The sequence below is a fragment of the Argopecten irradians genome, chromosome 10 (assembly GCF_041381155.1).
Source record: "Argopecten irradians isolate NY chromosome 10, Ai_NY, whole genome shotgun sequence".
Classification (NCBI taxonomy): Eukaryota; Metazoa; Mollusca; class Bivalvia; order Pectinida; family Pectinidae; genus Argopecten; species Argopecten irradians.
Window position 1 is genome coordinate 7,764,401 of NC_091143.1, and position 284,375 is coordinate 8,048,775.

General features: G+C 34.9%; 7 protein-coding genes across 7 annotated transcripts; 3 read left to right on the forward strand and 4 right to left on the reverse strand.

Moving 5' to 3' along the window:
* Positions 1–13,067: 13,067 nt before the first annotated feature.
* Positions 13,068–20,855, reverse strand: LOC138333018 (protein toll-like). Its single transcript, XM_069281116.1, has 2 exons — positions 19,534–20,855; positions 13,068–19,014 (listed from the first exon to the last, which is right to left on the reverse strand). The coding sequence occupies exon 2, from the start codon at positions 18,994–18,996 to the stop codon at positions 16,930–16,932; it is 2,067 nt and encodes a 688-aa protein (XP_069137217.1). The 5' UTR covers positions 18,997–19,014; positions 19,534–20,855; the 3' UTR covers positions 13,068–16,929.
* An 829-nt stretch (positions 20,856–21,684) lies between these two features.
* On the reverse strand, positions 21,685–89,430 carry LOC138333020 (tRNA modification GTPase GTPBP3, mitochondrial-like). The gene is made up of 8 exons (XM_069281118.1): positions 88,858–89,430; positions 88,397–88,532; positions 87,859–88,012; positions 87,076–87,148; positions 83,649–83,792; positions 26,347–26,512; positions 25,491–25,835; positions 21,685–22,542 (listed from the first exon to the last, which is right to left on the reverse strand). The coding sequence occupies exons 1-8, from the start codon at positions 89,171–89,173 to the stop codon at positions 22,314–22,316; spliced, it is 1,563 nt and encodes a 520-aa protein (XP_069137219.1). The 5' UTR covers positions 89,174–89,430; the 3' UTR covers positions 21,685–22,313.
* Positions 89,431–89,601: 171 nt separating this feature from the next.
* On the forward strand, positions 89,602–105,676 carry LOC138333021 (stress-induced-phosphoprotein 1-like). Its single transcript, XM_069281119.1, has 8 exons — positions 89,602–89,677; positions 91,956–92,165; positions 92,759–92,827; positions 93,376–93,460; positions 93,929–94,029; positions 96,716–96,786; positions 99,149–99,207; positions 103,562–105,676. The coding sequence occupies exons 1-8, from the start codon at positions 89,663–89,665 to the stop codon at positions 103,699–103,701; spliced, it is 750 nt and encodes a 249-aa protein (XP_069137220.1). The 5' UTR covers positions 89,602–89,662; the 3' UTR covers positions 103,702–105,676.
* LOC138333019 (Golgi membrane protein 1-like) lies at positions 105,133–127,948 on the reverse strand. The gene is made up of 9 exons (XM_069281117.1): positions 127,504–127,948; positions 124,958–125,012; positions 121,453–121,516; positions 120,934–121,053; positions 118,981–119,459; positions 115,123–115,700; positions 111,039–111,086; positions 109,820–109,911; positions 105,133–108,808 (listed from the first exon to the last, which is right to left on the reverse strand). Exons 1-8 carry the CDS (start codon positions 127,855–127,857, stop codon positions 109,822–109,824), a joined length of 1,788 nt encoding a protein of 595 aa, XP_069137218.1. The 5' UTR covers positions 127,858–127,948; the 3' UTR covers positions 105,133–108,808; positions 109,820–109,821.
* Positions 127,949–140,666: 12,718 nt separating this feature from the next.
* LOC138333022 (myotubularin-related protein 10-like) lies at positions 140,667–163,116 on the forward strand. The gene is made up of 15 exons (XM_069281120.1): positions 140,667–140,804; positions 143,540–143,605; positions 146,793–146,856; positions 148,258–148,397; positions 148,957–149,035; positions 149,452–149,531; positions 149,751–149,807; positions 150,319–150,406; positions 151,233–151,353; positions 155,585–155,672; positions 156,896–156,981; positions 157,548–157,678; positions 158,128–158,277; positions 159,496–159,671; positions 159,953–163,116. Exons 1-15 carry the CDS (start codon positions 140,751–140,753, stop codon positions 160,775–160,777), a joined length of 2,205 nt encoding a protein of 734 aa, XP_069137221.1. The 5' UTR covers positions 140,667–140,750; the 3' UTR covers positions 160,778–163,116.
* A 53,439-nt stretch (positions 163,117–216,555) lies between these two features.
* Positions 216,556–224,303, forward strand: LOC138334067 (chromobox protein homolog 1-like; the record flags this gene model as incomplete). The annotated part of the gene is made up of 4 exons (XM_069282782.1): positions 216,556–216,719; positions 221,070–221,241; positions 222,377–222,477; positions 223,108–224,303. Coding segments are annotated over 4 exons (573 nt in total), but the record flags the coding sequence as incomplete, so codon positions are not given.
* Positions 224,304–269,385: 45,082 nt separating this feature from the next.
* LOC138332524 (uncharacterized) lies at positions 269,386–271,127 on the reverse strand. Its single transcript, XM_069280526.1, has one exon. It carries the CDS (start codon positions 271,065–271,067, stop codon positions 269,679–269,681), a length of 1,389 nt encoding a protein of 462 aa, XP_069136627.1. The 5' UTR covers positions 271,068–271,127; the 3' UTR covers positions 269,386–269,678.
* Between the last annotated feature and the right edge of the window lie 13,248 nt (positions 271,128–284,375).

The following is a 284,375-nucleotide window of genomic DNA, read 5'->3' on the forward strand; positions in this document are numbered from 1 at the left end:
AAAATATAGATAGATATGGAATCTAGTACAGACTGTACCAACGTGCTCCTTTTGTAAAGATATAATATCCACCTATATCCATATGGTATAGATGTGTAGATATATTTAAGACAATCTAATTGTTTTTTCGCCGTATCGTGATTGAGGACGACGTTTTAAAATGTTCCTTTCAACATGTCTTACCTCATCTCCGGCCGGGAGGACTGACGTAATTTCTAGTGATCCCTAGAATTACAGTATGATGGACGTTAATGGACTCTCTCCCCCACTCTGTGTCATTTGTCAGTATTCACATTGAGTAATTCGGTTAGGTGTACCCCTGGTCTGGTGCCAGGCAATCCCACGTGTTATATATTGATAATATACTTACACATTGATAAATTATCGTTATAACCCCTCATCAATCACAGCCAATCAACAACAACATCAATACCTCTCTGTTCTGATTGGAACAGTTCCTGGCAGGTTTCCGCCTCTGACGACTATTGTTGAACGTTAGGAGATGTTAATGTTTAAATGCTTTTACTTGTAGTCATTCAAGATGTGTGACTTTTTTAATTATAAAACATGTTTCAGCTATTTCGAAATCTTGAAATTCGTTTAGGTTATCTCGCGGGAAATGATGTAAGATTCTAATTGCTGGTCCGTGCATATGGTACTTAAGTTAAATCTGGAAAACAATAGAAATTGTTATTACATGCAATCCATATAACACAAACGCCGTTATTTGGAACATTTCAACCCCATTTATGTATCCATGAGTGTTTCCATTTAATGCTGAGGTCGTTCTGCATCTGGAATAAGTGAAAGAGGTTGAAGGAATGACTAAAATGTTACTGTATTGATCGTTACTTCTGCAGAAAATTCCATAGTCATAATGAGCCTATGTAAACAAACGTAAATAAGGCAGTAAATCAAAGAATATGCAAATTAAAACGACAAATAAAAATAAAATAATGTTTAAAATGGTTATAGTTCAAGATTATATTTCAACTTTTTCCTCTCACGACCATTTGTATACTAGAAGTTTAACTATACGAAATCATGTTTTCTGGCATGTCGTTTAATTAAAACATGTTCCTATCAACTCAATAGCAATACATTGATATCTGATTTATAACTGACTATCAATGTGAGAATATCAACTTCACAGAATTATAATTTCTTTCTGTCCTGACATTTCATTTCATCATGTTTAGAGTGAGATGATGATGGAGCCCTGATGTATAGTCATGGAAACGCCAGCCTTTCAGCACGATGTTTTTAGTATTTTGTTAAGTATCGATTACGTTTATTTTCGTAAATGATAATTTAGCAATTGAAGTTTCCCGAGTTCATGAGAAAACCCGCACTGATGCTTATTTACTTTTGGATGCATTACCTTTGATATCACGAATAATTCATGGATAATATGATTGTTTCCGTTACGGAATGTGGTAAAATATCTATGTTAATAAAAAACGTGTATAGCACGTTCTTTTAAACGTGGCAGTCTGTAGTTAAGGATTTATTCTTCTGAGGTTTCAGTCCCGCTGAAGTCTCGTTTCGACAAAGATCAAAGAAGTTATGAGATTTTCAAATACAATTTATCAATATATGTAGCAAGTTGCCAGTTGCAAATTTTGTCAAAAAATTCTAGTTCAAACTTCAGCAGATTTTTGTTGTACGGGGATTTTGAGAAATGGCCCATTCGGCGGCCATTTTGAAATTGTGTCTTTTTCGCTTTGAGTAGAGCAAAAGTTTTACCATTTTTTTGCTGAAATTGTTTTTACTTAAATCATCACTGCACCAGCATTTTTAGCTGTATCGAGCTAATTTTTGCTGTAAATCTTACTTGGTTCGTGATAATTAACATATTGAGCATTAATGTGAAATGATTCACTTTTTTTGACTTTATTTTTACATTTAATGTTAATTTGAGCACTTTTATTTTTTACTCTAAAATAACTGAAAAATAACAAATATTCAAGTTGGGCAAAAAAGTAAGCACACACCCCCCCCATTTTTCTGCCTAATTTAGAAAGAACAACCCTTTCCCTATTGATATGCAAAATATTAACAAAAGTTTAACACCAGAACTTTTTCTATAAAGGGTTAGATTTGGCAAAAATGGCTAAAAATGGTGCATTTTGTAGCTCAAAATTAAGTGGTAGGAGTAGCATATGTTGTTATTCTGAGAAAAAATATTAGTCTTTTTGATCAAAACTGGTATATTTTAAAAGAAGACCACTGGAAAATAAATTCTACAAACATAAATACATATCAAACACCTCATTAGGAAATTATGGCTTTAATATCTTGTGTATATGGTCAAAACGGCAAAATTCTCATAAAATCCAATATTTTGTCAACTAGGTATCTTTGAGTGACAGTAGCTCAAAAACGAGCATTCGGGGTATCTTTGAGTGACGGTAGCTCAAAAACGAGCATTCGGACATATGTTTTTTCTTTCATTTTCTTTCATGGTATGAACTCCTCTTTCCAAAAATCTATATGAGAAGAAAAGTTCAATACATAGAAAATTTTGACTTCTCAGAGGAGTACATCCTTAAGCCGTCTGGATTTTACTCAAGACAATGAAGGTTTTTGGTTTGTGATACGCCGACGATTATGTGTGAGTAATATTTGAAAGTATCATGATGCCCAGTGATTTTTTCGAAACTCATTTCCTGTTCAGAATACTGGAGAGAATGTTCTCGTGCTCCACTGACCATACCTTGAGCACACTGTTATCATATTTCACGTATTGGTTAAGTATAGCGCCAAGTTTTTCCAAAGGTGTTGAGGAATTCGTACAATTTTTGGATGAAGTGTATTGGCACCGTATGGTTACAGTTTTAATACAATATGAAAATCAAAAATCCTTGGCCTAACTTACAGATAAATTTGTAGTATTTTACAGCTCATTCTAGTTATTTTGTAGTATTGAACGTTCTCGAACAGTGTTATTCCAAGTGATATGAGTGGTTGCCTTTTCTTCGTCAACAACATTTGTGTAGGTAAACCACATACGATAAAGTAGCCATTTTGTTCCTTTGGCATTTCTACAGTATCGAAAGCTGTAAGACACACAACTATTAGTGTACATACTTAATGCTATACAGATACGGCCCGGTGTCCTTCATTGTGTTAATCTACTGTAGATAGACCTGTAATTGTCTTATGGGGGAAATCCCTTCCTGCGATTGATGCATCACAGTGCTCTAAAATATAATTACACACATCGGTATAGTTGTAACAGTTATATTCGGTAATAAAAGAGCATTACTGTTGAGTCTCTGCGCAATAGCATTACCACCATGGCGAGTTTTAATGCTTTATGAAATTGGTGTTATGTAACCCACGCGTCTATGTGAATTACGTTGATTGGTGTATTAAATTCCTTATTCCAGGCCTTTATGAGCCAATTATATCACCATATGGATAATTTGAAATTGTCTGGAAATAACGACGATAGTTCGGCCTTATCAGGAATGTAATTATTACACCAGCAAGATGATTGTGAATTACACTTTGTTTTCAAGGCCATCAGACCCAAAAGCTATTTTTACTTCACAAGGAACTAGAAATTAAACAGAGCAATGTCTATGTAATAGTGTTATAAAATAATTGTTCCTCTAATTTACAGACTTGCCTCTCATCATTAATGGTAAGTAGGCAGTCAAAAACTTGGAGATCAATTGTAATCCGTTAACATTATTAGCTATATAACTTGTAATAGACGTTTTTAAGTCAAGCCATTGGTGCCTTAATAAAAATTAAATAATGTCTGTCTTCCACCAATCCTCTATCAAATGTTCGACATAATGACATTTTCTTGATATTTTAATCACATGAATAGTGAAATTAAATAATGTCTGTCTTCCACCAATCCTCTATCAAATGTTCGACATAATGACATTTTCTTGATATTTTAATCACATGAATAGTGAAATTAAATAATGTCTGTCTTCCACCAATCCTCTATCAAATGTTCTCCGACATGAATGGACATTTTCTTGATATGTTTTAATGCACATGAATAGTGAATTGTTTGGTTCATTTCTCTCATTAAGCTCAAAATTTGTGTGAAGTTTCACATAGTACTTTTCTATGAAATGAACAGAGAAAGTTAGAAAATGGAAACATACGTTCCTGCGATTGTATTCGATAAGACTTTATAGCAACAAATTATCTAACTATAAAAAATATTTTTTATAAACCGATTTCAAAATTTGTCGGTGAATGTTTGCTGATTTCTGAATCAACTGGGACCCCTATTTTTAAATGTAATGATCTTGTAGTAGCAATCATTTGCGGGTTCTGTTGATGTCATACAGTAGTATGTTTTCAAGAGTGATATGGCGAGCTTACAAAGGTATGTCTCAAAAGTATTCATTTATTATATGATATGATGTCAAAATTACAGCTTTTGAAAAAATTATAAAAATTAAATTTTAGGATTCTTTCATATTATCTTTACGCATGTTTAATTCATCTTGTTTTTTCCCCACAAAATGTGTTAATCATGTAGCTAATTAATAACTGCGCAGTCTAAATTCCTTTGATTCATGCTTGAGATCTCATTTATCTTAGTAATTTAATTGCATTAATTTAAATGTAAATGTATTACGGTACCAGGAAAAAACTAATCACCAATTTGATGATAAATAAATGTGATTTATTTCAATTTTGTTAAATTTATTTATAATCAAAGGTTTTTTTTGTTGGGGCAATTCATGTTTTGCGCTTCAAAATCAATTTTAAGTTATCGTCATTAAAATGAGTTGATACGTGGGATTGAAGATAAAACCGCTGTTTTATGTGGAAATATTATCGATTGATTTTTGCAACATTAAATATAATGAAGAGTCGTAGACAAAGTAAAAATGACCACTCATTTCGAGACGTGGAGTGTTAGCCAGTCCAGTATCAAAACGCAGTTAAGAGATGATATCATATGTTCAATTGTTTCAATCACAAATTCAAATTTTATTTCATATTTATACCCCCTCTCAGATTTTGAGCTAATGCATGCAATATTAGGAGGTCCCTTGGGATATAAATTTGAAAGGTATGATATGGAACAATTCAGATTGATATCTGTGTATACTTTTAAATAGATGTTCAATTTGTATATTAGCTGATTAACAATTACTGCCAAACTTAATCGCATATTTCTTTATATATAACATTGAAATGATTTTGATATAGAAATGTCAGAGAGAATTGTGTCCTCTTCTCTCTTTCTCTGATTTATAATAATTATGTTGTGTATTTTTTTCCATTCTCTCCCTCTCCCTAATTTTGTACATACTATTTCATGTTGTTACCATATGTATTATTATTTAAATATGTACTCTTCATTTTGGAGGAAAATAAAGAAAATATTATAGTGTTATCCAACTAAAACAATTATCGACGATTAAGGTAAAACTTCCATCCCTTTAGGTTATATTATAACCGCATCGGGAGGAACATAAATATTTGTAATTCACTAACATACAATATCGAAACTTAAAGTTTTATTTCTTGTAATTTGCACCATCACAAACTCTCATAAAACATACAAAGTGTTATGGTCGTTGAATATATGATGGTTCAGATCCATGAAAGCACCAATAATACTATTTTATCATAGCGGTAAATGTCGCACGAAATATAACACGTTTTTAAAAAGAACCGCCAATATCAACGCCATGTTTCAAACTTTAGGGTAATATCGGAAAACTAAGTTGCATCACTTGACCGACATCGGCGATATCCGTATGAATCGGAACCTCCCGAGCCGTATCACGTGATCAATATCGGCAATACTCGTACAGATAGGAACAGATCAGAACAGTTCGTATACTTCCGAGCTATTTTAAACGTGCACACGTTAAAAATCAATATTTTAATATAATTGTTAATAACATTTGCGAATACGAAATTTTCCAAAGTCGGTAAATATCGAAAGTTCAAAACTTAGAGAGCCGGAGACTCTGGGGGTTGACTGGTCCGCACAAACCTTACCGAATGCCAAATATTTCACTCGGGTTTAAAAATTTATCACCCAAGCAGAAAAGGCTGAATCTTTAGCAGATGTTTATGCCAAATCCATCTTTGATGTCGGTCTGTGATATAGCTTTGGAACAATGTCCTAAACTATGCTTTTCTCATTACCATTGCAATTGTTGTATAGCCATCAAATTTTTATAAGTATTGTTCTAAAATGTATATAATTTATGTGCATGAAATTCCCAATTATGCTCCATACGGTTATTTTCTAATATGATCGTAACTACTACCTAGCATTGATAACATTACACAAGTTTTTATCTTTCCCTTGTGCTTTAATCAACAACTAGCGAATTTAACAGCTAGTTTAATCAACTAGCGAATTTAACAGCTAGTTTTAATAGCGAATTTAACAGCTAGTTTAATCAACTAGCGAATTTTCAACATGCTACCATGCAAACTATTATACACCACAACTAAGTTATCATAAAGCTTATATAATAACAAAAGACAACAACATATTTCAACGTACAATACTTCCCCTTGAACAGCATTGTATTATTATTGTGATAAATTGCTATTACTTTAGACAATGCTATTACCTTTGGTATTGTCAATCACGCAGATTGCATTAAAAATAACTGATAAATCATACATACAAAACAGATATATACGAATGTAATAATGCTAAATTTATTTCCAGTGCCAATGCAATGTCGATATTACATTGAAGGATCGATTTCACAGTAATGGAATCTTTTATTTGTCGAGATCTGTTTTAAATTTGTTGCAATATTGAATTTGACCAATTTACGTTTTATGGATTTTGTGTTATATGAGGAGTGCGTGGTCCAGTAGTGTCGTTATATTGACGAAATTGTCAATGATTGTGTCTGTAAGCATGATATACAGGCGGAAAGTAGCTGACTAATAGCATCACAATGGTTTAAACCTTTTTAAATGTACTTTACACACAAAAGTAAATGAAATCGACAGACTAAAAGAGGATTGTGTGCGGGCTGCTGGCGTTGGCGGTGTAGGTTGATGTGGAAGTGACTCGAGGCTGGCGAGCCATTGGGACGACTGCCATTCATCAAATATAGTATTTTTCGAAAAAAAAAATGCCACTATAAATGAAACAAGACAATAAGAATACTTTTATAAAAATGCAAAATTTCTTGGTAAATCCTTTCATATAACAGTATTTTAAAATTAAAGGCTAGTGTTTTGGTCATTTTTGATAACAGTTGACTCGTACGAATTATTATAAAGAACTGGTTGAAGGAAGACAACTCGTATGTGATTAAAGGAACCGTTGTCTGTATCGGATACAATACGCTTAAATAAAACAGTTAATAGTTAAGACAACTAATGAATTTGTTTTAAAATAACATGGTCGTTTCAAATGGGTAATATTCACCGTAAAAATCCGAGTCGTGAAGATACAGGCCTATTACTAGTTTAATGAGGTCGATGTTAGATGTCGACAACTGAAGGATAAAGGCAATGTGATGGAGTTAGAACAATGCAAGTGATCGAATGAAGGACGAGGAAAGTAGAAGGTGGGCATCATTGTGTCATCATAGTGCTATCTCACTGAAACATAAATATGTACGGCGTATGACATGGATGAAACATAACTGAAAACATCCTCCAGAATACCTGGGTTTACAGGGGCGTAGGAAGCGGGGGCAGGGGGGGCAACTGCCCCCCCCCCCCCCCCCCGTTCCCCAGGACGGGGGGGCAAACATGTCTTTTTGCCCCCCCCCCCCATTTTCGCCGACTGAAATTTTCTAAAAATGCTTATTTGAAAGAAAAAAGGGTCCTTCTACACATTTTTCGTACTTCATTCTAGAAAATTTTCCGCTGCGCGGCGCATTTCCTAAAACGTTCAAGCACATAATGTCAAACCTTAAATAGTGAAAATTCAATACACACAAACTAGACTAAAAATGTCCATCAAGGGATTCTATGTGCTATTTAAAAAATGTCTCTTAAAAGATCAATTTGTTTATATGTCTTAGCGAGACAATTAATTCATTTTTTTTTATGTTACACAACAATGTGCCGATGGTGTGAAGCCGGTATATTCAGATCGAGTAGGGTTGCATAATGTTATGACGACACAATTATCATTTCTAAATGCAGGTAGCTTTAAATCGAAAAATTACCATGTTAAGAACGCTTTATAATCATTAAACTTTATCGTAAAACTCATCTCAGCCATTCTAAATCGTATTTTTTTCCCGGTGGAGACCCCCGGACCCCCCTAACACCAAATTCTCACGCCTTTGGGTGCTCGCAAATTCATCAAAATGCATCGTAAAACTCATCTAAGCCATTCTAAATCGTAATTTTTTTTCCGGGGGAGACCCCCGGACCCCCCTAACACCAAATTCTCACGCCTTTGGGCGCTCGCAAATTCATCAAAATGCATCGTAAAACTCATCTAAGCCATTCTAAATCGTAATTTTTTCCCGGGGGAGACCCCCGGACCCCCCAAACACCAAAATCTCGCGCTGTCGGGCGATAGCAAAATCATCAAAATACATAAAACTCATCCCGAGGGTCACCCTCAGACCCTTAATAAAACACCAAAATCTCGCGCCTTCGACGCTCACACGCTAATTCGGCCAATTTGCGTATTCGTTAATTTCCTTTTAGCGACCCCACTGTCTATAAATGTGTACAAGGATTAAATTTAGTGATATATAAAAAATGTACATAAAGCATATATTATATGGTTGGGAGTTGAAGTAATCTCCTCCTGTAGGTGTGGCGGGGGGGGGGGGGGTTTACAAAATATTGAGGACCTTTGCCCCCCCATGACGTTTCATCTTCCTACGCCACTGGTTTATTATCATTTTATACTTGTGTGCCATAATCTGAGATGAGGAACTACCACTAGGAAACCCGACATCAAATGCACCTGACTAGTCTAATAGAACAGAGGCAGCATTAAAATCTGCACTAAAATAAAATCACATTTATATGTAGTGGAACTTGAACGTAACGGTAGAGATGATGTCACAAATTTTTGAAATCGTGCCTCTTCCTATAAACTTCAATTCCTCCCAGAGTTCATTGCGGTCTCCACATTCATTAAAAGTGAGGACCGCAATGCACCAGGCTGGGAGAGATTGAACAAAGTTGTGCATAATAAATGATAATACACAAGCGCCTGGGTAATTAATCCGTTTCTTGCAATAAGACTTCATTAACAAGAGGCCCAGAGGGCCTGTATCGCTCACCTGGTTTGTAATGCATAGTAATGTTCTGAATACAGGTTCATTGTTTCTTTTCTGAAGGAATTTGAATATTAACCACTAATTCCCCTATTGGGCCCCACTCTTTCTGCTCCAGGGGGTCAGAGCCAAAATTTATACAAACTATATTCCCCTTCCCCAAGGATGTTTGTGGCAAAATTTGGTTTCAATCAATGCAGAACTCTAGGACAAGTAGCGATTAATAGGATTTACCTCTATTTCCCCTATTGGGCCCCGCCCCTCCTGCCCCGGGGGATCAGAGCCAAAATTTATACAAGTTCTGTTCCCCTTTACCCAAGAATGTTTGTGGCCAAATTTGGTTACAATCTATGCAGAATTCCAGGACAAGTAGCAATTCATAGCTTTATTTTCCCTATTGGGCCCTACCCCTCCCCCCGCGGGGGTCATAGCCAAAATTTATAAAAGTTCTATTCCACTTCCCCCTAGGATGATTGTGGCTAAATTTGGTTACAATCCATGCAGAACTCTAGGACAAGTAGCGATTTATAGGATTTACCTCTATTTCCCATATTGGGCCCCGCCCCTTCTGCCCCTTGGGGGTCAGAGCCAAAATTTATACAAGTTCTGTTCCCCTTCCCCCAAGGGTTATTCTGGCCAAATTTGGTTACAATCCATGAAGAACTCTAGGACAAGTAGCGATTTATAGGATTTACCTCTATTTCCCCTATTCGGCCCCGCCCGTCCTGCCCTCAGGGGGTCAGATCCAAAATTTAGACAAGTTCTGTTCCCCTTCCATCAAGGGTGTTTCTGGCCAAATTTGGTTACAATCCATGCAGAACTCTATGACAAGTAGCGATTTATAGGATTTACCTCTATTTCCCCCATTGAGCCCCGCCCCTCCTGCCCCCGGGGGGTTCACAGCCAAAATTTATACAAGTTCTGTTCCCCTTCAACCAAGGATGTTTGTGGCCAAATTTGGTTACAATCCATGCTGATCTCTAGGACAAGTAGCGATTTATAGGATTTACCTCTATTTCCCATATTGGGCTCCGTCCCTTCTGCCCCTGGGGGGTCAGAGCCAAAATTTATACAAGTTCTGTTCCCCTTCCCCCAAGGATGTTTGTGGCCAAATTTGGTTACAATCTATGCAGAACTCTATGACTAGTGGCGATTTAAAGGAAATGTTGACGGGACGGACGGACGGACGGACGACGGACGCCGCGCATGACATAAGCTCACCGGCCCTCCGGGCCAAGTGAGCTAAAAATGACGGACTCAAAACCGAACAGAAAAAGCAATATTTCCAGTAAATAAATAATCATAAAAATATCTTTTCCTATTTATAAGCTGGGTATGACGCATAGGTATATTGCACCCTCAGTCACTAAATTAGATAAAAAAAAACTCAGCAAAGCCTCAGGTTTTACCCAATTTAGTGATAACTCTGGTGGACATTCTCTACCCCAAAAAGCCTCGTATGCAAGAGTATTTTATTGACCCTGGTGGATTCAGGTGTATTTTTTTTCTTCATGATAGTTTGGTATAAGGGCTTTTACAATTACATAATAATTATTGCCGCCATATATCATAGTTCTATTATCTAAATTAGGATAAAGACCCATCTAAATGTTAAAATGTTAAACGCCCTGGCCTAGTATGCATGCATTAGTCTACCGATATCATTATTTACACACTCTCAGACAAGAGAAGTATACAACCTAAGTCACTTCCTGGTACACACGAGTGTAATACAACCCAAGACCAATGATTTGATCGCTGATAACAGTATGATGACATTTGGTTTACATGTCCATGTGTATATCATAGATGATTTGTCAGCGAAAGTAACAAAACAAACGGTACAAACGGTGTTTATCGATATGAGAGGGGTGGGAGCACAGCGCCCCTCAAGAAAAACGTGCGGTACAGCTTGCTCGAAAAAATATACACGTTTATTTTTTTAAGTAGCAATACTGCCAATAGTTTATTTTTTAGAGACTTGCACAACTCCCGAGATAAAACATTTGCCCAAATAGGTGGCTTACCACACTACAGTTCGGTCGGTAGAGCCACAGTTTGACAGTTATACGGGAAAACATTCCACACTAGCATTTCTGCTAGTTAGTTTACCTACTTGTAACCGTGATAACCTAAAGTGATACACCTTAAATATCGTCATACGTTAAGTCTTACCAAACACAAAACTGTAAATGTATGAAGACGCATCATGCTTTTATATCAGCCTAATGTGGATGTTTGAAAATGTTACAAGGTATCGAAATATACAAAATTAATGTATACATCTGACCTTTGAGCTAGTTTCGGTTATGTAATGTAAGTCATAAGATGTGGGACTGGAACACAAGTTTAGATTTTCTTTCAAATGTCTCCAAGATAAACCAAAGTGAAACGTTCTCCGACAATGGCAATTGAAACACAATGGTTCACTAGAAATGGACCCAATGATACCATGGACATTTAGGCTTATATGTAACAATACATGGTTCCTATGTCGATCTCTTGTTAATAAATCCATTGAAGACCTATGGGGAATTTAATTGATTAACAGAAGATTACAACCATTCCAATAATTTGATTGAGCTCTAACATGTTGCCCTAATTGCAATTGATATACCGTTTCACAGTGATGTTGTCATACATACTTGCACTTCACTTCCTTACAGTTCTTAACAGTATACATAGTATTGTTTTAATATAGAAATATTACTTTAACAAATTTATTGCGCCATCAAAAGTTCTGAACGTTCAACTTACGGCTTGGACTAAATCTCAAAATATACTAATTACAAAAATGTCTTCCTCCAAAATTTCATTTTATAATGATTTAATGCAAACTTTATTTTATTCATTCATTATAAGTCATACAACACAAAAACAATCAAATAGATATAACATGAAATGGATTCAGAAACAAGTGTTAACACTTATGTTAATCCGTCTCCATTTTAGACTCATCAGTTCTGCAGATAATTAATTGAGAGAATGAATATGAAATATCTACAATGATTTATTAGAGGTAGCATAGTAAAAGTAGAACCTCAGTCAGTTAAATAATCTATTCTCGTAAGATTTGTACCAGGAAGTCTTCCGTTTCTCCTATATATAGGCACGTATATTTCAATCAGCTTATAGATAAAACCACGATCGATACGAACGAAAAAATGTATTTGTATTCGATTTCGAAATCTTCAAGCAGGGTTAAGATTTTAACATCCAATCTGACAGCACATCAATGGTTACAATATATCAACCAGCAACTCGGTTTGAGTATAATATACTGTAGTGGATGTGTGTGGACAGGCATGGATTTACACACTTGACATATATATTTGCTTCTCTGTTAAGGATGGAAGGGTGAATGTACTGCGACACGTCGTAAATAACAGAACAAACACGTGTGAGTGATAAAAACTAAGCATTGAGTGTATGTCCTTTACCCATACAAGTTTATCAATTAAAATCCGCCTTCGAAGAGGTTGATATATAGGGATTGGATTTCGTTTTTATGTTAACCATGCTTGTATGGAGCAATTCCTCTAAGAATATATTCTATGGGCGCGTTATATATTCTTAGAGGAATTGCTCCATACAAGCATGGTTAACATAAAAACGAAATCCAATCCCTATATTTACACTCACACGACTTTTTATTTATATTTTATGCAATAAAATCGTCATTTGAAAGTGTCGTTATTATTCAATAAAAGTCGGTCAAAAGTGGGAGGAGCTTACTCAATTGAACAGCGAATGATGACTCTTCACGTAAGATAGAATTATTCATCCGCGACGACAAAAAAGTTCAATATTTTAGTGTAAAATAAACATGACAAACAAAGTAAATTTCAGAGATAATTTTATTCAATCAGATCAGAACTTTAAAGAGGTATTCAATTTTGCTAAAAGTTAATATTTAGCGTAATAACATAAAGTATTTGTACTCGGCCACATGTGTGAACTCGGTGACCGTTATTGTGCAGCGAGGCGAAGCTCACGCACGCTTACACACTGGAGTTTTCCGAAGTTGTCAAAACACCGATGTTCAAGTAGCTGAATTTGTTTGAGATTGTCGTCTGACTTGACGGTATTACATCCTTCGGAGCCACGTGATATATAATCTACGCTTAGATCCATCGCCATCTATAGATGGAACAACTTTTCTTGTGTTCGATGGATCCTATAATGTATTTGTGGTGACGCGTAACTGTCAACGCGTGGATTACTAGCGGTGCATGTTTTATAATACACATGATTAAATTCTCAAAGAACAAAGACAAGAGAACATGTTTATAACTGACCTTGCTCTGTCAGAGGGTCTCACGCCCGTCAACCCCAAAGACTCGATCGTAGGACACAGACACAGAGGTAATGTTTACATTTGACATCCATCATTTTTAACAAAAATGAAAGCGCTGCACGTCGCCCCGGTCGGGATAATTTCCCCCGTTTCTTTATACAATTGTTAATTTTAAAAATGTTTGTATCATTTATAGATATAAAACATATATGTATTGCTTACATTTCCCCCAAATTCTATGAAAAACAGCAATATACACGTAAGGTTGCGTCAAAATGTAAACAAACCCATGTGTTTCTTTTTTTAAAAAGTAGCCCCTTTACGTTGCATAGAACATTTTCATACGTTCAAAGTTCAATGTTACCATGCACTTATGGTAAACAAAATCGGCTAGTACTTGCGTATAGTGATCAAGCCTAGCAAGTATAAATATAGTGTTATGATACGTGTACAATTAATTGAATAATATCTAATGCCAAATTAACCGCCAGGGTCCTGTAAGAATGCAACTTCGTTAGCCAAAAGGGTGTTCAGTACAATAACTCTCCGTACTGAATACTCTTGGTTAGAAAAGTTGGTAAGGACGTGCCATGTTTTTAGTGAAGGAAAGCCGGAGTAATCGGAGAAAAACCACCGGCCAGCGGTCATTATCGGGCAACTGCCCCACATGGGATTAAAACTTGCGACCCAGTGGTGAAGTGCTTTTGGTAATATGTCGAGAAATGTCTTTACCACTTGGCCATGGCGGCCACTACACCTTTTAGGACAGTTAACTATGTACTTACATCATAGCAACATCATTAATCTTATAGAAAATCTGAACTGATTACCCTTGATCAAGTTGATGGCTCAAACACAAAAACTATTACTATAAAAATTGCCCCTTACAAGTATCACTTGCATTATAGTCTATCTTTTACGAGTCTATCCAACATCCAATATCTAACGTCGACTGGTATTCAAAATTTTGTATTTTGGTTTTTGTTCATAGATCTTATTTGATCCTTGCGTTAATGTGCTAATCAAAAGTTTACCAAACTTCACAATTAGCAGATTTGTCACATCTGTTTTGTGACAAAGCTTATTACTTCACCTATTCGACATGACAAACTGTGTAACTTATAATTGCTTATTAATAATTGGAGGTGAAATGAATACATCTGACATAATGTAACATTCCATGGCCCAGATTTATTAACATCCCATAACTGAAAGGATTTCCTTAAAGATTCTACATCGCTGACGAATGGTATTTTTTCTCCATCAAAAACAGGAGCAGGCGAATAGGTAATTGTTTTCACTTACAAATATTAATAACAGTACACCATTACCACTTTTCAAAAGGTTGAGCTTCTGATTTTACTTCAAGATAAACGTATTGAAAATATCGAATTGCGTCCAGAAAGAAGTCCATGGCACTATGCTCTATGTGGAACGAGGTACTGATTGCTTATCCATCAAAAGCAAAACAAGTTATTTTTAAATATGTTTGTGTTAATTATACATATATTTACATAGTAAACACCAACTACAGTTCACATGATGAGTAATGTTGATGTTCTGTCGGTGGTGGATCATATTTACAACTTCAATTCTCCATAGAAAAGCATTGCAGAAGAGAAAATCCTTATTGGGCATTCCTTTACCTCGACAATGATTTTCTATGGAGAATTTAAAGTTAGGGAAAACTTGCAAGTTCAGGAGTATTGATGAAACTTGGTCCATGTCAGATGGTTATACATTTTTTTTATTCTAAATAATACTGACAATGAACGAATTCCGTTGGGTTTTTATATGTACGATTTTCCATATTTTTCCTATAGTATATATATATAAATATATCAATATGCAATTTTATTTTTAATTTCTACATATTGCAAAGTATTATGTTTAATCTTAAATCCTAATTATGTGAAGCAGGTTTTTTTAGTTTTTAGGTCATCTGACCCGAAGGGTCAGGATGACCTATAGTCATCATGTTTCGTCCGTCGTCGTGCGCCGTCCGCCGTGCGCCGTCCGCCGTCCGCCGTGCGCCGTCCGCCGTGCGTTAACTTTTCACATTTTGAACTTCTTCTCAAGTTTGACCAGTGGGATTGAGCTGAAACTTACCTGAAATGATCCTGAGATGGTCCCGACAAAGTGTTGTTATTTTTCGGGTCGATCCGAAATCCAAGATGGCCGCCACAGCCGCCATCTTGAAAACACATTTTAAACTTCTTCTCAAGTTCTACCGGTGCGATTTGGCTGAAACTTGCATGAAATGATCCTGACATGGTCCCGACAAAGTGTTGTTATTTTTCGGGTCGATCCGAAATCCAAGATGGCCGCCACAGGCGCCATCTTGAAAACACATTTTGAACTTCTTCTCAAGTTCTACCGGTGCGATTTGGCTGAAACTTGCATGAAATGATCCTGACATGGTCCCGACAAAGTGTTGTTATTTTTCGGGTCGATCCGAAATCCAAGATGGCCGCCACAGGCGCCATCTTGAAAACACATTTTGAACTTCTCAAGTTCTACCAGTGCGATTTGGCTGAAACTTGCATGAAATGATCCTGACATGGTCCCGACAAAGTGTTGTTATTTTTCGGGTCGATCTGAAATCCAAGATGGCAGCCACAGGCGCCATCTTGAAAACACATTTTGAACTTCTTCTCAAGTTATACCGGTGCAATTTCGCTGAAACTTGCATGAAATGATCCTGACATGGTCCAGACAAAGTGTTGTTATTTTTCGGGTCGATCCGAAATCCAAGATGGCCGTCACAGCCGCCATCTTGAAAACACTTTTTGAACTTATTCTCAAGTTCCGAAGGGATTTGGCTGAAACTTGCATGAAATGATCCTGACATGGTCCAGACAAAGTATTGTTACATCTCTGGTTGATCCCAAATCGAAGATGACTACCATGACACTATGTCTAATTAATTTCCTATATTTAAAGGCCCTTGGGCCTCTTGTTTGAAATAAAATTTGTTGAAAGAAATTGAAAATGATCCTGACATGATCCTGACAAAGTGACACCATATATAATTAATTTTACTATTGTCAAGGTAGTCAGGTGACCGTTAAGGCCCTTTGGGCCTCTTGTTTTTTAACATAATGATGGTTTTGAAAACCATGTACAATATGTAATTGAATGAAAAAACGGGACTTAAGTTAACACTATGAACTAAACAATAAAAACATAACATTAATACATTTCTTACAAATAACAATCTTTATGAATTCAAACTAATACTAACAACAACAAACACAACTGAATAAAACATTATAAGAAATAACTTTACACATAGGATTTAGAATCAGAACTACGTTATGAGTGTAAATATGTATTTACTGTATTTCAAAATCGTTACAAATCTTAGACTAATATCATAGCAACTAAGTATACTACTAGTATTATAAGCTACGCTGCAAAGCAATAGCCCCTGTGTTTTCGTGACACGACTGGTAGTTCATATTTTAGTTTATCCCAGAACCAGCGTCGTTCTGCTTTAGTTCCTCCAGGTGAAAACATTTTTCTATTGTCTAATCTTGTTTTCCACGATTCGTCTTGCAGAGTATCCATGACACTCTCGTGATATTTTATAAAAATTATTCTACCTTCATTTAATTCTAATATTTCAGATCTCTGACACTCAAATTTGGACCATTCATTTTTGTCGTAATCGTCCGATAGTACAATTAATACTCTTTTACTTTGCTGTAAGGCTGCCATGGTTGCCTCACTTCTGTCGTCCCCCAGAGGAAGATCCCGTAAAGGGATAAACATTTTGTACGTAGGTTCAAGCTTGGCAGCCAGTTTGTGTAACACCCACTGTCTAATATGGATGTCATCGTCATCAAAGGAGACATAAACATCATATTGTGTACCAGAATCTTCGTCCACTATATACCTATCGCGAGGATGAAAACCACTGAACCGAAACAGCAATACTTTCGTTTCGTACGGACAACGCTTCGCCCAAATCACTAGAATGAGAACAACTACGAAAAGAACACCAAACCCGATTGCCATTCCTATAAGTAAATCGTAGGAACAATTCAGAAGAGACCTTGTCAGGTCTCTGATTATGAATTCGTCTGTATCCTGGAATGTACATTTCATGTTCCTTCCATAGGTTATACCTGGTGACCTTTTGACCCATTCGGCCATCCATGTCATGTCACAGTCACACACTAACTGGTTATGAGTAAGGTTAGTATTCTCAAACACCAGTTTTTGAATTGCACTCGGTATCGATTTCAGTTTATTGTTGTTTAAATCTATAAAGTTTAAATGCTGGGTCTCACTTATTGCTGTGATTTCGATTTCTTCTAATCCATTACCTTCCATGTTAAGCGTCTCAATACCGTTTGTATAGTTTCTTTTTGTTAAACGTTTGATGCTGTTGAAGCTAAAATCCAGAACATATGTATAGTTTCGTGGCAAGGTGGGTAATATTTGGGGCATAGACGTTAGTCCCCTCCCACTGCAGTTCACGGTCACGATCTGATTCTCGGGCTGCTTTTGACAAAGACAATTTAAAGGACAGTCCTTTTTTATATCACATACTAGATCCGTAAGTCTTCGAACAAAAAGCATACCTTCGTTATGAAGATCACGTGGTGCTTGGCACTTAACGTCCGTCAGTTCGTTCGTCACATGCAGGAAAAAAGAATTTTGAAATTTGCTAACGATATTGTGCACGTGACAGTCACAGTTCCACGGGTTGTCCCGAAGGTCCATATTGTATGTCAGCAAGTCAACGCTAGGATCACCCCCGCGGTGGAATTGGAGCAAATATTCATCTCTGTATTCCGACAAATTGTTGTACCTTAGGTCAACCTCAGTAAAGTAGCGATCCTCCAAGTCGTATTCCCATCCGATAGTGTTACTGAAGCTAGAAATACTGTTGTTCCGAAGGTCGAACAGTAGGATCTGGTTTAATACGTAAGCCCATGGCTCCATTACTACTAAGTCATTATTTTGTAAGTAGACATGAGTCAAGTAATTAAATTTTCCTTTTCCAAACACTCCATTATGTATGCTTTTAATCGAGTTGTAGGAAAGGTCCAAAATTGTGAGATAATCCAATCCGTGAAACATGCCGTCCTGGAGAGTTGTCAAACCGTTGTAACTCATATTTAGTGTCATCAACATGTTGAAACAAGAGAATGTCCCTTTTTCAATGCTGACAATGCCGTTAACTGTCAGATGCATATGTCGGAGCCTGTACATCCAACAGCTGGAGGAATCAGAAGTGAGAAAGGACTGTGCTGAAAGTGATCCAATGCTGTTTTCACTAACAGTCATGTCATATCCGCCTCGTGGACAGACATCAAACGACGTCTGGTTGAGAAACGTAAACGTATTGTTATCAGTGTGGAGTTTCTCTTGATTATAACTCGTACAAGTTATCCACGAGTAAATCGGTTGTATGAGGAGCAAGAGCATGCACATCCAGTAGATCGTCATCTTTGAGATCTCCATGAACGGTATACAATGTATCTGAAGGATAAAGTACCAAAATCAATGTAAGGAAGTATGTCTTCGTATCGGTTTTTTTACTATATGTGACACAAGTTGTCACGACTTATCAATGTTTTAAAGTACGGTGTAGATATCCAGGGAGGAAATATATAAGAAAGATTGAAATCTGAACATTACAGCAAAATATAATCCCAATACTCGTATTTTATTTGCTTTTGCTAATGTTGTACTGATAAAATGATAATCTGCTATGATGATTTAACAAGATGGGAGTTTTACATTGAGTTGTCATTAGTCCTGTTTAGAAGCCAAAGGATGGTATCATTTAGTCACTTTGTATGGTGAAGAAGTAGCACTTGAAACTAAACAAGGCAGGGGACATTTGACCAAAAGAATGAGAATATGCCCGCCTTAAAACGCCTGCTAACAACCTACTGCATGAAAAATATTGTTAATTCTATCGCTATGTTTATGCAATTTAGTGATTAGAATGTACTATGACTTATCATGTTTGCATTACCATCTAAAAACACTTACCGTTCAGATTACATACAGCCACTCAAGTTAACAATCAGAACCAGGACAGCATAATGCAAACGCACAAGTTCTAATCACGGATGTTCACAACAGCGCTACAGTGCAGATATAAAATACTGAACTTGGATCGATCAACTCGATAAGGTGGGATTTACTGGTATTCCCCGAATAACGTGGAGTGTTGGGGAATACCCGAGTCCTATTTATGTACGCCAATCGCGATATGTTTATACATTTGTACTTTATGTTAAACAGGTATACTATCTATTGGATCAATGACGGCCAATGAAAGGGTAAGTTGGCAGTGGATTCTATATCATTAGGGATTCAAATGACGAATCCGCAATCAGCCGATTGGAGGTTCAAATAACGAATAATAAATTCCCTGCCAGCAGCCGATTAGAAATTCGAATAACGAATCCTTTACTCACAACATATTGCAAATTTAGTGTTTGTTTTATGTGATGTGTTGAAAGATTTTAATTTGTTTTGTGATAGCATTTTCGTCATATCTATAAAAGAATAAATTATATTCACCCAGGCAAGTCTCTCTACAGCTCATCTTCATTCCGGACCTGTGATCCGTGGCAAGCATACTCTCATTTCCTTGCCTACACCATTCTTTCCTAGTCACTGTCAGCTCTACTAGCATCAACTGGTGTGGGAAAATGATATGTCGTCCAGATCAACTTCAAAGGTTCAGTTATTTGCAATACGGGTGTATTTCTTTTTATTTTAGGTGCTAGTCCCTATCTGTAGAGGTTGACTGGTGAGGATTAAACGTCATAAACTGGCAGTAACAGTCTATTATTTCAGTTGATGTGTTTGGATAGCGCCAGATATCATTCTGGGTTAAATGTTGTTCTTCTGTATAGTATCTTGTTCGTGCGCCCTGGTATGTTATCTTCACCACTTCCTTTCCTCCTCATCCTGATTTCTCGGATCACTGTTCACTAGACATCTTCTCTCACTGATTTCAGCTATCTTCCAATATTCTCTGGTTGTGGTAACAAAACCCCGCATATTCTGACAAAGTGTTCCTTCTATGTTCTTATGCCTGCATGCCTGGGTTCTCCACAATCCTGGTTGTCGACCAACTCCTCTTCCCTGTCCTAAACTGAACGCCTGATTGGCTGCATCCTTCACAGCCCTTGTTTTCGACCACTTCTTCCTTCGATAATAAAGTTTATCTTTACCATTTTTATCATAGTTGGAAGGCTATCTAAAGGGTTTAATCCACTAAACATAGTGTCAACAATATTTCCACAAATGTTCCTCTATGATAACCAATACCACTACATTATCTTATTCATTCAGAACTTCTCGTTGTGATGGCTTGATTTAATGCGAATGACTTGAGACTCAATGGTCATTCGAGGTCTGCATCTGGTTTTTTTAATAAGTCCATATCCAGGCTATTACTTCTGAACAATTACTCAGCTGCGGCATCATGTGTCTCCTGTTTAACAGATATTTCTATACTTTGTCCTCCCCAATTCAGTCACATGAAAAATGGATGTTTTCTGCAATTTTCTCTTCTTTCTTCCTTTTGAAAACGTAGGATATCATGACAAAATGTGAACAATGTGATAAAGTATTATGTTATGGGAAATCAACTTTTTAAAGTTAAGATACGTTTTGTACACCATTTTGCAAGAAATTTGACAGTGATCCATTTGATACTTTCAAGAAAATAGTACAAAGCAAAATCTGAAATGCGTGTATATCTAGTCATTTTCTCGTCTTTTCAGAATGACACAAGTTCAACCATGGACCAAGAGGAGCCAACAAATTAAATTAGAGAAACATATTTCTAAATCATGTAAAATAATGCAGTGGTGGCCACAAGTCGATCATGGTGTTTATTAAATTTTTCTGGATCAGTAAGCAACAGAAGGAACTTTTATATCAAGTTAGGGACTCCAGGGAGTCAATGAAAAAAAGAACTATGTATGGTTTGTGCGCTTTGTGCAACATAAATGTTTCAAAATTGCAAAGTTATTTAATAATTGAATGGTTGAATTTCAAATATCAACTACATCCCTGATACAAATGGATAGTTGTTTATCGATATAGCTGTAATTGCTTTGGTAAGTTTGAACTTACCATAGCAACAACAGCTGTATTGAACTTACTATAGCAATAACAGCTATATCGATAAATAACTCTCTATTTGTATCGGGGATGTAGTTGAAACATCCTAATCATGCAGATGTAAAAGTTTGTCAAATGTTCCCATGTTGTTTTATTTAGTTTAACATCTAAACAAGCTTTGGGCGCATTTTTAAACAAACTTTACATTTCTATTAATTAAGATGTATTTATAAGTACCTATATATTCCTAATAAAACAGTGTTTTTTTCAATATTGTGCTGTATTGTTTCCTAAGTCAAAAGATAAAAACTATCAAAAATTTCGCCAACAATGACCAAATTTTTTATTGGTTTAAATTCTGCATATTTTGGATATTCACAATGGAAACTTAAGCTGCCAAATTATAAGAATACCAAATAACTGAATCAGCGATATACCCGCTACAAAATATTTCAAATACAATAACTTACCGATTTCTTAACTCCTAGTTAAAGAATTGATAGATTGATTAGGGTGCTCCAATCATACATAGTCCTTTGAAAAGATTCCTTCTGTATACTGCTTGTAAAATCATATTTTGTATGGATTGACAGATCATTTTGATTTGAATAGCTCATCAACTGATGGGAGTGGAGTAATAACGTAACAAGCCGTTCATAGATATTAAATCAGAGTCTTTTACTACATCATTTCCCTATGCAGAAGTCTCTAAATATCACATCTAATATCTCTTCAGATGTTATTTTGCCTGTTATCTTGCCGATTTCTCTTGCAGCGTTTTGTAGACTAAAAGCAGCTATGACAACGTTCTCCGAGTGAAGTTGGAACTGCCTCAGGTGGCCCACACAGGCTTGAATGTGCTGTCTGTGGCGAGTCTGGGTCAAACTAGGAGAGCCAGCAAGTGGATTACCACATCTGATGTAGTAAAGTAAAATTCAATTTAGTTGTTATACAAGAGGCCCATGGGCCTTACCGGTCATCTGACTATAGGTACAATACAACATAGTCGTTTAAAGATTTTAGTCATTTTGATCCTGAATGAAGATCAAGGTCATTTTTTTAAACAAAAATGATAGCCCTTCATCCCAGCATGTCACAACACCAATATCAGGTCTCAAGGCCTTTTAGTTATTCACAAACATTTAATTCAAAATTTTAGGCTATTTTACCCCTGTGACCTTGGATGAAGGTCAAGGTCATGATCATTCAATTGAACAAACTTGGTAGCTCTTCATCCCAGCATGTCACATGCCCAATATCAGGTATCTTGGCCTCCTAGTTATTCTCAAGAAATCGTTAAAAGATGTTAACCTATTTGACCCCTGTGACCTTGAAGACAGCCAAGGTCATAATTTTGAACAAACTTGTTAGCCCTTCATCAAAGCATGCTGCAGGCCCAATATGAGTATCCTGGGCCTTTCGGTTCTTAAGAAGATGTTGTTTTAAGATTTTAGCCTATTTGGCCCCTGTGACCTTGAATGAAGATCAAGGTCATTCATTTGAAGAAACTTGGTAGCCCTTCGTCCCAGCATGTTGCAGGCCCAATATGAGAACCCTGACGCTTTTGGTTCTTGAGAATTAGTCATTTGAAGATTTTAGCCTATTTGACCCCTGTTACCTTAGATGAAGATCAAGGTCATTCATTTAAACAAACTTCGTAGCCCTTCATTCCAGTATGCTGCAAGCCCCGTATGAATATCCTAGGCCTTTTGGTTCTCGCAAAGAAGTCATTTGAACATTTAGTCTATTTGACTCGTAGCCCTTCATCCCAGCATGTTACGGGCCCAGTATCAGGTCTCGAGGTCTCTTAGTTATTTACAAGAAGTTGTTTAAAGAATTGTAGCCTAATTGACCCCTGTGACCTTACATGAAGGTCAAGGTCATTCATTTGAACAAACTTGGTGGCCCTTTATCCCAGCATGCTATAGGCCCAATATCAGTACCCTAGCCCAAATGGTTCTTGAGAAGATGTCGTTTAAAGATTTTAGCCTTTTTGACCCCGTGCGACCTTGAATGAAGATCAAGTTTATTCATTTGAACAAACTTGACAGCCCTTCATCCAAGCATGTTACAGGCATAATATCAGGTCTCTAGGCCTCTTAGTTGTTCACAAGAAGTTGTTTAAAGGAATATAGCCTATTTGACCCCTGTGAACTTGAATGAAGGTCAAAGTTAAGGTCATTAATATGAACAAACTTGGTAGTCCTTCATCCCAGCATGTTTCAGGCACAATATGGGTATCCTGGGCCTTTTAGTTCTTGAGAAGAAGTCGTTTAAAGATTTTGGCGTATTTGATCACTATGACCTTGAATGAAGGTCAATGTCACTTATTGGAACAAACTTGGTATTTATTTCATCCCAGAATGTTGCAAGCCAAATATGGGTATCCTAGGCCTTTCGGTTCTTAAGAAGATGTTGTTTTAAGATTTTAGCCTATTTGGCCCCTGTGACCTTGAATGAAGATCAAGGTCATTCATTTAAACAAACTTGGTAGCCCTTCATACCAGCATGCTACAGGCCAAATATCTGGAGTAAATCTTTTCTTTGTGTCTTGTGTGTCCTCTTTAAAGCTGGTGTGGTGTGTTGTTGTTGTTAAGTTGAGTATAAGTCAAATGCTGAGTTGTGGTTTCAGTGCTTTATTCCGCATGGTAAAGTATGGCCCAGTACTCATGATCGAATACTGGGGAAAGTTGACACTCTATGCATGGTTTGCTTGCCTTTAAATAGCCCTACATGTTTGTGTTGAGTAATATCTATAAATCAATGTTAATCACAGAGTCATTCTAAGTTACATCATTAGCAGACATGATAAATCATAGTCATGTGTAACTGTTTGGTTAAATAGCTTTCATCAATGTCTCGACAACATGTTACGCGACACGACGACAGGTCCCTAAGGCTAGGCCACATTTACAGACATGGACCGTGACTACATACATGTACTGTTAAAACATATATGTATTTCAATGGTACAACTAATATATTTAAATTTAACTTTTCCATTATTATATTACATTCGTCATATTGTTATCAATTAGATCAAATTAGCAATAATTTGATATAATAGATCATTACATTTCTAAAAATTTAACTTTTCCTTTTGGTTCTTGAGAAGAAGTCATTTGAAGATTTTAGCCTTTTTGACCTCTGTGACCTGGAATGAAGGTCAAGGTCATTCATTTGAACAAACTTGGCAGTCCTTTATCCCAGCATCCTACAGGCCTAATATCAGTACCCTGCGCCTTCTGGTTCTTGAGAAGTCGTTTAAAGATTTTAGCCTTTTTGACCCCTGTGACCTTGAATGCAGGTCAAGGTCATTCATTTGAAAAAACCTAGTAGCCCTCTATCCCAGCAACCTACAGGCCAAATATGAGTACCCTGGGCCTTCCAGTTATTGAGAAAAATCGTTTGAATGAAAAGTTTACGGACGGCGGACGGCGCACTGCGCACGGCGCTCGAGGACGGACGGTGCATGATGACAATAGGTCATCCTGACCCTTCGGGTCAGATGACCTTATAATAGATATATATATATATGATAGAACAAATTACATGGGTGTAAGAAACAAACCAATAGTACTTAATGCATGCTCTCCTTTAGCACCAAATCTAATCAAAGTGTAAAGACACACAACAACCTGTTAGTAATTTTTCGTATTTACTTTCTTTTTGTTTTTAATCTAAGATTGAATGAAGTTGGTGTCAAACATCGTGAAACTGCTTATTAAACCTTACACAAATAAAAATTTCAAAACTTTCAGAAAATTCTAGACATTTAGCAGTTACCTATTCAACACGTTTATATAAATGAGTATAAAGAAGTGATACAGATTGATGAAAACATGACACTAAACAATACTTACATCTGTGCTACCTTGGTCTTAAGTAGAGTAACAAATTTATCCACTCCATATCCACTCACACAGGAAACCATACAGGTTGTAAGATCACAATGTTCTGTGATGGCTTTCAGTCTAACAAAATCGTCTTTTGGAAGCTGATCTATTTTGTTAAATACCAAAATGTAGTTTTCAAATAGATGTTCTTTGTTGGTAATAGAACAGGTTTCAGTCTGAGATTCGTCTTCAGAATTTAGTAGGATACCAAGATCACTGATGTGTTGATGAACAAAAGATGACAAATCCTTTTCAGGTTGCTGCTCCAAATGGCAATCCATCATTAGAACCTTTATATCGGCTTGCTGAGCCCTAAGTATTGGGGAAAAAATAAACAATTATCATGATCATAATAATTTATAACCATCATGTCCAAGTCACTGTAAAAGCACAAACGCTGATTTGTACAAAGAAGCACAATGCTGAATTCACTAATTTGTAATAATGGCTATATCTATGACTAATAAAGATATACCATTATCAGAGCAATCACTTCTCATCAGAACATTTCTGAAAGTAAATTGTAAGATAATCGTTGAAATAGATACTGACATAATTATGTCAAATTAAATTAACATTAAGGACCTTTGTTGATGACATACGGATCTATTTGGGGCCTTTTTATGACACACTGACTAGTTTGGGGCCTTTTTGATGACATACTGACCTATTTGTTTGTGTCATTTTATGACAAACTGACTAGTTTGGGGCCTTTTTGAGAACATTTTAACCTTTTTAGGGGTTTTTGTTATGACATACTGACGTATTTAACGTCTCTGTATGACACATTGACACATTTAAAGTCTTTTAATGACACACTGACCTGTTTAGTGCCCTTCTGACCCCTTCCTTTTCCACTATATCCTGTGTCTCCCTCAGACCCGCCGTATCACTGAGAAGGACAGGGTAACCGCCAATATTTACTCCTGTCTCCACTACGTCTCTCGTAGTACCGGCTAGTGGCGATACAATGGCTGCAGGTCTCTGGCCTGGTATAGAGCAAAGAGATAATGGGTATATAATCATATTTAATATCACAACATAATAGTAAGTGTCACAGAAGTAATATTAACAGGGTTTTCTTGATAACATGGGATCCTATCAAACATAAGTCTGTAGGATACGAAATACTTAAAATGGTAAATATGGGACAAAGAAGTACCTCCAACCGTGTGGACATTCTAAATTCTAAAATCAACAATTGACGAAAAAAGGAAGTAACAAAATTCTATCAGCACAACCATACCTTATCTATGGAAATTCAGTTATCATGGTAACTGGAACAGAAGAGGTATTCTTCTGACATCACTGAATATAGACCGTATGGTCAGCAAATCGCTCGTAAAGTTATATATATTTATAAATATTATCAAGTTATATTGCATAAAATCATGACAAGACCTCCAATCATCACAATGTTCACATGTAGCCATAATTCCTGACCAGGAGGTGTAAGTAACACAAATACCATCATTAACGGTAAATAGGGTTAGCTCATTTAACTCTTTCCATGCAAACAAATTGAAACTTAAAAGTTCACAACCATAACATAATGCCTTAGATACCAAACATATGATTAGGTTTATATCCTCATGGGGCTTACCTCGCTCCTTTATTAAATATGATTGTCCTCATCTAGTGATGTTTCATGACAAATATGGTTGTAATCCACTCAAGGTTTAACGAGGATTAGGATTTTAAACAAATTTTCATCGAAGTTTTCGCTTTTGAGCCCCGTCCCTTTATCCCTAAAAGTAAAATCTGGCTTATTTATGTAAAATATTATTGTCTTCCCCCATTGATGTTTCACACCAATTATGATTGTTATTCACTTAAGGTTAAGGTGAAGTATGTTTTTAAAGCCAAATGTTTGAGAAGAAGTCGATTTTATGAGAATAGCCAAATTGACACTTTTGGCCCACCCCCTCAGGCTCCCCGGGTGTCAGCCCAACACTTTTTTAAATCCCCGCCCCATAGGGATGTTAACAATGTAAAACGAGTGCTATCTAATGCTTAGTTTCAGTGCAGATGTCGTTTATTATCATATAGAAATAACCAAATTGACACTTTCGCCCCCCCCCCCTTTCAGGGGGTCAGCCTCATCATTTGTATCATTTTGAATTCCTATCTAATTAGGATGCTACCATTTCAATATGAGTGTTATCCAATGCTTAGATTCAGAGAAGAAGTCGTTTATATGGAACAAGAGATCCCAGAGGGATCTTGGCGCCCACCAAAGAAAGATCTATGTCTGACAATGGAAAGAGGGATCTTTTCCCTGCTTTTCAAACTTTTTCAAACACATGACATATAAAATTTGAGACAGATCGCTATAGTACTTTCTAAGAAATAGTGGTAACAAACTTCAACAATGAAATCTAAGATGGCGGCCGGTTGGCCATCTTGTTTACCGATCAGTCCCGAAAGGCATTATGCATCAGTCCTAAAAGGTACTATGCACAACTAGGGTACAAGGGGAACCTACACATAAAATTTGAGAAAGATCCCTTCAGTACTTTCTGAGAAATAGTGGTAACAAACTTTAACAATCAAAATCCAATATGGCCGTCGGTCGGCCATCTTGTTTACCGATCGGTCCCAATTAACAATATGCACAACTAGGGTCCTTGGGGAACCTTCATATGAAATTTGTAAACGATACCTTCAGTACTTTTTGAGAAATAGCGGTAACAAACTTTAACTATCAAAATCCAAGCCATCTTGTTGACCGATCGGTTCCAAAATGCAATATGCACAACTAGGGCCCTAGGGAAACCTATATATGAAATTTGAGAAAGATCCCTTCAGTACTTTTTGAGTAATAGCGGTAACAAACTTTAACTGTCAAAATCCAAGATGGCCACCTGTCGGCCATCTTGTTCACCGATCGGTCCCAAAATGTAATATGCACAACTAGGGTCCTAGGGGAACCTGTATATGAAATTTGAGAAAGATCCCTTCAGTACTTTCTGAGAAATAGCGGTAACAAACTTTAACTATCAAAATCCAAGATGGCTGCCTGTCGGCCATCTTGTTGACCGATCAGTCCCAAAATGCAATATGTATAACTAGAGTCCTAGGGAAACCTGTACATAAAATTTGAGAAAGATCCCTTCAGCACTTTTTGAGAAATAGCGGTAACAAACTTTAACTATCAAAATCCAAGATGGCCGCCTGTCGGCCATCTTGTTGACCGATCGGTCCCAAAATGCAATATGCACAACTAGAGTCCTAGGGGAACCTACATATGAAATTTGAGAAAGATCCCTTCAGCACTTTCTGAGAATTAGCGGTAACAAGAATTGTTAACGGACGGACGGACGGACGGACGGACGACGGACCACGGACGAAAGGCGATTTGAATAGCCTACCATCTGATGATGGTGGGCTAAAAAGCCAAATTGACTCTTTTGGCCCGCCCATCAGCCCCATAGTCCAGGTGCCAAATGGTGATTTTCCACCCAACCTAAAAAAATAGTTCGCATAAAATGTTTTTGCACAGAAATGTTCTTTAACATGTCCTCCATCAGAAACTGGATGATGCCACCGTGGCATCATTTGGGAAATTGAAATATTCAAGATGGCGGACAAGATGGTTGACAAACTGCAACATTGATATATTTTCATCCTAATTTGATATTCATGCTATAAAATCCTCAATTCTTTATGCACTTCGATAAAATTTTGTGTACATATTTGTCATACCGTCATTGAACAGAATTCTTAATATAATTAAGTTACCTCTTGTAATTAATGTTTAATTAATAAGTTAATTAACATAATTTTCAAACCGGTTATTGTATGATAAAATTGCTTTGTTTTTATTAGTAATTATATGTAGATTGGTATTTTGTGTGGTTTTCATTAAGACAATATTTTACATTTCGCTGGTTTCGGTGTCTGTTGCGTTTTAATTCTACCTTTGTGCCCATTGCATGATCATAAAAGGCGACCTTTTAGGCTTTATATATTCTTTTCTTCCTAACGTCTTCCTTGACACCACCTCCCTTTTGGCCGCCTTGAGTTGACCGTTTAGAAAGGCTCTGGGAACTGTTACTTACCTGAGACACGACTTTTTAGTCTTTACTGTAAACGTACTTATTGTAGCGGTATTGAACCATTGAACTGCGCTATTTTATATCCACGCCGATAAATAATAATTTACAGATATTCGCCTTGCGCTACAATAAGTATTGTTTACAGAATATACATGTACATTGTTTCTGCTCTTGCTTAGCATTCAACAGAAAGAGAGTGAGACGACTACTATACATGTAGCCGATGTCAGATTATATGACCGACTGGGATGTTCTCCCAGTGTATTAGGCAACATGTTTCAGTGAGAATGCATTAAAATGTTTCCACCATTAAAAAAGACATTCTTGATCATATCACAGCCACCAAAGAAGGCATCCCACAAAGCAGCACATGTAGGGTAGACCGTTCTTAAAATGACATTTTCTGTAAAATGGGCATGATACGTAACCAACCAACACTTTTAATATTTACAGATTTTCTTCTACCCAAAATGGAATTACCCATTCAGCAGTCATTTTGAAAGATATAGTAATAATCTTCATGTGATTTTATTTACATAGCAATATAACTAATCTTATTATAATTATTGGTAAGATGACATGTTCAGTCGTACCTTGTTAATTTTTACTGCAAGTAGGGTTTTAGTATTGTACCTGCTGCACCTATTTCATGATCGTAATAGGCGACTAAATGTATGATCGTATCTTTTATCTGCTTCCTAACTGACGTCTGACTCCTAACGTCTCCCTTGACAACGCCTCACTTTGGGCTTTCGGTTGAGCATTCGTCCCTATGAAAAAGGTTCTGGGTTTGGTCCCTTGGTTGAGAAGCACCAAAGTCTATAAAAGTCGTAGTTTCTGCTCCTGCTTAGTGTTCAGCACACCGGGAGTGGGACGACTGGTTCGTCCGTTGTCAGTATAATTGACTGGGAGGGTTGTATTGCATGTCTTGGTGGCATGCTTCAGTGATATAACTAAGGGCAAGAGTTCCAAAAGTTCCACTATACAAGAAGACACAAAACAAATATACCAGTCTCGCAAAACACACCCGCCCTTCATAACGCAACACAGCGCATACATGAGAGGCCGTCTCAACTTTACCCTGCCTGTTAACAGGACGTTAGTTTAATAATAATAAAAAAACACGACAAACAAACTAGTTTATTATGCAATACATCCTTATCATAAAATGAAAATACACACTTCTTGAAATTGAATTTATTTATAAAAAACAAGAATAACTTTTTATTTAAATATAAACATAGTGTATTGCCTAAATATTTGAAGGTAAAACATGTAATAACGATGTTTTTTATGATTCAATATGTAAGAAACAGATCAGAATCAAGCAAAAAGTCTACCAAGATATACCATATTGATAGAGAAATTAAGCTGAATCGTTTACTGGACAAACTTGATTAGAAAATTGAAAACTTCCTATTAACAGCTAAAGTCATTTGAGGACGGCTTCTACTATACGATGTGTTGTTTGTGCTCCGAATGCCTTGGGAGGCTGCGGTATATAATTGGTGTTGTGTCTCCTTATATATGTATTAGTGAGGCAAGCCTCGGTCCCTTTGTGCTGACCAGAGACTGCGACATTTAAGAGTAATGTGAGGCTCGGCCAGGGGATGTATTCCCCAAATGGGCGAGAGTTCAACTCTAACAAAAGTAAGGCAGCGATGTTGGGAAGAAAAAGAAAAGATACCAAAATTTAGTCGCCTTTTACGATAATGAAGAGACAGCAGGTGCAATTATTATGCCCTACACATAGAGCAACTGGGCAAACTTTCAAGACAGATATTCAATAATTATTTAATATAGAATGGATACCTTTGTTTCGAAACCAGTTTGAATATAACTGAGATGCACAAATATGTTATGGGACAATAAAACATTGAAGCATCAAAATGTCATTAAAACATATGATTCAGTACTTCGACGAAACCGTTTCTTTACCCATTTTAATGTACAATATATTTGACAACGATATCAGTAGAAAGATATAGCAACTGTAAAGGGGAATGATACATTAATTTCCAAAATAGTTACCAGATAAAAATGTTATACTTATCATATGTTAATTTTGATATTTTTCGAAGGCCAAATTGAACTTGTTGTTCTTGATGGTTTATGATATTTATATTTTAAACCTGTTTTTGTGTAATTTATTGGTTATACATGTATTAGAAAACAAGTTTTAGTTAATTTAATATTGGAGTCCAAAATGACAACATTCCAATATTATAATGAACATGAAAAATCTTTCTGTGGGATGTTTGATTGCATTACTCAAAAATCTTCTCTTTTTTTTTAACTTTTAAAAAAATGTTTGCTTTAATAAATGGAGTTGAACATCTTTTTAATAAAGGGAGTGGAAGGACTGGTTTGCCCGTTGTTAGTATAATGTGCCAGGGTGGGGGCTTTTTGGAATCCCATGCAAACCTCAACATTTACCATATTCAGGTTGGGGTTTTAGTTTAACGTCCTATTAACAGCCAGGATCATGAAGATAGGAAACATATCTTTATCTAGGTCAATACATTATACACACAAGTCTTCATATTATTGTATGTAAATGGATGTGGTATCAATTTATTCTTAAATAATTCAATTCAATTTTGCTTGTTACGAGCATTTTCATTGGCTTACAATTTACTTTATCAGCCCATAAATAAAAACAATGGCGTCGCCGTTTGTAACGTTGATTCTGATTGGCGGAGATGACGGAGTAATGATTTCATAGCCAAAAGAGTCCCAAAATGAATTTTGAATATAGAAGAGATTATCTTTAGTAAATTGAATTATTAGGATTAATTTGAATAGAGTTGTTATATTATGGAGATATAACACAAAAATCTTAGTGTACTGTCATCGTAAACAGCTTCGCAGTTTTTTAAAGTACACTAAGATTTTTGTGTTATATCTTCATAACATCTTTTCAAGTTAATCCTTAATTAACATTAATCTAAATAAGTGTTTAGGGTTGGGCTATAAGACAAGATAGTTGTCCTTATTTCTGTTATTCGTGATTATTAAAACGTTTTGTCACTACCAAAACAGTATAAACTAGTGTTTAAAACAAAGGGCTTGGTTTTATAAAATCTTATAAAATGATCATATCAGGGGTTTTTTCTGGAAGTATAGTAAATTCGTAAATGCATTATCAACGACTTCTCTTGGCCTTTAAATCATATTACAACAAGTTGCAGTGACTTAATCACTTGACATTTTTTTTTTCAAATAAAAAAACCCAATCTAATAGGCAACTTGTAAGACTAATAAAGTCTATTGTATGAAAGCAAAGTATTTGATATTGTATAAACATAAACATGTGTCAAATTGCAATAGATGTAATCCCTTTAGCATTTAAATTGGTATTAATTGTATGTCTAGCTGTTTGAGAAAGAAGTACTTAACTAATTTATTTCAAAGAATATTGATAAGATGCTTGTATGCTTCCTATATGCTAAAATTAGTTTATATTGTTCGTAAATCTTGGTTGTTGTAATCCCGGCCGCCGCACTGTTGTTTTTTGACCTATAGTTAGGGCATTATAACTGTACCGTCTGCTTCTATTGCATATCTTAAAATGCCACAAAATTTAGGATATTTTCTTTCACATCTTCCTAACTGCTTTTCTTCTTCTTTACGTCTCTCTTGACATCACCTCACTTTGCGCGGTTGAGCGCTCGCCCTTGTGGGGAAGCTCTGGCTACTATTCCTTAACCCAGGATAAAAAGAAAAGATATCCTAAATTTAGTCGCCTTTTACGATCATGCACAGGTACACTTCTGATGTTCTACCTGCAGGACATTCGTAAACAGTTTGTGTGATGTAGTAAATATTTTCCCCGGAATTATCCTTAAATATGATATTTTGTTTAACGTTACGCAATACAATTAATATTGTTCATTTTTCGACAAAATAATGACGTAAAATAACTGATTCTGAAAAATAGTTTTTATCGGATTTTATTTTCTATCAAAGACCATGTAACAACACTTTGTCGGAACCATGTCAGGATCATTTCATGCAAGTTTCAGCCAAATCGCACCGGTAGAACTTGAGAAGAAGTTCAAAATGTGTTTTCAAGATGGCGGCTGTGGCGGCCATCTTGGATTTCGGATCGACCCGAAAAATAACAACACTTTGTCGGGACTATGTCAGGATCATTTCATGCAAGTTTCAGCCAAATCGCACCGGTGGAACTTGAGAAGAAGTTCAAAATGTGTTTTCAAGATGGCGGCTGTGGCGGCCATCTTGGATTTCGGATTGACCCGAAAAATAACAACACTTTGTCGGGACCATGTCAGGATCATTTTTATGCAAGTTTCAGCCAAATCGCACTGGTAGAACTTGAGAAGAAGTTCAAAATGTGTTTTCAAGATGGCGGCTGTGGCTACTATTCCTTAACCCAGGATAAAAAGAAAAGATATCCTAAATTTAGTCGCCTTTTACGATCATGCACAGGTACACTTCTGATGTTCTACCTGCAGGACATTCGTAAACAGTTTGTGTGATGTAGTAAATATTTTTCCCGGAATTATCGTCCTTAAATATGATATTTTGTTTAACGTTACGCAATACAATTAATATTGTTCATTTTTCGACAAAATAATGACGTAAAATAACTGATTCTGAAAATTAGTTTTTATCGGATTTTATTTTCTATCGAAGACCATGTATCTGTCTTGCAAAATTAAGAAAGAAAACTTATCTTTTGCAATTACGTTACAGTTAAACTCTAATTTATTTTATCAATACCGTTTTTGAGAGCATTCATGGCGGCCATCTTGAATATTTTCAATTCCCTAAAGATGCCGAGGTGGCATCATTCCGATTATGATTAAGCACATCCTACTGCAACATAATCAGCAAAAACATTTTATGCGAACTATATTTTTGGGTTTTCTGGTTGGCACGTGGACTACTACCATTTGTAAAATTTTAAATCCCCGACCAATAAGGATGTTTTCAATGCAATACGAGTGCTATCCAATGCCTAGTTTCATAGAAGTCGTTTATATGATAACAGCCAAATTGGCCCATTTTGGCCCCGCCCCTCAGGCCCTCGTGGGGGTCAGTCAAATAATTTGTACAGTTTTTCAGCTAGTGCGCCATAAGGATGCTACCAGTCAAATTTCGTTAAATACCGACCAGCGGTTACGAAGAAGAAGTCAATTGTTGACGGACGGACGGACGCCGCGGTATCGCATAGGCTAATAAAACCAAAATTTACTGGGTATTTTTTATATAATTTGGAGGTATTTTCCACATAAAGAATCAGCATATGCCATATAGAGTATATCAAGCTGTTTTAGAGAACTTATTATTTGCTATATTTCTCAAAACACTGACATGGTCATAAGAATTGATTCCTGAAAAGATCAGAAATGAGGTAATTATGCTAAATATATTGTTTTCTCTCTCATTTTTAATGTCATGGTTAAACAAGAGGCCCATGGGCCTTAACGGTCATCTGAGTACCTTGGCAATAATCATATAGGAAATTAATTAGATATAGTGTCATGGTTGCCATCTTCGATTGGGGATCAACCAGAGATGTAACACTTTGTTGGGACCATGTCAGGCTCCTTTCATGCAAGTTTCAGCCAAATCGAACCGGTAGAACTTGAGAAGAAGATCATAATGTGTTTTCAAGATGGCAGCTGTGACGGCCATCTTGGATTTCGGATCAACCCGAAAAATAAGAACACTTTGTCGGGACCATGTCAGGATCATTTCATGCAAGTTTCAGCCAAATCGCACTGGTAGCACTTGAGAAGTTCAAAATGTGTTTTCAAAATGGCGGCTGTGGCAGCCATCTTGGATTTTGGATCGACCCGAAAAATAACAACACTTTGTCAGGACCATGTCAGGATCATTTCATGCAAGTTTCAGCTAAATCGCACCGGTAGAACTTGAGAAGAAGTTCAAAATGTGTTTTCAAAATGACGGCTGTGGCGGCCATCTTGGATTTCGGATCGACCCGAAAAATAACAACACTTTGTCGGGACCATGTCAGGATCATTTCATGCAAGTTTCAGCCAAATCGCACCGGTAGAACTTGAGAAGAAGTTCAAAATGTGTTTTTTTTTTTTTTTTTTTTTTTCTTTTTTTTCCATTTCATCAAATTTTATTGACATATTGGTGTTGTATTGTCAATAGGATTGAACAACAGGCTTAGCCTATACACATTCTCTCCTAAATGTGTTTTCAAGATGGCGGCTGTGGCGGCCATCTTGGATTTCGGATCGACCCGAAAAATAACAACACTTTGTCGGGACTATGTCAGGATCATTTCATGCAAGTTTCAGCCAAATCGCACCGGTGGAACTTGAGAAGAAGTTCAAAATGTGTTTTCAAGATGGCGGCTGTGGCGGCCATCTTGGATTTCGGATCGACCCGAAAAATAACAACACTTTGTCGGGACCATGTCAGGTACATTTCATGTAAGTTTCAGCTCAATCCCACTGGTCAAACTTGAGAAGAAGATTGAAATGTGAAAAGTTTACGGACGGCGCACGGCGGACGGCGGACGGCGCAAGACGACGGACGAAGCATGATGACTATAGGTCATCCTGACCCTTCGGGTCAGATGACCTAAAAATAAAAAAAAAACACTTGGATGTAAGGATCATTCCATGTAAGTTTCAGTCAAACTGCACGGGCAGAAATTTAGAAAAAGTTCAAAATGTGTTTTCAAGATGGCGGCTTTGGTGGGCATCTTGGTTTTCGGGTCAGCCCGACAAATAACAACACTTTGTTGGGACAATGTCAGTATCCTTAAAATTATTCTGACAAGATACAGCAAAATCGCACAGGTAGACCTTGAGAATAAGTTCAAATTATATGTTCAAGATGGCGGGAGTGGTGGCCATATTGGATTTCGGATCGACCCGAAAAATAACAACACTTTGTCGGAACCATGTCAGGATCATTTCATGCAAGTTTCAGCCAAATCGCACTCGTAGAACTTGAGAAGAAGTTCAAAATGTGTTTTCAAAATGACGGCTGTGGCGGCCATCTTGGATTTCGGATCGACCCGAAAAATAACAACACTTTGTCGGGACCATGTCAGGATCATTTTTATGCAAGTTTCAGCCAAATCGCACTGGTAGAACTTGAGAAGAAGTTCAAAATGTGTTTTCAAGATGGCGGCTGTGGCGGCCATCTTGGATTTCGGATCGACCCGAAAAATAACAACACTTTGTCGGGACCATGTCAGGTACATTTCATGTAAGTTTCAGCTAAATCCCACTGGTCAAACTTGAGAAGAAGATTGAAATGTGAAAAGTTTACGGACGGCGGACGGCGGCACGGCGGACGGCGGACGGCGCACGACGACGGACGAAGCATGATGACTATAGGTCATCCTGACCCTTCGGGTCAGATGACCTAAAAATAAAAAAAAACCACTTGGATGTAAGGATCATTCCATGTAAGTTTCAGTCAAACTGCACGGGCAGAAATTTGGAAAAAGTTCAAAATGTGTTTTCAAGATGGCGGCTTTGGTGGGCATCTTGGTTTTCGGGTCAGCCCGACAAATAACAACACTTTGTTGGGACAATGTCAGTATCCTTAAAATTATTCTGACAAGATACAGCAAAATCGCACAGGTAGACCTTGAGAATAAGTTCAAATTATATTTTCAAGATGGCGGGAGTGGTGGCCATCTTGGATTTCACATCAACATAAAATAGACCTTGGTAGCCCTTCATCCCATCATGCAACAGGCCAAATATGAGTACTCTGGACCTTATAGTTATTGAGGAGAAGTTGTTCAAAGATTTCAGCCTTTTTGACCCCTGTGACCTTGAAAGTAGGCCAAGGTCATTCATTTTAACAAATTTGGTAACCCTTAATTTCAGCATGCTACAGCTTAAATATGAGTACTCTGGGTGTTATGGTTATTGAGAAGAAGTCGTTCCAAGATGTTAGCTTTTTTGACCCATGTGACCTTGAAAGTTGGTCAAGGTCATTAATTTTCACAACTTTGGTATCTCGTCATCCCAGCATACTACAGGCCAAATATGAGTACTTCAGGCCTTACAGTTATTGAGAAGAAGTCGTTTGAATGAAAAGTTTACGCACGGCGGATGGCGACGCCGGACGGCGGACGCCGACGGACGGTGCATGATGACTATAGGTCATCCCTTCGGTTTAGATGACCTAAAAATTTATAACTATTAAGTAGTTTTAGTGATCCGAAGGTTTTATCTATTTTTACTTTTTTATGCATATATAATTTTATATTGAAAAGAGCCTTGAAGACTCTACCATTATCAACATCATGGATATAAAGCATACATTTTTAAAGTCAAAATTGCCATGCTATCATAAGAAATCCTGGACATGAGAATAGGTTTACTGACTGCCTATATAGATAAACACACCTTCCCCATACACCACACTCCCCATTGTTCTCCCACTAGCTATTGTGTATGTGAGTACTTTTCAGTACCTGGGTTCTAGGCTTACCTGTAGCTCTACACTTGTGAGTTCTCTTTGCGTTAGTCTGCCATTACCCATCGTAAGAAGTACAAGGATTTTGTTATGGGAAAAGATAATATGACTGTATGACCCAATTGTTTCATTATGAAGCTCTGTTCAACGATTGGAAGTGTAAAAGGAGTTGGGGGTAAGTAAATATGCAAGGAAATTGTCTGAAAATTAATAACCACTACCCCCACCTCATTGTCTTCATCCTGACCCCTGCCCCACCACTTCTGGCATACCCATTTGCCCCATCCTCCTTCCTCTGCATCAACATCCCCCATATTCATTCTATAGCTATGAGTATTATACTCCATACACTTTCCTGACCGTAATGGGGTAGGGTAGAGGCGGTGGCGTGGAGTTTTGTTTCACTTAATGTTGACAGTCTACAAAACTTCATTAATTTTCAACTGTCATTTGTTGATATATTCCTAAAGAATTAAAACTTTTCCTAACAATATTTTTAAGTTCCTCTTCACCTATCATATGATAATTTAACCAAATTAAGATTAATTAATTAAGCTTATGATGTTCATTTATACATGTGCATTTTTTTCTATTCCATTGCCTTTTCTAAACAAGAGGTCCATAGGGCCTTAACGATAACCACTTATCGTATCGTGGGACAAGTATCGATCGGTACTGAATCGTGGGAAGCGTATTGTTGGAGCACTAATGAATATACCAATAAGCAATAAAATGAAACACAAGAACCCTTATGCAAAGTTACGGACAAACTATTTCCATATTCAATCTCATCCAAAATTTCATAGATAGGCAGCAAACAGTTCTAACTAGAACTGGGACTACGAAGGAGTTGGGAGGTGGGGAGGATATAATAATTTTCGACCGATTGAGTTAATAGGCAAATTTAGCTATTGCAATACTATTACTATTCTAATTGGTTATGCAATCGTGTTTGGTCATCAAAGGGGAATTAAACCTTTGATTGAATAACATAGAGAAAAAGTGATTTTGATAACGACTGTTATCGTATTAAACTTATCTATATAATTTAGTCTATGAATTGGACGTCACGTCGTATATTAGGTGCAGTGTCCGTTAAGAGTTACTTCCCTTTGCTAGTGTCAGTGACAATGGGACTAATTCACGTACCAAGTGATACCCGATGATGGCGTTCAAATGACGTTATCACATGATATCATCTTTTGATGTCATTTCATCACACAAAAAAATAGTCCCGCACATATCTTGTCTGGTATCACATGGTACATGAATTTAAAAATCTCATTCATGATCAAACGCACTGACATTGAGAACAAGGTCGATGTTTGTTTTTGATTGAATAGCATGGGAGAAAAGTGACTTTTGATAACGACTGTTAGTCTGTCATCGTATTAAACCTCTGCTAGTACATGTACTTCATTTTAGTCGGTTCAGTCCGTTTCAGGTAATTATTACTGGTGTTCAATGGTAGAAGGATTATCCGCTATAATTTTAACTATTGCAATTCTATTGTGTAGCAGAGTGCAGGATTGATAATAAATTCAAGCACTGCCTCTGCCAGGGATCGAACACGGGTCCTCTGGATTACTAGTCTGACGTTTTTTTTCCAAAAAAATAATTTTATTCAATAATCAATTTATACATAAGAATATGTAACATACATTTAAACATTCAAAACAAAATACACACGTATTGCATGTAAATTCTTTGTAAGTATATTCACATGCACACACTTTCACTCCATTGAAATTGAAACAATGTAATCATTACAGAAGCAAAGATTAGTCAGAATATAGCTGGAGAGAAATATATATAAGTAATATGATAAGTTGAATAGAAACAAATGAATATACAATCTCCCCTCTCTTACATAAAAATGAAACTTGGACTAATTACGCAAATAAAAACAAAAGTTATCACAGAATTACATTTAGTTCAGACCCCACTACACTCACAAAAGGATTAAGATTTTCAAAATATTTTGTAAATAATTGAGCGTTCAGATTTGACAGATAATAAGAAAAACTGTATTTTGTATAGCTCTTAATTGTAGATTTAAAGAAAGACTTAATATCTACGAAACCTTCACCACACATACTTAAATGACGTCGCTTAAAGATACAGAACCTAGCGACAGCTAACATAAAGTTGACAAAATAAAAATTAACAAACTTTGGTTTTTCAATAAGTCCAAAAATAATTAAAGTTTCGTATTTTATGGAATTGAGGATTATAACGTCTGCCTTCGCAAAAAGATCTTCTATGAGAGTAACAAGATAATCATGGAACTTTTTTAATTTAGAACATTGGACAAAAAGGTGAAGACTATCCTCAGATCGTTCTTAACAAACAGGACACAGGTCAGTAGTACACATATTATAACGAAAAAGTTTATCTCCAGTGAAAATGACATTGTGAGAAACTTTGAAATGTACTTCGACACAATTACTTGGGTAATAGGTTGCGTGTATAATTTGAAAAGCGCGCTTTAAATCAAAAGTAGGAAACACACCGGACCAGTACCCGATTGACACGGGCTCAGTGAAAGCACGCCGCACGAGTGCCTTGTAGATTTCACGTGTAGACGACGGAACAAACCGCGTGCCAGTGTCATTTATCATGAGAGAAAGGGTTGTATACCGTTATTCGAAATTGGATTACATTGATTCTCAACAGTTTTAATCCATGATTGTGGCAAACTTTCTTTTATGGACGAATATGTGGCCAGAATTTCCTCTCTCTCTCTCTCAATATTTGGATTTAAATCATGAATTATTTCAGTGATGGCTGATTTGGACAGGAATCCCGGAACACAGTCGTAAGTGAAATTTTTTAACTGTATTAATCCTGCTTTATGAAGATTTTGTTATATAATTGTTTATTATTTTCCGTAACCAAGGGATTGCAAAACACGGGCTGACAATAAGTTTGACGAACATTAAAATCAAAGTCTAAAAAATCACGGCACTCTGACCAGGCAGACAGCATTTCTTGATAAAATATGGGAATGGTTGCTAATTGCCTGCTATTATAATTACAGTACAGGCCTAACATACCAAGTTTCATGCCATCTATATTGGATATGAAATATTTACATGTATCAATCCAGAGTGTATGCACATTTTCATTATAATACAATAGTCTGAAAACAAATTTTATTCTAAAGGCTTTTTGCTTTAAATCTATATCAGGGACCTGCAAACCACCCATTCGTTTATCGTCAAGTAGTGTTTTATATGACACGAGATGTGATTTATATCTCCACAAAAAATCAATACACATATTCTTTAGTTTAGTTTTGATAACATCCGGTATACTCGTTACTGCAAGCGTATACCAACATTTAGATAACATTACGACGATATAACTGTCGCCCTACCATGAATCGTCAAATTTCGTTGTGACCATAACTGTAAAAGCTTCCTAATGGAATCAATCTTTTGTTTCCAATTTAGTTCATTACACAATAACTTATTAGGACCCAAATGTACACCAAGAATTACTATTACATCTTTTAACAATTTAAACTGAAACACCTTAGATTCATTTTCCGATATTTCAGCATTACCAATACATAATAATTCAGTCTTTAATTTGTTAACTCTTGCACCAGAAGATCGACTATAGGTATCTAAAACTTTGAAAACTTCCGGTATCGATTTCTTATCAGAAAGCGTCAACGTGGTATCATCCGCGTGTTGAAAAAATTTCGAAACCATGTTCGACATAGGGATAGGTATACCACAAATATCATAATTTTTAATAATTGTTTGCCCAAGAGGCTCAGCAACCAGGACATAGAGTAAGGCAGAAATCGGACAACCTTGCCTTACTGAATTTTTGATTGAAAAAAATTTGGTTAAAAACCCGTTGCATTTTCTCACCAAATCCAAATTTTTTCAAGTACCTTAAACAGATATTTATGGTCAACTCTATCAAAAGCCTTTTCTTGATCAATTTTTAAAATATATCTACTTAAGTTATCCCTTTCAACCAGGTCTATGACATCTCTGACATTCGATAGATTATCAGCAATGTCCCTACCCAATACACAACAACTCTGATAAGGGGAGACAATCGAAGGTAAAACTCGTTTTAATCTATTGGACATAACACTAGCAAGAATTTTATAATCAACATTCAGGAGACTAATAGACTAGTCTGACGCTCAACCGATCGAGCTAAACAGAAGTTATATCTAACAGATCGGTATATTGTTGCTAGTAGTGACCAGGGTAAACTGCTTTTGCGAGGGGAAATAATTATTGGGATACAGTTTTTGTAGTTGTACTAATGCAGAGTACAAATACAATAGCATTGAAATAGTATTGCATTTTGAATTCTATTTTATTCAGTCTATGAATTGGACGTCATGTCGTATATCTGGTGCAGTGTCCGTTAAGAGTTACTTCCCTTTGCTAGTGTCAGTGACAATGGGACTAATTCACGTACCAAGTGATACCCGATGATGGCGTTGAAATGATGTTAGCACAGGATATCATCTTTTGATGTCATTCCATCACAAAAAAGTCCCAAACACATCTTGTCTGGTATCACATGGTACATGAATTTAAAAATCTCATTCATGATCAAACACACTGACATTTAGAACAATGTCGATGTTTGTTTTTGATTGAATAGCATGGGAGAAAAGTGACTTTTGATAACGACTGTTAGTCTGTTATCGTATTAAACCTCTGCTAGTACATGTACTTCATTTTAGTCGGTTCAGTCAGTTTCAGGTAATTCTAACTTGGTGTTCAATGGTAGGAGGACTATCCCCTACAATTTTAACTATTGCAATACTATTGTGTAGCAGGGTGCAGGATTGATAATAAATTCAAGCACTGCCTCTGCAATGGATCGAACACAGGAGCTCTGGATTACTAGTTTGACTTTCAACCGATCGCGCTAGTGGGATGTCATATTTTGACGTCATCCATCACAAACGTTAACAGGTATCACGTGGTATGTGAATTAGTCTCATTCATGATCAAACACAATGACATTGAAAACAATGTCAATGTTGGTTTTTGATTGAATAGCATGGGGGAAAAGTGACTTTTTAATTGATAGTCTGTTATCGTATCAAACCTCTGCTAGTACTACATTAAGTCCAGTTCAGTCAGTTTTTGGTAATCCTGACTGGCGTTCAATGGTAGGATCACTGTTGCAATACTATTTATACTGGGGGAACCACTATTGGGACGGTGGTTTAACTAATGCATACTACTATTGCAATAGTATTGCATTCTGAATTATATTAAATTCAATCTATGAATTGGACTCCATGTCGTACATCTGGAGCAGTTTCTGGTTTAGAGTCATTTCCCCTTGCTAGTGTCAGTGACAATGGAACTAATTCATGCACCATGTGATACCCGTTAACATGTATCTCTATAGTGGTAATTGAAGGTAACTCTTTGTAATCTTCCCGCTAAAATAACGTTAGTGTGGGATATCATTTTCTGACGTCATTCCAACACCAATAGAAACATAAGTCCCCGACAAACGTAATCGGGTATTATGTGGTATATGAATTAGTCTCATTCATGATCAAACACACTGACATTGAGAACAATGTCAGTGTTTGTTTTTGAATGAATAGCATGCACAAAAAGTGACTTTTAATCGATAGTCTGTTATCTTATCAAACCTCTGCGAGTACTACATTTAAGTCCAGTTCAGTCAGTTTTTGGTAATCCTGACTGGTGTTCAATGGTAGGATTACTATTGCTATACTATTTCTATTGGGGGAAACACTAATAGGATAAGTTTAACTCATGCAGAACATCTAATGCAATTGTATACGCATATCTGAAATCTATGTAAATTCAGTCGAATGAATTTGGGACGTCATGTCGTACCATATGGAGCAGTTTTAGTTGTTCAAGTTACATACACTAGCTATGCATGTCATTGAGAAGGGAACTAATTTCACCAACCATGATTCAGACCCGTTAAACATTTGTGCGGGACCTTAAACTCTATAGAGGTTAATCTTCCCGCAAAGATATCGTTAGTGTGGTGATATCATAATGAAGCCGTCGTCCATCACTAACGTATAAACAGGTTTCACGTGGATATTTGAGATTTATCCTCATCAGTGATCAAACACACTGACAATGGAAGAACAAAGACAGTGATATTGTTATTGAATTGAATAGCAAGTGGAAAAAGTGCATTTTGAGTACCGACATATTAGTACTGAGAAATCGTATTAAACCTTTATGCTGAGGTACTTCGTATATTAATTCCCAGTCTAGTCCGCTAAACCTGCCTATATTATTAGGCTTTTTAATTTTTTTTTTGCCGAATGTATATTAGACAAAAACAAAACAAATTAAAAAAGCCTAATAATATATAAGCAGGTTTAGCGGACTAAATCCACTCCAATCCGTTTCAGGTAATTCTAACTGGTGTTCAATGGTAGGAGGACAATCCCCTACAATTTAAACCATTGTAATACTATTGTGTAACAGGGTGCAGGATTTATAATAAATTCAGTCACTGCATCTGCCAGGGATCGACCACGGGACCTCTAAATTACAAGTCTGACGCTCAACAGATCGAGCTAAAGAGAAGTTTTCTCTAGCGGAGTGGTATATTGTTCCTAGTATTGGCCAGGGTTGCAACTGCTATTGCGAGGGTAAAAGAACACTATTGGGATAGTTAACAAATCAGACTACACTTGCAATAGTTTTGCAATAGAATTGCATTCTTAATTCTATTTAATTCAGTCAATGATTTGGACGTCATGTCGTACATCCGGTGCAGTGTCCGTTTAGAGTGTACTTCCCTTTGTTTGTGTCAGTGACAATGAGAGTAATTCACGTACCATGTCATATCAGATAATGGCGTTGAAATGACGTTAGCACAGGATATCATCTTTTGACGTCATTCCATCACCGATAGAAATAATAGTCCCGCACACATCATGTCAGTATCACATGGTAAGTGAATTTAAAAGTCCCATTCCTGATCAAACACAATGACATTGAAAACAATGTCAATGTTGGTTTTTGATTGAATAGCATGGGGGAAAAGTGACTTTTAATTGATAGTCTGTTATCGTATCAAACCTCTGCTAGTACTACATTAAGTCCAGTTCAGTCAGTTTTTGGTAATCCTGACTGGCGTTCAATGGTAGGATCACTGTTGCAATACTATTTATACTGGGGAACCACTATTGGGACGGTGGTTTAACTAATGCATACCACTATTGCAATAGTATTGCATTCTGAATTATATTAAATTCAATCTATGAATTGGACTCCATGTCGTACATCTGGAGCAGTTTTGGTTTCAAGTTACTTCCCTTTGCTAGTGTCAGTGACAATGGAACTAATTCACCTACCATATGATACCCGTTAACATTTGGGCGGGATCTGTATCTCTATAGTGGTAATTGAACGTAACTTTTTGTAATCTTCCCGCTAAAATAACGTTGGTGTGGGATGTCATATTTTGACGTCATCCATCACAAACGTTAACAGGTATCACGTGGTATGTGAATTAGTCTCATTCATGATCAAACACAATGACATTGAAAACAATGTCAATGTTGGTTTTTGATTGAATAGCATGGGGGAAAAGTGACTTTTAATTGATAGTCTGTTATCGTATCAAACCTCTGCTAGTACTACATTAAGTCCAGTTCAGTCAGTTTTTGGTAATCCTGACTGGCGTTCAATGGTAGGATCACTGTTGCAATACTATTTATACTGGGGAACCACTATTGGGACGGTGGTTTAACTAATGCATACTACTATTGCAATAGTATTGCATTCTGAATTATATTAAATTCAATCTATGAATTGGACTCCATGTCGTACATCTGGAGCAGTTTTGGTTTAGAGTCATTTCCCCTTGCTAGTGTCAGTGACAATGGAACTAATTCATGCACCATGTGATACCCGTTAACATGTATCTCTATAGTGGTAATTGAAGGTAACTCTTTGTAATCTTCCCGCTAAAATAACGTTAGTGTGGGATATCATTTTCTGACGTCATTCCAACACCAATAGAAACATAAGTCCCCGACAAACGTAATCGGGTATTATGTGGTATATGAATTAGTCTCATTCATGATCAAACACACTGACATTGAGAACAATGTCAGTGTTTGTTTTTGAATGAATAGCATGCACAAAAAGTGACTTTTAATCGATAGTCTGTTATCTTATCAAACCTCTGCGAGTACTACATTTAAGTCCAGTTCAGTCAGTTTTTGGTAATCCTGACTGGTGTTCAATGGTAGGATTACTATTGCTATACTATTTCTATTGGGGGAAACACTATTAGGATAGTTTAACTAATGCAGACAACTATTGCAATTGTATTGCATTCTGAATTCTATTAAATTCAGTGTATGAATTGGACGTCATGTCGTACATATGGAGCAGTTTTGGTTTCAAGTTACTTACCTTTGCTAGTGTCAGTGACAAGGGAACTAATTCACCTACCATATGATACCCGTTAACATTTGTGCGGGACCTGTATCTCTATAGTGGTAATCTTCCCGCTAAGATAACGTTAGTGTGGGATATCATATTATGACGTCGTCCATCACAAACGTTAACAGGTATCACGTGGTATGTGAATTAGTCTCATTCATGATCAAACACACTGACATTGAGAACAATGTCAGTGTTTGTTTTTGATTGAATAGCATGTGGAAAAAGTGCATTTTGATAACGACTTTTAGTCTGGTATCGTATTAAACCTTTGCGAGTACTTCGTTTTAATCCAGTCTAGTCCGCTAAACCTGCCTATATTATTAGGCTTTTTAATTATTTTTTTTTGCCGAATGTATATTAGACAAAAACAAAACAAATTAAAAAAGCCTAATAATATAAGCAGGTTTAGCGGACTAAATCCACTCCAATCCGTTTCAGGTAATTCTAACTGGTGTTCAATGGTAGGAGGACAATCCCCTACAATTTAAACCATTGTAATACTATTGTGTAACAGGGTGCAGGATTTATAATAAATTCAGTCACTGCATCTGCCAGGGATCGACCACGGGACCTCTAAATTACAAGTCTGACGCTCAACAGATCGAGCTAAAGAGAAGTTTTCTCTAGCGGAGTGGTATATTGTTCCTAGTATTGGCCAGGGTTGCAACTGCTATTGCGAGGGTAAAAGAACACTATTGGGATAGTTAACAAATCAGACTACACTTGCAATAGTTTTGCAATAGAATTGCATTCTTAATTCTATTTAATTCAGTCAATGATTTGGACGTCATGTCGTACATCCGGTGCAGTGTCCGTTTAGAGTGTACTTCCCTTTGTTTGTGTCAGTGACAATGAGAGTAATTCACGTACCATGTCATATCAGATAATGGCGTTGAAATGACGTTAGCACAGGATATCATCTTTTGACGTCATTCCATCACCGATAGAAATAATAGTCCCGCACACATCATGTCAGTATCACATGGTAAGTGAATTTAAAAGTCCCATTCATGATCAAACACAATGACATTGAAAACAATGTCAATGTTGGTTTTTGATTGAATAGCATGGGGGAAAAGTGACTTTTAATTGATAGTCTGTTATCGTATCAAACCTCTGCTAGTACTACATTAAGTCCAGTTCAGTCAGTTTTTGGTAATCCTGACTGGCGTTCAATGGTAGGATCACTGTTGCAATACTATTTATACTGGGGAACCACTATTGGGACGGTGGTTTAACTAATGCATACCACTATTGCAATAGTATTGCATTCTGAATTATATTAAATTCAATCTATGAATTGGACTCCATGTCGTACATCTGGAGCAGTTTTGGTTTCAAGTTACTTCCCTTTGCTAGTGTCAGTGACAATGGAACTAATTCACCTACCATATGATACCCGTTAACATTTGTGCGGGATCTGTATCTCTATAGTGGTAATTGAACGTAACTTTTTGTAATCTTCCCGCTAAAATAACGTTAGTGTGGGATGTCATATTTTGACGTCATCCATCACAAACGTTAACAGGTATCACGTGGTATGTGAATTAGTCTCATTCATGATCAAACACAATGACATTGAAAACAATGTCAATGTTGGTTTTTGATTGAATAGCATGGGGGAAAAGTGACTTTTAATTGATAGTCTGTTATCGTATCAAACCTCTGCTAGTACTACATTAAGTCCAGTTCAGTCAGTTTTTGGTAATCCTGACTGGCGTTCAATGGTAGGATCACTGTTGCAATACTATTTATACTGGGGAACCACTATTGGGACGGTGGTTTAACTAATGCATACTACTATTGCAATAGTATTGCATTCTGAATTATATTAAATTCAATCTATGAATTGGACTCCATGTCGTACATCTGGAGCAGTTTTGGTTTAGAGTCATTTCCCCTTGCTAGTGTCAGTGACAATGGAACTAATTCATGCACCATGTGATACCCGTTAACATGTATCTCTATAGTGGTAATTGAAGGTAACTCTTTGTAATCTTCCCGCTAAAATAACGTTAGTGTGGGATATCATTTTCTGACGTCATTCCAACACCAATAGAAACATAAGTCCCCGACAAACGTAATCGGGTATTATGTGGTATATGAATTAGTCTCATTCATGATCAAACACACTGACATTGAGAACAATGTCAGTGTTTGTTTTTGAATGAATAGCATGCACAAAAAGTGACTTTTAATCGATAGTCTGTTATCTTATCAAACCTCTGCGAGTACTACATTTAAGTCCAGTTCAGTCAGTATTTTTTGGTAATCCTGACTGGTGTTCAATGGTAGGATTACTATTGCTATACTATTTCTATTGGGGGAAACACTATTAGGATAGTTTAACTAATGCAGACAACTATTGCAATTGTATTGCATTCTGAATTCTATTAAATTCAGTGTATGAATTGGACGTCATGTCGTACATATGGAGCAGTTTTGGTTTCAAGTTACTTCCCTTTGCTAGTGTCAGTGAGAAGGGAACTAATTCACCTACCATATGATACCCGTTAACATTTGTGCGGGACCTGTATCTCTATAGTGGTAATCTTCCCGCTAAGATAACGTTAGTGTGGGATATCATATTATGACGTCGTCCATCACAAACGTTAACAGGTATCACGTGGTATGTGAATTAGTCTCATTCATGATCAAACACACTGACATTGAGAACAATGTCAGTGTTTGTTTTTGATTGAATAGCATGTGGAAAAAGTGCATTTTGATAACGACTTTTAGTCTGGTATCGTATTAAACCTTTGCGAGTACTTCGTTTTAATCCAGTCTAGTCCGCTAAACCTGCCTATATTATTAGGCTTTTTAATTTTTTTTTTGCCGAATGTATATTAGACAAAAACAAAACAAATTAAAAAAGCCTAATAATATAAGCAGGTTTAGCGGACTAAATCCACTCCAATCCGTTTCAGGTAATTCTAACTGGTGTTCAATGGTAGGAGGACAATCCCCTACAATTTAAACCATTGTAATACTATTGTGTAACAGGGTGCAGGATTTATAATAAATTCAGTCACTGCATCTGCCAGGGATCGACCACGGGACCTCTAAATTACAAGTCTGACGCTCAACAGATCGAGCTAAAGAGAAGTTTTCTCTAGCGGAGTGGTATATTGTTCCTAGTATTGGCCAGGGTTGCAACTGCTATTGCGAGGGTAAAAGAACACTATTGGGATAGTTAACAAATCAGACTACACTTGCAATAGTTTTGCAATAGAATTGCATTCTTAATTCTATTTAATTCAGTCAATGATTTGGACGTCATGTCGTACATCCGGTGCAGTGTCCGTTTAGAGTGTACTTCCCTTTGTTTGTGCCAGTGACAATGAGAGTAATTCACATACCATGTCATATCAGATAATGGCGTGTTGAAATGACGTTAGCACAGGATATCATCTTTTGACGTCATTCCATCACCGATAGAAATAATAGTCCCGCACACATCATGTCAGTATCACATGGTAAGTGAATTTAAAAGTCCCATTCATGATCAAACACAATGACATTGAAAACAATGTCAATGTTGGTTTTTGATTGAATAGCATGGGGGAAAAGTGACTTTTAATTGATAGTCTGTTATCGTATCAAACCTCTGCTAGTACTACATTAAGTCCAGTTCAGTCAGTTTTTGGTAATCCTGACTGGCGTCCAATGGTAGGATCACTGTTGCAATACTATTTATACTGGGGAACCACTATTGGGACGGTGGTTTAACTAATGCATACTACTATTGCAATAGTATTGCATTCTGAATTATATTAAATTCAATCTATGAATTGGACTCCATGTCGTACATCTGGAGCAGTTTTGGTTTAGAGTCATTTCCCCTTGCTAGTGTCAGTGACAATGGAACTAATTCATGCACCATGTGATACCCGTTAACATGTATCTCTATAGTGGTAATTGAAGGTAACTCTTTGTAATCTTCCCGCTAAAATAACGTTAGTGTGGGATATCATTTTCTGACGTCATTCCAACACCAATAGAAACATAAGTCCCCGACAAACGTAATCAGGTATTATGTGGTATATGAATTAGTCTCATTCATGATCAAACCCACTGACATTGAGAACAATGTCAGTGTTTGTTTTTGAATGAATAGCATGCACAAAAAGTGACTTTTAATCGATAGTCTGTTATCTTATCAAACCTCTGCGAGTACTACATTTAAGTCCAGTTCAGTCAGTTTTTGGTAATCCTGACTGGTGTTCAATGGTAGGATTACTATTGCTATACTATTTCTATTGGGGGAAACACTATTAGGATAGTTTAACTAATGCAGACAACTATTGCAATTGTATTGCATTCTGAATTCTATTAAATTCAGTGTATGAATTGGACGTCATGTCGTACATATGGAGCAGTTTTGGTTTCAAGTTACTTCCCTTTGCTAGTGTCAGTGACAAGGGAACTAATTCACCTACCATATGATACCCGTTAACATTTGTGCGGGACCTGTATCTCTATAGTGGTAATCTTCCCGCTAAGATAACGTTAGTGTGGGATATCATATTATGACGTCGTCCATCACAAACGTTAACAGGTATCACGTGGTATGTGAATTAGTCTCATTCATGATCAAACACACTGACATTGAGAACAATGTCAGTGTTTGTTTTTGATTGAATAGCATGTGGAAAAAGTGCATTTTGATAACGACTTTTAGTCTGGTATCGTATTAAACCTTTGCGAGTACTTCGTTTTAATCCAGTCTAGTCCGCTAAACCTGCCTATATTATTAGGCTTTTTAATTATTTTTTTGCCTAATGTATAAAAGACAAAAACAAAACAAATTAAAAAAGCATAATGATATAGGCAGGTTTAGCGGACTAAATCCAGTCCAATCCGTTTCAGGTAATTCTAACTGGTGTTCAATGGTAGGAGGACTATCCCCTACAATTTTAACCATTGTAATACTATTGTGTAACAGGGTGCAGGATTTATAATAAATTCAATCACTGCATCTGCCAGGGATCGACCACGGGACCTCTAAATTACAAGTCTGACGCTCAACAGATCGAGCTAAAGAGAAGTTTTCTCTAGCGGAGTGGTATATTGTTCCTAGTATTGGCCAGGGTTGCAACTGCTATTGCGAGGGTAAAAGAACACTATTGGGATAGTTAACAAATCAGACTACACTTGCAATAGTTTTGCAATAGAATTGCATTCTTAATTCTATTTAATTCAGTCAATGATTTGGACGTCATGTCGTACATCCGGTGCAGTGTCCGATTAGAGTGTACTTCCCTTTGTTTGTGTCAGTGACAATGAGAGTAATTCACGTATCATGTCATATCAGATAATGGCGTTAAAATGACGTTAGCACAGGATATCATCTTTTGACGTCATTCCATCACCGAAAGAAATAATAGTCCCGCACACATCATGTCAGTATCACATGGTAAGTGAATTTAAAAGTCCCATTCATGATCAAACACAATGACATTGAAAACAATGTCAATGTTGGTTTTTGATTGAATAGCATGGGGGAAAAGTGACTTTTAATTGATAGTCTGTTATCGTATCAAACCTCTGCTAGTACTACATTAAGTCCAGTTCAGTCAGTTTTTGGTAATCCTGACTGGCGTTCAATGGTAGGATTACTATTGCTATACTATTTCTATTGGGGGAAACACTATTAGGATAGTTTAACTAATGCAGACAACTATTGCAATTGTATTGCATTCTGAATTATATTAAATTCAATCTATGAATTGGACTCCATGTCGTACATCTGGAGCAGTTTTGGTTTAGAGTCATTTCCCCTTGCTAGTGTCAGTGACAATGGAACTAATTCATGCACCATGTGATACCCGTTAACATGTATCTCTATAGTGGTAATTGAAGGTAACTCTTTGTAATCTTCCCGCTAAAATAACGTTAGTGTGGGATATCATTTTCTGACGTCATTCCAACACCAATAGAAACATAAGTCCCCGACAAACGTAATCAGGTATTATGTGGTATATGAATTAGTCTCATTCATGATCAAACACACTGACATTGAGAACAAAGTCAGTGTTTGTTTTTGAATGAATAGCATGCACAAAAAGTGACTTTTAATCGATAGTCTGTTATCGTATCAAACCTCTGGGAGTTCTACATTTAAGTCCAGTTCAGTCAGTTTTTGGTAATCCTGACTGGTGTTCAATGGTAGGATTACTATTGCTATACTATTTCTATTGGGGGAAACACTATTAGGATAGTTTAACTAATGCAGACAACTATTGCAATTGTATTGCATTCTGAATTCTATTAAATTCAGTGTATGAATTGGACGTCATGTCGTACATATGGAGCAGTTTTGGTTTCAAGTTACTTCCCTTTGCTAGTGTCAGTGACAAGGGAACTAATTCACCTACCATATGATACCCGTTAACATTTGTGCGGGACCTGTATCTCTATAGTGGTAATCTTCCCGCTAAGATAACGTTAGTGTGGGATATCATATTATGACGTCGTCCATCACAAACGTTAACAGGTATCACGTGGTATGTGAATTAGTCTCATTCATGATCAAACACACTGACATTAAGAACAATGTCAGTGTTTGTTTTTGATTGAATAGCATGCGAAAAAAGTGACTTTTGATAACGACTTTTAGTCTGGTATCGTATTAAACCTTTGCGAGTACTTCGTTTTAATCCAGTCTAGTCCGCTAAACCTGCCTATATTATTAGGCTTTTTAATTATTTTTTTGCCTAATGTATATTAGACAAAAACAAAACAAATTAAAAAAGCCTAATAATATAAGCAGGTTTAGCGGACTAAATCCAGTCCAATCCGTTTCAGGTAATTCTAACTGGTGTTCAATGGTAGGAGGACAATCCCCTACAATTTTAACCATTGTAATACTATTGTGTAACAGGGTGCAGGATTTATAATAAATTCAGTCACTGCATCTGCCAGGCATCGACCACGGGACCTCTAAATTACAAGTCTGACGCTCAACAGATCGAGCTAAAGAGAAGTTTTCTCTAGCGGAGTGGTATATTGTTCCTAGTATTGGCCAGGGTTGCAACTGCTATTGCGAGGGTAAAAGAACACTATTGGGATAGTTAACAAATCAGACTACACTTGCAATAGTTTTGCAATAGAATTGCATTCTTAATTCTATTTAATTAGTCAATGAATTGGACGTGATGTCGTACATCCGGTGCAGTGTCCGATTAGAGTGTACTTCCCTTTGCTTGTGTCAGTGACAATGAGAGTAATTCACGTATCATGTCATATCAGATAATGGCGTTAAAATGACGTTAGCACAGGATATCATCTTTTGACGTCATTCCATCACCGATAGAAATAATAGTCCCGCACACATCATGTCAGTATCACATGGTAAGTGAATTTAAAAGTCCCATTCATGATCAAACACAATGACATTGAAAAACAATGTCATGTTGGTTTTTGATTGAATAGCATGGGGGAAAAGTGACTTTTAATTGATAGTCTGTTATCGTATCAAACCTCTGCTAGTACTACATTAAGTCCAGTTCAGTCAGTTTTTGGTAATCCTGACTGGCGTTCAATGGTAGGATCACTGTTGCAATACTATTTATACTGGGGAACCACTATTGGGACGGTGGTTTAACTAATGCATACTACTATTGCAATAGTATTGCATTCTGAATTATATTAAATTCAATCTATGAATTGGACTCCATGTCGTACATCTGGAGCAGTTTTGGTTTAGAGTCATTTCCCCTTGCTAGTGTCAGTGACAATGGAACTAATTCATGCACCATGTGATACCCGTTAACATGTATCTCTATAGTGGTAATTGAAGGTAACTCTTTGTAATCTTCCCGCTAAAATAACGTTAGTGTGGGATATCATTTTCTGACGTCATTCCAACACCAATAGAAACATAAGTCCCCGACAAACGTAATCAGGTATTATGTGGTATATGAATTAGTCTCATTCATGATCAAACACACTGACATTGAGAACAATGTCAGTGTTTGTTTTTGAATGAATAGCATGCACAAAAAGTGACTTTTAATCGATAGTCTGTTATCTTATCAAACCTCTGGGAGTACTACATTTAAGTCCAGTTCAGTCAGTTTTTGGTAATCCTGACTGGTGTTCAATGGTAGGATTACTATTGCTATACTATTTCTATTGGGGGAAACACTATTAGGATAGTTTAACTAATGCAGACAACTATTGCAATTGTATTGCATTCTGAATTCTATTAAATTCAGTGTATGAATTGGACGTCATGTCGTACATATGGAGCAGTTTTGGTTTCAAGTTACTTCCCTTTGCTAGTGTCAGTGACAAGGGAACTAATTCACCTACCATATGATACCCGTTAACATTTGTGCGGGACCTGTATCTCTATAGTGGTAATCTTCCCGCTAAGATAACGTTAGTGTGGGATATCATATTATGACGTCGTCCATCACAAACGTTAACAGGTATCACGTGGTATGTGAATTAGTCTCATTCATGATCAAACACACTGACATTGAGAACAATGTCAGTGTTTGTTTTTGATTGAATAGCATGTGGAAAAAGTGCATTTTGATAACGACTTTTAGTCTGGTATCGTATTAAACCTTTGCGAGTACTTCGTTTTAATCCAGTCTAGTCCGCTAAACCTGCCTATATTATTAGGCTTTTTAATTATTTTTTTTTGCCTAATGTATATTAGACAAAAACAAAACAAATTAAAAGAGCCTAATAATATAAGCAGGTTTAGCGGACTAAATCCAGTCCAATCCGTTTCAGGTAATTCTAACTGGTGTTCAATGGTAGGAGGACAATCCCCTACAATTTTAACCATTGTAATACTATTGTGTAACAGGGTGCAGGATTTATAATAAATTCAGTCACTGCATCTGCCAGGGATCGACCACGGGACCTCTAAATTACAAGTCTGACGCTCAACAGATCGAGCTAAAGAGAAGTTTTCTCTAGCGGAGTGGTATATTGTTCCTAGTATTGGCCAGGGTTGCAACTGCTATTGCGAGGGTAAAAGAACACTATTGGGATAGTTAACAAATCAGACTACACTTGCAATAGTTTTGCAATAGAATTGCATTCTTAATTCTATTTAATTCAGTCAATGATTTGGACGTCATGTCGTACATCCGGTGCAGTGTCCGTTTAGAGTGTACTTCCCTTTGTTTGTGCCAGTGACAATGAGAGTAATTCACATACCATGTCATATCAGATAATGGCGTTGAAATGACGTTAGCACAGGATATCATCTTTTGACGTCATTCCATCACCGATAGAAATAATAGTCCCGCACACATCATGTCAGTATCACATGGTAAGTGAATTTAAAAGTCCCATTCATGATCAAACACAATGACATTGAAAACAATGTCATTGTTGGTTTTTGATTGAATAGCATGGGGGAAAAGTGACTTTTAATTGATAGTCTGTTATCGTATCAAACCTCTGCTAGTACTACATTAAGTCCAGTTCAGTCAGTTTTTGGTAATCCTGACTGGCGTCCAATGGTAGGATCACTGTTGCAATACTATTTATACTGGGGAACCACTATTGGGACGGTGGTTTAACTAATGCATACTACTATTGCAATAGTATTGCATTCTGAATTATATTAAATTCAATCTATGAATTGGACTCCATGTCGTACATCTGGAGCAGTTTTGGTTTAGAGTCATTTCCCCTTGCTAGTGTCAGTGACAATGGAACTAATTCATGCACCATGTGATACCCGTTAACATGTATCTCTATAGTGGTAATTGAAGGTAACTCTTTGTAATCTTCCCGCTAAAATAACGTTAGTGTGGGATATCATTTTCTGACGTCATTCCAACACCAATAGAAACATAAGTCCCCGACAAACGTAATCAGGTATTATGTGGTATATGAATTAGTTTCATTCATGATCAAACCCACTGACATTGAGAACAATGTCAGTGTTTGTTTTTGAATGAATAGCATGCACAAAAAGTGACTTTTAATCGATAGTCTGTTATCTTATCAAACCTCTGCGAGTACTACATTTAAGTCCAGTTCAGTCAGTTTTTGGTAATCCTGACTGGTGTTCAATGGTAGGATTACTATTGCTATACTATTTCTATTGGGGGAAACACTATTAGGATAGTTTAACTAATGCAGACAACTATTGCAATTGTATTGCATTCTGAATTCTATTAAATTCAGTGTATGAATTGGACGTCATGTCGTACATATGGAGCAGTTTTGGTTTCAAGTTACTTCCCTTTGCTAGTGTCAGTGACAAGGGAACTAATTCACCTACCATATGATACCCGTTAACATTTGTGCGGGACCTGTATCTCTATAGTGGTAATCTTCCCGCTAAGATAACGTTAGTGTGGGATATCATATTATGACGTCGTCCATCACAAACGTTAACAGGTATCACGTGGTATGTGAATTAGTCTCATTCATGATCAAACACACTGACATTGAGAACAATGTCAGTGTTTGTTTTTGATTGAATAGCATGTGGAAAAAGTGCATTTTGATAACGACTTTTAGTCTGGTATCGTATTAAACCTTTGCGAGTACTTCGTTTTAATCCAGTCTAGTCCGCTAAACCTGCCTATATTATTAGGCTTTTTAATTATTTTTTGCCTAATGTATATTAGACAAAAACAAAACAAATTAAAAGAGCCTAATAATATAAGCAGGTTTAGCGGACTAAATCCAGTCCAATCCGTTTCAGGTAATTCTAACTGGTGTTCAATGGTAGGAGGACAATCCCCTACAATTTTAACCATTGTAATACTATTGTGTAACAGGGTGCAGGATTTATAATAAATTCAGTCACTGCATCTGCCAGGGATCGACCACGGGACCTCTAAATTACAAGTCTGACGCTCAACAGATCGAGCTAAAGAGAAGTTTTCTCTAGCGGAGTGGTATATTGTTCCTAGTATTGGCCAGGGTTGCAACTGCTATTGCGAGGGTAAAAGAACACTATTGGGATAGTTAACAAATCAGACTACACTTGCAATAGTTTTGCAATAGAATTGCATTCTTAATTCTATTTAATTCAGTCAATGATTTGGACGTCATGTCGTACATCCGGTGCAGTGTCCGTTTAGAGTGTACTTCCCTTTGTTTGTGCCAGTGACAATGAGAGTAATTCACATACCATGTCATATCAGATAATGGCGTTGAAATGACGTTAGCACAGGATATCATCTTTTGACGTCATTCCATCACCGATAGAAATAATAGTCCCGCACACATCATGTCAGTATCACATGGTAAGTGAATTTAAAAGTCCCATTCATGATCAAACACAATGACATTGAAAACAATGTCATTGTTGGTTTTTGATTGAATAGCATGGGGGAAAAGTGACTTTTAATTGATAGTCTGTTATCGTATCAAACCTCTGCTAGTACTACATTAAGTCCAGTTCAGTCAGTTTTTGGTAATCCTGACTGGCGTCCAATGGTAGGATCACTGTTGCAATACTATTTATACTGGGGAACCACTATTGGGACGGTGGTTTAACTAATGCATACTACTATTGCAATAGTATTGCATTCTGAATTATATTAAATTCAATCTATGAATTGGACTCCATGTCGTACATCTGGAGCAGTTTTGGTTTAGAGTCATTTCCCCTTGCTAGTGTCAGTGACAATGGAACTAATTCATGCACCATGTGATACCCGTTAACATGTATCTCTATAGTGGTAATTGAAGGTAACTCTTTGTAATCTTCCCGCTAAAATAACGTTAGTGTGGGATATCATTTTCTGACGTCATTCCAACACCAATAGAAACATAAGTCCCCGACAAACGTAATCAGGTATTATGTGGTATATGAATTAGTCTCATTCATGATCAAACACACTGGCATTGAGAACAATGTCAGTGTTTGTTTTTGAATGAATAGCATGCACAAAAAGTGACTTTTAATCGATAGTCTGTTATCTTATCAAACCTCTGGGAGTACTACATTTAAGTCCAGTTCAGTCAGTTTTTGGTAATCCTGACTGGTGTTCAATGGTAGGATTACTATTGCTATACTATTTCTATTGGGGGAAACACTATTAGGATAGTTTAACTAATGCAGACAACTATTGCAATTGTATTGCATTCTGAATTCTATTAAATTCAGTGTATGAATTGGACGTCATGTCGTACATATGGAGCAGTTTTGGTTTCAAGTTACTTCCCTTTGCTAGTGTCAGTGACAAGGGAACTAATTCACCTACCATATGATACCCGTTAACATTTGTGCGGGACCTGTATCTCTATAGTGGTAATCTTCCCGCTAAGATAACGTTAGTGTGGGATATCATATTATGACGTCGTCCATCACAAACGTTAACAGGTATCACGTGGTATGTGAATTAGTCTCATTCATGATCAAACACACTGACATTGAGAACAATGTCAGTGTTTGTTTTTGATTGAATAGCATGTGGAAAAAGTGCATTTTGATAACGACTTTTAGTCTGGTATCGTATTAAACCTTTGCGAGTACTTCGTTTTAATCCAGTCTAGTCCGCTAAACCTGCCTATATTATTAGGCTTTTTAATTATTTTTTTGCCTAATGTATATTAGACAAAAACAAAACAAATTAAAAAAGCCTAATAATATAAGCAGGTTTAGCGGACTAAATCCAGTCCAATCCGTTTCAGGTAATTCTAACTGGTGTTCAATGGTAGGAGGACAATCCCCTACAATTTTAACCATTGTAATACTATTGTGTAACAGGGTGCAGGATTTATAATAAATTCAGTCACTGCATCTGCCAGGGATCGACCACGGGACCTCTAAATTACAAGTCTGACGCTCAACAGATCGAGCTAAAGAGAAGTTTTCTCTAGCGGAGTGGTATATTGTTCCTAGTATTGGCCAGGGTTGCAACTGCTATTGCGAGGGTAAAAGAACACTATTGGGATAGTTAACAAATCAGACTACACTTGCAATAGTTTTGCAATAGAATTGCATTCTTAATTCTATTTAATTCAGTCAATGATTTGGACGTCATGTCGTACATCCGGTGCAGTGTCCGTTTAGAGTGTACTTCCCTTTGTTTGTGTCAGTGACAATGAGAGTAATTCACGTACCATGTCATATCAGATAATGGCGTTGAAATGACGTTAGCACAGGATATCATCTTTTGACGTCATTCCATCACCGATAGAAATAATAGTCCCGCACACATCATGTCAGTATCACATGGTAAGTGAATTTAAAAGTCCCATTCATGATCAAACACAATGACATTGAAAACAATGTCAATGTTGGTTTTTGATTGAATAGCATGGGGGAAAAGTGACTTTTAATTGATAGTCTGTTATCGTATCAAACCTCTGCTAGTACTACATTAAGTCCAGTTCAGTCAGTTTTTGGTAATCCTGACTGGCGTCCAATGGTAGGATCACTGTTGCAATACTATTTATACTGGGGAACCACTATTGGGACGGTGGTTTAACTAATGCATACTACTATTGCAATAGTATTGCATTCTGAATTATATTAAATTCAATCTATGAATTGGACTCCATGTCGTACATCTGGAGCAGTTTTGGTTTAGAGTCATTTCCCCTTGCTAGTGTCAGTGACAATGGAACTAATTCATGCACCATGTGATACCCGTTAACATGTATCTCTATAGTGGTAATTGAAGGTAACTCTTTGTAATCTTCCCGCTAAAATAACGTTAGTGTGGGATATCTTTTTTCTGACGTCATTCCAACACCAATAGAAACATAAGTCCCCGACAAACGTAATCAGGTATTATGTGGTATATGAATTAGTCTCATTCATGATCAAACCCACTGACATTGAGAACAATGTCAGTGTTTGTTTTTTTGAATGAATAGCATGCACAAAAAGTGACTTTTAATCGATAGTCTGTTATCGTATCAAACCTCTGCGAGTACTACATTTAAGTCCAGTTCAGTCAGTTTTTGGTAATCCTGACTGGTGTTCAATGGTAGGATTACTATTGCTATACTATTTCTATTGGGGGAAACACTATTAGGATAGTTTAACTAATGCAGACAACTATTGCAATTGTATTGCATTCTGAATTCTATTAAATTCAGTGTATGAATTGGACGTCATGTCGTACATATGGAGCAGTTTTGGTTTCAAGTTACTTCCCTTTGCTAGTGTCAGTGACAATGGAACTAATTCACCTACCATATGATACCCGTTAACATTTGTGCGGGACCTGTATCTCTATAGTGGTAATCTTCCCGCTAAGATAACGTTAGTGTGGGATATCATATTATGACGTCGTCCATCACAAACGTTAACAGGTATCACGTGGTATGTGAATTAGTCTCATTCATGATCAAACACACTGACATTGAGAACAATGTCAGTGTTTGTTTTTGATTGAATAGCATGTGGAAAAAGTGCATTTTGATAACGACTTTTAGTCTGGTATCGTATTAAACCTTTGCGAGTACTTCGTTTTAATCCAGTCTAGTCCGCTAAACCTGCCTATATTATTAGGCTTTTTAAATTTTTTTTTGCCGAATGTATATTAGACAAAAACAAAACAAATTAAAAAAGCCTAATAATATAAGCAGGTTTAGCGGACTAAATCCAGTCCAATCCGTTTCAGGTAATTCTAACTGGTGTTCAATGGTAGGAGGACAATCCCCTACAATTTTAACCATTGTAATACTATTGTGTAACAGGGTGCAGGATTTATAATAAATTCAGTCACTGCATCTGCCAGGGATCGACCACGGGACCTCTAAATTACAAGTCTGACGCTCAACAGATCGAGCTAAAGAGAAGTTTTCTCTAGCGGAGTGGTATATTGTTCCTAGTATTGGCCAGGGTTGCAACTGCTATTGCGAGGGGAAAAGAACACTATTGGGATAGTTAACAAATCAGACTACACTTGCAATAGTTTTGCAATAGAATTGCATTCTTAATTCTATTTAATTCAGTCAATGAATTGGACGTCATGTCGTACATCCGGTGCAGTGTCCGTTTAGAGTGTACTTCCCTTTGTTTGTGTCAGTGACAATGAGAGTAATTCACGTACCATGTCATATCAGATAATGGCGTTGAAATGACGTTAGCACAGGATATCATCTTTTGACGTCATTCCATCACCGATAGAAATAATAGTCCCGCACACATCATGTCAGTATCACATGGTAAGTGAATTTAAAAGTCCCATTCATGATCAAACACAATGACATTGAAAACAATGTCAATGTTGGTTTTTGATTGAATAGCATGGGGGAAAAGTGACTTTTAATTGATAGTCTGTTATCGTATCAAACCTCTGCTAGTACTACATTAAGTCCAGTTCAGTCAGTTTTTGGTAATCCTGACTGGCGTCCAATGGTAGGATCACTGTTGCAATACTATTTATACTGGGGAACCACTATTGGGACGGTGGTTTAACTAATGCATACTACTATTGCAATAGTATTGCATTCTGAATTATATTAAATTCAATCTATGAATTGGACTCCATGTCGTACATCTGGAGCAGTTTTGGTTTAGAGTCATTTCCCCTTGCTAGTGTCAGTGACAATGGAACTAATTCATGCACCATGTGATACCCGTTAACATGTATCTCTATAGTGGTAATTGAAGGTAACTCTTTGTAATCTTCCCGCTAAAATAACGTTAGTGTGGGATATCATTTTCTGACGTCATTCCAACACCAATAGAAACATACGTCCCCGACAAACGTAATCAGGTATTATGTGGTATATGAATTAGTCTCATTCATGATCAAACACACTGGCATTGAGAACAATGTCAGTGTTTGTTTTTGATTGAATAGCATGCGGAAAAAGTGACTTTTAATCGATAGTCTGTTATCGTATCAAACCTCTGCGAGTACTACATTAAGTCCAGTTCAGTCAGTTTTTGGTAATCCTGACTGGTGTTCAATGGTAGGATTACTATTGCTATACTATTTCTATTGGGGGAAACACTATTAGGATAGTTTAACTAATGCAGACAACTATTGCAATTGTATTGCATTCTGAATTCTATTAAATTCAGTGTATGAATTGGACGTCATGTCGTACATATGGAGCAGTTTTGGTTTCAAGTTACTTCCCTTTGCTAGTGTCAGTGACAATGGAACTAATTCACCTACCATATGATACCCGTTAACATTTGTGCAGGACCTGTATCTCTATAGTGGTAATTAAACGTAACTTTTTGGTAATCTTCCCGCTAAAATAACGTTAGTGTGGGATATCATATTATGACGTCGTCCATCACAAACGTTAACAGGTATCACGTGGTATGTGAATTAGTCTCATTCATGATCAAACACACTGACATTGAGAACAATGTCAGTGTTTGTTTTTGATTGAATAGCATGTGGAAAAAGTGACTTTTGATAACGACTTTTAGTCTATTATTGTATAAAACCTTTGCGAGTTGCGAGTTAATCCAGTCTAGTCCGTAAATTCAGTTTAATTAATTCTAACTGGTGTTCAATGGTAGGAGGACTATCCCCTACAATTTTAATCATTGCAATACTATTGTGTAACAGGGTGCAGGATTTATAATAAATTTAATCACTCCCTCTGCCAGGCATCGAACATTGGACCTCTAAATTACTAGTCTGACGCTCAACCGATCCAGCTAAAGAGAAGTTTTCTCTAGCGGAGTGGTATATTGTTCCTAGTATTGACCAGGGTTGCAACTGCTATTGCGAGAGGAAAAGAACACTATTGGGATAGTTAACAAATCAGACTACAGTTGCAAAAGTTTTGCGATAGTATTGCATTCTTAATTCTATTTAATTCAGTCAATGAACTGGGCGTCATGTCGTACATCCGGTTGCAGTTCTGTTTAGAGTTACTTCCCTTTGCTTGTGTCAATGACAATAGGAATAATTCACGTACCACGTTATATCAGATGATGGCGTTGAAATGACGTTAGCACAGGATATCATCTGTTGACGTCATTCCATCACCAAGAGAAATAATAGCTCCGCATAAACCTTGTCAGGTATCACATGGTACGTGTATTTAAAAGTTTCATTCATGATCAAACACACTGACATTGAAAACAATGTCGGTGTTTGTTTTTGATTGAATAGCATGGGGGACTTCTAATTGATAGTCTGTTATCGTATCAAACCTCTGCTAGTACTAGATATAAGTCCAGTTCAGTCAGTTTTGGTAATCCTGACTGGCGTTCAATGGTTGGATTACTATTGCAATACAATTTGTACTAGGGAACCACTATTGGGACTGTTTAACTAATGCAGACTACTATTGCAATAGTATTGCATTCTGAATTCTATTAAATTCAATCTATGAATTGGACTCCATGTCGTACATCTGGAGCAGTTTTGGTTTGGAGTCATTTCCCCTTGCTAGTGTCAGTGACAATGGAACTAATTCATTCAAAGTCACTTTTTTTCCGCATGCTATTCAATCAAAAACAAACACTGACATTGTTCTCAATGTCAGTGTGTTTGATCATGATTGAGACTAATTCACATACCACGTGATACCTGTTAACGTTTGTGGGGGACTTCTGTTTCTATTGGTGATTGTATGGCGTCAAAATATGACATCCCACACTAACGTTATTTTAGCGGGAAGATTCCAAAGAGTTACCTTCAATTACCACTATAGAGATACATGTTAACGGTTATCACATGGTGCGTGAATTAGCTCCATTGTCACTGACACTAGCAAGAGTGAAAATCGATCTCTAAACCAAAAGATGCTCTCAGGATGGACGACATGACGTCTTTATTCTTAGATTGTATTTAATAGAATTCCGGATAGGGCAATAACCATAAGCAATAGTTAGTCTGCAATAGTTTTTAATACGTCCCATTAGTGGTTCACCTCACATACTATAAATAGTTTTGCTACTAGTAATTGTCCTTCACATTTGACGCCCTAGTTCTAGGGTTACCAAAAACGGTGGATGAACTGATCTTTAATGTAAGTTCTCGCAGAAACGTATTACATGTATTACCGTGGTATATTGTAATTAAGGTCCCATTCATGAATATTTACACACTGACTTTGAGTTACCAAGTCTGTGTGTGTTTTTTGATTGAATAGCATGACTTGAAAAAGTGACTTATACTTTTGATTGGATATTCTTTGTTTTCGATCATATCACAAACATACTGCGTAGATATCCTCTTTTTTGTCCGGTTCATGTCAGTACTCCATACGGATACTACCAGTCAAATGGTGATGAAGTCAATTGTTGACGGACGGAAAGGGACGACGGACGCCACGGTATCGCATGAGGTTCAGACCTGGTGAGCTAATAAAACATGAGTTTCGAAGCGTTTGTATTTTTTTATAAATATTTTGAGTTTAAAAAAATCTAAATAACCATAGTATTACAAACCTAATGAGCACAACCAAGGCATTCGTTTGATAGATCATTTATTCAAAAATAGCATTTTTTTTCTTAGGCTAGGGCTTGTACGATGTTTTCACCTATGGTCCAGCTATTCATTCTGGAGTCCAAGCATTGGTCTTAAATCGATTTAAATATGATTGTCTTATTTATGTACTCTCGTTATTACTTATCTGACCTTTTAAAATTAAGGTTCAAAATGTAAATTTCGTGGATTTTATAACGATTCGCACATTCACAAGCATGTGACCTATTACGGATTATAAATGGACCGAAAGTCACAAAACATCCATTCCAGCCCAAATAAAAAAAATATCACAGTCGAAGTCGATATACGTATACACATTTACAAACTAGTTTTAGAGAATATGTAATACATAAAAAACAAACAGAACAGATATTACTACAAAGAACACAATAAGAAATATGGATTCCTAATTCATTAACAGCTGCCAATATACAGGATATCACTCCTGCATAATTTTCACTTTAATCACGATTTGCACGAGAGGCATTTTTGTTAAATGCAATGGATAATTATCTGGATTTTAGTGCAACGTTGGAATTGGACAAAAATAGTAATCAATTTGAAAATATAACTTAATGCCAGTACCAGTTGTATCCATTTCTAGATGACTAAACCTTTATACACAAAATGACATTATGTAATAGTAAAGTAAATGATCTCAAGATGTCTTCTCTAGATACTTCTATCAAATAACTCATGTTGATTGTATGTAAATGACAACATTTTCTTCAACAAGAGGCCCAAGAGGCATTGACGGTAACCTGAATGCTGCTACAGAAAGAGCATTGCAACGTTGGTTCAAATCTGTAAAAAAGTATTTACGAATTAGAATAAACTTTAAAGTTGAACCTTCGTATTAGAATTTTTATTTTTTGTTTTTCATTTTGATAATTAGTGTATTATGTTACAAACCTTATGCTTAAAATTTCAATTTGCTTTGCCAACGTTAAACAACAAAACCAAACTGGAAGTCAATCAGTTTCAGTGATGTTATAAATTTCACTTTTTAATCCATGAAGATTATTTGGTTCTCATCAAACCTGTGAATTTAGAAGAAGATTTTTGAAATATTAGCCATTCTGACCCATTTCGGGCCCGCGCCCCTCTGGTCCCTGGGGGTCAGCCAGGACATGGTGTTAACATGCTATTTCAGGCTAATAATTCTCTAACCCAGTTAGACTCATTTCCTATTAAAAATAAGCAAATAATGTTCATAAACGCGTTTTCCTATATAAACTAATAGTAAATTTTGACTCCCTCTCCAGTGGAAAGACTTGATAGAAGACAACAGACAGGAAGAAATGGATGTGAGAAATGGACTTGACACGATTGTTGATCCACCACTTACACCACCACTTACACAACTGTAATCTGTAATTATCACACAGGCTCGGCTACTATTGATCAGTGTGATGAGTATACAAGGTCATCAACACAGAGAGGTCACTACAATTAAACCCTTAGTCAGTCAGTCACAGATGTATCCCTCTAATACAAGGTCATCAACACAGACAGGTCACTACAATTAAACCCTTAGTCAGTCAGTCACAGATGTATCCCTCTAATACAAGGTCATCAACACAGAGAGGTCACTACAATTAAACCCTTAGTCAGTCAGTCACAGATGTATCCCTCTAATACAAGGTCATCAACACAGAGAGGTCACTACAATTAAACCCTTAGTCAGTCAGTCACAGATGTATCCCTCTAATACAAGGTCATCAACAGAGAGAGGTCACTACAATTAAACCCTTAGTCAGTCAGTCGCAGATGTATCCCTCTAATACAAGGTCATCAACACAGAGAGGTCACTACAATTAAACTCTTAGTCAGTCAGTCACAGATGTATCCCTCTAATACAAGGTCATCAACACAGAGAGGTCACTACAATTAAACCCTTAGTCAGTCAGTCACAGATGTATCCCTCTAATACAAGGTCATCAACACAGAGAGGTCACTACAATTAAACTCTTAGTCAGTCAGTCGCAGATGTATCCCTCTAATACAAGGTCATCAACACAGAGAGGTCACTACAATTAAACCCTTAGTCAGTCAGTCACAGATGTATCCCTCTAATACAAGGTCATCAACACAGAGAGGTCAAACTCTAAATAACAATTCTAGTTTTTTTTAAATCAGAATCCACTTAGAAGTCATCCAAACTAGGTTTCAGCTGCATGTGTTTCCTTCTCATAAAGAAGTATTCTTTATCTTTTTGTTTTCAGACGTCCGTAGCCATTTATTGAGCTGAAGTGAAGCTGTGTTCTCCAAAAGGATAAGACTCCTCTGAAATGACCGTCTACCATTGTAAGCTGACAATAAGACTAAATATATCTATACTTACCACGCCATCAATATCCAGGACGGAGGTGTGGAGGTCAAGGTCACAACCTGCAACGAAACAAATACTCCATTTAAACACATGCTACCAAAATGTTTTAATTGATCATGTCCTATAGGAAACCATTATATCCACCTCTTACCAATTAATATCCACCTCTCAATAATCTATATCCATCCCTTATAACCAGTGAGACTCATTCATGTACCACGTGATACCTAATGTTACGTTTGTGCGGGATGTTTGTTTCTATTGGTGATGGAATGACATCAAATGATGTTATCGTGGGATCACGTCATTTCAGCGGGAAGATTACACAGAGTTAAGTTCTATCACCACTGGAGATACTAGTCCTCCACAAATATTATCGGGTATCACGTTCATATTCATCTCTCAATATGTTATATCCATCCCTTACCAATTCATTTCCACCTCTCAATACCAATTCATATCTACCTCTCAATAAGTTATATCCATCCCTCATCAATTCATATCCATCTCTCAATAAGTTATATCTATCCCTTATCAATTCATATCCACCTCTCAATAAGTTATATCCATCCCTTACCAATTCATATCCACATCTCAATAAGTTATATCCATCCCTCATCAATTCATATCCATCTCTCAATAAGTTATATCTATCCCTTATCAATTCATATCCACATCTCAATAAGTTATATCCATCCCTCATCAATTCATATCCACATCTCAATAAGTTATATCCATCCCTCGTCAATTCATATCCATCTCTCAATAAGTTATATCCATCCCTTACCAATTCATATCCACATCTCAATAATTTATATCCATCCCTTATCAATTCATATCCACATCTCAATAAGTTATATCCATCCCTCATCAATTCATATCCACATCTCAATAAGTTATATCCATCCCTTACCAATTCATATCCACATCTCAATAAGTTATATCCATCCCTCATCAATTCATATCCACATCTCAATAAGTTATATCCATTCCTCATCAATTCATATCCATCTCTCAATAAGTTATATCTATCCCTTATCAATTCATATCCACATCTCAATAAGTTATATCCATCCCTCATCAATTCATATCCACATCTCAATAAGTTATATCCATCCCTCATCAATTCATATCCATCTCTCAATAAGTTATATCCATCCCTTACCAATTCATATCCACATCTCAATAAGTTTATATCCACCCCTAAACAAATTCATATCTATATCCTCCTCTCAAGAAGTTATATATCCATCCTTATATCAATTCATATTCACCTCTCAATAAGTTATATCCATCCATCATCAATTCATATCCATACCTCAATAAGTTATATCCATCCCTTATCAATTCATATCCACATCTCAATAAGTTATATCCATCCCTCATCAATTCATATCCCCATCTCAATAAGTTATATCCATCCCTCATCAATTCATATCCACATCTCAATAAATTATATCCATCCCTCATCAATTCATATCCACATCTCAATAAATTATATCCATCCCTTATCAATTCATATCCATCTCTCAATAAGTTATATCTTTCCCTTATCAATTCATATCTACCTCTCAATAAGTTATATCCATCTCTTACTAATTCATATCCACCTCCTTTTATCTGAGAATAACCTCATTTATGGAACTCTGGATTACTCACTGAATATGTGTTTAACTATCTTAGATGTTAAGGTACATGTATAAATTATTGTGAGTCATTTTGATTGAAGAAATGTCATCTCTTTCGTCTTCTTATATGCTGGTGAAATTTAGAAGAATGTAATCATCATTGAACTCCGCTGAATTGTTCTGTTGTTTGATTTGACAATTCAAAGCCAACAAACCTAATTGTCAATAAGCGACCATTCTGTCTCAACACATTGTTTAAATTTGAAATTCTAACTGTTTGGTAATTGAACAGTGTTCAAATTAATTTTCTGATGAGTAGGCATAACCCAAACCATAATTGAATTGGAAGAAGTCAGCCATGTAAATTCTGGAGGAGAGCTATTTCTACACCATCTTCTTTGTTTCTCCTCCCAAATTTTGTACACCTAATGAAATCTTCACATCTGTCAACATAACCACAGGCCGGGAGCATCATCTGAGGATCGTGTCACTCAGAGCTACTAACATCATTAAATTGATACTGTTACTAGCAGTAAATGGAACAATTACGGACTAGATAACATTGTCGTTTAATCTGGTTAATCAAACACGATGTACTACTAGTGATTTATCAACCACACATCAGTTTGTTTCTATCTTATGTAAGAATTTAATCCTATACTTTAATAAAGAATCTGTATTTTTTCTCTTGGCAAAGACAATAAATATTTCATGTCAACATTTCAATGGTTGATTATGTAAACTTAAATTGAATTTTTATAACTCCACTGTCCAACTACAATTGCTTTCTTCAAAATGTTGGTAACCAAACGGTAAAACCATCTAAAATTTAGTTTCCGTTGGTTTCCATGGCAGCCTAACTTCCATCATTTTTTTTTATTGCAATATTGAAAATTTTCTCGATATGTTTTAAATTCTGCAGGATTAGCAGTAGTGGTACTAAGGTTACTACTGTACAGAGAACAAAAGTCACTAGGTTGGGAGTTGTGTAACATAAGCCGTCCATATTTAGACTGTTAATGAAACACCTTCTATCATAGATATGACACCATCGTTCATGTTTCCAATTAAACTAACATATAGATACATGTTTGTACATCAAACATTTACTTGGCTGATGACGTATCTCACTTGGTTGTACTTTCATAACCAAATGAGTTGTGATGTACTCTTTTGGTACATGTAAGACAGTTTGAAAGACTTACACAACCTGAAAAGTTTTCTGAAAATGCAACACAGACCTAAAACTGAACATGCATCTGAGAACTTTGCCCACGGTCCTGACATAATGACTGAGGATGGACAAAGATAGCCCGCTCTTATTTAAAAGCTCTACAAAACAACACTTGTGAATGTCAATTTATTCAGAAAACTTGAGATACATGGAAGGGATTTTTACCCACCGTGCTTCTTTGCATTTTGACCTTTATCGATGTGACAGCAGTTTTAAAATGGGAATTAAGGCACAACTAGAGCACTAGGAAAAAGCGGTTTAGGAGTTATAGCCCGGAAACGCTACACGAACGGACGGACGCACGGACGCACGGATGCACGGACGCACGGACAGAGCCCAAATCAATATCCCCCGCAAACGCTTAGAACAATGTCGATGTTTGTTTTTGATTGAATAGCATGGGAGAAAAGTGACTTTTGATAACGACTGTTAGTCTTTTATCGTATTAAACCTCTGCTAGTACATGTACTTCATTTTAGTCGGTTCAGTCAGTTTCAGGTAATTCTAACTGGTGTTCAATGGTAGGAGGACTATCCCCTACAATTTTAACTATTGCAATACTATTGTGTAGCAGGGTGCAGGATTGATAATAAATTCAAGCACTGCCTCTGCAATGGATCGAACACAGGAGCTCTGGATTACTAGTTTGACTTTCAACCGATCGCGCTAAGAGAAGTTATTTCTAGCGGATCGGTATATTGTTGCTAGTAGTGACCAGGGTTACAACTGCTTTTGCAAGGGGAAAACATTAATGGGATACAGGTTTTGCAGTTTTACGAATGCAGACAACAATTGCAATGGTATTGCAATAGTATTGCATTTTGAATTATATTTTATTCAGTCTATGAATTGGACGTCATGTCGTATATCTGGTGCAGTGTCCGTCTAGAGTTACTTCCCTTTGCTAGTGTCAGTGACAATGGGACTAATTCACGTACCAAGTGATACCCGATGATGGCGCTGAAATGACATTATCACAGGATATCATCATTTGATGTCATTCCATCACAAAAACAAAATAGTTTCGAACACATCTTGTCAGGTATCACATGGTACATGAATTTAAAAATCTCATTCATGATCAAACGCACTGACATTGAGAACAATGTCGATGTTTGTTTTTGATTGAATAGCATGGGAGAAAAGTGACTTTTGATAACGACTGTTAGTCTTTTATCGTATTAAACCTCTGCTAGTACATGTACTTCATTTTAGTCGGTTCAGTCAGTTTCAGGTAATTCTAACTGGTGTTCAATGGTAGGAGGACTATCCCCTACAATTTTAACTATTGCAATACTATTGTGTAGCAGGGTGCAGGATTGATAATAAATTCAAGCACTGCCTCTGCAATGGATCGAACACAGGAGCTCTGGATTACTAGTTTGACTTTCAACCGATCGCGCTAAGAGAAGTTATTTCTAGCGGATCGGTATATTGTTGCTAGTAGTGACCAGGGTTACAACTGCTTTTGCAAGGGGAAAACATTAATGGGATACAGGTTTTGCAGTTTTACGAATGCAGACAACAATTGCAATGGTATTGCAATAGTATTGCATTTTGAATTATATTTTATTCAGTCTATGAATTGGACGTCATGTCGTATATCTGGTGCAGTGTCCGTTAAGAGTTACTTCCCTTTGCTAGTGTCAGTGACAATGGGACTAATTCACGTACCAAGTGATACCCGATGATGGCGCTGAAATTACATTATCACAGGATATCATCATTTGATGTCATTCCATCACAAAAACAAAATAGTTTCGAACACATCTTGTCAGGTATCACATGGTACATGAATTTAAAAATCTCATTCATGATCAAACGCACTGACATTGAGAACAATGTCGATGTTTGTTTTTGATTGAATAGCATGGGAGAAAAGTGACTTTTGATAACGACTGTTAGTCTTTTATCGTATTAAACCTCTGCTAGTACTTCATTTAAATCGATTCAGTCCGTTTCAGGTAATTCTAACTGGTGTTCAATGGTAGGAGGACTATCCCCTACAATTTTAACTATTGCAATACTATTGTGTAGCAGGGTGCAGGATTGATAATAAATTCAAGCACTGCCTCTGCAATGGATCGAACACAGGAGCTCTGGATTACTAGTTTGACTTTCAACCGATCGCGCTAAGAGAAGTTATTTCTAGCGGATCGGTATATTGTTGCTAGTAGTGACCAGGGTTACAACTGCTTTTGCAAGGGGAAAACATTAATGGGATACAGGTTTTGCAGTTTTACGAATGCAGACAACAATTGCAATGGTATTGCAACAGTATCGCATTTTGAATTATATCTTATTCAGTCTATGAATTGGACGTTATCTCGTATATTTGGTGCAGTGTCCGTTCAGAGTTACTTCCCTTTGCTAGTGTCAGTGACAATGGGCCTAATTCACGTACCAAGTGATACCCGATGATGGCGCTGAAATGACGTTATCACAGGAAATCATCTTTTTATTTCATTCCATCACAAAAACAAAATAGTTTCGAACACATCTTGTCAGGTATCACATGGTACATGAATTTAAAAATCTCATTCATGATCAAACACACTGACATTTGGAACAATGTCGATGTTTGTTTTTGATTGAATAGCATGGGAGAAAAGTGACTTTTGATAACGACTGTTAGTCTTTTATCGTATTAAACCTCTGCTAGTACATGTACTTCATTTTAGTCGGTTCAGTCCGTTTCAGGTAATTCTAACTGGTGTTCAATGGTAGGAGGACTATCCCCTACAATTTTAACTATTGCAATACTATTGTGTAGCAGGGTGCAGGATTGATAATAAATTCAAGCACTGCCTCTGCAATGGATCGAACACAGGAGCTCTGGATTACTAGTTTGACTTTCAACCGATCGCGCTAAGAGAAGTTATTTCTAGCGGATCGGTATATTGTTGCTAGTAGTGACCAGGGTTACAACTGCTTTTGCAAGGGGAAAACATTAATGGGATACAGGTTTTGCAGTTTTACGAATGCAGACAACAATTGCAATGGTATTGCAATAGTATTGCATTTTGAATTATATTTTATTCAGTCTATGAATTGGACGTCATGTCGTATATCTGGTGCAGTGTCCGTCTAGAGTTACTTCCCTTTGCTAGTGTCAGTGACAATGGGACTAATTCACGTACCAAGTGATACCCGATGATGGCGCTGAAATTACATTATCACAGGATATCATCATTTGATGTCATTCCATCACAAAAACAAAATAGTTTCGAACACATCTTGTCAGGTATCACATGGTACATGAATTTAAAAATCTCATTCATGATCAAACGCACTGACATTGAGAACAATGTCGATGTTTGTTTTTGATTGAATAGCATGGGAGAAAAGTGACTTTTGATAACGACTGTTAGTCTTTTATCGTATTAAACCTCTGCTAGTACTTCATTTAAATCGATTCAGTCCGTTTCAGGTAATTCTAACTGGTGTTCAATGGTAGGAGGACTATCCCCTACAATTTTAACTATTGCAATACTATTGTGTAGCAGGGTGCAGGATTGATAATAAATTCAAGCATTGCCTCTGCCAGGGATCGAACACGGGACCTCTTGATTACTAGTCTGACGGTCAACCGATCGCGCTAAGAGAAGTTATTTCTAGCGGATCGGTATATTATTGCTAGAAGTGACCAGGGTTACAACTGCTTTTGCGAGGGGAAAACATTATTGGGATACAGTTTTTGCAGTTTTACGAATGCAGACAACAATTGCAATGGTATTGCAATAGTATTGCATTTTGAATTATATTTTATTCAGTCTATGAATTGGACGTCATGTCGTATATCTGGTGCAGTGTCCGTTAAGAGTTACTTCCCTTTGCTAGTGTCAGTGACAATGGGACTAATTCACGTACCAAGTGATACCCGATGATGGCATTGAAATGACGTTATCACCGGACATCATCTTTTGATGTCATTCCATCACACACAAAAATAGTCTCGAACACATCTTGTCTGGTATCACATGGTACATGAATTTAAAAATCTCATTCATGATCAAACGCACTGACATTGAGAACAATGTCGATGTTTGTTTTTGATTGAATAGCATGGGAGAAAAGTGACTTTTGATAACGACTGTTAGTCTTTTATCGTATTAAACCTCTGCTAGTACTTCATTTAAATCGATTCAGTCCGTTTCAGGTAATTCTAACTGGTGTTCAATGGTAGGAGGACTATCCCCTACAATTTTAACTATTGCAATACTATTGTGTAGCAGGGTGCAGGATTGATAATAAATTCAAGCACTGCCTCTGCAATGGATCGAACACAGGAGCTCTGGATTACTAGTTTGACTTTCAACCGATCGCGCTAAGAGAAGTTATTTCTAGCGGATCGGTATATTGTTGCTAGTAGTGACCAGGGTTACAACTGCTTTTGCGAGGGGAAAACATTATTGGGATACAGTTTTTGCAGTTTTACGAATGCAGACAACAATTGCAATGGTATTGCAATAGTATTGCATTTTGAATTATATTTTATTCAGTCTATGAATTGGACGTCATGTCGTATATCTGGTGCAGTGTCCGTTAAGAGTTACTTCCCTTTGCTAGTGTCAGTGACAATGGGACTAATTCACGTACCAAGTGATACCCGATGATGGCGCTGAAATTACATTATCACAGGATATCATCATTTGATGTCATTCCATCACAAAAACAAAATAGTTTCGAACACATCTTGTCTGGTATCACATGGTACATGAATTTAAAAATCTCATTCATGATCAAACGCACTGACATTGAGAACAATGTCGATGTTTGTTTTTGATTGAATAGCATGGGAGAAAAGTGACTTTTGATAACGACTGTTAGTCTGTTATCGTATTAAACCTCTGCTAGTACATGTACTTCATTTTAGTCGGTTCAGTCAGTTTCAGGTAATTCTAACTGGTGTTCAATGGTAGGAGGACTATCCCCTACAATTTTAACTATTGCAATACTATTGTGTAGCAGGTTGCAGGATTGATAATAAATTCAAGCACTGCCTCTGCAATGGATCGAACACAGGAGCTCTGGATTACTAGTTTGACTTTCAACCGATCGCGCTAAGATAAGTTATTTCTAGCGGATCGGTATATTATTGCTAGAAGTGACCAGGGTTACAACTGCTTTTGCGAGGGGAAAACATTATTGGGATACAGTTTTTGCAGTTTTACGAATGCAGACAACAATTGCAATGGTATTGCAATAGTATTGCATTTTGAATTATATTTTATTCAGTCTATGAATTGGACGTCATGTCGTATATCTGGTGCAGTGTCCGTTAAGAGTTACTTCCCTTTGCTAGTGTCAGTGACAATGGGACTAATTCACGTACCAAGTGATACCCGATGATGGCATTGAAATGACGTTATCACAGGATATCATCTTTTGATGTCATTCCATCACAAAAAAGTCCCAAATCACATTCGAACCCATCTTGTCAGGTATCACATGGTACATGAATTTAAAAATCTCATTCATGATCAAACGCACTGACATTGAGAACAATGTCGATGTTTGTTTTTGATTGAATAGCATGGGAGAAAAGTGACTTTTGATAACGACTGTTAGTTGGTTATCGTATTAAACCTCTGCTAGTACATGTACTTCATTTTAGTCGGTTCAGTCAGTTTCAGGTAATTCTAACTGGTGTTCAATGGTAGGAGGACTATCCCCTACAATTTTAACTATTGCAATACTATTGTGTAGCAGGGTGCAGGATTGATAATAAATTCAAGCACTGCCTCTGCAATGGATCGAACACAGGAGCTCTGGATTACTAGTTTGACTTTCAACCGATCGCGCTAAGAGAAGTTATTTCTAGCGGATCGGTATATTGTTGCTAGTAGTGACCAGGGTTACAACTGCTTTTGCAAGGGGAAAACATTAATGGGATACAGGTTTTGCAGTTTTGCGAATGCAGACAACAATTGCAATGGTATTGCAATAGTATTGCATTTTGAATTATATTTTATTCAGTCTATGAATTGGACGTCATGTCGTATATCTGGTGCAGTGTCCGTCTAGAGTTACTTCCCTTTGCTAGTGTCAGTGACAATGGGACTAATTCACGTACCAAGTGATACCCGATGATGGCGCTGAAATTACATTATCACAGGATATCATCATTTGATGTCATTCCATCACAAAAACAAAATAGTTTCGAACACATCTTGTCAGGTATCACATGGTACATGAATTTAAAAATCTCATTCATGATCAAACCACTGACATTGAGAACAATGTCGATGTTTGTTTTTGATTGAATAGCATGGGAGAAAAGTGACTTTTGATAACGACTGTTAGTCTTTTATCGTATTAAACCTCTGCTAGTACATGTACTTCATTTTAGTCGGTTCAGTCCGTTTCAGGTAATTCTAACTGGGTTCAATGGTAGGAGGACTATCCCCTACAATTTTAACTATTGCAATACTATTGTGTAGCAGGGTGCAGGATTGATAATAAATTCAAGCACTGCCTCTGCCATGGATCGAACACGGGACCTCTTGATTACTAGTCTGACGGTCAACCGATCGCGCTAAGAGAAGTTATTTCTAGCGGATCGGTATATTATTGCTAGAAGTGACCAGGGTTACAACTGCTTTTGCAAGGGGAAAACATTAATGGGATACAGGTTTTGCAGTTTTACGAATGCAGACAACAATTGCAATGGTATTGCAATAGTATTGCATTTTGAATTATATTTTATTCAGTCTATGAATTGGACGTCATGTCGTATATCTGGTGCAGTGTCCGTCTAGAGTTACTTCCCTTTGCTAGTGTCAGTGACAATGGGACTAATTCACGTACCAAGTGATACCCGATGATGGCGCTGAAATGACATTATCACAGGATATCATCATTTGATGTCATTCCATCACAAAAACAAAATAGTTTCGAACACATCTTGTCAGGTATCACATGGTACATGAATTTAAAAATCTCATTCATGATCAAACGCACTGACATTGAGAACAATGTCGATGTTTGTTTTTGATTTAATAGCATGGGAGAAAAGTGACTTTTGATAACGACTGTTAGTCTGCCATCGTATTAAACCTCTGCTAGTACGTGTACTTCATTTAGTCGGTTCAGTCCGTTTCAGGTAATTCTAACTGGTGTTCAATGGTAGGAGGACTATCCCCTACAATTTTAACTATTGCAATACTATTGTGTAGCAGGGTGCAGGATTGATAATAAATTCAAGCACTGCCTCTGCCATGGATCGAACACAGGACCTCTGGATTACCAGTTTGACGCTCAACCAATCGCGCTAAACAGGAGTTATATCTAGCGGATCGGTATATTGTTGCTAGTATTGACCAGGGTTATAACTGCTTTTGCGAGGGAAAAAACATTATTGGGATAGTGTTTTTGTAGTTTTACTAATGCAGACTACAGTTGCCTACAACTGCAATGGTATTGCAATAGTATTGCATTTTGAGTTATATTTTGTTCAGTCTGTGAATTGGACGTCATGTCGTATATCTGGTGAAGTATCCGTTAAGAGTTACTTCCCTTTGCTAGTGTCAGTGACAATGGGACTAATTCACGTACCAAGTGATACCCGATGATGGCGTTGAAATGACGTTATCACAGGATATCATCTTTTGATGTCATTCCATCACAAAAACAAAATAGTTTCGAACACATCTTGTCAGGTATCACATGGTTCATGAATTTAAAAATCTCATTCATGATTAAACACACTGACATTTAGAACAATGTCGATGTTTGTTTTTGATTGAATAGCATGGGAGAAAAGTGACTTTTGATAACAACTGTTAGTTGGTCATCGTATTAAACCTCTGCTAGTACATGTACTTCATTTTAGTCGGTTCAGTCTGTTTCAGGTAATTCTAACTGGTGTTCAGTGGTAGGAGGACTATCCCCTATATATTGCTACAATGTTAACTATTGCAATACTATTGTGTAACAGGGTGCAGGATTTATAATAATTTTAAATTCAGTCACTGCCTCTGCCAGGGATCTGGATTACTAGCCTGGCGCTCAACCGATCGAGCTATATAAAGAGAAGTTCTCTCTAGCGGATCGGTATATTGTTGCTAGTATTGACCAAGGCTACAACTCCTTTTGCGAGGGGAAAACATTATTCTACCAACATACCTTTTTTTCCCTTTTTCTTTCAGTTATTTTTGTTGCACTGAAACCTCCAATGTTTCCTGTTATGTCCAACTCTTTTTAAACCAAACAGTTTGTGAGTCGTGCATTTACATGTTGGACAAGTAGCTGAAGTTGGCAATGATTGTAAGTCTTGGCAAAATTTAACTTTTTTTCTTTGGTATCAAAAATCTGTCCCAAACCAAACAAATTCACTGTTTTCAGTTTTCCGGCATGTTTTGTTCTTTCAATACGAGATTCTGGTTGGTCATCAGCATTAATACCCATTTGTGACACATGAACCTTGCCAATGTCCTCCTGGGAATCGTCACTACTGAATAAACTCCTAACTAACTAACTGAATAACACGCTGACCACTTTGTAATGGTGACGAATCGAATCACTAATAAATATATCCACCCCATTGTCCCTCCTGTTATTATCAGAATCCCTTAATGTCGGTGACATTCATTTTAAATTTGGGGGTAAATCACCATCACTGTTGGAATCGGACATATTACAATAAACTCACAATAGGTGACAACGATATATAATCTCCTACGCGTTTCTTTTGAGGTTGATTCTGATATTTATTACAAACGTTTATGTGAAAATGATTAATAAGTCATATAAGTAATTATTAATACATGAAAAAGATATGCTCTGTCATCAAGCACTCTGTGGAGCACTGCATAGAGCAACGGACCAGAAAGCAAGGTAAGGTAAGTCGAAAGATGGTGGATCAAATCCCACTAGAGGCATTTGAGTAAAATTGAAATCTTAATATATGTTATCATTCCATTGTGTTGCTATTTGAAATATGGTGTTGAATGAAGATAAGTGTGTTGTAGGGAACAGAGAAGAGAAATGATATTTAAAATATTTTTATTTATATATTTTTTTGTAAATTCAATTTTTACCCACCCCCAACAAGAGGCCTTAACGGTCATCTGATTACTGGCACAATACAACATAGTCATTTAAAGAATTTAGTCAGTTTGACCCTGTGACCTTGGATGAAGATCAAGATCATCTTTTTTAAACAAATATGGTAGCCCTTCATCTTAGCATGTCACAGGCCCAATATCAGGTCTCTAGGCCTCTTAGTTATTCACAAAAAGTTATTTTAAGATTTTAGCCTATATGACCCGTATGACCTTGGCTGAAGGTCAATGTCATTCATTTGAACAAACGTGGTAGCTCTTCATCCAAGCATGTCACAGGCCCAATATCAGGTCTCTAGGCCTCCTAGTATTCTCAAGAAGTCGTTTAAGGATTTTAACCTATTTGACCCCTGCGACCTTGAATGACAGTCCAGGTCTCTAGGCCTCTTAGTTATTCACAAAATGTTATTTTAAGATTTTAGCCTATATGACCCGTATGACCTTGGCTGAAGATCAAGGTCATTAATTTGAACAAACTTGGTAGCACTTCACCAAAGCATGCTGCAGGCCCAATATGAGCATCCTAGACCTTTCAGTTCTTGAGAAGAAGTTGTTTAAAGATTTAAGCCTATTTGACCCCTGTGACCTTGATTGAAAGTCAAGGTCATTCATTTGAACAAACTTGTTAGCCCTTCATCCCAGCATGTGGAAGGCATAATATGAGAACCCTGAGCCTTTCGGTTCTTGAAAAGAAGTCATTTCAAGATTTTAGCCTATTTGACCCCTGTATTCTTGAATGAAGGTCAAGGTCATTTATTTGAACAAACTTGGTAGCCCTTCATCCCAGCATGCTACATGCCTAATATCAGTACCCTGGGCCTGCTGGTTCTTGAGATGAAGTCGTTTGAAGATTTTAGCCTTTTTGACCCCTGTGACCTTCAATGAAGGTCAAGGTTATTCATTTGAAGAAACTTGGTAGCCCTTCATCCTAGCATGCTACAGGCCAAATATCAGTACCCTGGACCTTTTGGTTATTGAGAAGAAGTTGTTTGAATGGAAAGTTTACGCACAGAGCATGGTGGATCGGCGCACTTCGGGTCAGATGACTTAAAAAGCCAAGCCCCATTTTTTTCTTATTGACCCCTAAAAATAAATCCTTTTAGACACTGTTAGTTGGGGGTACCAACGCCAAGTAAATTCGAGTGGGAGTGCAAAAGTAAGTCTTTCCAAACATAAGTCCCTCACAAATGTTATCAGGTACAAAGTGGTTTGTGAATTAGTCCCATTCATGTTCAAACACAATGACAATGAGAACACTGTAAGTGTTTGTTTTTGATTGAATAGCATGGGGGAAACGTGACTTTTGATAACAACTGTTAGTCTGTAATCGTATCCAACCTCTGCCAGTATTTCATTTCAGTTCAGTTCCTACCAAGTTATTTATTTCAATACTATTTCTATTGGGGGGCACTATTGGGATAGTTTTAATAAGCAGCTTGCAATTGCAATAATAATTGTTATTAGAACTTGTGGACTAAAAAATACAAGAGTATATTTTAAAAATTGCGGCTGTGGCAGCCTTTTTTAATTTTTTGAATTTTGGATCAACTTGCAAAATATCAACATTTAGTCAGGTTCATGTCAGGATCATTTCATGCAAGTTTCAGCCAAATCGTACTGGTAGAACTTGAGAAAAAGCTCAAATTGTCAAAAGTTTACGCACGGCAGACAGCAGATGGTGCAGGGCGCATGGTGCACGGTGCATGACGACGGACGAAACATGATGACTATAAGTCATCCTGACCCTGACCTATCATTTGTACAATTTTGAAACCCCTCATAAGCATCGTTGCTACCATTGCATGACGAGTGCTATCCCATGCTTAGTGTCAGAGAAAACAGCGTTTACATGGAAATAGCCAAATTCACCACTTCTGACCCCGCCCCTCAGACTCCCGGGGTTCAGCTCCATCATTTGTACAATTTTGAATCCCCACCCTAAGCTGCCATTGCATTAGAGTGCTATCCCATGCTTAGTTGCAAAGAAGATGTCGTTTTTATGGAAATAGCCAAATTGACCCCTTTTGGCCCCGCCCCTCAGGCCCCAGGGAGGAGGGTTATCCCGTACTTAGTTTCAGAGAAGAAGTTGTTTATATGGCAATATTTACATTTTGCTACTGCAACTCCCATTACTCTAATGATAATCTTGATATGCATTATGAGCCAATAAATGCAATCTAGACTTGGTGTAGTAATATTTACATAAATGAATGTGAATCTTGATTACCGACACCACGTTAGTCCGCGCTATGCTATTTATCTGCCACCCAGATTGCATTTATATCTCTAATAAATGCAATCTAACAATCCTTTAATTGTTAAATAGCTAAATTGACCATTTTTGATCCAGCCCCTCAGGCCCCCGTGGGGGCAGCCCCATCATTTGTACATTTTGTACCATTTGTCCCCCCCCCCCCCCTCCTCTCAGGCCCCCGATAATTTGTACAATTTTGAATCCCCGCCTCATAAGGATACTGCCATTGCATTAGAGTTCTTCCCATGCTAAGTTGCAGAGAAGATGTCGTTTATATGGTAATATCCTCATTGACCCCTTTTGCTCCCCCCCCCGCCCCTCAAACCCCAGGGGAGAGGGGCTGCCCCATTATTTATACAAATTTGAATCCCAACCCAATAAGGATACTATCATTGCATAGAAGACTTCCTTTATATGGAAATAGCCAATTTGACCCCTTTTGACCCCACCCCTAAGACCCCGGGGGGTTCAGCCTCATTATTTGTGCAATTTTGAATCCACTCCCTCTAAGGATGCTGTCATTGCATTAGAGTACTTTCCCATGCTTTGTTGCAGAGAAGACGTTGTTTACATGGAAATATCCTCACTAAACGACCATATATGGAATTTAACTTATTCATAAAAAACCCTTTTAGAATTGATCCTGAAAAACTGGTAAGCAGAAATCAACTACTTGAACAAAATACTTCAATCAGGATATTTGGTGTGATGAATATACTGGCAAATAAACTACAAATATTAGAATTATATATTACAGACATCACTAAGTTTTGTTTCAGGCCAATCAAGAATTTGCAACATAAAATATCAGCTTAAGGGTTTCAATACGTACAAATATAACCATATGCTGTTTTCTAATGTTGTATAATCGTATTAAACAATACAAAAGTCATGATATCAAATAATCAAGGATGAATAAAAACTAAATTGCAAATAAATAATAACTTACCTAACAAAAATATGATGATTATTTTTGGACTTAGTTAAACCCTAACTCTAACATTAAGTTGCATTTTAACAACTCTGTATAAGTACAAATATAGGGATACAGGATATACATGATATTTAAAAATTAAATCATAATGCTATAAAAATTGAGAAAAAAAACATAGCTGACAAAAAAATTTAAGTTTGCTTTATTTACGACAGGTCATTTAGCAACTTACCCTAACCCTAACTAGTAAAATTATAGTGTTAGGGATCGATTACGTACAAAAATACCAATGTGGTTTTTTAGGTACAACCATATCATTTGCTGCATATTTAAAAAAATGTTTCTGATGTTGTTTTCAAATTAAAGAATTTTTCTTAGCATTAAAAACTTTAATTTTGGTTTTAATTGTCAAACTTCTAGCACAACTTTCAATTTTCAATTTATTCATTTGTCAACAAAATAGATTGAAATCGGTAACTAACACTTCTAATTATCACAGCAAACAGAAAAAAAAACCCAAAATGTGCATTTCTATTCAAAGAATATCTTTAAGATCTTAAAAAGGATACTGCCCAGGAATTCAAAACACCCAATGAGTTCATTTTAATGCCATAAATTATCAACACTACATATTCATTGACGATTTCAACTATTTAAAGCAAAAAAAAGCTTTGGGTTTTCTTCCATTTTTTCTTTTTTTCTGAAATAACCACAGACAGATTTTTCAATGCTCTAACCCTCAGCACTTAACAAATGATCTATATGCCAATTTTTCTCGTCATATATAACTATATGATACAGGTACATGTACCACTCATATGATCATATAATAGCACAAGTAATATACAGTATAACCCCTCCAACTCAAACCTGCATTCCTTGAATACCCCCATTTGTTAAACTGATCGCATCCCTATATATTGCTTGTAACAAAACCCCAGCTTCCTCAAACAGCTATTCGTCAAAAACTCCTTAAATTTTCCTCGAACAGAAATATATCCCTGTTTCATATAATACATACTATTAAAAACCATGGATTCATCGAAAAGGTGTTCGTTCCTTGAAAACTTTTCACATATTTATTTTCATTTATTTAATAAATTTTCTTTTCAATTGGATATTGCTATCAAAAACTACTTTTGTAAATATTCAAAATGCGGAAAATCAGGTGATTAAAATTAGATTAAATAATACGTTGTTCGTCATAGTTTGAGAACAGACATTTTGACTGTTGATAATCAATCATGGCCATACTCGGATGAGTCCTGTATTCCTCGAACTATTGATCTGGTCCCCTGTTTTTCGAGTTATAATGGTTTTACTGTATAGAAGTAAATCAGGTAATACTTACAAACAGAGTTGAGAAGACTACTCTTCCCTACATTCGGTTCACCAATGATGGTCACTTGTACCCCAGAACGTAAAATCTCGCCCTGACGCTTATCCTTAAGGTGATGGTCTAATTCACTCAGAAGTTGCTCTATACCAATATTTACTGAAAAATAAAAACTAATGATTCAGAAGTAAATATCTCTAGGTAAATATTCCCAAATGAATACCTTTAACTTATAATTACGGTACAGCAATATAATATGCATTACAAGAACTAATGCTCTGTGCATCTATGAGATCATTGAAAATAATGCAACACAAAACAAAATTCAACAAGGAGCTACAAAGCGTGGCATTTATCCCCCGCGCCCCGCAGTTGGTATAAAAACCCAAATACATCAGGGTCAAAGTAACAATTATTACACTTAAACTGAAACTGCTTGGAACAGTTTGGAGTTATACATATGCATGAAGCCTGGAAACAAAAAGAAACAGTAATTTTGTATTTTTGATTTAGTTTCCATGGTAATTACAGATAAAAACCCTACATGGAATAGCAAAAGGCACAACAACTAGGGAACAGGAAATATTATTATTACAATAATATGATAATAATAATAATTGTCTTTATTTAAAGTTGGTAACACTTTGAGTCAGAGACTCGTCTCCCAAGTGGTCGCTATAAAAATATATAATATTTACAACATGGCACATATCACAAACAATACAGCATAGTTTTATTATAATGAATATCACAGTCAGCTTATCACAGAACTAGAAATATATCTGTTAGACATTAAGTGCTCGCTAAATACTTCCTAACCTTAATTGCCGCTATAAAATCATCCTCTACAACAGTTGTTCGTAGCACTTTCGCTCGTTATCCTTGGGATTATTGCAAGAAAATGGTTTATGTACTTTATGCACTTGACACGATAAACTTGTTTCGTTGTTCAAAATAGTCGTCCGCTATAACACCGTCCAGTCTCTGTGCATGTGCACAAGGCGACTTACCTGTGTCATGCTTGAACGCCTTTCTGGGGTATGTTAGATCTAGAGCCCAAACACTCAGACTGATATTTTATAATGTTGGTTTTTTTTTATTCTGTTTCTCTCACGCAAAGCTGTGTAATTTTATAAATATTAAGTAGAACTTCAGCAAATGCGGTCTATGGTCACAGGGTTTAGTAAGCGATAGTGCAACGTACACCTAGGACCTAGGATGATGTGAAATAAATTAAATATGTGGCCGGTACTAAAAGTAATCCATTTCGTTACTTTCTTTTATTGACTATATAAACCTGAATTGCACTGTATTGCTCCAGAAATTTCCAAAGTTGATCAGATGCTTAGAAAATTGTGACCGATGCAAGAGTTTGTATGATACGCCACTTGAAGTTTACACAAAACAGATGCGTTTAGCAGTGTGAAATGTCACTGTTGTTAATATAAAGTAGACTATCGCTGACAAGTATATCTTAATATATGTTTTTGAAAATTTGGATTTCATTAAATCATGGCGAAATCTTTTAAACACTATAAGACACTGACTTCCGGTATCGCTTGCGCAGTTGGAATCTGCGCATAGCGGATGTACACAGACTCTACACCCGACAAGGAAAATAATGGAGCTGCATTGAATGGTTTTGGAGTTACAGCCCGGAAACAAAAAGAAACAGTAATTTGGTATTTTTGATTAAGTTTCCATGTTAATGTAAAAAAAATCTATAAATGGAAGGTCCGCAATAGCAAAAGGCACAACTAGGGCACTTGTCTGATGTATACTGAAAGTCTCAAGGAGCTGCATTGAACGGTCTTTGAGTAAAAGTCCGGAAAAGAATCTCAGACGAATGGACACACGAAGCCCAATGTAATATCCCCTTCAAACGCATCGTATAAGAATACAAAAATACAAGAGGCCCATGGGCCTTAACAGTCACCTGAGTTCGTTTAGAATGAAATAAAGACATATATAAACACTAATATACTGGCCCTTGAAGTCGGTCAATAATTTTATAAATTTGACTTTTTTATCTTTGAAGAGTGTTAATGCTTCCATTAAACATGTGAACTCAGAAGATTTTTTGAAATTTTAAGTCATTTTGATCCTGTTTGGCCCCGCCACTCTGGTCTCCCATGGGGTCAGCGAGGACTGATATGGATGTCAAAATACTATATCTCAGGCTAATAATTCTAATCAAGTTTGACTGATTTCCAATGAAAATTGAGGAAATAGAGTTCATAAATATATTTTTCATATGTAAACTAATTAAAAGTAAACTTGACCCCCTCTCCAGGAGAAAACGTGAGACCCCAGGTTCATATAATTCACAATTTTCATAAAACACCTTAAGACCTTTCCATCTGTATTTGATTCTACCATTTCTAGAATTTAAGAAGATTTTTGAAGTTTTAGCCTATTTGCCCCTTTTGACCCCGCCCCTTTGCCCCCAGGGGGTGGCCAGGACCAATATGGATACAATATTAAAATGCTATCTCAGACTAATAATTCTGAACAAGTTTGATGCATTTCCTATGAAAATTGAGCAAAAAATGCTCATAACTGTGTTTTCCCTATATAAACTATAGTATACTTGACCCCCTCCCCAAGGGGAAACGTGAGACACCAGGGTCACATAATTCACAATTTTTGTAAAGGACCTTAACACTTTTCGTTCTATGAAGAGTATATGATTCTACCATTTCCAGAATTTCAGAAGAAGATTTTTGAAGTTTTAGCCTATTTGACCTCTTTTGACCCCACCCCTAAGGCCCCTGGGGGTCAGTTATGGAACATTTGTTAATAGGATTAAATGGCCATCTCATGCTGATAATTCTGACAATATTTGACTCATTTCCTAATACAAATGATCAAATAATGCTCAAAAATGAGTTTTCCATATATAAACTATATTAAACTTAACCCCCTTCCCAGGGGAAAACGAGAGACCCCAGGGTCATATAATTCACATCTTTTGTAAAGGACCTTAAGACCTTTCTATTTATGAAGAGTATTTGATTATTCCACCACATTTGTGAGTGAAGAAGAAGATTTTTGAAAGTTTAGTCAATTTTACCCCTTTTGGCTCCTCCCACATACAGCCCCCTGGGGGGTGGGGACCATATAATTCACATTTTTGATTGGCCTTATGCCTTAGAAGGTTTGTGCAAAATTTCATTGAAATTGCTTCTGCAGTTTTGGAGAAGTAGTCGAAAATGTAAATTGTTTACGGACTGACGACGTTCATCGGACAACGGACGACGAGGGTCAAAAGGCGATTAGAATAGGTCCCTTGAGACTTCGTCTCTGATGACCTAATCATGGGAAAAAGGAGATAATTCTTTAGCTAATATGCCACAATCAAAATCAGTCATGTTCACAAAAGACTAAAACTTTGTTATGAAATTCATTATCGTCTTATAATCATTAAGCATGGATATTATACCTTGGTGAAGAACATCCTCTTCAATATTATCTTCTTCTGCAAAGTCTATGTAGGCCTCCACATCAGCAGTGAACTGCTCAAAATAAAACACTGTGTTTTAACTAATACATTGATTTATATAAATGTGTTATTATAATTGATAAAACCAGATACATTGTGTTTGGCTTCTTTTTCAATTTTGGGAAACCTATAAATGCATTGAACTTTTTGATGCATACAAAGGCACATGTAGAAAGAATAAGTTTTGGACCAAAGATGAAAGGCAACTTAAAAACAAACAATCTGATTAAAATACAGATCCTTATAACCACTCCGTTATATAAAGGATCTGAGAAAATCCCATTCGGGGTTATGTCCAGGTGACCTTTGGAAATGGCCAATCAAATTGCTGCTTGCAAAATTTTGACCGTGAATTTCAGGGACGAAATAGTTTGAAAAACTGTCAGAATTATTTTGGTTTACGTAGTCATTTCGCCCAAAGAGCACAATAAAGCTAATTGTTTATGCATACGGGGACGAAATATTGTTTTCAATGGATGTGACAGGTGTAGAAAATGTATCCGATATAAAGACCACGTGGTATAAAGGTCATCTGGACGTGATCTCCTATGGGATATTGTCAGATCCTTTTATCAAACGTAGTGATAATAAGGATCTGTATTTTAATCAGATTGAAAAACAAACTGAAACTTTGCTGTTTGATGATGGTAGTTTATGAAATTAACAAGGTCTTCTTTGAGTTTTAGTATATTTCAGACTAAAAATTTTTCATTGTTTACTTACCTTTATAATCTGTTTCCTCCATGTCATGTACAGCTTACTCAATTCTCCATCCATTTGTCTGAGAGCTTGCTTTCTCTGAGCTTCTGTTTCAGCATGAATTAAATCTCCTAATCCCTCTACCTCAGTAAGGTCCAGTTTACCATTCATAAAGGCTCTAAAATATGGATCATCAAAGACTGTCTGTGAGATGATTAATATAATGAGATAATTTCATCAATCCTTGATCCACTTGATTCATTTTATTACAATACTATCCTTGTCATAATGGACTTTAAACTGATTTTGGTTCTAATAATTATCTATCCTTGATCCAGATTAATCATTTAATCTTTGATATTGTTTTATAAATAAATTCAAATATATGATTTTTTGTTTTTCCTTCAAAAGGGCTTGTGATGAGTTAATGCTGAGTAAAAAAGAATAAAACGATGTTTTAAAGATACTCAACTTTCTAGCTTAAATTAAAGTGAATACCATTTTTACCAACTTAAGCAATCCTATGCCAGACTATTCATTTTAAATAAGTTATCTAAGGTACCGTTTAGTGAACTCCCCTGCCTCTGCATGTCTGACCCCATCCAAACTCCCAAGGACATTAGCCATCTCTGTAACTACAGCTGGGCCTCCATGGACGTGATATTCTGTACAATCCTCGCCAGTAAAACTGTCTGGACCTATCATCAAAATACATTGTACCAACAGAAACAAAATGTAAAGAACATACACTTTAAAATAATTTATTCAATAAGATGAAGCATACAAAACAGCATGAAAAAAAAAATAAAAAATCATGAGAGAAAAATATTTTTCCATTAGATTTTGTATGAAATGGAACCATCAGAATTTTTCTATCACAATCCAAAAACACCTATGATCAAATTGTAATCATATTATTATTAAAAATTTAAAACTCTAATCTGTTCTGATTTCAACGTCATGAAAAATAACAACAACAATAACTGAATCAATGAATAAAATAATTAAACAGTGTGTATTTACCTGGGAACCATATCACCAATCCTTTGTCTATTGGCTCAAATGTGACAGGGTTAAACAGCTTCTTTAATTGAGCATATCTAGGTGTCGGTAGTTTCTCTGTTTTGCAAAGGGCCTTTAGAGAACAAGCAGACCTTGGACCCGAGACTCGGATAACGGCCACACCACATTTTCCATGTCCAGAGGACAGTGCAAATATGGTATCTGAACTGAACGAACGGCTTCTTGCAAGTTTATGCCACTTTGAATGACTTGGTCTGTTGATAAGAATTGATCGTGTAACCATTGCATATATAACTTTGACAGTATTGAGTCTCATTTTGATCAGTTCTAAAATACTAATAGTCTACAAATTGATGGACTTTACATCATGGATACTTTTCAACTTAAAATCCTATATATTTCATTACATGCACATAGAACTATATGCCAAAACTGAATATTGATCTTCAACCCCCGAATGACATCACACGAAGTATGGTTACATTTTCAATATAACTTCCAGATTGTGGTGTTTACAGTTCCACAAAACACGTGCGTCTTTTAGTGAAACCGAAAGTAAAACAGGAAGTCGAAGTTAAATCAACTTCCGGTAATACCCTCAAACTACTATTTAAATGTTTATCTATATGTAAAGATTTATTGGTCACTTATATAAATGCATAGTTACAACTACTATACATTTTGCATTACAATTAAATATTGAATAAAACTGAGGATAAACCGACATTTGTTTAAATGTCTTACTTTTGTTTCGTCGCTAACTGTACTTACCGGAAGTAGAAATTTGCAGAAGCAGACGAAAAAGATGTCAGAAGAAAAGGTTAAGTAGGCCTATCACGCAATCTTACGGTGTTAAACGATAATACAATAGTACAATTACTGTAAAGATTATGTGGAAATACAAAAAATGCATTACACTACATGTATATCTTATGTGACAATACTAGCTGTTTTCTACCTGTATCAAGACATATCGCCTTCTCTCTTCGTTTTAGAACAAGATTGTTCTCAAAGTGGGCTACGCTTAAATTGGAAAGAATATGGAAATTAAACAATGATATGAAGATATTGCTTAGCATTCTTACTTAGTGCTGAAGTGATTGATCGATTAGTAATCGATTACATGTGACCAGATAAACGAATACAAAAATTACTAATCCATTAATCACTTGAATTGAAGGCAACTATATTGTCTCGCTACTGACTAATGAAAACGTCTGCGATGTTTTGGTATTTTCGTCAATGAACTTGTTTAATTCCGAAAAAAATAGACAACTTTTATCTTCAATTAGTATATGAACAGTAACATTCTTTTTATGTGATAAACACAGGCCTCCCTGATGTAACAACATGGAGCCGATTGCTAGTGAAAATTGGCGAACAGCGTGTTGCAAGCTTTCTCATGACATCCACCTGCACTTTCTCATTGATTACTGACTTTAACTTCCACAGAGACGTAACTTAACAAGTATTTCTTACATCATATATGTTTTGTTGAGTTCAAAACGTGTACATAAAGGGATGAACTACAGTCGGAATAGAAATACTTGTTGGCAGTCTGGACAGAATACTAACATGTAGTTATACTCTGTCCCAGTGTTACGAGATACCCAGGCCAGCTATGTTTTCTCCTGTTACATAAACAATCTGTGAAATGGAGATACTGACCCAATAAGCACCCCCATTCCTATAAGCAACCCTTCATGTTTTTTCATCCTCGATAAGCCAGGGGTTCCAATCACTTACGATCTCTACACCCCCGGACTAATGGTAACCCCTGGAGTATCGAGGGTGCCTTTTTAGGGCTTCAATTACACTTACTTCGAATTAAATTCAGACTGAAAATATGAAAACTGTTGGTTTCCATACTGATTTTTTTAGCAAATTGATTTATGGCTTACTTTTTAGAATATGTTTCTATTCAGCGCCCTCTTATGTGCTTCAATTTTTAAGCACCCAGGGCGCTTATTGGGTCAAATACAATAGGTTATACATAACATTGATGTAAATCAATAATTTGTATGCCATGTAAAAAATACATTGTAATTAAAAGACACCTACATGTCTTCATATAATACCAATTGTATTAAATAAATATCAAATGAAACAATTGTAACTCATCAGCTATATTACCAATTCTGTGCTCACGCTATCAATAGCATTTTGCATATTTTGCTAATGGCAATCACTAGATTTTGAAAATTAAATTACTCATTTTCGCATCTTTTGTGAAACCGTTTTTATACCAAAGACAACAAAAACTCATTCACCTCTAAGCTTAATCAAACCACTCATAATACAGCGCAGTTAAATCAGTGGAGATTGTAGAATGTTGAAGCGGAAGTGCACAAAATACATCGGAATCGTTTGAGCTAAAAACATTTCTTATATGCTAAAGCAAACAAAATGTGATTTTACAACTTATGGAAATCATGTTGGAAGCTGTAAAGAGTATGTAAACATCTTGTTATATAAAATATTCTGCAATTAGAAGGTTTTCATAATATTATCAACTGATAATATGTTATGGAGATAACCCTAAAACTGTACAATATGTGGGAGAGAGAACTGTATCGAGGCCCGTTGGAGCCGAGATCTGTTCCCTCTCACACATATAATACAGTTTGAGGCTTATCTCTAACTTAAAACATAGCACGTCTTTGTGTTAATAAAGTACACTTTTATTAGGTCATTTGACCCAAAGGGTCAGGATGACCTATTGTCATCATGCACCGTCCGTCGTCGTGCACCGTCTGTCATATTTGGCCTGTAGATTGCTGGGATGAAGGGCAACCAAGTTTATTCAAATGAATGACCTTGACCTTCATTCAAGGTCACAGGAGTCAAAAAAGTTAAAATCTTTAAACGACTTCTTGAGAATAACTAGGAGGCCTAGAGACCTGATATTGGGCCTGTGACATGCTGGGATGAAGGGCTACCAAGTTTGTTCAAATGAATGACCTTGATCTTCATTCATGGTCACATAGGTCAAATATGCTAAAATCTTTAAACAACTACATTGTGTTGTGCTAATAGTCAGATGACTGTTAAGGCCCATGGGCCTTTTGTTGTATAACTGAGCTTTGTTGTCATTTTAGCCTGAAGATTTAAAGGCCAAAGGAAATGAATGTGTAAAGAATGGAAACTTCTCTGAGGCAATATTACACTACAGTCATGCTATCAAACTGGATCCCAAGAACCATCTTCTGTACAGCAACAGATCTTTGGCCTTCCTAAAGTTACAGCAGTATTACTATGCAATGGAAGATGCCAAGGAGTGTATCAAGTTAAAGCCTACATGGCCAAAGGTATTACAAATTGAAAATGATGGCATTCCTTATGACCACCAGGGTTTGTGTTGAGTGTTCTCTTTCCTTTCAAGTAAAATGTGGTCCCTCTGTATAATTTAAATGGACATGCAGCAAAAATGTGGAGTCTGTTTTCATTTTCTATACAGTATAGAAAAAGTATAATTGGAGTCTGTTTTCATTTTCTATACAGTATAGAAAAAGTATAATACTTAAAAGTATATGAGGATGGTGTATAGTTATAAACATAGGCAATGGCCATTGTTCACTCACATTATAAATTTTCTGAGTAAACTTGATCTGATAATGTGCTAATTGATTTTTTTTCTTCTTTTTTTTGTATGTTGCTTACTTATTATATCTCTCCTTCAGTAGGCAGTGTTATGAGATCCAGCACCTTTCTAAACTTTAATGATTGCTAATGGAGAAAGATGTAGACCATGAGTATGTTAAAGAATTTTAACTAGATTAGATTATCAAATAATGAATGAATTTAAATCAACATATAGGATCAAATTGCAGAAATATTTGTATAGCTTTATATTGTAATTACCTAAGTACTGTGATGCAGTGTCAGTCTTATCATTTTTCAGGGATTTTACAGAAAAGGAGAAGTTGAATATAATGTTAAGAATTACACTCTGGCTCAAATGGCGTATAAGGTAGGTATTCTGAAGCAGTCATTGCATGACTAATTGAAAAGAGTTGATTTAATATAATTTCATTAATCACATACATATGAATTGATTTTGGTCAAAAAAAGAAAGCTATGAAAATCAAACATACCAAAAATATAGTTATTTCACAGTATTTTGTAATAAAGAATATAATATAGGATACCTGTGATGAAATTGGTACCAAATGTCCTTAATGATCCTCTTCTAACAATTCCCAGATACCTTGACATAATACAATAAGCCCTCCACCTGTTCCATGGGTCATGAGTTTGAATCTCCTGTGTAGGCAGATGCCAGGTAGTAAGTCAATGGTTTTTCTCCTGGTAATCTGGCTTTCTTCCACCCCCTAAACCAGGCAAGTCCTAAAATAACCCCTGCTGTTAATAGGACATTATGATAAACCAATTAAATCTAAACCAAGGAAATTAAATATCTACAAGGAGATGGTTTCAGCTATTTATGAGTTTCCTCCCTTGCGGCACAATCAACGTCTAAATGTAGTAATAATCAATGTGCATGTTTCTGTTTTCCAGCAAGCCATGATGCTTGATCCAACAGATGAAGGAATAAAAGATGCAATATCTAGGACAACAAAAGAGGTGAACAAAGTCAGAAAAGGTAATTTAAAACTATTAAAACTTTCATTAAGGTGACAATAAGGATGGCCTACTATTACAACATTTTTATTTACATTCAGTTGAACTTATTTACTAAATCACATACCATTACACATTCACAATTAAAGGAGTTACAATTTTGCTTACTTGGATTGTCAGACAAGTTTATTAGCCTTGGAAGAGTGACTTAGAATCACAAAACGGTTTCTGCACTCCTTGTGAAAACATGACAAAATTAGATTTAGTAGACTTTGTTTTTCTGCACTCCTTGTGAAAACATGACAAAATTAGATTTAGTAGACTTTGTTTTAAATTTACTTTGTTTTAAATTTATTTCTACTTTCCATTTAGAAACACAAGCTTATAATTTGGAATCAGATGGTTTATTTTCTGTTTTTCAACTAAGAAACAAAAATTAGAAACTTATTACTTATTAATAATTACTAAAATTTGTCTTTCTAATTTTCAGCGGAGAAACAAGAGCCTTGGAAATATGCTGGCGTAGGTTTAGTGGTGGGCATTGCTGTAGTATTGGGAGATCAGTTTATGACAGAGAAGCCAGTGATCCAGGTAACAGCTAGGAACAAACCAAATAAAAAGGACAACAAACTACCTACCCAAGTGTAATCATACAAATGTCATGGTGTTTGGTGATGAGTCAGCCCTTGTATTTGACAGATATTTAAAGGATACTGTATTTTCATTTCAAAATTAAGATTGATTTGTTTGAATGAAATAATTTCTGATAAACATATTTATTACTATTACAGAAAAGTATTGTAAAAGATGTAAATAATTATGTAAAAACACAAAACACATAAAAAAGATAATTATATACTGATCCAAATAAAGGAGTTTCTTTTTATTTGATTTATGTATATATCTACAGAATATATGAATAGAGGATCTTACATGAGGGGCTATGTAATTTGAAGTGTATCAAACAATTTCAATAATTTGATAAGCCATTTAGCCTTTAGGTGAGTGGCATATCAAAATTATTTAACAAGTTTGATAAATTTCATATCACATAGTCACGAGTGGAAGATTCTATTTATCACAAAACTTTTATTAACAGAAATATAAGTAAAACTTTTGAGTTTGTCTCTATATAAAACAGTAAAAATCCGGCTCGGATGTGACATTTTCATCTACTGAGACAATTATAGGATGTCATATGTAGATTATGAGGTCAAAATTACCCGTGAAGTGATAATAGTGTGCAAATGGCGTATAAGGTAGGTATTTCTGAAGCATGTCATTGCATGACTAATTGAAAAGAGTTGATTTAAATATAATTTCATGTTATTCACATACATATGAATTGATTTTGGTCAAAAAAAAGAAAGCAATGAAAAATCAAACATACCCAAAAATATAGTTATTTCACAGTATTTTGTAAATAAAGAATATACAATATAGGATACCTGTGATGAAATTGGTACCAAATGGTCCTTAATGATCCTCTTCTAACAATTCCCAGATACCTTGACATAATACAATAAGCCCTCCACCTGTTCCATGGGTCATGAGTTTGAATCTCCTGTGTAGGCAGATGCCAGGTAGTAAGTCAATGGTTTTTCTCCTGGTAATCTGGCTTTCTTCCACCCCCTAAACCAGGCAAGTCCTAAAATAACCCCTGCTGTTAATAGGACATTATGATAAACCAATTAAATCTAAACCAAGGAAATTAAATATCTACAAGGAGATGGTTTCAGCTATTTATGAGTTTCCTCCCTTGCGGCACAATCAACGTCTAAATGTAGTAATAATCAATGTGCATGTTTCTGTTTTCCAGCAAGCCATGATGCTTGATCCAACAGATGAAGGAATAAAAGATGCAATATCTAGGACAACAAAAGAGGTGAACAAAAGTCAGAAAAGGTAATTTAAAACTATTAAAACTTTCATTAAGGTGACAATAAGGATGGTCTTACTATTACAACATTTTTATTTACATTCAGTTGAACTTATTTACTAAATCACATACCATTACACATTCACAATTAAAGGAGTTACAATTTTGCTTACTTGGATTGTCAGACAAGTTTATTAGCCTTGGAAGAGTGACTTAGAATCACAAAACGGTTTCTGCACTCCTTGTGAAAACATGACAAAATTAGATTTAGTAGACTTTGTTTTTCTGCACTCCTTGTGAAAACATGACAAAATTAGATTTAGTAGACTTTGTTTTAAATTTATTTCTACTTTCCATTTAGAAACACAAGCTTATAATTTGGAATCTTAGATGGTTTATTTTCTGTTTTTCAACTAAGAAACAAAAATTAGAAACTTATTACTTATTAATAATTACTAAAATTTGTCTTTCTAATTTTCAGCGGAGAAACAAGAGCCTTGGAAATATGCTGGCGTAGGTTTAGTGGTGGGCATTGCGTGGTATTGTGAAGATCAGTTTTATGACAGAGTAGCCAGTGATCCAGGTAACAGCTAGGAACAAACCAAATTAGGAAAAGGACAACAAACTACCAACCCAATTGTAATCATACAAATGTCATGGTGTATGGTGATGAGTCAGCCCTGTGTATTGACAGAATATTTAAAGGATACTGTATTTTCATTTCAAGATTAAGATTGATTTGTTTGAATGAAATAATTTCTGATAAACATATTTATTACTATTACAGAAAAGTATTGTAAAAGATGTAAATAATTATGTAAAAACACAAAACACATAAAAAAGATAATTATATACTGATCCAAATAAAGGAGTTTCTTTTTATTTGATTTATGTATATATCTACAGAATATATGAATAGAGGATCTTACATGAGGGGCTATGTAATTTGAAGTGTATCAAACAATTTCAATAATTTGATAAGCCATTTAGCCTTTAGGTGAGTGGCATATCAAATTATTTAACAAGTTTGATAAATTTCATATCACATAGTCACGAGTGGAAGATTCTGTTTATCACAAAACTTTTATTAACAGAAATATAAGTAAAACTTTTGAGTTTGTCTCTATATAAAACAGTAAAATCCGGCTCGGATGTGACATTTTCATCTACCGAGACAATTATAGGATGTCATATGTAGATTATGAGGTCAAAATTACCCGTCAAGTGATAATAGTGTTATTACACATGTGTCTTATTCTTACTATGTTTATGACATGGCTAGACCGGCAAGTTAGATGATGATAGTGTTACTACAGATGTGTCTTACTATGTTTATGACATGGCCGTATGACTTAACTAGACCGGCCAGTTATGTGATAATATTGTTTCTCACTCCAGCACATAGTTCTACAGATACTGATGGTGCTAGCATTTCTGCTTCTCTCACTGCTGCTATGGAAGGGATTCAGGTAAAGAATTCTGATCATTACTACAAGGAAGTTATTTCACAGATTAAAGATTTATATATAGCTTGTGAACTTAGACTGTTTTATTGTCAAAAATAGTTGTGTGTTTTTTAAGGGTTTTTTTTTTTCAAATTTATAATTGTTATAGAATTATTGCAAGGTAGTGTCCAGATTTCTAAATATGGTTGACATTGCCATGTGGTGTTCTGTATAATTTAACATTTCTAAAGGAATTGGTGCATATCATTGAGGTTTTTTTTTCTGATGTATCAAGAAAATTATATTAATTAAATTATCTATAAGTTAAGATGTATTGTATAATGTAAGCAATATTAATAAGATATGATGTATTGTATTGTATAATGTAAGCAATATTAATAAGATATGATGTATTGTATAATGTAAGCAATCTTAATAAGATATGATGTATTGTATAATGTAAGCAATATTAATAAGATATGATGTATTGTATAATGTAAGCAATATTAATAAGATATGATGTATTGTATAATGTAAGCAATATTAATAAGATATGATGTATTGTATAATGTAAGCAATATTAATAAGATATGATGTATTGTATAATGTAAGCAATATTAATAAGATATGATGTATTGTATAATGTAAGCAATATTAATAAGATATGATGTATTGTATAATGTAAGCAATCTTAATAAGATATGATGTATTGTATAATGTAAGCAATATTAATAAGATATGATGTATTGTATAATGTAAGCAATATTAATAAGATATGATGTATTGTATAATGTAAGCAATATTAATAAGATATGATGTATTGTATAATGTAAGCAATATTAATAAGATATGATGTATTGTATAATGTAAGCAATATTAATAAGATATGATGTATTGTATAATGTAAGCAATATTAATAAGATATGATGTATTGTATAATGTAAGCAATATTAATAAGATATGATGTATTGTATAATGTAAGCAATATTAATAAGATATGATGTATTGTATAATGTAAGCAATATTAATAAGATATGATGTATTGTATAATGTAAGCAATCTTAATAAGATATGATGTATTGTATAATGTAAGCATATTATAAGATATGGTATATTGTAATATTAATAAGATATGATGTATTGTATAATGTAAGCAATATTAATAAGATATGATGTATTGTATAATGTAAGCAAATAATAAGATATATGTATTGTATAATGTAAGCAATATTAATAAGATATGATGTATTGTATAATGTAAGCAATATTAATAAGATATGATGTATTGTATAATGTAAGCATATTAATAATTGATGTATTGTATAATGTAAGCAATATTAATAAGATATGATGTATTGTATAATGTAAGCAATATTAATAAGATATGTTGTATTGTATAATGTAAGCAATATTAATAAGATATGATGTATTGTATAATGTAAGCAATATTAATAAGATATGATGTATTGTATCATGTAAGCAATATCTTAATAAGATATGATGTATTGTATAATGTAAGCAATATTAATATGATATGATGTATTGTATAATGTAAGCAATATTAATAAGATATGATGTATTGTATAATGTAAGCAATATTAATAAGATATGATGTATTGTATAATGTAAGCAATATTAATAAGATATGATGTATTGTATAATGTAAGCAATATTAATAAGATATGATGTATTGTATAATGTAAGCAATATTAATAAGATATGATGTATTGTATAATGTAAGCAATATTAATAAGATATGATGTATTGTATAATGTAAGCAATATTAATAAGATATGATGTATTGTATAATGTAAGCAATATTAATAAGATATGATGTATTGTATAATGTAAGCAATCTTAATAAGATATGATGTATTGTATAATGTAAGCAATATTAATAAGATATGATGTATTGTATAATGTAAGCAATATTAATAAGATATGTTGTATTGTATAATGTAAGCAATATTAATAAGATATGATGTATTGTATAATGTAAGCAATATTAATAAGATATGATGTATTGTATAATGTAAGCAATATTAATAAGATATGATGTATTGTATAATGTAAGCAATCTTAATAAGATATGATGTATTGTATAATGTAAGCAATATTAATAAGATATGATGTATTGTATAATGTAAGCAATATTAATAAGATATGATGTATTGTATAATGTAAGCAATATTAATAAGATATGATGTATTGTATAATGTAAGCAATATTAATAAGATATGATGTATTGTATAATGTAAGCAATATTAATAAGATGTGATTATGATCTATTGTATAATGTAAGCAACATTCTAACTATTTATTTATTTAGTCGACGAGAATCATACCAGCTGGGATTATTTAGTTTATGAAGTTTATTTGTTTCCAGATTGATGCGTGACTGGCAGAATGATAACCTTTTAGAGCCCCCTATTGATCTCCTTAAAGGTTGGTGTTCCCTTCATTACTTTCCTGATCATATATTGAATATAAATCTATTACAGATGACCACTGATGCTTAATTGACATATTTATATTTCTCTTCATCGGGAGTCTATTGCCCTTGAGACCAATGGACCAAGTGCTATTTCTTTTTATAATCTTTATTTTTTGTGGAATAACGTTTAAAAAGGTACATTTGTAGTGTCTATGATTAAACAATTTTATCAATCCTTGTATTTGTTTCACATGAAACTTTAAATTCAATATTGCTTGTTGAAGTTCTCCTTATAATATGTTATATCAATGTTCTAAAAATATGGTTGTGTTATAATTAACTATTGAAGTCACCATTGCATGTGAATTGTAGTTGTTTTATTTAAATTTCAACATGATGAAGAAGTGTTATAGCCCTTGGATTGCTAGTTTAGTAGAATAATTCAATCATTTCTCTCAAAAATGGTATATCATCATCAATTATTATCCCCTAGCTGCTTTCTCCGAAACGCTGGATATTAATTTGGGTTTGTCCGTCTGTCTGTCCGTCTGTCTGTAACACTTCGTTTCCGTGCAATGACTGTTACAAATGTTAACTGTTTTTATTCAAACTTGGTGACAAGGTTAAATGCCTAAAGAGTGCAGCCAAGTTCAATCCAACTGTTGATGGACCTTATTTAGCGGAGTTATGGCCCTTTGAATTACTAAAAGCGTCATTTTCTGCCATTTCCATGCAATAAGTGTAACAAATGTAAACAGACTTTCTTCAAACTTAGTAACAAGGTTAAACAACTTAAAGCCACACTATACGTAACTATCAACAAATATTCAAGTTAGATTTGACTCTCATATTGTTAGTATTTGTAGATGTAGTTGATATAAAGTTATATCAAAGAATATTTACAATGATTTCTTAAAGTGAACAGTCGGGCAAGGATGGCTAAAGTCGGTAAAAATGGTGTGAATGTATCCAGTATAATTTCTTATGAAATGGAAATATAAAATCTCTCGTCAAAATCTGTCTGCGTACGAAGAAATTAATTTAAAGTATGGAAATTCTAAAACGTCCTCCCGGCTCACTATGTCCGTGGTTACATTTCAACGCAGCCTCGCTTTCAATGCTTTCAACTTTTCTTTACTTTAATGGTCAGAACTATGGGAAACTAAGGAGAACTTGACCGTCGTATTAATATGTGAGAACTTTTGGAAGGCCAATGAACGCATTTAGACTGGTTTTCTTTGCCCGACTTTAATTCACAGTTGTAACTTTGGCCTTCATTTTAAACAGCATAGAAGTTGTTGAAAGTCGATACTTGTAAACATGCCTTCATTTTAAACTGGTCGCCATTGAAGTAATGGCTGTTCTTGCCGGCAACCGGCTTTTAAGGAGAACCCTGAATTATTGCCGAAATGAAGTCGGAAAGTTTATGACCTGTTCTCGGAAGAGTTCGGACAGATGTTACGTAGTAACGGTGGTCACATGATGTTCTCGGCAACGACGTTGCAATATCGGCTAACTTAGGCTTGTTTGACTAAGTGGGACCCACCTAGCGATGTTCAATATTTATTTGATTTTTATCAAAAGTTTCCGAAACATTATCGCTCATCTTGACTTCGATTTACTCCTGTCTCTGGATGATTTACAACAGGATATTTTTTTCAGCATTCTTTTAAATCATGAAAAAATATTAGACAGATACGGATATCGGGCCTTTAAGGACTCGGTCAAGTTTGATCGCGACTTTCAACGAGTTATGGCCCTTTGCTTATTAATAAATAAAAAAAGTTAGTTTCTGCCACCTCTGTACAATAACTGTAATCAATAATAACCAATTTTCTTCAAACTTGGTAACAAGGTTGAATGCCTTAAGTGCCTGGCCAGGTTCGATCAACTCTTTCAGCGGATGTTATTTATCAAGAGTTATGGCCCTTTAATTTACTATAAATGTCATTTTATTGCAGCAGTTTCTGTGTAATAACTAACAAATGTTAAAACTAATATTGTTAAAACTTGTTAACAATTTTAAATGCCTTAAGGGCTTAGCCAAGTTCGATCGCCACTTTTGGCAGATCTTAATTAGCAGAGTTAAGGCCCTTTGATTTGATATAAAATAAGTCATTTTCTGCCACTTACGTACAATAATTGTAATAAATATTAAACGATTTTCTTCAAACTTGGTAACAAAGTTAATGTCTTAATTCCGAATAAGACTTCAGTTTATGTTTCCATGTTTCAACCAAGGTTAAGCCTAACCTCAATAAAGTTTACCTACAATATGTCCTGAAAGCGGGGGACCGAAAATTCAAGAATTTGCTTCTTGTTATTAACTCTGACTTCTAACTGAAGACTACAATGGGGTTTTTTTTATGAATTTACGCTCTAGCTGCTAGGCATATTCTTCAAAGGGTTACAATTTATATTGCACTATATTGACCATATTTTGTCACCGAACAATTTTTCACTATTAATTAAGACTGTTCCATCATTACCCATGTTACTCCAACAATATTAAAAAGCATATTTGGAACATAATGTTTGTGTGTACCCATTAGCAAAATAATGTCTGATAAGAAATCAGTTGACTATTGGACTCTTATGTTATGGTAGTAAATTCATGTGAGAGAGTTACAGGAGATACTGAGTCATTTATTAAAATAAATTAATTAGTACTTCAAAATGTTATCCGAGAATGATTTACTTTTAACTCTCTTTTGTTTTTTACTCTTATATCCCAAACAGGAATTAGCAACAAGAGGCCCAAAGGGCCTTAACGGTCATCTGACTACCTTGGCAATAGTAAAATTAATTATATATGGTGTCACTTTGTCAGGACCATGTCAGGATCATTTTCAATTTCTTTCAACAAATTTTATTTCAAACAAGAGGCCCAAGGGCCTTAACATATAGGAAATTAATTAGATATAGTGTCATGGTAGCTATCTTCGATTTGTGATCAACTAGAGATGTAACAATACTTTGTCGGGACAATGTCAGGATCATTTCATGCAAGTTTCAGCCAAATCGCACCGGTAAAACTTGATAAGAAGTTCGAAATATGTTTTCAAGATGGCGGCTGTGGCGGCCATCTTGGATTTCGGATCAACCCGAAAAATAACAACACTTTGTTAGGACCATATCAGGATCATTTCATGCAAGTTTCAGTCAAATCGCACCGGTAGAACTTGAGAAGAAGTTCAAAATGTGTTTTCAAGATGGCGGCTGTGGCGGCCATCTTGGATTTCGGATCGACCCGAAAAATAAAACACTTTGTTGGGACCATGTCACGATCATTTCATGCAAGTTTCAGCTGAATCGCAAAGGTAGAACTTGAGAAGAAGTTCAAAATGTGTTTTCAAGATGGCGGCTGTGGCGGCCATCTTGGATTTCGGATCGACCCGAAAAATAACAACACTTTGTCGGGAGAATGTCAGGATCATTTCATGCAAGTTTCAGCCAAATCGCACCGGTAGAACTTGAGAAGAAGTTCAAAATGTGTTTTCAAGATGGCGGCTGTGGCGGCCATCTTGGATTTCGGATCGACCTGAAAAATAACAACACTTTGTGGGAGCATGTCAGGATCATTTCATGCAAGTTTCAGTCAAATCGCACCGGTAGAACTTGAGAAGAAGTTCAAAATGTGTTTTCAAGATGGCGGCTGTGGCGGCCATCTTGGATTTCGGATCGACCTGAAAAATAAACAACACTTTGTCGGGAGCATGTCAGGATCATTTCATGCAAGTTTCAGTCAAATCGCACCGGTAGAACTTGAGAGAGTATGGTTTAGATTGAGGCATTGCTTTCAATAAATTGTTTTTCAAGATGGCGGCTGTGGAAGGTTTTCAAGATGGCGGCTGTGGCAGCCATCTTGGATTTCGGATCGACCCAAAAAATAACAACACTTTGTCGGGACCATGTCAGGATCATTTCATGCTAGTTTCAGCCAAATTGCACCGGTAGAACTTGAGAAGAAGTTCAAAATGTGAAAAGTTAACGCACGGCGGACGGCGCACAGCGGACGACGACAGACGAAACATGATGACTATAGGTCATCCTGACCCTTCGGGTCAGATGACCTAAAAACTTGTCTCAACGACCACCTCTGTAAAAGACCACTTGCTAAATAACTTTTTATAGGTTACTAAATGACAATTTGACCAGCAGGTACCTATACAGTATATATATAGACCAATAATGGTGATGAAGACCACCTTTTACTAATGTCCCTTTAATGGTCCATATAGACAGTAAGGCTTATCTGTACAATCATGTACATCTGTACAATCATGTACATGTAGATAAAGAGAGAAAAAACAAAACAAAACAAACTTTTGAACCTCTGTGTAATACAGTTTTCCTATTTTGTAGAATTTTCTGATGTAGATCCGAAACAAAATGCTGAAAACTCCGCTGATGATCATACAGAAGAAGGTAATACAAGTAGACGAGGAGGAACAAGGAGAGCTCAGGCAGGCAAGAGGAAATATAAGATGGGAAAGGCCTCATGATACTGGCTGTCTGAGAGATCAACTTCAGAAATCCTAAACTTATGGGACCACAAAACCGTCCTTGATTTAATATGAGCAGGACATTTTTGTCTTCATAGTGCTTACAATGGAGTCTTGATGAGAAAGTTTGACAGTACTTGAGTAAGGAAATATCGAAAAGAGTATACATAGAATATTATAAATATGTAGACTCTTAGTTCAATGTGTAGAAAGTTTTTGATACAGATTATGTATCAGTTTGTTACTTTTCTATGAAATGTTTTTCTACATTAATTATACGTTATGCATAATATGGCACAAAATTAGATATCTTTTAAATATTTTCCATGATTGTGAAATCCATGCATTCACAGAATTTGCACACTCTCTAAGTGATCTCTTGTTATGTATTAAAAGCAATATTTTTATGGGGATAATAAATTATCTGCCCCACCTGTAGTTATACTGCATTGTCCATCATTGTGCCCAGTGCACTGTGGTAAACATTTCCTTTGAACATCTTTTTTCCTAGAAACCGAAAGGGTTTGTTTTTTAAAACTGGGCCAGTAACTTTTACTGTGTTGTATTGTTCCAGTAGTCAGATAACTTTAGTAAGACCTATGGCGTTGTATTTGGTATAGCCACATCATCAATACTGTTAAACATCTTCATTAACTGTTATTGTTACAATTTGTAAATACTGTACTTTGTGACAACATAATGAATATGTGGTGTCACATGATACATTCACAAATGTCATGTCTTTTTACCTTTAATGAAAGCTATGTGTAATAATAATTGTGTAATATAATTAAAGTTTTATTAAACTTTATGCTTGTAGCAATCAAATTATTGCTAAAGGTGAAAAACAATTTGAAATCTTAACCACCCAGGTCATTTGTCAAAATATAAAGGTTAACATGAACAATGGTAGTCTCATTCAATGAGAATCTCTTACATTTGTAAGTCATCAGTAAGATAAAGCAAAATATGTATCAGGACCATATGCCATTATCATATCATATTAATATTAATGATAAGCTTGTTATTTTGATAGTAATATACAGACCAATTAGAAATCAGGAAAATATTACTGTATTAATGTCAACAGGTTGAATGATCAATACTATAAGAACTATTCCCATTTGACCAAATTTAAAAAAATAAAATAATTGTCTACCTGTTAGGAAGGCATACCTGGATTCAATCAGAATCCTATATTAGAGAGATTGGAAACTCAGCTATTTTCGCTATTGGAAGATATACCCTGGTATGTGATAGGTTTTCCCATTCGAGGCATGATGGTTATAAACTATAGTCCCCTCTTCCATCAACAAAGACAAGTTTCTAATCTCTATGTTATGTACATACGTAATTAGGTTTCTGATTCAATATATAGACAACAGTACTGTATTATTTTTTGTATGTGCCAATTAGAACGATAACAATGAAACCATTTGACTTTTTATTTACCTCCAGGATTTCTTTACATAATGAACTGTGTTACAGTTTTTAATCATGAATCAAAATTAAAATGGATACAATTATATGAGGACAAGCATGATTTGTGTCATTTTAAAAAGGTGAAAATACATTAATTCAGCTTATATAAAATTCCCACTTCACGCTACCTTACAGCTGTAATTGACAGATTTGTAAAGTTTACACGAAGACCTTATTGTTATGTTTGTGAAGACAGGACCGTTTTCAATTATACAGTTTGACTGGTTGAACATAGATGTTCGTTTATAACCCTCATAGGTCGGTATCAAAACTGCAGGTCTGTAAGGATTTATACTTGAAATAATAACTTTACTTTAAAAAATTGTCGAATCAGTTGTTCCGAATAAACGAAAACGGTCCAGGAGTCTAGCTAGAACATCCAACTTTAGATACATGTATATGAATATCAATCAAAAAGCCCTACATATGGATATTTCCATATGCCCAGGACTATACTTGATAAGGACAACTTGAATAAAATGGTTATTGTGAATTAAGTTCGGTTGTATTCTGTATCAAGATCATGTTATTTTTATCAAACCACTCATAGTTATTGAACAAAAAAAGAAAATGTTACAACACGTTTTATGATAGATGCCAAATTGAAATTGGATTAAGTTGTAATTAAGACTTTTATAAAGCCTTTTACAGATAAACGCAAAACAATATGATGTGAACAGTATTAATTAGCTTCACAACCATCATTATACTCCTGAATATCTTGTTAGAACAGTTCGAGACAAGATAATTGATTAATAATAATTGCATTTATCGAACATCCAATAAATATATATATAATATTGTGTAATTTGTTCATAACATTCTCCTAGTATTTATGACAACATAATGAATCCCTAGCTACACTGTAAACATACTTCCTTTGTGGCTACTAAATTACTAGATTTCTAAACAAATCTGCAGTAATGACTTTTTTCGCAGATTAAATATTAGGCCTAAAGTAAATAATGATTTGCAGAGATACACTTAAAGTTTGTTTACAGTATTATAATTAGTTTACAGGATGTGTTGTAATGGGACTATTTCATGTACCATGTGATACCCGATAACGTTTGTGCCGGACTAGTATCTCCAGTGGTGATTGAACGTATATTCCTTGTAATCTTCCTGCTAAAATGAAGTTAGCGTGGGATACCGTCTTGTGCTGTCATTCCATTACCAATAGAAACAATAGTTACACACAAACGTTACTGGGTATCACATTGTACATGAATGAGTCTCATTAACTGTACATGTGCTATTACAAAGACAACCCATGGCAGTTAATTATTCAGTGCAATTGTTCTTAATATAAATATGTTCTTAATATAAATATTATCATTCATCACTTTCATAACTTACCTGATAACCAAACATACAAAATAACATTTTAATGGCAATTATAGATTTTGTAGTTGTCATGGTAATCAGCACCTGGTAACCGACAAGTAAAGTGACCCACCTATATACATTGTTTCTGAGGACAATCAAAATTTAGTACATCACATGATAATTACTAGTAATGCGATTGGATAACAGCCATGGTCTATTTTGCAACAGTTCCCTGTCCTTCTTGACTACGAGAGACTATACCTGACTACGGGAACTATACCAAAGTATATTCCCCCGGGAATGAGCACGCGACCAAATATATGACGTAATTATGAATGTCATGTGACGTACTAAATCTATTATGACCTTTCCCTCGGGAACAGTTCTCCTATAGTGTTGTCTGGCGAGGGGACTATACCTCACCAGACAACACTATAGGAGAACAGTTCCCTCTGGAAAGGGCCATAATAGAATAATAGTGTTTTATAGTTAATTCCAGAGTACAGACTCAAGCGTTTACAAGTTATAAAAGCAATCCTCATACCAGGTATTTGTATGACAGACTATATATAGATAATATTTACAAAGACAGGATCTTAGGAGAGATATGAATGGAATGTTGTTGTTAGGTTAACAACAAAGTTTTACAAACAAATGATCACAGAGATATTTACATATTTTCAAAAGACATGCATATTCATTCTATTATACAGACACTCGTCAACACACATTCAGAGGCAATGAATGAATTAAACAATACAAACTGGACATTCTACTATTAAAGTGCAGTTCATTCAATTGTAGAATGTTCAATTCCTGTTGTGTATCTGCCACATCAAAAATGTAGCAGCATGATATCATATAAAATGATTCTCAGTGACAAAAAGCACTATTAAGTTAAACATTGCAGCATTTAAACCTCTAAAGCCACAATAATTCCTCACTCATAAGTGATCATTTAAATACGATATTGAAGCTTCTGATATATTCTACCTTTTTAAAATAGAGTTTACAAAAAAAAAAAATAAAAAATGGAAGAATGCTGGATAGAAATGTTCCATTTAAATGAAACCTTTCCAGTTGCATATTACTATAACACACTTATTCCTCAGAGGATTATAATGTATAAAATAAGTGAGAGAGAAAATAAATAAATTGTAATAAAAGATTTTACTGCACTATTACAGTAACAAAAATATTTTTATGATGCCCAAATACATTGCAATACTTCCCAAACTGATCAAAAGCAAAAGTAAGATATTAATTTATTTTTAAGCACTTGAGATGGGGAAGATGAAAAGTGCCTATGACATCAATAACAAACTAAGCTAAAAAAAGAGAGACTTAATTTACGTGTCAAAATGATACATATTGATATCACTACGAGGTCCATCCTCATAACTATATTACATGTTCTAAGATCTCCAATCCATTCCACATGCATCAGTAATTACAAATATTTCATCTTCCATTCAAAAAATTGTGGTGTATGTCTATCACAATATCAATTCAATATAAATCGTAAAACACTTTCATACACATGACATAAGATTTAAAAAAAAACGCCCAATAAAAATAATGTATATACCATACACACATGTAAGACATGCCTGAAATAGTGCAGATATTCAGCATTTTTTATCGTCATTCCCGCCTACTTCTGTCAAGGATAAATAAACATTGTCTGAAGTATAAATTCAAACACAATGGAAATTCAGAAGAGGAATGGTCTTCACATTACTATGAAATTTACATTAATTTTAAAGGGATTTATTTTAATATTTAAATCATGGCAAAGGAATGAGATACTTTTCTAAACCAACTTTTTACCATTCAGGTCAAGAAAAAACTCTTTGATACAGTTAAAACAAAGATAAAATTAAAAAACAAAAAAAAACAATACAAGATTAAGTACTTATAAACATAAGTTAGTACAGTCTGCAGTTATATTATCATTTCATATCTGCATCTTTTCTGTTATTAAAATTACTAAATATTTGTACCAAATTATGTCAGAATAATATTTATGCTCAGTGACATTCTTCAATGATGCATGGGATTCAGGATATTCATAACAAGAGCTTTTATATAAAAACATATGTTAGCATAATATTCTGATGGAATATGTACTGCAGAATTATAACTAAAATTTTGTGACATTACCCATGATACACGAGTTCTGTAGATTTCCGCAATTTAGATCAACATTTAGGGATTCTGTAATTATCTCCCCTTACATACAATGTCGAATAATATTATCACAACAGCTGTCTATTTTTGTTGGTCTTAACTCTTGATCTATTTTTGTTGGTACAGTGGAACCTCCGGAAACCGATCATGGTCGGTGCACATAATTTCGGCCGGTTTAGAGAGGGTTCGGTTTGGAGAAGTGAACCGAATACCGATCATTACGATCCGGATTTAATCGATCGGAAGTCGTTTTTTACACTAGTGTACCGCATGTAATGGCTAGTGTTCGTTACAACCAACCGATATTGATTGTTAATGTAAATGTTATCACAAAAGAGAGAATCATACGTTTAAAAAGAAATGGATTACAACAATCTTGACTTTGTTACTGCTTATATACGTAGTTTAGTTTAGTTAGTTAGTTGCGTGAATGTTGTTGGGGATGTTCTCTTCTGCACTAACCTACACTACGATCGCTTCCGGTTACGCCAAGAATCAAATCATATGGTTTAATTACACGATGATCAGTCGATGCCGGTCATTTTCTAAAACTACACATGGCTTCGGCTTCTTCATACAGATAATTTACGTTATCAGACAACTACATATGTATATAAAAAATCTGTGTGATTTGAATACGAAACTTTCTCTTTATTACTAGCTCTGCTTGTTTTCCTACAGTAAACAAACCGCGTGCACGTGGTAGACCTTCGTTAAATATCTAAACAATAGACATGATTAAATAATTACACCACCATCTCTGGTATAATTACCGTGTACCTATAGCCTTCACATCTGTATACATGCCCCAGGACATGGCATGCAACATCTATGGTACAGATACGTGTGTATTTCACGGTCGGTTGATCAGACCGCAATGCAATCTATCGGTGTCGCTCAGGTAAGGCCGGTTTTCAGAAGTGTATTTTAGTTACATTTGACTATTCCGATCTCAAAATCGGTCCGGTATTCGGAATGGGGAGGGATCGGTTTTGGGAAGTTTTATATACTATTAATAAAGAGGATTTCATTCCGTACATGGCATCCATGTTCGGTTTCTAGAGGTGATCGGTTTTGAGAGGTTCGGTTTTGGGAAGTTCCACTGTATTAACTGTTCATCTATTTTTGTTGGTCTTGACTCTTCATCTTTTGCTCCAATGTGTCTATACTGTCATCAGCTGCCTTTACATCTCCAGCTTTTTCCATACCCTAGAACATAAAATTATTACAATTAATATACAAAATCATTTCATTTCAAAATATTTTATTAACGAATACAAGATATACATGAATTACAGAGAAAGATATTATATTAATGTATTGCTAAATGGATTGGACAACAGGCAAAGCCTATATAGGTCCTCTCCAGAAATCCGGTTTTACTTAACTAATTAATTATTAATAAATAAATATAGATAGTGTTGTCTCAGTATATAAATATAATAGAAATGAAAAGAAAAGAGTATAATATAAGGAGCATACCCAAGCGGGCCATAGAAAAGAAAATAACTATTTTCAACAGATAGACAAATAAGTAAATATATTTTTAAATGAATAGGTAATAAATAGGCAATCTCATTTATAGAAAACAAATTAATTAATTTATACAAAATCATGCATCTGTATGTTGAATTTTAATAATTTAGTACTATTTGAATATAAATAAAGTATCAAAAATTATGCAAAATCATATTATCATTATTTTAATGCTAAAAAGTTATCATGCTTTTTTGAGTGCGAATTGTTTTCACAGCACCAGTTTTTCACAGTAACATATTGAATGTAGAAAAAAATCATTGAATTTTTTTTTATTTACAACTGATTCCTTATTTGCATATTCTTAGCTACCTGCTCTCACGGGTAATGACTGCCCCATGCATATGGTACATGCAAACCGATATTTATAATCAGTAAATCACAACTTTCAAGGATAACAACATCTTTTCAGCACCCAAAAGATATTATAAAACAACCCATCATTATTTTCAAGGGCACATAACTCTTAATTAGAAACAGTTCCCGGATACCCTGATTCCCTATTACATACATAGGACCAAAACGGTTTTAAATATTGTTTCATGCTACATATAGCTACTAGAACAGTACAAAACTTATAACACTAACAGACCAATTACTAAATGGGCAGGTGCTGTCACTTCCAGAGTTGACCTTAAGCTTGGGATCAATTTATTATGAGAGTCTTTTTGGCTGGTAACTTATAACAATTCTTCAAGGACATTTTATCCTTCATAATATGGGAGACAAGAAATGGAATAAAGTGATGTTAAAGACCCCAATATTTGTGATTTTCAGATGAGCTCGCTGACTTTACTTACCGGAATAAACTTCAGTTTTTCATCCTCACCTTCCTCATCATAGTCGCCCTGAGAAAAAGATAAACAATTAGTATAAGTTGTTGATTATAAAAATATTTAAAACGTCATGCCTTTAGATCAATCTGATTATCATTAGTTTGATATCAAACAAATCAGTTTAATTTTAACCACTGCATTTCACCATCTTATATTTTTTTTATGGTTCAAGCAAGCAATTTAATAGATCTTTAATCTCAATTCTAATGCAAAATACAACTGTTACAAGACTTTCTGATTCTCGTGGAGATAGGTCATCATCAAAGTTATGTGTTCAGAGATCATTCACCACTAATAGCTATATATAGTTACTATATACAAAAACAGAAAATTTATTATTATTTTGTTAAATGCAAAGATGCATAGGTACAAACAAGACCTGAACAGCAATCACTTGGTATGGTTAGTTCAACATGAAAACTTTACTTTCAAAGCAAGGATAATCAGTCATAAATTTTAATGCTGTTAGTTGAATCTTGAAACTCAAATACCTTAAATTTAATTCAAAGTATTTTTATTACCAATTTAACTTAAATTATATATTCAAGCAAATTGAATTCTTCAATCACTTAATTAAGTTTTGATCTTACAGACTTTGAGTAAACAAAGGTCTAATTGGGTATTTAACACAGCCATGAAAGTGCATACATTCATAAGTTTAAAAAGTGATGCATGTTAGTGGTTAGTTTAGTGATGTGTGTTAGTGGTATGTTAGTTTAGTGATGTGTGTTAGTGGTATGTTAGTTTAGTGATGTGTGTTAGTGGTATGTTAGTTTAGTGATGTGTGTTAGTGGTATGTTAGTTTAGTGATGTGTGTTAGTGGTAGGTAAGTTTAGTGATGTGTGTTAGTGGTATGTTAGTTTAGTGATGTGTGTTAGTGGTATGTTAGTTTAGTGATGTGTGTTAGTGGTATGTTAGTTTAGTGATGTGTGTTAGTGGTGTTAGTTTAGTGATGCGTGTTAGTGGTATGTTAGTTTAGTGATGTGTGTTAGTGGTATGCTAGTTTAGTGATGTGTGTTAGTGGTATGTTAGTTTAGTGATGTGTGTTAGTGGTAGGTAAGTTTAGTGATGTGTGTTAGTGGTATGTTAGTTTAGTGATGTGTGTTAGTGGTATGTTAGTTTAGTGATGTGTGTTAGTGGTATGTTAGTTTAGTGATGTGTGTTAGTGGTAGGTAGTTTAGTGATGTGTGTTAGTGGTATGTTAGTTTAGTGATGTGTGTTAGTGGTATGTTAGTTTAGTGATGTGTGTTAGTGGTATGTTAGTTTAGTGATGTGTGTTAGTGGTATGTTAGTTTAGTGATGTGTGTTAGTGGTATGTTAGTTTAGTGATGTGTGTTAGTGGTAGGTAAGTTTAGTGATGTGTGTTAGTGGTATGTTAGTTAGTGATGTGTGTTAGTGGTATTGTTAGTGTTAGTGATGTGTGTTTAGTGGTATATGTTAGTTTAGTGATGTGTGTTAGTGGTATGTTAGTTTAGTGATGTGTGTTAGTGGTATGTTAGTTTAGTGATGTGTGTTAGTGGTATGTTAGTTTAGTGATGTGTGTTAGTGGTATGTTAGTTTAGTGATGTGTGTTAGTGGTATGTTAGTTTAGTGATGTGTGTTAGTGGTATGTTAGTTTAGTGATGTGTGTTAGTGGTATGTAGTTTAGTGATGTGTGTTTAGTGGTATGTTAGTTTAGTGATGTGTGTTAGTGGTATGTTAGTTTAGTGATGTGTGTTAGTGGTATGTTAGTTTAGTGATGTGTGTTAGTGGTATGTTATTTTAGTGATGTGTGTTAGTGGTATGTTATTTTAGTGATGTGTGTTAGTGGTATGTTAGTTTAGTGATGTGTGTTAGTGGTATGTTAGTTTAGTGATGTGTGTTAGTGGTATGTTAGTTTAGTGATGTGTGTTAGTGGTATGTTAGTTTAGTGATGTGTGTTAGTGGTATGTTAGTTTAGTGATGTGTGTTAGTGGTATGTTAGTTTAGTGATGTGTGTTAGTGGTATGTTAGTTTAGTGATGTGTGTTAGTGGTAGGTTAGTTTAGTGATGTGTGTTAGTGGTATGTTAGTTTAGTGATGTGTGTTAGTGGTATGTTAGTTTAGTGATGTGTGTTAGTGGTATGTTAGTTTAGTGATGTGTGTTAGTGGTATGTTAGTTTAGTGATGTGTGTTAGTGGTATGTTAGTTTAGTGATGTGTGTTAGTGGTATGTTAGTTTAGTGATGTGTTAGTAAAAGCATGTGTTTAATTGCATTCCTTCACCAAATTTAAGCCATGCATTAAAAAAGACATACAACTTCCATTAGTTCTGATGGTATTTGATTCAATGATCAATCTACATTTGTTTTCCATGAGTGCTTTCCATCTTTATTGTCCAAAGTAATAAGTCAAACTATGTATAAAGGGCAAGAAATCATTTTCGAAATTACATGTATACATGCAGAACTTAAAATTTTTATGTTGATTGATCACTGACAAGGCATGCAAAATTAATTAACAAATACAGAATACAGCTGATCATTTTGATCCTTAGTCCTAACGAAGAGTAAGAGATCATTTTATATATTTCCTGAATCATTCAGCGGTAATGACTAGATCTATGTAATATGGGCGTTCATCCTAGCCATCAACAGTGATTTAATTTGTATATTGAGTTAATATATAATTATGTTGTGTGCAATTGGTGTAAAATCAAGTTTATATAACAATATGGAATACATGCAGTATAGGGATGCAAGCTAACCAACATTTTCACTAGATTTTAGTTTATTTTCAAAAACATTTTCTTCCCAAATTCCTGAAATCTACCCAATTCATATTCGCATATCCCATGTTTCACCTTCCTTACTCTTTGACACGTGTTGTTTGGCGTGAGTTACTGTAAAAGCTATCAAATTTTCATGTGAACATAATAATTTATAATCTGATAATAAAGTGCTCTTCAGTAACATATATAGATTAGTAATATTATTACAAGTATAAGACTAATTATACCGTAACTATTTTAAATGCTGATACAGTTATCATATATACTGAATAAAGCATTTGTTTAATATCATATGGTTTTAATTCAAATACTTAATGCATGTGAAGAAAAGCATCTTGTTTGATTTTCAAAATACAGCATAACAAAAAAATTATTTATGCAGGTTACACTTCATATTCATAATTTATAATTTTTTCCTGCTAAGTTTACTTTACTGCAGATATCAATCAAGGCTAAATAATTACATTATATATGTAGTCTGTTGTTCACTTATACACTGCCATTTATATGAAAGTCATACATGTATTCTCAACTGCATATATACAGCTAGCACATGGATTCACTTTTAGATCAAAATCTTAATGAACCAGATAAATGAAATACACTTGCACCATGCATTTGTAATAATAGGGTTTTAACTAGGAAAGCAAGACTTTCAAAACACTATAACTATATAATAATAAAAGGAATAAAGCAGAGCTTAAGACAAAATCTATGCAACAAAAAGTTATTTTGGTACATGCATCACATCATTCTCAAAAAAAAAAAAAAAAAATCATATAGAACTGATACATATTTCAATAAATACCATCTAAATATTACCTTTCAAAATAAAGTTACTCTAAATAATTAATTTGTAAAGTATACATCTGCAATATACGCATGCACTTAGAAATTATGACATACTAAAAGATTACATCCCCCGCCCCTCCCCATGTATGAGTGGAGATGTGTCCTTTGTTATATTGTTTGGGGTATGTGGGTAGGTAAGACTCTATAATAACACTATGTTTATATACTCATATAACCAATAACAACATGATAGCTCTTTTTAATCTACATGACTTTATAAGAACTTCTAGAGGCTTTACATACCAGTCTTTTGATAAAAAGAGTTTGTAGAATGGAAAATAATCTACACTATTAGCTGTAAAAAGTTTTCAAAATCAACTTTTCCATTTCAGATTGGAAAAAAATCAAAGATGGAATGAATCGTTTCTACACGACCTTTGTTGAGGTTTGACCCAGATCTAAATGTTGTTAGCTTGCATCCCTCCTCTATTTCCTAACACTTAATCTACCTCCAGTTTTTTGCCGTCACCCTTTCCCACTGTCTTTTTTCCTTCCTCCTCCTCATAGTCATCATCATAGTCATCTTTTTCCTTTACTGTCTGCAGGCCAGCCGTACCTTGCAGTGGCTGAGCAATGACTTTTGATTTTGTGTCTTCTAGTTTTGACTGGATAACTTTTCCTGTAGTCTGGATAGGCTTTACCTCAGAGGACACCTCCTCCTTTCCCGCTTCCCTTGGATTCAAATCTCTCTGACCTTGACCTAGTGTATTTTTCTCTGCTATGTTTTGACTTGATATCTTTGGACCTACTGTTTTACCCATAATGCTATTTCTTAACTTATCAAAGGATCCCTGTAATGTTTGTTTTGCAATTTCTCCGGCTTTCTCACCAAGTGTATTATGTAAGTTACCAAAGCCTAAGAGAGAAGATTTATTAGCAATAGAATCAAGACCCTTTTGACGAAGTGTGTTGGCTATATCTTGAATGGCTGCATTGACTGGTTTAGCTGTAGTAGGCTTAACCTGACCAGGTTTTAGTACCTGATCATCCGTGTCCACAGCAGGATTGTTGCCCTGGTTACCTGGAACTAAAAGAAATCAGGCATATTTGTATAAACAATCACCTGAGGTGTCGGAGTGGTGACAGGGAACAGGTCCTTAGTGCCAATGTGTATATGGGCGTAGTCACTGCTATGTGATGCTTGTCTATTATTATCAACAGTTGTTTGTGAATCCCTATATATGTTTATCTCGGCTTCTTTATTCTGTTCTGTTTCCCAGTCTGCTGGTTTGTATGTAGGTATTCTGAGTAGTGTATATCTGTCATTTTGTGGTGATTGGACCAGTTGTTGTATATTGTTGTGTGTGTCAGCTTCATAAGCTCTATCTAACTCAAAATAGTATACAGTGTGTAAACTTTTTAAGCATAAGAAAACCCAACATTGTATAGTTTTGAATAAAATTATGTACTTCGTGTTTCCATATACTAGGTTCTTAACATGCAATATTACTTTTAAAAAAAAACAAGAGGCCCATGGGCCTTAACGGTCACCTGACATCCAATAGTAATTTGTCATTTAAGGGCCAACATAATCATCCTAGATCTTGTTGATATAAGGCTACATAGAGAGTTTCATCAAAATCAGTTCACATTTACCAATGAAAGTTATCTTGTTCACAAGCACAATGATAAAATTAGAACAAAGGGCAATAACTTGTATGTTACTGTCAAATAATTCCCATTTTTGAACTCGTACGAAATCTTGTTGATATAAGGCTACATACAAAGTTTCATCAACCTCGGTTAACATTTACTCAAGCCATCCTGTTCACAAAGTAAAGTTAACGCACGATGGACAATAGGCTATTGCAGTAGGTCACTATGACGTATGGTCAGGTGACCTAAAAATAGTAACAGGTGACCTAGCAATCCTGAAACTGTATCTTGTCGAAAATATTATGGCCCTTTAAATTTGTGTGAAGTTTGATCAAAATCACTCAAGGAATGAAGCCGCTAGAGCATTGAAAAGGATTTTCTAAAAATAGTAACGGTGACCTTAACCTTGATCCTGCAACCTTGAAACTCAAACTTTTTCAGTCCTTTGTATTTGTGTGCAGTTTGATCAAAACACTCAAGGAATGAAGCCGCTAGAGTGCTGACAAAGAAATTATCTAAAAATAGTAACAGTGACCTTGACCTTAGTCTGGCAATCTTCACACTCAAACTTGTCCGAGATATTATGATCCTTTGTCTATGTGTGAAGTGTGATCAAAATCACTCAAGGAATGAAGCCGCTAGAGTGCTGACAGGGATTTTCTAAAAATAGTAGCAGTGACCTTGAACTTGACCCAGCAACCCTGAAACTCGAACTTGTCCGAGATCTTGTTAATATTAAGCTACATACAAAGTTTCATCAATCTCGGTTCACATTTACTCAAGTTATCCTGTTCACAACAAAAAGTTAACGCACAACGCACAACGACGGACAAAAGGCTATCGCAATAGGTCACCATGACCTATGGTCAGGTGACCTAAAAATCTGCGAATGTCAATTATCACTATACCACATACCTGGTAAGTACAATATACACGTAAAAACCTATATACACCTATCTGATAGAGACTCTTTAAAGACTAAGATTGATTAAGATTACTTAAACCACATGTAAAATTAGCAAGTTGATTTTTCCCAATACATGTAGTGTTTCATTCACATAATAACATGAACAAAAGTGAATAGTTCCCATTATAAACAAACACTCTTATATATACCAGAGTTACTCCCCTTTGTTTGACTGTCAGTATTGACAGTGAAGAGAATGGAAGCAATGCTTGTTGTAGATCAGACTGATCAACAAAGTGGTTAACATAACAGGTAGTGGTCACAAATTATAATAGCCGATTATTTATCTAAGACAATTCTCATATAAATACTGTAGCTTGAAACACAACAAAGGAATACTAATGGGTAACAACAAAGGCATTATTTAGTAAGGGTGTACATCGGACTATCAATATATTGCAATTGTACGCATTAACACTAAGCTAACGATAGTTCAATAGTTAGATAGTTTTCTGTAACTTAAACTAAATGATGTACTAACAGAGGTTTGAAGCACTAACAGTCATCAGGGTTTTTTCGCTTGGGAAGGGTCCGTTTTATCTTTTTGGGGGGGAAAAAGTTGGGAAGGAAACATTTTTTTGGAAATTGGCATAAATTTGAAATAATTTCTATTATTGTGTACTGTATTTGAGTTGTTCCTGACTCTAGCAGGTAAAGTGAAGTAACTCTAAACCAACACTGCACCAGATGTACGACATGACCGCCAATTCATCAATGTAATAGATGTTAGAATGCAATACTTTCACAATACTATTGCAATTGTAGCCTACAATAGTTAATCTATTGCAATTATAAAGTTTTCCTCAATAGCCATAAATTGAAATATTAAATATATTGTTATTGCGAAGTTATGTGTAAAAGCCCTATTGGGACCCATCTCCCTGTTACCATAAAAATGTGTTCATTTTCCCTGTTTATCTTCTACTTGTTTAGCTAGTAGTATTTTGTGCCTTTAATTTACCCCCACCCTCCAGCCTCATCCTCACCCTTTTGTCCTGCCCTCCAGCCTCACCCCCACCCTTTTGTCCTGCCCTCCAGCCTCACCCCGACCCTTTTGTCCTGCCCTCCAGCCTCACCCCCACCCTTTTATCCTGCCCTCCAGCCTCATCCCCTATCTTTTTTCCTGCCCTCCAGCATTAACCCCACCCTTTTATCCTGCCCTCAGCCTCACCCCCATCCTTTTGTCCTGCCCTCCAGCCTTACCCCGACCCTTTTGTCCTGTCCTCCAGCCTCATTCCCACCCTTTTTTCCTGCCCTCAAGCATTACCCCCACCCTTTTGCCCTGCCCTCCAGCCTTGCCCCGACCTTTTTTAAAAACTTGAATTAAACCCATAATTATTTAAATACAACATGAAGACCAGCACATTAAAGCTTCTATAATTAGTTTTATTAAGCAATATTAATTAGCCTGTGTTTGTAAGTAATAAATTATGTGGCTGAACATTATAACTTTTGGAGTACTATTTGTAATTGGGATGTCTAAGAACAGCTATACGAAATACTGAACATTGAATGAGACCAAAAGTTAGTTGGTTTGATTCAGTGAATCAGTTGGCCTATTTTCTAACCTCTCTACCACTAGCCTTTTTCCTCTGTAAAATTGTGCTGGTTCCTGGAGATATCAAAGTGAGATACATGGACAGCATGTCTGATTGCATACATTAGAAAAATTGCTGCGAGATTAACTTGTTAAGTTGTGACAAAACCAGAAACCCACAAGCTTAGAAAGCATGCAAATACAAACCTGGAAGATTGTTCTGGTCCTGGGGTGGGTTGCCCTGGTCCTGGGGTGGGTTACCTGGGGGAAGGACCTGCTGATTCACCTGAGGGTTTGGGATTTCTGGGTTGGACTGACCAGGAGGGATGATGTTGGCATCGTTAACAGCAGGGTTAATATTAGGAATGGGATTAGCTACATCAGCTTGTTCTCCAGCTTGGGGTTTATTTTCAGGTGGGATCTGGCCCTGAACCTGAGCAGCAGGAATGACATTAGCCTGGTCCTGGCCTTGACCTGCCTGGGGGTTGATCTGACCCTGGGGTAAAGCGTTAGATTCACCAGGCTGTTGTGCATTAGCTACACCCTGGCCTGCGCCCACATTCTCACCCTCTTGAGGTTTAGCTGCAGCGTCTCTTTCACCACCTACATTCTGTTGTGGTTGCTGCTGCTGTGGTTGTTGTTGTTGAGGTTGTTGTTGTTGCTCTGCCTGAGCTTGGTTTTGAGATCTGTTTAGACAAATGACAATTTCTATAAGAACAGTTCTATCAAATGTAGACGACAAATATTTATTGAGTTTATTTTTCGAAATCATTTTTACAGGAATTTATATTTGGTTATTCAAATAAGTGAATTTAGAAATCCTTTAAAAATGTTATTTAAAACTAAAGTAAAAAAAAATAACAGTTTAAATATACAGGTAGACAGTGAAATGAGGCTAGGGGAACAAACTCTTTTCAGAACATTTGTATGTAGTAGAACTTCCCAAACCGAACATGGTCGGTGCATAGAATTTTTTCCGGTTTAGAGCAGGTTTGGTTTGGAGAAGTGAACTGAATATCGATCATTTTGATCCGGATTTATTCGATTGGAAGTCGTTATCTACACTATACTGTAACCTATATATGTGCCTGTATGCTTAGTGTTCGTTATAACCGATCGATATTATTGTTAGTTATCACAAAAGAGAGAATCATATGTTTGAAAGGAATGGATTACAACAATCTTGACTTAGTTACCACTAACAAACGTAGTTTGTTGCGTGAATATTCTTCAGGATGTTCCCATCTGCACTAACCTACATACGGCCGATCGCTTCTGGTAACGTCAAGAATCAAATTATATGGTCTAATTACACGATGATCAGTCGATGACGGTCATTATATGACATGGTCATTTTCTAAAACAATACATGGCTTTGGCTTCTTCATACAGAAAAATTATCCGACAACTAAATAAATAACCTGTGTGAGGCTATCAAAATTGAATACGAAACTTTCTCTTTATTAGCTCTGCTTGTTTTCCTACAATTAACAAACAGTGTAAACATGATAGACCTTCCTTAAATATCTAAACAATAGTCATGATTAATTAATTACACCACCACGTCTGGTATAATTACCGTGAACATAATATAGTCTTCACACCTGTGTATGTGTACATGCCCCAGGGCATGGCATGTGACAACTACGGACACAGGTACATGTTTATTTCATGGTCGGTTGATCAGACCTCAAAGCAAGCTAATGGTGTCGCTCAAGTAAGGCCCGTTTTCTGAAGTGTATTTTAATTTAGTTACATTTGACTATTCTGATCTCAAAATCGGTCCAGTATGCGGAATTGGAAGGGATCGGTTTTGGAAAGTTTTATTTACTATTGCTAAAGAGGAAATAATTCCGTACATGACATACGTGTTCGGTTTCTAGAGGTGATTGGTTTTGAGAATTTTTCAGTTTTGGGAAGTTACACTGTACCAATTTCTGTATTATGTCCCCTATCATTTTGTGGGACTAATTTCTCAGTATGTTGAATTCATGATTATTACATAGTAATTTTCATTCCCCATCAATGTTCCTAAAAGATGTCTGTAATAAGTGTATAATTATGCACTTAATGAACTATGCTTTAATAAATTAATAATATGGTGATTTTGTTTTTCTCTAGAGATTCGTTATAACCATGTTTTACTGTAACTGTTCTTACCCAAATTTGTCCTTATATTCTCCTACGTCTACGCCTGCTTGGTGTAGAGTCTGCACAGCATTAATACCCATGGTCTTCTCTACAGCATCTATGATCATTTTCCTCATATCAGCACACACACTGAAAACATCGTTACAATTGTGGTATAATGGTGTATTTTCCACCTATCTCCAGGAGTGTCTTGATTGAGCTGGATCTTAAAATTCAAACCTGACAATATTCAATTATTAATCTATTTCTTGAAAATTAACTAATTAAAACTAAACCTCATTTAAAGCCATCAGGCATGAAGAAAGCATTCTATCCTTGTACCCATCCTTCAATAAATCAGTCATGTTAAAAAGATATTTTATACAACCAAAACCAAATGATTATTTCAGTCCATGGCCAATGAATTCTTTATACTACCGGTAAATATGTTTTTTTCTCCTACAAAAACTTACTAATAACATACATATATATATATAGTTAATTACTACTGAGATCATATGTCTGAAGAATTATTATGCTGTCATATACCTATCACATTTCTGAGTATTTGACATTTCCTCTTGTTCCTTCCTCTTCAGTTGCTCATTTTCCTCTGAAAATTAACATGTATTATTGTTATCATTTAACAGCAAATTGCCATTCAATTCATTTTAAAATTGCAAAAAATACAGTGCAACTTTTAAATTATTGAAGTAATGCACTAAAGCTCAATTTAATTTGATTCCCCAGTTTATGCCTAGCAATTACCTCAACGAATATATCAATCACAGTGACAAGATAGATCATATGTAAAACATTCTTAATGCAATGGATTTTTGTCAATAATAGATCACACCTTTTTAAAAGATGCCTGCATGAATGTGGCACTCTAGCTATGAACAAATAATACATATTTGTTTTTCTTTTTGCTCTTTTTAATTCAACAATCTTATATTGAAATTTTGAATGTGGCTTTCCTTGTGTCCCCTTATGCAAATTTTCTTTAAAGTGGCAGCTTTTGTTAATGTGCAGTTAACAAACTGTTACAAATTCATTCAAAATCATAATACCAATGCAATTTAATACGAGAGATTTACTGAGACATGTGTAACAGCTGTAAAGTATTGATTGTTTACAGACTTAATGGAGACTAGTCTATACACACTGTAACAGCAGATTGATCATGTTTGTAATAAGTAAGGTAAAAGGATAAAAAGGTCTGCTGATTGTCAAGTAATACTACATTATAATAAAACATTATCTAAATGTTGGGATCCTTCCTACATGGCTATATAAGGTTTTATGTGTTCCTAGTGTAGGGAGGTTTTATGTGTTCCCAGTGTAGGAAGGTTTTGTGTATTCCTAGTGTAGGGAAGTTTTATGTATTCCTAGTGTAGGGATTTTTCATGTATTCTTACATGTAGTGTAGGAGGTTTTATGTGTTCCTAGTGTAGGAAGTTTTATGTGTTCCTAGTGTAGGAAGTTTTATGTGTTCCTAGTGTAGGAAGTTTTATGTGTTCTTAGAGTAAAAAGTTTTATGTGTTCCTAGTATATGGAGGTTTTGTGTGTTCTTCATGCAGGGAGGTTTAATGTGTTCCTAGTGTAGGGAGGTTTTGTGTGTTCCTAGTGTAGGGAGGTTTTATGTGTTCCTAGTGTAGGGAGGTTTAATGTGTTCCTAGTGTAGGGAGGTTTTGTGTGTTCTAGTGTAGGGAGTTTTGTGTCTCTAGAGTAGGGAGGTTTTGTGTATTCCTAGTGTAGGGAGGTTTTGTGTGTTCTTAGTGTAGGGAGGTTTTATGTGTCTCTAGAGTAGGGAGGTTTTGTGTATTCCTAGTGTAGGGAGGTTTTGTGTGTTCTTAGTGTAGGGAGGTTTTATGTGTCTCTAGAGTAGGGAGGTTTTGTGTATTCCTAGTGTAGGGGGTTTTTATGTGTTCCTAGTGTAGGAAGTTTTATGTGTTCCTAGTGTAAGAAGGTTTTATGTGTTCCTAGTGTAGGGAGGTTTTATATGTCTCTAGTGTAGGAAGGTTTTGTGTATTCCTAGTATAGGGATTTTTATGTGTTCTCAGTGTAGGGAGGTTTTGTGTATTCCTAGTGTAGGGAGTTTTATGTGTTCCCAGTGTAGAGAGGTTTTATGTGTTCCTAGTGTTGGGAGGTTTTGTGTGTTCCTAGTGTAGGGAGGTTTTATGTGTTTCTAGTGTAGGGAGGTTTTATGTGTTCCTAGTGTAGGGAGGTTTTATGTGTTCCTAGTGTAGGAAGGTTTTGTGTGTTCCTAGTGTAGGGAGGTTTTATGTGTTTCTAGTGTAGGGAGGTTTTATGTGTTCCTAGTGTAGGGAGATTTTGTGTGTTCCTTGTGTAGGTAGGTTTTGTGTGTTCCTAGTGTAGCGGGTTTTGTGTGTTCCTAGTGTAAGGAGGTTTTCCTTGTGTAGGGAGGTTTTATGTGTTCCCAGTGTAGGGAGGTTTTGTGTATTCCTAGTGTAGGGAGGTTTTGTGTGTTCCTAGTGTAGGGAGGTTTTATGTGTTCCTAGTGTAGGGAGGTTTTATGTGTTCCTAGTGTAGGGAGGTTTTATGTGTTCCTAGTGTAGGGAGGTTTTATGTGTTTCTAGTGTAGGGAGGTTTTATGTGTTCCTAGTGTAGGGAGGTTTTATGTGTTCCTAGTGTAGGGAGGTTTTGTGTATTCCTAGTGTAGGGAGGTTTTATGTACATGTGTTCCTAGTGTAGGGAGGTTTTATGTGTTCCTAGTGTAGGGAGGTTTTATGTGTTCCTAGTGTAGGGAGGTTTTATGTGTTTCTAGTGTAGGGAAGTTTTATGTGTTCCCAGTGTAGGGAGGTTTTATGTGTTCCTAGTGTAGGGAGGTTTTATGTGTTCCTTGTGTAGGGAAGGTTTATGTGTTCCTTGTGTAGGGAAGGTTTATGTACATGTGTTCCCAGTGTAGGAAGGTTTTGTGTGTTCCTAGTGTAGGGAGGTTTTATGTGTTCCTTGTGTAGGGAGGTTTTATGTGTTCCTTGTGTAGGGAGGTTTTATGTGTTCCTTGTGTAGGGAAGGTTTATGTGTTCCTTGTGTAGGGAAGGTTTATGTGTTCCTTGTGTAGGGAAGGTTTATGTACATGTGTTCCCAGTGTAGGAAGGTTTTGTGTATTCCTTGTGTAGGGAGGTTTTATGTGTTCCTAGTGTAGGAAGATTTTAAGTGTTCCTAGTGTAGGGAGGTTTTATGTGTTCCTTGTGTAGGGAGGTTTTATGTGTTCCTTGTGTAGGGAGGTTTTATGTGTTCCTAGTGTAGGGAGGTTTTATGTGTTCCTAGTGTAGGGAAGTTTTATGTGTTCCTTGTGTAGGGGGGTTTATGTGTTCCTAGTGTAGGGAGGTTTTATGTGTTCCTAGTGTAGGGAGGTTTTATGTGTTCCTTGTGTAGGGAGGTTTTATGTGTTCCTAGTGTAGGGAGGTTTTATGTGTTCCTAGTGTAGGGAGGTTTTGTGTGTTCCTAGTGTAGGGAGGTTTTGTGTGTTCCTAGTGTAGGGAAGTTTTATGTGTTCCTAGTGTAAGGAGGTTTTATGTGTCTCTAGTGTAGGGAGGTTTTGTGTATTCCTAGTATAGGGAGTTTTATGTGTTCCCAGTGTAATGAGGTTTTGTGTAATCCTAGTATTGGGAGTTTTATGTGTTCCCAGTGTAATGAGGTTTTGTGTAATCCTAGTATTGGGTGTTTTATGTGTTCCCAGTGTAGAGAGGTTTTATGTGTTCCTAGTGTAGGGAGGTTTTGTGTGTTCCTAGTGTAGGGAGGTTTTATGTGTTCCTAGTGTAGGGAGGTTTTATGTGTTCCTAGTGTAGGGAGGTTTTATGTGTTCCTAGTGTAGGGAGGTTTTGTGTGTTCCTAGTGTAGGGAGGTTTTATGTGTTCCCAGTGTAGGGAGGTTTTATGTGTTCCTAGTGTAGGGAGGTTTTATGTGTTCCTAGTGTAGGGAGATTTTGTGTGTTCCTAGTGTAGGGAGGTTTTATGTGTTCCCAGTGTAGTGAGTTTTTGTGTATTCTTAGTGTAGTGATGTTGTGTGTGTTCAGTATGATACAAACCTTTTACTTTCAGTAATTCTTGCTGTATGCCATTGCTGTTGTCTTCACAATTTTTCTAAATAAAAACAATAATGAAATTGAAATTTCATATCACATATAATACAACTCTGCCAATTTAATCATAAGGAAAGGTACTAGTATGAAATAAATGCAAAATATTTCACAACATTTTGCAAAAATGGAGCAGTTATATATAACAGAGACTATTCTAAATCTGTATTCGCTTTAGATTACAAGCTCGAAGGAGTCCTGCAGTGAAATTTTCCTATCGTTAACTTAGTACATAAACTGATTCATTCAAATTACATACAATCAATAGTGACGTTTCAAATAACTTCTTGCTCAAGTTTGAATTCATTAATAAGTACATGTGAATACAAGTACAAATATAGTACAGCATACATGAAATTTGCTGCTAGTTCAAATTAATGACATAACACACTTGTATATTATATTAATTTACACATAACTAGCATGTCAAGCTATGCCATACGACCATGGCATAAATATCTTAAGACACACGAGTAATTACACTATTCTGACGTCGCATGTAGTTTTGACATCATAATCTACCAAATATGACATCGCATGATTGTCTCAGTAGACAGAAACGTCACATCTGAGCTAGATTTCTACTGTTTTATATAAATTAAATTAAAAGGAGGGGAGAAAATGTAGCGGCTATACCAGGATTCGAACCCGGGGCCTATGTACACTAGCTGAATGTTCTACCGCTGAACTACCTGGTGCTGATGATTGACTCATTCCAATCCTGCTACGCTCCTCCCTCCTTTTTCAAAGTCTTCACCCCCCAAGACATACAAGACCCTTATACCACCACCACAGATACTTTAGTTAGGTGCCAATTTTGTAAGAGGAGAGAAGAAAATGTAGCAGCCAGACCGGGATTCAGACCCAGAACCCCCGAACACTAGCCGAATAAATAAAAGTTATGCAATAAATAAAATCTTACACTTGTGACTATGTAATATGAAATTTAACAAACTCTTTAATTTATGTTTACCAGTCAGTGTAACCTAAGCCTCCAACAACAGGCAATAGTCACAGATGCTTTTAATAGTTTTCAAGTTTACAAACTAATTCACAGGTCCCTACTGGCATTTCTTATGTTAATATATATATGAGGCCTTTTAGGCCAAAAAAAAACCCATTTGTGTTTCCGGTAACACAACCGACCCTATAAAATCAGTGTCTACTCAAAAACTTTTTATCAGTTTTGACCTCAGGCAAACAAATAACAACCTAAATTTTGTTGGGTTTTTCACAAAAACAAATCCAGAATTTGGTACAAATTCTGTAAATCTAAGACACCAATAGTCTCCTGGGAATCAAATCCATAGTTTATATAAGGTTGAATAAAGTCTACTTCAGTTTTCCACTGCAAGACTGGGATAAAGAGAAAAAAAATCCCTACCTACCAACCCTTCATTTTTAAAGGGTGATACCAGAAACATATACATATGTATATATGTTTCTGGTGTTACCAGAAACAAGAATATTTCTTTATTTGGCCTCACACAATTTTCGATATTTGGAAAGCAAATAAAAATAGACCTAGGCTATTTATACAGTTGTATTTTTTTACCCAATCAACCCTGGCCTTTAAAAAAAGTAGATCTACTGTATGCTTATTAACCGTTACCGTACACTGTTTATGTGGAAATTATACACTCGGTATATATTATATTTTACTGTATACATGCATATAATGCAAGGACGTATATGAGAAGGATAAGACACACTGGGTTTTTCGGGAGTACAACGTAGGAGCTTTTGTGTTTATGCAATGACCGTGACGTTGGGCGACGACCGTTTTCCTTTGATATCAGCCGGCGCAGCCTTTGATGTAGCTTGCGGGTGCGAGGGTTACCGTCTTACTTTCTGAAGCGGGGCCGTCATTTCATGAGCTGTCGTATTTTTTAACGGAAATTTAAGACATATCTTCTAAATCTTACGTCCTTAAAGCAAGTAATAAACGTTGTGAAATTTAATAAACTTTACATTGGTGTTTCGTTTGACTTGATAAGACAAGTATTTGTTGAGAAAAACGGTTTTTATTCCCGGTTCATAGGCGTCTCGCGTGGTGTTTAGTAGTGTAAAGAGACAGTCACGAATCCTTCTCACTTATAAATCCTTGATATAATGTCTTTAAAAAGTATTGATCAATATGTTTGCATAGTTTAGATAAACGAAGATGTCAATGCAAGTATAAGACTTTACAATTTACACGAACTGTAGCCGTAGGTCAGTGTTCTAAATGCATTGGTTATTCCTTTATTACAACCGAAGAATATTTGAAAATTAGAACATCGTTCAATTACAATGCCTGTCTACAGGAGTTTGACGTTCTGACAATAATATATAGTATAAATATATATAAAATACCCATATATACTACATAATTCTTTTTATACAGTATATAGGGTTATTATTTTATATATTTATACTATATATTATTGACAGAACGTCAAACTCCTCTGCTTTAGCTATATATAAAGGCTACTCGATCATGTGTGACTGCCTACCAAATTATTCTGACAGGACTCCTTTTCCTTGCCCAAGTTTTGCAGTTCTCCGACCTTGTCTTCTATTTGGGAGTTCAGAGATTTAACATCACTCTCTTTCTGTGCCAAAGTGTCTTTGTTTCGGTTGTAACTCTCTGCCATTGAGTCGATCTTCTTTTCTGCGCTGATACGTTTTGCTGAAATTTGTCGTACTTGATCTTGCAGTTCAGCAACCTCGAACGCTAGCTTGCTGTTATTTGAAGACAGATTCCAGTAGTTCGCCCCTAGGATGACTAGTGCCACTAAAAGGCCAATAACCAGGAATGGAGGGGATCGACTCTGAGCTCGCATTGAGCCTCGTCCGTTTGACGCCATAATTTATCTGTATTCAACCTCACACTCCTCGGTGCGAAACGTCTACGCCACCCTGCTTTGACGACGTGTTATGATGCAAACACCCGTGTGATGGCGCTACATTACGATTTCCGGTACCGGTATTTGTATGAAAGGCGTAAATTAATTTTGGTTCAAACATTAAAGCTTCGTCTGCTTCATTTATGTTTTGCTGTGCATTGTGGCTGATGTACATAAGAACTGAGCGATCTGAATTTTTAGCCCATCATCAGATGGTGGACAATTCAAATCAGAAACAACTAACGTGATTACTGTACTGATTGGGATGCACGGTGCATTTCCTAAAACGTTCAAGCACAAATTCAATATACACACACAGGGACCTGGCACGATTTTTTTACCGACAGTATACGGTATGAACTCGGCGGTCGAGAAAAACAGAACTTTTTTTTAAACCGTGATTGTTTTAATAAATGGGTTTTATACAACATTGACGGATATCTTACCTTAAAGAGAAATAATTTATCATTCCATTGAGTGCTTGATGAACAAAATTGTCCAAGTATTGACGAAGCTATGGTTTGATGAATCGAGAAATTTACGAAAAATATGCTAGGTAGACATTTCCCTGTCGAAATGTCCTTTCAGCTCTAATGGGTACCTCAAAAACCAAGCCAAAATCACAAAATCTACGCTTGTGGTGGTAAACAATACCCATAACCGTGTTCATCCACAATCTCTTTTGGAGGTGTCATGACCCGTACTTTGTAGAAACTCCATTTAAACATCGTGTAGCTCACTTACTTTAACCGTCACCGCCATTGTTCATTTTTCTCTCGGAACGCTTCCCGACTTTACATATCGTGACTAGATTATGCAAATTATGTTATGTTGTGCTTGTTGGTAAACTCGAGAAACGTTCCGAAAAACACTTAAAAAAATATGTCCGTTTTTCTCGACCGCAGAGTTCATACCCTTGATACTATAATATATATATGCATACTATTGGTTAAAAATTTTCGTGTCAGGTCCCTGTGTATACACATTAACTAAAAATGTCCATCAAGGGATTCTACGTACTATTTCAAAAAAATGTCTCTTAAAAATTAAAAAAGATTAATTTGTTTATATGTCTTAGCAAGACAATTAATTCAGTAGGGATAAGAAGGTAGCTCATAGCCTTACTTAACGACGCCCGCAGCGGAAGCTATCCCAGAGTGCATCGCGTGTCTAACTTACAGTCGAGAAACAGTACAGTCTAACGACGCCATATTGAAACTACGCTTCGTCCGATGAAGCGATCTAGGCTATAACAGGAGATGAACAGAAAAAAACCCACCAAATAGCTTAAAGTTTGCTCTTTATTGAAAATGTAATTTATTTGAATAATCCATCACATTTTCATAATTGTAGAGGTGTTACACTAAATAAACGTAATGTTAACTGTGAATGTCTCCTCATCCCGACATGATTACTTCCTCGATCGGTACAATCGATCGCCCCGTGAAATATTAAATATAATAAAACCCGCATACTCTGATTTCAATAATTGACCAATTTCCATTTAGTTTTCAAATATTTGTTGCTTGGTAAATTTTAAACGTTAATATATTAAATTGATCTAATTTGAACATATTGAACCTTTTGAATTTTCGGAGGTAAAACTGTACACAAATCATCGAAGCTACCCTAAATTTATACTGGCGACGATACTGTTCAGATACATGTGGAGAAATGCGTTCACTCCCCCTCATTAATATTCATAAAATATCCTTTCGGTTTGCACCGTCTCTGATCGTCTGACCCAATCAAAATATCAGAGAGGTTCCGAATGTAAAAAGTTGACAACCTTGAAACTTCGAAATCACTTGAAGGCTTTTGGCTATGATAAATACGAGGGAAAAAAGGGTGGATTATACTGAACTTAATGATCCCGTGCAGATTAAAAGAATTGTAAATGATAAACTAGAGAAAAGGGATATACTCCCCGGCACTTTTACAGTGAAGAGGATCATCACCTCAAGAAAATCAGGGGAAAATCGGTCAATGACTGGAAAGACCAGACTCTTTCCGTGTTAAAATAGGTTTATGGATAACATTTATGGACAAAGTTTGGTATGTTTTGTTATTGACAGTAATCAGGATAATATATCAACACACTATAACGACTTATTTAATACAACAGCCTGCTTATTGGTCGAATTATTACGCTCAAAACTTACCGATGTCTTGACCCGCCGCACTCAGTGATTTGTATTGCAATCTGGCGGGGGCCCCAGAAGGGGTAATTTTTGGGGTCTTGTTTTACTTTCAAGTTTCGTTCCGCGCCGGGCTATTTTGGATACAGGCAAAGCCTAGGGATTTTTTTTGTTACAGTCTAACCAGTGATTTTTAATATTATCAAATTATTATTGTCAAATAATATTGATAATTATTTACTATCCGAGTCGATCTGTAGACTGATGTATTAAGTCCAAATATTTAAATCTCTAATCGATTATTCAAGAAAATATCACTGACAAATTCATAATCTATTTTAATCTGTTTTTATATCATAGTTTCTTCACTGAATCAAGTTGACTGGCTGAAGTCTATTGAGTTTGAATTAAATATCTAATTTTTATAAAAATAAATATTCATACTGATTGAATGTATTTTGTCATGATTTATTAGTTATCCTAATCCTAACTAAGCCGCCCAGCCTATCATGTGAAGGTTGAAGATGGTCATTTTGGACTGGCTGCTGGCGTTACGAAGTGTACATCGAGTGGTAAAAATCCCTTTTTCATAAATCCCTCCTGGTGCCCCTTACTGGTAACATAATAAAATTAAAAACGATCTCTTCCAGCATTCCGGCGAACGCGAAGCGAAGAACTACTCATACCAAACTTTTTGCATGGTCGTGCCAAAAATCTAATGCCCCTTGATGAGCCCCAGTACCAAATGTATAATTCCTGTTTTTCTGGAATTTTCAATTGTCGTGGGAATCTCGAGTTTCTAAGTATGTTTGTTTAAATTACGAAATTCCGGATATACGGAAGCTGGTTTACTCCTTACAAACACAAATTTGCCCGGGTGAATATTTTTGTCGGAATTTGTGAAAATTGTGTATCCCAAGTGCAAAACAGAGATTGTTCCAAAACAAAGATGGCGGATATGCAAATTAGCAAAGTGAACCAATTCTTCCGTATGAGGGTCGTGAAAGATAGCACAATTAAAACCACGTACTCCGAATTCAATAATTGACTGATTTCCATTAAGTTTTCAAATATTAATTTTCTATTGGTTGAGTTTGTACATATGGAAACTTTAAAAGCTCAAGTACAAGTGTTAACAAATTATCGATGGTACCCAACATACATGTATCATGGCGAAGAGATAGTGTCGATCGAGCTGTGATAGCGTAATTTGATATCTAATTAACGGAAAGTGATTTGCAACTGCTATGTACAGGTGTCATACTGTCATCAGGTGAACCGTCGGCCAGAACACCTGGCCACCGCCCCAGGTCATCGCCTCACCAGAAACATATATACATAGAGATTGGCAACTTCGCCATTTTTACGATAGGCAGATGTACCTCTGTATGTCCCTATGGGCTTTTAGATAAACTCTTAAATAGTTAAATAAAGCAGAATAACTTTGATATGTTATAAAAGTTCAGTAATTTTCAGATGGTTTGAGTAAGATTTTGGAAAGAAAAAATAATATTTTGACATATCTTTAATTTTTAAAGATGCTCCACCGCTGACAAATGGTATTTTTTCACTATTAAAAACAGGAGCAGACGATTTAGTATTTTTCTTCAGTTACAAAAGTTACTTACTTTACACCATTACCACCATTGAAAAGTTTGAGCTCCTTATTTTACTTCAAGTTAAAAATATGAAAAATAATTAATTGCATCCCGAAAAAAATCCGTACCACTATATTCTATATGAAATGAACTACTGAATGCGCGTGTACCAAAGGCAAAATAAATCATTTTATATTATTTTTTGTGTTAATTAGACTATTATACACGATTAAACACTAATTATTGTTCAAATGATGAATATCATTTTTGGTCTGTCGGCGGTGGAGCATCTTTAATAAAACAAATTGCACTTCCGGTTTTGAATGCCTGATTTTCGAAAAATCAGGTAAAATTGCTCATTTTAATACTTTCAAAAATCATATTAAATAACATCAATTGGGAAAACTGATCACATCAAACCATGATATAATATTTAAACTTTGTGTTGATGCAAAAATATCATGTTTAAAGGAATACACTAAAAAGAAGTTAGCCAAGGGAAAATACCTATAAACTGGAGGTCCCTCTGCCTGTCAACATAGACAAAGAAGGAGTTTCCAATCTCTATGTATATATGTTTCTGGCCTCACTAACTCAACGGGGGTCCATTTACCTGTGTCTGAGTCTTGAAGGCTATACATTAAGTTTGTAAAATAGGTAATATTTTTCTAATCTTAATTTTCCCAAACAGCTTTATTTATAATGCATAGAACCATATTGAAATAAAAATCAATTTTAAGTGAAATGTAAATATTCCGCTTCAACAGAGATTTGAATATAATTTATTTAACTATCCTACTTTACCAAGCAATTTTTTTACTAAAGCCGAATTGAATTTCCAGGTTTTAATTCATTTAATTTATATGTGTCGTAATTTTCATTCTAACAAATCAAGAAAAGCTTTTATAATATGTCATTAATCACCAAAATTTACTAACATTATGATCATTACTTACAGAATTTTCAATACATAGGATTGAACAGTGTTTTAATTGCGTTAAAGGTGGTATGAACGCAATGGGATACAGACATATTCAATGTAGCGCGTTAGCGCTACATGTAGAATATGTCTGTATCCCATTGCGTTCATACCACCTTTAACGCAATCAAAACACTGTTCAATCTATATATTTACATAAATTAGTCTTTTTTTACATGTTCGTGGTTAAATTTAAAATGATGTTGATTGCTAAGCTAGGTAACTACGGTAGTCAGGATGACCGAAGATATAGTTCCGATTGTTGAATGTTATAGCTGCAGTTTGATTTGAAATATAACAATGACACCTTTCAATTATTTTTAAAATATGTTGTATTTTTTTTTTTCAATTTGATCATATATCAATTTCGAATAAAAATTGAGATAACTGGGGCGGAACGACTACCGGTATGTATCGTTGTCAGGGTAGTGACGCGGTCCGAAGTGGAGCGAGCCGCCATATTTGATTTTCAACTGAGGAAAGTACTGTGACATAGCCTGTTAATGGTATGACCGTTGAGCTGCTGAGTGTTTGTCATGTATGTATCGGTTTACGAACGTGATATAGTCTTAATTATTCATAGTTATGACTTTTATTTTATTGCACGGATGATAGACATTTGTTTGCATGGTGTGTGACTGACGTAATTTTGGAATTCCCCGAACATTCCTGAGGAAAGCCCCGGTTGTAGCCCCGACAAGCGATTCATTTTGTTGTTTATTACCGTTACAATTCCTGAACACATATTCTGTTTTGATATCAAATACATATTTAATTGGATTTAATAACAACTCTTTATTGTTATTTTGAAACCCGACAACGAAGAAACTTTGTTTACACTAACCTACTACTGTCAACCGAGTACTGACGAGCATAATATTGTCTGTGTCACCTAAGGATCAGTCTTGAGACAAATAGAAGAACGAAAAAGGTTTTTTTTTGGTTTATTATTAATTCAAAACAAATCTGTCATCTGTGAAAAGGGAAAATGTATATCAAATAATTAAAGCTTATTTAGATTATCATATGACGCAAATTTACCGAAGCGTGAGCTAGAAGTAGTCCGATCCTACTCTGGGTTTGTATTCATACGTCGTTGCGTTTACGCTAATTTGAACGCAACTCCCCTCCCGTTGACTATATAGGGGCATATGTAAATATATAGGTTTTAATTTTACAATTTTTCATAAAAAATAACACGTAAAATATACATGCATGAGATGAGCGTCTCTAATGTAGCAGTAAAAAAGTTATGAGATACTTTTTGATGTTTATTGGTTTGTAGTCAAATTATGCCGTACACAGCTTCTCGGGCTAACACTACATGTATGATAACTCGCCTCCAGCTATTAGTGCGCAGACGCACGGCTTGGTCTCGCGGTAACCGTTCATCCGTTTACGATAACAATAGGTGTGTACGTGATATCGCGAGAACAGCCCTAGTTACTTATCCCAATACTATTTAAATATTTGTTTATATGTCTTAGCAAGACAATTAATTCATTAATATGACTGTAACCATTAATTATGCAATGTTAAAAAGTTCAATTTATGGAAATAACGGAGCCGAATTTTCTGTTTATGTTTTATTCATATATTCTCACTCTATCCTTGTCCCAAAACCCCCATTTGAGAAGAAAATCCACATAAGAGAAAGAAGATTTTTTGTATTTCCATAACAGGTACCGTTTTGGGTCAGCTGATTATATTATATTATATCACTTGAACGCTTGCAAATAAAGAGCAATAAGCAGTGAACTTCTGTCGGATGAAGATTACGTTCGTCGAATCATAAAAACGATTGAACCGCTTGATTATATATTGAGCTGCCTTCAAAGCATCGCATTCACGCTGATGGAATTTTTTACAGTGGGTAAAACAATGGCGGCTGCAAACTGAAGCTGTCAGTTTGTATGATTGAATTTTGCAGATTGTGTTTTTTCTTATATTTTCATGTATGCGTTACCTTAGAAGTGCTTCGTACTTCGTGCCCTTCGGGCACGAAGAGCTGGGCCCTTATGATAATATTGTCTAGTAATACGACTGAAGGCAAGGCCTTAAAGGGCGCAGCCAGATGTTTTGATATGAAGCATGCACGGCATATGTTATTTTCTATTTCATGTAGAAGACATAATTTAGAAATAAAATGACGCACTTAAACTATAGAAGTATAATATGAATTTAAGGCAAAGCCTCAGAAGAGCGCAGCTACGTGTAAAAATGTGAATAACTGTTATATTTAGGATGATAACCTCAGAACGACATTAAAACTGTTTAAACTTGTAGTCCGATCATTGATTTTTATTAAATGCTATTCTTCAACACCATTGATGGATGTTTTGTGTCTAGCAATATATATTGATAGTCGTCATATACACTACAGGTCAGAAAGAAATAGTCCATTGTAATCTCTCAAAGGCGGAAAACTTGGCAACATGCCATGTATCAAAAATACGCGGGAAATATGTGTCGTCATCTTTGGCACCAAGCTTCCTGACGTCACGGTTGGCGGTGCCGTGCGCTTGACAACACACAGATTGTGGGTTTTCTTATATTTCCGTGTATGTGTTACCTTAGATGTTCTTCGCATTTCGTTCCCTTGGGGCACGAATGGGCTGCGCCCTTATTATTTCGAGTTATACAGCAATGTGCAATGGTGTGAAGCCGGTATGTTCTGATCGAGCGGGGTTGATCTATACAACAATGGTGTGAAGCCGGTATGTTCTGATTGAGCGGGGTTGATCTATACAACAATGGTGTGAAGCCGGTATGTTCTGATCGAGCGGGGTTGATCTCATTCACCAATATCATTTCTAAATGCAGGCAACTTATCCAAAATTCATTAAAATACATCTGAAAACTCATCTCAGCCATTCACTTAATCGTATTATTTTTTTCATGGGGGAGACCTCCGGACCCCTTAGCCCGAGATACATTATGACAGCTAGATTTCTGGTGTAGGGCCAGAGCGCAGTGCTATATCAAAAGGTGGAACTCGCAGGTCATCTCCAATTCAGCTGACCTCCGAGAAGCCCCACTTACCTTGTTTTTTTTCAACAAATGAATAATTCATCTACCCAAATATAGCAATCCACCAGATATCTATCTGTCATAATGTCTAAGTCTGGTGTCAGGGCCAGAGTATCTCGGGTTACGGACCCCAAACACCAAAAGCTCGCGCCTTCGGCGCTCGCATGCCAATTTGGCCCATTTGCAAGGTACGTGGATTATTATGTACATTTTATTGTGTATAATTATGCAGTAATCGCACAGAGATGTTCATTTATCTACGACAGGTACATCAATATATATGTATGGTATAAATCTCTATCTATTTCCAAGCGTATTCCAATCTCTATCTTTGATTGAGGATAAAATTAAACATGTATCGGACATGTACACAGGTATTTGAGTCTTCAAAATCGATATTTACAAACAGGTAGTTTATATTAGATGGCAGTCACAAAAAACTGTCACTCTAACTTATGGAGTAGATTCGATCCCGTTGTCCTCGTGACGTCACAGGTCAGGGGTCCCGAATCGGGGTCAATGGCTTGGGGCTTCAGGTGTGTTCTAGAGAAACGGCGTATTATCTCTAATACCGTATTCGCTATGAAACTCGTACTTTCGCCACTCTAAATTTCATCCAATGACGCATTTTTCAAGCCTTATATACCAAACCATTCCGTGTACACTTTAATTAATGTCCTTTTAGCGACGTCACTGTCTATAAATGTGTATGAGGATTATATTTAATGATTAAGACCTCTATATGAAAATAGTATATAGCATTTATATATGGTTGTGTGTTGAATTAATCTCCTCCTTTCAAGTTGGGTGCGGGGCGCAGGGGGAGGGGGTGTTACAATTATTAAGGTCCTTTGCCCTACCATTACGTTTCATCTTCCTACGCCACTAAGGTTCTATTTGTGCATATTTCATTTTGGAACCGATCTGGCAACAAGATGGCCGACCGGCCACCATCTTGGATTTTGATCAAGATTTTTACCGCTTTACTTGCAGTAGTATAGGCCTATCTCAGAAAGTACGGAAGGATTTTTTTCTTAAATTTCATGTGTAGGTCCCACGAGGGCCCTAGCACATTATATTTTGGGACATATCGTTCAACAAGATGGTCGACCGGTAGCCATCTTGGATTTTGATATCCTAGTTGAAGTTTGTTACCGCTATCTTTCAGAAAACACTGAAGAGATCTCTCTAATATATCATGTGTAGGCTATGTTCCCCTAGGGCCCTAATCGTGAATATATTTGCATTTTGGGACCTATCGATCAAAAAGATGGCCGACAGGCTGCTATCTTTGATTTGGATAGTTGAAGTTTGAAAAGTAGAAAAAAAACCTGTAGATTATTTTTGGTGGGCGCTTAGATATATCTAGTTATACTTAGTCTACAGTATAAGAGTATACGGAGAAATGCCTCATTGGCTGGTAATGCATTAATCAAAAACATCATTATCACACAGCATCGATGTCATTGGATTTCCGGCAGATTACATTAAAGTGTTTGTGTAAAATGATAATAAAATTCATTGGGTATTCTCATGAACACTTTATAATTGTGTGTAACTTTAAATCATAAAAAGTACAACATATTTGTGTGTATATATATACATAATGATAAGGCTTTGGAAGGTTATCAGTTATTCTCGAAAAACATGATATATAATTTTATTAACTTCTTGTTATTTTATATACTTCAATATTTTGATATCGAGTAACAGAACTTGTTTACACAAAAACAAATCGATATTTATTCATTAGTTATTTATTCCATTTATTCAAATTCCATGTGGTACTGATAATGAAATCTTTATATTTCATTAAATTGTTTTGAAATAAGTTTAGATTTAAAAGAAAAACATTGAATAAGAAATGAACTAAGCTAAACAGCATGTATAAATTAATCAACATCCTATTAGTTTGATACCAATTAAGATAGTCTATACCTATTAGCTCACACATCGGTGATTTGTAAGGTACATGTACATGTACATTTACGTATAAAGATAGTAAATCAAGTATCAGTTGCTGTTCTTATCTCATTTCAATTCTTGTATTACACCCAGATACACATTGTGTATAACAAGACGTCACACGTATATAATATCATGGATTTATACGTCCTTGATATATATATATATATAATTCAATTTTAAAGCATGATTGGCAAAATTAAATGCATTATTTATGTAAAGACTTGTTACAAATACAGCATATCCAACATTTTGTCCAGGTACCCCGCCCCATATCCCCAATCTAGACACCCCGCTGTGAATTACAGGTAAATAAGACGCCGCTGGGGTAATTAAGAGGTACGTGTAATCAACATACCCCGTAGTGATCGACGATACCGTACATGTAAATAACACGGCCAACTAACAATGGTTTATAGAATCTCATGATGACAATAACAAACAATGCCAGTCCTCTGGAAAGAAAAGTGATGATGATTTTGACGACGTAAATTTAAAAAAAAAATGCGAAAATTCGTCCTCATTATTTACAAATGCTTTAAATTATGTCGTCCTTATACAACATGTAAGGCGGACAGCGGAACGCAAACTAAGAATAATTCGAACATTTTGATATACTGAAATAAGTTGAGATTCACATGGGCCCGCACAAAAGCGGTATTTATAAACAATTTTAATATAGAAATAAATTACGAGATAACTCAAAATGCGCTTTAAAAGTATCGCATGCTTATCCTAACAAATTCATTAGACAATCGAATCTGTACCAGACGGCAGTAATTCATAGTGCTCGAATGACAAAAACATTACTTTTGAAATCACATCATCAAAATAATTTGACATTGTTGAGATTCATATGCTTTGATCTCTATATGTACCAAAAGATGATAAAGCTTCCATTTCAGTCATCAAAAAAACACTCTTGATTCTTTTAAAGATGCTCCACCGCTGACAAATGGTATTTTTTCGCTATCAAAAACAGGAGCAGACGATTTAGTATTTTACTTCAGTTGCAAAAGTTACTTACTTTACACCATTACAGCCATTGAAAAGTTTGAGCTTCTAATTTTACTTTAAGTTAAAAATATGAAAAACAATTAATTGCATCCCGAAAAAATTCCGTGTCACTATATCCTATATGAATGAAGTACTAATTGCGTATGCACCAATAGCGAAATTAATTATTTTATATTATTTTTTGTGTTAATTAGACATATATATACACGATTAAACACCAATTATTGTTCAAATGATGAATATCATTTATGCTCTGTCGGCGGTGGAGCATCTTTAAAAAATGATTAACTATCATTGTACAATCGTCTCACGATTTCTTTCTCGATTATACATACAGAACCATTATTCTGTTTATTCTCTTTATTGCCTCCAAATTTGAAGATTGCAAAAGCATGAATAATAAACACAAATATACAAAGCATTTTTAAATATAAGAGTTATACAAAGTAAACATTACATTAATAAATAGTTATTTGTTCAATAATATAAGTACAAGTATAAGTATATACAAAATATCTTATAAATATTTATTCATACGTTAAATATAGGATGGCATAACAAAGTGTGCAACCCGATGTTTTTTATTTTCTTAATTATTATTCATTACCCATTATTCTTTTGTTATATGAAATTTATAACAAAATCAAACAACTAACAGTAGGGGTGGGCAGAGCCCTACAAGTACTAGCGAGGCGTTACGGGCTCGCACATCTATTCTATAATTTTAGGACACAGCATGTAATTCACATCAAAGTGTTATACTTTAAAAATATATCAACTCCTCTTTTTTCAGTTAATACATGATTAAGCATAATATAATTTACACATCTTGTACACATAGACAACAGATTTTATTCTGAAATCATTCAGTTCTTTTTCACTAATTAAATAGTGAAGGAAACATTCCCTCCAATCAATATATGAAACATCTGTACATCTGTAAGCGAGTGTAAACATACACTAAACAATATATCACTGATATTAATCATGCAACACCAAAGTTGGTCTCTCAACTCATAGGTAAATGAACATTGTAGAACTAAATGTGTCAAAGGGTCCGTGTACAGAAACCCACATTTATGACATAATTCCATCGTTGATAAAGCTTCCATTTCAGTCATCAAAGAACATTCTTGATTCTTTTAAAAAATGATTAACTATCATTGTACAATCGTCTCACGATTTCTTTCTCGATTATACTAATAGTTTGTGGTAGCAGAAAACCTGACGCTACTATGCCGTAAATCCATACCTATTATATTCTGAACCCGAACTACAGTTTATGTATCCTGGGCAGAAAGTAAAATCAACGAAGGGGAATATGAAATTATTATAATTTTTATAATATATATATATATACATAAATTGTAACGGATGTCCATTCGAGATAAGCTGAACTGTACCCCTGGTGTGTTTATATGGAATAAAGGCTTAAATTGTACTTTAAGTATCGAGATTTAATGGACATTTAATCTTGTGCAGTCATATGTTGAATTATACTATTATTTATACCTATGTAATCATTTTTGTAATGGTTTTTTAAAAGCATAAAAAGTTTTCCCAAAGTTATAATATAATGTTTTTAGATTTTGAGTCAATTTCATAGCAAACGTTTGCATAATTAATTGATTGGTATATTTGATACTAACCAGTCTAAAAAAGTTATCACACTTTGGAACCTACATGTATTACAAGATATGTGTAGTAATTAGACTACACTCCACATGTACATGTATAGTACTAGCGTTAGGGTACTATAAATGTAGAGTATGATTTTACCGATTTTTTTTTCTAGACCCCTAAAACGTCTAAAAAGGTCTCTGGTGGGTCCATAATTATGTCCTGTGCACTGGAAATACTAGCCTAGCATACCCAATGAGGCCATGTCAAAAATATGACAACTAATGCTGAAATAATTTTCTTTTTGAGATCAAAAAAGGCACTTTGATAAATAATGAAAAAAAAATATATATATATCATTGGTACCTATTGGCGTAGGGGAGGTAATCGCTATATCCTCCCCCTTTATTCCAGAGTTGTTTCCCTTGTTTCAAAAGGACAACAGGAAGTAAAGAAAATGACAACTTCCAGGATGTATTGCGAGGTAACAGCCGCCTTTCAGTGAAGATGTCTGGCTTTATCTCCTACATCAGTAGAAATGAGGTGGAGCGAGGGAAAGAGGTAAACTTTCTTCTTTCTTTTTGTCTTTATATACATGCAGGTGATAGGGAGATATTTTACATGATTTGGTTATATCACAACAGACCCGCCCTCTTTTCTACTTCTAAAATAGATCTAACGTTAGACCATATATACCAGTGTGTATCACCAGTGTACTACGTATCCCATCTGAAGACCGGAAATAAATGTGATATAATCTAGATTTGCGATCTGTATGACCCTGTGGGATACCTACAGTATACATTAGTAGTCCTAGCGTTATACATTATCTCCTCTATACTGCTAAACCTAAAACACGTAGGCCTACTACTTTGCCAGGGATCAATCTAGGTTTGGGGGGAAACTACCTATCCTTTTTCAAAAAGGGGAAAAGTTGACGAAATATTTGGGAATTTGACTCTTTTTATTTTGGCCCAAAATTTATTCAATTCGACTAAAAAGTACTGCAAAACATCTAATTTTATTTTTAGATTTTTTAAAGCAAGATTTTAAGCTCAATAATGAATATTTTGAGTTTATCATAAACCAGAAACATATCTATATAGAATCTACTAACTTATGTTTCTGCATAGTTTTCTGCATAAACTATGCAATAGCAGTATGATGAATATGAAGAAATTTGCACATAAAAGTCTAAAAAAAAAGTGACGAAAAAGAAATCACAGGGGAAATTGTGTTAGATTAGAAAACGGTTATTTATTTGCTAAAAATGGGTTGGTTTTTTTTTAAATCTGTAGGGAAATTTTAGGCTAGAGGGAAATTCTTTCCTTGAACGGAAACTACCCATAAAAGGCAGTGATTAAATCAGAGCTAGATCGATCCCTGTTTGCAGTAAGCTTAGCCCAGGATCTTTTTGGAAGGACAAATGCATTGGTCTCCCATCCCATGTCCTTACTCATATCATAAGCTTAGATGTAACTGTTATGCTGTGATTACAATATAGGAAATTTCAATACAACGTGTACTGATATAAACGGGTCGGATAATAATTTTTGATAATAATTACATTTGTCTGGCTATTTATGAAGATTTGTATTAAACTATAAACGGGACCCTACCAGTAGTCATGAAGAAACAGTAGTCATGATTTAGGAAAATTTTTTTTTTTTTTGCATCTCACGAAACACATTATTTCCACATAAACAGAACAACACCATCATGAAGTATTTGTCAACAGCTCCAGACATTCGGAAATCTGGATGCATGGTAGAATATGCACACAATCACGACTACTAGTTGGCTCCCAGTAGTGTTTACTGTAATTTAATTGTTTAAAACATGTTCAACAAATTGAAATACTGAAAGTGACTGAATTTATATAGAATGGGCAAACAGAAGATACTTAACCATATGATATCTTCTTGCATCACATCTGAAAACAAATAATTGGTTTGGTTAAGATATGTACATGTAGCTTACAGTAATACTTAACACGTATAAATATACATGTATTGATACAAGATCTTAGGAAATATTTCCTGTTGTAAAATGTGATATCTTTGATAAAATAGTCACATAAGTGTCATCTATGATATAGAGTAGACAAATATATACAATTTGTGTATTGATTGCATGTACAGTATAAGTCTAAAGTATATGCAAAAAATTAAACTTAGATATATGAAAAATCTTGTACTGCATTTTTTTCATTTTAATTAAAAAAAAATGAGAGAATCAAATAAGATAGTACTAGTACATAATTATTTTATTGTATACAGATCTACATGTACATGAGGCTAAATTAGTACTTCATCATGACGATCAGTCAACATTTCATTTGCAAATATATTGTTACAAAGAATATCTATAATGGTATACATGTATACTATTACATATTTAGCACTATTTTGTTGCGATATTGGTTATCAAGTACTGAACTTATTTGATGAAATGTCAATTTAATCAAGTAATGTATCATATATTATACTGTGGTACAATGCAAGTTGTGCTAGAGTTGTGTCCCCTGAATTCCTTAATAAGTATAAAAATAGTATTTAATAGTATAAAAGTTAAGTGCTTTCACTACAACTGAAGTACGTATATTACATACATGAACCTCTTGTTGAGCTAGTTCCCTCATCCATAGCTCTTTTTTCATTATGGAGAGGTACCTGTTTTTTTTTAATGAATTGATAGTTAGTTAAAAATCTGTTATTATTTAGTAATGACATTACATAATTTTATGAAAAATATATAAATTAATGTTATCGCAAAAAGTTATATTACAATTCACATATTCAATAAATGAAACCATTATTTGAAGAGAATATATAGCTCTGCAGTAGGAAGAGACTCAGTAATGCTATTTCTAGACTGGCCAACAGATCCTAAAATAAGAATTTCTCTTCTGAATCAATACTAGATTATCTCCCCTTGGCTTGAAACTTAGAATCAAACATGTCTTATTTTAGTGACCAAAATTATGTTGAAAATATTATAGTTCTTATAATACTAGAGACTGTTTAAGTGTTGGCCGGTCTAGACACTAGACTGTTGTGTTCATTGATCTGGAAATGCTATATAGCTAACTGAAACACTGTCAGCACTGGTAGATCTGCTAGCAATGTATATACGTAGGTCTCAACACATAATCCAAGAAATTCATCCCCCTCCTCCTGCAAACATCTATTTATCTTTCTCTTTATGTGCAGTGTTGCCAGACCCCTCCCTGATTTCTCAATTAAATGAGGATCTTTTTAAATGCTGCTAATACAGGGAGTGTATTATAATTCCAGAGTAGTCGTGCGGAAGTGAACTTTCGGAGGACTAGCTATAGTCTCCGACGAGTGGACTTACCACAGGTACAATATGGTAGTTATAGTCCAACCTTGTTATCTTCATGTTTGTAGCCAACAAAACAGGTTCAATATGGCCATCCACGCCAACAACAAAAAACATCTTAAAATAAAGGCCAAGGTTTAGAACTGATATGACAAGTAGATTCCAAGGTTGAGCTATAAACATGTTTAACACTGCTTTACGGTATTAATGTCTGTTTCACTCCTTGCTTTTCAATGTGCTTTCATCCCGACTCACTGTATCCATGGCAACTCACTGATACAGACCTTCAAGTCTTATTTAATTGATGAAGAGGAGGAGGAAAATGACGTAAGTTAATATCGATTATTATGTATAGAAAATATTTATTTTATATGTAATGAAGATTATTATTGATATGTAAAGAAACCAATTTCATTATGCATGGCGCCTGTTGATGAATAGAGATCTCAATTTAGTCATTCTTAATCATTTAGTTACTGTCATCTCCTTCAAATTCATTTCCATTGATATTGATTAAATAACATTTTCTTACAAATCAAGAAATAATAACTTACAAAGCGGTCCGTAATTAGTATTTGGCCAGTACATCTAAAGTATGCTGGGAAAGTTACGTACTAACATGTTCAAGTAAATGAGGATGGTATGTATACGTTAAACTAAAAAAGACAAGTATATCAATATTCAACAGAAACACAGAGACATTACGAATCAGCATATACCAGATTACATAATTAAATGTACAATTATTAGGTCTAAAGCTATACATCAAAGGAATTAAACTTTCTTGTCTGAATCAACTGAAAATATGTTATTTGAAGAGCAAACAGACGCTGCCTTCACAAACATGTTTTTTTATCAACAGAAGTAGAAAAATGTTGGTTACAAATATGATTCATGAAATCATTGAAGCCTAACGGCTGGGCTAGATAAATTAGTAGATAATGCTAGATACTAGAGCACACATTGATACCTCAAGATTTCCATCACCTATATCCTTGTCCTTGCTAGTTACTCTAAGAGCTTTTCTACAAGGAAGTGTGATTCTTAGAAAATTTGTATTAAATTCAAAAAAAGAATAAGTCACTGTTTTATGGTTTAAATTAGTACATCATGATCTAGGATATCAATAGCCAGGGCACCCTTGACTTTTACCAATATCAGAAGTCAAATCACAATTTCTCAGAAATCTGAAAAGTCAAAACATATGACAAACAGACATGTGCTTCAAACTCAACAGACAAATCTGATTTTTGGGGGTCAAATACATACTCTCTAGGATCTACTGGATGCTCTGATAGCGATAAACATGTAGGTTGTCAAATGTTTGGATGCTATAGACTTGACAAGTGAATTACAAGTTGGTACATATATACCTTGTGATATCAACAACATCTGATACCATCCATATACAGAACGTTCTATTATATATAATTATTTGGTTTGTATAGGAAGCTACAGTTTACACAGTTCCCCTAAACCTTATACTGATCAGTATTAAAAAAATGTTCTACATTATGTCATATCACATTTGAACCTGTTATAGTGTAAGTTTTATGAATGAAATGAGAATCTATAGTTGTTAAACAAGTTAATGTTGTGTCCCTTTTATCAGCTACCTTCATCCACAGATCTTAATTATTTTAATATCTGCTTTGGCAACCAGAAAACATGCATTAAACCTCATAAAAGCTATAAGAGTCAAAGATGTCATATAGCCATCTATTTCAATATGAGCAAAGGGGATCATGGGAAGGTGCTTAGTAATAACCCCTGACTAACAGAAAGCATTCAATAACAGGAATTAATATGCTAACTAGACAATTATGTCATAGTTTACAAATACACTTGACACAGTTTTGATCTATATATAGACATGAGTACTACATTATATATGTATGTATGTATGTAAAACACAGTTATAATGAACCTCGATCTGAGGACCATCCAAATGACTTTGTTGTAAGTATAGTTCATTATAAAGAGGATTCCTCATTATAAAGAGGATTCCTCATTGGCGGTTTATAAAGATTTTCCTCATGGTTTATATAAGGAAGTTCTACATTTTGGTTTGTATAGGGGGAAGCTACCAGTTTACCACAGGTCCCCTAAACCTTATACTGATCAGTATTAAAAAAAATGTTCTACATTATGTCATATCACATTTGAACCTGTTATAGTGTAAGTTTTATGAATGAAATGAGAATCTATAGTTGTTAAACAAGTTAATGTTGTGTCCCTTTTATCAGCTACCTTCACCACAGATCTTAATTATTTTAATATCTGCTTTGGCAACCAGAAAACATGCATTAAACCTCATAAAAGCTATAAGAGTCAAAGATGTCATATAGCCATCTATTTCAATATGAGCAAAGGGGATCATGGGAAGGTGCTTAGTAATAACCCCTGACTAACAGAAAGCATTCAATAACAGGAATTAATATGCTAACTAGACAATTATGTCATAGTTTACAAATACACTTGACACAGTTTTGATCTATATATAGACATGAGTACTACATTATATATGTATGTATGTATGTAAAACACAGTTATAATGAACCTCGATCTGAGGACCATCCAAATGACTTTGTTGTAAGTATAGTTCATTATAAAGAGGATTCCTCATTGGCGGTTTATAACCGTTTTCCAGAAGTGTTATAAGTATAGTTCATTATAAAGAGGATTCCTCATTGGCGGTTTATAACCGTTTTCCAGAAGTGTTATAAGTATAGTTCATTATAAAGAGGATTATTCCTCATTGGCGGTTTATAACCGTTTTCCAGAAGTGTTATAAGTATAGTTCATTATAAAGAGGATTATTCCTCATTGGCGGTTTATAACCGTTTTCCAGAAGTGTTATAAGTATAGTTCATTATAAAGAGGATTCCTCATTGGCGGTTTATAATTGTTTTCCAGAAGTGTTATAAGTATAGTTCATTATAAAGAGGATTCCTCATTGGCGGTTTATAACCGTTTTCCAGAAGAAAATAGGGAAATACCTGATAACTAGAGTATACATCATTGATTATAGTCACTTGATGAATACATACATAGATGATTTACACTTTTGATATTTTGAACTTTAGATATGGTTACTTGTGTGATGATTAGTTTATATCAATATAACGATATCAAAAGCACCTTATAATTATGTAGTAGCTGTGATGACAGATTTAACACGTTATTGTACTTTGATGTTTTTGACAGGATGAAGTTGACAAGCGGGCGTCAGCATTTTTTCAAAATGATCTCGCCCCTCACATGTTGCCAGGTAATGAATTGATGCAGACTTCCAAATTAGTGTTCATTTTTAGCCCACCATCATCAGATTGTGGGCTACTCAAATCGCCTTTCGTCCGTGGTCCATCCAACCGTTAACAAGAATTGTGGGCTACTCAAATCGCCTTTTGTCCGTGGTCCATCCGTCCATTAACAATTCTTGTTACTGCTATTTCTCAGAAAGTACTGAAGGGATCTTTCTCAAATTTCATATGTAAATTCCCCTAGGATCTTAATTGTGCATATTGCATTTTTGGACTGATCAGTCAACTAGATGGCGGACTGACGGCCATGTTAGATTTTGATAGTTAAAGTTTGTAAACCGCTATTTCACAGGAAGTACAGGAGGGATCTTTCTCAAATTTCATATGTAGATTCCCCTAGGACCCTAGTTTTGCATATTGCATTTTTGGATTGATCCGTCAACAAGATGGCTGACCGGTTGGCCATCTTTGATTTCACCACTGTTTCTAAGAATGTAATGAAGCAACCTGTCTTAAATTTCGTATGTTGTATGTTTGAAAAAGTTTGAAAAGCAGGGAAAAGATCCCTCTTTCCATTGTCAAACATAGATCATTCTTTGGTGGGCGCCAAGATCCCTGTGGGATCTCTTGTAGAATTGTTACATTTGCACTGCAGCCCACCTATGTAACCAGTTACCAAACATAGGTGACATTTATCAGTCCATGAACTGCCATCTGCTTATTTTGATGTCATTGTCATTGTGATGTCACATGTTGTGCAAGTGATCCAGGAATATAGCTATTCCAGCAGTTTGACGATAATAGACTCATAAATATATTCAATAGAGATGCAAAACTTTACTATAGAATTGTTATCAAATAATAAATTTGAACTGCATTCAGATCAGTTGACAATTATAGAAGGATGAATGCCATCTGGACAGCAGCAAATTCAACAAACACTAAAATGTTTCTTTAAGTTTGCCATTGTCCAGTTGCCATTCATACCCCCCATAATTGGTAATTATTGCAATGAAGCTAATGATATTTTGTCGTATTGGGAAAAACTTAACATTCAAACTTTAAGTTTGCCATTGTCCAGTTGCCATTCATACCCCCCATAATTGGTAATTATTGCAATGAAGCTAATGATATTTTGTCGTATTGGGAAAAACTTAACATTCAAACTATATGTTGATATGTATATTTAATATGCTTCTCAGATTCTAAAGATTATGAAATAATTATACATTTTAAACTCAAAATCTACAATTAAAATGATGAGGATTATATGATGTATGCAAGAGAATAAAATCTCTGACGATATACAGCATGTATGTACTTAATACTATGTGTGTTATTAATTTGATTAATTAAGTGGTGACACTGGTATATTGTTGTATTACATCATTAAATGGATTGATTGACAGGTGAACGCCTAGTTGCAGAGGCTGATAGTGTCCTGAGTTTTACACCTTTTACAGAAAAGAAAAAAGGCATATCAGGAAAGTTGTTTGTCACAAACTACAAAGTCTGCTTCTTGACGGCTGATCGATCGTCGTATGAAGGGGTGAGTTATAACTGATCAGTGATCAGTAAAAGTTGTAGAAAAAAAATTCTTAATAGTTGTATCTTACTATCTAGTCATTAATTGTATTGGCGGTTATTATCACAGGGATGGTATTTTTGTGGATTATTGTTATAACTGTGATAATTTGATCAGCAAAATATTGAGAAGTGGTGAATCATTGATACCCTGAAATCTAAATTACAAAAAAAATATTTTCTTATCTTTAGATGAAATCGTGGAAATTGTGATCCATGTAAATAACCGGCTATATTGTAGTTAAAAACTAGAAAATATTTGGTCTTGAAATACGAATGATTGGTATTTAGGAATCTTTGTGCAGTGTGAAGTTAATACCAAAAAAGTAAGCTTAATCTGTGGATTTTCAGATTGTAGATGAAAAGTAGATAATTATAATGGTGTTGTTATTCTTCAGTTGATAATGAAAAGTAGATAATTATAATGGTGTTGTTATTCTACGCCTTCAGTTGATAATAATTATGATGTTGTGATTCTGAAGCCTTCATTAGATTATAATTATAATGATATTGTTATTCTGCAGCCTTCAGCTAAGAGACAGAGAAACAAACTGATCAGGGATACAGATATTCCTCTCACTAACATTGATACTATATACCAGGGTAAGCCATCACACACTTAAAGATATACACAGGTAACATTTCCTAACCTGAAATTCAGCAGAATTTCACATGAATTTCTGGTGAAAAAATTTCAGATCAGACATGCCTTGACCTAAAATTTAGGCTAGGAAACTTTTGCTGTGTACATTATTTATGACTAGCAAGCTACCTTAGGTTAGAGGTGTTCTGAAAGAAAAGTTAGATTTTGTTAAAAAAGGGATATTGACTGTTCATGATCAGAGCAGTTACTTTATTACTTAAATGCTTAAAAATCATGCCAATAATGCTTATTTTTTCAACATTTGCCTTCATTCTTTGTCAATATCTTATCTAAAACCTTCAAAATTTAAAAATACCCAGACATGTACATACTATAGCTTGCAACATATCCTATGTGGTTCATCTTGATGTTTCAGTTGTGTCCGGTAAGAGGAGGAAGCTACCACCAGGAACAACAGTTTCAAACATCACAAAATATCTGGAACTTCATTGCAAGGTAATTGATTAAGTGAGAGAAAAAGACTGTATACAAAATGTATGTTTTATACTAATATAACTCTCCAATTTAAAACCGATTTAAATTATTGATTTGCTGAGTTATTAAAAAGAAAATCATGAAAGCTAAAGTTATAAGTTTGTGTTTGCTGCAATAAGTCATCATTAGGAAGTGGTAAAAACAGAAAAAAATATTTATGTTTTTCTCCCATCTTTTTAGGACTTCAGAGTCCATACATTTGGATTTAAATTTTCGCCCAAAGACCAAAACAAGAAGGTAAGAGTAGCAGTAGACTTCAGTTTAGTCCTACACCTTTAAATAAATCCATAGATAGGATTCACACCAATGCGAGTACCAAATCAGAAATACTTTTATACTGAAATTATTTTGCAGTATGGAAAATCATAAGAAAAGATGTTGTTTTGAGGATAAACATTATGTACTCAAGAGGTTCTGTGGTTTTGGACAACTAAAATCATGCAATTACCTGGTTGTCATTATGAAAACAAATTCTTTATGAAATTAATAAAGATCATCAAACTGCTTAATATGAGAGTTTCAGAACAACAGACACATCTTTAATCGTGTCTTGGTCAATAGACAGATTTTGTTGTACAATCTTATGTGTTGAGAATAGGTATGATACAAATGTATCTTACTATATATATAGCTAGCTAGTCATCAATTTAAAGTTGAGTTTTGGAGGCTAGGTTACTAACTGGTTTTCATGCACAGTTTAATGTTCAGTATAATTATTTGGTGTGATAACTTTTTTTCTGTGTTACAGTTACTGAATGCTGTGATTCATCATGCTTATCCATCCAAATCCAACCTTCTATTTGCATTTGACTACGGAAAGAATTCACCAAAGCAAGGTACGTAGAATTTTATTGAGAGTCAGCAGATATACTTAAGACTAAATTAAACATATGATTTGGTTGTTGTATCTACAAGGTAAAACAAGAGGACTAACAAGGAAGGATGGGGGAACAGGAAGTAAACTTATTGAACAAGCACTTACCGTGTTATATCATAGTGTACTTGATCTTTAATTAGGAAATCTGTCATCTACATCTCATAGCTCAGTATAGCATGCGCAGGTTTTCAATAATAAAAATTATAACATTTTATTCATTAACAGTGTAAAAGCATTTACCGGTATGTAACTATTCTATGAATGAACTGCACAGTATTAGGTTATGGAATTTTATATATGATAAAATATGCAGCATTTTATCGGTGATTTTACCAGTTATCTGTTTCTAAAGGAAAATTAATAAGAAAAATCTTTAAAAACTTTGATAATTAATTAAGTTGTATATTCTCATGGATTAAAGTTATAATCCACTTAAAACATACTTAAATCACTTATTATATTGGCAAATTAAGTTGTTGAATGATCAGGTGGTGTAGTGGTTAAATTGTTAGCCAATAGCCAGTCCCAGATGTAAAAAGGTTAGGGGTCACATGCTGTGGGTTTTCTTCAGGCATTCTGGTTTCCTCCCACTCTAAGACCCCTCGGGTGCTTAAATCTGGGCCATTGAAAGTGATTTGCATAAGTTATATAGCTTGTTTCACAATCAATGTAAAATAAATAAAGCTTATTTAAATTAAATCATTGGATATCAGGTAATACAAAGGTTATGTATTTGGAAAGTTGGATATTTGAGGTGACAGAAATAAAGACTATATCTGTTACAGAGTATGAGTGTGAGACTCCACTGTACGAGGATGTCTGTGATTGGGAGATAGAACTTAACATGTGTAGATGTACCAAGTGGAGGGTATCTGATGTCAACAAGAACTTTGACATATCCATCAGGTCAGTGTAGCAAATTTATATTGTACTACAATATTGTTTTTTTTATTATCCCCCCGTTGGGCGGGGGATATACGAATGGGTTCCGTCCGTCCGTCCGTCCATCCGTACGAATGGTTTCCGGAGCATAACTCTAAAACCAGTAGAAATATTTCCACGAAACTTCATACACACATTGGTCTTATGGTCTAGTAGTGCCTTTTGCTATTTTTAGGTTTTCATTGTCTGCATTTTTTCCGTAACCATGGAAACATTGCTGAAAATATCATATTTTGTACCAGGTTCGTTTCCGGAACATAACTCTAAAACCAGAAGAGATATTTCCACGAAACTTCATAGACACATAGGTCTTATGGTCTAGTAGTGCCTTTTGCTATTTTAAGGTTTTCACTTTTTGTACTTTTTTCTGTAACCATGGAAACATTGCTGAAAATGGCAGATTTTTGTGCAAGAATCGTTTCCGGAGCACAAATCTAAAACCAGCAGAGATATTTCCATGGAACTTCATAGACACATTGTTCTTATGGTCTAGTAGTGCCTTTTGCTATTTTTAGGTTTTCATTTTTTGCACTTTTACCGTAACCATGGAAACATTGCTGAAAATATCATATTTTTGTACCAGGTTCGTTTCCGCAGCATAACTGGAAAACCGGTTGAGATATATGAACGGAACTCCATAGGCACATTAGTCTTATGGTCTAGTAGTGCCTTTTGCTATTTTAAGGTTTTCACCTTTTGTACTTTTTTCTGTAACCATGGAAACATTGCTGAAAATGGCAGATTTTTGCGTAAGAATCGTTTCCGGAGCACAACTCTAAAACCAGCAGAGATATTTCCATGAAACTTCATAGATACATTGTTCTTATGGTCTAGTAGTGCTTTTTGCTATTTTTAGGTTTTCACTTTTCGTGCTTTTTTCTGTAACCATAGAAACATTACTGAAAATATCATATTTTTGTAGCAGGTTCATATCCGGAGCATAACTCTAAAACCAGCAGAGTTATTTCCACGAAACTTCATAGACACATTCTTTTTATGGTCTAGTAGTGCCTTTTGCTATTTTTAGGTTTTCATTGTCTGCATTTTTTCTGTAACCATGGAAACATTGCTGAAAATATCATATTTTGTACCAGGTTCGTTTCCGGAACATAACTCTAAAACCAGAAGAGATATTTCCACGAAACTTCATAGACACATAGGTCTTATGGTCTAGTAGTGCCTTTTGCTATTTTAAGGTTTTCACTTTTTGCAAAAGACCCAAAACAAGAAGGTAAGAGTTACTTTTTTCTGTAACCATGGAAACATTGCTGAAAATGGCAGATTTTTGTGCAGCTAAGCTAGTCATCAATTTAAAGTTGAGTTTTGGAGGCTAGGTTACTAACTGGTTTTCATGCACAGTTTACTGTTCAGTATAATTATTTGGTGTGATAACTTTTTTCTGTGTTACAGTTACTGAATGCTGTGATTCATCATGCTTATCCATCCAAATCCAACCTTCTATTTGCATTTGACTACGGAAAGAATTCACCAAAGCAAGGTACGTAGAATTTTATTGAGAGTCAGCAGATATACTTAAGACTAAATTAAACATATGATTTGGTTGTTGTATCTACAAGGTAAAACCATGAGGACTAACAAGGAAGGATGGGGGAACAGGAAGTAAACTTATTGAACAAGCACTTACCGTGTTATATCATAGTGTACTTGATCTTTAATTAGGAAATCTGTCATCTACATCTCATAGCTCAGTATAGTATGCGCAAGGTTTTCAATAATAAAAATTATAACATTTTATTCATTAACAGTGTAAAAGCATTTACCGGTATGTAATTATTCTATGAATGAACTGCACAGTATTAGGTTATGGAATTTTATATATGATAAAAATATGCAGCATTTTATCGGTGATTTTACCAGTTATCTGTTTCTAAAGGAAAATTAATAAGAAAAATCTTTAAAAACTTTGATAATTAATTAAGTTGTATATTCTCATGGATTAAAGTTATAATCCACTTAAAACATACTTAAATCACTTATTATATTGGCAAATTAAGTTGTTGAATGATCAGGTGGTGTAGTGGTTAAATTGTTAGCCAATAGCCAGTCCCAGATGTAAAAAGGTTAGGGGGGTCACATGCTGTGAGTTTTCTTCAGGCATTCTGGTTTCCTCCCACTCTAAGACCCCTCGGGTGCTTAAATCTGGCCATTGAAAGTGATTTGCATAAGTTGTATAGCTTGTTTCACAATCAATGTAAAATAAATAAAGCTTATTTAAATTAAATCATTGGATATCAGGTAATACAAAGGTTATGTATTTGGAAAGTTGGATATTTGAGGTGACAGAAATAAAGACTATATCTGTTACAGAGTATGAGTGTGAGACTCCACTGTACGAGGATGTCTGTGATTGGGAGATAGAACTTAACATGTGTAGATGTACCAAGTGGAGGGTATCTGATGTCAACAAGAACTTTGACATATCCATCAGGTCAGTGTAGCAAATTTATATTGTACTACAATATTGTTTTTTTTTATTATCCCCCCGTTGGGCGGGGGATATACGAATGGGTTCCGTCCGTCCGTCCGTCCATCCGTACGAATGGTTTCCGGAGCATAACTCTAAAACCAGTAGAAATATTTCCACGAAACTTCATACACACATTGGTCTTATGGTCTAGTAGTGCCTTTTGCTATTTTTAGGTTTTCATTGTCTGCATTTTTTCCGTTACCATGGAAACATTGCTGAAAATATCATATTTTGTACCAGGTTCGTTTCCGGAACATAACTCTAAAACCAGAAGAGATATTTCCACGAAACTTCATAGACACATTGGTCTTATGGTCTAGTAGTGCCTTTTGCTATTTTAAGGTTTTCACTTTTTGTACTTTTTTCTGTAACCATGGAAACATTGCTGAAAATGGCAGATTTTTGTGCAAGAATCGTTTCCGAGCACAAATCTAAAACCAGCAGAGATATTTCCATGAAACTTCATAGAGACATTGTTCTTATGGTCTAGTAGTGCCTTTTGCTATTTTTAGGTTTTCATTTTTTGCACTTTTACCGTAACCATGGAAACATTGCTGAAAATATCATATTTTTGTACCAGGTTCGTTTCCACAGCATAACTGGAAAACCGGTTGAGATATATGAACAGAACTCCATAGGCACATTAGTCTTATGGTCTAGTAGTGCCTTTTGCTATTTTAAGGTTTTCACCTTTTTGTACTTTTTTCTGTAACCATGGAAACATTGCTGAAAATGGCAGATTTTTGCGTAAGAATCGTTTCCGGAGCACAACTCTAAAACCAGTAGAGATATTTCCATGAAACTTCATAGAGACATTGTTCTTTATGGTCTAGTAGTGCTTTTTGCTATTTTTAGGTTTTCACTTTTCATGCTTTTTTCTGTAATTATAGAAACATTACTGAAAATATCATACTTTTGTAGCAGGTTCATTTCCGGAGCATAACTCTAAAACCAGCAGAGATATTTCCACGAATCTTCATAGACACATTCTTTTTATGGTCTAGTTGTACCTTTTGCTATTTTTTAGGCTTTCATTTTTTGCACTTTTTCCGTTATCATGGAAACATTGCTGAAAATATCATGGTAAATGGTAAATGTTACTTTGCAATCTCCACCCATCTTTGTGTATATAGTCTAATATATAAATGTCAAGGCTGTATACCTGATTCAACAATTACAGCCCCGCTCTACTTGAATTATACACCATCTTTCTTTAGCTCAACTTCCTTTTTCCTGGTTTTTTTCATACACATAAGTCTCCACAATCAAACTTACTTCAGCTTTGATATCTCCATTGGCAGGGATCTGAATGACTATGTCCTTGTTGGTCTAATTATAACTTTATTCTGTATATGTGTAATCAGAACTTTCCCAATTTAAACCCTTCAGTAAAATGTATATCCATCCTAACCTGACAACAATATGCTGTATAAATTTACCTGAAGATCCTGATATCCTGTGTATATAATCTTTCAGTATTCTATTTTTCTGTCTTATCCAACCACCGAGTATTTTAACATTTGTGTACTTTATCTAATATGATCTTGAAGTATTCTGCTATTCTGTCCACTATGAACTTTGAGTATTTTAACAGTATTAATTATATTCTTACTTCCTATCTAATCTGCCCATGCTATTTTATACATTTTGATATGTAAACTTTCAGTAGACATTTTCCCTATATTTTCCATCACGTTATTGTTGTAGTTTACCCAAGCTGATCGTGGTTCCTGCAGCTCTGTTTAACACAGATTTGATGAAGACGTCTGGACATTACGTTGAGGGACGGCTACCGGTGTGTACCTTATAACCTTCTATGCTAAAGCAGTCTTTATATATATATATATATATATATATATGGGACAAAGAAGTAATTCCAACCATGTGGACAAAAAAAATTGTGAAATTTTTGAGGTGATCTGCCCCTTTATCAAGACACAAAAACAAACACAAATACATAATATGATACGAACAGTAATAGTGAATAAAAGTAGACAGATATTAAGCAGCACAATAGAGCGTAATTAACCATTTGGCATAAGCAGCTGAAGGCCGGATCTACCAAAATGTAGCCATGATGTTCGGTAGAACGCTATAAACCTGAAAATTTGACAATTTTGTTTTTCCACACGATTGGAATTACTTCTTTGTCCCATATTTACCATTTGAAGTAATTCGTATCCTACAGACTTACGTTGTTAGGATCCCATGTCATCTGGAAAATCCTGTTGATATTACTTCTAATGACCCCTATATATAAATATATATTAATTTTAAGTAAAAGTAAAAAATAGAAAAGCAGACATGGGAAGACAATTTTGGATATATGGTAGGTTATGAGCCTCAAAATTATATAATTGAAAGACAAGGCAAATTAACCATGAAATTCATCATAACTAATTAGAAGTATACCTAATTTCCTATTTTACAATCTATAGATCATCGGAAACACATACTTCCTCATACCCATAAAAATCTGAAACATACAGAAATGACATTTCCTCATACCCATAAAAATCTATAAACATAGTTATTACATACATAGGATAAAGAAAGATCCGGCCTGGAATATTTGTTATAGCATAGGAAGGTAAAAAATGTGACTTTTCACATTCAGCAATGAAGGCAATGTTGGTGTATGTAGAAGTGTTTCAATCCAGTAAACAGTCTGAAATGTTGTCACTGCAGGCCTAGATTGGATTGAATTATGTGCAAATAATTGTTTTTAAGGCACAGCTATGTTTGACTAGGCGATTGGGTGCCGTAGATCGTGAGTTCGAGGCCCGGATAGGGCATGAGTCAATAAATTGTCATGCTTTGATAAATTGTGTTTCTTTGATATCTAGAGTTGTTTTTATACCCAATAGTGAAAAAATTCAATCTGATTGATCCAAACTAACTGTTTATTTTGTCGTATGATTATATCCCACATCAATAGTACACCTACTGACATTGATCTTGAGAAAAGCAAAACATACATTTATTTGTAATTACATTGTATCATGTTTCCTGTCATAGTGTTGGTGCTACACTCATAAGAACGGGGCAAGTCTGGTGCGGTCTGCTGATCTAATCCCTGATGCTGAAACAAAATATGAGGATGTGTAAGTACATAATTTATATATATAGATACCAGGTGTACTGGTATGTAATAGGACCTTTTGACCAGAGCTCTACCGCTACACATTGTCAATCTGAATCTGGTTCAGTTCTGCTATACATTCTTCCATCCTGTTATTGAAGTCTTTGTCTAAGTCTCAGAATTTTCAGAAAACCTGCACCATCATCAATATGGTAGGTTGTTCAGGATTTTTACTACAGATTGAAATGCTAACACTTAATATATAATGATTACTAACTGTGTAACCATAAAAAATAACGTGATGCACCACTGCCCACTTATTATAAATAGAGTAACTGTAATAAGTAAGACTTCAACATGTCATATTGACTATAATTTATTTCCTTTACAATTTAAATTCTTAATGTTGGGTTTCAAGCCCTAGCTTTATGATGCAGTCATTGTAGTATAAATGTCTAAAATGTACAATTATTTTCCATTGTTCTGTTTGTATTACATCATAGCTGAATGTTTAGTAGACATTCGTAATTATTTCAGAATTTTTGTTTCTGTTACATTTTGTATTAAGTTATGACCCTTGTTTATCAGGATGAAGAGTGCTATTCAGATGGCGGACCAACATCTGGGGAAACCAGTTGTGTTTAATCTTCAGGAACATTGTCCGACAATTAGGGATGTCCAGCAAAGTTTTGAAAAGTTCAAAGAGTTGTGCCTTATCGGTAAGTATTAAATATACCATTTAGCTGGCTATGTTTAATTAATTTGCAGGTCAACCATTTTTACAATTTTCACTTGCAAGGCATATATTAAATATTTACATATTAAATGAAAACATTATGATCTTGTTTATTATCAAAAACATCATGGGGAAAAAAAATGACAAAAACATCATCCAAATGAATATAATTACTAACAGTGTTTCCTTTTTAATTTTGATATTACAGAGCTTTAAAACATTACTTTTCTATATATAATTTTGTAACATATTGTTAAATATATAATTTTGTGATATTTTGTTAAATATCTTTCTGCCCATCAAGTTTCATGACTTATTCAAACTTTCAATTTCATGGTCACTGTAACAAAGACTAAATTTATGATTTGATGGCAATGATTTATGCAAAGGTATAATAAAAAGAGATTAAGATTTGATTTGTTCTATCTTCAGAAACAAAGAAAGATTTCCTGGTCCAGGATGCGAGCTGGATGTCAAGGCTTGATGACACGGAGTGGTTACATCAGGTCCGATACTGTTTACAGTGTTCTAGGGAAGTGGCGGACACCCTTCATAACAAAAAACGTACAGTCATCATCAAAGGTAGGGGCAAATAATATTTGTGTTCTATGTATGAGTGTTACTCATTATCAACTGTAGAGAAAACTATGAGGATATATAGTGTTGCCCCCGCTTGTCTTATAGTCGTCCTGTCCGTCTTGTTCCGCTCACTGTTAATATACTATTCTGTACAGAAATTCACTGTTAACGTACTATCTTACACTGTAAAATTACGACCTATTTTCAGGTGGATACGGTGGAGTTATCAACCCCGGTTAGTGATATATCTCGAGGCCGGATGTCGTGGCTTGTATCATTTTCGAGGGTTGATAACCCGGCTGATCAAAAAGACTTTACTACAATTAACAGGATGATATTTGCAAATGTTCTTTTTTTACAAAAGTAGTTTATCCATTAAAAATAAAGTAAATATCCAAATGCTTCTTGCTAATGTTTCAGACTAGTAGAACCAGAATATTTAACACTGCATCAACTGCTTGTCTGGCATTCTGGAATCTTTTCCATAAATTGAAGTTTGCAGTTGATCACCGTTGATTGCAGTAAATATGCTGCCTTCCAACCATATATGTTGCCGTCTAAAATAATGATGTCACAATAGATTATCCCGACGTCATTGAATTAGGAAACTGGGTACGACTCGCATCAAAAATGATTAAGACATCACATCTAAAGGGAGTTTCCCTCCATCTATTTTTGACACAGGTTACTGGACTTGCAAGAGGTATCTTGAGTCCAGTAACCTTGCATGCTTTTCGCTGCAGATTTTGGGGTTGATATCGCAGTTGATTAATACTTCTGAGAATCGTATCAGCCTATCTAAATACAGCAAAAACACCAGTCATATAATAAATAATTTGATCAAACTTTTTATAAATGATCACTGTGAGATTACTTTTAGGTTGAGTATTAGTGTACTAAGGACAAGACTGTTTGGTGTCATTGTTAATTAGTTACTGGAAATTAATTCAGATGACTTTGATCACACTGTTCTACATTTGATGTTTAGTACATTGTATAAACTTTAAGGTTTATTATTCTGCTAAGATCACAGTTGTCAAAATAAATGAATGTTAAAATCAACTTATTAATAAACTGGTAATACATTATGAATGTTTCAAGGTAAAACTTGTTGCTCTTACTTAAAAAAACAACACACAAACAAATTTCACTTAGTAAGGAGCTTTAAATTTTATAGCTAGCTTACATTTTCTAGCCCTGTTTTATGCAATCTTTTTTCAGAGAATGACGGGCGACATTATACGTGTCTGGTATCAAGCCTGGTCCAGGTGATGCTAAATCCCAAGTGTCGTACACAGGTCGGCCTACAGGCCCTGATCCAGAGAGAATGGGTCGCCATGGGTTACCCCTTCCAGCGTAATGGAGGCCTGGTGATTAAAGATGGCGGAAGCGAAGAGGTAATCTAATCAGCATTCACAGTGTTTTAAGATTTCTTTTTTTGTGGAAAAATACAATAATGTATAAGAATATTATCACTTTCTCCATGATATTTCCTGAAATTAAAGTCTTTGTATTTTGTATTTTTGCAAGACTTTTCTTGGAAAATTGATACAGGAAAATAATTGTTGAAATTACCATATATTTTAAAGTTTAAATTTCTTTTTGTTTTACTTGTCATGATCGAATATGAAAATACCATTTGTATGATATAACAATCACTTTGATTTACCTCCCTTAGGTGCCACTCTTCCTATTGTTTCTGGATTGTGTGTGGCAAATTCTACAACAGTTTCCCTCAGCCTTTGGGGTGTCGGAGACGTATCTGACGACACTCTGGGACTGTGCCAGTTGTGGTCTGTTTGAGACATTCCTGTTTGATTCAATCTACCAGCAGTCACGCTTCACAGGTGATGGTCGTAGTCTGCGCAAGTTTCGTCTACCTCCTGTTTGGGATTGGTCACGGCAATTCAACACCAGTGATCAACAGTTATTTAACAATCCGCTATACCTCATGAAGTGCAATGTAAACTTGAAAAGGGCAATTAAAGAATCTAAACGCAAAGTGTTGTCTAGTTGTCGGAAGATGGATCGTAACGAGTTGTATGCCTACAAGTTGAACAATATGTACTCGGATGATACTGAGGATGAGGACATGAATGTGATTCTGCCTGAGTATTCAGCCCCTTTGATCAAGCTCTGGACTCAATGTTACGTTCGCTGGCAGGCTCCAGCACAAATCATAGGGGGAGGTAACCCCTCCCTCTATCTCCAACAGTGCCTCATTGTCGAGGAGATCATACATCTACAACATCAGATTGAACTTCTACAAATGAATTCCAAGCGACGTGCGGTTGTGTCAAAGAGACCCCAAAGTGACCTGATATTCAGTGTTGATATGGACATGCCAGCATCATCAGAGTTTCTCACAAACACAGTTCTGTCCTCCTCATTTCCGTTTTCTCCTGGTCCGTCCAAAGAGGACCAACAACTGTTGTTGACTCCGATCAGTGCGTATCTAGAAAACAGTGCCATTGATTATGACTATAGGAATTCAGAGGACTAAATGTCTATCACTTTGCTGTTTGAACTTGTAATGTAGTGTATAATCTACAATAGTAAAAATGGCATTGTCAGCTATGATCAGAAAGTTTGTTATATCACAGGAATTTTTTTATTCACAAACTGTTTGAAAAGCTCTTTCCACATTTTTTTACAAGTAATTAGCGATATTCCTCTGACAGCATTCCTTGCATTTTAACATTTATTTCAAAATAAATCCTTGGTCATATTACATTATTTTGATATTAAATTTTAACTTGATGATGTGTCATGCATGATTAACTGCCAAATTTATTTTAAAGTCTTTTAAATAATCATTTCTGCCAATTGCCACTAGTTGAGAATTAATTAATAATAAAATGATACATTTTATTGAAGATAAGAAATGTGAACATACAGAGAAATTTACTAAAGATGATTTTGTAATATCTAAAAAGGATAAAAGTAAAATATTTTAGATGCTGACTAATGATGATCAACTTTTTCTTTAAAGCTAAATACATTTATTTTATCTCTTCTCTGGTTACAGTGCATGGAGATATATTATAGCTTCTTTTAAAACAAGAGTTTGATTTAGTGAGAAGGAATGCTGAAATTAAACATTTGTGTCAATTCCATTCCAAAATGAGACTGAGATCCTGATATAAATGCTGACAGTTGTTTTTTTGAGTGTTTAGTTGGTCACTCTATTCCTGATTCTTTGCTAAATGCTAGAATTATCCTCAAGTAAAGATATTTCTTTTTATACACATGTTTATAAGGTGTTATTTTCCAAAGTAACCTTGTTTATTTTTATAAGGATCAATAAAGTGAAGTTTTAATAGATATTAAAAGATCTTTCTAATTAACCCATAATGTCTGATGTTTATTAATTAAGGAAGATCCAACTGATGCAAATGACGTGACGGCGATTCATAGACCAACATAATCATGCTTTTATATTAAAACAGTATCAACCTAGCTACATGACCATGGTTTGTAGTTACAATAATTATGTATAGACATAAACATACCTGGTAATTATCAGTTTACATGCTAATAGCAAAGCTTAGACCTACATACCTGGTAATCATGATTATGTATTGTTTGACGTAGGGGAATTGAAGCTACTAATTATATAAGGCAAACTAGTTTAAGTCATGATTTAGGAAACCATGTTATGATAACCAAATGTATATTGAATTTATTTGAGTAATATGGCAACTGAATCACTCATGGTCATGGTTGACTGGGTCACTTGTATGATTTTGCATGGTCACTGATGCGTCAGATGCTAATTGTCAATTACAATTGTATATATTAAAAATATGCTTAAGTCATGAACATGCTTAATTTTGAAAGGCAGAATATTTTTATTTATTTTTTATTATTATTAAAAGATTGCCTGAATATAGATATTTTGTTCAAGTATTAAGTGAACCCCTATCGATTTGTGAATCGATTCAACTAAATGAATGGATAATTCTACAATTATATATTAGCAGGGGTGTATTTTTGGCATAGAATACAATTTGATTGTAAAGATACATATATGCATTTAGTTCAAAATTATTTGAAACTCACAACAGATTTCATTATATTGTAGATTAGACAAGAAAAATAAGGTTTTAATAGGGAAAAAAATCTGTATGCTGGTACATTTTGTATATCATAATTATTTTAAAAAAAAACACCATTTTTATTGATATTTGTGACAATCTTCAGTGGGAGTCAATGCATGAGAAAAGTGAAAATGTACACTAATTTTAATTTTGATGTAAATCATTGGGGTCATTGATTGACTAATTGACTTCACATTTCTGGTGCTATTGTTGTTTATTGTTCTTCAATTTGTTAACACTTGTTTTTTTCTTTTATTTTTGATTTTAAGGCATTTTAATAAAAATAATGACATTGTGTATAAATAAGAATGTTTCAGTAGCAGAAGTGTTTAGATGTGATGTTCATTTTGTTACTGCCATCCCTTATTTCTGTGTCGGGATCAATCAACCATATCCACCGGCCATGGTTTGTCCAGGGTCAAAACTTTAATGTTAGTTTTCTCAACATTGTGTAGTAAGCCTTGCATCGATCATGATTTATAAATTACAAGGTGGGGGGTTTCACATGTTATCAACAAATGTCTAACGTTGTCATGACTTTGAAATGCGATATGTTTTTACAGCAAAAAAAACCAACACAATTTAGCTTTTTTTTTCATTGCTATTTGAAGAAAATTCTCAATTTGAGTTACCAAAATATAGACTATAGAACTCCATTATTAAAATGTTGAACCAGTGGTCGTGAAAACTGACCCTTGGCTGAATACTTGTTAATGAGAATGATTTCAGAAATGAATTATTTAGTTTTAACAAGGAACTCGTCTATGTTTAACAAGGAACTCGTCCTGGAAAGGTAAACTGGTTAAATGAAGATTGTATAGCTGAGGATTTTAGAGATGATATGTAGAGGGTTGATGCTTATGTACACAGATGGCAAAACCACCAAACCACAAAGGTCATGTAGGTGACTTATTTTCATTTGTTGAGTTATAACTTTAGTTTTAGAAATGTTTTCTGTACTTGCTTTTACTTTCCTGGAGCTGAAATGAGTGCTTTCTAGCAGACTGAAGGCTGAATTATTAGACGTAGATTGATGTAGAAGTGTGTCCATTGTAAAATATTGATGTTAAAATTTAGAAATTCACTTTCTCTTAAGACTTGAATATAGAGCTAAATCATGATATGTCAGGTTGAAACAACTCAAAAATCCTGTAAAACAATATTACGAGGATTTTCATTGGTCCTGTCCATTCAGCACTCACTTTATATACTCTATCAACCCAGTTGTTACTGTGTTCATGGTGATTTCGAGGAAATTTAGTAGCCCGATAGTCCCTTTAATAATGTATTACAGAGTTAAAATGTGAGGAATATTTCAACCAGAAATTCTGACAAACAGAAATCTGACTAAATTCTCAAATTTTACCTTCAGACCTTCATACCTCCTACTACTAGTTACAAAGCTACAACAACTTCTATATGGCATTATAGTGATGTAATCAAGTCCTACCACTTTAGTATGAAGAAACAATATACCATTGTTAACTCGAGTTTTTTAGTATTTTTTTTTTCTCTTATAAATATAAGCATGATGACAAGTATATTTGGCATGCCGTATGAAATTTGATCAACTGTGTATATTATTGTAATTGGTCTAAAAAAAAAACCTGTCTCAAATTTTTCAAATCATATATGGTGTATATTCGATTATAATTTATGAATACTGAATTTATCATATTGTTATCTCTCAATTTTACTCATTGTGCTTAATTGTAAAAGCCTGTCACTCTAATCTGTGTACATGGAATTGACGTGTTTTTGTAGTTCACTTGTGTTATGCCAATCTGGCTTTTGACTTTTATATTTGTTCACATGAGATGACGAAGTCTCAAGTGACCTATTCTAATCGCCTTTTGTCCGTCGTGTCGTGCGTCGTCCGTCGTCCGTCGTATGTCCGTAAACAATTTACATTTTCGACTTCTTCTCCAAAACTGCTGAAGCAATTTCAATGAAATTTTGCACAAACCTTCTAAGGCATAAGGCCAATCAAAATTGTGAATTATATGGTCCCCACCCCCCAGGGGGCTGTGGGAGGGGCCAAAAGGGGTAAAATTGAGTAAAATTTCAAAAATCTTCTTCTCTACTCACAGATGTGGTAGAATCAAATACTCTTCATAGATAGAAAGGTCTTAAGGTCCTTTACAAAAATTGTGAATTATATGACCCTGGGGTCTCACGTTTCCCCCTGGGGAGGGGGTTAAGTTTACTATACTTTATATTGAGAAAACACATTTTTGCGCATTATTTGGTCATTTGTTATAGGAAATGAGTCAAATGTTGTCAGAATTATCAGTATGAGATGTTCATTTAATCCTATTAACAAATTTTCTATGGCTGACCCCCAGGGGCCTTAGGGGCGGGGTCAAAAGGGGTCAAATAGGCTAAAACTTCAAAAATCTTCTTCTGAAATTCTGGAAATGGTAGAATCAAATACTTTTCGTAAATAGAAAGGTCTAAAGGTCCTTTACAAAAATTGTGAATTATATGACCCTGGGGTCTCACGTTTCCCCCTGGGGAGGGGGTCAAGTTTACTATAGTTTATATAGGGAAAACACATTTATGAGCATTTTTTGCTCAATTTTCATTGGAAACGAGTCAAACTTGGTTAGAATTATTAGCCTGAGATAGCATTTTAATATCATATCCACATTGGTTCTGGCCGACCCCCTGGGGGCAGAGGGGCGGGGCTAAAAAAGGGTCAAATAGGTTAAAACTTCAAAAATCTTCTTCTGAAATTCTAGAAATGGTAGAAACAAATACTTTTCATAAATAGAAAGGTCTTAAGGTCCTTTACAAAAATTGTGAATTATATGACCCTGGGGTCTCACGTTTCCCCCTGGGGAGGGGGTCAAGTTTACTATAGTTTATATAGGGAAAACACATTTATGAGCATTTTTTGCTCAATTTTCATTGGAAACGAGTCAAACTTGGTTAGAATTATTAGCCTGAGATAGCATTTTAATATCATATCCATATTGGTCCAGGCTGACCCCCTGGGGGCAGAGGGGCGGGGCCAAAAAAGGTCAAATAGGCTAAAACTTCAAAAATATTCTTTTAAAATTCTGGAAATGGTATAATCAAATACACTTTATAGATGAAAAGGCCTTAAAGTTTGTTTATAAAAATTGTAAATTATATGACCCTGGGATCTCCTGTTTCCCCTTGGGGAGGGGGTCAAGTTTACTATAGTTTATATAGGAAAAACACATTAATGAGCATTTTTTGCTCAATTTCATAGGAAATGAGTCAAACTTGGTTAGAATTATTAGCCTGAGTTGCATTTTAATATCATATCCACATTGGTCATGGCCGACCCCCTGGGGGCAGAGGGGCAGGGCTAAAAAAGGGTCAAATAGGCTAAAACTTCAAAAATCTTCTAAAATTCTGGATATAGTAGAATCAAATAATTATAGATGGAAAGGTCTTCAGGTGTTTTTTATAAAACTGTGAATTATATGACCTTGGGGTCTCACGTTACCCCCTGTGGAGGGGTCAAGTTTGCTTTAGTTTATATAGATAAAACATATTTGTGAACATTATTTGCCCAATTTTCGTAGGAAATTGGTCAAACTTGATTAGAATTATTAGCCTAAGATATAGCATTTTAACATCCATATCCGTTCTCGATGACCCCCTGGGGGACCAGAGGGGCAGGACCAAACAGGGTCAAATTGATTAAAATTTCAAAAAATACCTCTAAGTTGACAGGTTTGATGGAAGCAAATACTCTTCATAGTCAAAAAAGGTCAAATTTATAAACCACTGACCAACTTCAAGGCCCAGCATATAGTGTTTATATGTCTTTAATTTGTTTCATTATATATTCTAACTCAGGTGACCGATCTGGCTTTTGACTTTTATATTTGTTCAAAGTGTTTCTCAAGCATATGCAGTTATACAATGGAAAAAACAATTTCTTGTACTTTAAATTTATGCAAAATAGCCAAGTAATTTCTATACAAGATATTCTTGTTAGAAAAAAATCTATGAATGAGTTATCTCCCTTTAACCAACATATGGTATGCTCTTAGATGCTTGTAAGCTTGCAGATTTTAATTAACTCAAAACCAAAAGCTGAAATCGTAGTTAACTTCAATATGTGATATGAGAAAAACAAGTTTATATATTCAATCTTTTGTAATGATGATAGCTTATACATTCACTTAATAATATGTGAAATCATGGTTGAAGCAAATGACATTGTATTAATGTAGCTAACATATGCGACTCAATAAGTGTTTTTAGATAGGATTTAGACCTTTTATAAAATTTAGGGACAGGAAAATTTATAAGGAAGACACAATTTATAGGGACGGCACTTATTGTGTAGATACAGTACTAAGTACATTATACTTAAAATTGCAAACTATTTTAACCATGAATTGGTCTTGTTTTAAAATGGAAAGCAGATATATAAAAACATACACATGGTATTTGTCTGATTTTTTTAAAATCGAGTATCAAGGTGATGTATCTAGTGGGGTCCGTAACATTACTTAGTCCATGGTGGATAGATGTATACATTTCTAGTTCATGTTGAACAACATTCCGTTTGAACACTCGTTCCTCATAGAATATCAAATTTTTTGATGATAGTTAGTGTTTTCCAGCAGATCAATAAAAGAGAGAAAATACCACATAAATATTATTGTTTTTATTTCTTTTCCACCAAATGTGCCATGAGAACTTTACGTTTTCTACCTAGGATTGACCCCTACCTACAGTTAATAACAAAAACTTAACCATAATTTCCAGCCAAGGAACAAAGAAAAGTGATCTTAATAAGCAGGTGGTCTTCATAGAGAGGGATGGTTATTAAAGCAGATTTACCAAGGATTTGTATGCGAGAAGGAGTCATCACTCTCACTTATAAATTCTTGGATTTTACTGAACATGTGACCTTGAATAAAACGTCTTTTAAAAATCCAATATTATATCTGGGCCAGTTTCCTCAACAGTTATGTTAGGAATTTATTAATTGACTTACAATTCTCCATAGAAAAGCATTACAAAAGGTTGGAAAATATTTAAATAAGGAACTTTCCTTAACTTCTGTGATATTTTCCTATAGAGAATTTTAAGTTAAGTTTTGCTGATGGAACCTGGCCTTAGATGGGATTTAGTCAATTTGAATTACCCTCATTTCAGGACTCTGTTGGAGTTTGGTAATGAAAGCAGAAAGTCAGGGAGAAAACATGAGAGGTGTCATAAAACACTCATTGATGTAATAGGTACATTGTATGGACGTGAATAAACTTGTAATGTACAGGAAGTCAGCATAGATTTTGAAAATTGAATGTTGTGTTGCTGATTAATATTACTCTGGAAGGAATCGGTTTCAATATTCATATAAATATTTCCATTCCATACTTGGACCAATAAAAGACAATACGGTTAACAAGCTGCCATCTTGGATTACCGCCATTACGAAAAGAATGATTTACGGAAGATCTCCTCAGATTCCATATGGCTTATGTTAATTGAATTATGTGACCGATCTGAAAACGATATGGCTGACTGCACACCATCTTGAATTTTGACGTTTTAACAGAAATATCTAAAATTTTACTTGCATGGTTTTTTCGTACCTGATTGTGTAGTTTTAATTTCATGACAAAGCAAAAAAATATTTTTGAGATTTAGGAAAAAAGCTTAATTAAAGATGCTTCAATGGAAGAGGGAAGTAGAATTATATAGAAAGGCTGTATCTCCATTTGTCCACTTTTTATAATCTGATAATTAACAGAATGTTATGACAAGGATTATGGTCTATTTCAGAGAAGTAAACCTGGATTTACCTGTGTTTTACCTGTGGATTTCACCTGTGGTACTGTACTTATTCCATAAGGGTATCATTTATGCATAACATGTGCATGCATGAAAATTTTATTACATGGAAACATCTATTAATATATATGTTACTCTTTTTGTAATCTCAGTTATGTTCTTGATATTTTTTTATGTTAATTGAACACATCAAACATAAAATTGATATTTGGTACTAATTTCAAAAGTTCTTTCTATATTTTTTTGACAAACATATTATATATATATACATACAAACAACTACATTAAACTTCATCTACATATACACATAAATGCTAACTAGAAAACATATTTTATGGAAATATGTATCATACATTTTATAATATATACATATATAAAAGAATTCAAACCCCTGAAGACCGGCATGAGCCGAGAAAGCGCTAGGGAGGAAAAACTGTTTTATAGTTGTGTTTTCTTTTTATGTATATGGAAACCATCACATGGACACGGTTCTTTTTTACTTATATATATATATATATATATATAGCCTCCTTTCATAAGAAATCACCTTTTTGACAATTTTACTGAAATATACTGCAATATATCGCCATTTTTAGGGCCCCATTGTGCCGATTTGCCGACAAAAGTCTTACTTTCACGTTCCTAATTGGACAGGTGCGAACCTATCCGAAGTAGAATATATTATAAAAAGTCATAACTAGCTATAAAATTACTGGGTTTTTTTCTGGGAAAATTGCGTGTTCAAACTATCCGGAGGTTTACTGTATATAAGTTAACGAAATTTCAAAATCTGCAAAACTTTGAAAAAATTCTCATTGTTCTTCAGTTATAGCATAACATTCGCATTCTCTCAAACAATTTGCAGTCTGCAGAAGTCTTTCTTATGTAGAAATGCTTATGTTTTTATAGGGTGATAAAAGTGATGCACATTGATATACAATGTATATTACATATATTATCAAATTATGCTTTACTAAGTTTTGCAGGCTACTGTGAACAAAAGATATCTCAATTAATCCAAATATATTACATTCTGACTAAAAAGTATATTTAATTTATTGATATCTCATACTTAATAATTATTTAATGGAGAATATATTTACTCTAAAAAGTGGGCGAATGGAGAATGTTCACCTATAGAACATTCAGTGGTGGACGCCAATAACACTTCGCGATAAGTCAGTACTGTAGAAACAGGAGGTGTTTATCGTAAGTTATATATGCCGTGATGTTCATACTGGTGAATACTTTTATGTTTCATTAATAACCAAATGTGTTTTGCCATTCTTCTTTTCTAGCTTGGGATTTTAAGAAGAAGTGCATACAACATTATTTTGGTGATCAGAAAGAGTATAAGTTAACAAACCTGTTAAAATAATGATAATGGTCTGGGTAAGTCAGCTATTGACTTCATCGCCAGCTACCTGAGTGACAGAATGCAGCAGGTCAGACTGGGGCCAGAGACCAGCGAATGGACAGATGTGAAGAAGGGAGTCCCCCAGGGTTCTATTGTCGGACCTCTGATTTTCAATATTTTTATGAATGATATTTTTACCTTTGTTGACAAATATGTTTTATATAATTATGCAGATGATAATACTCTCTCTAAGATAGGTGATAGTTTTTCACATATGAAAGATTGCTTAGAAAAAGAGAGTAAAGTTCTAATAGACTGGTTTAATTTTAATGGTATGAAGGCCAACCCAGGGAAGTTCCAGGCTATATGTTTTGGAAAGAAGACAACAAATTCTATTAAATCTTTTAACATCGATGGCCTTGAGATTATGTGTGAAGATACTGTAAAACTTTTAGGTGTAGATATTGACTTTGTTCTTAAATTTGATGCACACATATCTCGACTCTGTAGAAATGCTGCCAAACAACTTGCTGTTTTAAAAAGACTGGGAAATAATCTTACAAAGAAGGGGAAAATTACCATTTTTAAGTCTTTTATACTTTCAAATTTTAACTATTGTCCACTTGCCTGGCACTTTTGTACATTGACTAATACTAGGAAAATGGAAAAAGTCCAGGAGAGAGCACTTCGTTTTATTGACAATGACTATGTTTCCCCAGTCTTCGATATTTTAAGGAGGCACAAACTTGATTTTTTACATGTTAAGCGTATGAAAGATATGGCCTCTGAAGTTTTTAAAATTTTAAATGATATTTCTCCTCATATTTTACAAAATCTTGTTGAGAAGAAAGAAGTTTTTTATAATCTTAGACAGGACAACCTGGTAAAGATTCCAAGGGTAAACACCTCCACTTATGGTAAGAGATCTTTTCGTTTCGCTGCTTCTCAGGTGTGGAACAGTCTGCCAAATGAATGTCGGCTAGCTGAAAACTACAGTTCGTTTCGCAGACTGCTTCACACCTGGGATACACAGATCTGCTCCTGTACCATCTGTACACACCATATAGGATGAGTTGTTCCCCTTTGGAATCTACCTACTTGTAATTATACCATATAACCTGTGATATTTCAAACCTTTTCAAAGATCATTACTTTTATAAATCTTTTTTTTTTAACTTTTGTTTTCTACCTATGACTTCAATATCTACTTTTAATTCACACTATGTTAGTGTATATCCTGTAAATTTTTACACTTTGCTATATTAGCATTTATGTACATTACACTTCAGTGTCTTAACCTTTTTTGTGTAACATTTGTGTGATATACAAGTGTAATTATTAAGTTATTACCTTTAAATTAAATTTTTTTATTTCTGCTAAACTGTGATAGCTGTTTCCATATCATGTATCTATTGCATGCTTGCTATAGTTAAATTGTTGTCTGTCTATATATATTTTACCTGTTTGTACTGTGATATTTTACATATGTTTGTTGCAAGAATAGCACTACAGTGCTAATGTTATTATGTTCCCCATGTATGCGACTCTAAATAAAACTTCTTGACTCTTGACTCTTGATAATAAAATAATATCAGCTTTTATTAGGTCATCTGACCAAAGGCCAGGATGACCTATTGTCATCGCGTTTCGTCCGTCGTCGTGTGCCGTGCGCCGTGCGTAAGACTATTTATACAAAAGCCTACTCCTCCTTCATTCTTTGATGGATTTTATCCATATTTGGTTTGAAACATCATTGGGGAAGGACAATCATATTTTATATAAATGAGCTTGGTCCGACCCCTAGGATCAGAGGGGCAGGGCATCAAAAGGGCAAATTTTCTTAATTTTAGCTTTAAAATCCTACTCCTCCTTCATCCTTGGATGGATTTCATTTATATTTAGTGTGAAATATCATTGGGCAAGGACAATCATATTTTATATAAATGAGCCTGGTCCGACCCCTAGGGGCTGAGGGATGGGGCCCCAAAAGGGCAAACTTTCTTATTTTAAGCTTTAAAATCCTACTCCTCCTTCATCCTTCGATGGATTTCATTTATATTTGGTGTTAAACATCATTGGGGAAGGACAATCATATTTTATATAAATGAACCTGGTCCGACCCCTAGGGGCTGAGGGGTGGGGCCCCAAAAGGGCAAATTTTCTTAATTTTAGCTGGCCCACTTCCTGTTTTAAGGTTTCAGTCTCTGATCTTAATGAAAATTGGTCTGTAGGGGTTTTAATTGATGCCGAACAACATGCAAACATTTTCGTAAAAAATTTGGTATTTCAAGATGGCTGCTGGCCCACTTCCTGTGTTCGGGTTCATTCCAGATCTCAATGAAAATTGGTCTAAAGGGGTTTTAATTGATTCAGAAGGGGGAACTTTAGGTGAGGACAATCATGTTTTATAAAGGACCAGGCTAAGACCCATGGGGATAGTACGGCGGAGGTCCAAACTGGGAGCTTAGCTGAAATTTGGCTTTAAAATCTGACTCCTTATATTAATCCTTGAATGGGTTACAACCATATATGGATGAAGGGCAACCAAGTTTGTTCAACAAATGACATTTACCTTACATATTCAACTAAGGAGTTCCTTGTATTATTTATATTAATTGTTAACCACTACTTTATACTGTGACTTTGTTGTTTTGTGCCATGAGTCAGATGACCGTAAAGGCCCATGGGCCTCTTGTTTCTTTATGTCACGAGTTAGAATAATTCAGTCTCGATTTAAGCTGTCTTGAACTTTGTCTAATTGCCTGTACCAGCGCATGCGAGACGGCATAACAATCAATGCTTATCGCATGTCTGGAATGTACCTGTAGAAGAGAGGTGCCGATTTATATGAGATTCTTGTGTATCGTTTCGTTTATGGCCACCGTCAAGCAAAATGTCTTTCATTTTTGGTTTCCTCGCGAACGATACATAAGAGGATACATAATTACGATTAATTATGGTAGGATAAGACTTTTGACCAAATGTCAATTTGGTATTAACATAAAGCCTTAATGACGCGGTGTCATATCTTCCTTCGGAGGATAATTTCTCGGCTGGTCCTGCATGTTTGAAAGTGATGAAGTTTAAATTCGCCTCTTTCTCAGATTTGATAACGCCTCTCCGCGTGCTGTAGTGAAGTTTTGTTTCACCCTGGTGGTCGGTCACATGTGGTTCAACAAAGGAAGGAAATAAGAAATCTGAAACTTTATATCAAAACTTTTAGTAACCAAATCAAACGAATCCCTAGGAGTAATACGGGAAAATCATCGTTTATTTGATAATCTAGTTTTATCTTAATATCTTCGGATAGATTTTTACATAGACAATAACATGTTTGTTTTATTATCCATATTACCAGCATATGTGACATTTTTGAACAATTTGATTAGTGTTTGGTACATTGTAACTCCCAAAGGACTCATTTAGATACTTTTCCGACACCGAAAATATAAACGAAACTTAAACATTGATCATGACATAAAATGATATGAGTTTCTCGAACGATGACAATTTTTTCCAGCTTTGTTTTATTTATTTCCAAAACCTTCAACACTCACACAGTGGGTCTGTCAAAGTTTAATTGTTTCCAAACCAATATGAAAATATAAATGTCATCTGATTGGAGACAAGGGTGATCTGAAAATCAGCTCAGTATTGGATGACAGCATATATATTTTTTTCAAATCTAAAAAATAAAAATAAATAAATAAACCAAATAAATGAATAAATACAAATATGGTGTAAAATTTTCCTTCCGTCTTCTCTTCTTCCATTATTACTTCTTGTTACTAGTGTTTTATATTGGAATTAGTCCGTTTACATTATCACTAATCATCATGATCTGCATACGTCTACTTCACCATTCACCTCAATAATGTGGACGAGAAGGGGGTAGAATAAAAGCTACCATTGTGGGAAACCTTGATATCGTAGACGAAATTCCAGGCGGGACCTTGAACCAAATCCAATAAAAAGCATGTGATTCATAGATTATCGGGCTATAACTGGATTTTGTGGGATTAATTTTCTCAATTCTACGGTCGTGTATTTTGCTAATCGAGCCCGCCTTTTGATTGTTGAAGCCCCACATCATCAGTCACCTACGAGTGATGAATTCTGTCGGACGTCGCGGTGTTTAGATCAGATATCAGAATGATATTAACCACAAAAAGTTTATCGAATGCTAAAACTTGGAAAAAAACTATAATAAAGATCAGTACCTGGCTTCGAAAAACTTCAAATTCAGATAGATCCAACGAAGGAAACGGCTACGTCGACCCTCATGAACAATGATTAAAATGCGTTTAGATTTAACTACAACTCTATGCACGTTCATTGACTGTTACAATCATGAATCAAAGAATAGATGATACTATAATTACTTCTATTACAAAAAAGCCAACTCATTCGTGGTTTAACTCATTGAAATGCTTGTGTATTGTCTCTTCTAACAGTTTATCTCTATTACCGAGGCTTTTAATTTTTTTGAAAAAGGACATACATGTATAGAGATATTCTAAATGTTTGTAATTGAATATAGTTTAAGAAAGCGCTTTTAATATTACGCAAGCCAGCCAGGTTTTCATCGAGAAAACCTGAAATGCAGGATAGTCTTTTGTATATGTTCTTGTATATATACGACGTATACCGCTTTGTAGTAAAAGAGGTAAAATCAGAGTCATTAGACAGGTTACCAAACGACTATTTCCTCGCTCTAGATGTCGCCAGTGATGTCAGTGACACGATACATTTATTCTATACTCGTCTAGGACAGGTCAGTAATACAATTTTAGATCACGCCAAGTTAAGTTTGAGACATCTAGTAACAATTACTGTCTTTTACAACTCTTCTGTGTCACGCTTCAAGGTTTCGTCAGTAATGTAAGGATCGCCATGGAACTGTTTCATCCTTCAAGGACTCGTCAGTAATGTTAGGGTCACCATGGAACTGTTTCATCCTTCAAGGACTCGTCAGTAATGGTAGGGTCACCATGGAACTGTTTCATCCTTCAAGGACTCGTCAGTAATGTTAGGGTCGCCATGGAACTGTTTCATCCTTCACGCGTCAGTAATGTTAGGGTCGTTATGGAACTGTTTCATTTTTTAAGGACTCGTCAGTTAAGTGAGGGTCATTATGGAGGTTTCTCAAAAATGGACAAAATATTACTGATTTGTCATTTGCTTATTTGTACATGCAAGTTTAATAATGTAGCATTCACCATGGTTATTATCATCCTTATTTTGCCTTTTTCGAGAAAACACTAAAATGAAAAAGTAAATCCAAATCTGCTTCAGAAATATGACAGATATACTACTTACTACTACAAAATCTGACATTTGTGAAAGAGATCACAGTCATGTTTAATAAAAATCGGTGGCTATCTAATGAAATTGGAATGCTGAGTTATACAAATATTTCAACAGTAATGCTTATTATATCCACGGATCTGAACAGACCTCAGTTTTGTCAAGGACAACTAAATCATATTTCCCTCATGGCTTAAACTTTTTAGATATTTATTTCCATTGTATTTGGTTTGATAACAAGATAACAATTGCAAACACCAGAAAACCAATTCCATATAAAAATTTAAAAAAAAATGAATGAAAATCTGTATTGCTAAAGTTTTCGTGACTTTTTTTAAACTCGGATCTCCTCTGGCGGTTTGTTTGAGACTAGTACTTAATCTTTGGGGTATTGAGGTGGTCTTTAATATGATCAGCCTGATCGTGATGGATAACGAAAGCTTGCTACCCGCATACCACAAACCTGCTGCTGTCTGTAAGTATAAACCTACTGTAACGTGAGACGGAGCCCTAACTCTATTTCTATCACGCCCTGCTATTCCAGGTTGGGTCCCAAACATGAGGGTTAAGCAAAGGCAAAATATAACTAAGTTTATTTTAATCCTGAGGGGTGAAATTCTGTGTAAAATACGGGAATACGTTACAATTTGTAAATCAAACGTCAGATTTGGATAAAAATATACCGAACTGAACAGATTTTATTGACGAAATTATGTACATCTGCTGCTAGGGAACTTTGCTGTTATGAAATTTGTTCGTTTATAATGAAATTAGTGCCGAATACCGATGAGACCCATATCTGAAGCTACAGCACAGAGTGTCTGTTTAGAAACCGGCTTAACACAATCTAATGATATCCTATGTGCACCAAAACTCGGGTTCATTTCCTAATTGGTTAATTAATGACGTAGATATTAAAGGAAACTGACTAAATGCTGAACAACATTATGGCCAATTATACCAGGAAATAGTGGACTTGTTGAGAATTTGTAACAAATGCACAAAAAACTTTCTGTTTAAAGTTATATGTGCCGTAACTGAGCAAAGTTTTGACATGCGATTTTTTCTTCAGAAATCTAGTGAAAACCACAAGGTTTGAATAAAGCTGTGAAAATCATGCATTATAAACATAACTTACAATGCAATGATTTGCACTGCAATGTTGTTGGTTTTGTGCCTTATTTATGTTTAGGTGAACACATATCTGCTAAAGTTACTTCATAATTACAACATGTATTACACTGTAAAAATGTGAAATTGAAATTGAACTTGATTTTATGGTCTGACCTTATGTAATCATTTCATTGCACTGTATAGAGAACAACCAACTAAATGTTTCCCATAGACCACAGTGTTAACGTTTTGGCATCCACTTCTAACACTACTAAATTTGGATGAGCCACCATGTTATATACTTAAAGTATACGTTAGCGTTCTTATATAACAAAAAATAGAAAACAAGGGGGGTTCCTTCAACTCAAACTGTCACCAGCGTAGCCATTTTGAAATGGGGTGCATTCGGCACTGAAAAATCATGAAATTCTTATGTTTTTACCTATTAATTATCAATACTGATATTTTAACTTAAATTTCAATATGGATCTCCAATTCATATCATGGTTTTCTTGGAACAATTCTCTGTCAGAAAACATGATTACTTTTGAAATTCATAATTAACCAGCCAATCAGTAGCCGGGTCAAAATTCTACCCTGAGATCAATCTTGCATACACAGGTACCATTTCGAAGGTCTTTTTTCATTTAGTAGATTGTTCTATAAAGTATATGAAATAAGTCTCTAGTAATAATGTTAAAATTTTGAATATGGTGGGTAATTTTGTTTGGTGCTACAGCGAAAAGAAAAACTCGCAATTAACTAAATGATACATTACTACATTGTTATTTGTCATCAGCATCAATGTGGCTTCTGTTGTGAATACGTCTTTTATATGTGTAGATCATTAGTATATTGAAATACTGAAATATTGTTTTTACCTATTAATTATCAATACTGATATTTTAACTTAAATTTCAATATGGATCTCCAATTCATATCATGGTTTTCTTGGAACAATTCTCTGTCAGAAAACATGTTTACTTTTGAAATTCATAATTAACCAGCCAATCAGTAGCCGGGTCAAAATTCTACCCTGAGATCAATCTTGCATACACAGGTACCATTTCGAAGGTCTTTTTTCATTTAGTAGATTGTTCTATAAAGTATATGAAATAAGTCTCTAGTAATAATGTTAAAATTTTGAATATGGTGGGTAATTTTGTTTGGTGCTACAGCGAAAAGAAAAACTCGCAATTAACTAAATGATACATTACTACATTGTTATTTGTCATCAGCATCAATGTGGCTTCTGTTGTGAATACGTCTTTTATATGTGTAGATCATTAGTATATTGAAATACTGAAATATTGTCCTCCGCTATCTTAAATGCCTGTACATGTCATATTAGTAATGATAATGACTGCACTGTTCCCTATCTTCTTGCTATGCATTTGGATGCAATAAAAAAGACTTGAAACTTGTACAGTATACGTAAATAATTAGTCTGGTTGTACTATCAAATTCTAATTTCAGCTCTTATTTGAATTCGTAAAATAAAACCGCCTGCATTGTTATTCTCTAAATGCTGGACAATTTTGTGGTGGATAACATGAAAAGATCGTCTTGATTTGTTAGTATGCAAATTACGGTACATATAACTTTAAACCAACCATAAACTTACTCTTCCTTGCTTTCCGAAAGTGGACATAGGATAATATGATGCAACCGTTGCATGTCCGAGTCGTTCTAAAATAGATAAAATAAATAAATAGTTATATATAAAGAAAATAACCGAGTCAAGTTCAGAAAGTTGAAGGTATTGAGTGATTTCAAGTAATATTGTTATTAAAATAGAAAACCTATTCCCCATTAGCTGACCGATCTTCTTGTTGCTAAACGCAACCATGTGATAAGTTAAGTATCCCTGAGGCACCAACCTCTTTTGATGCAGATTTTGTTACCACAAATTTTTCCATTCGATTGTTTTCTAAGGATAAAATGTAAAAACAATAATAATTCAAAAAGAAAATTTGTTTTGCCAATCCATTAAATCTACCATTGGTTGATTTCAGTCGACACACCTACGTGTGGAAGACCTCGTAAGTACGAAATGGATATATAAGTCCTGTCTTAAACAACGGTGACCGGATCAGATGTTAGAGATAAACTATGAAGTTATATAGTGAATGGTACTTGAAACAACAAAGCGAATGTTTGTTTGTTGAGATCATCTGAGTGTACTGAAATACATTGTATAGGGTATGATGTGTTGAATAACCTTATTACACAAAAAGAGGCATTATCAAAATTGTAATTCTTTAAATCAATACCAACATCCCAGGGACCAATCAATGTGATTAAGTAAAACACGAAAAGTTAATTAATTATCTGTTGTACATAATTAACAATCCATTGTGAAATTTCAGGACATGATATTACAATAAGTGACTTGTATATGTCTGATGATAGACCCGTGTGATGATGTTGTTTGTTAACGACCAAGACAAACTGTGAGAATGGTGAAGTTTCTGGTTCATCACGATGAATTAGGGAAGGACCTGGTAATGGTCCGCTACCAAACCCGCATCAGCTCTTGGCGGCGTTTTTGACATATTATTTAAATTTGTTTGTTCTTCGATCCCCTGCTTGTTTGAATATTGGACATTAAAATTGAATTAGGTACAATGCGGGGCCATGATAGAAACGCATTTGGGAGAAATAATGTCACAGTAATGCTCACAAGTATAAAATATCCTGATAGAGGGCCAAATTGTTCTGACAATACCTGCTCTAGATGCTACAATTAAAGAAAACACAAGAATATATTTCAGCCAAACACGTGATGCTTGTCAGAAAAAGCACGGCGTTTCATTTGACTGATTTGATTAGGGATGGTTGGGGCAGGGTAAGATAGGATTATGTATGATGTGATACGACCAGCTAATTCCGAGTTTCACAAGGGAAATCCAGCATGTCCTAAAACTAGTGTCCTCTTCATGTTGGTTTATTTTAAACATCCCTGATCGAGTAGCTAAACTAAATCTAATCTATAAACGCGGAATATTTGTGAATCATATCTATACTCCTTCGTGTTCCTTTGTATTAGATTGTCTATGTAATATATCCCTTGATCGTGTATGGTTATGTTCTAAAAGCAGCACAATTTCCTTTATTATGCAGTTTTTTTTTCTAATGTTAATAGCATACGTGCTTAGTGAGGTATTAATCTATACACAAGCTATACACGGTGCATTTTTATGATTACTAAGGTGAAATTTGACGGGCGACATCGTGATCTAATAAAATGACCTTTTTAAATAGTAGAGGGAGGGTTTCCTCTCATTAGCCGATATATTGACTTCCTTTGATAACTGGATCAATCACACCCATGGCAAATAAACGCATAGCCTGGCCGGTGCTCGAACCCAGGACTTCCAAACACTATGACCTACCCATTGTAAGACATATGTAGTCCCATCCCATGTCGAACCTGTCCGCAAACCAGTGCTATACCTAACCATTTTACGTAGTCCCATCCCATGTCGAACCTGTCCGCAAACCAGTGCTATACCTAACCATTTACTAGTAGTAAAACTTTCTGAAAATAAGAATGCTTAATACGCAAAAAAATATTAGATGTAATGTTAGGTCAATAATTCATCTGCTCTGATCTGGTTGGGACTATTGGATACATCATCGACTAAATTAAAACGGAATTGATGGGCAGTATGACAAACAAAAACAAAACAAAATAAATAAAATAAAAACCTGAAAGTAGTGAATTCAAGGACGATATGCATTGTTAGTTTCAGTTGTCGCTTGAAAATGTTTTAATTGCAATACGATCATTTGTTAGAATAAATCCAATGCGTCGAAATAATACCTCAGTCAATCAGTCTTTTCTTAAATGTTTTGATTTGTTTGTTTGTTTGTTTGATTTATTAACGTCCTATTAACAGCTATGGTCATTTAAGGACGGCCTCCCATGTATGCGGTGTGTTGCGTGTATGTTGTGCGAGGTGCTTTTTTGGGAGACTGCGGTATGTTAGTGTTGTGTCTTCTTGTATAGTGGAACTGTTGCCCTTTTTATAGTGCTATATCACTGAAGTATGCCGCCGAAGACACCAAGCAACACACCCCACCCGGTCACATTATACTGACAACGGGCGAACCAGTCGTCCCACTCCCTGTATGCTGAACGCCAAGCAGGAGCAGAAACTACCACTTTTATAGACTTTGGTGTGTCTCGGCCAGGGGACAGGACCCAGAGCCTTCCTCACAGGGGCGAACGCTCAACTCAAGGCCAAAAGTGAGGCGGTGCCAAGGGAGGCATTAGGAAAGATAAAGTCAGTTAGGAAGAAGAGAAACGATCCTAAATTTAGTCGCCTTTTACGATCATGCAATAGGGGCAGCAGGTACAATTCTAACGCCCTACCAGTTTTTTAAACAAAGATGTTGTTTTGAAAATGAACTGAACTTTATTGTTCATCAATTATATTGTCTTAGCCCTGTAAAATTTCGGTAATGTATTGTAACATTTATCTCCTTACTTAGACCTGTAACCTGTTTTTAAAGCCTAAATCGAAGGCTGAATGTTAACATTTCCATGGTGTGGGTGCTTATGGGTTCGAACACCGGTCAAATTATTGAAGATGCCTATACAAATACATTTCAGGTTCATGCTTGTGACTACAGTGTGGGTCAAAGACAATGGATAATGGTCATCAAAATATTTCTGTGTTCCAAACTTTATTGAGCGACAAATTCTTCAGCGACTGAAGTAAAGAATTCTTACTCTTCCTTAGTTTATTTTATTCTCCTTGATTGTTTTTTAATAATTTTCGTACAAATCTATTGGCTTGTATTTTTGTCCATTTTGATAAAATTTGCATTTCGATGTGATTTTTCGTTATGTTGCTTTCGAAACTAAGCAGCGTGTACATTTAAAGTCAAAATGTGGAGGTATCAAATTTGATATAAACCAATTTAAGAAATTGTTTTTTTTTAACTTTACGTGCAACCATTGTATACCATGATTTTGAACCAACGTTCTCTTAATGAATATTCCTACATCAATAGGGACACATCAAGTTTATGTAAATATTTTCTTTATAAAGGATGCCATTAGGACTATATTGTGCTCATTTGGAGACATCCTATACTTGCGCTAATATAACACAATTAAGCCGTATCTTGTGCAATTTGCGCTCTTATCTTTATTGGTTTTTTCCATCTTCCTGTACGATATGCTAATTTTCATATTTATTTGTGATGTAATCTTCGTTTAAAAACCTTAATCCCTTTCATGATGTCTGCTCATACACAAACGTAATTACAGCATACACAGATTAGTTAAACAGAGATATTTTAAGGATGCTTAGCTAAAGGAACCTAATCTTCGTCAGACGATGTCGTTCTAGGTCTACAATTTACCTGAGATGCTATCTGCGTGTTCACTCGAGTGAAATAGCATGACCAGTTGTAATCTGGCACCAAGGAATCACATCACAAGATTAAACAACCAAGAGGATTAACGCTCACTAATACCTTCTGTTAGGGGCGACGAGGTGCATTGTATTCATTCTGACACCAATGGGACGATGGGAGCGATGGTATGGGTGATGGGAATGTTGAGTTTGGGTGCATCGTCGGCGAGTTACCTGTGATAAGACCAATTATTATTTTCCTATTTTTAGAAAGTAAGAAATGTTTGGAAAGTAGGATAATTTCCCGATAACATTGCATTTTAAATTGTAACATCACCGACATGCATTTTTGAAATCAAAATTTTGTGAAATTATAACATCATAACAGAGATATATATTTGCTCGTTTCAACAGAGATGTATATTTGCTCGGAGACTCAATAAAATATCAATGAAATAAAATATAAATGTAATTTAAAGTGTTTGTTTAAGGTTGTTGTGGATAAAGCCTGTGCCATTGTATTCCATGTCCTGTGTGTCTCGTCTTATGTGGTAATGATGATATTTAATTATACACATACATTATCATTGGCCAGTTTTTTGCTTTATTATTTTCTTGTCATTATATCAGCAATTTTTTACTTTGGGATACATTCGCTGACAGGTTATTGGCATTGTTGATCCATTAATATATATATATACAATAATCGTGCGTGTTAATGATTTAAATAATATTATGATTCAAAGTACTTAATGACGGTCACGTGCAAATTAGTGTGCACAATGAGAGAACACATATAATTTAATTGTCTACTTCCTTGTCTTGATTCAGAGAATAAATACTGTATTGTCTAAAATTAGTGCCACGTGAAAAATTAAACGAGATAAACTTTGAGATAAGTGTTAATTATGTGGAAGTATTTTGCGTGCAAGGTTTTCAATAGAAAGGATATCAAACGATTTCTGTCGTAACATCAATGCATGTAATCTAGACATAAAAAAGAGACATCGTGAAAGGTGACGATTTACTTCAGGAAAGATAATTAAGTTACGAGATTATTTGTTTCTTTCTTTATCCTATGCATGAACTTGGATGATAAACTTTAAAATTATTCATTAACATTTCTACTCCAATTCAATTACTTTTATTATTTGCCTCTTTTTCCCCTTAGTTTTTCTTTGCTTTAAACTATTTACTCCCTCTCCGTAAACTCTGTAATGCTATTACGTCTGTTTCAACCAGCACTAAACTCCCAATTTGTGATAATTACTAGCTATGGAACAAAGCGCCTTACAAGTCTCTCCGCAAGTCTTAATTATTTAATTTGTATTTAATCCCTCGTGTTTCTCAGTATAGTGAGAAAAATCAATTATTTCTTTCCTTGCCAATTTTCTCAATAGCTGTTGGTTACTTTTGAGCTCAATAGCAATGAACAGTATGGCCGATTAGTTTTAAAGATGGGTTAGTTTGACGGTATGAATCTGCACGGTACATTATTTGAAAAAATATTACACAAAATCCTGAACTTACGGAAACGAAACCTTTCTTCAACGAAAATACGTCTTGCATTTGACATATATTCCATTTTTCTGTTTTCTTTTACCTCAGATAATTGCGATTCGTTCATGAATTCCAATCAAGGTGAGTATGCTTGTTTATGACTTTTTGTGGAGGACTCCCGAGGGACTACACCAGACATATAATATACTTCTGTAGTGTTCCCTCCCAGTCATCGTCATTTGTCTTATAACTAAATACCGTAAACTCTCCCCGGCCATATGACAGTTATGTTGCCAGATACCTCATAAATATTTCATCAAAGGAATAAACAAAAATACTGCTCGAATGGTGTTATATATTCTGTAAGTTAATATAAAAAGGCCACACAAGGTACCGGACCGTCTAAAACAAAACATTCATTTAGTCATAGAAATGATAATTAAAGCTTAGGACACAATGCAGCTGTTTCGTCGTTTTAAGATTCGACTATCATGCCTGGGTCACCATAAACCTGTTCTTGGAGTGCTATGTACAGCATAACTCTCTCTTCCTTTTACCACTCGTCAGTACACTGTACAGCAATCTCGTTCTTTAGGACTAGGCAGTAATGTCAATTACAATAAACATACATATGACAACATATTACATATGTACAGGAGGGCGGAAAACACAGCCAATGTAATACAACACCAAAACCAAAATATATCATATAATTATGTTTATAATTTTGAGAATTGCCGATGATCTTCTTGGCTGTTTACAAGTGCATTGCTAACAGTCGGTCATCAAATTCAATTTCACTTACCTTGATTTGAAAGATGCCATGCTCCGCCATATTCGAGTACCAGGAACATCGATGCTATATCGCATGGACAGAAATTACTTTAAGTACATTATCATTTCACCGAAAATGTAGATTTTTGAACTAAATTATTACTGCTTTTTTCTCAGACATAAGTAATTCCGACTTCCATAAAAAGTCTCAATAACGTGCCATTTACACTCAGGAGCAAGATCTATTCTTGGCATATCGAATCGTTTAATATCCATTTTTTATGTTCATATTAATTTATATCTTCAGAATACCTTCCCTATTGTCAGAATTATTTATTAGAAGTTGTGAATTAATTTATTATTATGACATATCTCAATTGGACTTCTTTTGACCAAAGTACTTTTAACAATATAGATTTCACAGTGATGTTTCTTTCTTCGATGTACAGGACCCTTTTTTGTTTATATTCAATAAATGGTTGATAGACATTCTAATGTTATCTAATGGCCATAGTTCAAATGATAACAAACGCTTGGAAATACTGCAATTTATTTGGAAAAGCCTTTTTATGGCGCTACTTTTATTTTCTTGAGTTTGTTTTGTGTTGTTCTGTGGGCTCACGTACGTGTTGTGTACCGAATCAACTTTTATTGATTAGCATGTGTAATTAATGCAGAATGTTGCGTAATAAAGCATTAACTAAACACTATATAGATGTCTATTTACGTAATGATTGTCTGTTCAGGGACGTCTAATTAGCGTGCGCTATGTCTCGATACTGTTCCGGTAACAAAACAAATTACTGGTATAATTTCAAAGTTACATTTACTGTTTTAATAACATCTAAACATGGCTTTTATTGTGTTTTGAAAAAGTAAAGCAGTTAAACGAAAATAGACATATTGGGATTGGTTCGAATTTGATGCGCTTTCTACAAGTTCTCTAAAAATACAGAAGCGGCGTTAAAGAAATAAAATGCTGTTTGACGTGTTTGTTTTTAAGAGGAAGAATACGGCGTGTAATTTGCCCTTCTACACAACGATTCAGATGGAAGGTAGCCTACGAGTACCTAAAACATTAGATAACAATTCTAATAACATTGCCCAAACCTGATGGTCTGCCAGGATGAGATGGCTGGACTTGTCCTCTACTAGGTTACACGTACATCTTCTGGTACTTTTTGTCCCCGACAGCAATAAAAGGTATTACTAATAAAGAACAGTTTTCCATTTGTTTTTATGTTAGGTAATTGGATTACCCCCAGAGGTACAGGGACAAATCGTTGTAACAACTAGGTAACAAAGTATAAGATACCCCCTTAAGAAGGCCTCATTACTTGGAGGTCCTGTTCACACGCCACGCCTAGGAATTAGTCTTCATCTAGGGAAAAGCAGACAAACACAATTAGCCGTGTTGTCAACAAAACTGAGGAGGCCTAGCAGGGCCAACTGGCTCATACATCAATGTGTCTAGGGCCGCCCGTGTCTCCTAGCTTTTGTCTTTTGTTTACCGGGACGGGGGGACCAGTTTCTCACAACACCAAGTCTCTTTATTAGATTAACACCTTAAGTGACTCGTGCGCGAGTTCCGAGGTGTGCGTTCTAGTCACTGAAACCCATCGATCGAGCATCACCCAGCCTCCCATAGTGATTGCTAAACAGTTTATAAATTCATTTGAATGAGGAAGCGAAACCACTAAGGGCAGTGTTTTATAATGGTGGAATAATTAATGGTACATGAGAGGTGTAAAACCTTAATAAACCCCTCACTGTAATCTAATAGTCATTGCTTAATATTTCACGACCCTCTTAAGTGGAGTTTGTAGCACAGGATAATATTTTCGTATATACATACTGAACAGATTGGGGAGCAATCTGCCGCGCTGTCATAAAAATTGACACATGAAACTTACATGGCATTTGTGGCCGTGTATATGTGATAGATGGTATTGATTTTATTACTAGGTTTACAATATATATCCAGTTTTAGTCTAAACCCCTCACACTTCAAAATATCACGTGGAAATTACAAAGCAATTTTGCACAGATTTAGCAGACGGTAATAAAGTTTTCTGTCTAGGATGGAAAAAACAGCGAACAAAGCCAGACTTTATTGTTATTGTTGGTTCAGTATAGAGCGATTTCAAAACTCTTTTTTTTATTCCAAGGAGAGCACAAGGTGTTGCAACCGTTAGCCTTTTTATATTTTTGAATAATTCGTCAGTGTTTGTCATTTTTTAATGTCTGCAAAAGCTTGAAAAAGTAAAACAAAGAATTAAAAAAAACAATAAACAAAAACCAAAAAAAACCCCAAAAAAACAGAAAAACTAAAAGCAAGAATAAAACATCTTCTAACAAAGCTGTTTTGCTCTCTAATTCAGGTCTAAGTTATGATATTCACACATGGTTATAACTTTTTGAAAAGAATATTTAGCATTACTACTAAAACTACGTTGCTTACATGTGTCAAAAAAGTCTTTGAACAGAAGTAAGTGTAGATGCCCAGAATGCTGTGACAAATATTGATCCCCGTGATTTATAAATTTATCGTGTGTGTTTGAAGCATGATTTACAGACTATAGAGAAACCAAAGGAAGCTAGCACAAACAGACCTCTACAGTCTAGACTGTATTATTTATGGTAAAATTTAATCAAGCACTACTTGCTTTTCAACAATCGCAAACTGGTCAACTTCCGGTCTCGTTGGTTTCCGCTCTAAAGAGCAAATGTCTGCTTTTGTAATTTAGTTTCGTAGCACGATAAAAGAAACTGACAGACTTGTCCTTTTTTGTCAGAAACATATGTTGCTTAGTCGGCGGTTTCAGCAAAGCGTTATTGGTACATACTGTACAGAAAAGAAAATCAACTAGTATGCAAAAACTTTATTTTACATTAAACATAGGGAAAAAGGAAATTTATGAATTGATTATCTTTGTAAGATATCAGATGAATATCTGCGTTGGCGTATAATTCCCCTCAAACAACTGAGAATGTATGTTTGTCTTTGTTTTATGTATAACTTTCTTGCCGAGGAATCTGACTTATTTACGGTGAATGATTAAGGCCATACAAAGATATTTTGTTTAGTAACCTATTGCCCTTGTTCCTGTTGTTAAGCACCTCGATTGTCACAGTTGTGTAGTCTTTGATCCCGTTGTAATAGTGCTTTCATTTTTCAGAATTTCAGGATCGCAGTTGCTGTTATGTTTGGAAGCATACCGTATGCTGTGGAAGCAATACATATACATTATAGCAAATAGGAACAATGCTCTGATATTAATGTAAATTAGAATTTGTAGGAAGTTATATAATAGACATATATATAGAAATAAAAAAGTAGAAACACGTTGTTAGTTTAGCATTAGCGCTTTCATCATGTTCTTCAGATGCTTAACAACATATATATCTATTGCGAATTGTAATTAGAAAATATTCGATTTTTTGTTAATAAATTCCTAAAACGAAACTGGTTTGACAATTTGGTATATAGAGGATTTGAACGACCGTCGTTGCCATGATAATAAAATAAGGCATCTCATTGTTTAAAATTTAGATAATATCATATTTCAACAAAAATAGGTATTAAGGGGTTTTGAGGGACATTGAATGCAATGGTTTCGCTTACGTTGCCATGGTAAAACAGTAATGCTTATTGATCAAAATTGACCTATCATTCGATTTCGATAAAAAAAAGTGGTAAATAAAGGGGTTTCGAAGAATAACAAATACAATGGAACGACTATAGGGTGTTTGAAAGACTTATAGAATGGCCACCCATTACAATTACATGTAACTCGTAGTGGTGTTGATACTGTTCTTGGCATATGATGTGTTCTGTATATCGAGATTTACTTCGTGTTGAAGTTATAAATATATTACCTCATTAGTTGACTGTTGATCGTGCTGAATCGCATGTCAGAACATTGGTTAGACTGAAGACAAACACTGTGTTTCTTTCATACAAGTTTGTGACATAGAGGTATAAATCGAAATCACTAAATGACTCACACAAGGTAGTGGTTTGTCCGTGTTCCAATGCTCACCTTCATTAGGTGATTAAAGAGTTTGTTGTTTCTGTAGCTGTGTGTACTATTAAATACCTCGAATGATTAATAAAAATAATCGGATACATTGCGGCATTATCATAAGAAAAACTGTTATTCTTAGAAAATAGCTAATTCTTTGAGGTCAGAAGATAATGATAATCCGAGATGACGTCAATAGTGGGAGAATTTGTTTACAGACTCAACACAAGGAAAATATTTCAGTAGTGGTGACAAGGATTTTTTTCCTTTTTTTCCCTCTCACATTTAAAAATAAAAGACATAATATTTCTAACAAAACAAATCTGGAGTTGAGCACAATTTGTTATTGAGTGCTGTTAACAGAACACGGCGCTATTTTCAATTGATCAATTAATGTTTGTGTGTCACTAACATAGTTATGAGATTAAGATTGATAAATTGTCTTTAGCGTAGTCGCTCGACTGATTCCCGCCGTCTTTAACTGTTGCTGCTGATGATTTACATTAATATGATTAATGACAAGATGACATGACAGGATTTACCTACACACGTGGTAATCTGTTACGTGTGGATACACGGCCCCGCTCTGTATAGAGGTGTTTGTGATAACATGTTCCTCTTTTCATCGTCTGTTTGATCTCGTTGTTCTGATGAGGATTATCACGATTTGCAATAAGAAATTCATACAGACGATTTATCACGTATTTAATCTCCATATCGGGACAGTCGTGTGTGGTAGAGAAGACAGTAATAGTGCAGTAACAGTGCACGTGCTCTGTCGTCTAGGAAGCCAGGTGTAACCATGCGGATACATCTAGTCAGTTAGGTAATCTCTGGTTGGGAACACACAGAAAGTCGACTGTGTCTCCGTAATTCCAGTAAGGATCAGTGAAATATTTTAGATAAATTTGTCTTAATTTTCTCCCAAATACCATTTGAATTTAAAGGGAAGATTATAAATACAATTTACACTTTGGATTGTGATCTTGTTAATCACTTCCTCAAAGGCTTAATTTACCTATATGTGTATGTCTTCAATTTATTTATCGTGTCATTGAATAAACATTATGCAAAATATTATTTTCCTTTACTCATAACAAAACCAGCAGAGACAGTTTACAACTAAGCTGCTTCATATGGTGGACGCTACTTTCTCGTGACTTAGCAGTGACATTCCTGGAACAACGTATAGCAAACGGATTTATAATATAATGCTTATGGATACCATTTCGGAAGAGGAAAGTCATTTAGAAACAATAGAAGAACTAACTTGGCTTCGCCTTTTACGATTACGTAATGGTATAGTTCTAACGCCCCTTCTGATCTTTGTAATTATAAGTCATATGGATGACACATATGTACAGCCGAGTAGCATATATTCCAATGCTTAATATATTCACTGGATGTTTTTGTTATGCGGAATAAACGTACACGATACAGGAATGGGACTTTGATAGAAATTATGGCCAGCATATTGTGTATGTATATTATTTGACGGACAAAGCATCATTTGCCTTTTCAAAAACTTCAACATTGTAAACGTTGGACAGACGAGAAAGAGACGTCTCCCACCGACAAAACCGTCCAAACTCCAATATATGTTCATTCGGATATACCAGGGTAACGTGTCTCCGCTTCATTGAAGCATGTTTTCTCCCCTTTCCTTTGTTGACTTATCTATCATCCTAAATCACCAGTTGCAACATCAAACTGTACAATATTGAAAAGATTATGCATGTTTTACAATGTTCTTAAAAGATTATACATAAAGTCCTATCTGCTTTTAAAATAATACCAAAGTATTGTTTCCGTTGGCACATTGAATTAGGTGGTATTAACCATTGTTATCTAGATCACAAGTTTTGCAGTGTATATTGCAACACAAATAGATGAATAAAGAGATTCAAGATACAAGAAGATTCAAGAAATTTTATTGAACGTCACATATCACAATAAAGTACATCATTAACACTGTAGTGTTATTTGCGGTAAACATACTTATATGTTAATGTAATTTGTAAATGTATTATCATACATTGGTAAACTTAAAATACACTGATTAATTAGCATACACTGATAAACAAAGATTTCAACGATTTTCTACGTTTCATAAGCTTGCCTAGTAGTAGTCTTAAGAGCTTGTGATTTGAGTGATTCTAGGTACACTGTAGGAGTACTTTCCGATATTCGATATCGTCATTAGACTGATGAAAGAAAATCTTTGTCGAAATCATATTTTTCTTTCTCTAGCTTAAAATGCTATCATCTGCAACGAAAGCAAAATGTTTTTGTCCATAATTCATATCATTAAAGCGTGTGCGAACCATTCGTCGAACCTTACATTAAATAATTATTCTTAATTAAGGTCTTACTTAACACATCCTTCAAGGTTGTCGTTTTCTATGCTTGTTTGTCGTGGAATCATTACAGATGACATGATTGCATACTGTGACCAGACGCCGATGTTACAAAATATGGTAACAAATATCTGGATGTACCATTACTTTAAACTTTTTTAAATATATCAATAGTTTTATTTATAGATGTAAAATTAACAATGAATCAATGCATCATCCTGCAATTCCGTTAGGTTTACCTAATACCACGTGCATATAACTCCGATCCACATGGTATTTTTTATTTTTATTTTTATCAAAGTTTTGCCGACATCGTTATTTTCAATAGATGAACTCAGGACACTGACAGAAAGTGTCACAATGCCTCATTAATAAATCGTTCGAAAGATTTGCTTAAGATGCTCCATCGCCGACAAAGCATAAATGTTATTAATTATTTAAACAATAATTGGTGTTCAATCGTGTATATGTATGTTTAATTAACACAGAAAATAATATATTTTTTAGTATTTTGCGTTTGGTGCATGTGCAATCAGTAATTCATTCCATATAGGATATAGTGCCACAGAATTTTTTCGGGATGCAATTAATTATTTTTCATATTTTTAAATCGTTCGAAAGATTTGCTTAATAATGTGGTATTGTTTTACGGCTGCCATTGTTTTTGTAATGGCATGGCAACGGGCATTTTATACACGTGGGAAGCAAACGCGATCTTTGTTAGGTATGGCCCCGATTTCTCGAAACAAACTTAAGTAAAAAAAAAATACTTCAGTCAAAACTTTCAGTTACATAAGGCGGAGAAACTTCAGTTTTGACTTAAGTTTGCACGTTTTTCGAGAAATCAGTGCCTGGAGCCATAATGATGTGTAATTCATGGATTGTATGTGTCTTAATTGCTCCGAAAAAGGTGAGGACTAGGTGATGTTCAATCCTTTTGACATCTCTGTCAATAAACTATTTGGAAATTTGTAATTCAAAAGCAGTTTATATCATGAATATTAGCACAGGCAATGAGTATGATAAGGCTAATGTCAATGTAACATGATCTGCTCCCATCTAGAACTTCTTATGTAAATATAATTACAGATTAGAATGGGGATCTTGATGGATTCATAAATAATCAATTACTACATAAAACATACCAAACTGTTTTTAAAACGAAAATTTATGCTTGATAGGAGTTGAAGCCCCTTAATAATTTTCATTATATTATCAAACCGATTATCACTTGAATTTAAAATCCACTCACCTAAAGACATTGGTTAGACGCTTGATTAGAATGGCAATTGATCATTAATGACTATCGACTACCAATAGTGTGAGTGTATTTAGATGAAAGTGTCATTCAAATGACAGAGTCTATCGAATTTCAAAAAGGTCGTTTGATTGTTGAACACCTCACCAGAGAGTAAATAAACTGGCGGAGAGATGATAAACTAACACAACACGACAACTATAAACTTCCAAGCTCCTTCTGTTGCGTTTGAAAGCCAATCAGCCTTTGATGTCGTGTTTTATTGGATTACTATATCAAAGAGCAGGTTCTCTAAGAATTATATGAACATTTAGTTGTTATCGATCGATATCTGGATAACGTTCGATCCCTTCTCACGACTATCAAAGTCTGGTGTCATTACGTCTCACGCACGGTTCGTGTTAAATACTCAGGTTTGTTAAAAAATAAATAAAAACTACATTGTCTGCTTACGATGATAGCTGCTGGAGTTCTCAACGATTTCTTCTTATTAAAAATTGAAATGTTTGTTTTGTGAATATCATGGTCTTCAATGATTCAGTCGATATGTAATATTACTTGTGATCAGAATTCATTTAATTGAATATACGATATCTGATGTTTAGGACAAGCTTACATCCAACTCATTTGTAAATTATGCATTATTTTATTAATATTGATAAACTCAACCCGCTTAGGTTATTATCATTATATCATTATATTATTATATACACAGTGTTTATACAGTAAAACAAATCAACTTAAGCACAATGCAAGCATTCAAGCAAACATCATTAATCATTTAAGCATTATAGGACAATTGTTCAATTATTTTTGTGTCAAAATCTTGTGTTCTTTACATTTACAGATCCGAGACAAGAGCGATAACTTCTATTTACATTTTAAAGAAGAAAATAAAGGTGACAAATCTTAAAGCAAATATTGTTCATTTCAAGATGTTTATTTCACCTGTAGGAAATTAACGAGGGTTTTAAATTCATACAATACAGTGTTAACTTAAACATCTTACGAGCTTTCGATCTTAGCTTTATTTTTTCAACTTCATTAGAACTTGATAAAATCAGCCAGTGATCGACCCAACTGATAGGATTAAATAGAGTTCTCAGGGAATTGGAACACAGTTTTCATTAAAGGGATTTATTTCTATTAATTCCAGATAACGGTGTGTTAAGGATTTATTCAGATGGTAGATAGAATAGTGTCCTTGTTATTAGAATTCGGAATCTTTAATAAAATTTGACACTGCCTTTTTTGTTAGTACTCTAAAAGTGGAATAATTCTGGGGTGAAATATTTCGCTTACTTCTTGCGTTTATCTAATATTATTCTTTACATCTTTTGTTAACTTTTTCCATTCTTTTGTTCATTACTATTATTGATATGCTTATAATGAATATTCCGTATTTGCATATTTCACAGTTACTGAACTTCCGGAACTTCCGGGAAGGTATTTGCGAGTGTAACGTCATATTTTCCGGTGAAATCGGCATGAACACAAAATAATGACGTCACAATGGATTCCTACCCACAAGGGAGGTAACTCTGTAATATACAAAGCCGGAACAACCACACACGAACGTGTACAGTACTTAGACGTAACAAACTTCATAATGCATGTGTCATGACATATGTAGGCATACGTTATTAAGAAGCATCAATGATTGTTAGATGTACTTAAGCAATGCATAACGGAGAAGTATTTATTGCTTAATCAGTGTGCATATTATAAGGCTACTTTTAGAAAAGTGCTTTCTTTTCTTCTTATTTTTTTACATTTTGCTTTCTTTGCTTCGTATTATAAGTGCAATACACATGTATTTATTTAAATATTTATGAACTTTTAAACAATAAGTGATATAACACAAACCTTCATTTAATCTTTACAAAAAAATAATTGTGGAAATGTAAGATGTGTGTAAGGTAGATGAAAATGATGATTTAACGTGAAGATCATAATGATATAGTGTTAATAAATGGATGAAGATATAAAATAAGTGCTGAGTGAATTAATTTAAATAATAATGTTGTTTGGAGATGTGATAATGATTTGAGAATGTATAAAATGTTGAGGATGAAGATTGTATTTTGTATGTATGGTTGATAATGTAAAGGAGGTTGTGGATGGTACCAGTGAGAATGATAATAAGGAAATTATTATTTAATGTGTATTGCATATGAAAACCTGGATAAATTACAGGTAATAAAAATGCACAAGCAAGCGTTTTAACAGTGTTTTTTTTATATTTATATTTACTAATAGCTGGCTTTGTATTTTCAACTTCTATGAACAGCTATGTCCCTACAGTCAGTATTTGGAAATAAACAACAAGCAAAAAATACTTATACTTGAAATCAATGTATTATTGAATTAATATATATATACATTTTGTATTTCATTTCCCCGATATGCAAACGAACCCATGGAAGAGTGTCAAAGAAGAAAACAGTCAGGTTCAGATAAGGACGGACACATCGGAAAGGGTCTTTTCATGATGATATCAAGACAGATGCTAAGGAAACAGAAGCTCACAGTTCTTTATTTACTATCTAATATGATAAATCGCCACATATCTCTCTGACTCTACAACTATCGCCCGATCAGAAGATGTAACATAAATAAGCAATTGTCATGCAGATACATGTAACTCAGGGTCCTGGTGTTCAGGAACAGAAAGCGTTTTCGGTTGAAAACTGACACTCCTACAAATATTAGTTTAAACACGCGAAAGTGCGGTTATTCTCGTGGAAAATGTGTTTTATTCTCCTGTATTTTAAACGAGATCAAACCTAATGTCATTTAAACATCATCAGCCATTAAGCTTGATGATCTATATCTAAGATATCCCCTTTATATGATACCAGTGCATGTTGTGCATGATAGCATTATAAGCCATTACCCTTTATTGGTTGTCGTCAGAATATTTTAACGTTTTTCATATTATCGTGTTACCATTTTGCCAAAATTACAAGAAAAATATGTTGAACACCAGTAAGTTAATTTAGTTTAGAAATTCTATCGACAGTTTTTGGTTTCGGATTGGTATATCTCGCAATTTTAAAGGAGAGTCCATATACGTATCTTATAGTACAATGTATAGATGCTTTATTTGGCCAACAGAATGGACATGGATATGCCCAAATATTTGTTTCGTCTTCTGTACCTTGTTGAACTTGAAATATTCTGAAGTAATATACCCTTGTTGTTTCCGTTTAGTGCATGTCATTTGAAATGAGTAGAAATAAAATCGTAAATTGAAAAGAATGCTATTTTTCGCGTCTTCTTTTCATCACACCCTTTGGATAAATCTTGTTTGATCATTTAATTGACAATTCAAATAGTTTTTCTTGTAGCTTTTAAAGCTCTTTTAAGGATTTAAGCGGCCTTCTTTTAACACTGTTTACAGCGATTTCATTTAGCAGTGGTGATTATTTCAGCATTCTGCTATCTTTTCATGTTTCATTTAAATGATATAGACTTTACAGTATTAATTTAGTGTGTATTTAGTTTTAACCTTCAATTAAAAAGCGTTTTCTTCAATTTACAAATGAATTATATTATCATTGACATAAGGGGCCCTATAAAAGGACTGAAGAGTTTTGTACTAAGCAGACGACAGTTTGATCCGGGCCACACAGAATGGAGATGGCCGTACGTTTGCCACACACGGTGTAGGCATCATTAAAGTAATAAAGGGGGCTGGACTTTACCTTTTATATTAAATTACAAACATTGTTGTAATACAAATGTTATTATGCATTGATATTGTGTGTACAAACATTTTGATAGCAACTGTCATAATATTTCAAAGATCGCCATCCTCAATTAAAGAGGATCACGGCGAACTATCCGCGTATGAAAACCCGTTTTGTTATGGCTTTGAAGTGAAAAACACGCCCTCTCTTTCGAAGGGCACTTATGTAAACAAGTTAGAATATTGATTATTCGGCCACATAAACCAATGTAAACAAAATTATCAAAAGCTGTAAATGAATCCCTATATACATTAAGCGTCCAAACACATTTAGAACCAACACAGAGATACCCCTACTCTCTGGAGATGATTGACGTCTGAGGTCACAGAACGCGGGTGAATGACACGTGGAAATCTCCATGTTGCCATCTATTCAACCAATTAATGGGTTGGTTTGCCGCAACGATTATCCAATGTTTTACAAAATGGGAACTATATCAGCTAGCACTGGTCTTGGCAAACGGCATTGTTTGAAAATAAATCATTCTGACATTATTCACAGTATAGATGGAAAATATTTAATATGGGTTTTTAAAATAAAAAATTAAACAGAGAATAACTTTGAACACAGAATAGTATTGTATTTTTATCAATTGTAACTAAATTGTAATTGTATTTCCTTCTATAAACAGAAACATTTTACTTAAAATACAATACGCTTTGACACATAATATATCAACAGTCATTTGGACCTTTTTTCGCTACCTAGACCCTTTCAAAGCATCTTTCAAATAAAAGTCCAGTAATAGCCCTTATAATCCGTACAATGTGATCATTACCCTCCCGAATGACACTTAACATAATCATATATTGTAATATTTACACTTACTTTTTTTCTCTTGCACTCAGAAACAATTTAATATTAGCTTAGTTTTTACCCTGACATGGAACAGTTTCCTATATTTATCCACTTATTTGTTAATAATCTCCATCAAGTTCTCTTTACAGGAATTTAACAAGTATATATGTTAGTAATTGTTTTACCACAAATATTACAAATGATGACAGTGACGTTGTGAAATTAAAGTGTGAAAAATTGTCATGTTATTTCACTTAACATAACGACATTGTGTACTGTAAATGTGAGTATTTTCGCAGCCTACGGATATTTTCGCCAATTTTCAATGACGCCATTGATGACATTCGCATTGTTTTTAGAATTTTACGTGAGAAAGTCCTAGGTAATATATTTGATTGAAACAGGATTCCATTCAGTTTGCATTAATGAATGGTTAATTGAACTGCTCGTACTACAATATATCAACTGAATACCTGACAGAAAACCAAAGACTACAAACGCTTCCTGAACGTTTCGTTAATGTAATCGTTATACATTCTAATCAATGCTCAATTAGACTATACCTTAGTTCAGTTATATCAGAACATCGCGAGTAAAAGTGAACTCCATTCATACATTTATCGACCACCCTATGAATGGAATTATATCCAAATGAAAATTCAACAAATAAGCAAATAAATAAATACACGGGCAAATTCAGCAAGTAAAATCGCATTTACAACACAAGCTATCTTTCAAACTTAACATCAATCCATGTGGAATACAATCACATCTTTTATATTGTGGGACTGTCACAACACAATCACGATAATTCATCTGAAAGGGGAACTTAACCAACAATATTCATTGGTGAATGTGAGAAAATACGGAAAAACGGAGAGAATAAGGGAAGGATGAATAGGAACAAGTAAAACAGTAATCATTGGTCTATTGTACAAAAAACAGCGTTAATATATGAGGCTCTATGGAATATTTTCTCGCCCTATTTACCCAGTAACAAGTTTGCGACTTAACGATATTCGATTTTAAGAGTGCACAAAACCCCTTTCAACTTTTTACAATTCTTGCCTTTAACCTTAAAGAACTCTCAATACATTTATTTATTTATTTCAAATCATTGCACATTTATTTATCACTTAGGAACGATAATACAATAAAAATAATATAATGTATTTAATTCCAGACCTATTAATGCCTACAGTGCCCTTCTCTGGGTAATATAAATATATAGATACCTGGCTTGTTGTATAGAAAATAATGTTTATTGTGTCTTAATTCAATTGTTACATCGTAAACCTTTTCAAAAGTGATATATTTACTATTTCCTTGATGTTTGGTAAGAAGAATTTTTGTTCTATTGGAGTCTATAAATCGTGGCCAACAAATATATGGTTGTCAGGAAAATCGTAAAACCTGCTGATTCATGGTTTGTGGCGCATATAATACTAATTGTATCTGAAAGGTGTGGAAAACAAACTTTTATTTATGTCCCTCTTTACGTAGATGAAAGGGCATTCAACACTAAGTTCTGATTTTAACATTATAGTTACATTCTCTTGGCATTTTGCTTTATTTGACAGTTAATGGTTCTATTTTTTCTTTTCTTTTGGCCAGGAAAAAGTGAACCACTGAACAAATATACATAATGTGAACAAGACTGCAGACATATTCCATAGTGCGCGTTAGCGCAATATGATTTATCTTTCTGTCTTTAAAACAGAAGTTAAAATAACTTTTATGATGCAATAAATACATAGTGTATAGTGTATATAAGTTGATGTATAAATTGGTTTCGTGTGCGACGAAATATTGCGCATTTACAGAGTGACGATGGTTTAGCGCATGATGTCAGAATATTACATGTTTGATAGTGTCGTGTTACAAACCTGTCCGGGTAATGTTAGATTGTGATATCATAGTGATTTAAACTTCTTTCACGTGTCAACTACGGCGACTTTAAGCTAGCGACATATAATCAAAAATATCTTCATACGTATATAAGAAGACTTGTTTAAAAAAATCCCCCAGGTTAATTTGACTTCACTGGACTTCATTGCCAATCACGATAAATTTCAATTTTCGAAAGGCAATTGTTTTGTTTTTTTGTTTAGAAGGATTTTTTAAAAATAATTAATAGTTAGATAGTAAAAACACAACTCAATCGAACATCGCCTTGTTTCTGACCATGTTTATCATTGTTGGTTTTTAATCATTCATCCCGTTAGTTTGGGAGAATTACTGATATATATATATATAAATAACTGTGTTATAACAAAGCGTATGAGATAATTAATATACATTTACACCGAGATAGGAGTTGCCTGTGTTGGCCCTACTGAGGTACATTTATCAGATCTTTGACCAATGCTGTGATCATCGCGGAGGAACCTTCTCCTATACCATTCTAATCGATTATTATATAAAACTTTGACCATATTTCGAAATGTATCATCCAAAAATGAGGATTATTAAAAGTAAGTAGCATTTTCAATGAAATTAAAAAGAATCATGGTAAAACAATTAAGATTGATGAGAACTGTATACAATTATCTGTATTGGAATACTGCGTCAACAACATTTATAATTACAACATTATACTCTACAAACATATTGAATATATAGATAGATCATTTATAAACCCTAGACAAAATTACATAATTCAACAATGTTGGTGATGGCGTCTAATTTGTCCAGAGATGTTTTATGTTCTTAAACTATATATAAATAGTATGCATATATGATTTAACAACATTGAGATCACATTTACATTTGTGATTACTCGCAGAAGGAGTGCAAAAATCCCCATAGCTCACTGAGCTGTTGTATGTGAATACATCCTAAGTATCCGTATTTCTTTGTTCCAACATTGTGTCGAATATTAGTCTCCTATTGTTGTGACATATGTCCATATCAATTCCTCATCACGAGGCACATCACAAAGAACTTGTCAGCCGCTTCACCGCCTCGTCCCAGAAGCCCTCAATTAACTCCACCTCCGAGTGTTCTGTCTGTGTTCCCATCTGAGCATCGACAAGAAATAATTCGTGCCATCTTTTACCTCGCCGTACAGATTGCTGCGGGGCGGTATAAAGAGTGTAATTGAGCTGATAGATCGTTTAATTTTGCGTAGGAATACAAAATGGCTGAATGGTTTTCCATGCTTGACACTGTCATCTACGCTAGCCTAAGGACATATGGATGCTCGAATCAAGAGAAGCAATAATCTCACTCAAGCGTTCAGTTAGTTTAGAAGTCAAGATTGATTTGGTTAAAAGACACATGTTTGTTTTGGCCTCTGTGATTGAGATGTTTTTATTTTCTTTCGTTTAGCGAAAACGGCGAAGAATTCATTGTTTGTTTCACTTATTTACTTATGAGAGATGCAAATACATCCTTCGGAAAGAATAAAAAAAAGATGAAATATTAGCGTGACAAATAGAGCAAAGTTCAGTACTAATCGTAGAATTGCAATTGACACAATTACAAGAAAAGTAATGAGAAAAAGTGGCATTAAACTTTTACATTCAATGTCTTTATTTGCGTCCTATGACAATGCGATAATGTCAAAGGGTAGATTATAATATCAGTGTGATTTCTAGATATGTATTCATTTTTTAACTATGGATTTTCTCACAAAAAAGATATTTGGGCTATATACTGTTTACTACGCTAATCACAAACGTCCTACTTATCAAAACCAGCCCTGAATACAGGTACACAATGTATAATGTTCATCGTATATTGTTTCATTTGATCTCAATGTACTCATTCTATAATAGATATACTAGTAGTTTTTTTATTGATTTTCAAAGTATGGTTAAAAGCAAATAAACCGTACATACAAATAAAATTTGAAAATTAAACAAAAATAAACGTCTCAAATGTTTACAACAAAAAGATAACTACATATTCAAACACGCTGTAATTGCATTTAGGGACCACGCTTTCCATTTAGAATTATTGAAAATCATTATATTATATATAATAACGGCGGCGTTTCATTCTCAATAATGTTTGATCTGTGACGTAAATATTTTAACACTAGTTTTGGATCCAACATGAATTTCCATCTGTATTTGTCGTGTGGTATCTAATTTGAAGATTTAAGATTTAAGCCAGTTGAGTATTATCAATTATTATGATACACATCATGCAAATATTAGTTGTATCTTTTTTTGATTTTGTACTATTTGTCGAAACCCATTGGTACCTTATTTGAATATTATACAATTTGTCAAAACCAGCGGTGTGTTATTATCAATGGTATCTTATTTTCATAATCTATCGACTGAAATGATTTTTTTTAAATTATTTGTTTCAGAGTGAACTTTATTTTTCTATAGTGAAAATCTATGACATATTTTCATCCGATTGAAAATATTTAAGTTTTGATATGTTTTTATTCAATATTGGTCAATCAGAATACAGCATTTACAGTAACGGGTGGTAATGACTTTTCTTTAATTATCAAATCAAAATATATAAAATTGCGCGCATCTTTCCTATTGATTTTGTCTTCTCAATAGTTGGATCATAAATGTGTTACATTAGATTATCTATTTCGACATTTTTGCCCCAATCAATCATATCTTTAACTCTTCAAGTTAAAAAGAAATAAAAAGAAGTGTATATACACTAAAACATACATAATTAAAGAAATATATTAATGAATATATTTGATAACCTATATGACGCTATACCTTAAGCATGTTAATTAATCATAAACGTTCATTAACTATGAACTAGTAGAAACAAGCCTAGTTTAGACCTAGAACAGAGACACACACTGTAATAAGTAGAATATCCCTTCTTTATTTTGAATAACAGTTAGCATCTCGTATGGAGGCACCTTTTATATCTTTTTACGAATAAATTTCCACACCATTCGACGAAATAACTGTTATTCATCAACAAAGAATATCCTCTACGTAGTTGTCTGTTTGTGTCAGTGGTATCATATATGAATACCACAGCTTTAGTCAATGCCAGTGGTTTTTAATATGAATTGTCTACTATTTGACAATACAAAAGTTACTTTATTCACTTGTCACCCTTGAAGAAGACGTTGGGGATAAAAATTATATTAGCGTGCAAAGAGAGTAAATGCTCAGGTCAAGCAGGCCTCTCATTCGTGAGGAAGGAAACTGCATTATCTCTCAACAGTAAATCAACGACACTAAAATATTTATTCTAACTTTGATGTATATTTAATTTTGCCAAGCACCGCTGATAACTGTTATCAAATTATGGACAGAATACGTCGTCACGATGGAGACGAAGTTTTGGCAATTTCTTTTATTCGCCATTTTCGTATTAATTCGTCTGCGTTACTAATAGAGCTCTCAGCAGGAGGCTTTCCTCCCATACCGGAATCTGTTTGGGAATGTCTCCTAAAGAAATATCCCATTGAAAACGCTAACGACGATAACGGCTTTGATTGGAGTTACATTTGAACGACTCATTAGATTGTGGCCTGCAAATCTACTCGGCGAATTCAAATAGTTCATTTACAGATTCTTAATGAATCAATGTAAATAGAGACTGACGATGAATGTCTATCCAGGTCCGTTAGCGGTGACAGTTGTTAGGCATGACTCTCAATCCGTGATCTGCGGCTGGTTCGTCCTGATCCATCAGCTCCACATAATTGGGTTATTTCTGACGAAAATATTTGTCACGGAGCCTTAACAGTATAATGGACGCCAAACCGTAGTAAATAATTATACAACTGTTTATCACTGCGACCAAACCATTGCGTGAAAATCCCTCTCTGGTCGATGAGATTTCTCGGACAAAAAACATATTTCGTTGGTCTAACTAGATTTACTAGGTGGCGCCTCGCATAGGGCGAAAAATTGTCCGTATCAAAAAATCAAATAAAATGAGAGAAAATAAAGTAGTTCTTTTTCCGGCCGTCCATGAGAAAATGATTCTGAGGGTGAAAATAGACGAGTTTCCTTATTCAATTGTCTTGCTACTGGACGAAAATCTATTGATTCCGGAGATGCCATGTCCGTCTCCATAACTGGATTTTAGACAGGACTTGCAGCCTTGGGCATCTCGGATCCAACGATCAATTTCGTTAACAAGAGAGTTTATTCATGCAAAGATAATAGCAAAAGATATAATATTAACATTGATATTATAAAACGAAATATAATTATAAACAATGGCAATTCTTTATTTCTTAAACTTTCATAATTATGTTCAACATAACTTTCAGTTGTATTTCTTAATTTTCACCATCACAAACTCTCATAAAACATACAATGTTAATATGGATGCTTATGTATGATGGTTCAGATCCATGAAAGCACAAATATACTATTAACATAGCGGTAAATGTCGCATGAAATATCCCACGTTTTGAAAGAACTGCCACAGTCAACGTTATGTTTCAAACTTTCGGGTATTCTCGGAAAACTAAGTTGCATCACGTGACCGACATCGGCGATACCCGTATACATGTAGATTGGAACCTCCTGAGCCGTATCACGTGGTCAATATCGGCATTACCCGTACAAATCGGAATAGATCGGACGAATTCGGATACTTCCGAGCTATTTTAAATGTGTACACGCTAAAATCAAAATTTTATTTCAATTGTTTAATACTGTATGTTTGCGATTACAAACTTTACAAAAGTCGGTAAATATCGAAAGTTTAAAACTTAGAGAGGCAGAAAAAAATATGAAGAAGACTTGAAATACTTTTCTATGCCAAAAATACAAAAAGTCACTGACCATAGAACTTTAAAACCGTCATACCTAATTTCATTTCTGGACATTTTCTGTAGGGACCAAAATGTTTATTGCCAGTTTCTGTTTTCAGATTAAAGTCTACATGGTACAGTAACAACAAATGGAACAACATCGTCGTTTCTAATGTGAGTTCCTGCTTCACAATGAAATCACCCAGAGAAGGAGCTAACCATTTAATGAACTTTCTTTTCTCCATGTCTTGTTATATTTATTATAGCTGTTTTACAAACCTGTAAGCGTACCTATTTTAGCGGTAGTTTTATTTTGAAGTTTTCTGGGCTGTCTTTGAAGCGCTTATTTATGTACAGAGATATATTTTGTAAAAGTGTCTTTCTGATATTGAACCACGGAATTACGTGAATTTATATCGGCTCTAATAAATCCTAATTTACAGTTTCCACATTGATACACATGATAAAATTTGACTCTGCTAAAGTAAGTATGTTTACAATATAAAGCACATGATAAGTCTAAGTTGACTTTCACAGAAAACGTTTGGTCCTTATTCAGCATTTTCTTCCACTTTGATACCGAGCGACTCCCAAGGAACCTCTAACGCTGTATCTCATGTTCAAATCTGATTACACAACCTTTCTGGTATACGTCGCAATGCATTGCAAATAAATCAAATAACACTTAGATTCGGGCCTTAAACAAGATTTGGTTAAAAACTATACAAGAAAAGTCAAGGTTGATATATCAAAAGTGCTTAAACCATTCGATACGGTGTCCCCCAACTCACATTAAAATAAGTACAAGAATAGCAACATAATGTAATGTATAGGCCAAACGAGACCTCATTAAACGTCATTGGTTTAACCAATATAGTTTTTCTTTTGTATTGACCTGACGCAACAAAGACCCGTTAAAATCATTTTTTTCTGAAACAAATTAAAAAATGAAAAGAGTATGTATATAAAGAGTGCACAAATATATACATTTCTAATACGCGTGCGCAACAGTTTCTCCTACTGACGGGTTAGTTGTACTACTATTTCGCTTTTTTTATTTAAATCAAGACAAACGATAAACCGAGGAGATTACAGAAAAAGAACAAGTTAATGTCACTTTCATTGCTAGCTACGTACCTGTAAAAAATGCCAGAGTGTTGCTTCGAAAATAAATCTGAAACCTTGAAAGCAATTACGTGTCAGTCGCAAGCCTGGCGTGTACAGAACTAACTCAATTAAACATTGAATAAAAATCGAATTGTAGCTGGAACAAAACATTTTTATAGAAAACAAAAACATGATCAGGGATACTTTATTGTCTTGGCGTGGCCTTAGATGTATTTCTCCAGGAATAAGTACAGTTGATAGGTTTTGTCAAGATGATTCTTGTACTATTTATTCACATAAGTATAAAAGAAAACAACTACATGTGTATGTTGCCGTAAGTATAACATTTTCATACGTGATAAAATAAATATTTGAGGTTTAAAGGTTGGTAGGGTATAATTAAACTATTCTCTTTGAACTTTTCATTAGATTTGTCTTATTTCATTACTGTTTACATTTACAATGATTAAAGGTAACGGTACATTAGTGGTTTGCAGTTTACTATTAGATTACCAAAAACATGCACTATAGCATTTTTACACAATCACAAGGTCAAAACGAAGCCGAGAGTCAGTAAGCATACGTGACGTGAGGTAAGCTGGGATTCACAGAGGACTCAATAGGAACAACACCAACCCCACTTTGCTCTGTTTAACCATAGGTTTTTCTGCCAGTCATGATGTTCTGTCTTACCGCTATCCTACAAACGAAAAACAACATTAATGAACTCCAGACTGACTTTTTGGTGACAAAGGCTGAAGAAAGAAAAAGAAAACCACGACATTGTCAGAAGACCCTTGTAACGTGGTCATAACCAGGTGTTCTGAAAGACGTATTGTTTTCCACCGATTCGTCATCGAATTTCCGTATATATACATTTCTAGTTAAAATAAGGGTCATATCATACCACATGACATAGTCATAGAACTAGGCTAAACAGAACAGACATTTTTCTTCTTAGATAATCAAAGGATTCGCTTGGGGATTTGTACGTTTATCGGGGAAATATAGTGTTTCACGAGGAGATCGACAGTATTATTTCAGACTCTTTATTTCATTATTATTATTATTATTTTTTTTTTTTTTTTTTTTTTTTTTTTGAGATTTGTCGTTTCTTCTCATATCGGCCACTAGACATCTAGTAACTAACCACGCCGTACAATATAACACATTTAATCTTCAAAATTACTCTGCTCTAGGCGGAGGATATCTCATAACACCATGTACATTCATTCCTGAATTACATATCCTTAAGTTTTAATTTTTAAGATTAATATTTCGAATACATAGTATTTTCTTTTTTCAATCATTTTCTCGATGTCTGTTTGACTTTAACTTCCAAATTCATTTTAAAACAATAATATATCTATGATTATACATTTTGCATAATGTCCATTCTTGAGCTCTCCCAACAAATGACAATTACCAGAATATGCCATCGTCTACACTATAATTATTTAGATGTTAACAATTTAAGCTCAGTATATATATACAGTGCGTCATTATTCAGAGTTGGGTTCTATATGAAATGAGCACGAATTGTACGCATAGCCAATGCTACCTAACGGTCCTGTACGGTAAAGAGTTGCACACCTTCCCCATACAAGGACGTTATCTGTCCGACAATAACCCGGCCATCAAATCTACGTCCATCCCACGGTTTATGGAGCAGTCCACTGCATACAAAACCAACAAATTAGCTTGCCTTGATAATTCCACAGTTCACAGAATCGTCACAACAATTTAAAACTCATTCACCTGCGTTTTCCTTTCTCTTCCAATTTGTTTAATAGAAGTTTATGTGTAATATGTACAACCAACTTTGTACATTCTAAGGATATTCAGCTTCCTCGCAACCCAGCTTTAGTTTAGTTCTTCTGACATTTAAAGTATAACGATCGTGGACGATTTAATTGAAACCAATTGAAAACATTACAAAACCCTACAAAACAATATGTTACATACACAGCTAATAACTACAACAAAATGAGGAAAGGAAATTAATTGAAATGAATAAATAAAAATGAAAACGAAAAAAAAGAAGATCGTTATATTGAAAGATGACAATACTTTAAAAAAAGCCTTCATAACACGTGCAACAATTTGTTTCTCGCGTTTGTTTTCTTTTTAATTGCGACAGCCTACCTCCTGCGTTATTTAAATAGGGATATTAGTGAAGGTTTTTTTCTCTTTTAGTACTTTACACCAATTTTACCAATTCGGTCTTAATTGGTATATTTTTAAAATTATTTAATTCGAATGTCACCTAGGTACATTTCCTTAATCGACAATTACTGGTGTCATTAGTAGGGGGTAAATTACTACACTCGGGGCTGTAGAAGAGAAGCCAGATGGTAGGACAAATGGTTAGGTGCCTGTGAGGATAATCGGGTGGTTTAGTAGTTAAGCCACTTGTCTTTCATCTAGCAGGCCGGGGTTCGATCCCCGGCACGGACGTTACACGGTCACGAGCCATGGGTTTTCTCCAGGAATTCTTGTTTTCCAACTCTTCCAACTCTAGGACCCCTCGGGCGTTTACATCTGTACCATCGAAAGTGATTTACATAATGTTCAATCAAGGACGCGTCCAGTTTTAGTGGCCGGAATCAAAGTTCCATGCTTGAACGCAAGTGATAACAGGTACTTTACAAGAGTTGGTACTGAAAACGTACTGACTACAATCTCTTCGAAGTTCTTTCAACATATTCCATTCCGTATAGTTATCTGCCTTTCGTTAGACTTCATATAAAAATAGTACCATTTACAAGACCAATCTGCATTAACGTTGATGTACATGTAACCTATTGCAGGACCCTTCAAAATTGATAGTGTATCGTTTGTAAAGTGGAATTTTAAGGTATATCTGTATTACGCAAAACATATAAGCCCCTGTCACCCAAATACCAAGCAATGAAAATCAGAACTGTTTCCACGGTCTTTGTTATTATCGAGCATCTTCTAGTGATTGTTCTCATTTCCTTGTTTGACCATCGATTTTTCGAAAAAAAAATTACAAAACTACGAATACAGGGTTTTGTTTTTAACGTCCTGACAAGTGATAAGTGCATTTAACTACTTTTCAACTGCTATGAATATTTTGACGTTTTACCAATAATATCTTATCGTTAAGACTATACTAATGTCCTATCAACTTCTAAGAATATCTTGAAATCCTGTCTACTGCTAAAAATACAACAACTTTCTATCAACTGCTAAAATATCTTGGTGTCCAGAAATAAATGCAACAAATGTTAAGAAAATCTTGATGTCCCATCAACTGTTAAGAATATCTTAGTGTTAAGAATATATTGATATCTCCTCGACGGTTAAGAAAATCTTGATGTCCCATCAACTGTTAAGAATATCTTAGTGTTAAGAATATATTGATATCTCCTCGACGGTTAAGAATATCTTGATGTCCCATCTACTGCTAAGAATATCTTAATGTTCGATCATCTGTTAAGAATGTTCAAAGGCTGTTAAGAATATTTCAACGTCCTATCACCTGCTAAGAATATCTCATTGTCCTATTAACTGCTAAGAATATTTAACAGCCCATCTCAGGACTGTAAATGTTGCTGGTAAGTGATTGTGTGTTTGTTGGAAACCAAATATATATACACAATGTATATTACACGTGTGACGATACTGTTGAGTTAAAATAAAATATGTCATGTCATGTCATGGGTTTTTTAATTACAGTGTAATGTCACATTATCAACTTACCTTGCAAAGAAGTAACAACATCTAACCAGTCACAATTATACTTGGTAGCAGTTACATTCTCACCATTTTGTTTTATCAAGATGTTTCTTTGTTTTTCGAGAAAAAAACCATAAGAATAAGAATACTCAGAACGCTCGACTGGCGATGAATATCTTCCAGAGCCTCCTAAGTGTTACTCGTGCGATATAATCGCTGTCTATGTTGGTTTTGTCTATTATACACCTTGTATAATTAATTAGAAAATGTTATTGGGACTTTGTTTATTTCCATCTAAGTACTTAAACATTTGCAGGGTGATAACAGTACAATGCGTCAACATGTCCCGGAACATAGAATTACTTAAGTTGTTCCTTTTTGTGCTCACGCGATAGTGGGAATTAGCGAGAACTGGCTAATGTGCCTAATAAAAATGTCATTTTAAAGCTTACGCTAATCTAATCGTTAGGCTGGTGAGAAAATAACTTTGTCATAGTTGTAGTAATTTTTGTTTATTTGTTCACAGGAGTGACAACAAATTATCTTGTATGGTACGTGAATCTATATAGCACGTGATGGATATGCTTAAAAGAGTACGATGTATCTCCCCGACACGAATTATCATTCCAGTATAATTGTTGACACGAGTGTCCATTCCAGATAATTACTTACCGAAAAGCCATGCCGTGATATGCAGTAAACATACATGTCTCATGGCATACACATATGCATAAACACCTGAATCCAATACTCATATGATATACCGATATACCTATCAGAGCATAAATTAAAGCAATAAATGTATTAATGAAACTGTTCAGTATATGAAGCTCCCTATCCGCTAAACAGAAAGAAAAAAGAAACCTATATTCATCAAGTTATAGGTCAAAATTATTCAGAACAACGTGTCATTATTCAAGTATTTTCAAAAAAATTGATTTTGAATAAAAAATGGAAGTATCTTTCCTAAACAGATTACGTCACCAACATTTGATTCTAGGAACAGATATTACATTCATGCATTGTATGAAATACTGCCTTTGACGCAGTCTTATCTTTATTTGTATTACTTTACAAGGATACTGTCATTTTCTTGCAAGAGTAACTGTGTGGGAGTGTTGCTACCTTTGTGGGAAGGATTTCCACCTTTGTGGGAAGGATTTTCACCTTTGTGGGAAGGATTTCCACCTTTGTGGGAAGGATTTCCACCTTTGTGGGAAGGATTTCCACCTTTGTGGGAAGAATTTCCACCTTAGTGTGAAGGAGGATTTCCACCTTTGTGGGAAGGATTTTCACCTTTGTGAGAAGGATTTCCACCTTTGTGTTGAAGGATTGTTACCTTTGTGTCGAAAGTTTGCTACCTTTGTTTACAAGAATAGCTACTTTCTTTGAAGGATTGCTACCTTTGTTTACAAGAATAGCTACTTTCTTTGAAGGATTGCTACCTTTGTGCCGAAGGATTGCTACTGTTGTGTAGAAGGATTGCTACCTTTATTTTGCAAGGATTGTAACTTTTGTTTGTAAGGATTGTAACTTTTGTTTGTAAGGATTGCTATCGTTGTGTGGAAGGATTGCTACCTTTGTTTGGAAGGGGGACTGCAGTTGTGTGGAAGAATCGCTGCCTTTGTTTGCACGGATTGCTACCTTTAACTTATATTATAAATTAAGAGGTAAAATCTACTAGCGATTTCAATTAACCGTAGTTTTCCCCTGGCCTGGGTAGATTAGGTGACATTCTATCCTTAGTTTTATATTTACACTAAGCTAATAGACGTGGCCTCACATATTCCATGTCACACAGTCACCACACCAAAGGGAAGGTTTCTTCTAGCCCTAGTTAGTATGGTTGTCTGTTACGCTTGTCTCCACCTCCAAAGACAACTCGGGTTCATGTCTATACAGTACATATGTATTTATTTATATTTTGGCAAAGAATTATATAATTGATTCTATTTTACGTATAAGTCTTAGAAAAACGTCATTTGAGGACTTTCTGGTAAAGTGTACCACGTGACTTATCAATAACAAAGCAACAATTTTATCAGATTGTTATTGGACATGTGGCATTTTACGGTGTTCCATTTCTTCTGCGATATTTCACTTTGTCCCCTGTATCACACATTTGGGAAATTAGGTTATACAACAAACTGGCACTGAAATGTCAGCCACATATTGACAGAAATAAACACATTCAAATCAAATAAAATGGATGAAAAAATGTAGAAGACAAACATTTTGTAATAAAAATCAGCTTCCTAGACAGTGGAATCCAATTATTCCTTATTTCGTTTATATATTTCCTTTTCCCGATTGTGATTTTAAACGCTATTATCTACGCATGCGTTTTGGGAAATGTAGCAAAAAAGGCAGACTTATTGCGAATTATTGCGTTCATGAAACCGGTCTCATCTCAAATATATCAAAGTTTAGAATGACCTTGGTTGCTAGTCCGGTACATACACAATACTATAGAAGAACTTGTGCTGCATATTCTTAATCACACTGAAGCTCAGTCCCTCATCCTCCGTCTCATCTTCCTATTTCCCCTTCCTCCCCAAACATGTTTATCATTCAATCCACATGCGATTATCTAAATTCATATTTTAGTTTTCTTTCCCTTCCTAGGCCTCTATTCTTCCTCTCTATCTTCTTCCTCGTTATCATCCTCCGTGTCCTCCTTTACCACACAGATTCTACAGATGCTTATACATGTCCACTTCCTCTTACTTTAGCGTCTGTGCCTCTTACTGCTGTCGCTCGTCTATTTGCCTTGTCATTTCCCTTTACCAGTATCACACTACTGATGACAAGGATATCGATGCGCCTCATTCCCTTTTTGTCATCATCATCATCTACATCGTTGTCTTCGTCATTTCTCACGATATATACCTACATATATGGTCAAAGAGGTACTATCAACGGTTCCAAATAACACTGTATCTGTCTATGTCTATTTAATACAAATTATTTGAAATAGTGAAATGGGGCAATGAAGTAATTCCGACGGTGTGGTCAAAATTTTCTCGAATTTTCGAGGCGATATGCGCCTTTATCAAGACATAAAAAGAACAAATAATATTCCAATACTGGTATGTAATTTTATTTGTAATTTGGCAGATCGCCTCGAAAATTCGACAATATTTTGTCAACACTTTTGAATTACTTCTTTGTCCCATATATACATATCATACATATATTATATATTATAGTTTGACTGTGTATTAACTTGATAAAAAGTCCGCTACGAATCCTGCCCCATATATACATATCATACATATATTATATATTATAGTTTGACTGTGTATTAACTTGATAAAAAGTCCGCTACGAATCCTGCCCCATATATACATATCATACATATATTATATATTATAGTTTGACTGTGTATTAACTTGATAAAAAGTCCGCTACGAATCCTGCCCCATATATACATATCATACATATATTATATATTATAGTTTGACTGTGTATTAACTTGATAAAAAGTCCGCTACGAATCCTGCCCCATATATACATATTATACATATATTATATATTATAGTTTGACTGTGTATTAACTTGATAAAAAGTCCGCTACGAATCCTGATTGTAAAGTATGATTTGAAGTATGATGTGATATCATTGATCATTAACAGTTTTGGTAATATAACATGTATAACAGATTGATTTATTTATAAAAGGAAAAAAACATCAAACGGACAACAGCTCTTGAAATAATTGCCAATCAAAAAACATATAATTTTTAGAACGCCATTTTTGATTGGTAATACATGTAGGACCAGTATCGATATACTGCATGGCTAGGTTCTCTATCAAAGTAGACTTACTTAAATTGTTAATTAAAATACATGGCTACATGACAAAGCACTTTGTTATTGTTTTGCGCTACGCGTCATCATAAAAAAAATTGAAATATGTATATATTCATTTTTTTTCAACAGAAAGGTAGTGAATTTTCACAAGGGCGCCTAAAAATCCGAAATAACTAATCAAATGAAATAAATCAGGCAAACAAAACAAAATCGAGCGAAAAGGAACATTCTCCAAAAAATCGATAAAATTTGGTAATAATCAGGTAAGATACTATTTAGTCTTAAACTTTACAATAACTTCATCTCTCAGCTTCTACGCGTACGGTAGTCATATACTAAAATAATACTATATGAGATTAACATGCATTTGTAAATATTCATTGCTAACATGTTTCATTATTTAACGTGTAAATTACACGAAGAATATCTTCTTGAACTAAAATTGGTTGCCTCGGTCAAAGATATCATTCTCAGGCTCATTTAAAACAAGCAGCATTGGATTTACAACCTAATGTACACGTTTCGATGATTTGTTTAGATACTAATTATAACATTGCATTCGTCATTTAACTATAAATTTCCACGGAAGTAAAACAACACAACAAACAGTTCAGAAATTCTGCCGACATTTTGTATATTAAAATGTCAAATCTGATAAAGAGCGTCCCCAGTGATCGATCAATGGCGAGAATTTCCCAGACTGGGGCTTCAAAAGACAGACACTTAAACTCAATCGGAAGTCACGTGACACGAAACCTGTCATAAACATATCACCTCGGCAGACATAAGACACTCGCGGGTTATATCCGGTCGTCGTTTATATTCCCACCCAATCCCCACATCGGACATTCCTTTGACAACGAACGTAAACATATAAAGTTAGTAAATAAAAATAATTTATCGCTCGACTCGCATTCTGCCAGGGATGAAGTAACGAATTGTCCTTTTATTGTCTTACTAAAATCTGAAAGTGACAATGCATTGTTTTGCTATTTTGCTTGTTTTTAAATGCCAACAAAATTATTTATCATTTGTGGTATCGTCTGAGACTACAAAACATGAACATTTTAGTGATATATCCGCAACAGAAATAGGTATAAAACGTGCTTTTTCTCATTATGTATTGATTTGTTCCGAACTTTTATGTCTTTTTTTATTTCCCGCTTAGCAGAGATTTTGATATTGTAAAGCGACTGTTTAATGTCAAATTCAAATAAAAAAAAACTTGCGATAAAATTTCAATTCAAAACAAGTTTCGTAAAGATACGACTTGAATCAAGAAAATAATCATACGTTGTCATGAACAAAATTATAAATTGTACATTTCCGCGCGTTAGAAGTACTTTTTCTCTTGAATAAATCATACGTATTTTTAATTTTAGTGTATATTGGAGACTCGTGGTTATACTTTATTTACACATGCATTAATTTGCTTTTGTCGATTTCGTTTGCTGATAAGTGAGGAAAATTATGATTATTAGAGAATCAAGATATTCGTCACCATGACCCGTGTTTTACTTACAGGCAATAGTGTAGAGATACATGCTCTCTCGGGATCACAAGTTGATATGTTTGAACCTGTCAAACGGTCAGTTTGAACAAACAGTTTGGTCAACAATGTCCGAACTCCCAGCGGGTATCAACATTTTCGCCGTCGCAATATCCATCAAATTGACAAAACCCAGCGCGGCAAGCTTTAAGTCTTTCGTCGTCAATAGAGGCTTTGTCAACTCTCCACAGGTTCATGGAAACTGTGTGATGTGTTAATGGGTGTAATTACGACTTGTGGGACTTCCTGCTATTTTTGGTCAAAGAGGTGCAAATGGGATAAATATGTGTGCCAAGATTATCAACAGTTAAACTCACGGTGTGCCTTTTAGAAATATGTAATTTTGCTCGATGACTATGTAACGGTGGCAGAAGTTAGCGTTCAGATAATCAGGAAATAGCGACCTACTTATAGCGGGCAGGTGTTAATTCTAATTTGTCTCCCGCCTTGTTAACTGAGTTGTCATTAACGACAATCATGCTAATTTGTATAATTTATATGTATTTATATACAAATAGGTATATTAGTGATATAAATATATCAAGCCAGGTTTAGATTTAACTAAAATGTCACCTAAGTTTGGTATAGAATCATTACTGTTTCAGAGGTAGAACTATATATATGCTGGAGTTAAAATTCAAATGGAAAACGTAATATGACAACGATAAGCTTTCCTAGATACATGTATATAGATATACCTAATAAAACTAATACTGGTTCCAATCGAAAGTAATCGGAATTTTACCCTAAAAATATCTCATTGATTCTTGTGTTCATGCGAACCATCTTATATTAGTTTTAACTCATCGATATATTGTTCAAGTTTTAGTTCAAACAACTGAATGAATAAAACAAAACATTCTGTGTTTGTATTCATTTTGCTTGCTTATTGAGTCACCCCTCCCATAAGGTTATTACGTAAGGAAAATAGATTAAGTCAATATTATCTATATTATTTTTGATGTAATGGCCATAAAATCACTTTTTACCTGTCAGCGAAATGTCACTTCTGTTTGATTTAAACATATTTTTATTATGTCAAATTAATTTATACAGAGGGAATGAACACACGTTATTAAACTTATATTTATAAAATTACACTTTCCAAATACAATTTTACAAAATACAAAATGATTCTAACTGATTTTTTTAAAAAAGAGAAGTCAAAAAGAATGTTCATAAATTAAAACAAATTCAAACGGCATTTTTTCTTGAGAATAATCATATATCTCCCCGAGCCACAGGGACAAAATCTATGAAGATAAGTATTTGTTCTCAACAAAAATGTCAGCTAGACAAGTGATAACAAATCCTTAAATATATAGTCGTTGGCGAAACGGTCTATATTCTTTCCGTGTTTGCTTTTGCAGATTCTCTAAATAAAAACAATCTTTGAATCGACTTTATTATGGATAATATTATTTCCCTTTTCTATGTTAAAAACTATTTTTGTACAACCTAACTTGTTTCAAGCGCGCTGCTTCGTCACATTGTCACACTGGGTGTAATTGGTGATGCTGAATTAGCTAGTTACGTAGCAAGAAAGTTTTGTTTTTTTATTCTTTGATATATATTTTTAAATGACTGCGCGATTAAGCTATTGTTTTGCTTTGAATATCACCGTTAAACATTGTATTTAGCATCACGAAGTGTCAGTACTTAAATTGATATACAATTAAATATAATAATGTACACAACTTTCAGAGGCGCTGGCGTAACTCGGTGTGTACCAATTATACCCGGTGTGTCAGGTTATTTTCGCAACTTCGAAAAGTCACGTGGCGGTTAGTAGAGCGGGATCCAGTAGAGCTTTAGAGAAGAAGAAAGGTATCATTGCATAGACTAAATACGTATGTGGTACCAGATCTAAACTTCTTTATAAATTCACTTTATTTATTACGCCTCAATGCGTATTTAATGGTAACGTGACTTTGGAAAATGTCAAAAAATAACGTGGTACAGCGCGTCCGTCCGGTGTCACCATTTCCTGTACCATGCGCCATGCACTTGTGTTGTAAACAGAACTTACACAGAGAATACATCAGTTATCGTATTGGGATCGAGGACCACAAACGTTGTCCACTGAATAATACAACAATGACCTTCATTCAAGGTCACAGTGGTCGAAGAAGCAAACAATTAATTAGCAAGTACTTTCAATGAATAACTTCTTACATATGAGACTTTATCATTGGGTTCGTAACATGCATATGGTAGACTAAAGAACTGTCAATTTAGTTAATTCAAATAATCCAAGGTCATTAAAATGGGTTAAATACAATGAAAAAAACTAATATGTTAGGCCAGTAGCATACTAAGGTCTAACAAGTTTGTTCAAATAGGTGATCATGATCGATGTTGACCTTCATTCTTGGTAGTACAGTTTAAAAAATGGTACATGTATATATCATAATGCCTTCCATAAGTTACTTCTTACTAACAAACACCTGCACTTAGACATAAAATATTGGATAGGTTAGGGTCCCCATATCATCTATAGCACAGAAAATGAGAAGGTTCCCACTTTTTTCTGAGACTTCATTCCAATTGTACTGAGCTAAGGGACCCCATCCATTTCATCTGAGGAGGACCCCATTTCTGGAAAACCCAGCGCAAACCCTTTTTGATGAATAATCTTAACATCAGTCAAGGTCACAGTGGCTATATATATATATATATATACATAGGTCCAGGAATTTGAATTGAAATTTCTTTAAAAGATGCTCCACAGCCAATATAGAATAAATGATATTCATCAATTGAACAATAATTGGTGTTAGTTGTGTAAATATATGTCTAATTAACACATAAAATAATATCAAATAATTTATTTTGCTTTCGGTGCAAGCGCAATCAGTACTTCATTCCATATAGAATATAATGCCACAGAATTTTTTTGGGATGCAATTAATTATTTTTCATATTTTAACTTGAATTAAAATTAGAAGCTCTAACTATTCAATGGTGGTAATGGTGTAAAGTAAATAACTTTTCTAACTGAAGAAAAACACTAAATCATCTGCTCCTGTTTTTGATCGGGGAAAAATACCATTTGTTGGCGATGGAGCATCTTTAATATCTGGTAATAACTTTTAAATCTTATAAATCAATTGACCATTGCTACTTTGTACAGATCAGAAAACACATGAGAGCCAAAAGAAATTTGGGTTACTCAATGTGCATTGGTATCTTTCCTGTACTTTGATTAAGCACAGGTCAACATTTACCTTTTGGTCCCTCTTTTGCTTGACTCTATTAGGCCAAAAAAAATTATGTTTGTTTAGGGTTATACCTGACCTACCATAATTTTTTACCCCCGACCCTATTTTTTTGCCACTTTTCTACGAAAAAAAATTAAAAAGTCAGGATTTCGATCTCAGACTCCAGTTCCGGCCATCATTATAGAGTGAAAGAAAATCCTCCTGACCAACCGACCCTATTTTTTACCAAAGTTACCCGAAACAGACAAAAAAATTTTTAGCCTTATTAAGCTTCTTAGATTGCAAATTTCTATTTGTGATTGGACTTTTATTTTATGATTTGTTTCGTTTTCGTCTAATTAACTTCAATTTTTTCAATATTTATTAATGATTTAGTTTTATTTGGTTAGTTTAACATTAACAGCCAGGGTCAATAAGTCATTTAAGGATGTGTCAGGTTCAGATTGTGGAGGAAATTTAAGCCATAGTGTCCAGAGAAAAAACACAGACCAGCGGTCAGTATCTGATGTCCCAAGAGACCCTAGAACCCTTACCTAGGCTTGCACATGTAAAAAGCCTCTTGCTATGCCCCTGACATGTCATAAAATAAAACGTAACAATGTATGAGAACCTAAGAATACTGTTTATGTTGTAATATAAGTTATGCATTAATTCTTTGAGCAGGTTATATTTGGAAACTAACCATCTATCAGGCTGGCGGATTTAAAGGAGAGGAGGCGGCCCGGACCAGGGGAGTCTGGTGAGGGTGGGGTGGAGGAAGAGGAATATACCGTGGAGAAAATCTTAGATGTTAGAGTGAAGTCTGGCAAGAGGGAGTATCTCCTTAAATGGGTAGGATATCCAGAGTAAGTCATCCTTAAGTATCTCCTCTCTACAGTAAATTGTCTTTACATTCTTTGTAATATTTATTTCTCCTTTAAATGGACAGGGTATCCCGAGACAGTTATCTTAATTCTTTAGGCTTTCCATAAGGAAAAATACTCCAATAAAAGATGCTCCACCGCTGATAAATTATTTAATTATTATTTTTAGCAAACAATCATCAGATGATGGCCTAGCCTATTCAAATTGCCTTTCATCCATGAACCGCCGTCTGTTCGTCCCTTAACAATTCTTGTTACCACTAGGTATATCTCAGAAAGATATGAAGGGATCTTTTTCAAATTAGATATGATATGTAGGCTCCCCTAGGGCCCTAGTTGTCCATATTGCATTTTGGAACCGAATCAGGCAGCCATCTTGGATTTTGATAGTTAAAGTTTTTTACCACTATTTATGAGAAAGTACAGAAGAGATCTTTCTTAAATTTCATATGCATAAAATCTGGTAACAAGATGGCTGACCAGCTGCCATCTTGGATTTTGGTAGTTCAAGTTTGTTACCGCTATTTCTTAGAAAGTACTTAAGGGGTCTTTCTCAAATTTCATATGTAGGTTCACTTAATTAGGGACCAATAGTTGTGCATATTGCAATTTGGAACCAATTGGTCGACAAGATGGCCAACTGGCCGCGATCTTGGATTTTGATAGTTAAGATAGATCTATAATGTTAATTAAGACATATGTATATATACACAATTGAACACCAAATTATTGTTCAAAAATCATTGGTATTGATTAGGGCTGAAACGATTAGTAATTTTTGTATTCGATTATTCGGTCACATGTAATCGATTACTAATCGATTAATCGTTTGAATTGAAGGCAACTATATTGTTTCACTACTGACTACTGAAAACATCCGCCATGTTTTGTTATCAACTAATAATAACACCTACCGTATAATATGACAGAGGACATGCCTTATATAATATAAGCCTACCAACAAATAAGAATAGATTTATTGACAAAACAAACGTATTTTATCCCAAACAAGCTCTGAATTCCGTTCCTGTATTGTCTTCCGTAACATCGTTTAAATCAAGTCTGCTAACCCGCTGTTTTGACGTGACCTTCACACGTACGACTAATCAACCAAATCTTGATCGCCACGGAGCGACATGACCAAATTTTCGTCAATGAACTTTTTTTATTTCCGTGATCAAAAAAATAAAATAAATCAACAACTCTTATATTCAATTAGAATATGAACAAAAACATTCTTTTTATATGATAAACACATGCAATAGTAAAATTTAAATGTTCAAGATTACTGCTCCTTCCGCTCCCGAGCGTCCCGGCGGCGTTTAGGCCTCCGTGACGTAAGAACATGGAGTCGATCGCTAGTGAAAATTGGCGAACAGCGTGTTGCAAGCTTTCTCATGACATCCACTTTTTCATTGATTAATGACTTAAACTTCCACAGAGACGTAATTTAACAAGCATTTCTCACATCATATATGCTTTGTTGAGTTCAAAACATGTACATAAAGAGATGAAACTCCAGTCGGAATGGCTTACTCAGAAATCCATGATCTGTCAACGTGTTTAGTCAGCTTACAATGCACTGGCTATGCATGTTACGATTAACGATTAATAAAATCTTTAATCGATTATCAGCAATTAGCTTCATTAATCTAATCGCCTCCGATTATTCGACTAATCGTTTCAGCCCTATTATTGTTAAAATCATTGGTATTGCGTTGGAGCATGTTTAAGTCTTTGCAGCTCCTTAAATTGGTAGTTAGTAGCCTCAAGCTCAATTTATACAGGCATTAAAATTCCTGTGAAGGTGGGGAAATATTTTCAAGGACAAAGCTATACATGCATGTAGTCAAACTTGTCTATATCGAACTCCCAAGGTACAATATACACTAGGGATGTCACGGTTCATGTTTTTTCAGCTCGGTTCGGTTTCAACTTTTTTTGATCGGTTTTCGGTTTTTTCGGTTCGGTTCAGGCAAATCTCAATTACACTTTTTAAGTCTATTTTCTATCAAAAGCAAGTTCTGCTTTAGATTTAAAGATGGTATATCACTTAAACAAATGGGTTTTTTTTTTTCTTTATCAAGATTTCACTTCTAATTAAAAACATATAATTTATTGCGCCCTGAAAAATAATCCACAGCACTATATCCTATATACATTGAAGTTCTAAAAGTGCATGCAGCAAAGAAATTCATTAATTATTCTATATCATTTTGTGTCTTAATTAGACATATAACACGATTAAATACCAATTTTTGTTCAAATATTGAGTATCATTTATGATCTCTCAGCAGTGGAACATCTTTAAAAAACATAATTGAACATTTTCTTATCTTTTTAACTCTTTCAGTACTATTGACACATTAATCAGTCACAGAGAGATATATGTCCTCGTATCCTTTATGATACATTATTTCGTCACTAAAACTTTTCTCGTATCCTTCATGACGCATTATTATGTGATGATTGACATGTGAAAATCGTAAGTTTTACCGCAAATCAATACATCGGTATTATCCCAGAAAAAGTGTTTTTAAAAAGTATTATGCATTTGAATTATAATAGAGATAAACATTATTACGTACCAGGTGCATGTTCAATCGTAAAATGGTTTAATTCACGGAATATTGGCCGACGGAAACGCGATTGTTTACAATCGGCAACACAATGGCGGCTTGATTTAGCTGCCGATATTCTGCGGGATTAATGTTATCGGAAAAATACATAATAAAAATTATCAATTATAAAATATCAAACATTTAGTGAAATATATCATTTAGATATTATGTATGTGAAAAATCATGTCCGCAGACAGCAAAAAACGATCTTCTGAATGACTGAACTTGCACACGTGTTACACATATATGTCGGTCAACAGGTGTATTTCTCGGGATTCTGACAAACAACTTCGCAGTATTTTCAATGAAATAATCTGCAATACAGTTTATAAACGTAAATTACAGGTATTATAGGACAGTTATTTTTTTAATGAACCGAACCGAAACTTAGAATTATCGTACCGAACCGAACCGTACGGTTGAATTTTTCGGTTAACCGTATTTTCGGTTAACCGTGACACTCCTAATATAATACATGTAATCAACCTGTATATATGTGAACACCCAAGGGACAATATACATGCATGTAGTCAAACCTGTCTATATCGAACTCCCAAGGTACAATATACATGCATGTGGTCAAACCTGTCTTTATTGAACACCCAAGGTACAATATACATGCATGTAGTCAAACCTGTCTATATCGAACTCCCAAGGTACAATATACATGCATGTGGTCAAACCTGTCTTTATTGAACACCCAAGGTACAAAGCTATACATGCATGTAGTCAAACTTGTCTATATCGAACTCCCAAGGTACAATATACATGTATGTAGTCAACCTGTCTATATCGAACACCCAAGGGACAATATACATGCATGTAGTCAAACCTGTCTATATCGAACTCCCAAGGTACAATATACATGCATGTGGTCAAACCTGTCTATATCGAACTCCCAAGGTACAATATACATGTATGTAGTCAACCTGTCTATATCGAACACCCAAGGGACAATATACATGCATGTAGTCAAACCTGTCTATATCGAACTCCCAAGGGACAATATACATGCATGTAGTCAAACCTGTCTATATCGAACTCCCAAGGTACAATATACATGCATGTGGTCAAACCTGTCTTTATTGAACACCCAAGGTACAATATACATGCATGTTGTCAAACCTGTCTATATTGAACTCCCAAGGGAAAATATACATGTATGTAGTCAACCTGTCTATATCGAACACCCAAGGGACAATATACATGCATGTAGTCAAACCTGTCTATATCGAACTCCCAAGGTACAATATACATGCATGTGGTCAAACCTGTCTTTATTGAACACCCAAGGTACAATATACATGCATGTTGTCAAACCTGTCTATATTGAACTCCCAAGGGAAAATACACATGCATGTGCAGTCAAAAGACCAAGGAAAATTGTATCCAAGTGGTCTTGATACTTCGACCAAATTGATGAAATTGACCATTTTGGAACGCTAAAATGTTGTCTTATAAGCAGATGGTCTTTAAACAGAGGTGGCCGCACAGGCAGGTTTGAGTTCAATGATATTTAAGATGCATACAAATTTATATTGTAATGAAAAGTACTGTGTGAAAAGTGAGGAAATGATTAGATTAGTTACATTACCTATCTATCCTAAAATAATTCTAAGCTAAAATCTGCTCATCTAGGAATTTAACTTCCTATTTATATATATGACAGTACAAACGTCAATCTTACAATCGATCAAATTTCTTTGTACAGTTCAGAAAACACTTGGGAGCCTGAGGAAAATCTTGACTGTCCAGATATTATAGCCGCTTATGAGGATAAAAGGAAAAAGAGAGAACAAGAACGGAAGAGAAAATCAGCTTATGGAGTAGACGACAGCTCAGCAAAGAAAAAGAAGAAAATAGCAACAGAAGTAAAATCAACTGTAAGAATCATACAGACAATTTCATCTCTTTTTTTTGTATTAACCAAATCTACACAGGCACAACTTTATATTTTCAACAAAACTACAGGATGTCTGATACCAAAAGTCTGTAGAAATGTAGAGGATTTCTTGAAATTCAATTTTACTTTCGCATCTCCCATTCTAATGAAGGAACAAGCATTGGCGGTATAGATCTCTTAGTAATTCCATGCCTTGGTGAAACATATGTAAATTCTGAGAAATCAAAAGCTTGGGGTGTAGTTATATAAAATCTCAAATATATTATGTAAAATGTTTGAAACAGTTGTTCAGTGTAAATAGGAAATGATCAGTTAACTTCATTATTGTCAAGTTGTTTGGATTGTACGAAGCATAATAGTATTTAATTTGGGGGGTATTAAAGAGAAGACAAATTACAAAACCAATTAAGTTCTAAAACAATGTATTGTTGTAAATGTTTTGGTGAAGTCAGATTTTAATTCGATCAAATTGTTTTTGAGCTGGTTAACTCATTTTCAATAGTCGTCTATACTACTGCTAATTCTGGGGAAAATACATATAGCGCAATCAATTTCTGGTGCAAAAAACACTAAAGTATATAATTACCCGGTGATCAGGTGGTGTAGTGATGAAGCTGCTTGCCTTTCACCTAGCCTGCCGGGGTTCGATTCCCGGCATGGATGTGATAAGGTTAGGATCACCTGCCCAATCACGTAGGTCTTCTTCGTTCACTCCAGTTTCCTCCCACACTAAAACCCCTTACACGCTTATATCCAGGTCATCGAGAGTGATTTACATAAGTTGTATAACTTGTTTCACAATCAATGTAAAATAAATAAATTTTATATTAATATGTATAATGTTGATATTGAGACCATTTCTTGCATACATTCAAATCAACAACCTGTAGGTACTGATAACACTAAACCACAAAATTATCATAATATATCATATTTTCTTGTGAAAATTGGTGCTATGATTTTTACTTTTCTTGATAATTGCAAGTTCAAAGCTAAAAAAAAGAACAAGTTTACATGTAACCAGTGAGCTTTAAAATCAAAGAAGTTCTGCTACCTGATTTAGTAACCTACATTGTCGATAAGTCATTGTTTTAAATGTACTTAATTATGTACAGGAGGATGACAACAGGCCCCGAGGATTTGACCGCGGACTCCAGCCAGATCGTGTCATTGGTGCAACAGACAGCTCAGGGGAACTAACATTTCTCATGAAATGGTAAAAAAATTTACTGCGGGAAACGCTTAAAACATTTAAACACTTCTAGATGTGTTGGTCTTACTAGAAATAACAATGAAAGTGTCAAAATCTGCTGAAAAATTTAAAGATTGTAAACTCAATAATAGTGTATAAAGTTATCAGTGTAATTTGAGAAAATCAAATGTTGTTGGTTATTTTTGCAGATATGATAATTTCGCAGTTTTAGCTAGTCATTGATGTGATCTTGAAAATTTGATCTGCGAAGTATTGAGAAATGGTTGAATTGTATATTCTTTATTTGCATATTACAGAGCTATTTGCCCTTGTGGGTAGGTATTGATTGTGATGTCATGTGTTGGGAGCATAAAACCATTCTTTTCAGAGAAAATGACGTCACAATGGATACCTACCTGCAAGGGAGGTAACTCTGTAGTTATGAATTGAAATCACAGAAATGATTGCCCTAATACTGTTATTGATTCGTTAAATATCTGTATCTACATAGCATTAATTAGCATAAATGATGAATTGTATCAAATTGATGTATTATTGTATTATGTTTAAATTGTGTCTTTTGAACTCCTGATTTATTCCTTAATTGTGTAAAGGTTTTAAATGTTGTATAATAACTTTTTTTTTCTGTTGTAGGAAAGACAGTGATGAGGCTGACTTAGTACCTGCCAGACAGGCAAATGTTAAATGTCCGCAAATTGTTATAGCATTTTATGAGGAGAGACTCACCTGGCACTCGCACACAGATATTGAGGAGGAAAAGGGTCTCTAGCTATAAGCTTAGGGGTGGGCAGTTTGTAGGATAGGCAGGGGGCAGAAAGTGTTGGTATATAGCCTGATGTAGGATAGGCAGGGGACAGAAAGTGTTGGTATAGCCTGGTGTAGGATTGGCATGGTGCAGAGAGTGTTGGTATATCCGAGTGTAGGATAGGCAGGGGACAGAAAGTGTTGGTATAGCCTGGTGTAGGATTGGCATGGTGCAGAGAGTGTTGGTATATCCGAGTGTAGGATTGGCATGGTGCAGAAAGTGTTGGTATAGCCTAGTATTGGATTGGCATGGTGCAGAAAGTGTTGGTATAGCCTAGTGTTGGATTTGCATGGGACAGAAATAGTTGGTATAGCCTGATGTATGATAGGCAGGAACAGAAAGAGTTAGTAATAGCCTAGCTTAGTTGGAGTTTTTGTGATTAATAATCATATAAATTTCATAATCGGTTGATGTGCCAAATGTACATTAATGTTAAGAATGAAAGGCTGGGTGTCTTTTTCCTAAGGAAAATATGTTTTGTCTGTGTCTTGTACTATATTGGTTCGCTTACTTGATGAAACAGGAAAGACAATGAAGAGGCAAACTTATTAGATATCTAAGTTAGTTTCTCGTTGAAAGTTTGATGTCTTTCTCAAAAAATTGTTCCATCCATCTTGTTGTTTAGTATTCTAAGATTTATGTAACATTCCATGCTGCATTATTTTATAATTTTTGTGTTCTTATGTAGATCAGTCCACATGTATATAGTATATTGATCATTGGTAGATAAATGTTGATGGAACCTACAATAGATACTTTGACTGCCGCCATTGCTCTTCTACCCTGCTATTGCTATTCTGTATTTGCATATTACAGCAGAGTTATCTTTCCTTGCGGGTAGGTATTGATGGTGACAACATCTGTTTGCGAGCATATCGTTAGACCTTTCAGAGAAAATGACACGAGTTTCATTCACAAAATAAAATAATGAGATCACAATGCGATACAAACTCGCAAGGGAGGTAACTCTGTAATAAGCGAAGACAGAATTCTCATGTATGAACCAATAAAGCCATACAGTTGTGGTCATGTATGAACCAATAAAGCCATACAGTTGTGGTCCTATTGGATAAACAGCTTGTTTTTAGTTGGAGGAGAGAACATGACAATTAATTTCTTTATTTAATGTTCTGCAGAGATGTACATGTATTGACATTAACATTTTGTTTGATGCATAGGTAATGTGTCTGCTTCAATTGTGACTTTTTTCAGAAATAGTTGATTAAATATTCAGGCTAAAACCATGACTGAATTATCTGATAATTAATGTGAGAAGTATTTGATTGTAACAAATATCAAATGTAAGCGAGATTTTGATATGAACTTTTCATAACTTTTCCAATACATTATGCTTGTTCAGTTTTACTTGTGTTATTTTGTCTTTCCTTTCCCTTTTTGATGAGATCATTTTGTTTTTTATTCTTGCCTTTATATAAGAAAAGAAAGAAGAAAAAACCAATACTCATACAGTTATTTTTTTAAATTGCTGGATTTTGATAATTTCAGGCGACCCAATGGCCTCATAAGTTAAGTTATGTAACAACATTGCTATATTTTATAAAACTGTTAAATTACAAGGAACCTGAATTGAATTGACAAAATTCCAGAGGCGAGCTTTGCTGTTCTCAAAAAGCTCTGGTTTTCCAATTCGATTGACAACTATTGTGAATTATAAAGATATGTTATCCAAACCTATCATTTACCTTGGACATCCTTGGTTAGATAATTGTTAAAATTTTGTGGATTTGAAATATAAGCAGCATTTTTTGTTCTGGTCAAAATACAATTTTGGGTCAATTAATAGTTTGTCCCCCTAACCCTCCAACTACAGCTAGGCTTTTGGTATAAGGTCATGACATACCATCTTCATATTGTACAAGCTTGCTTTTTGAATGAATTCTATTGTACATATGTAGTACAATCTTGGACTAAAATTCTGATATATATTACTAGATATTTAAAGCACTAAATTCCTGTCAAAAATGTTGAAATATGTTAGCAGTTTATCCATGTAATTTTATATTACCCAACTCACCAAGTATGTTATATCCAAATGTGAACCGAAGTTATGATGGACCGACAGTTACAGAAACCTATAGAGCCGCATTGGTCTTGTCCTGACCCAATTATGTATTGTAATTATATATATATGGTAACGTTTATTCACTAGATAACTAAAATACCTTATTCTGGAAATACCTTTATCCTCAAATAACACACAGTAGGCTATATTTGTAGATACAAATGTACATAATGTATGTGGCTTTTGTGATAATTAGATACTAGCCAAAGGTATATAGTTATATTGTAATGGGTTGAGAGTTTCAGTAATTGTATTTAAGGTAAACTGACCATGTTCAGGGAACATACAATGATAAATACCAAATGTGGTCAAGGATTATAAACAGAGCTATATGTAGTAATATTTGTTTTTAACGGCATGTGATGAACACCTGCTAATGGGGGAAATTGGTATATTTGTAATAAATACAGTTTGTTTGTATTCACATCGTACAGGTATGATAATTGTTGGGTAATTAACAGGTATACCTCTACCCCTCGAGCTCCCCTTCCACAACCCACACCCCTTAAAACAGGGTTCAAGTAGTCAAGATAAGGCAATTAAAGACACGACATTTAATATTTGTACAAACCTTTTTGAATGCTAGTTAGTTCCATTATAGTCCAAAAATTAACATTTGTTCACGATGAACTCTATCTCAGACCACCTAATTTAAATAAGTATGAAAGTTGGTATTTGAATGGACCCCCTCCTGTGAGGGTAACTTATTGTATCATTTCCCTCTTATAAGTAATAAAAATCTTTTCTTTTTTTTCTAAAAAAAAAAAAAAAAAAAAATAACAAGTATACCTAGTAATCACACACATTAGTCACGGGGGAGAATAAGAACTTGCATACTGGCAAAATTTAAAAAAAAGATAAATGGAAAAGATTTTATAAGAAAAAACATGTTTGAAAAGATGTTTGCATCGTTATACTTTATTCTAAACATATCCTAAACATATATCGTTATACTGTATCCTAAACATGTATCGTTATACTGTATCCTAAACATGATCGTTATACTGTATCCTAAACATGATCGTTATACTGTATCCTAAACATATATCGTTATACTGTATCCTAAACATGATCGTTATACTGTATCCTAAACATGTATCGTTATACTGTATCCTAAACATGATCGTTATACTGTATCCTAAACATGTATCGTTATACTGTATCCTAAACATGTATCGTTATACTGTATCCTAAACATGTATCGTATATCGTTATACTGTATCCTAAACATGTATCGTTATACTGTATCCTAAACATGTATCGTTATACTGTATCCTAAACATGATCGTTATACTGTATCCTAAACATGATCGTTATACTGTATCCTAAACATGTATCGTTATACTGTATCCTAAACATGATCGTTATACTGTATCCTAAACATGATCGTTATACTGTATCCTAAACATGATCGTTATACTGTATCCTAAACATGATCGTTATACTGTATCCTAAACATGATCGTTATACTGTATCCTAAACATGATCGTTATACTGTATCCTAAACATGATCGTTATACTGTATCCTTATATCTAAACATGTATCGTTAAACTGTATCCTAAACATGATCGTTATACTGTATCATAAACATGATCGATATGCTGTATCATAAACATGATCGATATACTGTATCATAAACATCATTGTTATACTGTATCCTAAACATGTATCGTATAACTGTATCCTAAACATGTATCTATATGTATACTGTATCTAAACAATATCGTTATACTGTATCCTAAAACATTCGTTATACTGTATCCTAAACATGATCGTTATACTGTATCCTAAACATGTATCGTTATACTGTATCCTAAACATGTATCGTTATACTGTATCCTAAACATATATCGTTATACTGTATCCTAAACATGATCGTTATACTGTATCCTAAACATGATCGTTATACTGTATCCTAAACATGATCGTTATACTGTATCCTAAACATGATCGTTATACTGTATCCTAAACATGTATCGTTATACTGTATCCTAAACATGATCTATACTTATCCTAAACATGATGTTATACTATCCTAAACATGTATCGTTATACTGTATCCTAAACATGATCGTTATACTGTATCCTAAACATGATCGTTATACTGTATCCTAAACATGATCGTTATACTGTATCCTAAACATGTATCGTTATACTGTATCCTAAACATGTATCGTTATACTGTATCCTAAACATGATCGTTATACTGTATCCTAAACATGTATCGTTATACTGTATCCTAAACATGTATCGTTATACTGTATCCTAAACATGTATCGTTATACTGTATCCTAAACATGTATCGTTATACTGTATCCTAAACATGATCGTTATACTGTATCCTAAACATGTATCGTTATACTGTATCCTAAACATGTATCGTTATACTGTATCCTAAACATGTATCGTTATACTGTATCCTAAACATGATCGTTATACTGTATCCTAAACATGTATCGTTATACTGTATCCTAAACATGTATCGTTATACTGTATCCTAAACATATATCGTTATACTGTATCCTAAACATATATCGTTATACTGTATCCTAAACATGTATCGTTATACTGTATCCTAAACATGTATCGTTATACTGTATCCTAAACATGATCGTTATACTGTATCCTAAACATGATCTATTATACTGTATCCTAAACATGATCGTTATACTGTATCCTAAACATGTATCGTTATACTGTATCCTAAACATGTATCGTTATACTGTATCCTAAACATGTATCGTTATACTGTATCCTAAACATGATCGTTATACTGTATCCTAAACATGATCGTTATACTGTATCCTAAACATATATCGTTATACTGTATCCTAAACATATATCGTTATACTGTATCCTAAACATGTATCGTTATACTGTATCCTAAACATGATCGTTATACTGTATCCTAAACATGATCGTTATACTGTATCCTAAACATGATCGTTATACTGTATCCTAAACATGTATCGTTATACTGTATCCTAAACATGTATCGTTATACTGTATCCTAAACATGATCGTTATACTGTATCCTAAACATGATCGTTATACTGTATCCTAAACATGTATCGTTATACTGTATCCTAAACATGATCGTTATACTGTATCCTAAACATGTATCGTTATACTGTATCCTAAACATGATCGTTATACTGTATCCTAAACATGATCGTTATACTGTATCCTAAACATATATCGTTATACTGTATCCTAAACATGATCGTTATACTGTATCCTAAACATGTATCCTTATACTGTATCCTAAACATGATCGTTATACTGTATCCTAAACATGTATCGTTATACTGTATCCTAAACATGTATCGTTATACTGTATCCTAAACATGATCGTTATACTGTATCCTAAACATGTATCGTTATACTGTATCCTAAACATGATCGTTATACTGTATCCTAAACATGTATACTGTATCCTAAACATGATCGTTATACTGTATCCTAAACATGATCGTTATACTGTATCCTAAACATATATCGTTATACTGTATCCTAAACATGATCGTTATACTGTATCCTAAACATGATCGTTATACTGTATCCTAAACATGTATCGTTATACTGTATCCTAAACATGATCGTTATACTGTATCCTAAACATGTATCGTTATACTGTATCCTAAACATGATCGTTATACTGTATCCTAAACATGATCGTTATACTGTATCCTAAACATGATCGTTATACTGTATCCTAAACATGATCGTTATACTGTATCCTAAACATCATCGTTATACTGTATCCTAAACATGTATCGTTATACTGTATCCTAAACATGATCGTTATACTGTATCCTAAACATGTATCGTTATACTGTATCCTAAACATGATCGTTATACTGTATCCTAAACATGATCGTTATACTGTATCCTAAACATGATCGTTATACTGTATCCTAAACATGATCGTTATACTGTATCCTAAACATGATCGTTATACTGTATCCTAAACATGATCGTTATACTGTATCCTAAACATGATCGTTATACTGTATCCTAAACATGATCGTTATATACTGTATCCTAAACATGATCGTTATACTGTATCTAAACATGATCGTTATACTGTATCCTAAACATGTATCATTATACTGTATCCTAAACATGTATCGTTATACTGTATCCTAAACATGTATCATTATACTGTATCCTAAACATGATCGTTATACTGTATCCTAAACATCATTGTTATACTGTATCCTAAACATGATCGTTATACTGTATCCTAAACATGATCGTTATACTGTATCCTAAACATCATTGTTATACTGTTATATCGTTGTATCCTAAACATGATCGTTATACTGTATCCTAAACATATATCGTTATACTGTATCCTAAACATGATCGTTATACTGTATCCTTAACATGATCGTTATACTGTATCCTAAACATGTATCGTTATACTGTATCCTAAACATGTATCGTTAAATGTATCCTAAACATGATCGTTATACTGTATCCTAAACATGATCGTTATACTGTATCCTAAACATGATCGTTATACTGTATCTTAAACATGTATCGTTATACTGTATCCTAAACATGATCGTTTTACTGTATCCTAAACATGTATCGATTTATTGTATTCTGAACATGATCGTTATACTGTATCCTAAACATTGATTTTATGCTTGTTAAATGAGTTAAACTTAATAGAACATGTAGTCATTAATTGAAATATAAGCTGTATTTTTTGCCCCGGTCAAAAAGATGATTTTGGCTTCCATTAACACTTCCTTCAAACAAAAGCGTGTGTTTTATTGTCATAGCAATAAAGTATATAGTATATTATCACAAAATCCAGGACTAAAATTCCGGTTTATTAATTTGCCTGCAAGCTCTGTCACGACTTCTTCACGTCTTCTCTTTGAATTCATATTGGCAAAACTGTCTTTAACTATGTAATGAAAAACTACAGACGCGATGTACAGTTGATGTGTGTTGTTAGTCTACATGGTGCTGGGAAGAAACAGGTGGACATGATAATGTGTGATTCGTGTATATGTTTGAGTTGATGTTGACTTTTTTATAATTGATTTTTGTCTGTTGTGTTCTATTGTTTTCCATTTTGAAAGCCGAGGTTTTGCCTATTGCAACTTGATTAGATCTTATATTTGGTTTTATCTTTGTGTCATTCCTTCAGTCTTTTGTCTCGATTCGCGAGACACGTAAGGTTTAGGTAAAACAAAACTGGATGTGGTCGCGGGAAATATGGGTAAAATAGTTAGAAAATGGTAAATCTTTGTCCTGTAGGAATGGAATCTCACTTTTTGTCTGGACATGCTAGGCTGGTGAGAAATCAGTATTTTTGTTGTTGCATGTTTCTACAGCATACAAGGATGAAAGTCAACTGCTTTTGTATAAATCGTATTTAATCTTCACGAATATGTCTCCGAAGGCCTAGACAGGCAAAACGTGATTCTGCTGAATGTTTGATTACTTGAAAGAATGAAAGTCTTATCAAGTCATTTAAGGGCGTGCCCGATTTAGAAGGCGGAGAAAAACCAACGGCTTGCGCAGCTGCCCCACATGAGATTCTAATTTGAAAACACCACGCCCCGTCTGCTGAAGGAAAAATTGAACTTTTCCATGGGGGGGGGGGGGGGGGGGGGGGGGGGGGGGGGGGGGGGGGGGGGGTATCAGAAATTGAAGCGCAATAGACAATCGAATAAAATACATTATATATTCATTTCTATACAACAATACTTGTTTCTACTAGATATGAGAGTAGCCAATAAGATATTTCATTTTTCGTGAACCAATCGATCCACTAGCTTGCTTTAAAAGTGGTATTGGAACATCAACTTATCACCCCTGGACTATCTCATAAGTGAACATGAGGCAGCTCAGAGGAAAACATTTGACCAATCACAGGCTACGTTTGTGTCCTCAAACCATTGGTTGTACATGCGTGTGTGTACCTCAAACCACAACATGAGTGGTGTGTCCTTCAAAACCATTGTTGTACAATGCGTTGTATCAATGTGTCCTCAAAACCATTGGTTGTTACCATATGCTGTGTTTGTACATGCGTGTGTGTCAAACCGACCCTCACCTCAAACCGACCATTTGGTTGTACGTGCGTGTGTGTCCTCAAACCGACCATCGTTGTACGTGCCATGTGTGTGTCCTCAAACGGCCATTGTTTGTACATGTGTGTGTGTGTCCTCAAACCAAACATTGGTTGTACTTGCGTGTGTGTCCTCAAACCGACCATCGGTTGTACATGTGCGTGTGTGTCCTCAAACAAACCATTGGTTGTACATGCGTGTTTGTACTCAAACCGACCATTTGTTTGTACATGCGTGTGTGTTTCCTCAAATCAACCTATTGGTTGTACATGTGTGTGTGTCCTCAAACCAACATTGGTTGTACATCGTGTGTGTACTCAAACAAAATTGGTTGTACATACGTGTGTGTCCTCAAACCGACATTTGTTTACATGCGGTGTGTCCTCAAACAAACCATTGGTTGTACATGCGTGTGTGTCCTCAAACCAACCATTGGTTGTACATGCGTGTGTGTCCTCAAACCGGACCATTGTTGTACATGCGTGTGTGTCCTCAAAAAAAACATTGGTTGTACATACGTGTGTGTCCTCAAACCGACCATCGGTTGTACATGCGTGTGTGTCCTCAAACAACATTGGTTGTACAGTGTGTGTGTCCTCAAACCGACCATTGGTTGTACATGCGTGTGTGTCCTCAAACCGACCATTGGTTGTACATGCGTGTGTGTCCTCAAACCAACCATTGGTTGTACATGCGTGTGTGTCCTCAAACCAACCATTGTACATGCGTTGTCAAACATGCGTGTGTGTCCTCAAACCAACCATTGGTTGTACATGCGTGTGTGTACTCAAACCGAACATTGGTTGTACATGCGTGTGTGTCCTCAAAAAAACATGGTTGTACACCTCAAACCGACCATTGGTTGTACATGCGTGTGTGTCCTCAAACCGACCATTGGTTGTACATGCGTGTGTGTCCTCAAACCGACCATTGGTTGTACATGCGTGTGTGTCCTCAAACCGACCATCGGTTGTACATGCGTGTGTGTACTCAAACCAAACATTGGTTGTACATGCGTGTGTGTCCTCAAACCGACCATTGGTTGTACATGCGTGTGTGTCCTCAAACCGACCATTGGTTGTACATGTGTGTGTGTCCTCAAACCGACCATTGGTTGTACATGCGTGTGTGTTCCTCAAACAACATTGTTGTACATGCGTGTGTGTCCTCAAACCAACCATTGGTTGTACATGCGTGTGTGTGTCCTCAAACAAACATTGGTTGTACATCGTGTGTGTCCTCAAACCGACCATTGGTTGTACATGCGTGTGTGTCCTCAAACCGAACATTGGTTGTACATGCGTGTGTGTCCTCAAACACCTTTGGTTGTACATGCGTGTGTGTCCTCAAACCGACATTGGTTGTACATGCGTGTGTGTCCTCAAACGACCATTGGTTGTACATGCGTGTGTCTCACGTCAAACGTTGGTCACACATTGGTTGTACATGCGTGTGTGTCCTCAAACCGACCATTGGTTGTACATGCGTGTGTGTGTCCTCAAACCGACATTGGTTGTACATGGTGTGTGTCCTCAAACAAACATTGGTTGTACATGCGTGTGTGTCCTCAAAACCAACCATTGGTTGTACATGCGTGTGTGTCCTCAAACCAACCATTGGTTGTACATGCGTGTGTGTCCTCAAACCAAACATTGGTTGTACATGCGTGTGTGTGTCCTCAAACCAACCATTGGTTGTACATGCGTGTGTGTCCTCAAACCAACCATTGGTTGTACATGCGTGTGTGTCCTCAAACCGACCATTGGTTGTACATGCGTGTGTGTCCTCAAACCGGCCATTGATTGTACATGCGTGTGTGTCCTCAAACCGACCATTGGTTGTACATGCGTGTGTGTCCTCAAACGGGCCATTGGTTGTACATGTGTGTGTGTCCTCAAACAAACATTGGTTGTACATACGTGTGTGTCCTCAAACCGACCATTGGTTGTACGTGCGTGTGTGTCCTCAAACAAACATTGGTTGTACATGTGTGTGTGTCCTCAAACCGACCATTGGTTGTACATGCGTGTGTGTCCTCAAACCGACCATTGGTTGTACATGCGTGTGTGTCCTCAAACAAACATTGGTTGTACATGTGTGTGTGTCCTCAAACCGACCATTGGTTGTACATGCGTGTGTGTCCTCAAACCGACCATTGTTTGTACATGTGTGTGTGTCCTCAAACCAACATTGGTTGTACATACGTGTGTGTCCTCAAACCGACCATCGGTTGTACATGCGTGTGTGTCCTCAAACAAACATTGGTTGTACATGCGTGTGTGTCCTCAAACCGACCATCGGTTGTACATGCGTGTGTGTCCTCAAACCAACATTGGTTGTACATACGATGTGTGTGTGTCCTCAAACCAACCATTGGTTGTACATGCGTGTGTGTCCTCAAACCAACCATTGGTTGTACATGCGTGTGTGTCCTCAAACCGACCATGGTTGTACATGTGTGTGTCTCAAACCAACATTGGTTGTACATGTGTGTGTGTCCTCAAACAAACCATTGTTGTACATGCGTGTGTGTCCTCAAACCGACCATGGTTGTACATGCGTTGTGTCCTCAAACCGACCATTGGTTGTACATGTGTGTGTGTCCTCAAACCAACCATTGAATTTGTACATGCGTGTGTGTCTCAAACCGACCATTGGTTGTACATGCGTGTGTGTCCTCAAACAAAACATTGGTTGTACATGCGTGTGTGTCCTCAAACAAACATTGGTTGTACATGCGTGTGTGTCCTCAAACCGACCATTGGTTGTACATGCGTGTGTGTCCTCAAACAAACATTGGTTGTACATGCGTGTGTGTCCTCAAACCGACCATCGGTTGTACGTGCGTGTGTGTCCTCAAACAAACATTGGTTGTACATGTCTTTGTACTCAAACCGACCATTTGTTGTACATGCGTGTGTGTCCTCAAACAAACATTGGTTGTACATACGTGTGTGTCCTCAAACCGACCATTGGTTGTACATGCGTGTGTGTCCTCAAACCGACCATTGGTTGTACATGCGTGTGTGTCCTCAAACCAAACATTGGTTGTACATGCGTGTGTGTACTCAAACCGACCATTGGTTGTACATGCGTGTGTGTCCTCAAACCGAACATTGGTTGTACATGCGTGTGTGTCCTCAAACCGACCATTGGTTGTACATGCGTGTGTGTCCTCAAACCGACCATTGGTTGTACATGCGTGTGTGTCCTCAAACAAACATTGGTTGTACATGTGTGTGTGTCCTCAAACCGACCATTGGTTGTACATGCGTGTGTGTCCTCAAACCGACCATTGGTTGTACATGCGTGTGTGTCCTCAAACAAACATTGGTTGTACATGCGTGTGTGTCCTCAAACCAACCATTGGTTGTACATGTGTGTGTGTCCTCAAACCGACCATTGGTTGTACATGCGTGTGTGTCCTCAAACCAACCATTGGTTGTACATGCGTGTGTGTCCTCAAACCGACCATTGGTTGTACATGCGTGTGTGTCCTCAAACCGACCATGGTTGTACATGTGTGTGTGTCCTCAAACCAAACCATTGGTTGTACATGTGTGTGTGTGTCCTCAAACCGACCATTTGTTGTACATGCGTGTGTGTCCTCAAACAAACATTGGTTGTACATGCGTTGTGTCTCAAACCGACCATTGGTTGTAATGCGTGTGTGTTCTCAAACCAACCATTGGTTGTACATGTGTGTGTGTCCTCAAACAAACATGTTGTTGATTGTACAAACATTGGTTGTACATCGTGTGTCCTCAAACCGACCATTGGTTGTACATGCGTGTGTGTCCTCAAACAAACATTGGTTGTACATACGTGTGTGTCCTCAAACCGACCATCTGTTGTACATGCGTGTGTGTCCTCAAACCGAAACTTTGTTTACATGCGGTGTGTGTCCTCAAACAACCATTGGTTGTACATGCGTGTGTGTCCTCAAACCGACCATTGGTTGTACATGCGTGTGTGTGTCCTCAAACGGTCATTGTTGTACATGCGTGTGTGTCCTCAAACAAACATTGGTTGTACATGCGTGTGTGTCCTCAAACCGACCATTGGTTTGTACATGCGTGTGTGTCCTCAAACAAACATTGGTTGTACATGCGTGTGTACTCAAAAAACCGACCATTGGTTGTACATGCGTGTGTGTCCTCAAACCGACCATTGGTTGTACATGCGTGTGTGTACTCAAACCGACCATTGGTTGTACATGTCTGTGTACTCAAACTAATCATTGGTTGTACTTGCGTGTGTGTCCTCAAACCGACCATTTGTTGTACATGCGTGTGTGTCCTCAAACAAACATTGGTTGTACATGCGTGTGTGTCCTCAAACCGACCATTGGTTGTACATGCGTGTGTGTCCTCAAACCAACCATTGGTTGTACATGCGTGTGTGTCCTCAAACCGACCATTGGTTGTACATGCGTGTGTGTCCTCAAACCGACCATTGGTTGTACATGCGTGTGTGTCCTCAAACCAACCATTGGTTGTACATGTGTGTGTGTGTCCTCAAACCAACCATTGGTTGTACATGCGTGTGTGTCCTCAAACCAACCATTGGTTGTACATGCGTGTGTGTCCTCAAACCAACCATTGGTTGTACATGCGTGTGTGTCCTCAAACCGACCATTGGTTGTACATGCGTGTGTGTCCTCAAACCAACCATTGGTTGTACATGCGTGTGTGTCCTCAAACCAACCATTGATTGTACATGCGTGTGTGTCCTCAAACCGACCATTGGTTGTACATGCGTGTGTGTCCTCAAACCGACCATTGGTTGTACATGCGTGTGTGTCCTCAAACCAACCATTGGTTGTACATGCGTGTGTGTCCTCAAACCGACCATTGGTTGTATATGCGTGTGTGTCCTCAAACCAACCATTGTTTGTACATGTGTGTGTGTCCTCAAACAAACATTGGTTGTACATACGTGTGTGTCCTCAAAACCGACCATCGGTTGTACATGCGTGTGTGTCCTCAAACAAACATTGGTTGTACATGTGTGTGTGTCCTCAAACCGACCATTGGTTGTACATGCGTGTGTGTCCTCAAACCGACCATTGGTTGTACATGCGTGTGTGTACTCAAACAAACATTGGTTGTACATGCGTGTGTGTCCTCAAACCGACCATTGGTTGTACATGCGTGTGTGTCCTCAAACAACCATTGGTTGTACATGCGTGTGTGTCCTCAAACCGACCATTGGTTGTACATGCGTGTGTGTCCTCAAACAAAATTGGTTGTACATGTGTGTGTGTCCTCAAACAAACATTGGTTGTACATGCGTGTGTGTGTCCTCAAACAAACATTGGTTGTACATCGTGTGTGTCCTCAAACCGACCATTTGGTTGTACATGCGTGTGTGTCCTCAAACAAACATTGGTTGTACATCGTGTGTGTCCTCAAACCGACCATTGGTTGTACATGCGTGTGTGTCCTCAAACACCAACATTGGTTGTACATGCGTGTGTGTCCTCAAACCGACCATTGGTTGTACATGCGTGTGTGTCCTCAAACAAACATTGGTTGTACATGTGGGTGTGTCCTCAAACCAACCATTGGTTGTACATGCGTGTGTGTCCTTAAACCGACCATTGGTTGTACGTGTGTGTGTGTCCTCAAACCAACCATTGGTTGTACATGCGTGTGTGTCCTCAAACCGACCATTGGTTGTACATGCGTGTGTGTCCTCAAACAAACATTGGTTGTACATGCGTGTGTGTACTCAAACAAACATTGGTTGTACATACATGTGTGTGTGTCCTCAAACCGACCATTGGTTGTACATGCGTGTGTGTCCTCAAACCGACCATTGGTTGTACATGTGTGTGTGTCCTCAAATCAACCATTGGTTGTACATACGTGTGTGTCCTCAAACCGACCATTGGTTGTACATGCGTGTGTGTCCTCAAACCGACCATTGGTTGTACATGCGTGTGTGTCCTCAAACAAACATTGATTGTACATACGTGTGTGTCCTCAAACCGACCATTGGTTGTACATGCGTGTGTGTCCTCAAACAAACATTGATTGTACATGCGTGTGTGTCCTCAAACCAACCATTGGTTGTACATGTGTGTGTGTCCTCAAACCAACCATTGGTTGTACATGCGTGTGTGTCCTCAAACCAACCATTGGTTGTACATGTGTGTGTGTGTGTCCTCAAACCAAACATTGGTTGTACATGCGTGTGTGTCCTACAGTGCTGTGTGTCTCAAACCAACTTGTTGTACATGCGTGTGTGTCCTCAAACCAACCATTGGTTGTACATGCGTGTGTGTGTCCTCAAACCAAACATTGGTTGTACATGCGTGTGTGTCCTCAAACCAACCATTGGTTGTACATGCGTGTGTGTGTCCTCAAACAAACATTGGTTGTACATGTCTTTGTACTCAAACCGACCATTTGTTGTACATGCGTGTGTGTCCTCAAATCACCATTGGTTGTACATGTGTGTGTGTCCTCAAACCGACCATTGGTTGTACATGCGTGTGTGTCCTCAAACAAACATTGGTTGTACATGTGTGTGTGTCCTCAAACCGACCATTGGTTGTACATGCGTGTGTGTCCTCAAACAAACATTGATTGTACATGCGTGTGTGTCCTCAAACCGACCATTGGTTGTACATGCGTGTGTGTCCTCAAACAAACATTGGTTGTACATGTGTGTGTGTCCTCAAACAAACATTGGTTGTACATGCGTGTGTGTCCTCAACCAACCATCGGTTGTACATGCGTGTGTGTCCTCAAACCAACCATTGGTTGTACATGTGTGTGTGTTCCTCAAAACCGACCATCGGTTGTACATGCGTGTGTGTTCTCAAACAACATTGGTTGTACATGTGTGTGTGTCCTCAAACCGACCATTGTTTGTACATGCGTGTGTGTCCTCAAACCGACCATTGGTTGTACATGCGTGTGTGTCCTCAAACCGACCATTGGTTGTACATGCGTGTGTGTCCTCAAACCGACCATTGGTTGTACATGCGTGTGTGTCCTCAAACCGACCATTGGTTGTACATGCGTGTGTGTCCTCAAACCAACCATTGGTTGTACATGCGTGTGTGTCCTCAAACCAACCATTGGTTGTACATGCGTGTGTGTCCTCAAACCGACCATTTGGTTGTACATGCGTGTGTGTCCTCAAACAAACATTGATTTGTAAATGCGTGTGTGTCCTCAAACCAACCATTGGTTGTAATGGTGTGTGTATGGTGTGTGTCCTCAAACAAACATTGATTGTACATGTGTGTGTCCTCAAACAACCATTGGTTGTAAAATGCGATGTGTGTTCTCAAACCAACCATTGGTTGTACATGTGTGTGTGTGTCCTCAAACAAACATTGATTGTACATACGTGTGTGTCCTCAAACCGACCATTGGTTGTACGTGCGTGTGTGTCCTCAAACAAACATTGGTTGTACATGTGGGTGTGTCCTCAAATCAACCATTGGTTGTACATACGTGTGTGTCCTCAAACCAACCATTGGTTGTACATGCGTGTGTGTCCTAAAACCGACCATTGGTTGTACGTGCGTGTGTGTCCTCAAATCAACCATTGGTTGTACATCGTGTGTGTCCTCAAACCGACCATTGGTTGTACATGCGTGTGTGTCCTCAAAACCGAACATTGTTGTACATGCGTGTGTGTCCTCAAACCAACCATTGGTTGTACATGCGTGTGTGTCCTCAAACCGACCATTGGTTGTACATGCTTGTGTGTCCTCAAACAAACATTGGTTGTACATGCGTGTGTGTCCTCAAACCGACCATTGGTTGTACATGCGTGTGTGTCCTCAAACCGACCATCGGTTGTACATGCGCTTGTGTGTCCTCAAACCGACCATTGGTTGTGTACATGTGTATGTGTCCACAAAACGACCATTTGATGTACATGCGTGTGTGTCCTCAAACAACCATTGATTGTAAAATGCGTGTGTGTCCTCAAACCAACCATTGGTTGTTCATGTGTGTGTGTGTCCTCAAACAAACATTGATTGTACATACGTGTGTGTCCTCAAACCAACCATTGGTTGTAACATGCGTGTGTGTCCTCAAACCAACCATTGGTTGTACATGTGTGTGTGTCCTCAAACAAACATTGATTGTACATACGTGTGTGTCCTCAAACCGACCATTGGTTGTACGTGCGTGTGTGTCCTCAAACAGAACGTCCTCAAACAAACATTGATTGTACATACGTGTGTGTAGTCAAACCGACCATCGGTTGTACGTGCGTGTGTGTCCTCAAACCGACCATTGGTTGTACGTGCGTGTGTGTCCTCAAATCAACCATTGATTGTACATACGTGTGTGTCCTCAAACCGACCATTGGTTGTACATGCGTGTGTGTCCTCAAACCGACCATTGGTTGTACGTGCGTGTGTGTCCTCAAATCAACCATTGATTGTACATACGTGTGTGTCCTCAAACCGACCATTTGTTGTACATGCGTGTGTGTCCTCAAACCGACCATTGGTTGTATGTGCGTGTGTGTCCTCAAATCAACCATTGATTGTACATACGTGTGTGTCCTCAAACCGACCATTTGTTGTACATGCGTGTGTGTCCTCAAACCGATCATTGGTTGTATGTGCGTGTGTGTCCTCAAATCAACCATTGATTGTACATACGTGTGTGTCCTCAAACCGACCATTTGTTGTACATGCGTGTGTGTCCTCAAACCGACCATCGGTTTATGTGCGTGTGTGTCCTCAAACAAACATTGGTTGTACATGTGTGTGTGTCCTCAAACAAACATTGGTTGTACATGTCTGTGTACTCAAACCGACCATTGATTGTACATGCGTGTGTGTCCTCAAACCGGCCATCGGTTGTACATACGTGTGTGTTCTCAAACAAACATTGGTTGTACATGTGTGTGTGTTCTCAAACCACCATGTTGTACATGTGTGTGTCCTCAAACAAACATTGGTTGTACATGTGTGTGTGTCCTCAAACCGACCATTGGTTGTACATGCGTGTGTGTCCTCAAACAAACATTGGTTGTACATGCGTGTGTGTCCTCAAACAAACATTGGATGTACATGCGTGTGTGTACTCAAACAAACATTGGTTGTACATACATGTGTGTCCTCAAACCAACTATTGGTTGTACATGCGTGTGTGTCCTCAAACCAACCATTGGTTGTACATGCGTGTGTGTACTCAAACATTGGTTGTACATACGTGTGTGTCCTCAAACCAACTATTGGTTGTACATGCGTGTGTGTCCTCAAACCAACCATTGGTTGTACATGTGTGTGTGTCCTCAAACCGACCAATGGTTGTGCAGGCGTGGGTGTACTCAAACCAACCATTGGTTGTACATGCGTGTGTGTATTCAAACAAACATTGGTTGTACATGCGTGTGTGTCCTCAAACCAACTATTGGTTGTACAGGGCAAATATAAAAATAACCAGTATCCGTTTTCTCTTTTACCAAGAAACAATATTGAATGGAAAGAAATTATTTCGTTTCCAATTATGTTCGATTTATTCACCACACCATAAAATAAATGTAGTTGCACACTTAATGTACTTCAGAGTTGTCTGCAGCTTAACGTCTTATATGACGTACATGGTAATATGTACAATGAAATGTATCGAACTCCTGGGCCAAGTTTCATGAACATTCCTTTGACTTGAAGGTTTTCCTTTCTTTACACCATTACCACCATTGGAAAGTTTTAATTCTTCTTGGATAAGAATTATGCATCCCGAAAAAAATCCGTAGCACTAAGTCCTATATGAAATGAAGTACTGATTGCGCATGTACCAAAAGTAAAATACATTGTTTTGTATTATCCTTTCTGTTAATTAGACGGATATATACACGATTAAACATCAAGTATTGTTGTTCAAATGATGAGTATCGTATATGTTTTGTCGGCGGTGGAACATCTTTAAAATTCTACAGAGAAAAGCATTACTGAAGTTAAGGAAACAATTTAAGTTAAAGAGCCTTCCTTAACATCTAAAATACTTTCTGACGAGTAGTTTCTTGCTAAGGAATTCCTTAAAATTAAAGAATGTTAGTGAAACTGTACTAAGAATTTCTTATTGTATTCTGTTAAAATGTTGGAAAGCCTGACTTGTTCTGTATTCGTCTTGTCCATGTTTTGTGTGTCTGGTATATCTAGCTGTAATGACGTGGGCTATTTGTTATAGAACTCTCTGAACAGTAAATGCAAGTCGTAACAATCTTTAGTGAAAACGAGATAAAGGTGAGATGATACTTTCATTAAGAAAGTTGCAAATAAACACACATCTATAGATTCCCCATATCATACTTGAAATGTATTCCTTAGGATTCATTTTCGTTCTATATTGTCTTGGTTTTCTCCATTTTTACAAAATGTTGCATTTAAAGAGTTCCCCATAAATTTATTAAGTTATGAATGAAAATCCATAAACCGATCATTCATGTTATTATAGACAACAGAAACTGTTCTATGTGGTTTCCATAGACAACAGAAACTGTTCTATGTGGTTTCCATAGACAACAGAAACTGTTCTATGTGGTTTTCATAGACAACAGAAACTGTTCTATGTGGTTTTCATAGACAACAGAAACTGTTCTATGTGGTTTTCATAGACAACAGAAACAGAAACTGTTCTATGTGGTTTTCATAGACAACAGAAACTGTTCTATGTGGTTTTCATAGACAACAGAAACTGTTCTATGTTGGTTTCTAGTTTTCATAGACAACAGAAACTGTTCTATGTGGTTTTCATAGACAACAGAAACTGTTCTATGTGGTTTTCATAGACAACAGAAACTGTTCTATGTGGTTTTCATAGACAACAGAAACTGTTCTATGTGGTTTTCATAGACAACAGAAACTGTTCTATGTGGTTTCCATAGACAACAGAAACTGTTCTATGTGGTTTCCATAGACAACAGAAACTGTTCTATGTGGTTTTCATAGACAACAGAAACTGTACAACAGAAACTGTACAACAGAAACTGTTCTATGTGGTTTTCATAGACAACAGAAACTGTTCTATGTGGTTTTCATAGACAACAGAAACTGTTCTATGTGGTTTCCATAGACAACAGAAACTGTTCTATGTGGTTTTCATAGACAACAGAAACTGTACAACAGAAACTGTTCTATGTGGTTTCCATAGACAACAGAAACTGTTCTATGTGGTTTTCATAGACAACAGAAACTGTTCTATGTGGTTTTCATAGACAACAGAAACTGTACAACAGAAACTGTTCTATGTGGTTTCCATAGACAACAGAAACTGTACAACAGAAACTGTTCTATGTGGTTTCCATAGACAACAGAAACTGTTCTATGTGGTTTTCATAGACAACAGAAACTGTTCTATGTGGTTTTCATAGACAACAGAAACTGTTCTATGTGGTTTTCATAGACAACAGAAACTGTTCTATGTGGTTTTCATAGACAACAGAAACTGTTCTATGTGGTTTTCATAGACAACAGAAACTGTTCTATGTGGTTTCCATAGACAACAGAAACTGTTCTATGTGGTTTTCATAGACAACAGAAACTGTTCTATGTGGTTTTCATAGACAACAGATACTGTTCTATGTGGTTTTCATAGACAACAGAAACTGTTCTATGTGGTTTCGCGTCGTTTATGTTGCCCATAAACGGGTCAACGCTATCGAGGATGTTTGAAGTCAAATACTCTAATAACAAACCTAAACATAAATTAAAATGTGATATCAAAGCTGATTGTAATCATTGTTTGTAATTCAAAACTATTTAGATGCATATAGAAGTTATAATTAACGGTACCCCTTCTTCCAGAACCCTTAAGAGATTGTGCCGTGTCAATTTTCAAAATTTATTCATTATTTTACCATAAAATCATACAAAACCCAAATCCTGTTTTAAAATAGACTTTTACACAACGTCTCCTATTAGACGCGTTTGAAAGTTTGTTTTGAAATATATTAAACTGAGTTTACTGTAAAGTGTTTTCATATTTAAAAACAAAACGTTTGTAAACGTTTTTAAAATGATTCAATCTTTAAAAGTCAATTTATATCATTGATTGCAGATGTTGTGTGATATCTGTGTAGTCTGGACGTGTTATAATTTAATTACTATTTTTATTTCATATTTTTCATCGAATATAAAAACAAACAAAAAATCATCGCGATAATTTATAATCTTATGATTATTTGAATAGTTGTTATTATTAAATCTAAAACAAAAATGACAATATCCCCGTTAGATGAAGACTACTATTTTTTATTTTTACTCTTGTGTATTATATGATGACGACCTGTACGACACGATGTCAAGTGTAAAATCCTTACGCTGCCGAGTGTGATTGCAAACAGGATCATGACATCACCACAGCCCGGTAAATAGAAACCCCAGTTGTATTTCTGACTCTTAGGGAAAGTAGATCTTGATTTTTCCAAATTACTCACGCTGGCTCCAAGGGAATATAGTCTGTGATGGGACACAGACCGAGCTTCCAGAAAGTAATTACCCGCAGACTGACATCAACTTCCCGAAACAAATAACATTTTTCATCTTTAAACAACTAGAAAAACTTTGCTCTTTGACTTCCGAAGTGACTTCCTTCGCCACCATGGGTAGAAACAGCGCTTGCTTCTTTCACGGAGAGCTGAAGCAAACTCCGGTAGATTAATTTCCGGCCGGGATGCTATCGATATTCTCGGAAGCTGTAAAGGGAATGAGGGGAAATGCCTGTAACTGAAGACACTGATTGTGTATTTATCGATTTATAAACAAGACAACAGATGTTTACACAAACAAACATGTTTACGAAATCACAAACTTGGGGCACCATGGCTTAAACACGCAAGCGGATTACAACTAGTTCACCAAACGGGAAAATAGCATATAAGTTCTAAATATGCTACCTAATGTATTTTAATTCAAATACACTCCGATGAATGTACCTGAAATATTTTATCGTTGAATTATACAGCTAAAATTCTAACTAAAATAGTGTTGACAATCACTACAGGCACTTTTTGCTTTTTACGAGCATAACAGTAACCTTTCATTGTCACTATCCGATCAGCAATGCGCTAATACCATGATTATCAAAAGCAAAGTGAACTTTGTCCTTGTTTATCCACTATTTTTTTAATATGTCTTTAAAGCTGTTCAATGCAAAGTGCATCGTCTGTATCTTAAATCATTGAAATTAACTTTGATTTTGTTATATAATCTTTTATCAAATTGTTTTCCGCCGTAAACACTTTGGACCATTATAACCATTTATGACTATCCAAATAAATTCGACAAAAGATTTCAACATGGGTGCATTAATCTGCGTGATAAATATGATATTCTTTGATGTATATTCTTATTGATTTTGTCCCCAAGAAGAGGATATCCATCATAAGGTTAGTTAAGAGGATTTATCTTGGTTTCCTTTTCAACATTGATGATATCAATTTTGAGGGCGCGGATACATTTATATTTCGACCTATCGGATTGTTTTGACCGTTTTCATTGCTCGCAATCGTGATATTTTAATACACCTATATATTTACAGTTTGCACTGACATGGACCAAATAACTATGCTTTCTAATATTATCATTATCAGTGTATTATGATTAAGTACAACACGTGCGGCGTGGCGTACCAACGTTGGGTCATAACAACATATGAATAACTCGATTACAATCAGCTGTTCAATCATTCGTTGACGATGACGGTAGAGAAAAAATGAATTTTTAATTAAAAAAAATAACAAAAAACACGCAACTGTCCAGAGAATAAATAATATTCATTTTCGTGAAAAACTGTAAATATAAGAGGGAATTTAGAAGATTTGATAGAGATATTTGTGGAATAGATTTTTATTTTGTTGAGGTTATGATGGTAATAATGATAATGGATCACCTGTAAATTACATTGTATTATTATACTCTCATAACATCAACAGAATAAAAAATTCTATTCTTTAAATGTCTCTATTAAATCTTATATCCTCTCTATTTAGCATGCTTATATCCTCTCTATTTAGCATGCTTATATCCCCTCTATTTAGCATGCCTATATCCTCTCTATTTAGCATGCTTATATCCTCTCTATTTAGCATGCTTATATCCTCTCTATTTAGCATGCTTATATCCTCTCTATTTAGCATGCTTATATCCTCTCTATTTAGCATGCTTATATCCTCTCTATTTAGCATGCTTATATCCTCTCTATTTAGCATGCTTATATCCTCTCTATTTAGCATGTTTATATCCTCTCTATTTAGCATGATTATATCCTCTCTATTTAGCATGTTTATATCCTCTCTATTTAGCATGCTTATATCCTCTCTATTTAGCATGTTTATATCCTCTCTATTTAGCATGTATATATCCTCTATTTAGCATGCTTATATTCTCTCTATTTAACATGTTTATATTCTCTCTATTTAGCATGATTATATCCTCTCTGTTTAGCATGCCTTTATCCTCTCTATTTAGCATGTTTATATCCTCTCTATTTAGCATGCTTATATCCTCTCTGTTTAGCATGCCTATATCCTCTCTATTTAGCATGCTTATATCCTCCTTATTTAGCATGATTATATCCTCTCTATTTAGCATGCTTATATCCTCTCTATTTAGCATGCTTATATCCTCTTTATTTAGCATGTTTATATCCTCTATTTAGCATGCTTATATTCTCTCTATTTAGCATGCTTATATCCTCTCTGTTTAGCATGCCTATATCCTCTCTATTTAGCATGCTTATATCCTCCTTATTTAGCATGATTATATCCTCTCTATTTAGCATGCTTATATCCTCTCTATTTAGCATGCTTATATCCTCTTTATTTAGCATGTTTATATCCTCTATTTAGCATGCTTATATTCTCTCTATTTAGCATGTTTATATTCTCTCTATTTAGCATGTTTATATCCTCTCTATTTAGCATGCTTATATCCTCTCTATTTAGCATGCTTATATCCCCTCTCGTTAGCATGCTTATATTCTCTCTATTTAGCATGCAATTTACTAATATACTATTTAGCTAATTTCGCGATCGAAATCGTAATTCATCGGGATTCATTTAAAGAATCAAATGATTAGTGCTCCTCGAATCCTGAGTGACATTTAAACTTCAATTCTTACTGATAAATACTTGTCGCCTTCCGAATCATTTCAACCAGGGATTGTTGAAAGACCAAAACAATAGAACTTTAACAAGACAATGAACTCCATCATTAAGATACATTTTGATAATTAATCGTGTTGAACTTTTCCATGGCTATAAAAACACTGGTATATAGCCAGCCAATGATATTTGGGTGACATCGGTCTGTGATGCCTGTCGGAGTGTACTCTACCAGCCGTGACAAATGGCGTGTACGCGGAAACGATGTTGCTCGCCTCTTCCAAACAGGTCCATGGAGAGCATTCCTTAGGGCGGTACGACCGTTCCGGCTCCCGGAGAGTGCTCCTAACTGATTATTATATTAACCCGGACAACTCTAAATAGCCCTTTAAGGATATTTAACAGAACGTCAGCGAAACGTCCTCTGAATCGGAATATCTAAACTCAATGGATAGTCAGTAACGTAAGATTCGAATGACCCTTTCGGTCAGACATTGACGACATGACCCGAATGGCCATATCCAATTCTACAGGCCAAGCGGGAACTATCTATTCGGCTGGATTTAACCCTGATCATCCCTGCACCGTCACCGGAGAACAATTTACCTTACTTCTGTACTCTTGTATGCCTTTCAGTGATTTGTTGTTGTACTGTAACGTGTTGAAAAAAGCACGTTAAGTTTCTGCCTTCTAGATATATGATGTTATATCTCCTGTTAACCTGTCACTGGGTTTTGCTGCGTGGTCTGCTAATCTCTATTGCCTCTAATGCTAAGATTTATTCGCGACAAGTATACTTTCATTTCCACTTATATTTAATGTTGATGAAATCCATTTCGAAAACTACATGATGGATAATGACGCAAAAAATATCAAAATATATTTATTAAGATCATTCATGGAGACTCTGTCGAAAAAACAAGAGAACAGACCGGTGTGTTTTAGAAAAGTGTCCTTAGCTCCTACGACAAACCTTCATTACCAAATTGATTCAAAATCAAGTTACCGTCGCAATAATCCGAGAATTTTAAATCATGGCATAAACCGTTGGCTTAAGTCATTGATGTAAACACATTTAGACTAATCAGAGACCTTGTTGGTAATTATAAAACTACGCCTACGTTGACAGGTCTTTGATGATATCGGCAATAGTCCTAATATCTTGTGATGGTTTAACAATTTATTTCTAACATTAGTGAAATCATTATGCTTATGAAATGGTCACCTTTTTCTGTAGCTTAAACTAGACGTTTATGTTTCCATATTCATTACATCATGCACATAAAGCTCGGTGCCCTAGGTAATGTTACTTTTGTAAGCAGCGTTGAAGACCCAGGATCACAATTGTTTAAATTATCTTTCAATTTTTCAAACGAAATGAACTATAATGTAAGATTATTTTTAATATTTTGCCATGACATTATCATCATGCCAGTAGGTAGATAGCTAACAAATTAAATCGCTTACTTATACATAATGTTACTTAATGAAATTAGAAAAATATTTCGTCGAAACAAAAACAAAATAGAAAGGATATTACTCATATTTTAAATCATAATACATGAAATTTTAATTAACTTTATGACCAATCGCAGTATAACGAAATTAGATTAAAATGAAATGCAACATTGTTTCATTGCCGTCCTCAAATAAATTCAACATTTTAACATTTCTTTCAGAAAAAAAAACATTTTTTTTTAGCATAATCTGTTTTCTTTATTTTTATCAGTTTTGTAATATTTTTGTTTGAGTTTTGTATTGATGATGTATTGTACGGTGTTATACTTATTGTATAACTAGGGTATATGTAGTTAAAGTAAACGCAGACTCGATTGCTATGACATGTGCGTTAGATATAATGGTTTAAACAGCATAAATGGCTCTTTCACAAATGTTTGTAAATTTGTGAAAAAGACATTTATAATGTATGAAGTTTACACATATATACTTCTTCTGAAGGACTAGTATTTGGAAGTTTATAAATGGTTTAGTTTATTTCTCTCGTTGCATTTAAAATTCATACTTTCATTTTTAGTACATCTTTATTTGGATGATATTTTTATTTGTCTATCTTTTTATTGTTGCATTGTTTAATTAAGGCATTACATTGTCATTTTGAAATGATCACATTGTATAATATCAGAGGTGGTGATGTTAAGCTGCCTGTAAGCTGACTAGCCATAAATAATCCAGAGTTTGTTGTTATACTGCAAAATATAATTATTAAGTTAGACTATATGTCGAAACTTTCAGTGCACGCGCCTTTTACTGATTTGGCAATTTTTGAAGATTACGAATGTCAAACTGTGATATTATGTGAATGTTTTTGCTGGTTAATGTTGTGAATACACCGAGAGAATTAAGGTTAAAATGACGCCGTGGAATTATCTATAGAATTTTGTCAAATTTTCAGGTTGTCTTCACCATAATAATGTTAATAAACACAGGTTCATTAGTGCGAACAATTTTTTTTCGCTCCTAATAACAATTGTCTACTCAACTGAAAATTAAATTTACATTTTAAATCCATGGTAATGTGAAATTGTTTGAAAATAAGTACAGTATTTTAAATAAGGGTGCTCATGTGAATTGGAAAATCGTTTTCTTAATGAAAGATTAAAAATGAATATTAGAGAAAAGTATCTCAGGTTGTTTTATGTAATTCGTACATACGGTAAAATCTGTATCTTGTGCTTAGAATACATATTCCCGTACTTTATAACGGTATGTACATTTCTAGCAGAATATAGACGCACTTTTATAAAATGCACATGTACCAATAATATAGTCAAAAGTTCAACAAGCATTCTATTGCTGATAAATTAGTATAACATGTTATTGTACATAACATTTTCAAAATATTTGGTTAATTCTAATATTTTAATATATTTTGATATTTTAAAAGCCATGATGTGAAATTTCGTTACTGTAAAAGTAATACAAACCATATATTTGGTTTAAATGTAAGATATCATTGTACCACCTGCTTTAATATTTATTCGAGGATTATATTACGTGACGTTAATGTACATTTTGTCGTGAAGTATATTCATTATTTTATTTAACTTATTACAATATACTGTAAACATATTTTCGCAATTGTTTAATTTTGCGATTTCCATGCTTAAAACTTTCGCGGTGTTGTTGTTATTGCAATAAATACACTTTTAGACTTTTTACAAACAAAGTTTATATTTGTACAAAATATTGCGTGCGTGAGAAATTTTCGCGATCAAGCGGCCTTCGTGTAATTAGCGTAGATTTTCCCCTCGTGAAAATATCCGCGTTTAAAGTACATATACATGTGTTAAGTACCTTTGTACATTCTAGTTGTTACGTATTTATTGATAAAATAATATTTTCTGATAAAGGATTTGTGAATTTCTTGTACATGTAAGAGTGAGAGTAAACAAGTTGATAGTTATGATAATTTGTAAATTGCAATGATGAAAAACCTGTATAAAAAGAAAATTATAGAAAAAAAATATTATTGATGGAAATTTTGTTAAATCAGGTACTGTGTTTCAAAACCAGAAACTTAAATCTAAACACCCTTGAACAATTATAAATTTCAATGAAAACTGGGGAGAGCAAGTGTTCACTACATAAACTAGAACACATGTCATACAAAGTAGGTCTATATCCTGCCCTATATTTATCGAAATGAAAATATTGTTGTGCGTCACACATTGGTAATCACGATGTTATGAAGCTGCAGATCTCCGATGTTAAATAATTACAAAATACTGTATAACATTAATTTATTGTACTACTAGATGACACTTAAATGACATTACAAGTGAAGAATTATCTAAGGTAATACACAATAACATTTTACAATAGTAACAAAACAACCCAAACAAGAACAATCAAACAAGAAACAAATATTAACAAAATATAAATTTCCGTCATAAGTTTTAAACGACGAGTGTGGAACCAGGAGCTACGAGAAAATTAGCGTCATGGCGACAACTAACATATATTGAGTTTAATATTGGGGTGCGGCAATGAAACTGCAATGAACAATGAATGTAGATCAAGAATCCAAACATACGTCCGACTTCATACCATGAGTTGAAACATGTTTATTCCTAGATGAAATTATTTTATCGAATATTTTACAGATGTCCGATGAAATTTAACAAATTACAATGTATATTTACTGATTTACTGTGTCATCAATCTTTTGGTACAATTGTTCTGTTTTGTTTGCGATGTAAAAAAAAAGAAATTACATAAAAACACCAGATATGTTTTGATCAATGACTAAAATAAATTTTGAATATATAAACATGTTACATGAATTTCACAATAATAATTAAAATTTTAGATTGAGTCTTGAACAGCTGAGAATACTGTTCCCTATCATGTCATATCAAACCATCTTACCTGTTAAGGACTCCCTGGCATGTCATATCAAACCATCATACCTGTTAAGGACTCCCTGGCATGTCATATCAAACCATCATACCTGTTAAGGACTCCCTGGCATGTCAATTCTAAAGAGTGTTATAATGCAACTGCTACAGGTGTACAATGAAATAGAAACAAATTTACCATTTTCTGTATCCCCTTAATATGCGTATTCAGCATGCTTTACATAAAACATTTAGATTTTATTCAATAAAATCCTCCGTAGCACGGAGTGTGTGAAAGTAAACAGTCATATCGTGGAGAAGTTGGTGTGTTCCGCAGGGCGTGTTAAATCTGTGTTCACATTACATAGTTGGCGTCTTTATTTTAGAATGTCTCTTTTTTTATTCTTTTTTTAGTGATACATCATTGTTTTTTATGTGAACTGATATGAAAAGTTGTCATTAGAGTAAAGACACTGATCGCGCGCTAGTTCTCTGAAAGTTATTGCTAATCCAGATGTTCTTAGAAGTTTGATAGATAAAGACTGAGAAATAAAAATGAATCTGGGGACATATCAAGAGTAAGAAGGATATAAATTTGAGTGCACTGAATGCATGTGTTACATTTATTCGCAGGTATATTAAACCTGATACTAGGTTGGACAAAGTTGTCATCTTTGTTTTAGCTTATAGCGACGAGTATTTATAGACTTATAGATGATGAAGGTTTAACACAGTGTCGTAACTACTACTGGCCACTAGTACTTCGTGAACCGGTAAATTATTGGGGATAGTAATGTACCAGGGGTAAAGATTAGGCTAACGCTATAACCAGTAGTTTCTTATCCATAACTTAGTCCTGTATTATTTAGAAAAATAAATGGCAACAAAAATGTTTATGTTTTTTCGCGTATCATGTAAATGTAATATATCACTATGCACATCCTTGATTACTGTGTGTGGGTGTATGCGCTTGAGGCAGAGAATATGTGTGAGAGTACAATGATACATGTACATTTGAGTATTAGAAATGTGTTTTTCATTAGATATTTACCAAGTCATTTGAGTAAAATATATAAGATATTTCAAGATAAATCATTATAATCTTTTTATTACTGGATAACTGATTTTGTAAGTTGTGATTGAAAATACATTGCCTGTTCAAATACATATTTTAAACTTGTACAACAATACACTTGATATTAATATTGTGCTATATATAACAATTATAAAATTCAATTCTAAAATTTCCCCTTAAAATGAAATATTTGTGTGTACATTCTTGCACGAATGTGGGTGTGTGTAAGGGTGAGTGTGTGGGTGGGAGTGTGTGGGTGTGAGGATGTGTGGGTGTGTGTATGTGTGTTTTTATGTGTGCTCGCGAGTGATATGTGATTGTGAATACATATATATGTGTACCTGTATATTGTTTTATGTGACTGTGTACATTGTGTTGTAATGTAATTATGCAAAAAGAAAAAAAAATTTTTTTTTAAAAAAAAACCGCTATAACCAGTGGTCATTGAACTGTGGTTATCAAGCTAATATCAGCTATTATGATATCTGAACCAGGTAAATTTTGTATACAGATACGTTAATTGTGGGGTTTGTGGTGTAATTAGATTTATGTCATACTACTAACAGGTTTGTTGGTGAAAGAAAGACATAGAACCTGGAGAAAACCTACCGACTAAAGGTCAGTACCTGGCAAATGCTCCACATGGGATTCGAACTCGCGACTCAGAGCTGAATGCGGATAATAAGTGAACCTTGTAAGTACTGATCTGTTGAATTACTAGGGATAAATGCTGAATAACGGAGCCTATAAAATAATGGTAGGCATTGAGCCTATAAAATAATGGTAGGCATTGAGCCTATAAATTTATGGTAGGCATTTAGCCTATAAAATAATGGTAGGCATTGAGTCTGTAAAATTATGGTAGGTATTGAGTCTATAAAATAATGGTAGACATTGAGCCTATAAAATAATGGTAGACATTGAGCCTATAAAATAATGGTAGACATTGAGTCTATAAAACAATAGTAGACATTGAGCCTAAAAAATAATGGTAGACATTGAGTCTATAAAATAATGGTAGACATTGAGTCTATAAAATAATGGTAGGCATTGAATCTATAAAATAATGGTAGACATTGAGTCTATAAAATAATGGTAGGCATTGAATCTATAAAATAATGGTAGACATTGAGTTTATAAAATAATGGTAGGCATTGAGCCTATAAAATAATGGTAGGCTTTGAGTCTATAAAATAATAGTAGACATTGAGCCTAAAAAATAATGGTAGACATTGAGTCTATAAAATAATGGTAGACATTGAATCTATAAAATAATGGTAGACATTGAGTCTATAAAATAATGGTAGGCATTGAATCTATAAAATAATGGTAGGCATTGAGCCTATAAAATAATGGTAGGCATTGGGTTTATAAAATGATGGTAGGCATTGAGTCTGTAAAATAATGGTAGGCTTTGAGTCTATAAAATGGTTGCAGGCATTGAGCATATAAAATGGTTGGATACATTGAGCCTATGAAATAAAGGTCGGTATTGAGGCTAAAAAAATAATGGTAGGCATTGAGCCTATAAAATAATGGTAGGCATTGAGCCTATAAAATAATGGTAGGCATTGAGCCTATAAAACAATGGTAGGCATTGAATCTATTAAATAATGGTAGGCATTGAGCCTATAAAATAATGGTAGGCATTGAGCCTATAAAATAATGGTAGGCATTGAGCCTATAAAATAATGGTAGGCATTGAGCCTATAAAACAATGGTAGAAATTGAGTCTATCAATAATTGGTAGACATTGAATCTATAAAATAATGGTAGGCATTGAACCTATAAAATAATGGTAGATATTGAGCCTATAAAATAATGGTAGGCATTGAGCCTACAAAATAATGGTAGACATTGAGCCTTAAAATAATGGTAGACATTGAATCTATTAAATAATGGTAGCCATTGAGCCTATAAAATAATGGTAGACATTGAATCTATTAAATAATGGTAGGCATTGAGCCTATAAAATAATGGTAGGCATTGAGCCTATAAAATAATGGTAGGCATTGAGCCTATAAAATAATGGTAGGCATTGAGCCTATAAAACAATGGTAGAAATTGAGTCTATCAATAATTGGTAGACATTGAATCTATAAAATAATGGTAGGCATTGAGCCTATAAAATAATGGTAGATATTGAGCCTATAAAATAATGGTAGGCATTGAGCCTACAAAATAATGGTAGACATTGAGCCTATAAAATAATGGTAGACATTGAATCTATTAAATAATGGTAGGCATTGAGCCTACAAAATAATGGAAGGCATATAGCCTATAAAATAATGGTAGAAATTGAGCCTACAAAATAATGGAAGGCATTTAGCCTATAAAATAATGATAGACATTGAGCCTATAAAATAATGGTAGACATTGAGTCTATAAAATAATGGTAGGCATTGAGTCTGTAAAATAATGGTAGGCATTGAGCCTATAAAATAATGGTAGGAATTGAGTCTATCAATAATTGGTAGACATTGAATCTATAAAATAATGGTAGGCATTGAGCCAATAAAATAATGGTAGGCATTGAGCCTATAAAATAATGGTAGGCATTGAACCTATAAAATAATGGTAGATATTGAGCCTATAAAATAATGGTAGGCATTGAGCCTACAAAATAATGGTAGACATTGAGCCTATAAAATAATGGTAGACATTGAATCTATTAAATAATGGTAGCCATTGAGCCTATAAAATAATGGTAGACATTGAATCTATTAAATAATGGTAGGCATTGAGCCTATAAAATAATGGTAGGCATTGAGCCTATAAAATAATGGTAGGCATTGAGCCTATAAAATAATGGTAGGCATTGAGCCTATAAAATAATGGTAGAAATTGAGTCTATCAATAATTGGTAGACATTGAATCTATAAAATAATGGTAGGCATTGAGCCTATAAAATAATGGTAGATATTGAGCCTATAAAATAATGGTAGGCATTGAGCCTACAAAATAATGGTAGACATTGAGCCTATAAAATAATGGTAGACATTGAATCTATTAAATAATGGTAGGCATTGAGCCTACAAAATAATGGAAGGCATATAGCCTATAAAATAATGGTAGACATTGAGCCTACAAAATAATGGAAGGCATTTAGCCTATAAAATAATGATAGACATTGAGCCTATAAAATAATGGTAGACATTGAGTCTATAAAATAATGGTAGGCATTGAGTCTGTAAAATAATGGTAGGCATTGAGCCTATAAAATAATGGTAGGCATTGAGCCTATAAAATAATGGTAGGCATTGAATCTATTAAATAATGGTAGGCATTGAGTCTATGAAATAATGGTTGGCATTGAGCCTATAAAATAATGGTAGGCATTGAGCCTATAAAACAATGGTAGGAATTGAGTCTATCAATAATTGGTAGACATTGAATCTATAAAACAATGGTAGGCATTGAGCCTATAAAATAATGGTAGGCATTGAGCCTATAAAATAATGGTAGGCATTGAGCCTATAAAATAATGGTAGGCATTGAGTCTGTAAAATAATGGTAGGCATTGAGCCTACAAAATAATGGAAGGCATTTAGCCTATAAAATAATGGTAGACATTGAGCCTATAAAATAATGGTAGACATTGAGTCTATAAAATAATGGTAGGCATTGAGTCTGTAAAATAATGGTAGGCATTGAGCCTATAAAATAATGGTAGGCATTGAGCCTATAAAATAATGGTAGATATTGCGCCTATAAAATAATGGTAGGCATCGAGCCTGCACAATAGTTGTAGACATTGAGCCTATGTATTAATTGATATAAGATATAATGAAACAATGGATGTTAGGTTTCAGATTTACAATAATTCATATCAGTGTTACAGGTAAGCACTAATATAATTTGAGAAGTGAACGGGAAATTAAATAATTTTCAATACATTCATCTTCAAATAAAACATCATGAGTGAACTATGTCAAATTGATCTGTTAATTTGAAAGCATAAATATTCACGGGAAATATCCTAAGAAACCGATATATCTCACATATATAATTTATAACATCATGCGCAGTGAATGTGTTCTTTTAAGATAATTTTAATCTCTAGTCATTTCCATGTTTCATCTATGTGTCTAAGAAGCTATTCGTAAGCCTGAAAAAATGTCTAGAATTCTAATTTTAGTAGAAACATTATCCTGATATTTATATGACAGATCGATAATACTATCGTATTCCACTGATATTAATGAGGACCGATTTATTTAAACGCCTCCCCACTTGATGTGGCATGTATTCGGTTTTGTTGGTGATTAATGGCCGATCACTGCTAAGTGGAGGGTCTGTATAACCGCTTGACCACAGTTTGTCTAGTCAATTTATCACATCATTACACTTTTCTTTGGGAAAATATTTACACATCAAATCATAGTGGGGTACACTCCGTTATAATGTTTCCTCCAAAATAGTAGTTTGACCCATCGAGAGTGGGTCGTGATGTGGAGACTGGTCAACTCTCAATGAAGGTTTTAACATAATCTACATATATTTTGATGTGGGGTGTCTATCTTTCCGTTGTAGCTGTATATCCAAGTTTACAGGAATATTTAAATCAATATTACACGTTCATCATAAACATAGATATATTTACAGTGTTTCTATTTCGTACTGTATATTTGTTAAAATTTGCGGATGTATAATTTCGCAATTTCATATGACATGATTTTAAGAGAGGAAAAAATTGCGAGCAACTTTACAGTAAGCGTAGATCTGTCGAAATGAGGTCACCGGGAAATTACGGAAAATACCCTTGGCAATGAAATGAAAAAAAAAGAACAGAGGAGACAGATGAGTAATTACATAGAGTTATAGATACCTATAGTATTAAAACATATGAAATAGTACGTCGTAAGTTAAACTCTTTTTTTCATAGAAATAATGGCATGTGTGTTTTATATGAATATTGAGAATATTGCTATATTTATTGAGGATCTATAGATTTACTAGCAGCCAATCCTAAAAATCATCCTGTCAAAAAAGCACGTCGTGTTATTACTAAATGTGCTGAGGTGGAACTGTTAATACAGGAGAAAGTGTTATTAGAATACACCATTTTGTAATGTTAGGAGGGCATTTTTATTGTTACCAATTTTCATTGAACATTTAAAAAATTCACGATGAAAAGTTAATTACATTTTGCTAATGATAATACCTACAATGTATAGGTTTTGATTATATAAAGTTATATAAAAGTTGAAATTGAATTTTGTCAGTTCTGCAAAAATCATTACATTGAACTCTTCAGTACAATGAGACGTGTTCATACAGTCAGTCCTACATATTAGGGCTTTGACACTGTTATTATTTATTGTGAAGTGATGTTTTCAGTTAGTTTTTATCTAAACATACATAAATAATATACTATTACATTCGTGTATTTTAATGATTTTCACAGCTAAATTAATCAAAACTTATGGTTTTCTACAGGGTTCTGAAGAATAAATTCCATGTAAATATTGTCGCCCAGCACATATAACTTTAATAAAATCTTTGTTAATCGTTAGTCTCTCTCCTGTTAATCATGATTTTTGGGCAAAATATTGTTCTTTGTCTATAATTTTATTTTAAATGATAATAGTGATTTTAGAAATATCAAGCCTAACAGTGATATCCATGGGTCTAGCATATTCTCCTACATTACTTACACTTTCTTAGGTTTTTTGTTCAGATGAAGCTTTCATGATTTTGTTGAGTTCCTTGAGTTCAATCTACATTTTATCCCTCACCTGTAAAAGAAATTAAGTTTCCAAGATGTCTATCACTCAAAGTTGTATTTTATAGCGTACCATAGCTTTATATTTTAAAACTATTTATATATCACACTAACGGCTTTAATATAATGTGAGTGAGTACATATTCAAAATCTTGATCTATACTATATCATTTTATTTACATTTCAAAATAAATAATTTATAATTTACCTCTTAACCGAAGTCATTTTTTTAAATATATTTGATGTTGAACCCGGGCAGAAAATTTAGTACAGCTGTACTCATACCTACAAAACTGTGTTTCGAATCTGTAACATTATCTAATCTTGAGTATGCGACTCTCTATCATAAATCGCTAGTGTCATCCGAATAGCAGCTAATTACTAATCAGTAATTAGATATTCATCACGTGTTTCTATTGTTAAACCTTTCAGGTTCTCGGTATTAACGCTGTTTATCCGTAACAAATGTTGTTATACCCCTAACGTAAAGACACTGATGCCATTAATCAAAATTCACTGTCTCTGAGAACGAGATGATTTTTTTCGGGAGTCTGCCTAAAGGTTAATTTCCAATTCTTGGCTGTAATTTATAGCTATTTTATCGACTCCTGTCTGTCTTTCTTGACTTGCGAATTTTTTCAGTCCGGGTTCGCCATATGTCTTAACAGCCTTCCGTCTTTTGATTTTTTTATTAGGTTAAGCTGATTAATTTTCACCGTATACGTCAACTGTTTTAAAGCTCTGCCAACCTTATCACTATGAACAATGAACTGATTTAGACCATTCTAAAATAACGTTATATACTTCAGCGAATAAACAAAATTTACAGTCCCTTATATACCAAATACAACAATACCGTTACCACGTATAGAGTCACATATGAAAAGCAAACAAAATATTTTTGGGGTAAGTTTTTCAATGACAGGTCTACTGTCATATCAATAATTTTGGAAAAGTCATACCAGACATCACTTAGGGACAATCATTATTATGTTATGATTTTCTGATGCTTTTGCTGATTTTTTTTTCCATTATACTTCAAACCATTTTATCTGAACTAAAGAGCGTGAATTTATATGATGTCACAGTTAAACCCATTTATGTTGTCATGTTCCAAATTTAGACAGTAGTAATTAAACATTTCTAAATTAACACGTCTTTGGCATTCATATTATGGAAACTAATGTTCGAATTAAATAAATTCACGTCAATGTGGGTTTTTTTCCAGATTAATGGTTGTGCTCTAGGTACTGTGAGGCCTTGAAATCGTTTTGGTCAAGCTATCTAGGTTTATGGTACATATACTAAAAGAAAATTTATATATTTACAAACCAATGAATTAAAGAATACCACCATGTATCAAGAGGTCATAGCCATATCTATCTAGAGATGCTGACCTATTTTTAAATATCAAGATCCGCATGTTTAAAAGTCGATTATCTTAATCACTTGATTAATGAAATTATCATTTCTCATTTGTTCCAAATATATGACTATATCTCCCCTAAATGAACAAGTTTGAAAGTATGGGATATTAAAGACTTTTAGAAATTATTTCATCTTGATTTGAAAATTGTCATTAAAATTGATTAGCCTTATCGTCTTTAAAACATCCGAGCCCTGATTCTTAGATAGCACATCACTACTCGCATAAACAACTCATTTGTCACATGTTCAGTACATAAATTAATTCAGATCTCTTTAGTTATAACACAACACTATATGGCTTTATCAATATTGTCTTTATTAAAACCACGATTTTTTATTTAGTTTCCACGCTTTCAGCCTTGTAAATATACTGTGTTATTACTTTTATTTGCTGGGGATAACATTTCGCAATAATAGTTAATTTTCGTGAACTTAGATACATGCGAACGAATAAGGGACCATTACCAGAAAGGTGATTGGTACGATTTTCTACTGTTTGAAATTCACAAAACGCGAAGAACTTTCTCCGCGAATTCAATATCAAAGAGAAAATGATAGAAATGTTTCGCCCACGAAATTAATCTTCTTTACAGTATGTTTATATAACTGAAAGAAAGGTGTTAAACCACCGATCTGTGGGCTGGATATATAGCTCTTCGCAAAGCAAGCATCGAGGGAGCTGTTCATAAAAGCATAAATGAAAACGATTTACAACAAAAGACTTTAGGACTCATTTGACGCTCTTTCCTATAATGGAATAACCAAGCTAAATGGTAATCAGGCTTTGTTTATAAATCCGTATTTTCGGTGTATATATTATACGCTTATAAATTCGAGGTAGATTTATAGTAATTGACGAAGATTTTTTGAAAATTTAGGACATGTGTACTTGTTATACGTATTGATAAAAAATATTGGCAGTGCAGAGATTATATGAAGGAATCATGCCACTATACGTTACATCAGCGTTTTAAGTTTTATTACTAACAACAGATACCATTCATTAATATTTTAATTGATATATAACCCTCGGGAAATTAAGTTTTATTATTGATGTTGTTTTTATTATAGTACAACAACTTCGACTTGTTGTCTATTTCCGTAAGCACTCTAATGTGATAAATACCCTTTATCAGACCACCACATATTTCTCCTACAATTGATTTTATTATAATAATACAAGGACGTTGATGATAAAACCGTTCTCAGATGGTTCGTTATTTAACATAGAAATAATGATCAAACCACAACCTACAGCATAGAAAACACATTACTCTCCAAAAGTCAATCGGAGGCCAGGATTTCTCTCACAGCTTGTCCGGAAGGGGGATACTCAACGCTCAATGAACACGTGAACTGCCGTCAGTACAAAACACTAAATCCAAAGCAACAAACACACCCCACAGCCAGGTTTTACGTACGGAAAATTGACACGCCGGCGACATTTTCCTGAGAAGTTGTTTTATTTTGTACTACTCTAAATATTTCAATCATTGAAGAGTTCTCAATTCCGGTAAACTTCCATTAGCGTGGTAACCAAACAAATTATCGAGAAACACGACCACACATACGAACTCTAATAATACTTGTAAGGATGGTATCAACAGGATACTTCCCTCTATAATCTTACTGTTAATGCGGGTATCTGTAGAATACACCCCTCTATGATATTACAGTTAACGAGGGTATCTGTAGGATACTCCCCTCTATGATATAACACTTAACGAGGGTATCTGTAGAATACACCCCTATATGATATAACAGTTAACGAGGGTATCTGTAGGATACTCCCCTCTATGATATTACAGTTAATGAGGGTATCTGTAGGATACTCCCATCTGTGATATTACAGTTAATGATGGTATCTGTAGGATACTCCCCTATATGATATTACTGTTAATGAGGATATCTGTAGGATACACCCCTTTATGTTATTATTGTTAATGAGGGTATCTGTGGGATACACCCCTCTATGATATTACTGTTAATGAGGGTATCTGCAGGATACCTCTCTATGATATTACTGTTAATGAGGGTATCTGTGGGATACACCCCTCTTTGTTATTATTTTTAATGAGGGTATCTGTAGGATACTCCCCTCTATGATATTACTGTTAATGAGGGTATCTGTGGGATACACCCCTCTATGATATTATTGTTAATGAGGGTATCTGTAGGATACCCCTCTATGATATTACTGTTAATGAGCGTATCTGCAGGATACCCCTCTATGATATTACTGTTAATGAGCGTATCTGCAGGATACCCCTCTATGATATTACTGTTAATGATGGTATCTGTAGGATACACCCCTCTATGATATTACTGTTAATGAGGGTATCTGTAGGATACTCCCCTCTATGATATTACTGTTAATGAGGGTATCTGTAGGATACTCCCCTCTATGATATGACTGTTAATGAGGGTATCTGTAGGATACTCCCCTCTATGATATTACAGTTAATGAGGGTATCTGTAGGATACTCCCCTCTATGATATTATTGTTAATGAGGGTATCTGTAGGATACTCCCCTCTATGATATTACTGTTAATGAGGGTATCTGTAGGATACTCCCCTCTATGATATTACTGTTAATGAGGGTATCTGTAGGATACTCTCCTCTATGATATTACTGTTAATGAGGGTATCTGTAGGATACTCCCCTCTATGATATTACTGTTAATGAGGGTATCTGTAGGATACTCCCCTCTATGATATTATTGTTAATGAGGGTATCTGTAGGATACCCCTCTATGATATTACTGTTAATGAGCGTATCTGCAGGATACCCCTCTATGATATTACAGTTAATGAGGGTATCTGTAGGATACACCCCACTTTGCTATTATTGTTAATGAGGTTATCTGTAGGATACACCCCTCTATGATATTACTGTTAATGAGGGTATCTGCAGGATACCCCTCTATGATATTACTGTTAATGAGGGTATATGTGGGATACACCCCTCTATGATATTACTGTTAATGAGGGTATCTGTAGGATACTCCCCTCTATGATATTACTGTTAATGAGGGTATCTGTAGGATACTCCCCTCTATGATATTACTGTTAATGAGGGTATTTGTAGGATACACCCCTCTTTGTTATTATTGTTAATGAGGGTATCTGTAGGATACACCCCTCTATGATATTACTGTTAATGAGGGTATTTGTTGGATACAGCCCTCTTTGTTATTATTGTTAATGAGGGTATCTGTAGGATACCCCTCTATGGTATTACTGTTAATGAGGGTATCTGTGGGATACACCCCTCTTTGTTATTATTGTTAATGAGGGTATCTGTAGGATACTCCCCTCTATGATATTACTGTTAATGAGGATATCTGTGGGATACACCCCTCTATGATATTACTGTTAATGAGGGTATCTGTGGGATACACCCCTCTATGGTATTACTGTTAATGAGGGTATCTGTAGGATACACCCCTCTTTGTTATTATTGTTAATGAGGGTATCTGTAGGATACTCCCCTCTATGATATTTCTGTTAATGAGGGTATCTGTAAGATACTCCCCTCTATGATATTACTGTTAATGAGGGTATCTGTAGGATACTCCCCTCTATGATATTACTTTTAATGAGGGTGTCTGTGGGATACACCCCTCTATGATATAACTGTTAATGAGGGTATCTGTAGGATACACCCCTCTATGATATTATTGTTAATGAGGGTATCTGTGGGATACACCCCTCTATGATATTACTGTTAATGAGGGTATCTGTAGGATACACCCCTCTATGATATTTCTGTTAATGAGGGTATCTGTGGGATACACTCCTCTATGATATTACTGTTAATGAGGGTATCTGTAGGATACACCCCTCTATGATATTACTGTTAATGAGGGTATTTGTAGGATACACCCCTCTTTGTTATTATTGTTAATGAGGGTATCTGTAGGATACTCCCCTCTATGATATTACTGTTAATGAGGGTATCTGTAGGATACACCCCTCTATGATATTACTGTTAATGAGGGTATCTGTAGGATACACCCCTCTATGATATTACTGTTAATGAGGGTATCTGTAGGATACACCCCTCTATGATATTACTGTTAATGAGTGTATTTGTAGGATACACCCCTCTATGATATGACTGTTAATGATGATTTCTGTAGGATACACACATTTATGATATGACGATGCATCTCTATGCTATTAGTGGCATTGTGGGTAAATGTAGGACATGTCTCTCTATGATGTAACTATTACTGTAATACAATTAATGATATATCGTTATTGAGAGCTTTTGATGCTGAATGAGTTGTTGTCTCGATTCATTAATTATGAAACAACTTTATGGACATGAAACTGCTTAAAAAAACATGTACATTTTGTGCAAGTTGTAAACTGTCATACCAATATAGAGGAAATAAAATGTAAAAATAAACAAAAAAGTGTCGAACCTTAAAACGGAACAGTGGAATAGATTGATTACAAGTATTCCCATTGTTTCTATGACAATCTATTAGAAATGATATATGATAAATCTTCAAATACACTGAATCGATTGACCTGATGCTAACGCTATTTATAGAAAACCAATCTAATATGAAGTTATTCCCGCAGTTGCTAACTTATGCACAGATAAATTAGTGTTGCTTTTCCTCTTTTCGTTTTTTAATTCTGTTTACATATTATTCAAGTACATTAATGTATATTTGTATTTTATATGTTCACATTTTCCCCCATTTAATTATCTATCCATTAACTATGCGTATTGATTCAACTTCTATGAATAAAATAAAGAATAATTCGTAAGTAAACTGTGATCATATTTATATGTTGCTACTGCTGCAAATGTATATAGTATGTCAACATGACTTGATTAAAAATATGAAACACATCGTTAACGTTCAGTTGATGTATACCATCGATAAAAACTATAGTTAATGTAGTGATTGCAAGTATAAATATTAACATAGCACATATGTACTTTATGTAAATTTATATTCAATAATGTTAGCATAGATTAAATGTAAACTTTATTTGATGTAAGTTTACATCACAGTATTGATGTATGTATGTATACAATATCATTATCTTAGTAATTAATCTTACATATCAGTGATTTAAGTATGCATTAGAACGTTAAAATTTAATTTATTTAACATCCAATTACTAAACATTTATTAATGTAAATATTCATTTCATCGATAAATGTAAAATAATTTATCAATAATTGATGTAAAGGTACATTATGAACTTAATTGTAATAATTACTCAAAACGTAGACGTAAATTTGGGAGTAAATTTAGGCTCGGGAACAAAATGTCCAATCTATTCTAACAACAGAGCCACGTCGAAATCATTACATCAATAAATTGGACGAGTGTGTAATGTCCTCTTCGGCTGAAGTTCCACAGTAATCCTCTTCTGATGTATGTATGATATACTTTATTTGATTATTTAATATATCAAGTTTAAAAAAATAACATACTTCGCGAATTAAAGAAAACATTTGTCCTTAAATGTTTTTTGTTTAAACAGCCCGATATCTAATATATCATTCTAATCTCATAACGTATAAGGCTGATGTTATGTATGTTAATTAACGTATAATTCCAAACTTCAAAGTTTGAGGATATTTTTACGCCTCGCAGTTTGATCCAAGGATATGATATCTGATATAAGTATATACAGGACAAATAATGAAAAATAACAATAATTGAATTCCCTGCTTCAGGTCTGAGTTAACCTTCAATCGTCACTATTTTTTGTTGAATAATCATCACCTAAAACTACAGTCCTATGGAAATATAAGTATCCAAATTTAGGGAAAAAACACACAACATAAAAGCGACAACCAGTTGTCAAGAAGAACGTGTTTGAAAGTAAGAATATGTCGGGGATAAATTGTCTTCCTTGTGATTTATAGGTATACCAGAGTGAGGACAACTCTTACTAATGTCATCCGTACTAACAGCTCTTGTCACGGTGGTACCACACCTGCTATCAGACATATAGCCAATAAACCTTCAAAGGTTAAGTCACGGGAAGGCATAGAAACATACATACAACTCATGGTCTTTTAGAACAGACATATATCAAATGATTGATGAATTATTACGAACATGAAGAATTTTAACTTACTTTATCTTGTTGTCAATTTTCTTATTATTTTTTATCTTTCAAGGCTAAAGTTGATGTTTATATACATGTAACATGATATTATGTTGATATGATTTTTTTTACTTTAAATGAGGACGATGAGGGTATATTTGATAATATCTTTCATTGCATTCTACACTAGAACGATCTATACGGAAAAAACCCATTTTCGGCAATTTTAATAGCTTGATTGTTTTGTAAAAGCAGAGCTTTATGAATATGTGAGTAATTTAGTCATAAAATTGTAATATTTAAGCGGCTAGAATATTTAAATATTATCCTATGTTGTAGCTATTTTTAATGATTGTTACGTCGAACTATATTTAAACAACCAATGTTAATTGTAATAATATACAATGAAGAAGTCAAAGATTCTCTGATAAGGGGAAAAGAACAAATTAATAAATAAAAATTATTTTTAATACTACTAAGAAAATGACATAAAGAACATTGAGGCATATCCATGAAGGCTACTTCGAATAAAAAAATTCAAACTATTTTTGATTTACGATACATAGTTGGATTTCATAAATCATTAGAAATGTTCCTCATGCATATTTAAATATCACAAAGTAATAATAATACCATCATAAAAGGCAATGATTCTACGCTTTCTAATCATTTTAATCCATATACCTATATCTAATCAAGCATTTCTTAGATATATTGTGATCTTATTCAGTATTTATTCTATAATTCTATAAATTATGTGATTTTTTTTCAACTAAATGTTCCGGTAGCTAATATTGATGTCTGTTGTTTCTATATAAACTTTCGTGTTAAAATCTTGCAACTTTATATATAATTAAAGTAAGCGGAAATCCTCTGGTTCTATTAATCTCAATTTGATAAAATACGGACACAATTTTGTTCGTTTTTTTAAAGTTATATGTGCCGTATTTTTTAATTTGTTATTCAACTCCAAAAGTTACCAACATTTTGAGAATTACAATACTTTCAATGTATAGGTTTTAATTTTACAAGTACTAAAAGGACTGAAAATGATTTTTGGCAGTACAGCCAAAAATCATTATATTAAGATTTTCAGTGTAATGAAATGAGTACATACGGTCAGACCATGAAGCCATCTTGTTGTCCACAATTTCATTGCACATTTTTACAGTATTATTAGTAATTGTTAAGTGATTTCTGAAGGTATATTAAAAACATATATAAGGCATAAAAAACAAGAATTTCACAGTGCATAACCTATGTGTTCTAACTAACGTTTATAAGGCATTATATATGTTTGTCTGTCCATTTAAATGATTTTCACAGCTTTATTCATTAAAACTTATGGTTTTAAATAGATAATTTGAAGAAAAAATAGCATGTCAAAATTTTCGACCAGTTACGGCACATATAATTTTAATAAAATAAATAATAGTTCTACTCTATACACTGTAATTTGCCCGGAATCGAACCTATATATATTATTTTGTCAGCTACGGCTAACGCATTAGTTACTGGAGATTTAACTGTAAATGATGATTAAAGCAAGGTTTTAAAGCAATGTAGTTATTTTAACAACACCAATTTTGATGGTCGTCTGAACGCCAGGCGCGCTGTGATATGTATCCGCAACAGTGAGAAGAGACAAGTTCGCTGATTGGATAGCACTGATATTTAACAAGGGGTATGTTTCACTCAAACATTTCATACATTTGACATCCGTACGCTTAGTATTAAGATTATCTTAACATGTGCATTCTAAAGAATAATTTTATAAATAGTTTCATATTATACGTTATTTATATTCTATCACACAAATTGGCTACACACTACGTAAGAGCAGCTTCACATGAATATTTATCCTCTACTTGTGACAGACAATAAGAAAGAATGGATTAACGTTTCACGACGTGAACGCGTAGACGTACGCCTGGCTCTTCCTTCTTCTATTTGAAATTCACGAACTTTTATAGCTGAAAAATCAGTTTTTTTCTTTTTTTTCGTATTTTTTGTATTTCTGTTGAATTTATTATTTGTATCCCTATAAGAGGAATTAAAGATCGAATGAATGAATGAATTTGGATTCTGACAAAAAGATACAAACATATGTATATATATATATATATATATCAGTCCTTGTTTTAGAGTGATTATAGGTAATGTTTATCTATTTCAAAAACCTCAAAATAATGACATGACTTTTTATTTTAAAATTATAACAAAAAACCTCCATACGCTAGAAATACTACAGGACATAAACTCAAATTATCGCTTTTGTAACTGTATTTATAGTATTTTATACTGTTTTTATTGGCGACTTATCTGACGCGATAAAGTCAGCAGTTTTGTAATCGATTATATAAATGACGCATCATAGTATTATGACTTTTAAAACAGCAGAACAAATACCAAAACTATCATTTTTACGCGATTTTAAAATCTTATAAAACATCTGTTACCATCATGCATTTGCTTGTAGCCATTTTGATGAATGCTGTTTTCTCTCCCTAAACCACCAACTTTTATCTAGAAACAGTAAAATAGAAATAACGATTATATGGTATAAACATCAACGAGCAGATTCGATGTTCTCCTGAGGACAATGTTGTTTTATATCACGAGCTGTCAGTAGTATGATTACCATTAATTCACAGAACATTTCAATATTGATTTTTCATAGACGCAACACTTTCACGATCGAACATTTCAATGCATAAAATATCTAAATCATCTTCTTTTAGATTTTTTTCAGTATACACATTGACTTGGGTAATCAGATAAGGAAGCAAAATATTTTAAAATATTCAGTGATATTATTCAGTATTATTTAGCAACTTAACCATTTTAAACTTGCATAAACAAATTACAGAATATAACTGGCTTTAACCTGTAATTTTATTTTAAGAAAAAAATGTAACCAAAATATCAGACTATTTAATGATTATTGTTTTAAATGTTCCATTATGCTAGTAATTAAAATGCTACCAAAACAAATAGTATGGTGTGTTTTAATTGAATGGAATTGGATCAACCGTTTAGTAAATTTTATAATGGTTAGATAAATGTCATTGCTTTTTATTATTCAATTCAATTATTTTCTTTCATTCAAATATGTTTATTTTCTCTAGATTATATTGGTCATTATATACGTATACGTGTTCTTAAAAAACATACAATTGATGATTAATACAACAATTATAATTTTGGTTTTTTATTACTGTATCCTAGTCCTGGGCGCATTGTTCTACATACTCGTTCACGTTGAATTACAACATAATTTCATACGATAATTAGTTCAAATTCAGATGAACGAATAGGTATATAATTTTTTTTATAATACATTATCTTTAACTGTTTTATTAATTCATAAATAATATTGATATTTTATTTATCTTCCGAAAAGTTGAAAAGTAAGCCAACAAAAGTCGTAAAATCAAAATAAAATAAAATAAAACAAATTAAAAAATAAAATAACAGAATTAGATAATTATGACTATATTATAGAATGAAGCATAATTTAAATGGCACATACCTGTATAAGAAACAAAACGCGTTAACCTTATTGTCTTGCAAAAACAATTAAAGTGACAGATACTAATTTCCTGATCATATCTGTATACGCTGATATTTTATAGCCAAAAATATTAGAACGTGATAGGTCTATTAGATATTCCTAAGCCACACCATGATTATTATTACTACCGATTAAGGAATAATTAAGAATATGGACATATGAAAGTGTTATATTTTGTGCAATTTATTATTAAAATACAAATATAGTAGAACTTTCCAGATAATTTCAAACAGACATAAGTTCACGATAGCATTTGCCTGAATATATTTCTACTGTAATTGTTTCTTTAAATCATAATTTTCATAATAAGAAAAGAACAATGCATACTTATCCGATATTTGGTTTTAAGAACAATAATATTTTTGTTCCTTATAACGTGGCATCAATGTTTATTTTAGAGAAATCAACATTCGGCATCTCATATAGAATGTTAAGTTATAAACGCATACTCACAGTTTGCTTATAAACCCGGAAGTCTCTCCCCCGTGACTGGCCTACTAGCGTGCAGGTATGGTCAAAGCGGTAACGTTGAAACTCCAAACAATATTAAGATTATGCTAAAAATCGACAAAATCAAGTTTTCACATTTTTGTAATTTATTTTTTGACGTTGGGGTTAGACATTTAGATACCTAAATAAGAGGCATTTAACACAGCGATACAGACATATTCTGGGAACAACATTTTAACCGTCCTAGCACCATGCTTATATAAATATAAACGTGATTCTGTTAACAAGGTTATATATTTCTCACAACTTATATAGTTAATTTAACAGTTCTATCTTAATTTAGACCGTCTTATTTTCACTTTCACCATACATGCACAAATTGTCTCTCTGAACATAGTTCCTTATAAGCACTAGTGATGAAAGGTCACGTTATTCGTCCGTTGTCTTTTCTTCCTGATTGTTTGTGGTCAATTGAGCGACAGTTTCTTGCCATTTTTGTGCAGTGTCCATAGTAACATTTGATCTTGGAATCACGAGAGGATAATGACCCTTCATGCTGACCAAAGGGTACGTAGCCAAATAAGGCGAAATTGACCCCCAGGAACACATTCTAGCGTTATGGAAAGCGCTCGGTCGGGATGCCATCAGGGAAAAGTTCTTACACCCATGCTTCCAGACACTGTCGTTCGTTCCAGAGCCAAAGAGCATGCTCGTTTGCCTGATCATGTCCTTCTCACCTGATGGTGTGACGTCACCAGGTACAGTAGCACCTGTTACCCGTGAAATGTTCTCTTTGTCTGTAGTGCCATCAAAATTATCTGTGCTTTGTACTGTCAAGTCTTTTGGTACCTGGTCATTTTCGATATCTGTATTTTGTATATTGTCCGTACCAACATCTAAAGTACCTTCTTCATCACTTTCCGAATTCCGTTCCATCCTCCGGAATCTTGATTCATCTACGCACTGTCGTTTAGTGTCAACATCTGGAGCTAAGAGACTTTCCACGTCAAAAAGTCTTTTCTTTGTTCTTGTTTGGTGATGGGTGTTTATAGTATTTTCAACTACTACCATGTTCATGTCGTTTATACTTTCTGGATTGTGTATACCAGTGTCCGGTTTGTCGTTTGTTCCGTCCAAATCCCGTTTGTCGTCAGATTCCAGATTTATTTGATCAGTTTCGTCCCATGTAATAGATGTTGACGTTGGAGAGGGGCTGGGACTTTCCTCGTCGTCAGGTACAGAAAGTCCCATATGTTTCCTTACCCTCCTCTGTGCACGTCTCCTGCGGAAATCTCCTTTCTGGAAATCTTCCAAGTTAGCTGGGTGTATGGCCCAGTAGTGTCCTTTACCATTGGCACTACGTCCAGATTTAATGAAACAATCGTTCAGTGAGAGATTGTGACGTATACTATTCCTCCAGCCCGGACCCCTCGTCCGGAAATAGGCATAGTTATCCAAAATCCATTGGTATATATCACTGAGAACCAGCTTCTTCTCTCTGTGACTAAGAATAGCCATGGCAATGAGTCCGATATAACTATGGTTCGGTTTTGGTTCCTCGTGAATATAACGGGCCCTCAGGTATGGGTGCATGTACGGGTCTGTCCCGGGATGTGCGTGGTAGGGTGTCAGTCCCAGAGAGTTCGGGTAGCCTGCCCTAAGGCCATACTGTAACCGGGTACTGTAGTCGTAAAACTGGGCTCGCTGGAGGTCTAATGCCATCTGAGAGACGTTGGAACCAAAAGGCATGTACGGTGTAGGGTTGGGTACCTTCAGTCCATAAGGAATCAGCACGGTACTAGGATTTGTGTTACACATGTTAAAGGTACCGCTTCAAGTAATGTTTGCTCCTAAATACGTTTCGTCAGTTTGCGTCGTGTGACAAATTTGCCTTTCTTAGACTGAACATAGAATATAAACTTTATACACCCCATTTTCTGAATTATCCACAGCGATTGCTGAACTCCGGGCAATCTCATTGGCCGCTGCCTCATGCATATTAATGACCCATGTTGGCAGTAAACAGATCTTGGCTGCTGTTCTCGTTGTAAGTGTTTGCGCCAATCGTGTGTTCTCTAACCCTGTGATTTGTCCATAATTAGACTCGACACTGTATTTCCCCTTCAACTCGCGATCGGCACCCACTACACAATGTCACAGCTCAGTGCCCGCCCTCGGGAGCACAGTGTTAAGAGCGCCATACAAAGCTTTACATCCCCAGCCACTCGATTCAATTAGACATTTAATCTCTCGCGTAAGAGGAATGAGAAAAGCGGTTTGAACATAGATAAGAAAGAAAATGATCATGTTCCGATGAATAGAAATGCATTATCAGCAAACAGATCTGTAATGTGATGAAAGAGAAAGAAGAAAGAAGTAGTCTTGTTTATTTTTGACGCTTGTTTTTAAATTACTATGGGTGAAGTGCCGTGCTGTATATGAATACAAAATTTATTTGATACGATTTTAATTAATAGTATTTAGAGATTACAACATGGATTAAATTGGCACTTCTTTTTATCTTGATATTCTAAAGACATGCGATAGCTTGGGGCTCTAGAGAACGACTTTTAGAGATTCACGAGGCCTGCACGAGTACCGATTGTTCATTTTCGATGTTAAACGAACAGATTGTGTTTGGAGGTGATTGTGTTGTAGCGATGTACATCAGATATTACCTTTCGCTAGATATATCAGTCAACAGCTTTAATGTTTTCATCTACAAATCATTCGTTTGATATTAAATTGTGATTTTATTGCCTCGTGAAATTATTGTCAATTTATCATCAAATATCGAATTTCTATTTTCATACTGCTTAAACATGCAAACTAAGGTATCCTAAGATATGCACATTGATACGACATGTTATTTGTCCTACGGAAATCGTCTTTAAAATAATGGATTTTTCGCTAGATTATGCGACAGACAGGTGTTTCTCTCTGATAGATTAAGTGAGGTTTTCCTTACATGTACGAATTAGGTTTAAGACATTAGTTTTTATTTTCAGTGGAATTTATATTTCATGGCTACACAAATCCGTTATATTTTAAGTTTATTCGTGGTCTAAAAAAATTCAAACCGCTGATTATGTGTGATAATTAAAAACCGAAAAAATGAATAAAAATTGATCCTTTTTATTTCATTTTTTTTTCAAAGGCTATGAATTGAAATGTATTATTTCATCTATTTTTAATAAACAGTTCTTTAAGATATTTAAAATAAATAATTCTACGAAAAATAAGACAATGGTAACGTTAACTGAAAAGTTGCATTAGACTGATCAGAATGTTTATATAAACAGACCTCAGACGTGCGAATAGAGATTACAGTGTATAAATTACCATTAATATAACCATTATAACACCAACAAGTTATGAATAGAAAAATACTTTTCTATGTACTGTACTCTCACACGTACAATATCACATGAAAAGTAAAGGAAAACTGATGCACTTCATACAGGGAATATATATGGTAATAAAATTATAAATACATATGGTTCTTCTTGGATTCATTTTAATAATTCAGGTTTGTTAAATAATTCAACATCTATTTATCATTCATCATCCTTTAAAAAAGCAATTGTATTGTCGGCATTGAAATTCTGTTTTCATTTGTATTCGAGAAGACAGATTAAATCAATGAATAGAAGAATGGTTGAATGCACACCAGCAAAAACTTTGGATTTCGTGAATATGTAGTAAAATGAGGGGAAACAATTTCCATGAATCAAATTTTTCCTTATATATTCTTTTTCTTTTTTAAAATATTCTAATATGTCTATTTTTATTTCCGTAACTATATATTTCTTACTTACCTGGATTTTAAAACAAATCCCTCATTTACCGTTTATAAGATGCATCAGACAACGATTAGCTAACACTTAAACATTAATTCATGAAGCGTGCGGTGACAATTGTTACAGAATAAAAATTGAAAAAAAAAACTGTTTATTATGTTAAACTTGTATTGTGTGTGATAACGTTATGGGTACGTTAAGATCTTTCTAATTCTTGGGAATCTGAAGTAGATCAAAGTTTCAGTCAGATAAAAGAAACTTAAAAAAAAAGAAAAGAAAATTAATATACTGAAAAAATAATTGGTGTATTGTAATTCTCGCTAAATGTTTTTATTTGGTCATGTATATAGCATACATTTTTAGACCATTTCATACTTATATGCATTTATCATAATCAAATATATATAGTTTCTGTAAGTATACTTATTTTTGTTATTCTTCAGTACTTATTTGCGGTATCACTGTTAAATAGCTGTCGTTGTATTTCAATCGTGACCAATAATTATCTAAAATGCATTCATCACAAAGTTACACGTTGACACATAGTGTAATGACAGAATAGGTAAAACGTAAAAGATCAATATGGAAATAAATTTCACTGCTTATCACCAAAATAATGTTTCCAAATTTGTACAGTGCATTCTGCAGTATTTATAAACTTACCTGAATAGTGAGTTACAATCCAATGTGATGGGCTTTATCTGTATTAACACAGATCTGTGAGGATAGGCTAGTACCACCATATGTAGAGCTGGGAACCTACCGGATTCCGGGGTGTTCATTAGTCCATGATGTCTTTAACCAGTGTAGATCTGCATTAATGAACTCTTGCTCCCAGGAAAAAAGGAATGAATTAAAAGCATTGTTATTTACAGCGATGCAGCCTGTGAACAGACCAATTGCTTAGTTATGTAACGACATGAAACATTAACGAGATATTACATCAGTATGTATTTGTTGTATAGCAATGTATCATATCATGTCGTCTAATGCTTCAAGTCGTTCTTTATTTGTTCAGAGAATTAGATCTGTGTTCTCGTTATCATCATCATTTTATTTTTATTCGTATCTGATTTTTAATAATATTCAAAATGTTTCTTAAAAAGAGAGATTTATCATCCTCCCCCCCTTATAAACACAGTATTAATCATCCAAAATTAAACGGAATGTAATATTAAACAAAACAAAAACTTGTCAAAAAGACGAAATTCCGAAATTATGAATATTCTTGTTTTTGATTATCTTGTATTAAATATATTTCTGTTTCCAAAATATTTTTCGATGCAATAGTAATAGCAATATTCAAAAGCCGTTACATAATATTATCTTGTCACTGTATCCGATAATATTGGACAGAGGAAAAGAAATCACACTTAAATTAAATAATATATTATATTTTTTGAATCTATCTTTACTTACAAGTGTATTTCAACATTTTTGGTTTCCTTAATTTATCGTCTATTTACCAAAACCTCGACAGAGCGATGAATCTGTTGTCAGCTCAATGTGACATGTAATTTCGATATTTTGTATTCATGGAATTAAACATTAAACCGGCTAATTTTATAACTGTTAGGGTTACAGTCATGCGACATGGAGTAAATATCTCGGCAGCTATTATATGTACGACGGCGACAATCTCATGAAAAAGTGAATTACCAGATAGAATTGTTATGACAGCGAAATAAAGATATGTTAAGACGGCGAGAATAGGACCAGATACACCAGATACAATAAACACCCTTTATTTATTGTACAATAGATGAATGTATAAAGAAAGCGTTATTCAAGTTTTGAAAGAAATGAGAGTTAAAATACATTGGTACTTTCAATAATTAGATGTTAAAACACACACTGGTCCTTTTATACATATTAAAATATAATACACATAAATAACTTCATTGTTTTAATGACGTTAAACAGTCATAAGAATGATCGATCCACGATGAAAGACAAACAAATGATACATCCGTTGATGAACAGTAAAAATGTGACACGGATGAGAAAGAATGTGTTACGTGTGTCATACCGAGACCTCCCAGATTATTGAAACGTTCTCATGCCAAACTGAGGAAAGTGTTTCGCTGTTTTAGGCCAGCGTTATTGTGTATTTTCTAATTAATCTTGCTGATTGTCGAGGATGGCCCTTCCTGACCCATTCTATTGGCTGAGTGAATGTCCCGAACCCCGAGAAAACCAGACAACAGCGTTCAACAATACTGTATTGTATTGGTGCCAAATCACTAACACGACCTAAACTTGCCAGCTCCAGTTAGACTCCCCGCTAGTATAAAACCAAACTCTATTTTGTATATCTCCCTTCTAAATGATCGAGTATAGAATTGCAATTACGGACGTGTTTACCGCGAGGTCCGGCCCTTACTTGGTGACATATGACTGGTCAGCATAATGGTCATCGCAGGACACTCGATGTAGTGGTCAAACTGGCCGGAGTCATGTCATAGCAATTTTCACTTGACCAGTTTATTGATGTGATTAGACGCTAAACGGTATAGTGTGTTTGTCCGATGGTCAGGTGGAGATGGACATCATCAATAGTCTGACCATTGGGCACTTTTGGTTCGCTCTCCCCAGGTGGCGTTGCCTATATCGATTGTTGTCATTACAAGCGGACATTGGAGTATTTAGTTACAGTATTGTTACATCAGACCATTATGTGACCATCACTTCCCTTTATCATCATGTAATTGTTGACGCTTACACCATCAAACTGTGGTAATTAGAAAAGTATTCTGTCTGTTCAATGACGAATCCAACACGTAAATACAAATAAATAATTACACAGCGATACTTATAATTACTGAAATAAAACATAATGAATATTACACCGATATACCACAGCTTAAACAGCTTAAAACGCTCAGAAAAATCGATTTAAATAACTCCTGGGAATATTGTTTTCGAACTTCTTATTGATAAATGAAAATGTAGTGTCAGTATCATATCAGAGGGTTTTTTTTTCATTTAAATTGCTTAACTACAAAGGAAACAAGAATTTAATAAAAAGGAGAAATTCAATATGCATAAATTTATCCTTTCCCAAAATTAATATATTCCAAATGGGTAAATCTACATAAAATCAGCACTGCATACATACTTTATTCAAAATGATAAAAAGGTAAATGAAATAAGTATGCACAATCAAACATTTACATCAAAACATCAGTCTTTTAGGAATATCGGTCATAAACTTTTGTTTACATTGGATTTCCTTATGGCATTTATATTTCATTTCAGTCCCTGTTAAGTTTATTGTGAATTATGTTAGAATTAAGTCGATACCTACTATTCTTGATAAATTAAGAAACATCGTACCACATATAATTCCATAAAAATTACGTATCGACAACGCTTACAACAAATAAAACCATAACTGCATTAAACCTTTTGAATGTACATCATGCAATTATTTCAATAACGAGATTTCATTTATCAAAACATCACCTCCAGACACAATATGTAAATCAGATATGTGATAAAGAATATATTATATTATTTTGTATAAACATGAACATATAACGAAAATAATTTTTCCTTAAAAACAATACATTTTATAAATAAAATATCGTATAATTTAAATAACTTATAAATTAATTATGTGTATACAATAAAAATATAATGGATTTTTTACTGTATTTTACTATAACAAGATAATAGAAAGTATTTTTGTTGGCAACAGCAAGATTAATATGTTTCCCTATAAATGATGAACAAATAAAAATATATATATATATTTTGAGCAACAACCATCCTTTCCAAGCAATCTGTTAACACAATAAGTGAATAAAGAAATATATTCTCTATAAAAAATATCCAAATAAGCAAATAAAGGAACTTGATAAATATTGCCAATGAGAAGAAAACATTTTGATTATGAATAACAGATAGATATGATAAATAATATGTTATAAACAACTATTTTAAACAAAAATAGATAAAAGCTATTAACAGAAAGGTTGATTATTTGTTTTATCCTCCTTACATTTTTAGTTTCTCTCTTTACACGTTATCTGCCATCCTCATTACCGATCTGACAGGCAGCTGATGTTCGTCATGTTTTCTGACAAACAGATAACATGCGTGATAGTTTTGATCAATAATCGACAACAAACTAATACAGACGGATGCCGTGCGGACATCCTAGCCGTGATGATAAAAAACATATTTGATTTACCGATATACAAACACATTCCGTGCCGGAACGTGTAATACCCGTGCATCTCTTGTGATTTACGAATGACAAAAACAGAGTAGTATATATAAAATTCGTATTAGATACACAACACGAATAATGCTATTTATGGCGAGGCTGTATATAAGACTATAACAAATAATTTATCACGTGATCAGGCTGGTGAGGGATTTCAGTGTACCACCAATATCACAAATTATACAAGTTTATAGAGAAACCAGGAATATTACTTCCTATACATTGTCTAACAATGTTGCATGGTAACGGAAGACTGACTTGTTATTGAATCTAAATTAAAAAGGCAACAAATAGACATAGCTAGGCGGGTGGCGTTGACGTTTGTCCTTTCGGTGTGTTCTATGTAATCATTGCACACTTTCAGGATTCTCTTGTCTAGTCAGGTTAAAATTTAATGTACGAATATGGTGGAACTCGTCATTTTTTTAATTATTTAATTATTAAAATAACGAATTCAGACTTGAGAATATATTATCATTTTCGATTTGTTCAATAATCATTCACTGAATTTGGATACTGCAATACAGCACAAGTAACAAAAATGTAGCTGAATTTATGTTTGGTAGGATAAACAAATTGATAAAGAGGTTGAAGGTGCTGTTTTAATGGTAAAGCTAGGTCCAGTTGCATGAACATTCCTTAAGTTTAAGGAATCCCTTGACATAAAATTATCCAAAGGAAAGCATGACAGATTTTAAAGGAAGGCTCCTTAAGTTAAAGTTATGTGTGCCGTATGTTTTATATTCACGAATCAAGATAAGTTTTTAATATGTGATTCATCAAAAGTTACTAACATTTTGAAAATTACAGTACTTCCAATCCATTGGTTTTAATTCTACAAATACAAATAAGAGCAGAAAATAATTTTAGCAGTACTGCCAAATAAATCATTATATGTACATCTATAGTTAAGCGAATTGAGAACCTACGGCCAGACCATGAAGCCAAATTGTGGTCTACAATTTAATTTCTCATTTTCACAGTGGTATTAGTAATTGTAAGGTGATTTCTGCAGGAAAGTTTCCATCTAAACATGCATAGGGCATAAAAAACAATAATTTTCCAGTACATGATCCGGTGTTGTAACTAACGTTTATAAGGCATCTGAAGCCATTTGAATGATTTCCATGGCCTAATTCATAAAAACAGAAGGTTTTCAATAAATAAATGAAGAAAAATAAACATACCTAATTTTTTGCCCGGTTCCGGCACATATAACTTTACCCTAACTATTGTAATGCTTTTCTATGGGGAGGTGGGCCAAACAGAAGTACTGCCAAAATTCATTAGATTTACATCTACGGTGCAGTTAATGAGTACATGCTTACGATAAGACCATGAAGCAATGCCTCGGTCTTCAATTTCATTCCATACTTTTACAGTAGTTATTAGGATTTATCAAGTGATTTCTGAAGTTAATATGTCCATCTTAACATTGATAAAGCATGAAAAAAAGAATTTTACAATACATATATTCTGTGTTGTAACTAATGTTTAGAAGGCATCATGTATGTTTGTCTGTTCATTTTAATGATGTTCACAACCTATTTGACGACATTTTATGGTTTTCGATAGATTACCGAAGAAAACATAACAATTATTGACCAGTTATCACACATATAACGTTAATGTTCATTTTCATTATCTATTACTTATACATTTGAACACGGAATTTTACTCCTTTCAATTTTTTTGCGATCGTGAAAACCTATTGCAAATATTTACTAGAATTGATGTAAGATTTGAGGAAGTAATTAATATATGTGGAGCAAAGAGGCACGCGAATAATATACTGAAATTTACAAGTAAATGATATCTTAGATATTGAATCTTTAATAACTCTAGGTTGTTTTCGCGGATGATAACACAGCTGTATTGTTTCCCACTAGCATCACAACCTTTGTTCGTTGTTATCTAAAATCACTACATTGTAATATCAGAGACTTCGCTTAAAGCAGACACAATGAGCTCTTCTCTGTATATCATTTTTCAAACTAACCCAAGTATATATATAAAGAATACACGGTTAGTATCTTACAATACAAGGTTTATTTTGGTGCGAGACTTAGGAAAGCCGAGATGACTCGGCAAAGCCTCGTCATCTCGGCTTTCCGTGTCGAGCACCAAAATAAAACTTGTAAGATACTAACCGTGTATTCTGTTTATCCTGCAACCATTACCTTTGTCATGAGCCAAGAAAAAGACGACACCGCCATACGAGATTTTCGATATTGTAAAAATGATGTCATTTCGGTGAATGTGACGTCACGTTTTAGCGGGACTGAATGACGTTTCATTCACCGGAAGGTTCAAGTTCTGGGTCAAGTTAGAAAAAAGTTCCGTCAGATATGGAACAAATTCACGTGATCGTATTGACGGATAAAGCATATCGTATTGACGGATAAAGCACAAGTTTATCCGGCAGTAGTTATCCGTCAGTATGTGGGACAGTTGCAAGATAAACAACATTACTAAGGAATCAGAGAAATAAGCGCATGATGCTCGTGCAATGTGTAAACACAAATCAACTATAGCGTATATCTACATGATAATCTGCCAAACATCCGACTCCCTTCCTCGACCCACTGGTTGGTTGGTTACATGTAGATAAGCGTCCTATTTTTAATTGTTGGTGCCATTTAACGAAGGCGAAACAATTGTATGATGTTATCTATCTTTTTTCCATTATCATTTAAAGAGTAATTATTTGATATAAAACTTAACAACTATTACTCCGAGTGTAATTTGATAAATTCTTTGTCCATTTTAAAAAAGGTAATAACTACATAGATAATTACCCCACCGATCCAAATGTTAATACAATAAAAGCAGGTTTAATACACTACAAGGTGCATCCGCGCAACTTTATGTTATAGTTATTTATTACATTAAACGGTTTTATTACATTAAACGATTTTATTACATTAAACAACACAACAAGATACGATCTCAATGTTTTTAAAATTAAAATATATGGGACTAATTACGCACCTGTTCCTTCTTTCCCGCTGCCTGTAATTAATTCTCCAAAGACAATTTTATTCAGATTTGATGAAGTCTAGAGCAGGAAGAACGTGGTTTATCATCAGTAAAAGGGAATTATAAAAATACTGGATGTCAAAGTAGGTCCCCCGGGATGGATCGCCTTGTACTGTGTAGAGAAAACGTTCAGAAGACTGTTACTGTGTGTTGACGCGAAGTCCATAACAATTTCCCTGTGACCGTACATGTTTTCTGATACAGATTTTGAACAATAGGAGTACATACATGTACCATAGTTGAAAATTTAAAAAAAAAGTAGTTATATATAGGTGTGCTCGATTTTGAACTAATTAAAGCTATTTGAAGTCAAAATTAAAGCTATTTGACACAATGGTGCCTTTATCGGGATTTTACTGTTTTGACAATACACCCGACATTCTAAAACGATATCGTCTGATTTTTACAGATTTAATGCTTTATACAAAAGGATTCTAATAACTATTTTTAAAAGTAGGTTTCGCCCAATAAAATATAAACACTACGAAATTGAAATTTATCCTGTACATAGATATAATCTTCAGCTCATTTTTAATGCATACAGCAAACAATATGGGTGGTCAGTTGCCTAGCTTGACCAGGAAAAAGCTCTAAAAATAGAGCAAAGTCAAGCTTTACACAGAACATGACGTATTTTTTTCCAAAATGAGGCCGCATCAACAAACGGAAGCATGCAACAAAAAAGTCAGATAGCATTGACAGTCTTGCCACGGCATGTTCAGTAAAAAAATAACAACAACAAATCTAAGTGCGATGGACTGTTTATACATATCATATCATATAAAACACTTCATGTTACTTACATACGCTCGCTAGCTTAGTACATCAAACATATATCTAGTAAGTCTGTCGCTATATGTGCGTTGGCATATGTGTTGAAATTTAATTCGAAACGTGTAACAGAATCCGGGCAAGTTCCGCTTGAGACGTGGCTTCTGTTTCTTCTATTGCTACATGCCATCTCTGAATTTCATTCCCTAGATATATCATAGGGTTCTACCGATTCCATTCTAATTTCCTCGTCTTTGTTGCCGATTCAGATAAAAAAAATTCTCACACGCTTTCGTTCAGCCATTTTGTTTACTTTTAGTGCGTAACAATGCGCATGCGCGAAACTTCGACAACACAAGCTATCGCAGCTTCATTTGCATACTATTCTGTCTGGCTGACAATCGTAATAAATCAAGGATGTCCTTCAATTTTGTATTCAAGACACATTTATTCAATCTCATACACATAAAGAAATTAGATTGGCGTATTTTTAATACATTTTTTCATCTTTTCTTCTGTTTATCGGATTTTACAAAAAAAATGTATTTGGTTGGGCGAAACCTACCTTTAATATATGTCAGCTTGATAAAACAAACTATATTTACTCTTTCTAATGCCGTCTACTGGGGATCAATGTGCACGTGATTTTTTCTCCTTTACAATACTTGCAGCACGTAATAATTTAGCGTTCAACTACATCTCAATGAGCCTGTATCGGTTTTACAACAGAAATGAACATAATATAGGAAAATACCACTGTTCTGACGACTTGTTTGAAAAAAATTGATGTAAAGTATAAATGTAAGGCGAAATTCATTTCTTAAAATTCTTTTATGAAATTCTACATATTATAGAAATTTAATTTTGGACACAATTAAAAAAAAAAACTATTTCTAAAAAAACGCCAATTATTTCTGTCAAATCGCAAAAATACTTTTACTCCGATTTGAAATTAAGAGATTAAAGCTTCAACAGAGAAGATACTCAAGATTCTAAAATGTTTAAAACTCATCTAGGTATTTTTTAGGTTTAAAAGCAGTTTGAAACGGTTGTCAACGAAAGATATGGACGGACAATTTTGGAAATTGAAAAATACCGTAATAAAAAGAAGTCCTTATTAAAAATAATTGGTAAGGGATGCGCCCAGCCTTATTGTTAAAGGTTTCCCTCCACTGTCTGAAACACCTATCTAAACACTGTAATCGTGAACAATGGCGTCAATTAAATGATATAACAATACTACAAAACAGAAGCAGTTATATCACATTAAAACTTTATCATATACTATGACTTTCTCTCTCTTTCTCAAATATTTCAAAAGCTTCTGCGTAATTACTGGTTCTGCAGTAAATAGCTTCAATGGCCAGATCAGGACCTGTGCTTCAACTTACAACTTTGTTTTCTCGATATTTTTTCTGTCGCATTGTCAAGCATTTTTAAAGAAATACCACTTTCATTACTGTCACGATATGTAACGTGACCATTGTTATTTCCAGCGCAGACTTCTACCTGCCCTAATGATAATAACAGTTTATTAAAGATTTCAAATGTGCATAATCAGCAGCAAAATTGTATCGGAGGATCAAAATCGGGTTCTGAATCATCTCAAGTTTCACATTTAATGAGTCATGTACCTTCAAAGGGTTCATCTTTTGAACACATGATTGAAAACATTTATATATTAATATTTATAATCACCAGATCACGCGTACGTATAGGACTAATCAAGGGACGGTAACAACCCTCTTTATAACTCAAACAACTATTCGAGAAGTCTATTATTTTATGGTAGATAAGAATACAACATGTGTCGATAAAAAATGAATTAAATGCTTATGAGCAGAGATGAGGCTTAAAATCATTTAGCACAAAAATGACTGGTTAGACAATAGGAGGGGTGTGTGATGGCCGAATGACATTGTTACCTGATTTTAACCACTAGTTCATAATCCAAACTGCAAGATTTTTCAATTTTCACATAGTTAACAGTTAACAGGACAGGACAGAACTCTCATTCTTTAGGAACCCTTGGTTCGCGGAAATCTCGTTTGTTATACAAATCTTAATTATATTCATTATTGTCAATTTTAAATGTTTTAAAACTGTTATTGACAGACGTTATGTGATTTTTATTATATTAGTGTTACTTTTATGGTTAATTCGTTACATACTGATTGCACACAAGAGCACCAAATGACCTTAATGACGTCACGACTGACATTTCAAATCAGACATATAGCAAATAATTAGCGCCAAGCCCGCGAGAATATGTTATAATATGTTAAAGTTAGTACATTTTAACGGGTATATTCCAGATAACCTAATCGCTGTAAGGCTTCTCCTTAATGCTCCTCAAAGCGGCACTTCTGTTGGATACCGTCTGAGTGTCGGGCGATCTGGGACCTGTGCTGTATTCGAGAGTGGGATCAACCGGTGAAAGTCGCTATCAACATCTTTATAGCATATAAACGGACCTAACGAGGACAAGTGGTACGATTGTAATAGGCTGTTTCAGTTCTGACAGAGGCTATAATCATGAAATACTACCACAACATACCTCGCTGGAAATATTAAACATCCTCGCGGGTGTCTCTCTATAATATCGTAAATTGTCGAAAGAATGTTCCGAGCAAATTTAATCGGCCAAAAGAGATATATAAGTAATTTGAAATGTTTCTAGAAACAAAAGCGACGAAAAACAGATTTGTAAGGCAATTGTGTTTGGGTTAATGATTTCTTTTATAGTTAAAGCTTTTATCTAAAAAATGGTTTGTCCGTTAACTTCAAAAATAGTTCAACTCTTCATTGTTCATTCATTTCATTGATGACAACTATTCAATCATGTTGCTATGAAGCGACCATGGAAAGAATCATTCCTAAAAGTTATTTCTAAGTAGACACTTCCAGTTGCATTTGTTAAACATGATCATTGCTCTTCTGGCGCAATTTCCGCGCACTTGCTTCTTTTCGCAAACTCAGCGCCACCTATAGCTACCGACAACAGATTGAACGCTCCGGGTGGATCATTTGGTTCACAATTAAGAACGTCTCTCAGTAATGCCAAGCACTCACCCGAGCTTGACACGTGTATAATTGAAAATTGATTTGTTTGTTTCATTTATCGAATTGCTTTTCATATTAGCGGCTCCCGAGCTTTCAAATGATCACTAACTAGTTAGTAATTCGAATTGTTGACGTAGAGTAGTACACACTGCCAATATGTCGCTAATATCAGATTTCTCCATTTTAACAAGTTACATTCAACAACAGATCACAACAGTCAAT

What these genes read in the sequence shown, in the direction of transcription:
- LOC138333019 (XM_069281117.1), bottom strand. Translation starts at nt 127,857, where the DNA reads ATGGCGTCAAACGGACGAGGCTCAATGCGAGCTCAGAGTCGATCCCCT. An exon ending in AGTCCTGTCAGAATAATTTG is followed by an intron (nt 125,013 to 127,503) that starts GTAGGCAGTCAC and finishes GTTTTTATTTAG; the next exon opens with AAAAATTGTGAAGACAACAG. An exon ending in AATACTCAGAAATGTGATAG is followed by an intron (nt 121,054 to 121,452) that starts GTATATGACAGC and finishes CGATGTTTTCAG; the next exon opens with TGTGTGTGCTGATATGAGGA.
- LOC138333018 (XM_069281116.1), bottom strand. Translation starts at nt 18,996, where the DNA reads ATGGAGATCTCAAAGATGACGATCTACTGGATGTGCATGCTCTTGCTC.
- LOC138333020 (XM_069281118.1), bottom strand. Translation starts at nt 89,173, where the DNA reads ATGAGACTCAATACTGTCAAAGTTATATATGCAATGGTTACACGATCA. An exon ending in TAGTCTTCTCAACTCTGTTT is followed by an intron (nt 26,513 to 83,648) that starts GTAAGTATTACC and finishes GCTCTATACCAG; the next exon opens with GCCAGAGACCTGCAGCCATT. An exon ending in AAGACCAAGGTAGCACAGAT is followed by an intron (nt 22,543 to 25,490) that starts GTAAGTATTGTT and finishes TTACTACATCAG; the next exon opens with ATGTGGTAATCCACTTGCTG.
- LOC138333021 (XM_069281119.1), top strand. An exon ending in TAAAGCCTACATGGCCAAAG is followed by an intron (nt 92,166 to 92,758) that starts GTATTACAAATT and finishes ATCATTTTTCAG; the next exon opens with GGATTTTACAGAAAAGGAGA. An exon ending in CAGAGAAGCCAGTGATCCAG is followed by an intron (nt 94,030 to 96,715) that starts GTAACAGCTAGG and finishes TTCTCACTCCAG; the next exon opens with CACATAGTTCTACAGATACT.
- LOC138333022 (XM_069281120.1), top strand. Translation starts at nt 140,751, where the DNA reads ATGTCTGGCTTTATCTCCTACATCAGTAGAAATGAGGTGGAGCGAGGG. An exon ending in ACGTTGAGGGACGGCTACCG is followed by an intron (nt 155,673 to 156,895) that starts GTGTGTACCTTA and finishes TTCCTGTCATAG; the next exon opens with TGTTGGTGCTACACTCATAA. An exon ending in GAAACAAAATATGAGGATGT is followed by an intron (nt 156,982 to 157,547) that starts GTAAGTACATAA and finishes CTTGTTTATCAG; the next exon opens with GATGAAGAGTGCTATTCAGA.
- LOC138332524 (XM_069280526.1), bottom strand. Translation starts at nt 271,067, where the DNA reads ATGTGTAACACAAATCCTAGTACCGTGCTGATTCCTTATGGACTGAAG.